The sequence below is a fragment of the Oratosquilla oratoria genome, chromosome 3 (genome assembly GCF_046742065.1).
Source record: "Oratosquilla oratoria isolate Oo_2021 chromosome 3, ASM4674206v1, whole genome shotgun sequence".
In the NCBI taxonomy this organism is placed as follows: Eukaryota; Metazoa; Arthropoda; class Malacostraca; order Stomatopoda; family Squillidae; genus Oratosquilla; species Oratosquilla oratoria.
Window position 1 is genome coordinate 64,100,248 of NC_134779.1, and position 235,000 is coordinate 64,335,247.

The 235,000-nt window shown below is 40.1% G+C and overlaps 5 protein-coding genes across 12 annotated transcripts; 2 read left to right on the forward strand and 3 right to left on the reverse strand.

Annotated features, from left to right (window-relative positions):
* Window positions 1-28,095: 28,095 nt before the first annotated feature.
* Window positions 28,096-65,750, reverse strand: LOC143023307 (tether containing UBX domain for GLUT4). Its single transcript, XM_076181838.1, has 12 exons — window positions 65,580-65,750; window positions 65,325-65,425; window positions 59,403-59,458; window positions 58,692-58,861; window positions 58,079-58,256; window positions 55,828-55,952; window positions 45,220-45,408; window positions 40,932-41,038; window positions 35,295-35,428; window positions 29,411-29,634; window positions 28,668-28,845; window positions 28,096-28,447 (listed from the first exon to the last, which is right to left on the reverse strand). The coding sequence occupies exons 2-12, from the start codon at window positions 65,397-65,399 to the stop codon at window positions 28,225-28,227; spliced, it is 1,659 nt and encodes a 552-aa protein (XP_076037953.1). The 5' UTR covers window positions 65,400-65,425; window positions 65,580-65,750; the 3' UTR covers window positions 28,096-28,224.
* An 11,607-nt stretch (window positions 65,751-77,357) lies between these two features.
* Window positions 77,358-102,700, reverse strand: Pms2 (mismatch repair endonuclease PMS2). Of its 2 annotated transcripts, none has more exons than XM_076181861.1 (12): window positions 102,596-102,700; window positions 96,045-96,160; window positions 95,230-95,389; window positions 90,289-90,494; window positions 87,209-87,348; window positions 85,340-85,448; window positions 83,334-83,421; window positions 83,112-83,221; window positions 82,543-82,707; window positions 82,157-82,412; window positions 79,316-80,289; window positions 77,358-78,105 (listed from the first exon to the last, which is right to left on the reverse strand). In XM_076181861.1, exons 1-12 carry the CDS (start codon window positions 102,612-102,614, stop codon window positions 77,539-77,541), a joined length of 2,910 nt encoding a protein of 969 aa, XP_076037976.1. In that variant the 5' UTR covers window positions 102,615-102,700; the 3' UTR covers window positions 77,358-77,538. The 2 variants fall into 2 exon arrangements, with proteins under 2 accessions (XP_076037976.1, XP_076037970.1); XM_076181855.1 differs by having other exon boundaries at window positions 82,139-82,412.
* A 235-nt stretch (window positions 102,701-102,935) lies between these two features.
* EDTP (Egg-derived tyrosine phosphatase) lies at window positions 102,936-135,836 on the forward strand. Of its 3 annotated transcripts, none has more exons than XM_076181890.1 (12): window positions 102,936-103,401; window positions 110,751-110,807; window positions 111,374-111,665; window positions 111,979-112,126; window positions 117,711-117,825; window positions 118,847-118,980; window positions 119,805-120,027; window positions 121,535-121,720; window positions 121,844-121,986; window positions 122,090-122,809; window positions 130,438-130,540; window positions 133,753-135,836. In XM_076181890.1, exons 1-12 carry the CDS (start codon window positions 103,312-103,314, stop codon window positions 133,897-133,899), a joined length of 2,358 nt encoding a protein of 785 aa, XP_076038005.1. In that variant the 5' UTR covers window positions 102,936-103,311; the 3' UTR covers window positions 133,900-135,836. The 3 variants fall into 3 exon arrangements, with proteins under 3 accessions (XP_076038005.1, XP_076038011.1, XP_076038017.1); XM_076181896.1 differs by lacking the exon at window positions 133,753-135,836 and adding an exon at window positions 133,286-133,417; XM_076181902.1 differs by lacking the exon at window positions 122,090-122,809.
* Window positions 135,837-142,493: 6,657 nt separating this feature from the next.
* On the reverse strand, window positions 142,494-147,379 carry COX8 (Cytochrome c oxidase subunit 8). Its single transcript, XM_076181906.1, has 2 exons — window positions 147,198-147,379; window positions 142,494-142,670 (listed from the first exon to the last, which is right to left on the reverse strand). The coding sequence occupies exons 1-2, from the start codon at window positions 147,309-147,311 to the stop codon at window positions 142,566-142,568; spliced, it is 219 nt and encodes a 72-aa protein (XP_076038021.1). The 5' UTR covers window positions 147,312-147,379; the 3' UTR covers window positions 142,494-142,565.
* Window positions 147,380-147,518: 139 nt separating this feature from the next.
* LOC143023342 (BTB/POZ domain-containing protein 7) lies at window positions 147,519-213,495 on the forward strand. Of its 5 annotated transcripts, XM_076181875.1 has the most exons (16): window positions 147,519-147,790; window positions 158,748-158,815; window positions 160,502-160,687; window positions 164,970-165,050; window positions 165,814-166,003; window positions 168,437-168,589; window positions 170,810-171,541; window positions 184,217-184,351; window positions 185,210-185,360; window positions 187,021-187,178; window positions 192,237-192,386; window positions 193,982-194,116; window positions 202,217-202,382; window positions 203,026-203,204; window positions 208,385-208,534; window positions 209,214-213,495. In XM_076181875.1, exons 4-16 carry the CDS (start codon window positions 164,989-164,991, stop codon window positions 209,628-209,630), a joined length of 2,778 nt encoding a protein of 925 aa, XP_076037990.1. In that variant the 5' UTR covers window positions 147,519-147,790; window positions 158,748-158,815; window positions 160,502-160,687; window positions 164,970-164,988; the 3' UTR covers window positions 209,631-213,495. The 5 variants fall into 5 exon arrangements, with proteins under 5 accessions (XP_076037990.1, XP_076037985.1, XP_076037980.1 ...); XM_076181870.1 differs by lacking the exon at window positions 160,502-160,687; XM_076181865.1 differs by lacking the exons at window positions 158,748-158,815; window positions 160,502-160,687.
* Window positions 213,496-235,000: the final 21,505 nt, after the last annotated feature.

Consider the following 235,000-nt stretch of genomic DNA (forward strand, 5'->3'; position numbering starts at 1 on the left):
AGCCAATTTAGATAAGATGAGAAATTATCGAAGACATTTGGTCACTTACGAGACCGACCCAGGGGGCTGTGACGGGGTAAGATACACGGTCAGTCCGGACATCATTAGCGCAGTCAGGTGTCGGGTCACGGAGGGTAATATGCGTACCTTGGGTCAGGTCACTTACAAGCACGAGGTCAACAGCCCGGTCAGCGATTTGGATGAAATGTATAGTAACCTAACAGCTTTAATTCTAAATGCACAAAATAAGTTTATTCCTCTTAAATCAATATGGAAGAATAGTAATGATCCCAAATAGATGACGGACAGGCTGAAATATGAGATTTGAATGAAAAGAGGACTTTACGCAAGAATAAAAAACGGGGAAACACACCTTATACTCAAATATAACGACATGGCAAGACTGGTTATAAAGAATACGCGTACAGCGAAACGTAACTATGAAATTAAGGTTGCCTGACAAGCGAGATCCAACCCTAAGGGCTTCTTTCATCTCTACACTTAGCCTTTCGTCATTACCATTGCTACCAAATCAACTTGCGTCAACATTTCATTTATTTATCACCTATTTCTCATATGTTCTCTATCCTTTGTAAATACTGTGTAAATATATCCCACGCATGGATATTGAGAGTCCAGACTCAGTCCATGCATTGTAAATAGTAGATTAGGGAAACCATTTATCATTGTGGCAATAGCCTACTTGTTCCCGTGTAAATTAGAACCTGGCAACCCCTCAAGTATTCCATGGAGGTTACTCTTGTTTGTAAAACAGAGAAGACTGAGACATTAAGACGAATGGACTTGCTCCTAGTTTGCCTCACTACACATCAAATGTAGATCCTAATTACAAATCTACACACACACACACAAACACACACACACACACACACACACACACACACACACACACACACACACACACACACACACACACACACACACACACACACACACACACACACACACACTGACTTGCTGGCCTACTAATTAAGCGGTTCTGAATTCTGTCCCCAACCAAGGCAGAAAACCATCTCAGCACTGCAAGTTTGTGGTGTATGTAAGGCTACTGTATGACCCATATATCAGCCAGTATAAGAGCTCTGAGCTCTCATACGAGAATGTGGTAGCTGTCGATCATGAGTCCAGCAACTGATCTTAAACTATGTCGAATAACGCACACACACACATACACACAGACACAAATACGCACACGAAAAAAAAAATCACCCATAGTTAGACCAGTACAAGATGTTCCCGAAGATGGTATGGCGCGGTACCAGCTGTTACATGTACAAATTCGCTCAACTGGAACTATTTGTATGCATCAGCATGCGGCCAACCAGTCCTCACTTCCATATACATACATCAGATGTGTGATATATTGGTAGTGCGTGTGCATGTGCGTATATATATATATATATATATATATATATATATATATGTGTGTGTGTGTGTGTGTGTGTGTGTGTGTGTGTGTGTGTGTGATTCACCATTGTTTTCGATCACGTGTTGGACTCGTGATCGACAGCTATATCCCTCTTTAAGAGTTTAGAGCTCATATATGACCGATCTATGGGTAATGCTATGACCTTACATGCACACACACACCCAACTCCCCGCCCACGAGTTGGAGTAACGACTCGCAGCGCAGTGATCCTGAAATTATTTCAGCCCTGGACGGGATTCGAACCCGGACCGCCGTAGTGGCAAGCAGGAACTCTACCATTTCGCCATGAGTGTGTGTACTAAATTGTATTTAACTAATTTTGATATACAAGGTAAAAGCTATGCTTGTAGAATACCGTCTCTGATGTCTCGTAGTGCCTGTCTCTATGGAAAGATTTATTTTTCAATGTCCCTTAAGGGGCATTTAGACGGCCAAACGGTTTGACAAACCCGGTTTGTCAAACAAGTGTTTGAAGTGATGTCTGACCGTATGAATAGGGTATTTGGTTGTCAAACACGTTCGACAAACGTGTTTCACAACCAAATATTCCATTCACACGGTCAAACATCACTTCAAACACTTGTCTGACAAACCGGGTTTGTCAAACTGTTTGAATGTGTAAATGGCCCTTTACAATCCTTGTTTTTTTTTTTTTTTTTTTTTTTTTATCTTATACGACGGAGTGTTTCTCTATCAATCGCAGTCATTCCACTTATTGATCTGAACACTGTTATCCAATCACTTTTCTCTCGTTTTTTCTAATATTGGCCGTTCGAATTTATTCAGCCTATCTTCGTATGTTCTGTCAGCTAGACTGAGAACTATTTAACCATTTTGATTGTTTTTTTGTTTTTTTTGAGGCACACTACTAGAGCATGTTCCTATCTAGCTAACTGTAGACGATTTCATTGAATTTAATGGAATCTCTGTACCACAGTGGAAGTTATTTTCACAATACAAATACATTGATTTTGTATTAGATTTTAATGTATTTCTATACGAAGTAAAATACTTTCTAATTTCAATGTAACAACTGTATCAAAAAACATGAAATAGCAACCAACATTGTGTTTGCATTGTGTAATTAATGGGAAGGTGCAAGTTTTTTGTATCCATAAAGTCGTTTACTGCATAGGTTTACATGTCGATTTGAATCTTATGCTCATGCATGTCTGTATATATGGCTCTCCTACGTACCTCCTAACGCATTCGTTATTATTGTATAGAAGAACCACAGAGATAGAAAAAATTGCCTGACGGCTGCAGAAATTGAAGGATAAAGTATCACCATGTACAGAAGGGTTTTTTATCGAGAGACTACAACCTGTTCGTTACTAAGGTGTCATGTGGGTGAATTAAATCACCTGACGACATAGAATAAAAGGAGAAAAGGCACAGCTCCCACAACCGACCTGCCCTGGGCGAATACATACACGGTGACGGCGATTCACGATGTGGGAGGACGTGGGAGAGGCGACGAGGTGAGGTCAGTGTTTAAAAGGAAATAGCAGGGGAATGGGAGTCACGCTTATGGTGGTGGAAGTAGTGGTGGTAGTAGTGGTAGTGGTGGTGGTGATGGAGGTGGTAGCGGTGGGAGTAACAGTGTTGGTGGAGGTGGTGTTCATTGTGGTGATGGTGGAAGACCGGGAGATAGTGGTGTTATCAAAAGTGACAGAATAAAGATAATGGTGATGGTGATCATTTGGGTGACAATTGGAATGGTGAGAAAGTGTTGGAGAAACAAGATGGTGTTTGTCATACTGGGCACGCAGCGGTCGAATTGGTGGTGGGCGGCCATAGGGCGTCGGCGAACGGTGGAGCTGCTATAGATGAGGGACCCGATACTCACTGGACCACGTGTGTGTGATTCACCTTGGTCTTTCACCTTGGTCTTTGGATCACGTGTTGGACTCGTGATCGACAGCTATTTCCCTCCCGGAAGAGAGCTCAGAGCTCGTATGACCGATCTATGGGTAATGCTATGACCTTACACACACACACACACACCCAACTCCCCGCCCACGAGAGTCAGAGTAACGACCCGAAGCGCAGTGATACTGAAATAATTTCAGCCCTAGGCAGGATTTGAACCAGTTACCACCGGCACCACCGTACTGGCAGTCTAGTACTCTACCAACCGCGCCACCGAGTCGTGTGTGTGTGTGATTTACAATGGTCTTGGATCATGTGTTGGACTCGTGATCGACAACTATTTCCCTCCCGGAAAAGAGCTCAGAGCTCATATATGACCAATCTATGGGTAATGCTGTGTGTGTGTGTGTGTGTGTGTATTTACCTAGTTGTATTTACCTAGTTGTATTTTACGGGAAGGGGAGCTATGCTCGTGGGGTCCCGTCTTCATATCTCATTTTATCTAAACTATTTTTAAATTCATGTATTGTTTTTGCACACACCACTTTCTCATCTAACTTGTTCCAACTGTCTATTGCTCTGTGAGGAAAGCTGTTCTTTTTCAAATCTCTTCTATAGCTGTCTTTTTTTATTTTCTTTCCGTGTCCTCTTGTATTTCTGTCATCCCATTTTATCAGATTCTCTCTATCAGTAATTTCTATGCCTTTCATGATTCTGTAAATAGCTATCAAATCTCCTCTCTCTCTTCTTTGCTCTAGTGTCTGTAGTTTAAGTTTTTGTAGTCTCTCTTCATATGATAGTTTTGAGAGTGTTGGTGCCAGTTTTGTAATTGCTCTTTGTATTCTTTCAAGTTTTTTTATACATTTTTTTGTACTTGGTGACCATATCGTTGCTGCATATTCCAATCTTGGTCTTATCAGGGTGATTAGGATTTTCCTCACCATTTCTTCATCCAGGTATGTAAATGCCACTTTGATTGTTCTTATTAAATTATAAGTTTCTCCAAAAATCTTATTTATATGTTTCTCAGGTGACATATTATTCATAACAATGACTCCCAGGTCCTTCTCATTTTCTACTTTTTTTATTCCTTCTTTTCCCAAATTATATGATCCTGTTATTCTGTTTTTGCTTTTTCCAAATTCCATTATACTACACTTTTTTGTATTGAACTCCATCTCCCACTTCCTACTCCATTCTTGTACTTTATTTAGATCTCTCTGTAGTGATTCACAATCTTCTTCAGTTTTCACTCTTTTCAGTAATTTTGCATCATCTGCAAAGAAGCTCATATAGCTTTCAATTCCTTCATCCATATCATTAATATATATAGCAAACATTATTGGGGCCAGAACTGTTCCCTGCGGGACACCGCTTATTACTTCATTCCATTTTGAGTGCTGATCTCTTATCACTACTCTCATTTTTCTTTCTTGCAAAAAGTCTTCCATCCAATTTAGCAATTTACCTTGTATTCCTCCTTCATATTCTAATTTCTTAAGCAACTTCTTATGTGGTACTTTGTCAAAAGCTTTTTTTAGGTCTAGAAATGCACAATCAGCCCATCCATCTCTTTCTTGTATTATATCTATTAGCCTTGAATAGAAACATATTAAATTGGTGACGCATGATCGTCCTTGTCTGAATCCAAATTGCCTTGGATTTAGTACGTTGTTTTTTTCCAAGTATTTTACCCATCTACTTTTGATAATTCTTTCACATATTTTTGCTATTGTACTTGTTAGAGAGACTGGTCTATAGTTGGTAGGTTCTTCTTTATTTCCTCCTTTATATATAGGTACTATATTTGCTTTTTTCCAATCTTCTGGAACTTTTCCTTCTTTTAAGGAACTGCTTATTATGCTATGTATTTTGTCTGCCAGTTCATTCCTGCATTCTTTCAGAATCCAGTTTGCTATTTCATCTGGCCCATGCGATTTTCTGACATCAAAATTACCCAAGTGTGTCAATATTTCATTCTTTGTTACTTCTATTTCTTCCATAGGGGGGACTTTTTCCTTCCACTCAATCTCTTCAGGTTGTATATTTTCCCTTGTAAACACTGATTTAAAATGTTTGTTCATCATTTCTGCCATTTCCATTTCCTCAGTGTATTCAACTCCTCCTTGTCTTAATTTCTCTAAGTCTTGTTTGTTTTTCAGTTTATTGTTTACAAATCTGTAGAATAGTTTTGGTTGATCTTTACACTTTTCTATAACATCTTTTTCATATTTTCTTTTTTCCTCTCTGCACTTTTGTACATATTCATTTCTATAACCAGTATATATTTTCCATTTTTCAGGTCTTCTGTCTTTTTTCCATCTGGTCCAGGCTTTGTCTCTTTTGTCCTTTAACTCCCTACAACTTTTGTTGTACCAGCATTTTACATATTCTTTTTCTTGTTTTTGTCTTGGGACATACTTTTCCACTCCTTTTTTGTAAATTTTTGTCAAAATATTCCATTTCTCTTCCACTGTTGTTTCTTCTTTGTATATTTCTTCCCAGTTTTCTTGTTGGAAGAATTCTCTTATTTTATCAAAGTTTGTTTTTTCATACATCATTCTTCCTTTTCTATATTGTTCATTTCTTTTCATATATTTTTCTTCATTAAGTTCCAGTTCAATCAATATGTGGTCACTTTTACCTATTGGTGTTTTATATTCAATCTTGTCCACTATTCTAGGTTCAGATGTAATTATTAAGTCTAGCCTCGATGGTTCTTCTTCATTTCTATACCTAGTGTTCTCTTGTATCCATTGTGTCATTGAATGGTCAGTAATCATCTCAAGTAGAGCATTTCCCCATGAGTCATCACCACTCTTTACTGTCATTTCTTCCCAGCAGATTTCTTTGCAATTAAAGTCGCCCATCATAACTATTCTTCCTCCGTCTTCCATTATTTTAGTTAATGCTATCTTTGTGTCCTCTAACATACTTTTATGTTCACTCTCCTCCCATGAGGCTGTTTTCGGAGGCACATAATTGATCACAAATTTTCTGCTCTTCTTATCTCGGTCTTCCACTTCTATCATAATCATCTCTACTGTATTCTTTCCATATATGACACCTTTCACGTTTATATCCTTCTTAGTCAGGAACATAACTCCACCCCCTTGTTTTTTCTCTCTGTTTCTAATCCAATAATTGTATGTATCATGTCCTACACTGTTGGGTGGTAGTGGGCCTTTTAATTTTGTTTCTACAATTCCCATTATGTCCGGTTCTTTTTCTTTCAAATAATCATTCAGTTCATTCAATCCTGTTATCAATCCATCTATATTTGTGTAAGACACTCTTAGTTTTCTGCCACTTCCATTGTATTCTCTGTTTCCCTTATGTTTTTCTTTAGTATGTCGAACTGCTTTATTTTCATGTTCACTACTCTCCAATAGAATCTCTCTTTCTCTGACTCCGTTCTTTCCTCGTTTTTTGCCTTAGCTTCAATTCTTTTCTGCTTTTCTGCCTCTCTTTCCTCCTTATTCATTTCTCTTTTTATCCATACCTTTTTATATTGATCATTTGTTGCTAGTTTCCCTGTCTTGGATAGAATTTTCTCTGCTGTTGTTTGTGACCTGAATTTAATCTTAATTGGTCTGGTCTTATCTGTACTATATTTTCCGAGTCTGAATTTTTCCTCAATTTCCTTTATAATTTCTGGTTCATCTTCCTGGACTAATTTTAATAAACTGCTTACTCTTTCATTTTCCTCCTTGATTCTTGCGGTTCTATCTGGGTTATGTTTCTCTTCCATTCCTAATATAATTATACATTTCTTTTTGTCAGCTAATTCTCTTACTATATTCTCCTTCTGTCTCATCACTTTAATAACTGAGTCTTCATTATGTTCTTTTAATTGCTGTTTGACTATGTCAGTGAATGAAACCTTATTCCCTTCTTGAGTTATTCTCCAATTTTTAGCTTCTGTAGCTATTTTCTCTCTGTTTTCATTACTATTCTTCTTCAATTTCTCATTCTCCTCCTTTACATTTCCTAACTGTCTTTTTAGGTCCTCTATTTCTTCAGTTAAGTTTCTGTTAGCCTTCTCTAGTTGTTCCAACCTTTCAATTCTTTGGAAAATGGAGTCTACGTTACCTAACTTACGCTCCAAGTCCTCGATCACCTTATCAACTCTCTCCTCTAGTCTTATCAGTCGGGGGGGGGGGTTGTGTCCCCCCCACCCTCTTTAAATCCCTGGAACATATTCTCGTCACTGTCTTCTGTATTGCTCCTCTCTATACTTCTAATCTTTACATTTTTATTAGACATTTGATCCTCGCTAAGTCTTTTGTTTACCTTCCGCTTGTCTGGCTGGGCAAAGTCTACTCCCTCCTCATTTCCTTCCATTTCCCTCAGTAATCCCTCCCCTTTTCCTCTTTCCCTACGTTCCCACTACTCCACGAGCAATTTCCCCCCCACCCTGCAAAAACACTAGGCACTTCTCTTTGCGTTGGGATCCACAGACTTCACTTTTCTTCAGAACGTCTTCTAAGCCGTCCATTCGTTGAAGTGTGTGTGTGTGTGTGTGTGTGTGTGTGTGTGTGTGTGTGTGTGCGTGTGTGTGTGTGTGTGTGTATGTGTGTGTACGTGTGTGTATGTGTGTGTACGTGTGTGTGTGTGCGCGTGTGTGTGTGTGTGACGTCCGACTAGTGTCATAGGGAAGGAACCAGAAGACGGGCAAAATAGATACAGTGCTTCAGTATTTTTACTCGCTCTTTAATGTATTCGATTCTTTTTTACGTTACATGTATGCATCTATATATGCATGTATGTATGTATGTATGTATGGATGTATGGATGTATATATGCATGTATGTATGTATGTATGTATGTATGTATGTATGTATGTATGTAGGTATGTACGGATGTATGTCAAGAACTGGGCTCCAGAGTCACCTCCACTAGCATCAGTGCCAAAGTTCTCAGCATCACCACCACCCAGACTCACTCACCTCGTTACACTTCACCGGAGCACTGTCGTCGTCTATCACCGATGGACCACCATAAGCAAGTAATGTATGTATGATGTATGTATGTGTATATATGTATGTTGTTGTTGGCTGTTAACTCGTGGTCTTAGCAATCCTGTCCCAGTAAATCCTCACATTATATAACGTCACAGGATGTTTGTGTTGCATGTGACTGGCGTACCCAATTCTGGCTTGAAAGTTTCTGTTGCGCAGTTGACAATGAATGGATGGTGGTGGTCGAGGTTGTAGAAGGCTCCTTTCTTGTCGTTTTCCTTCGTCATGGGTTATACGGTTTGTCTCAAGATGATTCACAGTGGTACGGGTAGTGGCGCGTCAGCCTGCTTCGTCATAATGTAGTACAAGGGGTCCTCGACCTACAGTACATCGTTATCGACGTACGTCGTTTCGACTTTTCGCTGGTACAGTTTTATCTATCATTTTGGGGATTGTTCTTATTTTCATCATGATTTTTTCTTTTAGTTTTTCTCTACTATGATTATGTTCTCATTTTCATTTCCCTGTGGCCTAGTTTTGTTCCTTGATATATATCTGTGTCTTTACGGTGTTTTAGTTTAAGTGACTTAGGCTATGGTAATTCCGACTTGCGTCGACAATCGCCTTATGTTAGTCCGTATGAACATATCTTCGATATAACTCGAGGACTTCCTGTATAGGAGTTTCCCAAGTCATGAGTTCAATGTTTTCTTGTCTGAAGGTTGACTTTAATTGGTCTTTGAAGCTTTGAAGGGATGATCCTTGTTGAGGTCTTTTCCCAGACGATAATGGACCGTATCAGAGGTTTTTGGGAATCGAACGTTTTCTATTTGACGAACATAGTTAGTTCATCGTAGACGATGAAAGGGAATGGTTGCCTCCGTGCTCTACATGTATATATATATATGTATATATATATATATATATATATATATATATATATATATATATATATATATATATATATATATATATATATATGTGTGTGTGTGTGTGTGTGTGTGTGTGTGTGTGTGTGTGTGTGTGTGTGTGTGTGTGTGTGTGTACGTATGTATGCATGTACTGTATGTATCTATGTATGCACTAGTGTGTATGTATGTATGCATACATATATGCCTGTATGCACGTATGTTTGCATGTATATATATTTCCAACCCTGCATACAAGCAGCGTACGAGCCTCGTCCTTTCTTTCCTAGTTGGGCAAGTTGGTGAGAAACAGGTCGAACAACTTCGGAATCCCGGGTTCGATTCCTAGACACGTAACACAGAACTGGTTATTGGCTATATAAGAGGGATGATTTATAATTCACACTAGCACATGCACGCACACATACTATATGGATGAGATGAATATATATACACACATATATATATATATATGTATATATATATGTATATATACATATATATCAAAACCTTGATCCGTCCAAGACTGGAATATGCGTCAGTGGTATGGTCCCCACACGGAGTGAAGGATATAAGCGAGAGTGAGAGAATACAAAGGTCCCCAGCCTGGCAGATAAGCTATATGAGGAAAGACTAAAAGCACTGGGCCTGCCAACTATGAAAGATCGAAGAGAAAGAGATGACATGATCACAATATTCAGATCACTAAAACGGAAAGATTACATTGACAGAAGAGATCTCTTGATAGCGAACAAGACTTTAAAAGATCACGAGAACAAATTAAAGAAGACTACATGTCTAAAGGGTGTGAAGAAATACAGTTTTTCATTCAAATGCATAAATACTTGGAATGGGTTAGGAGGTATAACCGAAGCTGGAATAATACATGAATTAGAAAATGAATATGACACTTGGAAATTAAGTATATAGATTAAGTTGGAACTGTACATGAATTTGAGGCTAGCTAGGATAAACCAGAGAGTAAGAGACGGGACCCAACGAGCGTTACTCCTTTCCTGTATACTACAATTAGGTGAATACACAATAGTTGCAGAGTGTGTTTCGTGTAATATATATATATATATATATATATATATATATATATATATATATATATATATATATATATATATATTATATAATGGTCGCAAGACTAATTGCATTATTCGCTCTACAGTGGATCAGTAACCCCTTTGGACGGTGAGATGGAGGGGGGTCAGAGGTCACTTCACTTCAGATGAATAAAATCACCTGGAGACAGCATGAATAAGGGCATAAGACGCCACTTCTAAATGTGTTAATCCTTAATATGTCAGTTTGACTTTTATTTGTTCATTTACTCATTTATTTATTCATTCATTTCTTCGTTTATCTATTCATTTATCTATTCATTTGATTATTCAATATTCTCTTATTTATTTATTTGGTCATTTATTTACTTATTCATTTATTCATGAAATAATTTCGCCAATAGCTAAGTCGATGAATGGATTAAACATGATTAAACTTCCCGCCGAGACAGTTGAATGTGGGTTTTAAAACTCAGATAAACACTTAAACAAAAATTCCACAATGTCTACAAATTGATTATTTGGTTTTGCTTATTTCATTTAGCCGATTGCGTTAATTCTTGTTTTGTTTTCTTCATCTGATCTCATTGTAACTAATTGTTTCTCTACCGATAACTCCCCATTGATACAAGTTTATGCATAAGTGAATAATCATATAAATCAATAAATACAAATATAATAACCATATACATAAAATTTTATTACGCCAGGATGCGCTTTCTTACGGCTGAAACTGTCATGTATACACTACGTGTTTAGTAGATTGACAGGGCAGCGGAATCACCTCGTTGATTCCGCATTACTTCGTCTATGGCGGTCACGAGTAAAAGTTTTGTGCCACGCTACATTTTTCAAAACGTCAACAAGATTCTTCTCTTTTTCAGCTTACAGATAGCTAATTTTCTAAAGTAGGCCTATATAAAAAAAAATTCTCGGACAAAGAATTTATATTTTGCACAATAAAAATTCGAACATGTATTCGTGTAAAAAGGTTTTAATTTGCACATAATTGAAAATTTCTGGTCCTGATATTCCTGGAAACAAAAAATAAACACAATATTTATCTTTGCGACGAAATACTTTATATTTATCTGTTATACCAGATACAACTACACACTAGTTATTCATCCTTAAAAGAAAAAAAAAAAAAAACAGGAACTACCTTAGCCGCAAAACAATTGCATTTATAATGCATTCTCAGAAAAAGTGGCAGAGAATTCTACAATACTGCGATCGATTCTTATTTCTGGGGAGGGAGGCAATAACCTAGAGGCGGAGTATAATATCTAAAGTCTGAAAACACTGAAAAGATAAGGCCCCCATATATTCAAAATGTAAACAATAGTAAACCTCCTTAACATTATATCAGTATGATTAGTATAATTTCCTTATTATTGATTATATATCTTATGTGGGGCACCTTTTTGTATGCCCTGGATCTGCTGCAACATTTGCATCACGAATTCATGATTCATTGTAAACCCGGCATTGGAAATATGGCTACTACTCTTTCCGGCATGCTGAATTTGCTTAACCTACTTCAAGCCACATCAAATCATCCAACTCTGCATGTATCCATTTTTTTCATGAACTTAGAATTTACTACACACGAAAGTTACCTGAATGGTTGGTAATATTCTTACAGAAGATAAACTTTGTTCCACTTCCAACTTTATCCCTGTGCATTTCCAATTCGTTTAGATATTCACCAACAAGCGTATGAAAAACAATGGGCGCTCAAGTAGGAATTGGACTTGATAATATAGAAATAGAAACTACATTTCAATATCCAACAATTTCATAAAAAATTGAACTCAAGAATATTCAGATAGAAACTACATTTCAATGTCCGACAATTTCATAAAAATAAAATATTATAATATTATGAACCAAAACATGGAATTTGTAATCAACGTACCTTCATAAATTATCTTCAAAAGTGTTCACTTACGGAACTAATTACTGCGCCATATTACTTTCAAAATATTAATAAATAAACGCATCGCCGTATACGGCACTATACATTCTATGCCGCAAATATATTGTAATTATCTAACGCTTTCAATACCATCGAACAGTGAATATTTCCTGCAACTTCATCCAATTTAATTTGCCAGTAGGGCGCTCCACTTTCCGCATGGCGTTGCGATCGATTAAGGGACCCGTAAAAATGCGATAGGTCGAAGCCCACCCATCTTCATTGAATTAAGATACTGAAGATGATTGCTAAATAAAAGCATAACATTCAGGCTATCGTGTAGAATGCGTATGTAATATGCAAAATGCTTTCAAGCCAATATCTAACTTAATTTAGAATGAGTTGTGAATTTGATAATGGACTTGTCAATGCACACGTGCGAAGAAGGCGACTTCCCGCTTGGTTGTGGACGATGTACCCCAGAGATTAAGAAATCGCGTAGAGCAATCAGAATAAAAGAAAAAATGCCACCCAGTACAGAAGGGGTAGCTGAGACAGGCTATAAACTCGTCTTAACCAAGAGGATGTTACGGAGAATAATATAATAGTCTGTCGACATCCTTAATAAAAGCAAAAGTGTCACCCGGTACGATAGGGTTCAAAGCGAAGTAAAAAAATATATCATCATAATTTTCACATTCTCGTCGTCTTAAAAATCTAGAACTTGATTTACGTGGCAATCACTTAGTCCACCTTATTAGAAGCGCCCATTTTCTCAGACCTAAGCTAATTTCATTAAACACAAACGTTCGTCAAGACAGAATCGTCGCGGTTGTGGATGGTCCGTTGAATATTTCGAAATTAAAGTTACAATATAAAACATCCAAACTTCTAGTAGTAATATTGCTACTATTTGCTTACAATTTCTAGAATAATTTGTGACTTGAATGGCAAATAGAATGATGAAATCCAATTCATGGTTTTCAGTCCATTAGGTTACGTAAAGTACAGCTCGAAGGCAGTTGCCATTAGGCCGATTCCGACCAAGAACAGGACAAGATTGTGGGTATACAGCATATTTTTTGTCCCAAGGGGAGGGGAGTGGGAGGAGATTCATTCGGCAATCTCACAGACTGCTATGCTCAAAATAAGAATACAGGAAAATGTTTCCTTTGGGACGCCTTATTGGATATGTACTGAGGATCAGGCGCGGATACAAGGGGTGGGGGGGGGGGGCAACGCCCCGAGTATGAAGAACAATGGTAATGGTCCATTACCATTGTTCACTCATCTCGAGTTTGATTCTCCTTGGATAAACACTTTTTAGTGCGAATTTATGATTTGAATTATATTCGTGAATTATGTATGACTTTACATACAATTACGAGCAAAACAGACTTATGGTTCTGGAACAATCACCAAGCCAACAGCATTATTCTTGGGGTTAAAATATCGGCGTGTTTCAAGTATCGGTTATCGGTTCGCCCCCCCCCCCCCAATAACATTCCTGGATCCGCGCCTGCTGAGGATCTATCATATTTACATGCGTACTAAGAAGGTCCCATAGGTTAGGGATCGATACGTCGACCTACTTCGTCCTCGACAAGTCGACGTGCGTATTTAGACTTGACGGCGGTGCAGAATGTAGTTTTGTCATTTTGGGGATTGCTCTTTTTTCATTTTTCTGTACTATGTGATCTTTTTATTTTTGTATGGTCTAGTCCTGTTTCTTAATATAATTGTACGTATGACTCTGAGGGCGTTTTAGGTTAGGAGTGACTTATGCAATGATAATTCAGACTTATGTCGAAAATCGTCTTACGTTGGTCCGTGGGAACGGATCTCCGACGTAACTCGAGGACCCTGTGTTTGAAAGCAGCCTAGGAGGAAGAAGTTGTGTATGACCTTGCTTCAAGGCAGGGTCTTTTTCATTTGAGAAAAAGAGGCATAGACGTTGGTGAATTCAGATCGGATTTGTCTTTTCTGTTCATACTGGATGTCTGTTTTATTGCAGCTGGCTTGGAGGCTTATTGGGAGTGATATGAAAGAATGATGTTCCAATTATCATGAGAGTTGGAATAAGACAAAATTCCTTAGAGTTTGTGAGGGCATACGAATTACATGGGAAATTTTAGTCTTTTCCTAATTTAGGGAAAGGGATGATGACGATTTTTCTCCAGCTGGTTGGGAGGAGACCTGCATGTCCATATTAGGTTGAAAAGGTTTAGAATAAAGAGTGTCACAGCTAAATGGAAGTGTTGTATCATATTATTGTGTATATTGTCTTGACCTGAAGTAGTTGTTTTACAGCTGAACAAAGTTGTGATATTCTGTTTCTGGGAAGGATTGGTTGTAGTCTTAGATGGAGTGTGGTATAGTCCGGCAGTGGTTGAGACTCAAGGGTCATATTTCAGGATGTGAATTTGGGTCTGTGGTCTGTATGCTTTTAATGGTTATTACATACTGATAACTCACCTAATGGGATCATTGTGATCCCACCTTTTCACTGTGAAGCTTCCATACCAGATGAACATTATATTTCTGTTCCATTTGATGTACATATGGTTGGCAGGTAATTTAGATTCATTATTATAACCAGGGGATTCTTGCAACAACACAGATTTACAGGATGAGGTATATGCTATAATTAACCAGACCTCAAATTAAGGAGTGAAATTAAACCAGTAAAATTATCTTTCATTCAAATTTATACAATATGCACCTATGAAATATACTTTAAGCAATAAATGTGCTGTTTACCATCCAAGGGAGAGACTGGACAAATATCTTGAAACAAAGCTTTGTAACCAAAACACTTCCCACACTGTATCATATATTTGCAATTGGAAGCCTCAGCTGCAAGAAAAAAAGCACCTGTAAATAGCCTCATTGCAACTATTTTCACCATATTTGGGATTCATCTGTATGACATACACACACACAAACAAATCTGTTCTCTTGCATACCCACTTTACAGGTAATGCTCTTTGGACAAAAGGAAAAACAAATAGAGTCCACCTTGAGCTATCACAACTGGTGAAGCACTGGCCTAACACTGGGGAGTCTATACAGTACATCAATTAATCTGAAATTTATTTGGTGTTACATGGAGAATACTTCACACTTTGCCACTGCTGTCTGAAAGGCAGAGACCTCCTGAAAACAAAACATGTTTTTTCAACCCTAGAGATGAAGTTCTCTCAGCTGGTGCATTTGGTCCCTGAACTAAGTCTCAAGATTTTAAGAGATCTGTTGGTAGCTAGTGGTTGTCTAAAGTCCTGCAGTTCCAATAATGAGGACCCTAAGGCTACTATCAGAAAATTGTAACCAATATCATACGCCAATACAATACACTTCTTTAACCCAAAAATTCCTGCCAATGCCAGGATCCATCATTATATCACCAACCTGACCTTGTGATGGCCAATAGCTATTCAAATTATTGTTATGAATGATATCAGACTAGCAAATGGTTTAACACCTGGACTACTAGTTATGGTAAGCACTTTGAACATTTTCTTTTATTATGCATATCCTATAGGTCCTTTCACCCTCATAAAAGTAGTGGCCTGTTCAAGACATCCACCCATATTTCATAGAAATTAAAACCCATCTAATGCACCTCTTATCTCAGCACTTCATGGATGATGGGTCATTCCCAACCTCCCCCACACTGCTCAAAGCAAAGGCAATGAAGAGAGATTATGAACTTCCAGAGCAAGGTCCAGAGCCACACCTGGGTTATGCTTTTTATACAAAATTTCAAATTGATTCAGCCCAGGACTGTATGGAACAAATGCTTACAGGTGTGTAATGTACACTGAGAAGAATAGTACTTCTAACTCCAAAAGTTGGTAAGCTTATGTTTTGTATTCAAATGAATTCTAAAGATGCCCCCAACCACTATGGTGCAAACAATGTAGACCTGCCTGCAGGATGCTTAATCCTGATGCCAGAGCTTCAGATCTACATCTACACAATCAAAAATTGCATACGGCAAAATCATTTAGGTACCCATTCCTCATTTATTTTTAGCTATCTATATACCAAGGACTAAGACAATTCTTGATGCCCTTTTTTTCTGTTTGGGGATCCTGCATGAACTTGTGTCATGTCAAAGACGTTATCATTTTCAAGTCCACCACTGAGCAAAGACTTCTATCAACCTCTTGTATGAGTCACAATGATGTGTGTTAAGACATTTGAAATTAAAGCACCATCCAATAAGTCACTCTTACCAAATATCCATCAACACAGCAGTTTTAAAGTGGTTTCTGGAATTATTGTCTCATAAGAAGCATTCCTAAGTTTTATGTGTACTTTTCAACATCAAAATAACCTCACAAGAACAACACAAAAACAACTATGACACAATTACATTTATCACAACAGCATCAAACTAAATTATGAGTTATAACATCAAACTTGGGTATTCAGCATCATACACAGTTCTATCATAAAATACTGATATGAAAGTGTATTTAGAAAGCTTTCATACCAATTTCCCTAATTTAACAGGGTTTCTTCACTTTAAAATTATTAATATATTCCCAAAGTTAAGAGAGGACCTTAAGGAGAAACATCTGGCGGAGGAGCAGGTGATGGACTAGCGAGGAACAGCGACCCCATATGAAAATGGGAAACGTCAACAGGAAAAGAAAAAGAATATATTCCCAAAGTTGTCAGCAATTCAAGATGAACTAAACAAAGCCATTTTCATACATTCATTTACTTTATGCTATAATGAAGAAATGCTTGTACTTACCAAGCATCTTTGTGTTTTAACATCCAAAATTGCTACATTTTTCATTTATACATACAGACTTCAAATCCATATAAAATAAACCTTCCCCTGAAGCACTTGACCACCCCTCTTACACATGGGAAAGGGCTCTTAGTATTTATATGTAGATTAGATTCACAAGCAGCTAAGATAGAAGGAAAAACAAATGGATATGTGATGGATGGAGGGTGGGTGCATGTTTTGGCTGGCTACCTCCTTTATAATGGGAAAGATGCCTTTTGGTATGGAGATAGAGTAAGCAGCACTAGTTTATGATATGCAAGATGGGAAGAGTATTTCAGGGAGATGTTGAATGTAGAGGAGGATCAGGAGGCTCTGATTGTTGAAATGTTGCCTGTAAAATGACTGATGGGAGAGGAGAATGATAAGGGTATAGGAAAAGAGGAGATACAAAGAGCAGTGAGAGGTGAAAGCTGGTAAGGCACCTATGTTAAATGATTGTCATAGGGAATGTCTGATGAGGGGCATAGTTACAGAGGAATGGCTTGGGAGAATGAATGTGTGCTTACAGGAAGGAAATGAGCAAGTGGATTGGAGGAGTGCATATTATATAGTTCTATTACACAAGGAAAAAAGGGACTAGTACATAGTAATTTCAGAGGGATCAGTTTGTTAAGTGTAGTTGAAAAGGTGTATGGGAGTAATAAGGGGATTGGGAGGAGAACACTGGGAATAATTGAGGAAGAGCTGTGTGGGTTTACATTGCATCTATACTAAACAAATAAATTCTATTTAATTCAGAATTATTCAAGTCTTTCTGAATCAGCACCATTCCCAGTGACAGAGACAAATTGTCAGAATCGACAGGCAGTAGCAAATAGGCTGACTTTGATGAGTATGGACGTAGACACTCATTGAAATGGTGGCATTACTGTGGCCGAGGCAGTACAGGCATAATCAAACCAGAATATGGGTGCATGTAATTAATGCTAGAAAGCCTGAATTTGGCAGTTTTGTACACTTATTCCCAGATTTGGTAAAAAAATCCAGAGAAATTTTATTTCTTTAGGACGACCACGGCACAATTTAAAATGCTGGAGGAGATGACTGCAGTCTCTATGAGAAAGCAACTGTAATCATTACTGATGTACAATTGGAGCTGAAGAAAATATGGCCATTTTTATAAAGTAAGAAGTGGATTATTGACAAAAAATTCCAATTGTGTATTCAGTACAAATGTAAAATGTACTTCTAGTTTAGGGCTAGCTCTCAGAGGTAAGGATACTCAGAATTATTGTTGCTAGCAAATAGTGATCGTATAGGTCTGTCCTGTAACCATACTGGGTGTTGGTGTAACTGAACAGCTTCTTTTAAAAGGCTTCATGTATTTCTGTCTTTATATCAATATTGTCAGCTGGCATCAGTTATTTCATTTGAAATAGAGGACTTACTGGGAATTGACAATCTGGGTAATTATCATTTTTAGAAGCTACTTGTTCTTGCAGCTTCTGTTGCTCTACCTACAATTTACATAGCTACTTCATTTGCATAGTCACAGCAAGATCTTTTGATAGTGTAGAGTTTCTTTGGTGTAGAAGCCAGCCAGTCATTAGCAGGTCTGCTACATTGCTTGTTTCTTGAAAACATCCATCACCAGGTATACCTGTGATGGCAGAAGTTGAGGAATCATCTCGTGCAACATTTACTTCTTAACTTTTGTTCTTATCAGGTGGTGTTGGTACATTGGAAGAGGTTACCCATGATGTCACACAAGAAATGAGAAATTCCATAGCATCTTTAAATTCCCATTTCTTTGTTTTGATGTTAGCTGATCTCAATGGTTTCGAAGTAATTTTTCTCTTTTCTCACATGAAGTTGTTCCTTAACTGATACCACTTTTCCTTGCATTTAGTTTCTTTCTATCTATATACTTCTTCTCCTTTACGAGGGAGGTAGCCAGCCAAGCCATGCACCCACCCTGACCCATCTCATTCCTATCTATCACCCGTTTGTTTCCCTTTTATCTTAACTCCTCATGAATAGTCATCCTTGTCTCCTGTCCACTGGCTTCTATGAAAGAATTGATGATACATACATATACCATGGGCTTTTTCCCCCTTACAAGAGAGGTAGCCAAAATCAATGGCCTAAATCCACTCACACCTATTTCATCCCCTCCTATCACTCGCATTTAACACTCCTCCCTCTCTTTTTTTTATAGCTTCTCCTGAATGACAGGTCCTTCCATCTCACCCATTGCCCTGGGTCAGATAATTTTGATAAATTGAGAAAGTTAAATCCTTTTTCTAACATTTTATCCCGATATTTACTAGAGAATCCTTTACTTCCCTTGGATTCCAATTTCACACATGGAAGACTACAATGCACAAGATTGTTAAAGAAATAAGCAAAGCCAAATGGGAAATAATGCAGCCACATTATATGCCAATACCTGATAATTAACACTGGAGAGATAGCAAGAACATTTTTCAAGAAATACAATGTTCCAAACTGTTCTGACAGTATTAATGGCAAGCAGTCATGTGAAATGCTCCTTTGGTGCAGCCTCACTTTTCTACAAAGGGTATTGCAATTTTACTACAGGCTTTTGTTGTTGCCAAGTGTTGTTTTACTCTGACTGATGTTGGGTTATAATATGAGCAAAACAGTGATAGTATTTTCAGTTACATATAGGTAATTTTTCTCAAGACATTTAGGTATTCCACAGCCTAGTAAAATACCAGATACTCAAATCAAAATATCATTCTATCTCATAGGACACAAAGTTTTTTTTTAACCTTTTTAATACGAGTCCAATTCTCGCACGCAGCATCGGATACCTGAGGCACAATGATTGATGCATCACAATACTAGCAAAATAAAATATAAATTCACTACTGTATTACTCATTCTCTTTCACTGAGTAATAATAAACACTGAAAACATGATCAAACCAATTCACAGAATTCAAGGGTCACTCAGCTACAATTACAAAATAAATATATTCATATCACCTAAGTAGGCATCATTGTATGGAAGAGGTTAAAGCCCAATATAATGAGGCCTTACCTTCAACAGGACATAGATTACTCTTGGAAGGTATTCAACTATAGCATGAGCAGAGCTTGGACAGTAGAATGTGCTTTTGAAATGTTAGCTTACAAATTTTATATACAAAACAACAATAGAGACAAACATTGAAGTATCTCAAGTAATAATCAAAAGTATCTGTGCACTTCATAATTTCATTCATCATGGAAACTTATATAAATGTTCTTGGTAATAATGATGATACAATTGATCAACACTAACAAAACATAAGAAGCCTGTCATCAACAAGAAGTACGAGGCCTAGAGTAGTAGCCACATCAGTTTGGGATTGAAACTTTACTTTTGTCTCACCAGGTACCGGGTAGTTGTTGAGTGGCAGGACAGAACAAGCCAGTAATAGGCTACATAATCACCACAGAAGTAATGGTCACACCTGTTAATACCACATGACAGCTGGTCTTTATTAAGATTGTGAATTATATTAAGGATTTTTGTTAATTTATTCTATTTTCTTTGATGATGTAAAAGCTATGGTTATGTGCTGCTGAAGAACATAGCAGAGGGCTATTTAGAGAGAAAAAGAATCAATTTGGATCACAAGGGTTGCCAAAGTAACATGCAATACCACCCTCTGGAGTTTATATGATTATAACTCAAATATTGCTACAGTGAGTCCTCTTTATATGGTAATTCTTTATCCAGTAAATTCACAGTTACGGTATTTGGTAATTACTACCCTCAATTCTATTTACGGTAAGAAAAATTCACAGATATGGTATCCGCTAGATATTTTGAAGAGGAAAGAGCAGGGAAAAGGTATATCTGCCATATCCTATTATTACATGTTATAATGGGTTCGGTATACGGTAATTTCAATTTGCGGTAAGGTTTTCAGGAATGCATATGTACCATATAACGAGGCCTTACTGTATATGTTATTATTAGAAATATGTCATATTACCTTTTGCTTTTGAAAGAGTATTTATTCGACTTGGCATGCTATCAGTGAATGATACCAGAGACCACCCACACTGCTTAGCACCTGGCAGAGGGCTAGTTTACTAATGTTATTGCCTGTATTTCAAGCATATGCAGCCATTTCTTCTATATTTATTATTATCTATTTACATATATATATATATATTATATATATACACATGCATATACCAAGTGCTCTCTCCTCCTTACAAGGGAGGTAGCCAAAGTCAAAAGGCATCATTTTACTATGGGTCATCCCTGCATCTCGCCCATCACCCTGGGTCAGAAGCAATCCTGCAAGACAGCACATCCACATCAAGGCTGCTTCATTTAATCAGAAACCCCCCTCTCTATCACCTCATGCAGAAACATTGAAGGACAAAAATCCCTTCAGGCTGCATCAAAATATCATTCATACATAACCATTCCCTAACCCACTCCCTTCCATTCATCACAGTATCATCCATACACAACCATTCTCCACTCACCCCTATCTTCTACCTTCTCCCTTCCTTCCTCAACAGACATCCCCCTCTTGCTCAATGCCCCTTTCACCCTATCCATCCATTTCATCCTTGGTCACCCCCTCATGTTCACTCCATCCACCTTAGCCTTCCACATTTCTTTTACTAATCTTTCCTCATTTATTCTTTTCACAAGTCCAAACCATCCCAATACTCTTTCATCAACCCCATCTCCCATCTCCTTTTCCATCCCCACTCTACTCCTCACCTCCTTGTTTCTCACTCTATCCAACCTCGTAAACCCTATCATACTTCTCAGACATTTCATCTCAAGTACAAACTCTTCCTCTCTTATGTTTCATATCTGCCCCATACAGTGCTGTCGACACAATCACCCCTTCATATAATCTCCTCTTGGCATCCATTCCCAAAGTCTATTTCTTGTTACACTTTTTAACCCCCCAAGGCACTTACTTGTTTCTCTCAATCTACAATCTACTTCCACCTCCAATCCTTTCCTGTCACATGTGACCCCAAATACTTATAGCTATCCATTTTCTCCAGCCTTTCTCCTTAAGAATCACTTTCAAATTACTGCCATCCTCTCTCCTTGTACACCTTATACCCATATTTACCTTCAAATCTCTTCTCTCACATACCTTTCCAGAATGTCACAAACTACCTTAATCCCCCCTCTGATCCTGTCACAAGTGCAGTGTCATCAGCAAACAACTGGTTTACCTCCCACTTTCCTCCATTTTCTTTAACCATCTCCAGTCCTATGTCTATTATCTTCGCATTTACCTCCCACACCACCCCATCCATGTATATATTGAACATCCATGGTGACATGATGCATCCCTGGTGCAGTCCCACCTTTACCTCAAACCCCTCACTGTTTCTAATTCTAACACAAGCTCTACTGCTCTGTCCACCTTCATAAGCCTTTTCCAAATCCATAAAGGCCCAAAGAACATTCTTACTCTTTGCTAAAGCTTTCTCACATATCTGTCTTACCACAAAAAATTTATCCTCACAACTCTTTTCCTAAACTCATACTGTTCCTTAGTAATTATTCCTTCTGTTTCTCTCCTAATCCTCTCAATCAAAACACTCCCAATTACACCCAACAAACTGATCCCTCTGAAACTACTACACTCACATTTGTTCCATATTCCGTTGTAAAGAAGAACTATAGTCACTCTTCCAGTCCTCCGACACTCTACCCTCCCTTAGACACACATTAAATTACCTCACCAACCAGTCAACCATCACCATACCTCCTCTCTTCAGACACTCTGCATGACACCCATTTCTTCTATTCAGTAAATTACTGTAGTACATAAAAAGCTAACTCACCTGTGCATTTCATTTCAGCATCAATATCCTTCCATAAAGTAGCTATGGCATCCCAATTTCAGTGCATAGGACCACAAGCACATCACTCTTCTATTAAATCAATCAAGATGTCCAGCAACATGATACTCCTCAACAAACTCACCTTAACTTGTGAAAAAATATGCCAATACAAATACATGTTGCACCATAATTTGAATTAACTTGATTCACATGGCATGAAAAGTTCCGTAGGAATTAATGTACCAAATCAAGAAGAATTTTGAATTGGGACAATTCTTCATGAACTGAATTGAATTAAATAAATTTGCTTGGTGTAAATGTAGCCTAAGAGGCTGGAGGAAGTGGAAAACTTTGAGGTCTCATGTAACACGAAGAATGGAGGCAGTGGTAAGCAAGTAAATGTCTCATGGGAATGAAGTCATGAGAAATTAGTAACTTGGGATGAAAACACGAACATTGTACATGGGAGTCTGTGTCCAGAGTACTGTATGGAGCAAATATTTGGAATCTGAAGGAAGTTGAAAGGAAGAAGTTACATGTGTTTGAGATGAATTTTTTAAGAAGTATGGTAGGAGTTTGAGGATAGGGAGAGTGAGAGATATGAAGGTGGGGCAGAGATTTGGAGTAAAAAAAGAGAGCTTGCAGATAGGGTTGATCAAAGAATACCAAAATGGCTTGGATATATGAAAAGAATGAGTAAAGAAAGACTAGCAAAAAAGTTAGTTCCTTGAGGAAGAAGGGTCATACCAATCTCCTGCCTACTGCCCTGGGTCAGAGGCAATGCAGCAAGATACAGTACAAGGAGTTAAGATGCGAGAGAGGTAAGGGTGGTGGATGGGAGTGGAATGAATGAAACTAGATATGTGCCTTTTGACTTGGCTACCTCCCTTTGTATAGGGGAGAAACCCTTTGGTATACAGATAGATCAAGTAGAGTGTGGACAGCTGTTAATCACTCAATTACCGTATTTTTCGGACCATAAGGCGCTTCGTACCATAAGGCGCACCCGTAATTTGCTATTCCCTGTCCTTACATAAGGCGCACCTGGTCTCATCATCGGATAATCATGCATATGTGAGTGCATTCAGAACAACATTTTCGTTGTTGAATGAGAACAATCGGTTGGGATTTAGCAAAATTACAAAAATATATTATAAATATTTTTATTTTGGTCAGTGAAATCAGACCACCCCCATGGACAGTCTGCCCTACACTCCTAAAAAACAACAAACACGTTACGGGAATTGTGGGGAATAAAACCAACATTAGCAGTTTTATTCCTGGAATTCTCTATTCACAAGATTACAAATGAAGGTAAATTTTTAGTTTCGACCATGGGCGCAATATAGCAATAAAAAATTCATTATTAATTTTGTAAATTATAATGTATCAACGTAATATGCAATTTTGTGAGCGGAAATAAAAAACAAAACATGTGCTGAAACAGATTTCGTAAGTAACGAAGTTGTGTCGGACGAATGGCACACCATGTTTATGATAGATGCCGACGTCGAAGATATGAAAGGGTGATAAATTCATCTAACCTAACCTAACCTGTGTTTAATAAATCATTACCTGCAAATTAAATGTTATCCGGCTCGTCCTCTTTGTCGTCGTCATGAGAGACGTTGGCGTCCCGATCCTATGCTACCGACTTCGTTCATTAGGATATTTGCTTGTAGCAAGGTATTTTTTATTTTCATTTCCGCCCACAAAATTGCATATTACGTTAATACATTTTAATCTACAAAATTAATAATTAATTTTATATTGCTATATTGCGCCCATGATCGAAACTAAAAAAATACCCAAATGACTACAGTCTGAGTGGAGCGAGACTATACCAATGCAAAATGGCTGTCTGTGTTGTGGACGCTATCATGTCATAGCCATGATAGCGTGAATGAATGCTGTGGCATGGACCCGAAAACTGTCGAAGTTTTCACAATTTTCTTGTCAAGATACATGCATCTTGGTTATAACTTGGTTGTAACTTTTGCTAGGCCTGTCATGCACTGTCACCGTTGGCAGGCTAGCTACGAAACGTGTCAAAATAGTACGTCACTATCCGAGGCATTTTTTTGCACTGAAGCCACACATAAGGCGCACCGCACGATAAGGCGCACCACCCGATTTTGGCTGATTTTAAGGATTTTTCCCGCGCCTTATGGTCCGAAAAATACGGTAGTCCATTGCCCCTGGTTTCTCTTGCAGAAGACTAGCATCTTTCAGGTAACCAGCAACAGCTCCTGGGTAGGAACATAGGTCATTCAGGGAAGAATTGTGGAAACTGTGGAAGGTAGAAATGCATGGAGTGAACTTCATAGTCAGGGAAGCCCAGTAGAGTTTAATTACAATTTTGGGAATGAAAGGTCTGATGCTGTAAGTTTGTAGTCATGTAAGAGAGAATAAAAAATAAATAAAATAGAATAAAATAATTTCTTGAGCACAACATTCCTGGTGTTTAGAAGGGGCAGCACCAAAAGACACCCCCAAAAAGGGCCATCATATACACTTCTGGGAACAAGACTGAAATTTGAACTGATCATCCTAAATGTACTTCCGAGTGAAATTATGCAATATAAGAACACACTGGTCTTGAGTTTTTCAGTTAAGAAGGGCTCTTTTGGGGAGTCAGTAAAGGGTTCCATTTACACTTTTGAGAACGAAGCTGAAATTTGTTCTGGTGAATGCCATAACCAAGGTTGGCTAAATTACATAAAAAAGAATTTCCCCCCCTGGCAATGCTGCCGAAGAAGTGTTATGAAGGGCTGGGAAGGGTTCAAAACCCTCCAAATTTACACATTGGGGAACAATGCTGGGTTTAACCACTGCAGTACGACTCAAATTCTCACACGCAGCACCAGCTGCCATTTGTAATTTGCATCACAATATTCATATTATAGAATATAAAGTCACTGCTGCATTACTCATTCTCTTTTACTCCGAGTAATAATAAACACAGAAAACATGATCAAACCAGTTCACAGAATCCGGGGCTAACTCATGTAAACTACAAAAAAATATATAATCAAGACGCCAACGCCAGCATACTCAAGTAACCACTCGTACTTCATGATGCCTATGTAAGCATCATTATATTGAAGTGGTTAACATCCTCCTTTCTTCTTGAATTGGTGAAATTATCCAACTTAAGAAAGAAATATTTCAGATTTTCAGGTTTGCCAATATCTTTGCCATATTGGTGGGAGAGGGGGGGTTCACTTTTCTCCCTTCAACCCAATGTTGTATTTTTCCTCTAGTGAAAACAGACTGTGTGTGTTTGTACATAACTTCAACTATTTCAGTATCCTCTGTATATTCTGTGTTCCCTTGGCAGTTTCACTACTTCCTGTTTGCTTTTTAGTTCATTTAATCCTGAGATCAGTCCATCTATGTTAGTATATGCTAATTTCAATTGTCTACACCCTCCATCCCATTCTCAGAACCTTTTTTTTTTCTTGAGTATATCATTATTTCAGCCTCAAGTCTAGCACTCTCCAAGAGAATTGCATTATCTGTCTCTGTTCTCTTCTAGTTTTTTTCTTTAGCTTCAATTCTTAATGTCCTAATTCTCTTTCCTCGTCATTCATGTCTCTTTTTATCCATATATTTTTATAATGTCCTCTTCTTGCTAATTTTCCTGTTCTTGATAAGATTTCTTCCACTGCCACTTGTGACCTTAATTTGATCTTTAGTGGTCGACTTTTTCTTTCTCCTTCTACATACTTACCCATTCTGTGCACTTCCTCTATTTATTTCTTGCTCATTATCCTGTACTACTTTTAGAACATTTTTTGCTAATTCTTTGTTCTCTTTTTCTCTCATGAACCAATTTTGGTTGTTTTTTTCCTTTAGACTATAAATTACTATACTTTTTTTTTTTTTTTTTGTCTACTGTATACAGACGCTCCTCTACTTACGTTCATTCATTTTACGTTTGAACTGACTGTAAAAAAAAAATGTAAAAAAAAAAAAAAAAAATGAGTGAATTTTTTAGTTTAGCACACTCTCCGTAGTTCAAACGATACTTACGCATGACGCTGCGTCCATTGTTTACATTGCACAAATGACAGACTGAAAGTGCCTTGCCTCCTCCTCCACCATCTCAATTTATGTTGCTTGAATTTAATTTATTTGAAATTAATGTTATTATTTTACAATGTTATGTGTATAATTAATGATTTAGGGGTGTTTTGTAAGATACAGTAATAGAATTTACGGATGTATAGTACAGTAACAACTTACGTTCATTTTCAACTTACGTTCGGCTGTTTGGAACGTAACTAAAACGTAAGTTGAGGAGCGTCTGTATCTTACTAGGTTTTCTTTTTAATTACCTTGATGACTGTATCTTCTGCCTTCTCTTGCATCTGTTGATGAACTATTTCTTTGAAAATTACCTTGTCTCCTTCCTTGTCTTCTTTCCAATCATTCCCTAGTTGCTGTAATTTGTTTTCTCCTATGCTTTTTCCAGCTTCCATGGTCATTGCTTTAATCTTTTCATCTACCTCTTTCCTTATGGCCTCATTATTTGTTTTCATTATTTTTCAACTTTTCATTTTCACCTTTCAACTTGGCCAGCTCTTATTTTTAGTACACTTCTCTTTTTATTTCATTGTTTACTTTTTTTAAATCAGTCACTTCCTTGTTTAAGTCTTTATTCATCTTCCATAGATTGTTTTTTTGTTTTTTTTGCTTCCATGAATCGTTCATATTTCTCATATCCCTCTCTATGTCTATAATTCTACTAGAGTCTTCTTTCATACCCACTGAATCCAGAAAAACTACTTTCATCGCCATTGTTAAATAGAAACCTTTTGGTACCTCTTGGCGATCTAAAACCTAGATTTATATTTTGCTTCGCTCTTGCACCGGTAGCCTCTGTGTATTTGGGCCCCTCCAATCTGTCAACAGTTTTCTCCCTTTTACTTCAATTTCACACTTTTTATGTTATGATTTAACCATTTCAGGTATCCACAAGCACTCCCCCTCCCATATGTTACACTCTAGGTATTCTATAACTGTAGCACTGTTGTGACATTCCATAATAAATGTATTTCACAGGAACACCAATTTATGTATGTTGTCATTACGATGAACAACTGACCCAAACAGTGTGCTGAGGGATAAGGATGACCTTTCATCCACAAGGTGCTATGATGGGAGGAGCAATGAATGTGTTTGTGGATGGGTATGGGATGGGTGTAGAGTGGACATGTGCTCTGACTTGACCAACCCCCAACCCTTATAAGGATAGAAAGCCTATTATCAAAATGTATTTATGGACAAGAGACAGAAAAAAGACAAAAAATTCCAATTATTATCATTATTATCACAATTTTTTATTATATCTTTCTTCCCATACTAACAAGCATTTCAATAAAATGTGACATTTCACATCAATATAAAAATGGCAATGGTCATCCAAGGGGAGGAAGGCACTTCTTCATTTCCCCAACTTGAACCACTTTGGTACTTCTTTATTACTTGTCTTCCCTGGAACACACTGCCTTTTGGGCTGCTGGGTCTCCTCCTTTGAGGTGGAAGAGGAAGAGGAGGAGGAGGATGAAGGCATGCTGGCAGTCGAGGAGCTACCCCTCAATGTACCTGATACAGACATCAAACCAGAGCTACTAAGTGTTGTAAATGTGGGGGTTTCTTTGGGTGGTCTGTAAATTAATTTGAGGTCAAAAGAGTTAGTATAAATACATAATATAAAATTTAAATTTCAAACAATGCATTATAATGATGAATCAATAAGAAAAAAATCTTCAACATCCACCTGGTTGTTTTGTTTCAGATTATAATTTACCAAATGAATGAGATGCCCTGCAATACAATCTATTTTGCTTAATTTCTCTCCCAGTAAAACAAATGATGCACTCTTACTTCTTCTTTTGAACAGCATGACAAGCAGCTCTGAAGGAGGACTTTTTAGCCAATGTGTCAGCCTTAAGGTAAACTTCATGCACTGCTGCTGGAACAAAATCTACCCTAGCATTGGGTATCAATTCGCTTTCAACCAATGAGTTGTCTGGATTCAGCAAATTCCTTGGGAATGTTGTATCTATGAGGAAGAAAAAAGAAAAACATTTGAATCAAGCACTTACACTAGAAAATCTGTATAAGCTATCTATATACCAAAGGTTTCTTTCCCTTTATAAGGGAGGTACCCAGCCATCACCCATACTTTTCAAAATATACAAAATTAAAATCTTGACATGTTACTATAAGATGACCAGACATCCCACCAGTCTCTCCACTTAATTCATTCATATACAGAACTTTTCCAATCACCATCTTGGACACCAACACATAATCCATTAATGCTCTCTTGACTAACCTCCTACTAAACACCCTGACCCATGTCTACTTCTTCATATACATCTTATTGTTTTTGCCATCATCAGTTCATCCCTGACACAACGTATTTCCCTGTTATTTCACTTGTTCACCTCCTAGTGTAGCACATAGATCCCCAAATGCCGCCTTCACATTCCTTCCTAAACTCCCTACACTCACTAAAACCCTACAATAACATGCAGCCAATACCCCTGATGGGTATTCATTCTTGTGACCAACAGAATTTGAGGAATATATATCTAAATATATTTCAAAATACAAATACTTACATAAACTGAAGTCCATGTTGGAATCCACCAAAAACTGTTTCACGAATTCCATGACATCTGACACTGTATTCTGTGGCTTGAAAGTGCTCTGTATCACCATGTTATCAGGGAAACGGATTCGTAGCTGAGTTTTGGGGAACTGGTTTATAGCTCTCAGAAGTCTGGCTTCCTTCTCCATCTCCCTCATTTGTTTCGTCTGAAGGGGAGTTTCTTCCATCTCTTGCCTAGAATAAATAGGAAACATGACTTTGAGTTATGTGAATCATTATCAAAACTTACTACTTCACAAACAATAGATATCAAAGTTTTTTCCCCTTTATGAGGTGGTGACTCAATCAATGCATACACCCACTCTACACCCATACAAAACACATTCATTGATCCTCCCATCTTACCACCTCATGAATGAAAGATCATCCCTGTTATATCCCACACTTCAGGTCAAAGGTAATGTAGCACGACACATTTCCTATGATGTATATAGAAAATAAAAATACAAAGTCTCATTAGATGAGAGTATCTTTTAAAGTGGTGAGTTAGCTAAAGATTTCTCCATTTGTTATAATGATATATATCCTACATATTCAATTCTACATATTTAATATCTACCCCATCTAGGATATTGGCTGCATGTTAATGTGGCTAAGTAGCATGCAGCTGATACTTTAGGGTTTATATGGGGCACCCCTATGGACCAGAGCCACACATCATTTTGTCTGTGATGGAGGAAATCTCTGTTCATAGAGATATGATGACACTTTATTGTACTGCAACTGTCCCTCAATTTTGCTGTCCACCCACCCCTTGTTACTGTCCTGTACCATTTCTCTGAGTATTTAGTTTCCTTTCTATGCCTAACCCTGTGGTGGGGGAAAAAAATACTGCCACCAAGTCTTCCCACTTGAGTTGTATGAGGCAACAAAAAATGGGGACATTCCTAAAAAGAAGTAAAGGCATAAGAGGGTCCAGGAGGAGTTTTCCAACTAGTACCCTAAGGTTTGGGTCTTTTAATGTGCATGGATGTGGTACAGATGAGAGAAAAAGTTAAGAGATAGGCAGTATGTTTGTGAGAAAATGGATGTGTTGGTATTGGGTGAAACTTCGTTAAATGGGAGGGGCAAGCATGAGTTTGGGAGTGTAGTTGGGAGGTTTCCAGGAGTGAAGAGAGGACGAGGGAGAGGAGTGGCTATACTAGTAAGTTAAGAGATTGGTAAATGTGTGGTGGAGTGGAAGGAGGTTTCTTCAAGGTTAATGTGGATGAAGGTGACACTGGGAAAGGAGATGTGTTTTTTTTGTATGTGCATATGGGCCTGGTAATGAGAAGTGTAGAGGAAAGGGAGGCTTTTTGGATGGATTTAAGTGAGTGTATAGAGGGATTAGGGAGAAATGTCAATGTAGTGGTATTGGAAGATCTTAATGCTATGGTAGGAAAGGAACCAATAGATGGAGTGGTTAGGAAGTGTGGAGTTCCAGGAAAATATTGTAGTGGAGAGTTGATGGTGGAGATGTATCTAGAGAGTTGATGATAGCAAATACAATGTTTAGGAAGAAAGTCATGCATAAGTACACTTGGAAGAGGATGGTGGATGGAAGGGTGGTAGTTAGAGCGTTAATGGACTATATAGTGGTAACCAGGAGAATAATAGGAATAGTTAAGGATGTACGTGTTCTAAGGGGAGAGAGTGGGGGAATATCAGATCATTTTTAGGTGGAAGGTAAGTTGAGAGTGGAGGATAAATGGAGAAAGAGGAAAAGGACACAAGGTAGGGAGGTGCTCAGAGTGAACTGCTTAAATGAGAAAGAAAAGGAGTACAAGAAGAAACTGAGGAGTGGAAGCGAATGAAAGATAGAGTAGGAGTGAAGTAATGGGGATGGTTCAAGGAGGGAGTCATAAGGTGTGCAAAGATGGGGTGTTGAACAAGGAGGATGGGAGGAAATAGAAAGGTAGTGAGTAGTGGGTTGAGGAAGCAAAGAAGGGTGTAGAAGAGAAGAAGCGAGCTTTCACAGATTGGTTACAAAATAGGACAAGAGATTCATATCAGAGGTACAAGGATAAGAGAAGTAAAGCATAAGATAAAGGAGGCAAAGAGGAGAGCAGATGTGAAATGGGGAAAGAGTATGACTAGAAAATTTTGAAAGAAATAAAAAGATGTTTTGGAAGGAAATCAAGAGAGGAAGAGGAGGCAAATCAAGTAGAGAAGAAAAGGTAAAAGGTGCAGATGGTGAGGTGATAATGGAAGAGAAGGCAGTAAGAGGAACATGGGCAGAGTATTTTTGGGAGTTGCTATATGTGAAGGAGAATTGGGAAGGAAAGGTAGTAGCAGTGGGAAACACTAAGAAAATGACCATGATGGAAGAGAAATAAAAAAAGATGAAGTGATGGCAGTTAAGATGATGAGAGCAGGCAAGGCACCTGGGTTGGATGGATGTCATGCAGAATGTCTGAAAAGGAAGGTAAAGTGATGGTGGCCTGGCTGGTGAGGTTATTTAATGTTTTTTTTAAGAGAGGATAGAGTGCCAGAGGACTGGAGAGGTGCCTGTATAGTTCCACTTTACAAGGGAAAAAGGAAGAAGTGTGAGTGTAATAGTTTCAGAGGGATCAGCTTGTTAAGTGTAGTAGGGAAGCCTAAAGGGAGGGTCTTGATTGAGAGAATTAGGAGAGGGAGGGACTAATTGGTGAGGAACAGTGTGGGTTTATGACAGGTAGGGGTTGTGTACATCAGATTTTTGTGGTAAGACATATGTGAGAAAGCTTTAGGAAAAGGTAATGGTGTTATTTGGGCCTTTATGGATTTGGAAAAGGGTTATGACAAGGTAGACAGTAAGGCACTGTGGGAGGTATTGTAGATATATGGGAGAGGAAGAAAGCTTTTAAGAGCAGTCAAGAGTCTTGGCTACCCCCGTGTAAGGGGAAAAAAGCCTTTGATATATGTATGTATGTAAGAGTTTTTCTAGAGTAGTAGAGTTTGTGTTAGGATTAGAAATGGAGAGAGTGAGTGGTTTGAGGTAAATGTGGGACTTTGCCAGGGATGTGATATATCACCTTGGGTGTTCAATTTATACATGGATAGGGTGGTGCGAGAGGTAAATGCAAGGGTAGTGGGTCAGGGATTGCAGATGGTTAAAGAAAATGGAGAAAAGTGGGAGATAAGCCAGTTGTTTGCTGACGACATTGCACTTGTAGCAGGATCAGAGGAGGGATTGAGGAAGTTAGTGACAGAGTTTGAGAAGGTGTGTGAAAGAAGGAAGTTGAAGATAAATGTGGGTAAAAGTGAAGTGATGAGATTTACAAGGGGAGAAAGTGGCAGCAGACTGGAACTGAGTATTAAGGGAGTGACTGGATGAAGTGGATAGTTTTAGATACTTGGGTGCAAATGTGGCAGGAAAGGGAGGAGTGGGGGTGGAGGTAGAATGTAGATTGAGAGAAGCAAGTAAATTCCTTGGGGGGTTAAAAAGTGCAATAGAAATAGACATTTGGGAATGGATGATAAGAGGAGATTGTTTGAAGGAGTGATTGTGCCAACAGCACTGTATGGGGCAGAAACATGGAACATAAAAGAGGAACAAAGGAGTTTGAATGTGTTTGAGATGAGGTACTTGAGAAGTATGATAGGGGTTACTAGGCTGGATAGTCAGAAATGAGGTGAGGAGGAGAATGGGGGGTGGAAAGGGAGTTGGGAGATAAGGTTGATGAAAGAGTATTAGGATGGTTTGGACACATAGAAAGAATGAGTTAATAAAGATTAGTAAAGAGGTGTGGAAGACAGAGTTGGAAGGAGTGAACATGAGGGGGCAACCTAGGTTGAGAAGGATAGATGGGGTAAAAGGGGCTTTGGGAAATAGGGGAATATCTGTTGAGGAAGGACTGGAGATGACAGAAGATAGGGGTGAATGAAGAATGGTTGTGTATGGATGATGCTGTGATGCATGAGGGGAAGTGGGTCAGGGGTGAGGGAGTATGTGTGAAAAATAAATTGATGCAGCCCAAAGGGATTTCTCTCCTTCTTCTCTTTTTCTGCAAGAGGGGATGGAGAGGGGGGTCACTGATTTTAATGAAGGGGCTTTGCTGTGGATGTGCTGTGTCTTGTGACACTGCTTCTGACCCAGGGCAGTGGGTGAGATGCAGAAATGACCCATTATCCAGGAAGTACCAAAATAAGAGGGAGGGAAGAGGGTGGATGGGAATGGAGTATGTTGGGGATGGAATGGGTGAGTGTGTTTTTTATGCCTTTATTTTTTGGCTACCTCCCTTGTAAGGGGGAAAAAGCATTTGGTATATGTATGTATTTAACTCTGGATGACTATGGGTACCTGCTTGTGGTGGTCCTGTAAAATTGACAGTAGACCCATTTTTCATCATCCTATCAACCTGTCAATACCCTAACTGTCACATGGAGGTTCAGCCTTAAGGTGTTGACACTTAGTCTTTGGACCAGCTGTATCTCTTCAACCTTTTCACCTGAGAAGAGCTGAGACCTAATAACTGCTTCCCTCCTACTACTGTATGCCAGAGACATAGGTGAGGCAAAGAACAGGGTTATAAAGAGAGATATTTGTTGCTCTAGATCAAAGAGTGCCGAGGTGGTATAAGGCATATGAAAATAATGTGTAAGTTATGACTAGCACAAAAGAGGGTGGATAACAATAGTGGATGGAGTGAACCCAAGATAAAAATTAATAATAAGGGGGATTGGACTGGGTAAATAGGGACACTGGATGCAAGCTGAACATCTGTTGAGCAAGGAGGAGTGATAAAATAGAAATGAAAGGAGAGAAGCTGTAAATGGACGAAGACATTATGCACTAAGAATGCATGTTCTTTCTGTCTAATCTGTTAATTTTTTGTGCAAACGTGGGTGGGGTGGGGTGCCAGTTTGCCATACAATGAAATGGAGGTACACTAATGATCCCAAGAAGAAAGATCCATAAAAGTTAAACACTGGCAATGGTTTAAGATGAAGTTTCATAGAACATAAAGCAGAGAGTAGATGCAATCCATCAATGAGTGCATTAATAACCCACAATGAAACAGATGACCTCCATCCTTATGTGAAGATTCTATAGTAATGAAGTTTATATAGAATGGAGGTTCCTCCCATCTAACTAAAGTTGTTTTAGCATTAGTAAAATAACACTTCTCAGTGGGTTAACACAAATCTTAATAATATAGAAGAAAAAAGTATGAAAAAAATTAAAACAGCATGAAATGGGATGCTTCTTGGAAAGGAGGTAAAGATTGGAGATGGTACAAAGCTTCCTTTAGGACAGGTAAGAGCATCCATTAAATTCCCTAATTCAATGAATCCTCTTTAACGTCTTCGATACAAGTCAAATTCTCACAGGCAGCATCAGCCACCTGATGTGCAATGATGCATCACAAAACTTGCATAATATAGTTATAGCTGTATTACTCATTCTCTTTCACTCTGAATATCAATAACCATAGAAAATATGATCAAGCCAGTTCACAAAATATAAGGGTCACTCAGCTACAACTACAAAATATAATCAAGATGCCAACGCTGGCATATTCATATCCCCACTCATGCCTCGTAACGTCTATGTAGGAGTTATCAAATGGAAGGGGATAAGATGACCTCATCCTAGCATTCTTGGGGAGTTCGTAACATTAAACCAAGTAAAACCAATCAACAATTGGGATAGGCAGCACACAAAATGCAGTCAAGTATGACTGGACATCCACCTGTTGTGGTTTTGCATATTATTCAACAATGATCCCACAGCCCTTTCATTCTTTGTTCAGGTTTTGGCTTCACTCGTTACTTATTGCTACATGAACCAAATGCATCAAAATTAGTGATGGAAATGCCTTTTCAATTAGAAAAGGACTACATATGACAAGAACATGCCTAACAATACTCACAGTGCAGTCTTATATTCGTTGTACATTCTCTTCACATCTGTAATATTATGTTCAAAGAAATCATCGCTGGGTTCGAACACCTTTGTAGGGGGTGCATCATCCAAGCTGAACAATATGGCACTATGATCACCAATCTGGAAAACAACAACAGTAAAGAACAATAACATTCCTGCCAATGAACCTTACTTTCTTTCCTAATGACAATAATTTCCAAACACTGTACATTAACTTCTGATTTTTTCTAACATGTGTATTTTCCTGATTTTATTCACCTAACTGTAGTATACATGAAAAGAGCAATGCTTGTTGGGTCCCATCTCCTGTTCTCTAATTTTCTAACATAACTAGACTCAAATTCATGTACAGTTCCAACTTAATGTACATCTTTGATTTCCAATTACTGTATTTAGATTTGAACTCAGGTATTGTTTGAGCTTGGGCTATATCAGCTTCTAACCTATTCCACATGTTTATACATCTATATAGAAAACTATTTCTTCACATCCTTTTGACATGTGGTCTTTGGTCCCATGACCTCTTAAAATCCTCCCATCTTTAATCACAAGATCTCTTCTATCAATGTCATCTATCCCCTTTAGTGACCTAGATACTGTAATCACATCATCTCTTTCTCTTCAATCTTTCAAAGTTGGTAGACCCAGTACTTTTAGTCTTTCCTCATATAGTTTATCTACCATGCTGGGGACCAGTTTGGTTGCTGCCATTTGTATTCTCTCAATTTTGCATATATCCTTCACTCTGTGTGGGAACCATACTACTGATGTATATTCCAGTCTTGGATGTATCAGGGCTTCAATGAGTTTTGAAACCCTTTGTGGGTGTACTTACCTAGTTGTATTATACGGCAAGGGAGCTATGCTCATAGTGACCCGTCTTAGTATCTTTCAGCATCAAGTTTGTTCTTAAATTCTTGAATAGTATTTGCACACACTTGCCTCATCTAATTCATTCCAGATATCCATCACTCTGTGTGGGAAGCTATTCTTTTTCAGATCTCTTCTATAATTACCCTTTTTGAGTTTCTTTTCATGTCCTCTTGTTTTTCTTTTATCCCCACTTTAATAAATCATCTTAATCTCGGGCTTCCATTCCTTTCACAATTCTGAAAATAGTCAGTAGATCTCCTCTTTCTCTTCTTTGTTCCAGAGGTGGTAGTTCCAATTTGGATAATCTTTGTTTGTAAGTCAATTTGGAGGGTGTTGGTGCCATCTTTGTCATTGCTCTTTGTATTCTTTCTAAATTTTCTATATTCTTTTTAGTACTGAGTGTCCATAGTGTCGCAGCATACTCCAATCTTGGTCTTATCAGTGCAACTAATATTTTCTTTACCATTTCCTCATCCAAATAGTTAAAAGCCACTTTCATAGACCTTAGTAAGTTGAAGGTTTCTCCGACTATTTTGTTGATATTGTAGTGTTCTGTAGCCAACACGTGTAATTACCCCTTCAGGACCCGTGATCGCAGAGTACGGAATAAACAATAGTCACCCCTTAGAACATGCGTTCGACTAAACATGATTTCAACTAAATTTAATTAATATAAATAACAATGTTCACTGTAACAACTTAATTTATTTTGTAAATAAAATAAAACATATCCCTCTGCATCCTGTAAAAAGCATATTTATGTATTATAAAAAGATTTTGAATAATTGCATATGTAACACAAAGAATCCAGAATTTCGCCACAATTTTTGTAAATACCGTCATCGCCATTTCCAATAAACAGATCAGTCATGGGATTGACTATAAATATCCTAGCTTCTTTAAGGAAGAGTACCAAGCTGTTTGCACCGAACACGGCAGTGTTCATCTCAAGGGTGCATAAAGGTAAATAAACCGCGGTGATCATTTCGATCTTACGGGTGCCTTCCGATAAGAACATACCTGCCATCGGCGCAGAGTGTGGAAACATTCATTCCAAATGTGCCCAAGGGAACCATACAACGTCAAACTAAATGGTGTGTTCTGACTCCCCACTATGAAAAACTTCCCATACCTTGTCCCTACGACTCGTTTCAGGCTGACCGCTTCTAACTAGGACGATTGTAGTAACCACTACAATATGCTTGTCTGGTGACATGTCTTTGCTGATAATTACTCCTATGTCCCTTTCTGAGCTCACTTTTTGACTTCTTCACCAATTTTGTATTTCTTCAATATTCTATTTATACTTTTTCCAAACTCCAATATACTACATTTCTTGATGTTGAAGTTCACTTCCCACTTTTGACTCCATTTCCAGACTTTATCCAGGTCTTTCGGTAGTGATTCACAATCTTCCTCTGTACTTACTTTCTTTAGTATTTTTGCATCATCTGCAAATAAGTTCATACAACACTCCACTCCTTCATCCATATCATTTATATATATGGCAAACATGCTTGGAGCCAATACCGAACCTTGTGGGACACCACTATTCATTACTTCCCAGGTCGAATATTTGCCTCTAATTACTACCCTCATTTTTCTCCCAGTCAAGAAGTCTTCCATCCATTCCAATTATTTTCCTTTAACACCACCTATTGATTCAATTTTTCTTAATAGCTTTTTGTGTGGTACTTTATCAAATGCTTTTGGTAGATCTAGAAAAGCACAATCTGCCCATACATCCCTTTCTATGAGTTTCAAGTAGTAGCAAATCAAGTTTGACACAAGATCTTCCTTGTCTAAATCTAAATTGTGTTGGATTTAGTATATATATATATATATATATATATATATATATATATATATATATATATATATATATATATATATATATATATATATATACACACACACATACATATCCCAACAGCTTTTTCTCCCTTACAAGGGAGGCAGCCAAAGTTGAGGGTAGAAATTCACTCCCATCCATTTCATCTCCACATACTCCACTCCCATTCACCACCCTATCTCTTTTCTTGGATCCTCCTGGATGATGGGTCATCCCTGCATCTTGCCCACTGCCCTGGTTCAAAAGCAATGCAGCAAGACACAACACATACACAGAAAAGCTGCTTCATTTAATCGGTGACCACTCCCTCTCTGTCCCCTCATACAGAAAAGGAGAAGACAGGGAAAAATCCTTTCGGGCTGCATCAAAATATCATTCACACGTATTCACTTGACCCCATCCCCAACCCACTCCCTTTCATGTATTACAGCATCATCCATAGACAACCATTTTCCACTCACCACTATCTTCACTTTCTCCTGTCCTTCCTTAATAGACATTCCTCTCTTTCCCAATGCCCCTTTTATCCCATCCAACCATCCACCTCATCCTTGGTCGCCCCCTCATGTTCACTCCTTCCACACCTCTTTTAATAATCTTTCTTTACTCATTCTTTTAATGTCCAAACCATCCCAATATTCTTTCATCAACCCTATCTCCTAACTCCCTTTCCATCCCCTTTCCTCCTCATCTCATTTCTCACTCTATCCAGCCTAGTAACCCCTACCATACTTCTCAGAAATTTAATTTCAAACACATTTGAAATCTTCCTCTCTCATGTTCCATGTGTCTTCACTCCTGACACCCTCCAACTATACTCCCAAACTCAAACTTGCCCCTCCCTTTTAACCCCTTCCATACGGTGCCGCACACGTAGGCGTCATGGACTTAGATCTCGGTGGCAGCAGCCAATGCCAGCTGTACGACGTGTCGTAATAATACTCGCATCATAAAATATAGTCACCGCTTATATCGATCGTTCTCTCTTCACCCGTGAATTTTGATAACCATAGAAAATGCGATTACAAAAGAATTAGAAAGAATGTCATTATGGAGGGGTGACTACAATAAATATAATCAAGACGCCGATATGGCAGCCTCGCGAATACACTCGCTCCCCATGACGCCTACGTGTGCGGCACCGTATGGAAGGGGTTAACTTCATTTCAGTCAGCACCAACACATCCATCTTTCTTCTCACAACATACTATATTTTCATTTTTACTCTCATCTGTACCACTTTTTTTTTTAGGATGCCTAGTCCTAACCCAGTGGCAGTATTCTTCTCCCCTACCACAGGGTTTGGCTAAAATGGAAATGAATATTCAGAGAAGTGGAACTGGACAGTATCAAGAGTTGGGGGACAGCATAACAGAGGGATAATTGCAGTATGATAAAGTAGCATCATGAATAGAGATTTCCTCTATCACAGAGAAAATGATGTGTGGCTCTGGTCCAAAGGGGTGCCCCATTTAGAGTATTAGCAGCATGCTACTGAGCAGCTCTTACCTCCACAATAACATACAGTCAATACCTGAGATGGGGTTTTATATATATATATATATATATATATATATATATATATATATATATATATATATAAATATATATGTATGTATGTATATAACTTATATATAATATATATATATATATATATATATATATATTAATACACACACATATTCCATACCTCTGTTTCACCACCCATTCTTCCTCTTTCCCTTTCTCATTCAATTTGTTTACTTTCAACACCTCTCTACATCCCTCATTTCCTTTTCCACTTTTCATCCACTTTCAATATTCTTTCCATCATATTATGATCATTCCCATACTTTTTCCACAAAACATATTCACATCTAAACCCTTTCAGTCTTCCTTTTCATCACTACTACATAATATATTAATGCTCAAAAACCTTCCTACTAACAACCCTGGGTTACATATGATTACGTATAGTGGCATCAGATTGTAAAAGAAAGTGTAGGATAGCTGTTGTATTAGGCATAGTGTAGAAACATGTTGCCCAGCCATGTGCTCATATAAACAAAGCAAGGTCATCACAACAAACCCTCTAGCCAATCAGAGAACCTTCATGGGTTTTGATTAGTTCAAAAATATGACCTTGAGCTTCAATAGGGTCTTGGGTGATTAAGAATTCATTTTGGCTGGGAGCTGCCTCTTTGCTGTACTGTAAGATGATTTGCAATTTGTCTTGAAAAAAAAAAATATAAAAATACAAAGTACAAGGTAGTGCAATGTAGTTCAGTTCGAAGCTTTAAGAATCATTTAGATAAATACCTAAGTAAGATGCTGTAATGATTATAATTTATGTTATATTATTTGTTTTTGTTTTGTTATAATTTGTTTGTCTGATTTTCATTTATTATTAGTTATATGTCAATTTATTATCATTTACTATTTACCTGTTTGTTTGTTATTCAACTATACCTATGCATTTATTTATGTATTTTATTTGTTATTTACATTATTATAGTTTTTATTTATTATTAATATGATTTTTTTTTTTTTTTTTTTTTTGCATCCGACCTAGATATGGATCAAAAGGTCTCCTGTCGGCATGCTCCGCCTTTGTAATCCTTTGTAATCACTATAGTGAAGGGGTCTCTCACAACTTCTGGCACTATCACATGAAAAGATGTAACAAGGAGTTCACACTAGGAGACAGCTGCAGCCCTAAGCCATTACCTTAGCTCTATGTGAACAGAATGCCAGTTGCTTGTACCTTTTAGATTTTATCCTGGGCCTGGATTACATAAAAAAGTATTGGAGCAAATCTACCCATAGCACACTAGATCAGTTAATGCTGTTATGAGCCATGCATTTAATCCTTAAAAGTTAAATTGCTGAGTTCACAAATTCATAACCACAAATCCTTACTAAAATGACTTCTTCATGTGGTTCTTCTTCCTCCTGTTCATTCTCAACCTCCATAGGCTCTTCTCTTACAGCTTCATAACTTGATTGCAGTCCCACACTCCCAGTTTCTGAAATTGAATATCACACAATCAATGAATCAGTCCATCAATCCAGGTCTCTCTTGCAGGGAATCGTTAATATAGTGCACCCATCATGTATTCATTACTTCCTTATGAAATATTGAATAAAATCTGTTTAGTTACATATCAAAAGGACTTATTCTTCCTTATACCCATTGGTATTGGCTGCATGCTACTGTAGGGTTAAAAATCTCCTCAGTAGCATGCAGCTGATACTCTAGGGTCCATATGGGGTGGCCCTACAGACCAGATCCACTCATCATTTTGGCTGTGATAGAAGAAATTTCTATTCATTGAGAAATGATGCTACATTATTGTACTACAACTGTCCCTCAGTTATGCTGTCCCCCAACTATTAATACTGTCCTGTTCCATTTCTCTAAATATTCATTTCCTCTTTTGCCAAACCCTGTGGTAGGGGAGGAAGAATACTGCCACTGAGTGTTGCTGCTTGATTCATAATAGGCAACGAAAATGGGATGGGAATAGGACTAGGCATCCTACCCTCTGTAGCCCCAAAGGGAATAGAGGAAGAAAAAAAAAAAAAAAAAAAAAAAAAACATAAGAGGGTTCTTTTCATGTGTGTGGATGTGGTACAGATGAGAGTAAAAGGGAAGAGATAGGCAGTATGTTTGTGAGAAGAGAGATGGATGTGTTGGTGCAGACTGAAATTAAGTTGAAAGGGAGGAGCAAGTTTGAGTTTGGGAGTGTAGTTGGGAGGGTGTCAAGAATGAAGAGAGGACATGGGAGAAAATGGGTGGCTATATGTACGTGAAGAGATAGGTAAGTGTGTGGTGGAGTGGAGGGAGATTTTTTTTTTCAAATTTAATGTGTATGAAGGTGAAACTAGGGAGATATGGGTCTTTGTAAGTGTATATGGCCCTGGTAGTGACAAGAGTGTAGAGGAAAAGGTGTCTTTTTGGATAGATTTAAACAGGTGTATAGAGGGTTTAAGGAGAAATGTCAATGTAATGGTATTGGGAGATCTCAATGCTAGGGTAGGAGATGAACCAATAGATGGAGTGGTTGGGAAGTGTGGCATTCCAGGAAAAAATAGTCATGGAGAGTCGATGATAGCAAATACAGTGTTTAGGATGAAAGTCAAGCATAAGTATAAATGGGTGAGGGTGGTGAATGGAAGGGTGGTAGATAGGGCTTAAATGGACTATATAGTGATAACCAGAAGAGTAGGAAGACTTTTGGATGTATATAATCTTAAGGGGAGAGAGTAGGGGAATATCAGATCATTTTTTGGTGGAGGTAAGTTGAGAGTGGAGGAGAGATGGAGAAGGAAAAGGAGAGAAGGTAGGGAGGTGCTTATAGTAAACTGCTTAAATGAGAAAGAAAAGGAGGAGTACAAGAAGAAGCTGGGTGAAAAGTGGGAGGGAATGAAGGATAAAGCAGAACTGAGAGTGGAGGAAGAATGGGGATGTTTCAAGGAGGGAGTTGCAAGATGTGTAAAGATGGTGTGTGGAACAAGGAGGACAGGAAGAAATATAAGGAAGGGTAATGAGTGGCGGGATGAGGAAGCAAAGAAGGTTTTAGAAGTGAAGAAACGAGTATTCATAGAATGGTTGCAAAACAGGATGAAAGAATCATACGAGGTAATGAAAAAATAAAAATATATTTTTGAAGGAAATTAAAAGAGGAAGGGGTGGTGAATCAAGTAGAGAAGAATAGATCAAAAGTGCAGATGAAGAGATGATAATGGAAGAGATGGTAGTAAGAGGAAGATGAGCAAAGTATTTTAGGGAGTTGCTAAATGTGAAGGACAGGGAGGGAGAGGTAGTTGCAGTGGGAAGTGCTAAGAAAATGACAGTGATAAATGAGGAAAATGGAGGAGAAATAAGAAAAGATGAGGTGAAAGCAGTTACTAAAATTATGAGATCAGGTAAGGCACCTGGGTTTGATGGGTGTCATACAAAATGTTTAAAAAAAGGGAGGTACAGTGATGGTGGATTGGTTGGTGAGGTTGTTTAATGTTTGTCTAAAAGATGGTAGAGTGCTGGAGGACTGGAGGGGTGCCTGTATAGTTCTGCTTTACAAAGGAAAAGGGAACAAGTGTGAGTGTAGTAGTTTCAGAGGGATCAGTTTATTAAGTGTAGTTGTGAAGGCTAGGAGGGTTTTGATTGAGCGGATCAGGAGAGGAACAGGGGGAATAATTGTTGAGGAACATTGTGGGTTTAAGATAGGTAGGGGTTGTGTGGATCATATATTTGTGGTAAGGCTGATATGTGAGTAAGCTTAATGAAAAGGTGAGAATGTTTTTTTGGCATTTATGGATTTGGAAAAGGCTTGTTACAGGGTAGTAGGCACTGTGGGAGATGCTGCAGATGTATGGGATAGGAGAAAAGCTGTTAAGAGTAGTCAAGAGTTTTTAAAATAGTAGAACCTGTGTTAGAATCAGAAATGCAAAAAGTGAGTGGTTTGAAGTAAAGGTGGGACTTCACCAGGGATGTGTCATGTCACCTTGGCTATTCAATTTATACATGGCTGGGGTAGTGTGAAAGGTAAATGGAAGGATAATGGGTCGGTGATTGGAAATGATTAAAGAAAATGGAGAAAAATGGGAGATAAGCCAGTTGTTGTTTGCCGAAGATACTGTGTTTGTAGCAGGATCAAAGGAGGGATTACAGAAGTTAATGACAGAGTTTGGAAAGGTGCGTAAAAGAAAGAAGTTGAAGATAAATGTAGATAAAAGTAAAGTGATGAGATATACAAGGGGAGAGGATGGCAGCAAATTGGAAGTGAGTATTAATGGAGAGAGACTGGAGGAAGTGGATAATTTTAGACACTTGGGTGCAAATGTGGCTGGTAAGGGAGTGGAGGTGGAGGCTGAGTGTAGACAGAGAGAAGCAAATAAATACTTTGGGGGATTAAAAAGTGTAATGAGAAATTGACATTTGGGAATGGATACTAAGAGGAGATTGTATGAAGGGGTAATTGTGCTGACACCACTGTATGGGGCAGAAATGTGGAGCATAAGAGAGGAAGAGTTTTAATGTGTTTGAGATGATATGCCTGAGAAGTATTGTAGGGGAGAAACGAGGTGAGAAGGAGAGCAGGGGTGGAAAGGGAGTTTGGATATAGGGTTGATGAAAGAGTATTGGGATGGTTTGGACACATGGAAAGAATGAGTGAAGAAAGATTAGTAAAAGAGGTGTGGAAGGTAGAGGTGGAGGGAGTGAACATGAGGGGGTAACCAAGGATGAGATGGATGGAGTACAAATAGAACTGGGAAAAAGGAAGGACAGGAAAAGATAGAGGTGAGTGGAGAATGGTTGTGTATGGATGGATAATGCTGTGATGCATGAAAGGGAATGGATGGGGGGTGAGGGAGTATGTGTGAATTATATTTTGATGCTGCCTGAAGGGATTTCTCCCCATCTCTTTTTCTTCACAAGGCACAAGGGGATGGAGAGGGGGGTCACTGATTAAATGAAATGGCATTACTGTGGATGTGCTGTGTCTTGCTGAATTGCTTCTGACCAAGGGCAGTGGGCAAGAGGTAGGGATGACCTATTATCCAAGTGAAGCCAAGAAAAGAGGGAGGGAGGGGTGGTAAATGGGAGTGGAGTGTGGGGATAGGGTGGGTGGGAGTGGCTTTATACCTTTAACTTTGGCTATCTGCCTTGTAAGGGGAAAAAGCCTTTGGTATATGTATGTATAAGGAATAAAAACCTTTCTCAGTGTGAGGGCTCAAAGGCCTATTGGAAATATACAGTATTAAGCCATTACTATTCATGAACCACAAATATAAATATATATACAGTATATATATATATATATATATATATATATATATATATATATATATATATATTATATATATACATATATATATATATATATAAAGAATAAGTGAAGAAAGATTAATAAAAGGGGTGCAGAAGGCAGAGGTGGATTGAGTGAACATTAGCCTATGTAGGCATCATGAGGCATGAGCGAGTATAAGAGGATGCAGGCATTGACATACTGATTATATTTATTTTGTAGTTGTAGCTGGGTGACCCCTGAATTCTGTGTTTATTATTACTCAGAGTGAAAGAGAATGAGTAAAACAGCAGTGACTTAATATTTCATAATGTGAATAGGGTGATGCATCATACATTAGGCATCCAATGCTGCACACAAGAATTTGACTCATATTTAACAAAAATAAAGATTACCTGTGTTTCCCCTTTCACTTGCCAAGCCTTCCTGAGATGTGCTATTCATAGGTAGATCTTGCTCACAAACAGGAGTTTCAGATGTAGCTGCAGCACTGAAGGGAGCAGTGGGCTGTGTAATGGTGGAGCAGGCACTGAATGAGGTAGAAGGAGAACTAGAGGACGACTTTGCAGGTTCTGAAACTGGCCCTGATGTGCCATTGGATAAATAATGATTGATTACAATAATACTTTTAAATGAAGTTGTGCAAGATCATAAAACTAGAATAATGACAAATGACAAAATGTTATGAATTCCTGTTTGGAAAATAAAATGTATCAATTATTCATTATGATGTTTAAAGTTTACACTTGCTTTACCAAATTTCTGTTATACACCCAATGACTAGACTCTCCGTTGGTTTGAAAATAAATCATTTGTTGGAAAAACTCTACCATCACTGTATTTCTTTTACCAAACTAGACACATACCAAGTATGCTCACTATAATATAGAACAAACACATTTGGTTTGTTAAGTTTCATAATTCTCATTTCATAACAACAATACCATATAAAGTTGTATGAAAAATTATATAAATCCAATCCCTTCTATCATTCTATAAGTTTCAATTTTCAACAATTAAAAAATGTTCTGAGACAGTTTATGATTTAATCATACCTTTGGCTTTGATCAACTCAACAGACTTGAGCCCAAATCTATACTATGAGACTAAGAGCTAAAAAAATTCTTTCAAAATATTTTAGAAATTTCATTGTTTTTCCTTACTCAATTAACAAGAATACTTTCATAAAATTCTTAGACCGTACCCTAAAATACAATCATCTGGTGTCTACCACCTCATTTATATTGTTATAAAGTTAAAACATAACATTCAGCAGGTGGCAAGATGATAAGCTGTATTTACATGCTTTCTAAGAATTGAAGGCTATATTACAAAGCTAATACATGGCAATTTTCTTACAAGCCTATGAAACAAGTGAAGGTGTCAGCTTAGATAGATCAAAGATAGATCACTTAACATACAAAAGTTAAGGATAGTCTACATTAGCTACAGATCTAAAGCCTGTTCTTTTTATTATTCAATTATCTAACCTTGTTCACCAAAATGCATGTTAAGGAACCAATTCAAATTTATAATATCTAATCTTTTTTCCCTCTTATCTATTTCAAATCAAATTGTACTGTATGAGTACCAAGTGAGTGCACAGATTTCAATATTCTAAGGGCTGTGTTAAAAACAGGAGTAGCCTTGGTATTTGCAGTTGATCTTTGCTTTGTACAAGGGTTTGGCAGAGATTCCCAAGTGATCCTCTGCTGACTCCCCAGCTTGCATGGGATAACTTTAGATCATAGGTTCAGTGGCATGATCCTTTTAGATGCTGAAGGTGGAGGGTCTTTAAGTGAAGAAAATGTCGAGGATAAAACCCAGAAATAATTTGTTTCTATGATTCATTGTTTGGGGTAGGCAATGTAACTTATGGTCCCAATTTGAGATAAAGTATCCTCATTAATTTCATTGTAGAATTGGAATTTTCAGTACTTCTACTATAGGATCAGGAGCATTAATATTTAAGTTGATTGGATACAATTGTTGGTATAGGTTCTATCATTTGGGGTTCATGGAGGAGGGGTAGGTCACTGTCAGCTGGAGTTCTTCAATATATATATAGGGATTGTCAGGTTGTTTTGGGGAGAGGTATTTCTGATAACAAAAGTGGGAATGTGGTATTTTGCAAAGGGAGAGAGCATACGTTAAGGGGAATGTCCTGGTTTATTTTTTGGAGGTGTGGTGTTTTTTTATATGTGGAGAAGGGATATTTGGAGAGTAAGGGATGGGATGGATTCTGGAGAAAGATTCAAGTTTAATCAATAACCATTCTTTCCAGATGGGTCTTGGGCCACTAGGAGGTCTAGGGAACTTGGGTACGTTTTTATTTTTGTGGACCCTGGGATAAGGAACTGGTGCTGTTGTGGGGTGTGTTTCAGCTGGGACTTTATGTTTTGAGATAGTGCAAGCTCCAATGGGTAGGCAGGGTATGGAAGATTTCCTTTGTGTTTTTGGAGAAGAGATACTTTGGCAGTGTTTTTGAAGCAGGAAGGTTACTGGCATGGCAGTTTTAATGTATTCTGACACTTGTTCTAATATTCTTGCAGGAAAGTTGGGTCTTTTCTTTGGGTAAGAGTGAGACTGGGGGTGATGGGGTGGGAGGGAATGAAGGAGGTGGTTCCGTAGTGGACAAATGTGGTAGACAGAAGGGAGTAGAAGGCTGTGTCGGGGATTCCTCTATTATGTTTGTGATTTTTCTTTAAGTTGTTTGGATTGGAAAGTCCCATGGTAGATTACAGTGCATTGCATTTATAGTTTTAGGTTCAACCATCAGTGATCTTGCTCTCTCTCAGGCTTCTTGGAAGCTAGAATGTTCGTCTCAAAAACAGATGATTTCTTGTTCAAAGCAATGTACTGTGCTTTACAGAGGAGAAAATGTCCTACAGCATATATTTTCCCTGGTTGTATACAGAGAGCAGGCTACATTTGTGGGATTCTGTCTCTTAATCTCTAATTATCATTCCTCCCTTGAAATTCATACATGGCTCCAACTTGGGTTATTTCCCCCTAGGCTATTTCAGATGTTTACACATTTTTAATTTGTAATCATGACCTCATGATACCCTATTATCCCCAATCAAAAGACCTTTTCCACCATCTTTAATGCTCTGAACACTGTAATCAGGTTCTATTCTCTTTGATCCTTATTACTGGCACATCTAATGTTCCCAGCCTATCCTCACATAATTTACCTCCAAGGATGGGAACTATCTTGACTGCTGCTCTTTGATCTCGCTCTTATTTATATCTTGTACTTTGAGTGGAACCATACCACTGCTGTATATTCCAGTCTTAGATGGCTTAAGGTCTGATTTTATTCTTTTCATCCACATAGTGAAAAGCCATCTTTATGTTTCTCAGCAGACTATATGTCTACCCTACAATCTTACCTCCAGATCTTTCTCTTCACTTGCCTGGGTAATATCCTCATTTCCTACTGAGTACTTTAATGCTCTCTTTGAGCTGATATTAATTTCCAATTATCTTGCACTGATGTTCACTTTCCCCTCGACTCGGAGTCTTTTTGCAACATCCTACAATCCTTCTCACCTCTTACCCATCTAATGATCTTTGTGGCACCTGCAAACACATTAACATTGCTGTTATACCTTCCACCATGTCAGTGACATGGATATGGAACAATACAGGCACTCCACTTGTTACTACCTTCCATACTGATATATTACCCTTCACCACTGTCCCAATGTATCTCTCCTTGAGGAAGCTTTTCACCTATTCAAGAAGTTCACCTCATAATCCTCTAATATTATTCAATTTCCACTATAGTTAAGTGTGAGGAACTCTGTTGAAGACTTCCTCAAGATCCAGGTAAATACAATCCACCCAGCTCTCTCTCTTGCAGTACATCAATCATTCTCAAGATGCTTAAAAGGTTTGACATACATGATCTTCCAGATATGAAGCCTGTTCATCTCTTCAAGGTACTTCACCCAATGGACTCACAATTTTCTCCCACAATTTGACAATCATGCTGGTCAAGGACACTAGTCCATAATTCAGTATGTATGTATAAATGCATGCATAAATGTACGTCTTTATATATACATGTGTGGATATGAACAAGGTGGGCAATGAGCTGTCACTGTGGATTGTTCCTGGGCTTGTAGGGTAGCCTCTTCATTTTATTTATGAGGTATGGAGCAGGGCAAGAATGAAGTAGAGAGGCTTTGATTTTGGCAGGGCTGTTCCTCCATTATTATTGCTATAGTTGTTCATTTCTTTTTCATCATTATTTCAAACACAGTTAAAGTGACCTTGCTGGGAGCAGCTCTCCAGGTAGGTTTGGGTAAAGAGGCCTTTGTTTAGGGGACCTTTTCTTGCCTCCTCCTCAAATGGGGTGAGCAAAGTGGACCCTGAACAGGGTTGGTCAATCATGCAGTCTGCTGCCAGACTATACTACCCCCTTGGTCCTAGTACATGGAGTGTGACTAGGGTTTCTCTGAGATCACCATCTCCTGCCCTTCCCCCCCCACATCACTGAAGGAATTTTGGATGTTAATAGGAAGAATGAAGTTATTGTTAGATAGTTGAAGGAAGCTTTAGACAGTGACTAACTATACTGACAGTTTTAGTAGCTGCCTCACACTCAGCTTCAACACCTTAGTAGGAGTTGAACCCAGAGTGCACCAAAAGAGGTGGTGAGGCAGCAACTGGTCTTCCAACTAATGTCCCATCACCAATTCCTGTCCTGACATCTTATCCCATTCCTAGACAGAAGATGAAGCAAAGAAAGTTGCAAAATCTCAAAACAAGATTCAAAAGAGGTACAACAAACCTTGTCTCCCCCAATATTCAGAACAAAAATGCTTTTCAGAAATGTACCAGGACATCAGAATCTGCATTTGGTATCTGCAATTTTCTGGATTTTGGAACTTTTCATTCCAAATACTGGAGGCCTCCTACTTTTTGAGATTCTAAATAGAGAGAACTACCTGGAGTGCCATTCGGAAACTTTGAAGGAGAATTTCAAGATGTTCATAGTTGAATAAACATACTAAAAAACCTGGTCTTGTGTCTTCTTCACCAGTTTAGGAATCACACCTTTATGTAGCAACAGACAAAGAACCTTCTTGGCACTCTCTAAACCAAAGGTTCTCATTCTTTTGGCTGCCCTTTGCACTCCTACTGTAGTTGCTCTCTTGGCACTCTCCATTCCTTGGGCTGTCAGCACTCGGGCACTCTCCACTCCCTTGGCAGTCATAAGCTTCACACTCTCAAAACCTATGGCTGTCATTTCCTTGGCACTTTTCAGTCCTCTGGTAGTCACTATCTTCAACTTCTCTTCACCTATGATACTGTCTCCTAATGATAATGAAAATGAGAACAAAAAATTTAGCTTAACCCCTTCAGCATGCTGACAACCTTCAGAGGTTTTATTTGTTATTTCTGGCCAGAAAATGAGTCTGGAACAAGGATGACCCTTTGTCCTAAAGAGGTAATATGAAAGGGGGCAACAAATAGGTGTTCATGGGCATGAGATATGTGAAAGGTGGATGTATGCTTTGACTGGGCCACCTTCCTTATATGGGGGGAAAGGGCCTCTTTTTTGTATATAATGTAAGCTTTATTCAGTTGGAGGGAAGTCATCTTGATTCACTGCAAATTTTTATTCTGGCTTGCACAAGATTATTTTATCCTCAAAGGTGTCTGCATACCAAAGGGGTTAATACTGAGAACTAACCATTTGAATATGATGGTAATAGCACACAATCTGAGGGAAGAATTTTGTCTCACCTGAAGTCAAAATAAACTATTTGTTGCTTCGCCTGATGTAATACCAAATGATTTTGATTCATTCATATATATATATATATATATATATATATATATACATATATATATATATATATATATATATATATATATACATATATATATATATACACACACACACACACACACAGTGCTCAACAAAAGTACTGTCTACCCAAGGTGAGACAGACATTACTTTTGTCGAATCTAGAGAGACCCACATGAGTGGCATGGTTTCACACAAAAAATTCTGTCTGCATACAGCACACATGGAAGAGGCAGATATCATCAACAAGCCAAGAATTAGTCACATCAGTCATTGTCTTGTTGGTGACGAGGTAGGTTGTCTGCCATGACCCCTCCATCCAAGTCCCCCTCTCAAATCTGACCACAACATCTGAGCCACCTTGTGTTGCCAATATAAGCAATACTAAGGATCTGAGTGCATAAACCATAACTCAGATAGTTGCCCTCAAGAAATCTAGCCAGCAAACAAAGGAAATTGCTGAAAAGGCTGGTGTGTGTGCTCGTACCATCTGCTGCTGGGTTACCAGATTTACCTACAAGGGAGGCAGCCACACTTCTTCTATTGTTAGGAGATCTGGGAGGCTTAAAAAGATTGGTGATTGGACTAAAACTAAAGTCTGGGCCATGTGTGACAGCCAGACAAAAGACAAAGAACCCAAAACACTTCAGCTAGTGTTCAGAGAGACTTCTCAACTACTGTATTGCCAACTTGGGAGTATACGAGTTACCACCTGGTGAAGAAGCCTCTTCTGAACCTTAATTAGAGGAAATTTCCTTCGTTTGCTGGCCAGATTTCTTGAGGGCAACTGTCTGGGTTATGGTTTCTGCACTCAGATCCTTAGTATTGCTCATATTGGTAACACAAGGTGGCTCAGAAGATATCGAGGTCAGGTTCAAGAGGAAGCCCTGGATAGAGGGGTTGTAGTACATAGCCTCCCTCCTCACCAACAAGACAATGACAGACATGATTAACATGATTAATTCTTGGCTCATTGATATGCTCTGCCCCTTCCCAGCTTGCTGTAGGTAGACAGAATATTTGGTGCAAAACCATGCCACTCATACGAGTCTTTCCAGATCTGACATAAGTACTGTCCACCCCACCCCCAGGTGGACAGTACTTTTGTCAAGCAGTGCATTTACAAACTCTTACTAGCAACCATTTTTTTTTTCATTGACAGATCAGATCAATCACATCTGTCACAGGCACAGCTACCGATAAATATTGGATGGTGAAGGGAACACTCCTTGGCATATGCCCTGAATCCTTAGTGATGTATTTAAGTCATACAACAGGATAAACACTAGTTCCACTAGTTTCATCATTCAACCTTTATAGAAGCCTAGTGAGAAAAAAAATACTGCTACAACTGCTACTACTTAATATTAATTACAATTTGGTTTAACATCATGGACACTTTCCAAGAGAGCTCAGATGGTGTCTCCTTATGGAGAACATTTTGAAGGAGTGTTGTATGCCCTTACTACAAACTTACTTGCTGCCAGGCAGATTTCATTTGCCTTGACTTTGACCTCTGCCCCATGTAGGAGTGCTCTAACCTGCTTGGCCAGCAAGTATCCCTAATACTAATTATAGCAAAATCAATCATAACCAATGAACAACGATACTCAAGGAAGAGGCAAATAAACAAGGAATTTATTACAATCATAGTATATAATTGTTACCTCAAGTTTCACAGACCAGAAACCCACAGCCCCACAGTAGTCATTAACAGTCCTGAGTCATGTTGTCTGTGATGTTTTAGTATGGATATAGTTTCCATGTGGGACCAAAAGCTACATGCAAATGGTGGTTGTTGTTGTCATTCCCTAGACTGTCTGTCCGAGCAGTCCCGTCTCCCCAAGGAATGCCACAGCCGAAACTGGGTTTTCCCACAAATCCTTTATAAAGTGTATGTTGTGTAAGGCACACATTGAAAATTCTCACCAGCCACCCACCCTTTGTCTGACATTACACATGACACTCATCCAATCCAAATGGCTTTCTAGATTTTATTTTTTCATTGATGGGCTGCTGAGGAAAAAATTCTGATATCCAACTACAGGGTCTAACAGATAAATCCGTACAACTTCTTATCACATGTTTTAAGATTAATATCTCGGGTTATAATAAACAGAGAGTTATGAAATTTTCAGTATATTTAGAAAAGGCAATAAGAACAATGATTTCATTCAATGTAACCACCTTCAGCTGTTATGACGCTTTCAACGCGTTTACGAAACTTGGATACAGCGTTGATGATCTCAGACTTTGATAATGAACCCACAGCCTTCTTGATGTCTGTCTTCAGGGTTGTTATACTTCTGTGTGGTTTGTCACATGCCTTGGCCTCAATTCGCGCCCAAAAATAATAATCTAAAGGGTTTAGGTCTGGCGAATTTGAGGTCCACAACTCTTTGTTCCAGAACTGCACATTTGACCCTTCGAGAAGGTTAGTGGTCCTCTTCGCTGTGTGGGCTGGAGCCGAGTCTTGTTGGAAGACAAACTGGTTGCCACTAGCCTTATCTTTCATCCAGGGTATTATTTTCTCTTCTAGAACTTTGCAATAGACAACGGCATTGACTTTCTCCTTGTTGTTGAAGAAGTGAGTGAAGACGTCCCCCTCAGTTGACACCACACAGAGCACCATGACACTTGCTGGTTTCTTCGTCGTTGTCTTGTGTTGAACCTCTGAGGATGAGGAGGCTATCCAGCGATCATTCCGCTTATTGAAAGTCGCATCAACCGTGAAAATCTTCTCGTTGGAAAAAAACTTGATGACTGAGCCATTCGACTTCATCCAGTTCAACAGCTTTTGGCACCTGGTCAAGCGGATTTCTTTCATTTTTCGTGCCAAAAGATGTCTTTTTCTTTGTGAGAATGAGGTTAATCCCAATTTCTTTAATGCTCTGTGAATTGTCATTGTGCTGACACCTCTCTTCTTTGCCAATGTCGATAATGGTAAGGCTGGATTTGCATTGACACTTCTCTTGAGACCAGCTAAAAAGCGAGGTGTTAGAATTCTGCCCCTTCTGGGCTTGTGAGCAGCTCGTTGGTCTTCGCCGGTCTCATCAAAACGTTTACAAACATCGTAAACAGTTTGTCTGGAGTATTTTAGCATCCTTATTATGGCACTAGGAGTGTGACCCGCGCGACGAAGTTCGCATATGGCTGAACGTTTGGCTTGTTCCATTGCTTAATGTTTATTGCACCGGTGCTAGTATACAACTGGCTAAATTATTAGACAAATGGCCATATGTTACTTTTTAAGTGCTTAAAACCTTTTCAAAGTTTGTACGGATTTATCTGTTAGACCCTGTAGAAGAACCACCATTTGCAGTTCTTCTAGTTGGATATCAGAATTTTTTCCTCAGCAGCCCATCAATGAAAAAAATAAAATCTAGAAAGCCATTTGGATTGGATGAGCGTCATGTGTAATGTCAGACAAAGGGTGGAGTAATCACAATGGAGTGGCTGGTGAGAATTTTCAATGTATGCCTTAGGAAAGGAAATGTTCAGGTGGATTGGAGGAGTGCTCGCATAGTTCTGCTTTCCCATGAGAAAAAAGACAAGTATGAATCTCACAGCTTTATAGGGATCAATGTATTAAGTGTGGTTGGTGAGGTCATGGGTGTTAACTGAGATTAGGAAGGTAACAAAAGGAATGGTAGAAGAGCAATTCAAATTTAGGAGAGGAAAAGGGCGCACAAATAAAATTTTTGTGGCATGGCAGGTATCTGAAAACTATGTAACAAAGGGTAAGAATATTTTTTAGGTTTCCATGGACTTAAGGAAGACATATATGGTCAACAGAGAAACTTTACTATTCATGTTACTATCTAAATATGAATAGGCTTCTTCCCCCATATATGGGAGGTTGCCACCCAAGGTATGCACCCAGCCCCACCAAACCTACTCCCATCCATCAATCATTTTCCTTTCATCTTAACTCCCTGTGGATGAAGGGAGATCTCTGTCCCCTGCCCAGATCAGAAGCAATGCTGCAAGACACAGCATGTTACAAATATACAAACCTGAGAGAAGTCTGTTAAAGGCCGACAAAAGTTTCAAACAGGTAGAGGGGCATGGCCTGGTTCACAAAGCACTCAAACCATAGATATTGTGTTGTTGTCTGGGTAGGGTGACAGTAGGGCAATGAAGAATGAGGTGTTCTGTGTCTCCTGTGTGGTGAATGCATATGGAGCAAGTCAAATCTGTGGATAGAGCTATTCCATGTTGATTTTATTTCAGTACTACGTGATAGCCCAAATGTAGTTGAGTACATGTGGTTGCTGTTTATCAAGGGAGAGATTTCTTGGTTGGGCCAGTGTCTGGGGAAGTCTGGTGAAGAACCGAGTCTGAGGGTCAGTCTTGGTCAGCCAATGACCCAGAAACACCCACACTGATAAGACACAAACAACTGTCAAACATTTCTTTCCAGAAAGATCTATTGTTGGGTTCAGGGACCACTGTCAGCTACTGTCAGCCTGCATATCTCATATCTATCAACCAATATACCAAGGGCTTCCCCCTTATGAGGGAGGTAGCCAGTCAAGGCACACACCCAATCCTATCCACCACCCTTGTTTCCCTCTCATCTTAGCTCCTCATGGATGAAGGGTCATCCCTGTCTCCTGCCTAATGCCTGGGTCAGAAGCAATGCAGCAAGGCACAGTGCATCCACAGCAGGGTCATTTCACTTACATGGCAACCCTCCTTCATTGTCTCCTCATGTAGAAAATAGAGATGGGAAGAAATCCCTTCAAGCTTCATCAAAATAATATCCATACACAACCATTCTCCATTCACACTTATCCCCTGCCTTCTTCCTTCAGGTTTCCCATCAATGATATTAATGGTATCTGTTATAATTTCCTGGCTTTTACCAGATATTTTCCCTATCTTTGGGGGAACTACCCACCCATTAAATGGTTAAACTTATCTCATTCTATTTTCAAGAGGCAGTATTTTTTCTGGATCTAAACAATTTCATTCAGCTCCAAGGCCATTCTCTACAAGTTAAAGAATTAAGTTTCTCTCATAATATACCTACGTCTCTATACACATTCTACCAGGCTGCTTCTAAACCTCTAAATATGCACTCTAATGTTCTTTCAAAATCTTGTGATATATTTGCTCACCACAGCAAGATCATAGAAATACAACTACAGCAAACAGAGCCAAACAATCAACTTACTATGAAAGCTTGAACTTGGCTTATTCCAATCTTCCTCCTCTGCTTTTTCTTGTGTTTTCTTCGGCCTTGATAAAGCCTCACCTACATGAGCTTGGCCTGTGGTAGTACTGGACTGTTGGAGGCACCTGTTAATTAAACACATTCAGTTTGTGTGAACATTGTGACAAATGTGGATAGGAGGTAAAGGGAACACGGGATGAGGGAAATATTTTTATTCCTGACTAGTTTTGCCTGGGTGGCTTCATCAGAGGAATCATTCCTCTGAAGAAGCCACTTAGGCAAAACTAGTCAGGAATAAAAGTATTTCCCTCAGCCTGTGTTCCCTTTATCTCCTATCTACACACATCCAGTTTCTAATACAACTAGTTAACCATGTCAACAACCTATACACCACTCTATTCCACTAGCCTTTCTTGGGTACTGTCACTATGCTAATGCCATCTAAAGGCAAAATATATATACATATGCCAAAGGCTCTTTCCTCCCTAAAAAACAAAGGTAAAAAATCCACTCCCATCCATTCAATCCCCATATACTCCACTCCCTCCCTTTTATCTTGGCTCCTCCTGGATGACAGGTCATCCCTGCATCTCGCCCACTGCCCTGGGTTAGAGCAGTGTCACAAGACACAGCACATCCACAGCAAGGCCACTTCATTTAATTGGAGAACCCTCTCTCCATCCCCTCATGCAGAAAAAGAGAAGACAGGGAGAAATCCTTTTGGGCTGCGTCAAATTAATTTTTTACACATACTCCCTCACCCCCCATCCACCACCCGCTCCCTCTCATGCATCACGGCATTATCCATGCACAACTATTCTCCATCATCCCCTATCTTCTCCCATCCTTCCTCAACTGACATTCCCCACTTTCCCAATGTACCTTTTACCCCATCCATCCATCTCATCCTTGGTCACCCCCGCATGTTCACTCCTTCTGCCTCTGCCTTCCACACCTCTTCTAATCTTTATTCACTCATTCTTTCCAGGTGTCCAAACCATCCCAATACTCTTTCATCAACCTTATCTCCCAACTCTCTTTCCACTCCCGTTTTCCTCCTTACCTCCTCGTTTCTCACCCTATCCAGCCTAGTAACCCCTATCATATTTCTCAGGCTCTATCTACCACCCTTCCATCCACCACCCTCTCCCATGTATACTTATGCTTGACTTTTTTCCTAAACACTGTATTCGCTATCATCAACTCTCTAGACACATCTCCACCATCAACTCTCCACTACAATTTTTTCCTGGAACTCCACACTTTCCAACCACTCCATCTATTGGTTACTTTCCTACACTAGCATTAAGGTCTCCCAATACCACTACATTGACATTTTGCCCTAATCCCTCTATACACTCATTTAAATCCATTCAAAAAGCCTCCTTTACCTCTACACTCTTCTCACAATTGGGCCCATATGCATTTACAAAAACCCACACCTCTCTTCCCAGTTCCACCTTCATCCACATCAACCTTGAAGAAACCTCCTTCCACTCCACATGCTTACCTATCTCTTCACTTACTGGTATAGCCACCCCTTTCTCTATCTTATCCTCTCTTCACTTCTGAGAACCTCCCAACTACACTCCCAAACTCAAACTTGCCCCTCCTTTTCAACTTTGTTTCACTCAACACCAACACATCCATTTTTCTTCTCACAAACATAATGCCTATCTCTCTTCCCTTTTACTCTCATCTGTATTACAACCATGGACATTAAATGACCCAAAACCTTAGGGTGCTGGTTAGAAAACTCCTCCCAGACCCTCTTATGCCTTTGCTTTTTTTGGGAATGTCCCCTTTGAGGCTACAGGGAGAAGGATGCCTAGTCCTATCCCTGTCCCATTTTGGTCAACGTTTATGACTCAAGTGGAAATAACTTGGTTGTAGTATTCTTTTGCCCTACCACAGGGTTCGGCAAAATTAGAAATGAATATTCAGAGAAGTGGTACAGGACAGTAACAAGAGTGGGAGGGACAGCATAAAGGAGGGAGAGTTGCAGTAAAATAAAGTATCATCATTTTTCTAAGAATAGCGGTTTCTTCTACCACAGACAAAATGATGTGTGGCTCTAGTCCCTAAAGTATCAGCTGCATGCTACTGAGCAGCTTTCAACCCGACAATAACATGCAGCCAATATCCTAGATGGGGGATAAGGCAAAATATAATATATATAATTTCTTTGTTCTCACCAGTTAAGCAATTTTGAGAAATAACGGAATATGGAACTTTTACATTGCAAACATACCTTAGCATACATTTTCCGCTCACAACACCAAGGTCCTTAAGTGTGGTTGAGGTTAACTGGTTCCCACGAACCTGCCTCATGGCATAAACAACAACAGCTTCCACGCCACTGTCTGGTTGAGGAAGGAGGCCTTTCGCACCAGCTTTTTCATGAGTTTCCAAAATTTCCTGAAGTGAGCCTTAAAGAAAATTTATAAATAATATATCAATACAGCAATTAAAAAATTGTAAGCAAATGTCACCTCATATGTACATCAATCAACCCATTTTGTCTGGATGGCAGTTAATCTGGCTATCAAAGCTTTCATTCATCAACGAAAGCAGAATAAAGCTAATGGGATTCATTTCTATCATTACTAATTCATATAAATACCAAAAGTAAAGTGTTTACTATCATTAATAAAAAATAATGACATCACCATCCAAAATAAAGATCATGTTATCTTCCAGTGCCACACACTTGCTCACTCTAAACAGTGCTACAAGACTTTTCTGTGTAACACATGGTCTATGGGTCTTCAGCATGCAATTTCAAACAACAGGTTGTTTGACTGAATAGAAAATTACCTATCACAAATTTACAAATGAAAATTACAAAATAAATAAAATCTTACATTTTGAAGAAAATTCCCTTTCAAGCCGTTCACCAGAACTTGTCACTAAAACTACATCAACATTAGAAGATTTTCTTGGGGTTGCAGCTTCGACCAAATCCAATTTGCAATTGTTGGGAAGGTTGGAGAACCTTACTGTGCTACTTGGATCTACTGTATTGCGACCACGTCTAAAAGGAAATGCATATGATGTCCAATATAAATAAAATGTGAAAATGATAAAAATCAGTATGTCACAGCCAAATTATATGTACATAAGGAATGTGGTGAGCAAAAATGGATTAAGTGAACTTCAAGGGTATACTAAGAATGATGTGTATGGACAGTAAGAGCTTTTGATGCAAGTGGAATATCTGTCAAGAGGTTGGGACACAGCTCTCCTATAACAGGGCCTGACAGCAACACCTGGTTTACCCCACTGTTTCATTATATAGCTAACTCCTCTTTAATCCACTCAATATAATTTACAAAGTTGATGAGAATATCCCTTTGGGCTTCATTACCTTTTCATCCATTCACTATATTTTGCAATATTCGTTGCTCAATAGCTATTCCACATGTATCTACTTTATTTTTCATCTTCCTCCATCCACTTTTACCTTCCAAATCCTTTTTTGCTGCTCTCATCTCCTATATGGTCAAACCACCTAATCATATACTCTTTAAATATGAGAACATGATTACACCTTCAACAAATAATATATTACTCACTTCAGCTCATACAAATCTGGGTCTAACTTCAGTTTCTTACATGCTTCTTCTAGAATCTGGAAAATAAAATTATCTATGATTTACCACACTATATACAGAATCAAATGCAAAAGTGAGGAAAACATGTGGTCAAAGAACTTGAAATCATCACCAAAGCAAAATTTTCTCAGAGTTCTGAGGTACCACTACACCACTAACATAAGTATTTGTGAATAAATATGGTTATAAACTGCTTGCTGAGCAGAAATCTATCCATATACCAAAGGCTTTTTTTTCCCCCTTACAAAAGGCATATTTCCACTTCCATCCACAACCCTTCCCTCCCTCTCATCTCAGCTCCTCATGGATGACAGGTCCTCCCTGTATCCCACCCACTGCCCTGGGTCAGAAGCAATGCCGCAAGACTGCGGAAATTATTTGACGATGATTTGGTAGTCACTAACTCCCCACTATTGAGAGGCTAGGATGGTGCCCTTACCATGGACTTTGTAGTGTGGAATTTTTATACAAAAATGTTAAAGAAATACAAAGGTGATAGAGCAAGATCTTTAACCCAATACAGAGACTGAGTGTTAGCCCCTTAGGACTGCACTTACCGATGAAGATAAGGGCATTGATAGGTTCTGAAGACAAGTGTCAGTGAGATAATTTTGACATCAATTTCACAGGACCACCTCTTGCAGGTAACCATCATTAGGCCCATGGAGGAAATACACAATACAAATGTATCCTGGCATATCCTAGATGCAAAATATCAAAGAATGAATATACAAAAATTACAAAAGAAGATGCCTATGGCACTGTATGGGGGCAGAGACTTGGAGTGTAAGGGAAGTAGAAACGAGAGATTTAAATGTATTTGTGAAGTGCTTGAGAAGTATGGTGGGGGTTACAAGGTTGGATAGAGTGAGAAATTAGGTGAGAAAAACAGGGGTGGAAAGAAAATTAGCAGTTCAAGTTGACGAAAGAATAATGGGATGGCATGGTGCAAGTGTGAATGTAGTAGTTTCAGAGGGATTAGCTTGTTAAGTGTAGTTGGGAAGGCTTATGGGAGGATCTTGATTGAGAGGATTAGGAGAGGAACAGAGGGAGTAATTGGTGAGGAACAGTGTGGATTTAGGACGGGTAGAGGTTGTGTAGATCAGATTTTTGTAGTAAGACAGATATGTGAGAAAGCTATAGGAAAGGGGAAGGATGTTTTTTGGGCTTTTATGGATCTGGAAAAGGCTTATGATAGGGTAGACAGAAAGGCACTGTGGGAGGTTTTGTGGATATATGGGATAGGAGGAAAGCTTCTAGGAGCTGTCAAGAGTTTTTATGAGAGTAGTAGAGCTTGTGTCAGGATTAGAAATGGAGAGAGTGAGTGGTTCGAGGTAAAGGTGGGACTTCATCAGGGATGCGTTATGTCGCCCTGGCTGTTCAACTTATACATGGATGGGGTTGTGCAAGAGGTAAATGCAAGGATAGTGGGTCAGGGATTGGAGATGGTTAAAGAAAATGGAGAAAAGTGGGAGGTGAGCCAGCTGTTGTTTGCGGACGACACTGCGCTTGTGGCAGGATCGGAGGAGGGATTGAGGAAGTTGGTGACAGAGTTTGGGAGAGTGTGTGATAGAAGAAAGCTAAAGATAAATGTGGGTAAAAGTAAGGTGATGAGATGTACAAGGGGTGAAAGTGGCAGTAGACTGGAAGTGAGCATTAAGGGAGAGCGACTGGAGGCAGTGGATAGTTTTAGATACTTGGGTGCAAATGTGGCAGGAAAAGGTGGAGTGAAGGTGGAGGTAGAATGTAGATTGAGAGAAGCGAGTAAATGCCTTGGTGGATTAAAAAGTGTAATGAGGAATAGACATTTGGGAATGGATGCTAAGAGGAGACTATGAAGGAGTGATTGTGCCAACAGCACTGTATGGAGCAGAAACATGGAACATAAGAGAGGAAGAGAGAAGGAGTTTGAATGTGTTTGAGATGATGAGGTGTCTGAGAAATATGATGGGGGTTACTAGGCTAGAGTGAGAAATGAGGAGGTGAGGAGGAGAACAGTGGTGGAAAGGGAGTTGGGAGATAGGGTTGATGAAAGAGTATTAGGATGGTTTGGACACATGGAAAGAATGAGGGAAGAAAGACTAGTAAAAGAGGTATGGAAGGCAGATGTGGAGGGAGTGAACATGAAGAGACGTCCTAGGATGAGGTAGATGGATGGGGTGAAGGGGGCTTTAACCACTTCACTACGGGACTTAAATCTCGCGGGCAGCAGCCAATGCCAGCCATACGTGTCGTAATAATACTCGCATCATAAAATATAGTCACGGCTTATATCGATCGTTCTCTCTTTCACCCGTGAATTTTGAAAACCACAGAGAATGGGATTAAGAGCAGATTAGGGAGAATGTAAAAACACAGGGGCGACTACAATAAATATAATCAAGACGCCGATATGGCAGCGTCGCGAATCCACTTGCTCCTCATGATGCCTACGTGTGCGGCACCATATGGAAGGGGTTAAGGAAGAGGGGAATGTCTGTTGAGGAAGGACAGGAGAGGACAGAAGACAGGGGTGAATGGAGAATGGTTGTATATGGATGATGTTGTGATGCATGAGGTGGAATGGGGGGTGAGGTAGTATGTGTGAGCAAATTTTGACGCAGTTCGAAGAGATTTCTCCCCGTCTTCTCCTTCTATGCATGGGGCGACGGAGAGGGGGGGGAGTCACTGATTTAATGAAGCGGCCTTGCTGTGGATGTGCTGTGTCTTGCGACACTGCTTCTGACCCAGGGAAGTGGACAAGGTGCAGGGATGACCCGTCATCCAGGAGGTGCTAAGATAAGAGAGAGGGAGGAGAGGTGTGGAGTGTATTCAGGGATGGAATGGGTGGGAATGATTTTATGCCTTTTCCTTTTTGGCTACCTCCCTTGTAAGGGGGAAAAAGCCTTGGTATATGTATGGTGCATAAGGAAAGACTAGCAAAGAGTATGGAAGACAGGTGGATGGAGTGAATTTGTGGGAAAAACTGAGAATAAGATGGATGGATGGGATGAAGGGGGCCTTTAGTAAAAGGAAAATATTTGTTAAACAATAATGGAAAAATGCAAGAGATAGGTGTGGAGAAATGGAACATGGTTGAGAATGGGCAATAAGTTGATGCAGCTAGAAGGAATTTTCCCTTGTCTTTTTTATTTTTGCATGAAGGGATGAGCAGGAAGGGTCACCATGTAAATGACGTGGTCGGAGTACACCAACTTGGGCTACCAGACACTGCTATAGATATGCTGTCTTGATGTATCTTGCTGCATTGCTTCTGACACAGGCCGGGGGTGGGGGTGGGGTGGCTTTGTCCACACAGAACTATGTTAGGAGGGAAACAACTGGGTGATGGTTGAAAGTAGAATGGGTAGGGATGGAAGCATGCCTTGGGTGGCAATCTCCCTAACAATGGGAAAGAAGTATGTACAGATAATAGATGGTTATGTTTGGACAGAAACCATGATGAAAAGTGAAAAGGAATCTGGGTATTTTTCTTAGAAGTGCACACTCACTCAATATAGCATTAGAAAATTATCATTTTTGTAAATTATAATACATCAATGTGCTGTGTCTTGCGACACTGCTTCTGACCCAGGGCAGTGGACAAGGTGCAGGGATGACCCGTCATCCAGGAGGTGCTCAGATAAGAGGGAGGGTGGAGGGGTGTGGAGTGTATTCAGGGATGGAATGGGTGGAAATGATTTTATGCCTTTCCCTTTTTGACTACCTCCCTTGTAAAGGGGAAAAAGCCTTGGTATATGTATGTATGTATAATACATCAATGTAATATACATTTTTCTTGGCAGAAATCAATAAAAAAAAAAAAAAATTGCTGAAAGCAAACATACTACCAAATAAAGCTGCAGACATAGCATCGAGATGCCATGTTGTCATTTGTCCAGTCCTATCAATGTCAGTTAGATGATGGTTGTCACATTGTGCACTGGGTTTTCTCCAACTCCAGGTGATGTTAATAAGCACTGTTACAAAGACAATGGGATTCCTTCAAGCTATGCTACAATTCTATTCCCCGCAGTCCAATTGAGTACTTAATCAGACTGTCAGCATCTGTGACTGATGATGACCCAGATGATCTTTAGAATTACATGTACTGCATTACTAACTACAGCTTAGGCTAGATTAGAATAGACAAATTTATTATCCTTTCATTTCTTCAACCTTGGCATATATCAAAACAAACATGGTGTATCATTCACCCGCCACAACTTTGTTCGTTAGTAAATCAGCTTTAACAACTTTTTTGTTATTAATTTTCACCAAGAAAAAAACATATTACGTTGATGTATTATAATTAACAAAATTATTTTCTATTGCTATATCGCATAGCTGTGCACTTCTAAAAATTTACCAGAATCGGTTCTTTCTCTCCTTAGTTTCATGATGGCACTATTTAGCTAATTGGGTCCTGTCATCTGAGATTTGGTTGAGAGGTAATGATGTCATAAGGTTCAGAGCATTACCAACTTGAAAAATAATGCATCATTTGTCTAATTGCAGATAACCCACAGGTAATCATTCACTTTTCTGGATGCAAGACAAGTAAATACCATAAGACTGTGGTGAGGATCCTGCACCTGGTGCATAGCTACAGCTAATAATAATGATGATGATATAGTTTAACGTCACAAACTCCCCCATATCAGAAGGCTAGGACGATATCCCTCACAGAGGGCTTTGTAGTGTGGAATTCAATGAACCATGCCCTTGGTTCAACTTTGCTGGTGACAGGATTCAAACCGCCATCCCCTCGACCTTCGTCACAAGTAACGACGCCCCAACCCGTTTAGCCAGCAAGCTTCTTAAATGATAATGATATTAAGTTTATTTGGCATTGAATCAATATACATAAAGTGCAGATAATGAAAGGAACACATAGTTCGAAATATCAATTACAATTGCTGAGGATAACACAAAAAAGCATGTAAGCTTATTTCCATTGCCTTATGCACTAGGACTGTTGGGTCAGGTAACAGTCACTACTTGGAACTGGAGAGGAGTGTGGAATTCAATTCCACAACTAAGCCAATGGTGAATAGGAGACCAAAACACTTCTTAATATACCACCAGAATAAATATTATAAATTACTACAAAATCACAAATTAGTGAAATTCCATGTTTAGCAATATTATGTATCTATGAGACAGGCGCATGCAGAGGGGGGGTGCTAGGGGTGCCTAAGCACCTGCCCCTTTGCCCTGTGCCCCAAAAGTGCCCTTCACAAAAATATATAAAAATGAATGAAAAAATTTTCTCCCAGGCTTTTTCTATTTTCTTACAATTCAGAAATTATAATGTGGAAAATGGTGTTGCACCCTACCGGATAGATGCCAAATCCGAATCATAAGAAAGAGTGAAGTGCCCAATTTCCTGCTCCTTGCAATGTCTGTGCACATTACTGCTATGAGATTACTATAATTTTTGCAAGTCCTTTCTGATGCACTGGTAAGAATGACCTATTCACCCACCATTCAAGCTCCATTCTGCCCTTCGTATCAACATTTCTTATTTTGCTATAAATAATGGAGCTATTTAGTTTTACCAATTATTGTTTGTGGTGATTTCCTATCATCAGAAAACTGAAGGGTAGTGCCAAAACATTTACCAAACTCTAAATACATTACAGCTGTTGTCAGTGCCGAAGAAACAACTTTACCATGACTTAGTCTTAGTAAGTTAGTTACTAGTTAGTCTAGTAGTAAGTAGAGAACATGGCATGTAGTGATATGATTGATGAAGGATAATGCTTAACTCCAAATATCATATTACACAACTACACTCTAATACATAATCATATGCTTCATAAATGACAAGAACAAACTCAGCCGGTAATATAACTCACAAGAGGAACTCTTTAACTGAAAATGCATAACTACAAACTGTACCTGTAATATGCTGGTGTTTGGAGTTACTTTGACAGTAGCTCTTCTTCCATTAAGGCCTTGAACTATGACAGACATCTTCTTGAAATGCTATGCTATCTAATCTGTTCCAAAATAGAAATACATGTATTTTAACATTCGATTTTCAACTTACTGCTGACTCACATTCAGTGTTTATCTAAAAGTGGTCATAGTCATCCTTCAATTGCGGACAGTTTATTGGGTATGAATGCCATGAAATTGTTTAAATACACTTACCACTCGGTTAATAATGCTGATTCAAGACCCAGGACTTGAGATTCTATTATATCAATCCAGAATACTGAGTGTAATAACTACATAGTAACCTAAAACCACACAAGCAGACATACGCTTCTTTATGTTTACGTGCACCTACGAACGACAATGATCATATACATATGCAGAAGATGCATCTCTGGTTATTTAAATAGCGCTGAGAAAATAAGTGTATGAAATACGCATTCGAATATGAACAATAGACAAAATATCATAGAATCTTATTAATCTAACTAAATTCGAGAAAGGTTGCTGTGACTTCAGTGATTCAATCGTTTAGCACACTACAGAACAAAATATTTAAACGACTACCAAAACATTTGATAACACTAGATAACGCCATTCGTGAATAAACTGAGCTACATTAAACATTTTAAGAAGCAAAAGGTTGTAACTGTCAAAATAAACAATTCACTTTCATGCATGACTGTATTTATGGTCTGTATAGCAACTTCGTATAGACAGTCCTGGACAGGCGTCGTACGAGATTTTACTTTTCATGTACTGATCCATTTAGTCAAGGGTGTTTACAGTTTGGATAGGAGCCCTTGCTACTGTAGGAAGTTGAAGAGGGAATATTAAGGTTTTGGTGTTTAATCGCCGATAACTTGGCTTAGTGTTATTATTGTTTATGAGCAAATGAGAGTAATTGGTTGGGCCGAAGTCCGACGGCGACGTCTGCGTCGTTCTGGCCAAGATCTAAGAATATAAGGTCTAACCACTTCCGACCGAATTTCGAGGGAGTTGGCGCAGCGAGCCCGTGAACGTCACTTGGCTGTTCAAAGTGGGGTTAGCGGGTCCTATAGCTGTCAGTTGAAGTTGGTCCGTCGTTCGAAAATGACGTCGCCTTCGCTCGCACCGCTCCACTCAATTATTTATATTCTGACAAATATTATATAATATATATATATATAATATATATAAAATATTATAGTTCCTGTCTATATATATGAATATATAATATATATGATATATAATATATATATAATATATAAAATATTATAGTTCCTGTCTTCCTTGGCGTTTCACAGTTTTCTTCAATGTATCACAAAGAGAAAATGGACGCATCTAAATGACGTCAGAAGCTGCGCAGAACTACTCCAGCGATTAGACCTGTTTACTTAGACCTTGGTTCTGGCGCCACACCGAAGCGTGTGCGACTGCGTCTTGACTGAGCCACGCCACAGAGTCGCCCATGTGTATGGGTAGAGCGACACCATTGTGTCCCGTCACAGCTTCAGTTCCAGCATGGATTCTGAGGACGAAGCAGTTGCATTACTTCTGCTTCTTCGGCGCCGCCGTCGTCGTCGTGAAAGACAGAGAGCAATGTGGATGCATCCATTAACTTCAACAAGACTGACTCATGGACAGTTTTACACAATAATGGGTGATTTGAGAGCTGACAGTGAAAAATTCTTCAACTACTTTAGGATGTCTCAAGATAGTTTTAATGAGCTCCTTAGTTTACTTGGTCCCTACATACAAAAAGCCAATACAAATATGAGGCGGAGCATTCCAGCTGAGGAGAGACTTGCCATAACATTAAGGTAAATGATCAATAGCAGACGTTTATATTCTTAAACATCCAAGTGCTTTTTTGTTTTACGTTTTTACTACAGATGATTCACTAGGATTTCCTTCTTAATATATATATATATATATATATATATATATATATATATATATTTTGTATATATATAATATATATATATAGATATAATTTATATATATATATATCTATATCTATATATATATATATATCTGTGTGTGGGTGTGTGTACAACATTAAATGGGTCCCAGTGATTAGAGATACATTTTAACAACCACAATGCACTTTAATTCTAAGCCATCCAAGGCCAGCATGCTGAAATTGAAATGTGGTACTGCCTACTACCACATTTCAATTTCAGCATGCTGGCCTTGAATGGCTTAGAATTAAAGTGCATTGTGGTTGTTAATATATATATATATATATATATAATATTAGTTAATGTGCTGTTACAAATATGGTAATAGAATAATGTCATGCAAACTTCAAGTTTTTATTAGGTATATCACTAATGCCTGAGTTTTCTGACCATGGGGACAGTCACAAGTGACAATGCCTGTGAAGTTGTAGATCATGCAGGTGAAGTTCTATTCCAGTATCATACACATTTTTCATGGTACAGATTAATCCTAACCTTCAAGACTGGAGAGAAATGGCTGAAGACAGGCCAGTCTGGAGAGGCACAGTGAAAGTGGTGATGGGACTGCGGTCCTGATACCCAATAGAGTGTAGTATAGTATAGTTATTTTTTCCATTTGCAACATCTATTTTTTCTGTATAATGGATAGGTTAGGTTATATTAGGTTAGGAGCTATTGGGCAACATAAGTTTCATGTTGAATATATGTGTTTGCATGATTCTGGAATTTCACTGTAGGTGATGGTGTGGGAAGTGGTCTTGGTTGGCTTTGTCTTGCTATTGACTGTGAAAGTAGGGGAGAAACTGTGTGGTGCCCTGGGTCAGAAACAATGCAGTAATACATCCACAGGAGGGGGCCTTGCCATGGATGTACCATGTCTTGCTGCATTGCTTCTGACCCAGGGCAGTGGGTGGGAGACAGGGATCATCCTTCATCCACAAGGAGATAAGATGAAAGGGTTGTGGATGGGAGTGGGTATGTGCCTTGTGACTTGACTACCTCCCTTATATGGGGGGAAAAAGCCCTTGGTATTTAGATAGTATGACTCACTGATGAATATGGATCTGGGAAGAAATGATGTGGTGGAAAGAAATATTGCTGATTAGTAAATGTTGGATGCAGTTTATTCCTCTTAAGGATATTTATGACTTCAAGCTTAATATCTAGCTTTTCACTCTTAGGGATGCTTTTGAAGTTGGGAATCACACTAAACAGGAATTATTTCTCAGAATCATCTGGCACATTTACTTTCTTTGCCACAGTTGAGAAAAGAACTTGCTCATCTGAAGGTAGTGTTTTCTTTCTCTTCTTTTGATGAGTGCAATGATCCAGTGACTGAGACTCTTCTGTATTTCTCCCCTCAGTTGCATCCTCTACAGCTTCATTTTCTTGTAGCCTTGTCTTGCAAATTGGAAGAAAAAAGAAAGTGGTTTCAAGTACAGTATTTACACTCCTTTCTTTGCTTCTGACCCATGGCAGTGGGCAAGATGGAGGGATAACCCTTCATCCAGGAGGAGCTAAGATGAAAGGGTGATGGATGGGAGTAGGTGCTTACCTTTTGACTTGACTACCTCTCTTTTAAAAGGAAAACAATAGGGTTGCCATATATCCGGATTTTCCTGGACATGTCCTGCATTTATGTGTCAGAATCTTTGTCCAGGAGGAATTTTGAAAATTCTTCAAGATTGGAATTTTAGCTTCCATAAAAAAATAATATGTTATTAAACTTTGTAGTTAGTCTGTAATGATGAGAGTCTCTCTGTACAGTTCTTGTTCAGTTTTTGTCAGCTGGTAAATGTTGCCAACTTGGCCTGTTTAGCATTCATAGTTAACTAAAATGTCCTGCCTTTTTTCCTTGTTCTACCACATGCCATTTTTCAAAATTCGTGCTATTGTAGCCATAAAGTAAATGGTAATTACATAGTTATTCACTTTGTAGTATTTGTTATTCTTATCTTGCATATAATTATGGCATTTTAGCATTTTTCAATCATAATCCTCTTTCGCTTTATTACATGTATTGACAACTGTTATGGTCGCCCACTCCGGGTCAGTCTGCCAGTCTTGAACCAGCTGTGACGGTGTTACAGACTTACGGTTTGCCTGTGTGTGGGCTTGACGCCACAACTGCGATTTGAAATTTGTTGGCTTTCCAAATCATAAAAGTGCCTGACAAAATGCCCAAACGGAAATGTAAATTCACTGCAGAGATGCAGAACAAACTCCCGTGCTTTAAAAGAGGCAGGGATGAGTGGGAAGCCGAGTGTTTGGTGTGTAAATCAGGAACATACGTCTCTGTGGCATATAAAGGTATTAGTGATTTACAAACACATGTGAACTCTGAGAAACACCAGAAGCAGTGCAAGGAGAGGCCTCATCAACGAAATTGACAGATTATTTTGTCAAACCAGGAAGTAAAACTGAAGATGCTGTCACTGCTGCAGAAGGTACTTACACATTTCACACTGTTAAACATCACAGTAGTTTCTCATCCATGGATTGTTAATCTGTTTTGTGTAAAAAGACGTTCTTTGATTCTGAGGTGGCAAAGAAGTTTTCTAGTGCTCAAAGACAGAAGCAATAGTTAAATTTGTGCTTGCACCGCATTCTGTTGATGTTGCCTTGAAAAGTCTTGAAGAAAATGAGATAGCATACTGTGGAATAGCTACAGACAGAAGTAATCACAATGCAGTAAAGCTGTTTCCTGTAATTATTCAGTATTTTGACTGGAGAAATTGTGGTATACAGTTCAAACTGATTGAATTTAAGAACACACAGCAGATACAATTGCTAATTATGTAAAAGAAACATTAGAGAAAAATTGTCTCTCTGAAAAGTGTGTGGTATTCACAGGTGACAACTGCAACACAATGTTTGGAGGACTCAGGTGTAATGAAGAAGGGAATATTGTAGTTTGCAAATTTGAAGAACATGTTGGAAAAAAGATAATTAATTGGAGTGGGATGCCTGGCACATATTTTGAAGAACTGTGTCCATCATGGAACAGAAAGATTGGATATTGATATTGAAAATATAATCTGTAAAATTTACCAGTATTTTCATGTCTATACAGTTTGAATTGAACATTTAAAGGAGTACTGTGAGTTTGCTGAGGTTGAGTACAGAAGGCTCCTCTCCCATAGTAAGACTAGCTGGCTGTCACTATTTCCTGGCATCACAAGGCTGATACAGATGTTTCTTGCTCTTAAGTTGTTCTTTTTATCATAAGACCAACCTCCCACAGTAATTAAAATTTTCTTTGAGAATGATATGAGTGAGATTTATCTCTGGCACTTGCACTCATTAATGACTATTTCATACACACATTCAAGCAATTGAAAGGGAAAACAATTCTGTTGTAGAAGTGCTAACAAATTTGGAGTCTGTTCATAGTGTTTGTAGAATCAGAATTCCATGTCTTTCAAAGTTAAAGGACTGGTTGCTCAGAAATGCACAGAATATGAAGAAAAGTGCAACAGGTATTGTGCTGAAGTAATTAATCTGTACAACAGATGTTTAGAGTATTTGGGTAAGTGGATGAAACCAATGGAAGAGTTTTCTTGTTTCAAGTGGATAACCTTGAGTGAAATACCAAATTGGACTGATGTGGAGCCTTGTGTCAAATACTTGATAGATAAGGGGGTAGAAGTTGATGATGTGAAGTACTTTGATCAAGTTAGTAACTTGAAGTTTGTAGAAAATTACAAGAATTACAAAGAATTCAATAAATTGCCGGACCAAATACTTTGAAAAATCAAAGAATATTGAATATCACTCAGAATTGCTGAGAATTGCACAATTTTTCTTTGCTGTAGCATTGCACAATGCAAATGTAGAGGCATTACTGGCAAAGATCAGGTCTACAGGAAAATATGCATGGGCACTTCAAGGCACAAACACAGTGGTGGAGGAAGAAAACTGCAACTAAGCCAACAAAAGGAATGGGTAAGTTTTCTGCATTTTTCTGACTTATTATATTCTGTGCTTGTTTTATGTTATAATTATATTGTAAAAATTTAAAGTTTGTGGTACAGAGGAGCAGCAGTATAATATATATATATATAAATATATATAAAATGTCAAGATTAGTGTGTACTCTCCATGACTTGAGTGATTTCCACAGCAAAAAGAATTATTCCAGCATTCACACTATTCACAACCAAAGAGAACAATGAACAGTCAGGCAACAAACACTACTGATTTCTCATGATCACGTGCATTCTTTCATAAGGATCCACTCATACAGTTAGATTATGCCAAAGGCCCAAAGTGCATGTTGGGTGGGGCTGCAGGGATCATGCGTCCTGGATTTTGCGTGTTTGGATATGGCAACCCTAGAAAATAACCCATAGTATATAATTATATCTATTACATTATCATTGTCATTATTATTATTATTTTGTTATCACTATTATTATTATTATTAAAAGCAGTAGGCCTAATCAAAATAATGTGTATTTTTCCAAGTACATGTGGCCATAATGTAGCAAAGTTTGAAATTAAATGTATTTTATTTTTTTCAGATACCTAGCAACTGGCTGTTCTTTTGCTGATCTGCATTCCACTTTCCGATTTGGAACTTCGACTGCTAGAGGGATTGTCTATGATGTCTGCAAAAAAATATGGCAGCATCTACACAACCTATGTTTTCCAGAATTGACAACAGGGGAATGGCTCAAGATTGAAGAAGGTTTTCGTTCTCAAGCACATTTTCCCAACTGCATAGGATCAATAGATGGAAAACATATGAGACTTGTTCAACCAACAGGCCGTGGTTGTACATACTTTAGTTACAAGAAGGATTTTTCTATGGTGTTATTGGCTTTATGTGATACTAATTATAGGTTTACTTATGTGGATATTGGTTCCTATGGTAAAGCATCAGACTCCTCAATCTACAAAAACAGTGACTTCTATCAAAAAATGCAGCAAAATACATTGTGCATCCCAAGTGACAAACCAGTGTCAGCAAATGGAGACCCCCTTCCCTTTGTCTTCGTTGGTGATGAAGCCTTCAGTCTCTCTACTCACATGTTACGACCATATAGGGGCAAAAATCTTCCACACAAGAAGAAAATCTTTAACTATCGCCTATCAAGAGCAAGGAGATACATAGAAAATGCTTTTGGTATTCTGACGAATAAATGGCACGTATTCCACAGACCACTAGATGTAAAGGTTGAAAATGCTGAAAATATCATCAAGGCATGTTGCACTTTGCACAATTTTGTAAGAGACAGAGATGGTGTAGAGTTTGAAAACACACTGAATGTTGCTGGTCTGAATGATGGTAATGGTGCTCTACAAACAGGAGGACCTCGATCGGCTCTAACAATAAGAGAGAAGTTCACAGATTACTTTTCCAGTGAAGAGGGATCAGTGCCTTGGCAAGCAAGACTGATTGGTACATTGTGTTGATCTTACATACTAGTAGTACAATATATGTGGCACTGTGAAAGGAACTTTGCATTGGTAGAAGGTTTGTTTTCTGTTGTGAGGTGGCAATGTGTGAGGCAAGAAGGTCCTACTTAGGCATACTAGTGTTGTTTCAAAATGTTGGTTACATTGATGTGAGGGCAACCATGCATTTTGTAGGACTTGATTGCTTGTAGGTGATTTGTTGTTGTTCCCAGCATGTTAGCCATATATTTAACAGTGTGGATCAGGGGACTGGGTGTCTGTTACTGGTTGTAGGATGAAGTTGTCAAAAGGGATGGATGCTGATCTTCGAGCTGCTTTGCTGACTTTCTAGTTACCAGGGATGCCAACATGAGATGCTACCTGGCAGAATTATATATGTTTGAATCAGGTAAAGACTTGGATTTTGTGGACCAGTGAGTGATGGGGCTTGAGGGAAAATTGCTCTTAGGGTACTGAATGGTACCTAGATGATTATAGAGGATGTAGGAGAGGGGGTATGTGGAAACAAGGATAGTGAAGATTTAGGCAATGGGAAGGAGGTAGGGATCCAGATCTTGTTTCAGTTGAAGACACTTGCATAATCTACTTCAAGAGAAAGGGAGATTTACAGTGGAAAGATGTTGCTGGTAAGAGTTGTTCTCTAGACTGTCTGGCCAAGCAGTCCCACCTAGTGAGAGTTGTCATTCTTTAGATTGTCTAGCTGTGCAGTCTCAGGTACTGAGAGTTGGAGTTGGTCGTGTAAAAAATTGGGAAGGGCTGGAGGGAATGAGATTGTTTGGTATATCAACATGTGCTCGTGATTATGCTCGGTGGGGCTGCTGGGAGGAGGTTATGCTGGAGTGACTGATCATGGAGTATCTGCACTGCTGGTTCCTGGATGGACCATCATGGCTTTCATGCCAGATTGGGACCCCTTTACTGACCTGTGTATATATGTGTGTGCATATGTGGGTTCATTGGCCTACTGCTGGCACAACCTCTTGGTTGTGTTTCATTACTATAGCCACATATTGGGTGATCTTGCTAAGGGCAGCTCCTGCAGCCAAGTGGAAGAATGGCAGACTGTTTAAGGCACCTTTTCTTTCTAGCCCTTTCCCCATATGGACTGAGCAGTGGATACTGAAAAGGGCTTTCCAGACATGCAGGTGGCTGTCCAGTTGTACTGCTGCCCATATTCCATAACTGGCTACTAGGCTTACACCAACTTCATCTGGGTTGTAACTACAGGTTTCCAGGGGTTGCCTGGCCCCGTCATCATGCACCACTGTCATGGGATTTTTATTTACAAAAATTTCACTGGTTGGAAACCCACAACTTCACAGTGGCCAGCAATGGTCCTCAGGCACCTCTCACTGATCTCTCAGAGAAGGAACTTTGGACTGTTGTCTATGTTGTATTACTGTGGAACCATTTCTATGTTACCAGTTGAAAGAAGCAGGGGAGGGAAACAGTCACCAGTTGTCAGCTAATACATGAAAAGGTGGAAGAAATACAGCTGAAGTGGATTGATAGATATCTTGGTCCCAGTTTAGAGACGGAGTATCTGTCCCTCCATATGGAGGTGAGGGGTTGACTGGTTTTGGAAATGGGCAGCAGGGAGATTATTCAATCTGGTCATCTTGCATGACCACCACATGCTGGTACCCATCAGTGTTCCCTTTTTTTAGTTGGTAGAAAGGAAGAACAAAGTTATTTGTTAACATAGGATGAAGAAAAGCTAAGAATGTCTGATTATACAGCTAATCAGTACCTCACACTGCACATCAGTTCCCCTGGTGGGAGTCAGTCATTCCAGGGAGATGCATCAATTCTTTCCCCTTAAGAAAAAAAGAAAAAAATATCTTTGCACAGTGAAAAAAAATTGTTGTGTGTACTCTATGAAAAATAATCTCATCAAATGCAATTTTACTTTGATATCTTGATATATAACTTATAACTACATGGACTGTACAGGGTGTGATCTCAGAACTGACATTACCTGAAAATAAGCAGTGCTTTTCCCCTGGTTACCAAAAACTTTATGCCTCACCTGTACTGTGATCCTTGCAATCTATGGAAACATCTATTGAAATTATATTTAGGTTTCTGTAACATTGTCATTTTCAGCCTAAATCATTCCACTTTGACCTATTAGAGGACATGAAAAAATCTCCATCCATCATCATTTCTCCCTAATCACTGATTCCCCCCCACCCTCATCATCTTCACTAATGATGTCCATTGAAATGTTATTTTCCAATTTTGCTGCAACTGTTTTCATCTCCAATTCCTCAGTCAAAATTCATTGGCAGGAGTTCCAGGATCTCCAGTCAAATCAACAAGTTTGTCAATTGTTTGGCGATAGTTCTCCAAGATTAGTTCATGAATTTTTATGTTATTTTCATCCATTCAGGAGGTTGACGGTTCCCCTTTACAAGATTGGTCTTCTGCAACAATTGACCATTCCTTAAGTGTGCAAACCACTCATAACCTTGTTTTGCTCATGGCAGCATCTTTGTAAGTTGTTTGAAGCATAATAACTGTTTCTGCTGCCATTTTGCCCAGCAAAATACAGAATTTCATGGCAGCATGCTGCTCCTTCCTTTTATCCATTGTAAAAATAAACAAAATGGCATGAAATGCTTCAAAACAATGGCAAACCATGGGCTGTACATTTTCCCATGACAACCCCAGTAAGCAGACCTATGCCTAACAATTGTCTCATGTGGCACCTAGCAGTGAAAGCCTGAACTATTACAGGCTTGTCCCACAGAAAACTATTCTGGTTATTTTTGGGTACCCCCTCATATGGATAATTTGTTAATTTTTTCTATTAGGAATATGCAGTGCTGTATTGTAATTGTGGAAATGTAAGACTTTTGTTATTGACAATTCTTTATTATAAAAGAAACATGTATACCTGAACTAACTCAAGTTAACATATTCATTACAAAACTAGTGAAACTGATATTTACAATGCTCCTTTATATTGATATAAATGAATAAAATTAAAGAAAACAAATTCACTTTTTTGTGCATTTGTTGTTAGTTTATTTAATGCAGAGGGTATTCATGTCATGTATTTATCACTCACAAGATTCCACCTATTTTCTTCTCATGCTCCTGTTGGAGGTGGGCAGGGATAAGAATGCTGTCAATGTGTTCCCATGTATGTTGTAAAGTGACTTAACAGGGAGGAGCACAATGAATGGGTATTCCCTTGTTCCATATTTTTCTCCCACAAGAAGTTGAAACATGGATTGACCTCTTTTAAAAAGTGGAAAAGGCCACTGGTACAATAATTTAATTCTGAATAAACGAGGAAAGAAATACGGCATAAACACGTAAAAATGCTGCACTGGAAACTTTCCAAACAGCCAAATACATGCCCCCATAAAGGTACAAGCAGATTCAAGTGTATCCAGAATCAAACATTCAATTTGAAAAAAATTAACTCAAGATGTTATAAAAAAAAAAGTGCTAAAGGCAGACCCCCACATAATTTCATGCAAATCTGTTCAGGGGTAAAACTGTGTTCAAGCTATAAAAGTTATAGGGAGGAATGTCTTGCCATCAGCTTTGATATTTTGGTTTATTAAAATACCTGAATTTATCTTATGATTCCTCTAATAAAAGTATATACATTTTCTATAATTTAAAACTGTATGAATGAGCTTAAATTTTCTTTAATTCTCCTATGTAATATATCAGTGAACTATTAATTAATTTTATAATCAAATCTCATAAAATATTGTGCATGCTAATTATAAAAATAAAATCTTAGTTTTGGCTATTCAAAAGGTAATTGAAATTCAAGTGGGACATGCATTATATCATATACAATATGCATGGGGGCTATGGGTTTCTTGTAAGAGTCATGGGATAATAGGATAATTATAATGTATACAATTTTTTTCATACATATACCTAGGGCTTTTTCAGAGGTGTGGAAGGCAGAAGTGGAGGGAGTGAACATGGGGGGGGCATCCAAGGATGAGATGGATGGATGGGGTAAAAGGGACACTAGGAAAGAGGGGAATGTCTGTTGAGGAAGGGAGAACAGAGAATGGTTGTGTATGGATGATGCTGTGATGTGTGAATGATATTTTGATGCAGCCCGAAGGGATTTTATTTTATTTATTTTTTATTATTTTTTTATTTTTTTTTTCATTTTTTTTTTATGAGGGAACAGAGAAGGGGGTTCACCAATTAAGCAAAGCAACCTTACTGTTGATGTGCTGTATCTTGCTACATTTCTTCTGACCCAGGGTGGTGGGCAGGATGCAGCGATGACCCATTATCCTGGAGGAGCCAAGAAAAGAGGGAGGGGTGGTGAATGGGAGTGGAGTATGTGGGAATGAAATGGATGGGAGTGGATTTATGCCTTTGAGTTTGGCTACCTCCCTTGTAAGGGGGAAAAAAGCTCTTGGTATATTTATGTAATCTCTACTTTCTCTCACTCACACACACATTTATCACTTAAAACCTCTACTATCTTTCCTTTTTACTACCCTCTTTCTTTTCTCCTTTGTTATCCCTATGACCTCTTTGATACAATATTCTTACCCAAAGAGAGAGAGAGAAGGGGGGGGGGAATTCATCAACCAATCAACCCAATGCCCTGGTTCTCTCTTGCAGGAGACCTGTGACCATTGGTTCAGTCCACAAGTCACCTAAAGGAAGAGGTTTTGTGTTGCTGTCTAGAAGGAGCGAGTGTATGGCTTACCAGCACTTCTATCCTGTGTGGTATGAGATTCTCTGTCTCTTATGAGGTGGATGATTGATTAATTATCTTTTTCACTCCTTTCTGACCTCAAATTTATTCATTTATTTTATTCTGCCTTTTGAATTAAATCTAAATTTATCAAATGCCTCATGGTAGGTCTACCATGAGGACAATTCCAAGGCTGATCCATTTCCCCCATATGATCAACAAGACGGCGCATCTGCGCTTTGCTCAGAGCCGTTCCTATCATAATAGATTTCCGACATGCCCTGGAGGCAAACATAGCTCGAACCCGGGATGGCCGGCACATGACACCAGGGGAGTCTGACAACATAAATATGAGTTCCTCAATGTCTCCTCGACCAAACTCCCACCCTCGACTTACGGGCATGGATACCAGTTTCACTCTTCTACCAGCACACTCTTCTTCATTAACACTGAATTCAAATCCATTTTTCACAAACACATGCATGTTATCCATGAGAATGGCTTCATTAGAAGCAGTGAGTTCTAGAACTTGTGGAATAATGAGTTTCTGATTCTGTAGAGTACAGGTTTGCTGTAGGGTTTCAAAGTTATATTTTTCATCTGTTGCATGCTGATCAATAATAAACAAATCCTGGTTCAGGCGGCCAATGATGAATCCCAAGTTAAACTGGCCAAGAATTTCCATCTGAAACAAAAAGAAAATATATTTTCTACATAAATCTGTTCAAGAAGAAGAAATAAATAATTTTCAATCATACATACATATACCAAAGGCTTTTTCCCCCATGGGGGGTAGCCAAAAATAAAATGGCATAGAAATCACTCCCAACCATTTCATTTCCCATATATTCCACTCCCCTCCACCCTCCTCCCTCCCTCTATCTTGGCACCTCCTAGATGACGGGTCATCCCTGCATCCTGTCCACTGCCCTGGGTCAGAAGCAGTGTCGCAAGACACAGCACATCCACAGTAAGGCCGCTTCATAAATTCGGCGACCCCCCCTCTCCATTCCCCCATGCAGAAAAGGAGAAGACGGGGAGAATTTTTTTCATACATACTTTCTCACCCCCTACCCACTCCCCCTCATGCATCACAGCCTCACCTATACACAACTCTTCTCTATTCACCCCTATCTTCTTCAATTTCAATCATGTAAATACCAAAAAAACTCCCCTTTATAAGGAAGGTGGCTGAGTCAAACCATAATTTTACTCTTCACCCATCCCTCTACCATCCAAAACCATTTGTTGTCCCTTTTATCTTAATTCTTTGAGGATGAAGGATCACCCCTGTCCCCAGCCCACTAATCAGGTCACAGACGATGCAGCAAGATGGCACTTCCAAAACAAGGTTCAACAGGTGAAGCGGGTTTACTATCACTTCATTACATGGTGATCCTCCCCACTCATCTATTCAAGAATTAATGGAGATGATGATAAGAAATCCCTTCAGGCTATGTCAATTTCCCATCCATTTATAACCACTCCCCACTCGTACCTATCTTTTTGTTTCTCTTTTTATTTTATCTATCCATCTCATTCTTGGTTTTCCCCTTCTCCACCTATACCTTACTTTTTTGCAATACTCTTTCACTCATTCTTTCTGTATGTCCAAACCATCCCAGGATTCTTTGATCAACCCTATCAGCTCTTTCCAGCACTGCTCTACCTCACCTCCTTTCTCATTCTATCCTCAAACCCCCATAATTCTTCTTAAATGTGTTTACGTTTCTCCTTTCTGCCTTCTTTAATTTTGTCTCTGCTCTATACAGTGTTGTGGGCACAACCTTGCCTTTACATAATTTTCTCTTTATTTATCCCCAGATACCTAATTCTCATGACATTTCATTCTCTTACTCTACAAGAAAATACAGTAATACAATAAAGCACAATACCTTTGAAAAACTAGCTTTATCCAATTCTTTCCGTAACTCATCCTCAGCTGACTGGTTATCATTTGGAGCAATCTTTGCCCTAAACTTTCTCGTTATTTCCTCTTGTTTTGTATCCTTACTGATGGAGGAGAGACATTTCTCTCTGATTTTTGAAATGTCTGTTCTAACTGTTATTCTTTTCCGTTTTTTTGCTCCATCTACTATTGGTTCACTTCCATCACAAATCACTACAATGGGCTTCACATTCTCTGGCTGACTCACAGGTGATTCTTCCTCATAATTTCTACTTTTGTTTGCTAATGATGTTTCCCCATTCAATTCAACACTGGAGCCTTCTTCATTTAAAATAACAACTTCGTTCTCTCCATTTTCATAATCTTCAGATAAAGAATTATTGTGGCCAATAGGTTTCAATTCTGTTTTTGGTTTACTATCCTGCTTTGCTTTCAAGGCCATCAGGAAATTATCAGTTGCATCATGGAGTTTCTTACATTTGATTGAGGATGGAGATGAAGTGGGTTTCTCAGTCTTCACTCTGCTTGCTGGACTGAATGCAAAGCTTTCTAACGACTTCATTCCAACAGGTTTACTTATCTCTTTCACCCCCGATAGCTCAACAAAATCAGAGTTTTCTACATCTGTTACAGAAACATCCAAATTTGTTTCATTTTCATGGCCATTTTCTGTAACATTATTTTCTATTTTGAAGCCATTTACAAGATGAGCATCTTTCCTGTCACTGACTTCTGACTCGAGAGGGCTTCTTGTGTTATTACATTCTTCTTCTATGATATCTGTTGATACACTGGAAACTTCTTCAACTTTTAAGGATTGGGCGTTTTCACATATTTCTCCATTTAATGCTTCACTTTCATTTAAAGAAGTATCTTTTTGAGATTCTACCAGTTCCAAAGTATCTTTCTCACTTACAGGTGTACCTTCCGAGAGGCTCTTCTTCATATCTAGTCTGGGTTCTGCAAAGAGAAGATACTCAATGAATACTGGGCATTTGATTTTTTCTTTTACATTCTTTAAGATATTCACATTAACACATAAGTCTTATTCAAGACAATAATGATAAGAAATGGGTGACAAACTTCCTAGCCAGCAGAGGGTGCAGTGACTGAATAACCATCTATCTAGGACCAAAAGACTACAACATAACACCTTAGAGGACAATATTATCATCAATGCTCTCAAGAGAAACACCACATGAGGACAGAGCCTTTATCAATATGATGTTTTGGTTGTTAGAGCTTTATCAAGTACTTGATAAAGCTCAAACTAACGACACATCGTACACACGTTGGCAACTGCCAATTATTTACAGCATCAATGATGTTTCACCTATTTAAACACAAAAGGAATAAACAAGACTAGGAAAGTGTGGAAAGCAGAAATGGAGGAAAAGACCTTAAGAGAAAGACTGGGAATGAGGTGAAAGGGGCTTTGGATGCACATGGAACGTCAAGCATGGAAGAGAGTACTACAGATGAGAGTAAATGGGAAGAGAATGTGAATGGATGAAAGGATGTTCTCATCTACTTCATAATTCAATTCACGAGGATGAGAGGGGGTGGGAGAGACACCATATGATGAAACTTTGAGTGTTATTGGCTCTTCATTTAGAAGAGCTGTGCCTCACTGTATTACATATACCAAAGGATTTTTCCCCCTTCTAAGGGAGGTAGCCAAACCACAAAGGCATAAACCACTCCTACCAATTCCATTCCCTACATACTCCACTCCCCTCCACCCTCTTCACTCCCTCTTATCTTGGCACCTCCTGGATGACAAGTCATCCCTGTATCTTGCCCACTGCCCTGGGTCAGAAGCAGTGTAGCAAGACACAGCACATCCACAGCAAGGCTGCTTCATTAAATCTGCGACCCCACTCTCGATCCTCTCATGCAGAAAAGGAGAAGATAGGGAGAAATCCATTCAGGCTGTGTCAATTTATCTCTCATACATACTCCCTCACCCCCCATCCATTCCCCCTCATGCATCACAGTATCATCCATACACAACCATTCTCCATTCACCCCTATCTTGTCCTCTCCCGTCCTTCCTCAACAGACATTCCCCTCTTCCCCAAAGCCCCCTTCACCCCATCCATCCACCTCATCCTAGGACATCCCTTCATGTTCACTCCCTCCACATCTGCTTTCCATACCTCTTTTACTAGTCTTTCTTCACTCATTCTTTCCATGTGTCCAAACCATTCTAATACTCTTTCATCAACCCTATCTCCCAACCCCTTTTCCACCCCTGTTCTCCTCCTCACCTCCTCATTTCTCACTCTATCCAGCCTAGTAACCCCCATCATACTTCTCAGACACCTCATCTCAAACACATTCAAACTCCTCTTTTCCTCTCTTATGTTCCATGTTTCTGCCCCATACAGTGCTGTTGGCTCAATCACTCCTTCATATAGTCTCCTCTTAGCATCCATTCCCAAATGTCTATTCCTCATTACACTTTTTAATCCACCAAGGCATTTACTTGCTTCTCTCAATCTACATTCTACCTCCACCTTCACTCCACCTTTTCCTGCCACATTTGCACCCAAGTATCTAAAACTATCCACTTCCTCCAGTTGCTCTCCCTTAATGCTCACTTCTAGACTAGTGCCACTTTCACCCCTTGTACATCTCATCACCTTACTTTTACCCACATTTATCTTCAGTTTTCTTCTATCACACACTCTCCCAAACTCTGTCACCAACTTCCTCAATCCCTCCTCCGATCATGCCACAAGCGCAGTGTCGTCTGCAAACAACAGCTGGCTCACCTCCCACCTTCATACAAAGAATCAAGTATCACCTAGTTCTGCACACATACGTTTATTCTTTGAGTCTGCATCAGCATCAGATGAGGAACGCTTCAGAGCCCCAGACAGGGGAGAAGATGCAGTGTTGCTTGTGTTCCCTGGGCTTTCTCGTCCAAACTTCTGGCTGAGATAGGAGAGCCTTTTGCCAGCTGATGGAGGAGTCTCCGGTGTACTTGGAGAACTCTTAACAAATGACAAGCTGGTCAAGGTTGTGTTTTGTAGTTTGAAACTTGAAGGAACAATTTCATATAGATTGTGTAATGATGCCTGAAAAGAATGTAAAATTACTTCAGAAAGAAAATAAATTTACTTATACAGAATAAATCTGTTAGTATCATTTATTCTGAAGAAAGTTTGTAGAATTTTGCAATAAACATTCAAAATCCATAAACCATACCTTTATTGTTGCTAGTAGTAATTTTTCGTTATTGACTAGAATCTGTCGTTTGTCTGGAGTTACGTTTATGTCCACATCTTCTTTAAGAAGTTTAATATTAAGCACTATACAAGGATACTGATACCGATTGTACTGGTGGTAAACTTCATTTACTAATTTAATAATCTGTAAAAAAAAAAACCTAAATTTCAATATAACTTATCAATCATTGTTAATGTTCTAGATCTGCTCTTTACCTTTCCCCCATCCAACCAACCATTACCCACAAAGGTGGCTCAGAATGGGGAGGTAAAATTCTCACCCCTTTTCACTTCCATCAACCATGTTCCTTTTAGTCCTTTCTGCTTAAACCACATGAAACTTATACCTCATCTCTAATGCTGGGAAAGTGTGTAACTCAACCTGTTTGACATCCTAATTATGAGCTGCTTATGGGTTCATTCACCTCATCCACCCAATCTTTTCTTAGTCTATCCCTTACTCTCATACCCTTAACATCAAATCAAAGCATACACTCAGCCACATACTTTTATCTACAAGGAATAGCAAGCTAGGATTTGTTGTCTTACTTTGGCAGGATCACACGGTCGTGAATTGATGAAATAAAATTGACGGTCTGTGGATGTTCTTCCTTGGCCATGGGCACAGGTGGATACATACCCTTCCAAACTAAACAAATCTGCAATCCATACATTAAGAGACACTTGTAATATATCCACATACTATATTCTCCTTTATAGCACAATTTAATCTTAAAATTATGTCTTAAAATCATGCATAAACTATTTTACCTTGAGTAAAACTGGCCCCTTCAAGACCAAATTCAGAAAGAACTTCATCACCTGCTGTGACCTGCTTAAATTCAAGCAAATTTTCCACCTGTAAAGGAATTAGGAGATTCAAATAAATCAATCAATCAATCCATTGCTCCTGGTCTCTCTTGCAGAAGACCTGTACCTTCTGATTTATCAATGCAAATAAGATATTCCAAAAATACAATCCAATTCATCTCACTTCTTATATGTCATTTCCTACAAAGTGAGGTGGTTGGGCACAGGAAAGGAACATCCTCACATATTTTACTCTGATCACACTCATCCCTTTCACATATTCATGCTCTAATCATATGAAAATTGCACTTTGTTTCTTTTCTCAGCAATACTGCCAGTTCATCCTTTGTACACCCTTTCATGGAACAAGTCAATATCTAAATCTATCCACTATTCTCCAACTCACTCTGTCACCCAAATACATTTTCACTTGTTCAACATCCTGGCTATAATTCAACCACTTCTTTCTTGGTATACACCTGCACACATTAAAGACCTGGGACCAATGATGGATACCTACTAGTGGTAGTCCTGTATGATGAAGAACAGAGAGAAACATCTCTGTTGCCCATTTTCAAAACATATCAATGCCATTAGAAAATTTCATCAGCAATTCCACTATAACTACTTCCTTTGTCAGGCACTCCATGTGATAACCATCTAACTTAGGAACCATCTCTTTCAAAGCTTGTCTGTCTATAAGGGACTTCTTACCCCTTATAAGGGAAGTAGTCATGTCAAAAGCACACACCCACTCCCACCCATTCCACTCCCATTCACCACCATTGTTTCCCTCTCATTTTAGCTCCTTGTGGATGAAGGACCATCCCTGTCTCCTGCCTACTGCCTGGGTTGGATGCAATGTAGCAAGATGCAGCACATCCACAGCAGGGCAACTTCAGTTTCAAAGCAGAATACTACTCAAACATCGACCACAACCTACCACACAAAAACATATATCCAGGAAACTAAACAAGCCCTTCAAGAAAGATCACAAAACTCAATACTCCAACAACCCTTGGATATGTGTTCCATAGAGAAATCCCTCCCATGCCAGACAAAAACTACACTAGCACAACTGTCACTGAGACAGTACCAACATAGAATGTACATGGCCACAGATTCAAACTGCCCGTTACAACCACCACACAGAAGACATAGAAGACCTCATACTACTATGCCCCACACTAACAATCCTCAGACGATAACCTTGAAGAATCCTTCTACTCCACCACATGCTTACCTATCTCTTCACTTACTAATATTACCATGCCTTCTCTCCCTCATCCTCTCTTCATTCCTGAGACCCTCCCAACTACACTCCCAAACTCAAACTCACCCCTCGCTTTCAACTTTGTTTCACTCAATGCCAACACATCCATCTTTCTTCTCACAAACATACTGCCTATCTCTTCCCATTTATTCTCATCTATACCACATCCATGCACATTAAGACCCAAACCCTGGGGTTCTGGTTAGAAAACTCCTCCCAGACCTTCTTATGCCTTTGCTTTTTCTAGGAATGTCCCCTTTGGGGCTACAGGGAGAAGGATGCCTAGTCCCATCCCCGTCCCATTTTTGTTGCCTTTTATGCCTCAAGTAGGAACACTTGCTGGGAGTATTCTTTTCCCCCACCACAGGATTTGGCAAAATGAGAAAATGAATATTCAGGAAAGTGGTACAGGACAGTAACAACAGTAACAAGAGTGGGGGGACAGTAGCAGTATAATAAAGTATCATTATTTCTCTATGAATAGAGATTTCCTCTACCACAAAATGATGTGTGCCTCTGGTCCATAGGGGCACCCCATACAGACCCTTAAGTATCAGCTGCATGCTACTGAGGAGTTTTTAACCCCACAATAACATGCAACCAATACCCCAGACACCAGAGCCTCACTTCATCATCAATTATGTACAAAATATGTAAACAGGAAACACTTTTTTTTTTTTTTTTTCAAACAAACCTGTTTGGCCCCAAAAATGGAGATGATGTTATCCCTCATGACACTGTGGCTGCTGGTTGCTACAATGGTTGTTTTCTTTCCCTTCTCATTTTGATTGGTGCAAGATAATCTGTAAGGAATGTGGGATAAAATACACTATGTTCATAAGATCTTATTTGGCAGTAATTTTTTTTATCAGCTCTTGCCTTGAGTTTCACCAACAGGTAACCTACAGCCCTAAAGTTGCTAATCCTGGTCCTCAAGTCCTCTTTGGGAGGAAAATTTGGACTGTTGTCTGTGTTGTATTTGTGTGGGATTTCTAAGCCATTGGCTGAAAGCAATAAGAGGAGAATAGTCATCAATTGTCAGCTCTCTATATAGGAAAAGGTGGAAAAAACACACCTGAAATTGAACAAGAGAAATCTTGGGCCTGCTCCAGAGACTAAACATCACCCTCTCAGGGATGTACTTCCAGACTTGGAACCTACGGGAAGAAGTATACAAGAAGCAAGAGTTGCAAACATGGATAGAATGAGAAATTTCAAGGTGTGGTGGAGAATGGAAATGGAAAGAGATGTTAAAGAATTTTTTGCTAAAGGTTAAGAATGTATTTTGGGCTTTTATGGATTTGGAGAAAGCATATGACAGGGTTGTGGGTAGGGATACGGTGATGAGATGGGTTGAAGATGAGGTTGACAGGTATGAGGCTAGAGGAATTTGACACCCTTGATTTTTTTTAGGTCACATGTGGCAGGGGGTAAAGTGGAGGTACAGGTAAATTGTGGAGGGGGTCTCAGGGTGAATGTGGGGAGAGGACTATACAATGAAGTGATTGTGTAGTGACTGTGTCCATGGCATTGGAGTGGAAACTTGGAATTTGAGAGGGAGGGGATTCTAAATGTGTTTGAGAAATATGATGGGACAAGGATGGATGGTGTCGGGGATGGGGGAGAGACCAAGGATAGAGGTACAGATGGTGAATGGGGTGGACTGGGGAGTGCTAGGATGATCTGGGCATGTGGATGGAATGAGTGATGAGAGACAGGAGAGAGAAAGAAAGAAAGAAAGAAAGAAAGAAAAAAAAACTGAAAAGTGGAAATGGATGGGAGCTTCAGGTAGAGGGGGAAGGAATGGGGTGGATGGGTAAGGTGTTGGATAGAGGAGAAACATCTGTCAAGTGGGGAAGGGACAGGACAGGGGGTGGTTGTGAATGAAGAGTGGAGTGGCTGATGATGGAGAGGGAGGTGACACAGCCCAAAGGGATTTCTTTGTGGCTGCTCTGTATGCTTCTTGAATGGATAAGAGGCTAAGGATTGCCATTTAATATGGCTGTGGGAGTAACCCAGCTTCAACTGTTGGATCTGTGGAGGTGCTGAGTCTTGCTGTACTGCCTGACCTGGGCAATGTGGCAGGGAATAGGAATTACCCTTCATTCATAAAGAGCTAAGACAGAGAGACAATGAATGAGTTTTTGGAGAGATGTTGGATGGGTACATGCTTTGATTTGGCTACCCTATGTATCAGCTGCATACTATTGAGCAGGTTTTAACCTTACAGTAACACGCAGCCAATACCCAAGACAGAGTGTAGGATTCATAGTAATGGATAATTGGATAAACTTGGGTTTAAGAAGGAAATAGGCAATAACTGGTTTACCAATATTGCTGTTGTTTTAAGAGAAGGTTAGAAACTTTATGGATAGGGATGATAGGTGGTAATGGACAAATTGCCTATTGTAGGCCTTATGGTCTCTTGTAATCTCCTTCATTCTTATGTTCTCCTCCACTTTTGTGAACCACCTCTCATAAGATAATAGGCAACAGTTTGTCTAATATACAATACATCCATATCTGGGAACAATACAAACTTCAACTCTCGTGCATATCTCACCTTACACCTGTTGAGATCAAACAATATGAATACAGGACATGGACCATCTTATGAAACTCTTTCTTGATATTTCGCTGGAACTCTTTGTGCCTTACAGGTAATGTGTAGAATAAATTTTGAATTGTCACTGTTGTTCCAATCTGATCAAAAAAAGTTGTAGCAATATATTAGTTATTGGTACTGATGAAAATGTCATTTATGTGGAAAATATGATGATAAATGATTCAAATAAAAGAACATGCACAGCCTCTTAATTTGGCCCCAATTGAGACAAACAAAAAACACACATACACACACATACAAACATGTATATGTGTGTGTGTGTGTATATATATATATATATATATACATACACATACCAAGGCTTTTTCCCCCTTACAAGGGAGGTAGCCAAAAAGGTAAAGGCATAAAAACACTCCCACCCATTTCATCCCTAAATACACTCCACACCCCTCCCACCCTTCCTCTTATCTGAGCACCTCCTGGATGACGGGTCATCCCTGCACCCCGCCCACCGCCCTGGGTCAGAAGCAGTGTCGCAAGACACAGTACATCCACAGCAAGGCCGCTTCATTTAATCGGCGACCCCCCCTCTCCGTCCCCCTTTGCATATAAGGCGAGGACGGGGAGAAATCCCTTCGGGCTGCGTCAAATTTACTCACACATACTACACCCCCCCACCCACCCCGCCCATTCCTCCTCATGCAGTCACAACATCATCCATATACAACCATTCTCCACTCACCTCTCTTCCGTCCTCTCCCTTCCTTCCTCAACAGACATTCCCCTCTTCCCCAAAGCCCCCTTCACCCCATCCATCCACCTCATCCTAGGACGTCCCCTCATGTTCACTCCCTCCACATCTGCCTTCCATACCTCTTTTACTAGTCTTTCTTCACTCATTCTTTCCATGTGTCCAAACCATCCTAATACTCTTTCATCAACCCTATCTCCCAAATCCTTTTTCACCCCTGTTCTCCTCCTCACCTCCTCATTTTTCACTCTATCCAGCCTAGTAACCCCCATCATACTTCTCAGACACCTCATCTCAAACACATTCAAACTCCTTCTCTCTTCTTCTCTTATGTTCCACGTTTCTGCCCCATACAGTGCTGTTGGCACAATCACTCCTTCATACAGTCTCCTCTTCGCATCCATTCCCAAATGTCTATTCCTCATTACACTCTTTAAACCACCAAGGCATTTACTCGCTTCTCTCAATCTACATTCTACCTCCACCTTCACTCCACCTTTTCCTGCTACACTTGCACCCAAGTATCTAAAACTATCCACTTCCTCCAGTCGCTCTCCCTTAATGTTCACTTCCAGTCTACTGCCACTTTCACCCCTTGTACATCTCATCACCTTACTTTTACCCACATTTATCTTTAGCTTTCTTCTATCACATACTCTCCCAAACTATGCCACCAGCTTCCTCAATCCCTCCTCTGACCCTGCCACAAGCGCAGTGTCGTCCGCAAACAACAGCTGGCTCACCTCCCACATACCAAAGGCTTTTTCCCCCTTACAAGGGAGGTAGCCAAAAAGAAAAAGGCATAAAAACCATTCCCACCTATTCCATCCCTAATACACTCCACTCCCCTCCAAACCTCCCTCTTATCTTGGGACCTCCTGGATGACGGGTCATCCCTGTATCTTGTCCAGTACCCTGGGTCAGAAGCAGTGTCGCAAGACACAGCACATCCACAGCAAAACCGCTTCATTAAATCGGCAACCCCCCCCTCTCCATCCCCTCATGCAGAAAAGAAGACAGGGAGAAATCCCTTTGGGCTCTGTCAAACTTTTTTCACACATACTACCTCACCCCCCATCCCCCCACCCATTCCACCTCATGCATCACAACCTCATCCATATACAACCATTCTCCATTCACCCCTGTCTTCTGTCCTCTCTCGTCCTTCCTCAACAGACATTCCCCTCTTCCCCAAAGCCCCTTTCACCCCATCCATCCATCTCATCCTAGGTCACCCCCTCATGTTCACTCCCTCCACCTCTGACTTCCATACCTCTTTTACTAGTCTTTCTTCACTCATTCTTTCCATGTGTCCAAACAATCCCAATACTCTTTCATCCACCCTATCTCCCAACTCCCTTTCCACCCCTGTTCTCCTCCTCACCTCCTCATTCCTCACTCTATCCAGACTAGTAGCCCCTATCATACTTCTCAGACACCTCTCAAACATATTCAAACTCCTTTTCTCTTCCTCTCTTATGTTCCATGTTTCTGGCCCATACAGTCCTGTTGGCACAATCACTCCTTCATACAATTTCTTCTTAGCATCCATTCCCAGATGTCTATTCCTCATTACACTTTTTAATCCACCAAAGCATATACTCGCTTCTCTAAATCTAAATTCTACCTCCACCTCCACTCCACCCTTTCCTGCCATATTAGCACCCAACTATCTAAAAATATCCACTTCCTCCAGTCGCTCTCCCTTAATGCTCACTTCCAGTCTGCTGCCACTTTCACCCCTTGTACATCTCATCACCTTACTTTTACCCACATTTATCTTCAATTTTCTTCTTTCACACACTCTCCCAAACTCTGTCACCAACTTCCTCAATCCCTCCTCTGATCCTGGTACAAGCGCAGTGTCATTCGCAAACAACAACTGGCTATCTCCCACTTTTCCCCATTTTCTTTAACCATCTCCAATCCCTGACCCACCACCCTTGCATTTACCTCTAGCACTACCCCATCCATGTATAAGTTGAACAGCCAGGGTGACAAAACATCCCTGACGAAGTCCCACCTTTACCTCGAACCACTCACTCTCTCCATTTCTAATCCTGACACATGCTCTACTACTCTCGTAAAAACTCTTGACAGCTCCTAGAAGCTTTCCTCCTACCCCGTATATCTGCAAAACCTCCCACAGTGCCTTCCTGTCTACCCTGTCATAAGCCTTTTCCAGATCCATAAAAGCCCAAAAAACATCCTTACCTTTTCCTATAGCTTTCTCACATATCTGTCTTACCACAAAAATCTGATCTACGCAACCTCTATCTGTCCTAGAGCTTGGAGAATCACTATGTTGAGAAGAATCAGTACTTACTTGTCTCGGTGTGGGTGTTTTGCTTTTAATTCTACCATTGTTGTCATACACGAGTTTCGTTCCCACTTCCTGACTGGCATGTCGAGTAGTTATGGTGAGGTCACCCAGTGCACACAGAGAACTCAGAGCTTCTCCTCGGAACCCATAGGTTTCTACGCCGACAACATCACCAAAATCTCTAATTTTGGACGTGTGATGCTTGAGAGCTGAAAATATAAACAATATATACATGCAAATATATACTGTACTCCATATTCTACATTGAACAAACTGTATGTAACAATAATAATTTTTGCCTTGATTTTCGTAAAGTGGAATACCAACGGTCCTACTTCAGCTAGCAATGGTCTTCAGACTCTCCCACAAATCTCCTCAGGAAAAAAATTTACACTACTGTATTGTCTTTGTTGTTTAAGTTTAGGACTATTTATATGTCACTGGCTGAAAGTGGTAGGAGGAAGGGGTAAGCTGCTAGTTGTCTGCTCTCCATGTGGGAGAAGGTGTAGGAAAACAGATGAAGTTGATAGACAGATTTTGGGCCCAGTCCAGAGATGGAATGTCAGCCCTGAGATGGAGGTGAGGGGGGTTGATAGGTTTTGAAAAGAGCAGCCTCATTGTCCATCTTGCAGGAACACCACAAGCAGGTATCCATCATTGGTTGCAGACAAGTAAATATCTACGGGGGAATAAAGGGTTATGAAAAAGCACCTGTGGATGCATGCAAAGAGAAGGCTGTATGAGGGAGTGATTGTACTCACAATACTGTATAGAGCATATACATACATACATACATATACTAAAGGCTTTTTCCCCCCTTACAAGGGAGGTAGCCAAAAACAAAGGTATAAAAACCACTCCCACCTATTCCATCACCAACATACTCCACTTCCATTCTGTGGTAAGCTACAGGAAAAGATAAGGATGTTTTTTGGGCTTTTATGGATTTGGAAAAAGCTTATGACAGGGTAGACAGGAAGGTGCTGTGGGAGGTATTGTAGATTTATGGGATAGGCGGAAAGTTTTTGGGAGCTGTCAAGAGTTTTTATGAGAGTAGTAGAATGTGTGTCAGGATTAGAAATGGAGAGAGTGAGTAGTTCAAGGTAAAGGTGGGATTTCATCAGGGATGCATTATGTCGCCCTGGTTGTTCAATCTATATATGGATGGGGTGGTGCTAGAGGTAAATGCAAGGGTAAAGGGTCAGGGATTGGATATGGTTAAAGAAAACGGAGAAAAGTGGGAGGTAAGCCAGCTGTTGTTTGCAGATGACACTGTGCTTGTAGCAGGGTCAGAGGAGGGATTGAGGAAGTTAGTGACAGAGTTTGGGAAGATGTGTGAAAGAAGTAAGGTGATGCGATGTACAAGGGGAGAAAATGGCAGCAGACTGGAAGTGAGCAGTAAGGGAGAGAGACTGGAGGACGTGGACATTTTTAGATACTTGGGTGTGAATGTGGCAGAAAAAAAAAAAGTAGAGGTGGAGGTAGAATGTAGATAGAGAGAAGCAAGTAAATGCCTTGGTGGATTAAAGAGTGTAATGAGGAATAGACATTTGGGAATGGATGCTAAGAGGAGACTGTATGAAGGAGTGATTGTGCCGACAGCACTGTATAGGGCAGAAACATGGAACATAAGAGAAGAAGAGAGAAGGAGTTTGAATGTGTTTGAGATGAGGTGTCTGAGAAGTATGATAGGGGTTACTAGGCTGAATAGTGAGAAATGAGGTGAGGAGGAGAACGAGGGTGAAAAGGGAGTTGGAAGATAGGGTAAATGAAAGAGTATTGGGATGGTTTGGATACATGGAAAGAATGAGTGAAGAAAGATTAATAAAAGAGGTGTGGAAGGCAGATGTGGGAGGAGTGAACATGAGGGGTCAACCTAGGATGAGATGGATAGATGGATGGGGTAAAAGGGGCTTTGGGAAAGAGGGGAATGTCTGTTGAGGAAGGACAGGAGAGGACAGAAGACGGGTGAATGGAGAATGGTTGTATATGGATAATGTTGTGATGCATGAGGTGGAATGGGTGGGGGATGGGGGGTGAGGTAGTATGCATGAGAAATAATTTGATGCAGCCTGAAGGGATTTCTCCCCATCTTCTTTTCTGGATGCGGGGATGGAGAGGGGGGTTGCCAATTTAACCCCTTGAGTCCCAGACGTGTGTTTTGTGATGCCTGTGTGTCACAGCTGAGTGCACCCGCCAGAAACCGAGCGTGCTCCCCGTGATACGCATGTGTCACAGTTATAAGCTGTGTGTATTGAGGGCTCTCAGGGCCTCGGTTTCTGGGTTATCTCTACCCACGTGGTGGCAAGAATCTGTGTTTACAAACATAAGGCTCCAGCCATTCATGGGACGGTTTGAAACGTTTGTTTACGTAAGGTTGACAGGTCGGTAACGAAGGGGTTAATGAAGCAGCCTTACTGTGGATGTGCTGTGTCTTGTGACACTGCTTCTGACCCAGGGCAGTGGGCAAGATGCAGGGATGACCCATCATCCAGGAGGTGTCAAGATAAGAGGGAGAGAAGAGGGTGGATGGGAGCAGAGTGTGATAGGGATGGAATGGGTGGGAGGGTTTTTTATGCCTTTGGTATATGTATGTATTTATGTGAATGACATGGATGAAGGTGTGGAATGTTACATGAACTTCTTTATATATGATACAAAGTTGTTAAAGAAAGTGAGTACTGAAATGGACTGTGACTCACTGCAGAGATCTGAACAGGGTCTGGGAATGGAGCCAGAAGTAGGAAGTGGACTTCAACATAAGGAAATATAGCAAAATGGAATTTGGAAAATGTAAAAAAAAAAAAAAAAAAAAAAAAAAAAAAAATCAGGACAATATAAAATTGGTGAAAAAGAAATAGCGAAGGCGGGATCTGAAAACGACCTGGGAATGATCATCACAAAAGATATGTCCCCTGACAAACATATAAACAAAATTGTTGGCAAAACCTATAAATCACTAAGATCAATAAAAGTGGCTTTTACTTACTTGGATGAAGAAATGGTAAAGAAAATATTAGTCACACTGATAAGGCCAATATTGGAATATGCAGAGACACTATGGTCACCCAGTACTAAAAAGAATATAAAGAAAATTGAAAGAATCCAGAGAGCAACTACGAAGATGGCCCTACCACTATCAAAAATGTCATATGAAGAAAGATTGTCAGAACTAGAACTACCAACTCTGGAAAAAAGAAGAGAAAGAGGTGACTTGTTGACCGTCTACAGAATTATGAAAGGTGTAGAACTCCTTGATAGAGTCGACTTTCTAAACTGGGATAAGAGAAACACAAGAGGACATGGAAAGAAACCCAAAAAGGGCAGTTATAGAAGAGACATGGAGGAGAAAAAAAAAAAAAAAAAAAAAAAAAAGGCTTACCCCACAGAGTGGTGGATGTATGGAACACACAAAAAAGAGAGAGAGAGAGAGAGAGAGAGAGAGAGAGAGAGAGAGAGAGAGAGAGAGAGAGAGAGAGAGAGGGGGAGAAAGTGAGGGGAGAGAAAGTGAGGGAAGAGAGAGGGGGAGAGAGAGGGAAAGAGAGGGAGAGGGAGGGAGAGGGAGGGAGAGAGAGAGAGAGAGAGAGAGAGAGATAGAGAGAGATAGAGAGAGAGAGAGAGAGAGAGAGAGAGAGAGAGAAGAAAAAAAGCATGGGAAGTGATGTGGATGGAGTAAACTTCAAAAGAAGACCAAGAATGAGTAGGATATAGAGGGTAAAGGTTGCTTTGCATATAAGAGGAACATCTATTAAGTAAGGAAAAGAGATTGCAAAAGATTGGAGTAAATGTAGAGTGGCTGTATTTGAGTGAATAAATGCCAGCCTGAAGGGATATCCTGTCTGCTTCATATATATATATATATATATATATATATATATATATATATATATATATATATATATATATATATATATATATATATATATATATTGAGAGAATGAAAGGGAAAGAGAGGATAAGGGGGCCTGGGTGTTACCAAATAATGAAGTGAAGGTGGCAAACCAGCTCTGGCTATTGGGTCCTCCTGTGGAGGCATTGTGTCCTACTACATCACCTTTGTCTTCGGCAGTGTGGTAGTGACAAACTGATTCTCACTGCTTCGAACACACTAGCATCGCATGCATGGGCCCTTGTTCAGCCCCTACTCAGGAAGAGCGAATTCATAACATAATTATAGTTGGGGGTAAGGCTTTTCTTATGTGGATATTAATATGTAGCTTGACCCCGATGACCCTTAATGAATAGGGCTCTGTTTGGTTAAATGCCCAGATATCCCAAAGGGGCGTGTTGGAGTCCTCCATGTTATTGGTCAGCATGTTGTGTACAGAGGTGAACTTGGCCAATCATGTACATCCTAAGATGAAAAGTACAGCCCTAGAGGGAGGTGCCTGGTGGTACCAAGGTCTTAAGGTTGGGAGATTGAAAAAAGTCAGACATTAGGGAGCTGCTCTTATCATTAGGTCAAGGCAAGTAGCACACATTCTGAAACTCCCACAAATCAATACACACACTCTAGCATCCTTAATAAAACAAACTAATTTTTATGCTGGTTTGTTCTCTCATCCTTGTGAAGATCAAAGTTTGCACCCTCCTGGGGTTATAGTCCCCATGCTGAGGAGAGAAGGATGACAATTCATCCATGAGATGCTACAATGGAAGGGGTGCTGAATGGGTTTCTGATGGATGGAATGGATGTGGGATGGCTGTGATGGAGTGAGGCAGAGGGTATACTTTGACTTGGCCATCCTCCTTTATGTCCAAAGAATGAAACTAATGTTTTTGAATATGAGGTCACTAAGAATATGGAGTGCCTTAAATTTGAGTGAAAATTTTCAAAGTGAGGTTCATTAAATGAAGGGTCAAGTGTGGTATAGTAATGGAGTATGAAATAACTTGACTTCAAACTGTTACATACTGGATCAAACTATACAAATTAATACTTACTCAATCCTTCAAAATCCGATTCCTCAACACCAAGACCATTGTCAGAAACTTCAATCAAAGTTCCTCCATGGTCCTTTAGTCGCACTTCAACTGAGGTAGCACCAGCATCAACACTGTTCTCAACTAGTTCCTTCACAGCTGTTCCCAGAGTCAAAACTACCTAACAATAACAAAAAATGCCAATTATTAACAGCGAGAAAAATGAATAAATAATCATCAATTGAGAAATAAAAATTACCTACAGAACACCCCCAAAAGAAAACACACACACATACATATATATATATCAAATAAACAAATAAATAAAAAATTGACTGGCAAGACTGATGACTCAATATCTGATGAATTTATACTGAGACTGGACACATGATAACCTTCCCCCATCTATTCATGAATTTACTGAGCAGATGAGAAGACCCTTTGGACTGTGACAGTTTCTCATCCATACAGACTATCAGGTAATGACAAGCAGACTGCCATCCTTGAGTACCATCTCTCAGTCATGACCATTATATTCACACTGTTGAGTATGAGGTTAACAGTAAAACTGGGCAGTACTCAACTTGTACTACATGACGAAACCATGAGATTCTGATACCCAAGTATAACTTTCTGTGGCTAAAAGCACTGTTGGCCATTGGCCAGCTCCAAACCACAATGCAATCTACCAAATTCACTTAACTATGGGTATAGACTGTCAGCTTCTTTACCCATCAAAATCTGCCTTGAAGTGTTTTATGACAAAATTATTGAGCCCACTAGTGTGACCAAGATTTAAAGATGATAAAGAGATTCCACACTTTTAAACCACTCACCTGTCCTGAACAGATACGATGCACAGTTGTTCTGTCAATGGCCTTGATTGATTTGGCCGCTTCGTCCGTTCCAGCAACAATATTCTCTCCATCTTTATTACTTTTAGTCTCAACACCTGTGAAGTAATTTACAGACATTTCAGTTAGTAACCAGTTCAATCAGCCTAGCAAATCAGGACAAGAATATTTACTTTTTCTTTCATCTACTACATATCTTCTAAAAAGGTTGTCATTGTAAAGAACTATGTAGTATAAAGCTGGCTACCCCATACATGGAGCCAACCCAGTGGGCTGTCAAAAGATCTTAGGGAACTATGAGGCTTACGTAAAAGGATCAATGTCACAGACTGATTGAAAACTGACAAGTTCAACCAATCTTTACACAACAGAAGGCCTATTTCTCTGACTGGAAACTTATTATTACACATGGTATTTTCTGAGGCATATACTGAACACTACAAGGCCTAATCTAACTTAATCTAAGAAGTCTCAAAAGCTCAGAATCTAATCTAAATAAAAAAATGGAAAATGGCACTAATGCAAGGACTATTTACCACCAAGAGCAACTGATTTAGTTACATGGTTTAAGAAACAGCCAATTTATGGCACATTTTCTTTGTCAATTACAATTGCATTTCATTTTGAAGAATATAATCTTTTCCAATGTGTTATAGTGTGCTGATATTTTTTTTTCAATTATTGTTTTAATCAAAAGTTATATAAAGTCTGGTTATGATGCTGATACTTTGATCTTAGCAAGCACTACACATCCTAACTTAATGTAATAAGTTTCAAAAGCTCAGAATTTACTTATCAAACAAAATGAAGAATGGCATTAATGCACTATTTCCTACCAAGAGCACAGACCAATTTATTTCCATGGATTAAGAAACAGCCAAACCCTACTTTTTGGTCAATTACAACTGCATTTCATTTTGAAGATTGTCATGTTTTCTTACTGCCTGTTAACAACCCATACAAGACTAATTAAGTGTAATTGCTGGAGTATCTAAAACAAGTGCAATCCCTTATCGATAATCAGTCTGCCTATTGAAGGATGTACTCAACTGAAATGACTTTGTCTTCTGTTGTCAATGAAGTATATTAATGGATGAAGGTATATGTGGTGTTCCAGTTTTATTGGATTTAAGTACAGCTTTTGACATGATAGTTCAGTTTATGACTTAAGGAGTGTGTCAAAATTGGAATCGATAGTGATACACTATTGTATTTGAGGAGTTCTCTGGAAAAATTTAACTATTGTGTCCAATTAGGTAGAGCAATTTCTTCTATGACAGAATCAGAATAAGGAGTTCCCTTGGCTAATGTGTCCTATTCTGTTTTACATACCATTGAGTTGTCATCACATGCATTCAGAGGGGAGGCAAGGGAGGGCAGTCCCCCCCCCCCTCCCTGAAATCCAGGATCTGAAACTCTGCCAGTTGTCATATATAATTCTGTTATATTTTTAACTATAGAATATCAGTGTATGATTGGTCAAAGTCAAACTGTAACTCAGCCAATTTGAAGTATCTTAATATAACATTATACCATTTAACCATATATGTACAATATATCTAATTCTGGCCCCCCCCACCTACAAAAATCATTCCCACCTCTACAAAAATTCTTGCAGATGCCCCTGGTTGTCATCTATACTAAAGAGCCATGGTTTAGAATTTATACCATTTGCTGGTGATGAGAAAATTGAACAGTAGATTGAGGAAAGCAAGTAAATGCCTTGGGAGATTAAAAAGTGTCATCAGAAATAATGTAGGTATCTGGGAATGGATGCAAAGAGGAGACTATAGAGTGACTGTGCCAGCAGCACTGTATGGGGCAGACTTGGAATTTAAGAAAGGCAGAAAGGAAAAGTTTGAATGTGTTTGAGATGAAATGCTTGAAAAGTATGGTAGAGGTTACTAGGTTGGATGGAGTGAAAAACAAGGTGAAGAGGGGAGCAGGAGTGGAAATGGAGATGGCCAATATGACTGAAGAAAGAGTATTGAGATGGTTTGGAAACATGGAAAGAATGAGTGAAGAAAGATTATTAAAGAAGGTGTGGAAGGCAGTGGTGGATGGAATGAACTTGAAGGGATGACCAAGGATGAGATGGATGGATGGGGTGAAGGGGGTTTTGAGCAAGAGGGGAATATCTGTTGATCAAGGAAGGGAGAAGGCAGAAGACAGGGATGACTAGAGAGTGCCTATGTATAGATGAGACTGCCATGCAAGGAAAGGAGGGGTATGGGTGCTTATGTGTGAATGATATTTTGACACATCCCAAAGGGATTTCACCCCATCTTCTCTTTTTCTGCAGGAGGGGACAGAGTGGGGTCACCAATTAAGTGAAGCGGCCTTACTGTGGTTGTGCTATGTCTTGCTGCATTGCTTCTGACCCAGGTATGAGCTGTCATCCATGAGGAGCTAAGATGAGGAGGAGGAAAGGGTGGTAGATGGAAGTGAAATGGGTGTGAGTAGCCTTTGACTTAGGCTACCTCCCTTATAAGGGGGAAAAAGGTTTAGGGATACAGATGGTATATAAATATTGTTCAATGTTGGCTTGTGAATGAAAACTAAACAGATCAAGTTGAATGAAGAAAAAACCAAATACCTAAGAGTAGGAAAGAATAAGGACTTCCTGAGGTTCAATATGACTAGGCTTTGTATCAATGGTACATTATAATATGGAGGTTACAAATGCAGTTAAGGACCTTGAAATAATTATAGATTGTGATTTGTGAAAAGACCAGTGAAATGTTTTTGCATAATCATGCCATCAGTTACTTGGCCTATTGTAATTTGCTATATTACAGCTTAACAAATTAACTTCTGAAAAAGTTAGAAAACATTATGAATAGAAGTGAAAATGTCTACCAATGAGGAAGAGGATTCCCACAACTTCTCAAACAACCCACAACACAAGACAAACCAAAATCAACCACAACCAATCAAAATCTGCTTACAAGAGAAACTCATGTAAATATGGGATAAAGGGCAATGGATGTAAGTACAGCCACCTAAGGTCTTGCCCAAAATTATTGAGCCACAGCCTCGATAAATAGTTAGGGTGAACTCTGGGCAGAGGTGCGCAAATGATCACCCAAACCTATGTAGGAACTCAATTAGGACCCGTTCATGCTTCAGTGAGAATTGGAGATTCCCACACATCACAGGAACAGCACAAAGGAGGAAGGAGACTGAAAAGTGAGCTGCCCCCAACATGCACAACCCAAACAATGGGACAAATCTAATTACCCAACAATACATTAACCCATAAATACAGGACAACACAGCAGCCCAACATTTTATCAAACAATGGCCTACTGTGAAACAACCCCCAGAATTGACAACACACTCACCCAGAGAATAATAGATATGAGGCAGAAGTCACAGAAAGCAATGGGCATATTGATGGACAGAATGGAAAGACTGGAGATACAACCACCTCTACCACTAACAACCTTGACTTACACAAACATAAGGGAACTCTATCCTAAAAGTAATCTTCTAATGCTAGAAGAAATGGCCCATAAGAATGATCTACTTTTCTTTGCTCTAACAGAAACCCATCTAAACAGTGATCATCTAAATACAGAAGTGAACATAAAAGAATATATTGTTTTTAGAAGAGACAGAATAAACAGAAGCCATGGTGGGGTAGCAATATACATCAAGGAAGAAACCTCAGCAACAACAAAGGAAATACTGTTTCTCAAATGGAGCAACTGAAGTACTTGGGGCTTCTAATGAGACCACAAAACCTAGTACAGTGAGTCCTCCTTATACAGTAATTCTTTATCTGGTAAATTCACAGTTACGGTATTTGGTAATTACTACCCTCGATTCTATTTACGGTAAGAACAATTCAAAGATACTGTATCTACTTGTATTTTGAAGAGGAAAGAGCAGGGAGAAGGTACGTCTGCCATATCCTATTACTACATGTTATAATGGGTTCGGTATATGGTAATTTCAATTTGCAGTAAGGTTTTCAGGAATGCATATGTACCGTATAACGAGGACTTACTGTACTCATGCATGCTTCAGCCACCCCACAACAGCAATATCACAGCGGCTGCAAGACAGATGAGAGGCTGGGCCTTAAGAACTTTCATAACAAAGAAAGGAAAATGCATGGTCATCCTATGGAAACCACTGATCCTACCCAAGCTGGAGTACTGTTGCCAACTGTGGTCCCCCCACACCATCCACATCACTACCCTCGAAGCTATCCAGAGAACCTTCACCGGCAGGATTCAGGGAGTTCAGCATATGAACTACTGGTAAAGACTCAGCCACTTGAAGTTGTATTCTCTTCACAGGAAAGAGAGATGCATTGTGGGACTTTAAGAACTGCTGAATAATTTAAAAATATGCTTTAAAACCTTTGCAAGGAGTGCTCCAAGGCTATACAAGGTATTTTTTTAGAGGTGCACACCTACATGATATAGCATTAGAAAATTAATTATTAATTTTGCAAATTATAATACACCAATGTAATATACATTTTTTTTTAGCAGAAATCAATAACAAAAAACCTTGCTAAAAGCAAATATACTACTGAACAAAGCTGCAAGCATAGCATCAAGATGCCATGTTGTCATCTGTCCAGACCAGTTAATGTCAGTTAGACAATGGTTTTCACTTTGTGCACCAGGTTTTCTCCAACTCCAGGTGATGTTAATAAGTGCTGTTACAAAGACAATAGGGCTTCCTTCAAGCTATGCAAGGGCTTTATTCCCCGCTGTCCAATTGAGTTCTTAAGCAGGCTGTCAGCATCCATGACGACAATTATGACGACCCAGATGATCTTTAGAATTACAGGTACCACATTACTAAATACAGCTTAGGTTACATAGGTTAGGTTAGAATAGACAAATTTATCATCTTTTAATTTCTTTGACCTCTGCATCCGTGACGATGATGCTGACAATGACCCGCATAATCTTTAGAATTACAGGTACCATATTACTAAATACAGCTTAGGTTAAGTAGGTTAGGTAGATTAGGTTATAGACAAATTTATCATTCTTTCATTTCTTCAACCTCAAACATCTATCAAAACAAACATGGCGTGTCATTCACCCACCATGACTTCATGCATTAGTAAATCAGTTTTAGCAACTTTTTTGTTGATTTCTGCCAAGAAAAATGCAATTACGTTGATGTAGTATAATTCATAAAATCATCAATTTTCTATTCCTATATCACATACACCTCTAAAAATTTACTCTATATAATATGCTTCTCCAACTTTTCAAAATATGATTGAAGACCCAATCCAATGACTCATGGAATACTATAAATTCATTGAGAAGACGATGGAGTATTAGTATAGTTGCTAAGATCTTAATTCCCCTGCTTAGTGCCCGTATATTACGCCGCCCATGAACGGCACTCTCAGGGTTCACAAAGAGAAAGATCTACTTGGGAAGCTCTGCATGTCTTTGGGCAGAGTGGTACTCTGAGCATTGTTACATGTAAAATTTCAGCTTATTTTTTATCTAAGGTAGTTTAGATCCTTACTTAGCCCACCATGGGAGCAAAATTTGTAACACAAGGTCCTGTCTAACCTCAATAATTCAACTGGTAATCTTGCAATCATAATGAAGCTCCTCTCACCAATTTCCTTATTGAAACTGTGAACTACCCTATTCTATTGCTATCACTTCCTGGCAGTGAATGGGCAAGTTACATGACCATGCCCTCTACAATCAAGCCCCACGCCCTCTACAATCAAGCCCCACACCCTCTACAATCAAGCCATACCACAGTATAAGGCATGGGCGCAAATGTGAGAGACAAACTCTCCCATCAAGAGCCCCGGAAAGGATTAAGACCCTACTGGCAACCAGCCTAGGCCATGAGGGTCCAAAAATCTTCAACGCCCTCCCAAAAGAGGTGAGAGAGAAAACTAAATGCTCGGTGGACAGCTTCAAACATGCACTGGACAGGTTCCTGCGGAAGGTAGGTGCCAGACGAGCCTCCAGTGCCAGGCTACACTGCCATCAGTAGGTTCTCTCAAAACACACTACCAGACCAACTGGCCCTCGCGAGGAAGGACAACAGGACTGGCAGCAGCGGTAGTCCACTACGGCTGTGAGGATCGACCTCAGAACTTCACTGACTAAGTAAACTAAGTAAGTAAAACCGAAGTATATGATAATGTTCCCTTCACCTGGTACTCCTACGGATATTCCCGCCAAAAGGCTATAAATTAGATTAAACAGTAACAGACATTATCACTCTAATTTCTGTAGACTACCTTTACTGAAGCTGTAACTGTTGGTCCCATTCACTTGGTAGCCTTTTGTTTACACTAGTAAATGAAATGAACAAATTTAAAAATTCCAAATCATAACAAAACTGAGCTCTCTAGTATCATTCTGGAAGGATTACATGTTACCTAGCATTACTATCAATGACACATATTGTTCACACACGCATCCTATAATTCAAATAACAACAACAGTCTTCACATTAAAGACACATTGCATCTCCTACATACTAATAATACTACAAGTTCAACAACCCTCTAAGAAAACAACCACCTGATCCGTCGCTCATCCCGCCTTTCTAAGATATTCAAACGTGCTTAAAATTTATATATTTTTTCAAAACAATATATTATTTGACGTAAAGATTTCATATCTACAATGATTATTCATCCACGCTAATGTTTTAATGCAGTTATGTACTTGCTTGTTTGATATTTACGTTGTCTTTCTGAATGATAAATTGCCAAAACATATATTATGTGTTTTTCCTATAAATTGTGTGATGAGACAAAATTCGATTTTATTTCATTAAATCTATTTCTGTAGAAGTGAAAAAGCTTCTTCGATTTTTTTTAAAGAAATTATACATATCCCTAATGTCGAAAATTAGACCGTATACTGAACGAAAGCCACGATGGGCGTCAAGTACGCAATCAGTATCACTTGCACTTTGGCCTTAACTTGTGTTAGCTGATAGTACAGTACATGGAGAATAACCTATTACTTTCCGTCAGTGCTGAATCACCACGCCAGAACTTGTCAAAAGAATTGAAATCACGAGAAAATTGGCGTCAATACACAGATTGTTGTGACCCTGCTGTGTGGCACATTGGCATCGCACGAGCCAGAGCAACAATTGCGTCAAGAGAAACTGGGGCGGTGTGCTGGCACTCCCTGTTGTGTAAAATATGGGTTCCATAGCCTGATGTTGTTTCTTGTGAATCCAAGTGTAATACTCTAGGATCGTCAACATAGGGAAGCCTACTATGGCAGAAGTAAAAGCCAAAGATATCCAGGATCTTCTGGAAAGTTTCTCTAAGTGCAGCAACGGCCAGAAGAAGGAGAACCTACCCACTGTAAGAACGTGAGGTATTTGTTTTGCCATAGTTTAGATAGATAAGTGATGTAGCTATCTAGGGGAATGTGGATATTGGCAAAGGAATATTTAGACCAGAACATGCCCTTATAAATATACTTCTAGTAACAGGTTGCTAGCAGCTATAACCTGTTACTTCCATTTCTAGTGACTAGTTACTGTAACTGTTGTTGCGACCATCTTGTAGTTTAGAAAGAAGTGTTTTGGGTTTTCATAATCCAATTGAAGTATAACTTCATGTGCTTAAGCTTCGACATTTTAGATGAAAATATAAGAGCTGACAGTTGTTTTGCAAGTAATATGTGCTGGGTCATGTTGTGAGTTGACAGTCATGGTCATGTGTTTTGACTTTAGATGTAAAATTACATGAATTTTTGTATTTTAGGTTCAAGAGGAGTCAAGTTACTTGATAACTAACCAAGCAAATATTGGTTTCATGTCTTGCATATCGGTTTATCACTTAGGTCAAGACTTACAGGTTGACCAAAACATATTGAACTTGAGTTTGTATGTGGTCAGGTTTTTTTTTTTTTTTTTTTGTATCTATTTATTTTTTAATTTTCAGAAGTGCACACCTATGTGATAGTTACTAATAGAAAATTAAATAATTTTGTAAATTATAATACATCGTAATATACGATATTCTCGACGGAAATCATTAATAGAAAAAGTTGCTAAAGCTATTAACAAACAAACATAGCTGCTTTGACTACTTGGAGTGCCATGTATTTCGCATATTCTAACCCAACCTAACCTACCAAATCTGACCTGCATTTAGTAATGGAGTACCTGAAATCCTAGAGGTTACACTTACACTTAGATACACTTAGAAGACTTCTGTCGGTGATCGACGCAGCTAGACTGGAGTCCCACTGTGACCAGGTAGCTCCCTCACATCAGTTGTCCAATCGGTTAGTCGATTGGCGTTGGGGCTGGTGTATCCTGGTGTTGGTGGTTGGTCTGGTATTTTGGCCAACCATATATCCAGATGTTTTTTGAAGGTGTCTGGAGACACATGGTTGTTGTCTCCAACCTCTGAATTTATGAAAATAAAGATGGCTTCTAAAGGAGTCTACGTAACTTTGTTTATAACGTTTAGCAACGTTTTCTTATTGATTTCTGCCAAGAATAACGTATTTTGCATTGATGTATTATAATTTATAGAATTGTTTAATTTTCTATTGCTATATCATGTAGGTGTGCCCTTCTTAAAAAAAAATGCCTTTTTTCTTCCTGAGTAGACTAAATATTAGTGGAATACAAAGAAAACTAAATACAGAAATCCCTCAATACGGATTCAATCGCACACTGATTTTATTTCGAAACCATTTCAAATGTAGAGAACCGTTTTAAAATTCACGCCGAGCTGGGCACGCATACAAACACACGCAGCAACATCGCAAATATTTGTGGTGACTGCTTTCTATTTTACCATATACAGTCGATCCTCATATAACACGGTCATTATGTACTAGGAACTGCTCAAACAAGGGTGTGTGGCGAGGGGATAGCCGTGGGTGGCTGCCTGCGGTCACGTGTCAACCTCCAGGTACTGATGCAGGAGGGGGTGGTAGGGGGGTAGCTAACAAGCTTTAGCTTGTCGTTTCCACCACCTGCGCCGTGCTATCTTGAAATTTTACCGCCCTAACCTGTTGAGATGTAATGTTTCTTTCGTTTGGAACACAACTAATGACTGCGCTTGTCGTGTCTTAATTCCTCTTATGAGGTTCTTGTTGTTACTGGTGGTGGTTTGGGAGATCAAAAACAGACGTATACATGCTTACACATGTGTAGACATGCACACACAGACTGTTAGACAACCAGTGTATGTTGTGAATGCACGTGGTGTACACACAAATACGAACAGACACATGCATGTACATGCTTACTTGTACATGTGAACACACACATACATGCATGTACACACACACATACCACACATACATACGCCACATACACACACACACGTGTATACGCCACATACACACACACACGTGCATATACGCCACATACACACACACACATGCATATACGCCACATACACACATGTATATACGCACAAACACATACATACACCACATACATACATACATACATACACCACATACATGCACACATACACACACACACACTCACACATACATGCATACGGTTCTCGGTATTTAATATGGAATGTCAACATACACGGAGTTGGTCATACACGGTAATTTCAGGAACCTAACCCCTGCGTTATTTGAGGGACTCCTGTATGTAGCAAATGTGATAGGCAGGCTCTTCCAGAAACTGATGTTGATATTAAAATCTTTAAGAATTACTCTGGAATACCTTTGTTCATGTTGCTTCAGATGTAGCCATCAAACAGAAGACAGAGCATTATCCTACACTTGCCCTTAATAGAGAGGAATACAAAATCTCTTGAGTGAAGTGTGGGTAGAACTGCTGACCATAGTGGGTTTTCTGGGGGCTGATTATATCATGTAATGGGGAACCAGGTGCAACAGAGGGATTGATTACAGATGACATGAGATTAGAGAATGTAGAGTGATTTAGTCCATAGGTATGTCACTAAAGTATATGAAATATTCATATATACCTATACCAAGTGCTTTTCCCCTTGTAGTCAGTGCCCTGTATGAGGTAATGTGTGAAATCTTGTGGATTAAATCATATATTATAATGAATACAACTTGCCTGGTTGACTATCCCTATTTACTGGATTGAGGCAAATGCTTCATATAAGAGAGTAAAGGAATAGCATAGATGGTATGCCACTCCTGTAAGACAAATAGACTGATAGTAGTATTAAGAGAGGTAAAAGACAATACCATGCAAGGAATGGAGAAGACATATATGGATATTAGTTCCCCTATTTCTTTTAAATATCAGATGCAGACAAGTTGGTTGGATGAGAAATTAAGATGACAGGGCAGAATGAGGGTTTAGTGTTGAGATCTGCATTATGGTAATACTTGGATTACAGTTTTTGCCAGCATGATCTCCTTTAATACTTGATATTAAGATACACTACCACCACATTAGTGGTTAAGTTTGTACATACATATACCAAGGCTTTTTCCCCCTTACAAGGGAGGTAGCCAAAAAGGAAAAGGCATAAAATCATTCCCACCCATTCCATCCCTGAATACACTCCACACCCCTCCACCCTCCCTCTTATCTTAGCACCTCCTGGATGACGGGTCTATCCCTGCACCTTGTCCCTGTCTGGGGTATAAGCTGCATGTTATTGTGGGAAAGTAGCATGCAGTTGATACTTTAGGGTCTATATGGGGCACCCCTATGGACCAGAGTCACACATCATTTCGTCTGTGATAGAGGAAAACTGTTCATAGAGAAATGATGACACTTTTATACTACGACTGTCCTCCAACCCCTTGTTACTGTCCTGTACAATTTCTCTGAATATTCATTTCCTTTTTTGCCTACCTTCCCTATGGTGGGGGAAAAGAATACTGCCACCAAGTATTTCCACTTGGATCGTAAGAGGTGAGAAGAAAGGGACGGGGATTGGGACTAGGGATCCATCTCCTTGTAGCCCCACAGCCTAACCTAAAAAAAAGTAAAGTAAAGGTTAAGTTTGAGGGGTGTAGATACATATTTTGATAATAAAGTTTAAAAAATTATTCCCTTCCCCTTGTAGGGTGGTGTGAGGGGTGTACTCCCTTGTCATAGATTTTCAACCTAGACCCGTAGCATATCCCAAATTTAGTAATGCGATGCCATTTGATTAGTAAATCCATTCTCCCTAGGTGTCTTGCATGGCCTTCCCACAAATCTCTCGGGGACAAAACTCTGGACTGTTGTCAGTTTTGTATTGGTCTAGGAATTTCTATGTCATTGTTTAAAAGTGATAGGGAGAGTAGGGCAAATACCAGTATTGTATTCTGAAAGTATGAAACTGTAGAGTGGTGGCAGCACTCTGAAAACTGAGATGGGAGTAAAGTATAGACTAAGAAGAGTGTTTTACAGAAAATTACATAGTAGTATATTATAGCTGAATAATAAGATGTTAAAAAAAATTATTAGGTGGTCATGCCTATTTTATCAGTAACCCCATGCTAAATGTATATACACAGACATGACAGAATTGAATAGACACCAAGAAAAATGCATTTTTGCTCTTATTTAATGCTCACTGTTATTCAAATTTACCTAATATGTTATATTTACCTAGATTTATGTTTCAGATTACATACAAGATTAATCGAGCATGCCGCAAACCAAAGGAGCAGTAGACATATCTGAATTTCAGAGAGCTCGTATTGTGGGTCATGAAGGTGGACTTAGTCAATGCAAAATATCTGAAAATCTGTCAATACCCCATTCTACTGTTAATAGAGTGATCATACAATTCACCAGAGAGGTTAAGAAGGATACAAAACCTTGTTTGGGTTGTCCTGGTCTCTCAGAAGGAACCATGTGATTTGTCAAAAGAAATGTTGAAGAGGGTCAATGTTGCAAGGCCTCCGACATAGCAGCACAAGCTGATGTCGGTCCCAGAACAGCTGTCATGTATCTCCACAAGCTGGGTTACTATGGCAGAGCTGCAAGAAGGAAACCACTCCTTCATCCTGCCAATATCAAGTGCAGAAAGGATTGGGGTGTTGAGATGGTGGAGAGACATGTGGCCTTTTGGAGCACTGTCATTTTCTCTGAGTCATGATTCACATTATTGTCTGACAGCGGAAGAGTGTGGGTCTGGAGACTCTGTAGTCAAGAGGTTGACCTCAAAGACTGCAGCCAACAGTGAAATCATTTCAATAATGGTGTGGGGTACAATTTGGAGTGATGGTCGATCAGAGCTTGTGGAGTGTCAAGGGAACATCAATTCAGGCAAATGTGTTTCTATATTAAAGGAAGGACTTGTTCCAATATTCTCCAGTGGTAGAATGAGTAAAAATGTCTTCCTATTTATGGAAGATGGAGCTCCTTGTCACACTGTTCAAGCAACACAAAATTGGTTGAGCCAAAATGGGATCGGGAAACTTCCATGGCAAAGTCAGCCCCCAGATATGAACCCTATTGAACACCTCTGGGGCATATTAGACCAACAACTTTGCAAAAAGAACAGGAAGCCATCTTCAAAGCCCAAACTTTTAGGATTACTACGGGAAACATGGCAAGAAATCCCTCGACGATATTCATGAACTATTCACTAGCATGCCTAGAAGGGTCCATGCATTTAAAAAAGCAAAGGGGATGTCAACCAAGTATTAGTTATTCACATTGTGACCATTTATAAGCACTTTATTGCATCAATTGCTTGTTTAATAAATTAAATGATTTCTCTTGGTGTCTATTCATTTGTCATGTCTGTGTATATACCATAGGCCCTTTCCCCATATATGGTGGTGATGGATGCATCAAACAACAAACCCACTTCATACATATTAAGACCCAATTAATGCCCCTCTCATCAGAGCACTTTGTGGATGAATGGTCAACCCTATTCCCTGCCCTGCCACACTACTCTTGTGGAAGGCAATACAACAAGACTTGTGTTTATGCAACAGGGCTCAACAGCCAGGGCTGATTTGCCATCGCTGCTTTGTTACAGAGCTGATAACATCCCTTTCAAGTTGCATCATCATATCATCCATTCACACTTCCTCTGTTATCTTTTGCAATTACTGCCCTGCTTTACAGACCCTCTTTGCAAATCTAATCACCCCACCCATCTCCATCCCATTCATCCACTACACATTCGGTATTCATCCCAATTTGCTAGGTAAGAAACCGCATTATTTTTATTGATTCCATTCACTATGGAAGTTTGTGTACTGATATCTTCTGTATTGGTTGGATTGCATTGAATTTGATCCATGATAAAGTCCCTGATATTGACATGTGGGGAACATACTTCAAATTCTTATCATATTGAAGATGATAAACCTGGCGCCAGGTGACATATACTTTGAATAGATTACCACAGAATTTGTGATAACCTTCCTTGTCTGTTGCCAATACCACTTCATAGCCACTTGCAGGTATAAATGATTGGATTGTGATACTGTAAGAGGTATGGGTGATTATATTTGTTTATCATTAGTTTTTATTTTATTAAAATTATATGGTTTAACATCACAAACTCCCCCTACCAGAAGGTAGGACTGTGCTTCTCACAGAGGGCTTTGTTTTATATATATATTTATTTGTCTATTTGTTCAAGTTTAAAGTGTAGTTTATTTTGAATCTTTGTAATGTTCAAATTGAGAATCGCCCGACCATTGGTTTTTCAGTGCTCAAGCTTGTAATGACGTATCTCGGAGGAAAGCTAGGGAAATAATTACATTTCTTGCCTCAAGTTTCATTGACTGGAAACTAGCAGCCCACAGTGGCTGGCTGGTCATTGGGCCCTCTGATTTCACTGGGAAGATAATTTGGACTGTTGTCTATTTTGTATTAGTGTGGAGCTATTTGTGTTACTGACTAAAAGTAGTAGGAAGGGGGAATAGTTGCTGGCTCTCTGTTCCATATTTGTGAAAGGTGGAAGAGGTATAGTTCAAGTTGAGATGTTGTACCTGATATGAAGACTTGACCTCTTCCGTACAATGACACCTACGTAGGTGTCATGAGGCATTAGTGGATATACAAGGATGCCGGCATCGGTGTCTTGAGTATATTTCTTTTGTAGTTGTAACTGAGTGCCCCCAGAATTCTGTGAAGTGGTTTGATCATGTTTTCTGTATGTATTATTACTCGAGTGAAATAAAACGAGTAATACAGCAATGACTTTATATTTTATGAGTAGTGTGATGCAGCATACATTAGGCATCTGATGCTGTGCACAAGAATTTGATAAGTATTGAAGAGGTTAATGTCACAGCACCGCCATCTGGAGGCGAGAATTTGATGTTTTTTTAACATGGGCTGCAGGGTGACGATTCACAGCTCTTTGTCTGGCAGCACAGCCATAAACAGATACCTATCATTGGTCCCAGAAATGGGGAAAACTTGAGCAAACCACAAGAATAGAAAGAAGGGAGAAAGGAGTTATGGTTGTACATTACCTGTTTAGTTGTTTCCCATGGACTGATGCCAGAGTGCTTAGCTGTAAATTGGCTTCACATTAGTTAAGTTTGTCAATCTATTAAGGAATGTAATGCCAATTAGTCACTGTAGTAGGGCTGTATTTTTCTGAAACTTTGATATGCAAAATGTGCAGATATCAATAGAATGTGGCATGTTGGTTCATAAATCAGCCAAAAGAACCTTAGGCTTCTTTTTATGAACTTGAACAATCTTGTTTCTTGCCACCATATTGTCATACCTAAATTTTCTTGATTCTCATTGGTTAATCTTTCTTTTCAGCTAGAGGATATATTGGCAAGGAGTCAGGCTTTATTTAATGAAGATTACAACTGCCTAGTAAGTATTTGTCTGTTATTAATATGTACAGTTTTGATTTCTGTAGATAGCGCTTATGAAGATTTGAATGTAAGTTATGAAAAGTAATTTTTGGTTTCAAGTTGTTAGTATTGGACATTTGTACTGCCAAAACTAAATATTTTCGTAAACTTTTTTTAATGGTTAGATGTGAATAGAATGTGGCAAAGCAAAAAATGGTACACCCATCCTTTGAATTAATGGATAAAAAGGGTAAATTCAGCATAGTAACCATAATTTAATATCAAGACTGATATCAAGCATTGTGAAGATAGGTTTGTGATATGCCAAAATCGTATAGTGTGAGGACTCGATGGATTTTGTGCATTGCCTCTGAAATCTAAATTGAAGGTTATTAATGGTTTGAATCAGAAAGTAGAGAGTACCTAGATAGCAGAATAAAGTAATGTGATGAGAATTGGTAAAATGTAGTAATTGTTCTTGTTAAAAGTAACTTTTCTTTAGTGAGCCACATGCAGTACAAGAAATGTGAAATTCACTTATTCATTAAAGGAGCTAACTCGTGTACTCTTTGTACATTTCCACAGGTAGTTCCAAACATCAGTGGCGACTTATGTAACACATACCCACGCCTTCTAGTCATTCCACACAGTGAGAAGGGCCCAGAAGATTTACAACAGGACCTTCTTGGTGCTCTTGCAACCCCATCACCTCTAGCGCTCAGCCTGCCTTCACCACTTGGTCTTGCTTCCCCAAACTTCCCTGGCAATGGTGCTCCATCGTTCTCTTCCGTTGTGTCTTCAAGTGCAAATGTACCACGAGAAGTTGGTGTTGATGCACTTGCTTCAGAAAGTGCTTCCAGAACAGCTTCTGTATCTAGTAAGATTTGCTGTTGCTATGCGTGTATTGATTTGGTTTGTTAGTTTAAAGAAATACGTCTGTGCTTCAAAAGAGTAAAAATCAAATAGAAAATGCCTTCACAAGGCCACTTAATTAAAGGATCTTTCTTGTGCAAATATTGCAGGAATATTTTAGTATTTTTGCTATTTTTAAATGTGTAGGAACAAAACTCTTTCCTATATGTGAATCGTATAGTTTTCACAGAACGGTACATGATCATATAAATGTGGCAGTCAGATCATGTTTTTATTTTATTTTCTATTTATTTTATTTATTTATTTTCTTTCTGCAGGTGATGGAAACAGGAATTCAACAGATGGTGTGGAGATGACAAATGATGCTGCAAAGTTAAGGGAAATGATTTTGAAATCTAAATGTGCCAGGTGCAGGGCTCGGTTCCCTGTGCCATCCATTTTGTACAAAGGAAGTTATATTTGTCGGTGAGTACGGCATTAATGTGATTTATTTCTTAACACTTTAAGCACCTGACTCAAATTAGGTCTTGTTAATTTTTATTTATTTTTTGTAATGTATAATGATACCAAATACAGTGTTTATGAAGAAAGTTGAGCATAAGTACACATCAGAGAGGGTGGTGGATTGAAATTAGGGCTTTAAGTGTGGAGTATAGATGGAGAAAGAGGAAAAGGACAGAAGGTAGAGAGGTACTAAGAGAACTGCCTAAATGAGAAAGAAAAGGAGTACAAGAAGCTGAGAGAGGAGTGGGAGGGAGTGAAGGATAGAGTAGAACTAGAAGTGGAGGAGGAATGGGGATGGTTGTTGTTGTTGTCGTCGTTCCCTAAGACTGTCTGTCCGAGCAGATGGTTCAAAGAGTCGGTGTGCAAAGTTGGTGTGTGGAAGAAGAGGATGAAAATAGAAGGGTATTGAATGGTGAGATGAAGAAGCAAAAAAGGTTGTAGAAGAGAAGTGAACATCCAAAGTTTGGATGCAAAGTAAGACGAGAGAATCATATGAGAAGTATAAATAAAATAGAAATAAAGCATAAGATAAAGGAAGCAAAGTGGAGAGCAAATATGAAAAGGGCTAAGAGTGAATGAAAATTTTGAAAGTAACTAAAAGATGTTTTGGAAGGAAATTGCGAGGAAGAGGGGGTGAATCAGGTAGAGAAGAAAAGGTAAAGGGTGCATTTAGAGAAATGATAATGGAAGAGACGGCAGTAAGAGGAAGACGGGCAGAGTATTTTAGGGAGGGAAAGGTTGTAGTGGGAAGTGCGAAGAAAATGTAGGAGAAATAAGGAAAGATTAGGTGAAAGCAGTTATTGAAACGATGAGAGCAGGTAAGGCACCTGGATTAGATGGGTGTCATGCTGAATGTCTAAAAAGGGAGATACAGTGTCGGTGGATTGACTGGTGAAGTTGTATCAGGTTTTTCTTAAAGGGGTATCTGTATAATTCCACTTTACAAGGGAAAAAGGAATAAGTGTGAGTATAGTAGTTTCAGAGGGAGTTTGTTGTGTAGTAGGGAAAGCTTTTGGGAGGGTTTTGATTGAGAGGATTAGGAGAGGAACAGAGGGAGTAATTGGTGAAGAACAGTGTGGCTTTAGGACAGGTAGTGGTGTGGATCAGATTTTTGAGAAGGCTTTAGGAAAAATTGAGGATTTTTTGGGGGGGCCTGTATGGATTTAGAAAATGCTCATGACAGGAAGGCACTGTGGAAGGTATTACAGGTATATGGGATAAGAGAATAGCTGTTAAGAGTAGTCGAGAGTTTTTGCGATAGTAGTAGAGCCTGTGTTAGAATTAGAAATGGAGAGAGTGAGTCATGTGAGGTAAAGTTGGGACTTTGCCAAGGATGTGTTATGTCACCTTGGCTGTACAATTTATACATGGATGGGGTGGTATGAGAGGTAAATGCAAGGGTAATGGGCTGAGGATTGGAGATGGTTAAAAGAAATGGAGAAAAATGGGAGATAAGCCAGTTGTTGTTTGCGGACGACACTGCACTTGTAGCAGGATCAGAGGAGTGATTAAGGAAGTTAGTGACAGAGTTTGGGAAGGTGTGCGGAAGAAGGAAGTAGAAGATAAAAGTGGGAGGAGTAAGGTGAGATGTACAAGGGGAGAATATGGCAGCAAATTGGAAGTAAGTATTAAGGGAGAGAGACTGGAGGAAGTGGATAGCTTTAGATACTAAGTTGTGAATGTGGCAGGAAAGGGATTAGTGGAGGTAGAATATAGATTGAGAGAAGCAAGTAAATGCCTTTGGGTATTATAAAATGTAATGAGAAATAGACATTTGGGAGTGGATGCTAAGAAGAGATTGTATGAAGGAGTGATTGTGCCAACAGCATTGTACGGGGCAGAAACATAGAACATAAGAGGTGAAGAGAGGAGTTTGAATGTGAGATGCCTGAGAAGTATGATGGGGTTACTAGGCTGGATAGAGTGAAAAACGAGGTTGTGAGGAGAAGATCTGGGGTGGAAAGGGAGTTGGGAGATAGGGTTGATGAAAGAGTATTGGGATGGTTTGGACACATGGAAAGAATGAGTGAAGAAAGATTATTAAAAGAGGTGTAGAAGGAGAGAAAATGAGGGGCAACCAAGGATGAGGTGGATAGGATAAAGGGTATTGGGAAAGAGGGAAATGTTTGTTGAGGAAGGAAGGGAGAAGATGGAAGATAGGGGTGAGTGGAGAATGGTTGTGTATGGATGATGCTGTGATGCATGAAAGGGAGTGGGTAGGGGATGGGGAGGGTGAGAGAGTATGTGTGAAGTATATTATGATGCTGCCCAAAGGGTTTTCTCCCCGTCTTCTCTTTTTCTTTATGAGGGGATGCTGAGTAAATGAAGTGGCCTTGCTATGGATGTGCTGTCTTGCTACATTGCTTCTGACCCAGGGCAGTGGGCAAGATACAGGGATGACCCATCATCCAGGAGGAGCCAAGATAAGAGGGAGGATAGGGGGTAAAATCCATTGGTATATAAATATATAAATGCATCGAGAATTTCATATATATATCTGCAGCATAGAATCCAGTAGTTTAGGAAACAAAAGCAATCTATAAACAAGGAAATAAAAGGAATTGGAAATAATAAATGGCTATACTAGACAAACCCTAATAGAATATCTCCACTTAGAAACCAAAATCCTCTCCACAGAATTATACACGAGAATGATAGGCACACAATTAATGGCCTTGAACTTGTCCATCCCTGACATCGTACACAGTCCCTCAAATCTGTCTATATACTAACAGGCTTTTTTCCCTTCACAAGGGAGGTAGTAGCCAGCTAAGGCAACCCACCCCTATCCATCCCATGCCTATTCATTACACATTTGTTTCCCTTTTAAAGATGTTAGATCCTTGTGATTGAAGGGCAATCCCTGCTCCCCAAGCACACTACCTGGATTGGAAGAAATGGAGCAAGACATTCCATGCAGGTACTCCCCCTGTATTGGGGTATTGACTGTATGGTAACATGTCTTTTGAGTTAAACTCTCTACACATAAAGGAATAAGATGCTTCTTCACTACAGCTGTCCCTCTTTTATATTGTTCCCCTGAACCTGTCCCATACCACCTCTGTGACTGCCTCTTCTGGATCCCCTTTGGTGGAAGGAAAGAATTATGCCACCATTTTTCCCAATTATGTTGTAGAAGGTGTAATGGAATTAGGGATCCTGCTTGTATTTTTTTCATATAAAAAGTCAGATCACATGAAGAATTGTCACCCCAGACTTCAACAGGTTTACAAATCTTCACGTGGGCTATCGTAGGGTGACAATTCTTCATGTGGGCTAACCTAGGGTGAGAGTTCTTCATGTGGGCTAACCTAGGGTGACAGTTCTTCATATGGGCTATCCTAGTGTGGCCATTCTTCATGTGAGCTATCCTGTGTTTACAATTCTTCGGTTGTATAAGTTGATGCCAATAAGCAAAACCCTCATCCGACCTAACCTGATCTTTATTCCACTGTCGACATGTGGCATACTGGGGTGACAATTCTTAAGGTGGTTATTCTGGGGTGAGAATTCTTCATGTTGGCGTTCTGGAGTGACAGTTCTTCATGTGGGCGTTCTGGGGTGACGGTTCTTCATGTGGGCGTTCTGGGGTGACAATTCTTCGTGGCCATTCTGGGGTGACAGTTGTCCATATGGGCATTCTGGGGTGACAGTTGTTCATGTGGGTGTTCTGGGGTGACAATTCTTCATGTGGGTGTTCTGGGGTGACAATTCATGTGGAATCTCCTGGAGTGACTATTCTTCATGTGGGTGTTCTGGGTGACCATTCTTCATGTGGGATCTCATGGGGTGACAGTTCTTCATATGGACATTCTGGGGTGACAGTTCTTCATATGGGCATTCAGGGGTGACAATTCTTCATGTGGGTATTCTGGGGTGACAATTCTTCATGTGGCCATTCTGGGGTGACAGTTCTTCATGTGGGCATTCTGGGGTGACAATTCTTCATGTGGGTGTTTTGGGGTGACAATTCTTCATGTGGGTGTTTTGGGGTGACAATTCTTCATGTGGGTGTTCTGGGGTGACAATTCTTCATGTCGAATCTCATGGGGTGACAGTTCTTCATGTGGGCACTCTGGGGTGACAATTCTTCATGTGCCCCAAAAAGGCCACCATATACAACATAGCTCCACCTGTATTGTAGTCTAGAGATTTACAACAGCCTACCCTTAGTACCCCTGCATTACTTCTATACATGCACTCTCAGCAGTAAATGCATTCTCGTATCACTATAAAAACTCCTTAACCTCTTCAGTACTAGTCAAATTCTCACACATAGCATTGGCTGCCATATGTACGCTGCATCACACTACTCGCATTATAAAATATAAAGTCATTGCTGTATTACTCATTCTCTTCTACTCTGGGTAATAATAAGCACAGAAAATGTGATCAAATCGGTTCACAGAATCCGAGGGTAACTCGTGCACAGTTAATCAAGACTTCAACACCGGCATCCTTGTGTATCCACTCACGCCTCATGATGCCTAGGTAGGTGTTATCGTACCGAAGTGGTTAATAGACCACAAAATTCTATGCTTCTCTAAACTCCCAGAAATCATCCCAGTAGAGAAATCATTCTCACAAACAAGAATTGCTCCAACCTACATTCAGGTCATCACCCAGCATTAAAATTATGAAAAATTGTAACACAGAATCATTCAGGTAACGGATACCAGTTGCTCAAGATGCACGCACCACACCGAATATGCAGAATGCATCCCCTCATTGGGTGATTTATGGGTTGAACTGATAGCTATATTTTGGAGTTGTAACCTTTCTCATCCCTCCCCTCCCCAAACAAATAAATAGAATAAGTTATGCAGAAGCGAGGAGAGAAGGAGTGGAAAGGGAGATGCAGGTAGGATCTGATGAAATATCATTGGGATGGTTTGGACACATGGAAAGAATGAGTGATGAAAGATTAATAAGAGGTGTGGTAGGTAGAGGTAGAGGAGGTGAACTGTATGGGACAACCAAGGTTGAGATGGATGGATGGGGTGAGGGGCGGGGGTGTTGAGCAGGATGGGGATGTCTGTTGAGCAAGGAGGGGATTGGATAGGAGATGGGGGTGAGTGGAAGGTGACTGTGTTGATGTTACTGTAATGCAGGGTGGGGAGGGGGAGGGGGTAGGTGGTTATGTGTGAATGATGTTTTGATGCAGCCCAAAGGGATTTCTCTTCTCTTTTTCTGCATGAGTGGATGGAGAGGGGCTCACCAATTAAGTGGGGCAGCCTTGCTGTGGGTGTGCTTTGTCTTGCTGCATTGCTTCTGATCCAGGGCAGTGGGAGGGATGCAGGGGTGACCAGTTGTCCATGTGGAGCCAGGATGAGAGGGGGAAAGTTATGGTGGAATGGGTGGGAATTGGTACGTGCCTTTGACTTGGCTACCTCCTTCATAACGGGGAAAAAAATATTAGTATATATAGAAATACATGGTGCTTAAAGTGTTAAAGTGTGAACATTTGAAGATCAAGATATACTCAGTTATAGATGTCGTATTTTTTTGGAGTAAAAGACTAATGTGGCTTATGTATTGATTTAAGGTCTTCAACACTTTCGGGAGGAGCAGAGATGTATGGTCGTTCTGGTATCGAATATTTGTTTTCGAGCACAAACTCTTCATCATCAAGGGGAGATTGTGATGAGGAGGAAGAGGAGGTAAGGGAACAGTAGCAGCAAATTTAGCAATGCCAATTTATTTGGATTTATATTTAAGGAAAATTTAGTTTTACCAAGTTGTGTAGACCATATTGGTAGTGCTGTTTGATTGTCTTGATAAGGGGAATGAACATAATCACTAGCTGCTTCATTATCTTATCAGAATCAGCCAAAAGTGCTATGTTATCTGCAAATAACAATTGATTGTCATTTCATTTTTGCCCACTAGCTCCAAATTTCTGTCTAGCACTATTGCATCTTCCATATACATGTTGAACAACCATGCCATCATAATGGGGTAACACATTCACCTCTGACTATTCACTCTCTCCATTTTGAACCCTCACACATACCCCACCACTTGTGGAAGAAATTTTGACAATCTTCAACAGATTTTCTCTTATTCATTATATTTATTTCACAAAGCTTCTCCAAATCTAGAAAAGGCCAAAGAAGCATCTTTACCTTTTGCTAGATCTTTCTTGCATACCTGTCTTAAAAAAACACACACTAAAACCACCCAAATGCACCGAAATGAAAGTTCTTCCCATAGAACGGGACATGAAAATGACAAGAACATAGTTCTGTGCAAGAGTCCTGAGACCTACATACACTTCTACATAACACAAGCCCAGCCTTCCTTCAGCACCATGCAACACATCCATATAAAAAACACGCACAAAACACAATACTGACCACCAAACCTGTCCCCCTCAGACGTTGTCCCTACAGAGAAATACCTCCTACAATGGATAAGAGCCACAGAAGCTAACTGCCTCAGATGCAGTTACAACATGGAAAGTACTGAACACCTTGTCTTAAATACTCTATTCTAGCCTTATCCAGACAACAATACAATGTCTTCCTTGACCGACTTGTGGGCCAGCCCAGTACCTGGGAGCCGAGGGTTTCCTATAGAAAACCTGGGGTATTGGATTTATTTAGGGAGCTAATCTTGTTTGTGCATTGAATCTGTTTTGACTACAGCCCATATATTCATAACATTTTGTTTTTTTTACAGATCATCCAAACTGATAGTGATTGGCAATTGTTTGATCGGGTTAGATCACACGACATCCGCTTACTCAAAATCTTCAAAGTTGGGGTCATTGTAGACCTCATGGTAGAAAAGAAGAAAGTTAAATTTGGTGTTTAGTAAGTCATTTGTTTTGTGTTAACAGAACCAAGAAGAGTTGAATTATAATAGTTACAAAAAAATACGAATAGTGGTTGTATATGGATGATGTTGTGATTGCATGAGGTGGAATGGGCGGGTGGATGGGGGGTGAGGTAGTATGTGTGAGCAAAATTTGACGCAGCCCGAAGGGATTTCTCCCTGTCCTCTCATTTTATGCAATGGGGGGACGGAGAGGGGGGTCGCCAATTTAATGAAGTGGCCTTGCTGTGGATGTGCTGTGTCTTGCGACACTGCTTCTGACCCAGGGCAGTGGACAAGGTGCAGGGAAGACCCGTCATTCAGGAGGTGCTAAGATAAGAGGGAGGGTGGAGGGGTGTGGAGTGTATTCAGGGATGGAATGGGTGGGAATGATTTTATTGCCTTTTTCTTTTTGGCTACCCCCCTTGTAAGGGGGAAAAAGCCTTGGTATATGTATGTGTGTACAAAAAATAACAGGGTTTCCTCCCCATCTTCTCTTTTTCTGTATGAGGGGACGGAGAGGGGGGTTGCCGATTAAATGAAGTGGCCTTGCTGTGGATGTGCTGTGTCTTGCTACATTGCCTCTGACCCAAGGCAGTGGGCGAGATGCAGGATGACTCGTCTTCCAGGAGGAGCCAAGGGGGAAGGAGGGGGTGAATGGGAGTGGAGTATGTGAGGATGGAATGGGTGGGAGTGGATTTTATGCCTTTGTTTTTAGGCTACCTCCCTCGTAAGGGAGAAGCTGTTGGTATATGTATGTACAGAAAATAATGAAATAATATATAATGAATGAAAATACAATTTTATGTTTTTCTTTGTTCAGTGTAACTTCATCAGAGAAAGTGGACAAAGAAAACAGATACAGTGACTTCAGCATAGTGTCCTTGCCATATCCAGGCTGTGAGTTCTTCAAGGATTTCAGAGATCGTGGTTATAATGCCGAAAGTCTACATTTCAACTGGAACCAGAACTTTGTTGATGCCCAGTTGGTTATTCCTGAACGAACTATTTCATCAAAAGTATCACAGGATTGGTGTAATTATAGGGTAAGGAATATGCATGAATAGTCCACATTAAGGTCTAATTGGGTGTTAGCTTCAGGAGTGGAGGAATGAATAGTTTAAAATTGACTAGACCAATCATTCAACATTCTTTTATAGTTGGAGACTGGTCTTCACCCAAGAATACTGATGACATTTGACATCTACTGCCCTCTTTAAAACCTCTCCTTTACCACCTCTAAGACTATTTATTTGACATGATTAGCTTTGACAGACATTGTAGAGATTTATATGTATAGTAAGAATTGCCAAGGAAGAATGTGGAAAAAATGGTAACTTAGAGCAAGGAAGATGTAATTGATCTTAGTCGCATGTACATCTGGTTCCTGTGGATAGGGACAACCTCTGGTATTCCCTGAGGTAGAGGAAGTGTGTGTAGGTGAAGGATTAGTGTGTTAGTAGAAGGGCATAGAGAAGAAAGGGTTGCATAACACAACTTTTTATACTGCTGGTTGTAGAGTATGATTTCAATGTAAGACGAGGGTAAAGAAGGGAAGGAGATAATACACAATTAGCGAAATAGTTTTAGGAGTAGAGAATAAGAAAATCGTGCCCTATGCTTCAGTTGTATCCTAATGAGCATGACCTGAAGTTTAAGTTGGTCACTTCTTGTTTGGTAGAAGGGAAATTTAGAATGGAGGAAAGGGTGTGAGGTAGAGAGGTGCTAAGGGTTGTTTGTTACTACTAGAGCCATGTGCACTCAAATGCCCATGTCTCCCATTCCAATATCCTCTATGCTCACTTTACACTTATGATGCTAGTCTCCACTCTACAATGCATGTATTGTGTAATTTGCCAACAGTGCTGCTCCTTTCTTCCCTTGCTATCTTGATAGGGTTGATGAAAGAGTATTAGGATGGTTTGGACACATGGAAAGAATGAGTGGAGAAATATTTGTAAAAGAAGTGTGGAAGGAGTGAACATAAGGGGATGTCCTAGGATGAGGTGGATGGATGGGGTGAAGGGGGCTTTGGGGAAGAGGGGAATGTGTTGAGAAAGGACGGGAGAGGACAGAAGCCAGGTGTGAATGGAGAATGGTTGTATATGGATGATGATGTGTTGCAGGAGGTGGAATGGGTAGGGGGATGGGGGGTGAGGTAGTATGTGTGAGCAAAATTTTACGCAGCCCGAAGGGATTTCTCCCCGTCTTCTCCTTTTATGCATGGGGGGGACGGAGAGGGGGGGGTCGCAGATTTAATGAAGCAGCCTTGCTGTGGATGTGCTGTCTTGTGACACTGCTTCTGACCCAGGGCAGTGGACAAGGTGCAGGGATGACCCGTCATCCAGGAGGTGCTAAGATGGGAGGGGTGTGGAGTGTATTCGGGGCTGGAATGGGTGGGAATGATTTTATGCCTTTTCCTTTTTGGCTACCTCCCTTGTAAGGGGGGAAAAAGCCTTGGTATATGTATGTATTATCATCATCCATCATCATAAGTGGGGCCCTCCTAAAATGCAATTATATGTTATTGATTTTTTATTTTTCCATTTTCAGAAGTGGGATTTGGTGCTCTTGACAAGAAATTACCTAAAGCTTTTGTTAGCATACATCCATGAAGGATCAGGGGGTCTCCTTGTGCATTGTATCTCTGGCTGGGACCGCACACCGCTCTACATTTCCCTGCTTCGTCTTTCACTCTGGGCAGATGGTGTTATACACTCTAACCTAGATGCACATCAGGTAACTTTTCAGATTGATATTAAATTTGAACAATACAGTGGATTTACAGATTTATATTTTTCCAGATGATAGTGTCAATATCTGTGAATAATTGACCATTTTTATGGTCTTTGTGTCTTGCAGATTCTATATTTGACTATTGCATATGACTGGATGCTGTTTGGGCATGATTTGCAAGACCGTCTAGGCAAAGGAGAAGAGATTTTCTTTTTTTGTTTTTACTTTCTTAAGTTTATTACCTCGGAAGAATACAGCGTGGGAAGAGTGTAAGTTGGCATACATATTTTCCATGTAAATTAATACAATTCTCGTGATAAGTAATGAATCCCTTTAAAGAGCAAGTGTATTAGTTATTTCGTTTGCTTGCAGAAGACATGTATCAGGTGAAAGTGCTAGTTCAGATCGCCTAGACTGTGTTCTCTTGGATGCTGAGGGTTTCAGTTCAGCTGGTTCTTCCAATTCCCTCAACTCCTCTTGTTCGTCCACACGCTCCTCAAGACACACTCCTCCTGTTTATTTTAAAGTGGGCCAGTCATCAGAAGTGGCTTCTGAAGTAACTGAAGATCACAATGCAACTTGGCCTTATGGAAGTGTTGGAGGAGACATTCAATTCATGGACATGTCGCCCAATCTTAGTCGTACTTCTTCGTCAGCCTCCAGTCGTGGCAATAGTTGGACTCACTCCTCTTTTAGGGAGAGATCGTCTAAAGGAGATTCCAAACTTCTTGGTGGTGAACTATGTTCATCAAATTCAGAATGTGTACGGACTAGTGGGAGAAGTAAGAATGGTGAAATCAAAGACATAGAATTGGGTATACCCGTGGTGCATTATAGGAGGACTCACAATGTGCATAGTGATTCAAGTGGTGATAGTACCTCAGGATCGGTAGATGTAGGGAGTGTGGGGTCAACCATAAACGAGTCGCCCCATGCTACCACTACTCCAGTTGCTGTACCTCGAGGAAGTCCTAGAGCTCGCCAAGAATCTGGGAGCTCTGTTGGGAGCTGGCAGATAATATCTGGAACCGGAAGTTTAAGAGGTTCTACTGGCTCAGGGTCTGCAAATTCTCGCCATTCGAGGTCATCAATGTGAGTATTTAAAATTTCTATTCATCCGTTTAAGTAGGGGGCCAGTTCTCGTATTGATAGATTCGGTGTTGGTGCTCAGTCTTCGCATGTTTTGTATCTTGTTTGTGGCCTTCCACGTATGTAGAAATTTCATCACAGATTAATGAAGGTGCATGTTGGATCAGTTTGGGTTACCTCAGCTTTGAAAGAAAAAAGTAAATGAAATTTAGCTCTTTTTATTTACACATGTATGTGTGTGTGTGTGTATATATATATATATATATATATATATTATATACGTATATATATATGTAATTAGTTAAATAAGTAGTGAGACGATTTGTCCAATCAACTTTTAATGTGATATAAATCAGTGGTGCCACCCTTTCATGAATATGTCCAAGTGCATGTGACACTTCATTGCTCAGATATGAAATGACTGTCATTGAGGTGCTTTGGCTGTGGAGTAGATTTATTGCAACTATCAAAAATGCCTTAACAACCAGTGTGTCTCTCCTCTGTCTATTATCTCTCTCTATCTATTATCTCTCCATCCTCTCTATCCTATCTCTTACTTCTCTCTTCACTCTTCTCCCTCTTTCTCTATCATCTTTCTTTCTCTCTATCCTCTCTTTTCTTTATCCTCTCTATCCTAACTATTCTTTCTTTTCTCATTTTTCCTCGCTCTCCTCTTTCCTCTCTCATTTCCTCGCATTTCATCTCCCTCCTCCCTTTCATATGCCCTCTTTCATCTCTCTCCTCTTTCATCTTGCTCTCCTCTCTTTCATCTACCTTTCTACTCTCTCTTGCTCTCTCACTCTTTCACTGTAGAGCCCATCTTATGTCCCATTATACTTTTTGTAACTTGGCTTTCTTTTTATTAGTTTGGGTTCCATACTACTTCTGGATCTAATGCAAGTTGCATGTTTCCTAACCCTTTACAGGAGTCCCTCAAATAACGCGGATTCGAATAACACGGATTCAATCATACGCGGATTTTTTTTTTCACAACCATCTCAAATGTAGATAACCGTTTTAAAATTCGCGCCAAGTCGGGCACGCATACACACACACGCGGCAACATCGCAAACATTTGTGGTGACTGCTTTCTATTTTACCATATACAGTCGATCCTCATATAACACGGTCATTATGTACACTGCGAACTGCTCAAACAAGGGTGTGGGGCGAGGGGATAGCCGTGGGTGGCTGCCTGCGGTTATGTGTCAACCTCCGGGTACTGATGCAGGAGGGAGGGGGAGTAGGGGGTGGTAGGGGGGTAACAAGCTTTAGCTTGTTGCTTCCACCACCTGCACCGTGCATTCTTGAAATTTTACTGCCCTAACCTGTTGAAGTGTAATGTTTCTTTCGTTTGGAACACAACTAATAAGTCTGATAATGACTGCGCTTGTTGTGTCTTAATTTCTCTTATGAGGTTTTTGTTGTTACTGGCGGTGGTGGTTTGCAAGATCAAAAACAGACATATACACGCTTACACTCGTGTAGACACACACACGTAGACACGTGTTAGACAACCAGTGTATGTTGTGAATGCGTGTGCGTGTACACACAAATATGAACACAGACACACGCACGTACATGCTTACTTGTACATGTGAACACGGACACATACACGCACGCACGCACACACACACACACACACACACACACACACACACACACACGCCACACACACACGCCACACCACACACACACACACACGCCACACCACACACACACACACACGCCACACCACACACACACACACGCCACACACACACACACGCCACACACACATACATATGCCACATACACACACATATACATATGCCACATACACACACACACACACATGTGTATACACCACATACACACACATATGTATATACGCCACATACACATATGCATATACGCCACATACACATATGCATATACGCCACATACACACACATGTATATACACACAAACACATACGTACGACAAACACCACATGCATGCGCACACACGCACGCACACACACATACGTACACATATACATACGGTTCTTGGTATTTAATATGGAAAGTCGGCATACGCGGATTTGGTCATACGCGGTAATTTCAGGAACCTCACCCCCGCTTTATTTGAGGGACTCCTGTATAAGCTTGTATCTTCTAACTGCTAATGTTGTTCATATTGAGGTTATTGGTAAATGTTACATCTTTATTCAGTTCCTTTTCTGCCTAGTTCCATTAATCTCTTTTGGCTGTTTTACATGTTTATACAACATTTACCAGCATTAACTTCAATTGTAATTTCTGTCTCCAGCCATAATTTTTGTAATTCTAATTGTAAAATTTTAATTGAAACCTAATAGCTAATTTTTCCTTGTAGTTGGCATTGGCTGCAGAAAAAATTATGTAGATAGCTCTCCGTATTGTTAGGTAATCAACGTATGTACCCATATTTGTGTAGCTATTATATGCTACAGGATTGTCAGCCTGTTCTTTTCTTTCCTTTCCTTTTCTTCAAATGGTAATTTGCTCTAAACTGCTGGTCATGGACCTTGTCATTTGCTTCAACTTGGTTGTATACCGGTAGCTTGTCATTCTCTGTCTTACTTCATGGACCTTTCAACTGCTCCATCTTGGTCACAGACCCTGTCTCTCTCTATCTTGAGTTCAAAGACCCAATCTCTGACTGTCGAGTTCAAAGACCCTGTCACTTGATCTGTCTTGTCTTCAGATCGTTTAACTGGTTTCATCAGTCAAAGATCTTATTACTTGCTTGTTCCTGACTTGATTCTTTCTTTCACTCCACTGTGTGTGGTTGTGTGTAAATAATTGAATAAACCTGGTTAATTAAAGTTACATGTATTAGCTAAATAACATGGCTTGTTTCACTTCTTAATTCAGAGGAGCGTGGAAACTTTACATCCTCAAGCATGTCTTAAGGATGGCTGGCAATATGAAAAATGCATGGCAAGACTGTGGGATTTGTTAATGAGCACAAATGTACATTCATATATATTCACTGAAAGGTTTTTGCCCCCCAAAAAGGGGGTGGCAGAGTCCAAACCTACCCCCATTCATCACCAACTCTGCATACACTCAAAAGCCACTGCAGAAGAAACATTTGTATTACTGTGCTGAAAGCATTCATGTTGATGGTTGTAGTTGGAATAGGGAATAGGTTCCACATAAATAGCTTATCATATAATTTCCACTAAATTTTCATAGTATTCAAGCTGCATTTTCCAATGCCACTTCATGGTTGGGTTTATCTCTTGCATGCTACCTGTTCTTTGATGTTCATTGCAGTCGAGACTTTGCAAAGGTTACCTAATGTGGATGGTGTCTTTAACAGGCTCTTTGGATTTGCTGGTGCTTTTCAGTGTGGGCTTGGTCTTAACCCTGGTGATCATATTTTGATCAGCATCTGCTTGGCTTCATTCTTTGGTAGAACTTGTCTTCAACAGAATTTATTTTATGCTATAGACTTTAAAATGTATGACATTTATGACAAGTATTACAAGAAATTTTAACCACAAGAATGCCCAGAAAACAAATATTAAATCGGTCTTCAAGAAGTAAGGGCTGCATGGCTGTGGTCTCCTGGATATGCCTTTGAAATTAATCATGGAATAAAGTCCACGATCAGATCTGTTGGTGACTATTTTTGCATGTTTGTCTTTCTTACCAAACTATGTCTGTGTACAAACTGTTGTAGATAGATGCTTGTGAATTTTTATCTTTGCACACCCATATTTGATACTTGTTGACTTTCAGCGTGTGAATTTGGGTCTTTGAAGAGTGCCATCTTAACACTTTTTTTGTAGAGCTAACCCATTAAATTTAGGAAGCTAATGGATTCGATTTTTAAATAGCTTGCTAGATATGAATGACCAATGAATATATATATTTTTTTCTGTGTAGCATGGCTTTTATGTTAAATGTAATGTACTACATGAAGGTTAACTTTAAACACTGTAGAAATTGGCAAGTGTATGGATTTTTTATTTATTTATTTATTTATTTTTTTTTTTGTGGTGCGAGAGGTAAATGCAAGGGTAATGGGTCAGGGATTGGAGATGGTTCAAGAAAATGGAGAAAAGTGGGAGATAAGCTGATGATTGCGCTTGTGGCAGGATTAGGGGAGGGATTAAAAAAGTTAGTGACTGAGTTTGGGAAAGAAGGAAGTTGAAGATGAATGTGGGTAAAGTAAGGTGATGAGATGTACAAGGGGAAAATGTGGCAGCAAACTGGAAGTAGTAAGGGAGAGAGACTGGAGGAAGTGGCTAATTTTAATTCTTGGGTGCAAATGTGGTGGGAAAGGGAGGAGTGGGGGTGGAGGTAGAATGTAGATTGAGAGAAGCTAGTAAATGCCTTAGGGGGGACTAAAGAGTGTAATGAGAGACATTTGGCAATGGATGCTAATAGGAGATTGAATGAAGGAGTGATTGTGCCGACAGCACTGTATGGGGCAGAAACATAGAACATAAGAGGAGTTTGAATGGGTTTGAGATGAGGTGCCTGAGAAGTATGGTTGGGGTTACTAGGCTGGATAGAGTGAGAAAAGAGGTGAGGGGGATATTGGGGGTGGAAAGGGAGTCAGGAGATGGGATTGATAAAAGAGTATTGGGATGGTTTGGACACATGGAAAGAATGAGTGAAGAAAGATTAGTAAAAGGTGTGGAAGGAGTGAACATGAGGGGGCATCCTAGGATGAGATGGATGGATAGGGTAAAAGGGGCATTGGAAAAGAGGAGTGTCTGTTGAGGAAGGACAGGAGAAGACAGAAGATAGGGGTGAATGGAGAATGGTTGTGTATGGATGATGCTTTAATGCATGGAGGCAGGGGGGTGGGGGCAAGGGAATATGTGTGACTGATAATTTGACTTAGCCCTAAGGGATTTCTCCCAGTTTTCTCTCTTTCTGCATGAGGGGACAGAGTGGGGGTTGCTGATTAAATGAAGTGGCCTTGCTGTGGATGTGCTGTGTCTTGCTGCACTGCTTCTGGCCCAAGGCAATGGGCAAGATGCAGAGATGACCTGTCATCCAGGAGGAGCCAAGATAAGAGAGTGGGACTTGGGGTGATTGGGAGTGGATTACGTGAGGATGGAATGGGTGGGAGTGAATTTTATAAAAGAAAATTCCTACCTCCCTTGTAACGGGGAAAAGCCTTTGTTATATGTATGTTATTATTTATTTATTTATTATTTCCATTTTTTTTTTTTTTTCATTGAACATTATTATGGATTTGTGTAGAATTGTTATTGCATTGGGTTGTTGCCTCAAGTTTTACTGACTGGAAACCCGCAATCCTACAAGCAGTGGGCAACAGTCTTTGGACTCTCCCATGGATCTCTAGTAAAAAATGGACCTGTTGTACAGGTTGTTACAAAAATGTATACACTCTTTGAAATGTTTTGTTACTTTATTAAATTCATTAGTTCATGTTATCAGCTGTTTGGAAAATGGTCATCAGTTTGAAATTTAAGAAAAGTTTAGTCCTTTCCCCCTAGTCTAGTCTCCCCTAGGGTATTCACTATCCAAACTGATGACCACATTTTTCCAGACAATTGATATTGTGGACCAATGGATTTTACGTTACAAAACATGTCAAAGAGTGAATACATGAATTGTTTTGGTGTTGCCATGCTAAAGTAGGGAGGGAAGCAGTTGCTGACTGTCAGCTGGTATTGAAAAGGTGAAAGAGGTACAGTTGAAGTTGATAGAGAATGATCTTGGACCGGGTCCAGACACCCGAGTGTCAGCCCAGGGGCGCCCGCAGGCGGACGCACGTGCGTCCAGTTTGGACATTACAAGCATACAAGGTCCCCTATTCAAACATTTTTCCCTTCTAAAACCCTCAACTTTCAATGAAAAATGTAGATGTTTTACATACATTAGAAACGTGGTAAAGCATCAGTGTTAAAATTATGTATGCACTAGAATACATGTGGATCTAGTCAGGGCAATAGACTACTATACACCGGTACTTATGTTTAATGAAAGATACACAATTACATTAGTTTTCCCGTCAATAAAAGGCTGCAATTCACTTCTAAAATTAATGGACCTAAGTATGTCAAAAAGGCAACCAAAAAGTGGCAAAAACTCAAAACATTTCCGAACCCCTTAGGTCGATAAGCTTCGCTTGGTTGTCTCCCTATACCCCTTTATACCTTGTGCGTCCACCACAAGAAAGTCTGTGGGCGCCCCTGTGTCAGCCCAATGGTGCCACTATCATATAGAGGTGAAGAGTTTGATGGGTTTTGGAGATAGGCGACAGGGAAATGATTCTGATGGTCATCTGGCAGGACCACCACCCATTGTTGGTCCATTGTAGATTGTTAAACTACTGGTAGTGGACTACAGGTAACAGGTGTAACCCTCTTGGGCTTGGTAAGTGAAACAAATTTTGTATTTTTTCCAATGTGCATAATGTAGATTTTTACCCCTTTTGCTTTGCAGGATGTTACCTTCAGTAGAATAAAGTTACCAATAATCTGTGGAAGTCAATTGAGGCAGGTCATGGGGTAGGGGTCGGTTTTTGATTACACAGTTTGCTAAAATTGCTATACTGTGCAAGTTTTATATAGGTGTAATTTGGGGAAGATAAAAGGGAAATAGCAAGGTTATGGATGGGATGGGGTGGGTGGTCTTGGCTGCCTACCTCCCTTATAATGGGAAATAAGCCTGATGGTGTATATTATCTTAAGGACCTCAGTGATATTCCTGTGGACAGAGTCGTGCATCTTTTATTTATGATCGGAGAATAATCTTCCCTCCAAAGATAATGTTGTTTATTTTTCATTTCTATCCCTTGTTTCTACTGCCCTCTCATCTCCTTTGCCTCGTCTGTCCTTTTCCTCTCCTTTCTCAGCCACGCTCTCCCATCCTTTCTTTTCTGTCTTAATATGCCTTCCCAATCCCTTGCATTCTCCTTTTACTGTCCTTTCTCCTCTTTTTATATATATCCTTTTTCTCCTTTCTATATCTTTTCTCTGCTATTGCATTCTCTCTTGTATCTTTGTCCACTCTTTCTTTATCTTCATTTTTACCTTTCATGTAATCTCTTTTCATTGTCTTTGTCTTGTATTTAATTAATTTTTGTTGTATTTTTCTCCTGTCTTGTATTGCTCTCTTTTCTTTTGTCTTGCCTTTAGCTTCTTTTCCTTATATTCTTTGTCTTGTCTTCCTCTCTTTGTTTTTCTCTACCTTTGTCTTGTCTTCTATCCCTCCCCCACTTTCCATCTCTTACTCATATTTTGACAGCAAAATTAGTGATGATTTATATACCTTTAGTATATTTAAATGTGTCTTGCGACACTGCTTCTGACCCAGGGCAGTGGACAAGGTGCAGGGATGACCCGTCATCCGGGAGGTGCTAAGATAAGAGGGAGGGTGGAGGGGTGTGGAGTGTATTCAGGGATGGAATGGGTGGGAATGATTTTATGCCTTTTTCTTTTTGGCTACCTCCCTTGTAAGGGGGAAAAAGCCTTGGTATATGTATGTATATTTAAATGTGGAATTATTGCACATACCCCAAGTTGGATATTTTGATGTCATATTTTTATGGTATCCAGTGCATTAAAAAAATAATAATAATAAATGCCATATTAACTTGTCCATTATGTTTTTATTTGCTATTTATTTACTGCACAGGCCCACAGACTTGGTAGATTCCACAGCAACCATTACAGAAGAAGGAAGTGTAGGGTCGGGGCAAAGCATAATTGTGTTTAACAGAGAAGATAGATTAGAACAGGTTAGTAATTATTTTCTTTGATGTCTACAATTATAATTTTTGTAAGATTTGAAATTTTTGTCTGTGTACAAGTTTAGTAACATTGGAGATTGTGTCTTTATATTTCATGGGAGACTTACATTAAGAGTACAAGTATTTGATGGTAGAACTGTAGAGCAGATCAACCTTGAAATATAGTAGTTCCTTGGTTTGATTCTTGCTTGGTTTATTATTGTGGTTAGGAAGTGTGGAGTGCCAGGAAAATATTGTAGTGGAAAGATAATGGTGATATACCTAGAGAGTTTATGATAGCAAATACACTGTTTAGGAAGAAAGTCAAACACGAGTACATGTGGGAGAGGGTGGTGGATAAGGGTTTAATGGACTATATAGTGGTAACCAGGAGAAGAGTAGTTAGAGTTTTGGATGTACATGTTCCAAGAGGAGAGAGTGGGGGAATGTCAGATAATTTTTTGGTGGAAGGTAAGTTGAGAAGGGAGGATGGATGGAGAAAAAGGAAGAGGACAGAAGGTAGGGAGGTGCTTAGAGTTAACTGCTTAAATGAGAAAGAAAAGGAGTACAAAAATTGAGAGATGAATGGGAGTGAAGGACTAGGAATGGGGGAAATTTCAACAAGGGAGTTGTAAGGAGTGCATACATGGTGTGTGGAACAAGGAGGGTGAGATGATAAAGCAAAGAAGGTTGTAGAAGAGAAGAAACAAGTATTCACAGCTTGGATGCAAAAGATGATTAGAGAATTGTATGAGAGATAGAAAGAAAAGAGAAGCATAAGATAGAGGCAAAGAGGAGAGATGTGAAATGAGGTAAGAGTACGACAGAAAAAAAATTATAGTAATAAAAAGATGTTTTGGAAAGAAATTAAGAGGAAGAGGAGGTGAATCAAGTAGAGAAGAAGAGGTAAAAGATGCAGATGGAGAGATGATAATGGATGAGACAGCAGTAAGAGTAAGATGGGCAGAGTATTTTAGGTAGTTGCTAAGTGTGAAGGAGGATAGGGAGGGAAAAGTAGTTGCAGTGGTAAGTGCTAAGAAAATGACAGTGATTAATGAAGAAAATGAAGGAGAAATAAGGAATGAGGTGAAAGCAGTTAAAATGATGAGAGCAGTGTGTGTCATGTGGAGTGTCTTAAAAAGGTACATTGATGGTGGACTGGCTGGTGAGGTTTTTGTTTGTGTGGATCAGATTATTGTGGTAAGGCAGATAAGTGAGAAAGCTCTAGGTTAATATAAGGATGTTTTATGGGCCTTTATGGATTTGGAAAAGGCTTATGACAGGGTAGAGAGGAAGGCACTGTTGGAGGTATTGCAGATATATGGGATAGAAGGAAAACTGTTAAGAGCAGTCGAGAGTTTTTATGGGAGTAGTAGAGCCAGTGTTAGAATTAGAAATGAATAGTGAGTGGTTTGAGGTAAAGGTGGGACTTTGCCAGTGATGTGTCATGTCTTCTTGCCTGTTCAGTTTACATATTTTGGGGTGGTGTGATAGGTAAATGAAAGGGTAATGGGCTGGGGATTGGAGATGATTAAAGAAAATTGAGAAAAATGGGAGACAGGCCAGCTGTTGTTTGCTGACGACACTGCACTTGTGACAGGGTCAGAGAGGGGGGTTAAGGACGTTAGTGACAGAATTTGGGAAGGTGAACGAGTGAAGGAAGTTGAAGATAAATGTGCCTTAGAGTAAGGTGATGAGATGTACAAAGGGAAAAATACTGGGAGAAGTGGATAGCTTTAGATACTTGGTTACAAATGTGGGGGGATTAGAATGTGTAACGAGACATTTGGCAATGGAGGTCGAGGAGATTGTATGAAGGGGTGATAGTGCTGACAGGACTATATGGAGCAGAAACATGGAACATAAGAGGAGGAGAGGAGTTTGAATGTATTTGAGATGAGGTGCCTGAGAAGTATGATGGGGGTTACTTGGCTGAATAGAGTGAGAAATGAGGAGGAGAATGGGGTGGAAAGGAAGTTGGGAGACAGGGTTGATGAAAGAGTATTGGGATGGTTTGGACACATCTAAAGAATGAGTGAAGAAAGATTAGTAAAAGAGGTGTAGAAGGCAGAAGTGAAAGGAGTAAACATGAGGGGGTATCCAAGGATGAGATGGATGGATGGGGTAAAACAGGCATTGGAAAAGAGGGAAATGTCTGTTGAAGAAGGATGAGAGAAGACAGAAGGGGGGTGAATGTAGAATGGTTGTGTATGGATGATGCTGTGAGGCATGGAAAGGATGAAATGGGTAGGAGTGGATTTATGCCTTTGACTTTGGCTACCTTCCATGTAAGGAGGAGAAAAGCCCTTGGTATGTGTATTATTATTATTTATTTTTTTCCCATTTATATTTGTATTAATATCATTATTTTATATATATATATATTTATATATATATATACATATGAATTATATTCTCAGTGATACTTTTCCACCTGTTCATAACTTGCTCTCAAAAAAAGGAAGTATTAAGACTGCTCTCTTAACTTTGAATCTTTTCTTTCCCTACTAGCCCTATGGAGTTTTTATTTTTTCCTTCCCTTTTTTGCCACAGGAAAAAAATGTTTGTCTAGATTTGACTTTTCACTGGGGACATTTTCATGGCATCATTTGGTTAAAGATGGACAATCTTGCGTGTTCACACCAATTTTAAGTGTACAATCAGTCAGTAACCATGAAATAAATTGGGAGAGTATATCAGTAAAGCCAGATCAAGTGAACCATGTAAATGACTCTTAAAGTATTTCATATTAAGACAGCTGATTGGGTGGCAGAAGGGTGTGAGAAGGGTCATTTCCCAGGTAGTGGACAAAATGTAGTCATCAGAGAAGATAGACTTGACCAGGTGAGCTGCTACCTGTGTGGTCTTTGATATTTATACTGCAGGCTTTTTTCGTAACAGTAGTGATACTAACATGTTGATTAATTAAGACATGATTCAGTGATGTTTGTGGTGGCATAACCCATCTTGAGCCTCTCCTGGAGCCAATTAGCCTGATGATTCAAATTCCCTAGTGTTGATAGGACCTCCATTATTGGTTGATGTACAGAATGGAGAAAGTCCATGCTCGCTTTCCTATTGTGATGAGATTGGTGGGTGGGTGTAATCATGTTGGAATTGAAAAAGCCAAACATGCCAACAAAACTGGTAGTGCATGTAGCATGTTGAAGTAGTTGCTTGTAATTTGTCACACAAACTAATTTGTTCTAATTTTGTTTCAGGTTAGAACCATCTTCTACAGCTTGTACCGCTCTGTCATTGGTTATAGGTATGCTGATGGGCGCAGTGAATCAGGATTAGGAAATCTTGTCTCTAATTTTGCCCAGAAAGTGGGTATTCGTCCCATGTCCTCAAGATTGTCAACCTGAAAAAATATATTTGAATGATAAAATGTATAATCTGCCCTCCAATACAGAACTGATGTTGATGCCTGATTGTAATATGAAAACCATTGTATTAGGATACATCCAGACAGGGTTTGTTTTTAGGTCAGTTATATTCAAAGCTTTTATTTTCCTTAACTTAAGCTAACTAGCCTTTCACCTAAACAAGAAAGAGATGCTATTTGACACTGCCAAACAACACATTTGCCAAATATATTTACAAATTTTGAATTGGGGATGTGGTAATAGTATAAAAGTTACATTTATTTTTAATTGATTAAAGTTTCCTGATTATTTTTACAACAAATTCAAGCATCTTGACCTATCCTGATGGCTTTAGCTGGAAACCTTTATATCCCTTACCAAAGAGAAATTACCCCTACGGCTGTTGTTGGGATGTGCCACTGTAGTGTATGAGTTTATTTCCGTTTAGGTGGCAATACCGCATGTTGAATCCATTTGGGCAAATGTATAAAACTCAATATTTGAGTTTTAATATAGTGCCTGGTTTTTGAAATGTACATGTTGGTCAGGTGTTGCCATATTCTGTTCCATTCTTTATATCAGCCTGGGAGTTTGTGGAGAGATGTGCCTAAGAGATAGTTCTTCAGCAGACATGGGTCCTCAAAGTGGTAACAGCTTGATCACATGTCACAGGGTTCCTAAAGAGAACTTGCTCAAATAGATTGTACATTGTGGCTTTATGTGGGTAATATTCTTGTTGAATGTTCAAATTATAAAGAGGGAAATGTAAAGATGTATGAAACTTGTACTATTTCTTATTGAAACTTTTAAGTTTAGTTCATGATGATTTTGTTTTTGTCTTTCACTTTTTTTCAGGACTTGATTACCTAAGCACATTTTCTGTACACTTTTGAAGGTTTTGGAATTGTTTCTAGTCTAGATTCCACTCAAAATGACTTTGGGATTTTTTTTAACAGTTTATTTTAAAATTTGATAATTTTTTTTGTAATTTTCTCCTATTAGAAAGGGAGACCCCAGAATTACCTCATAACTTGTTTTCATGGACATGGTCAGTCCTTGTTTAAATAGTGGGCATTCTCTACATGAGGAGCCTCTTGAAATGGTGAATTTAACTTCCTCTCTTATCCTGTCTTTAGTCAAACACACTGTTGCAGAAAACTACTTAGTATATGGGAATTTTTCTTGTTACTCTTCATCCCACTGGGCCTACAGAGATAAAGGGCTGTTAGGTTAGTAGAAGTGGCAGTTTTGCGTGCACTGCACGATCATGGTATCAGTGTATGCAAAGAAAGGGCATGTAGCATTCTGGTTGGGTCTGTTCCTTGCCAAATGATTTGCATAGATCCAAAATATTAATACATGTACTTGAACATTACTGTTTGGGCTTATTTATTTTCATAACCTGGTAAAAATTTATTTGCTTGCCCTGTATTCTTTACTGCTGATTGGCTGACATGTATATACGATCCTTGTAACTAAATAACATATGTACATAATACATATATATTTTTTTCTCCTGTATAAGGAGACAGGCCTAGTGAAAGTGTACATCCACCTGTTATTCCTGATATCTTAGCTCTCTATCAATGAAGGATTATTGCTGTCCCTTACCCACAACTTGCTTCAGAAGCAATGCAGCAAGACATAGCACCTTCACAGCAGGGCCAAACAGTTGAAGCTGGTTTCCCCACCCTGTTGACCTTCCCCTCTCATTTACTAAAAAAATTTAGAGGAGACAAGAAATCCATTCAGGGTGCATCGTTTTCTCAACCACTCACTCAAACCTATAGAGAAGCACATATATTGAGAGGAAGAAGACAAGAGAAAGGCAGAATATAAGTGATAAGTTGTAAAATCATGATGTAGAAAAATTCAACAATTCTGACTAATCACCTGACCATTCAGCTAACACAATTGTTTGAGAAATTAATAAATCACAGCAACAATTACAATCTGCGTGATCATCTGATCAGTAGCTAAGAATGGTTGTATCATTTACTGTCATAATAAAGCATGATAACCAGACATTAAAATACCACCACATCCAGCATTCCACAGGAAGCAAGCTAGTAATCTAATCAAAAAAGCTCTTCAAGAACTTGTTTGCTGCTGAGTGGACCTAGTGATCGGTATCTACATCACTTGCACCCTTGTCCAGCAAATTCCTCAAACTGACTGAATTTGGTATGACAACAATGAAACTGACCAGTGCAACAATCTCTTGCAAGCCAAGTGTTCCTGGCAGGAACAAAAACGTCAGGGGTTCAGGCATTTAGCAGGTGAAGCTGATTAGCATGATTTTTGTACAAAATATCAACATTGCTGTTATGATAGACCTAGATCTCGTATTGCCACCAGCATGGAGTAATCTTTCAGAGAACTCTGCCAATGAGGCAGATTTGGGACACAGCTGCTTGATAACAGTACTCAACACCAGAATAAAACTGTGAAAGCAGCTTACAGAAATGACTTATTGCTGAAGATGCAGTAAGCTTTCCTCACTACTGAACTTCTGGGAGGCAGAGTTGACAAGCTGCCTGCTATATTTTGAAAGTTATTTTCAAGTCTAACTTGACTCCCAAGATATCCAGCTCATCCCGTACTGTGAGCAGTGAGCCATCAACATGTAGAGGGTCATGAGGAAGATTCAAGTTGCAAGAGTGTAAACTGCAAATATTTCAACTTTGGTACTTTCAATTTCATGTTCCAGGAGTTAACCAGTCTGATATTCTTTAGATATGATTCACTCACAGTAAGATATTACTTTGTGAGTTGACCAACATGATCAGCATTACATAGTGAATTTGTCCATAAATGGAATTTATGGCAATTGGTGAGGTCAGAGGTGTGTATGGTGAACATGAGGGGTCAAAGTATGCTATCATGGTGAACTCCAAAGTGGGTGCAGTACCAGTTAATGTAACTGTCACAGACAAGTACATCATGGATGTGATTGTTATTACTTTATTCAAACATGCTCTGGTCAGCCAGTCAGAAATAGAAAATAGTGGGCAAGTACATTTTTCCAAGACTGAATTTTTTTTAGTTGCTTCTTACTTCCTGCAGCCCATGTAGAGAAGCATCTTAAATGTAATTAGCTAAATCAGGAATTAACATTTTTACAGGGGATATATAATTGCTATCTAGATGAATGTTCACCCATTACGTGGAAATTTCTCCTGAGTAAGATCTAGCAGTAGCAATGGTAGATTAAAATTCTTAGGTGCAGTGGATTAATCAAGATTCTTCTTTGGGATGGAAGGTTCTCCCTGTCAAATTAGTCTGCCATAAGAGAATAAAAATTTTCAAGTGGAGTGAAATTCATCATTGGATAACAAAGTATATTGTAGCTCAGATGGGATATCTGCTCTCAAAAGGTCTTTGCATTTGTTACTTGCCACATCAGACCTCAAACAACTACCTGGTAATTTGCAAAATGTTTACTTGCCCAGTCTCCACTGTTCTGTCCCCCATACTATGAACTTTCATCTTTCGCATTAATCTTTTCTATATGGTGGCAATGGGTTTTGCCTTGCTTAATGACATGCTATTTTATGGAGGAAATGGGGTGAACTCGAGGGGATCCTGAGTAAGTGAAACCTTTCTAAGGCCGGGATTGCCCCAAAAAATACGTAAAATAGTTTGCCATTAGCAAGGACAAAATTCAGTCGCTTGTATTGAAGGTGTTAAATCAGCCCTGGGATTTGGCACAGTTATTTTGAAATATAGAGGCTGGTCTTGTTTTCTGGGGGTTATTCCACTAATATAAATATTCAGTGCAGTTGCATGTAAAAAAAAATGTATTTTGGAACCAAGATAAATTTAGTTTTTTCTAGGAAATTCAAGCATTGCACTTTGATTGGTTCTAATTGTATTTAGAAATGTAATCAAGTGTATGAGAACAATGAAAATGAAGATTGAAAAAAAAAAGTTTTAGTAAAATCTTTTCTGTCCTACAGCCATGTACTTGTGTGGGGGTTTAGTCCCTTCTCTAGTCTTTTATTACTATGAAAGGGACAGTGAAACAAAAGCAGAGATGCAAAACCAATATTGTCATCCAAGAGATGACTAGCAATGCATTTTACCTCTTCAATCCAAATCACAGGCTAAAGTATTTTTGGTAAGTATTTCATGAAGTATTGGAACACTACCTCTGACACAGGGCAGTGGACAAGGTGCAGGGATGACCCGTCATCCAGGAGGTGCTAAGATGAGGAGGGTGGAGTGTATTTAGGGATGCAATGGGTGGTAATGGTTTTATGCCTTTTTTCTTTTTGGCTGCCTCCCTTGTAAGGGGGAAAAGCCTTGGTATATGTATGTATTGGGATGGTTTGGACACATGGAGAGAAAGAAAGACTAGTAAGAGATGTGAAAGGAGTGAACATGAGGGGGTGACCTAGGATGAGATGGATGGATAGGGTAAAAGGGGCTTTGAGGAAGGATGGGAGAGGAGAGATGGGTGAATGGAGAATGGTTGTATATGGATGATGTGATCCATGAGGTGGAATCGGTTGGCGGAGAGGGAGTTATGTGTGAGAAAAATTTGACACATCCCAAAGGGATTTCTCCCAGTCTTCTCCTTTTCTGCTTTAATGAAGTGGCCTCGCAGTGGATGTGCTGTCTTGCGACACTGCCTCTAACCCAGGGCAGTGGACAAGATGCAGGGATGACCCATCATCCAGGAGGTGCCAAGATAAGAGGGTGGAGGGGAGTGGAGTGTGATGGGGATGGAATGGGTGGGAGTGGTTTTTATGACTTTTTTGGCTACCACCCTTGTGAGGGGGGGAAAAAAGCCTTTGGTATATGTATGTATTTCATGAAGGTGAATAGGATAGTGGAATCAAAGCAGATTGTTATTGGTATGGACTTGGTATATGAACACTTTGGGTCCTTGTGGGCTTCCTCCAGTTAGGTGTAGTTTGGTTGTGGAGATAGGGTAAAGTTATAGGTGTTCTGGGAAACAACAGTAGGTGGCTATTGCAGCATGTTGTGTAAATGGGACACTTGTAAAATGTAATATTGTAAACAATGTCCTATTCTTAGGCAATCTAGTATAGTTTGTTGTATTGATGAAAGGACATACATGGATGTCTGTGAGATCTAGTTTTGACTTGTTGGGTGTGGTTTACAAAATCCTTGCCACATGCTTAGCATTCCTATTTGAAGTACTGGATAAAAGCCTGTGACTGGCAGTAGAGTGGAGGTATCAAAAGCTTTTCATTGGCAAGGATGCCTACACAAGATGGCACCCAGCAGAAATATGTGTATTTTAAAAGTGGATACTTGTTTGGATGATCAAATTGATTTTGTGGACCAGCTGGTGGCTGGACTTCTGGATGGAGATTGCTTGGTGAATACCAAGAATCAGGTATGACTATAGGATGCTATGGAGAGTTGTGGGTAGCATACAAGAATGTGAGGATGGTGACAAATTCAGCAGTGAAGTTTGAGGTGAAAGGTGCAGATGGAGAGATGATATTGTAAGACAGTAGTAAGAAAAAGATGGGCAGAGTATTTTAGGGAGTTGCTAAATGTGAAGGAGGATAGGGAGGGAAAGGTAGTTGCAGTGGGAAGCACCAAGAAAATAATAGTAATGAATAAGGAAAATGGAAGAAAAATAAGGAAAGATGAGGTGAAAGCAGTTAAAATAACGAGTAGGTAAGGCACCTGGGTTAGATAGGGAGGGGTGGTGAATGATAGTGGAGTATGTGGGGATGAAATGGATGGGTGTGGATTTATGCCATCAACTTTGGCTACCTCCCTTGTAAGGGGGGAAAAAGTAGTTTGTATATGTGCATCTTCAGCAACATGTTCCACTGAGTAGGAGTCCATGGTGACTGATTTTGAGCTGGAGAATGTTTTGCCCACTGATGCATCCAGTTTATGGCATTTTAAAGGTTGTCAATATGAGCAGGGTGGGTTCTGCAGAACAGGTGTAAGTCAATATTTGATTATTTTATCTATAGCCAGGGTGAAAAGGCAGAATTCAATCCTTAATTTCCTTTGTCGGTTATATGGTGATGTTAGAGATCTTCCTACATGCCCTATGGGTAAGACTTGAAGGGGGACAGAGTTCCACAATTGTCAGATGTAAGGTTTATGAAGAATTAACAATTCCCAGGACATATAGTTTACATTTTCCACATAATTATACAATGGGCTTTCACCCCCCTTATAAGGGAGGTAGTCAAAGGCATATTCCTCTCCCACCCATAAAAAAATCTGCTGGCAAACACAGTGCAGATTCTATTTGCACTAAGATGTCTGCAGTGCTGCAGCCAGTTTAGGTATGGCCTTCCTGTCTTGTAGGTAGGATGCAAATGGCAGAAGGGCCTTCAAACAAGATTCATTAGCGGGCAAGTAAAACAGTCGGACGTTCCTATATCTTGTGTTCTTGAAAATACAGTACTTGCCGGCTGATATGGTTCTGGTTCTACTGGTATTTTTTTTTCTTAAATTATGAAGGCAAAGGATACATGGGAAACGAGTGAAGGATTAGTAAGAGGTGGTGTAAGTGAACTTGAGGGTGGATGACCAAGGATGAGATGGACAGATGTGGTGAAAAGGTTGCTGAACAAGAAGGGAATGTCTGTTGACCAAGGAAGAAGGCAGGAGAGGGATGAGTGGAGAATGGTTGTTTAGATGACTGATGCAAGGGAGTGGTGGTGATCACACCACCCATGTCCTTTTATGCACAAGGGCATGGAGGGGGGTAGCCAGTTAAATGAAGCAGCCTTGCTGGGGATGACCTGATACACTGCTTGACTCAATGCAGTGGGTATAATACAGGGATGACCCTGTCATCCATGATGAGCTGAGAAGGGGAAAGGATGGGGGGCAGGGGTGGTTACATACCTTTTGACTACACTACTCCCATGTAAGCCTTTACTTTTTTTTGGAATGTACCCTGTAGGGCTACAGGGAGAAGGATGCCTGGTCCCAGTCCCTTTTTTCTCGCCACTTACGATCCAAGTGGAAATACTTGGTGGCAGTATTCTTTTGCCCCCACCACAGGATTAGGAGAGGAACAGAGGGAGTAATTGGTGAGGAACAGTGCGGATTTAGGATTATGACAGGGTAGACAGGAGGGCACTGTGGGAGGTTTTGCGGATATACAAGATAGGAGGAAAGCTTCTAGGAGCTGTCAAGAGTTTTTATGAGAGTTTGTAGAGCATGTGTCAGGATTAGAAATGGAGAGAGTGAGTGGTTCGAGGTAAAGGTGGGACTTCGTCAGGGATGCGTTATGTTGCCCTGGCTGTTCAACTTGTACATGGATGGGGTGGTGCAAGAGGTAAATGCAAGGGTGGTTGGTCAGGGATTGGAGATGGAGAAAAGTGGGAGGTGAGCCAGCTGTTGTTTGCGGATGACACTGCACTTGTGGCAGGATCGGAGGAGGGATTGAGGAAGTTGGGGACAGTTTGGGAGAGTGTGTGATAGAAAAAAGCTGAAGATAAATGTGGGTAAAAATAAAGTGATGAGATGTACAAGGGGTGAAAGTGGCAGCAGACTGGAAGTGAGCATTAAGGGAGACTGGAGGAAGTGGATAGTTTTAGATACTTGGGTGCAAATTTGGCAGGAAAAGGTGGAGGTAGAATGTAGATTGAGAGAAGCGAGTAAATGCCTTGGTGGATTAAAAAGTGTAGTGAGGAATAGACATTTGGGAATGGATGCTAAGAGGAGACTGTATGAAGGAGTGATTGTGTCAACAGCACTGTATGGGGCAGAAACATGGAACATAAGAGAAGGAGTTTGAATGTGTTTGAGATGAGGTGTCTGAGAAGTATGATGGGGGTTACTAGGCTAGAGTGAGAAATGAGGAGAATGGAGGTGGAAAATGAGTTGGGAGATAGGGTTGCTGAGTATTAGGATAGTTTGGACACATGGAAAGAACGAGTGAAGAAAGACTAGTAAAAGAGGTATGGAAGGCAGATGTGGAGAGAGTGAACATGAGGAGACATCCTAGAATGAGGTGGATGGATGGGGTGAAGGGGGCTTTGGGGTAGAAGGGAATGTCTGTTGAGGAAGGATGGGAGAGGACAGAAGACAGGTGAATGGAGAATGGTTGTATATGGATGATGATGTGATGCATGAGATGGAATGGGTGGGGGGATGAGGTAGTACGTGTGAGCAAAATTTGATGCAGCCCAAAGGGATTTCTCCCCGTCTTCTCCTTTTATGCATGGGGGGACGGAGAGGGGGGTTCGCCGATTTAATGAAGTGGCCTTGCTGTCTTGTGACACTGCTTCTGACCCAGGGCAGTGGACAAGGTGTAGGGATGACCCATCATCCAGGAGGTGCTAAGAATCTTAAAAAGGGAGGGTGGAGTGGAGTGTATTTCAGGGATGAAATGGGCGAGAATTATTGTCATGCCTTTTTTTTTTTTTTTTTTGGCTACATCCCTTGTAAGGGGGTAAAAGCCTTGGTATATGTATGTATGTACTTCCATGTAAGGGGAAAAAACACAAGGCAATCTGGTACATAAACCATTATGTACCAGAGTTATAAATTTGCATGTCAGAGACCCAATTTTATAATTTCAGTTTTCTTGTATTCCAAGCACAAATCCCTATAAACTTGAAAGTAAAATACACTGCTCAAATATTTATAATTTATTCATTATTTACAAATTACAATTGATGGGGAATGAAAAAGACAGATTCATATGCTTATTCTTCACCTTCACGTCCACGATAATCCTTGATGTGAACGAGGACCCAAGCAGGAATAGCCATAATACCAACACTCATGAAGAAGCCATGTGCCATTTTTTCCTGCAAAAGAAATTCTTGTTTAATCTCTTCCCACAGCTATAAGATCAAGAAAATCATGCCGACTGAGGAAATATCCATTTCTACTAAACTTGAGTGGTGGGTTCATATTATGGAACAAGGGTAAATTAGATATAGTTGTCAGGCCCAGCTGTGAAAACTGTTGTTGCATTGCCTGACATGCTTCATGACAACCACTCACCTTCTAATGGAGAGAAGCCTTTTGATGTAAATCTGATTTGTGCAAAGCAAACCACTTAAAGCAATGCAGAAATATAATTAAACAATTTCAAATGTACTAATTCACAATATGAAACCAGTTACCATCTCCGAACTCTACAGAATGGCCACAACCTCCATGTGCAAGAATATGCTTACCAGCACAACCAAAATTTAGCACCTGCATGAGAATCTGGACAGATCCTGTATAGGCACACATCAATACCCCCTCGTAATGCCCATAGTATCTTCAGAAGTGTAGCTCTATATAGTTGGCACTAGATAGATCAGGTGCAAGACTTTATGAAGTTGACAAGCAAAGATTTCCCTCCTATTTTTGACAAAGCACCCCTGTCCACTAAAGTCAGTTTCTTCCTGGACAAATTATGGGAGGACCCTTCATCATTGGAACAGTTTGCATGACTGAAGCTTATAGGGACTACTGATGTATAATCCAAACTTTAAAACAAACCCCCCAGCCCCTCTATAACAAGTAATTCCTAGGCATTCAAATACAATCTGCTTTACCTACCAGATTTTGACCCACTCGTTCACCTGCTTAATACGCATGTTTGTCTATCTGATGGATGAGGCTTCAATGGTGCACCACAATACACGATTTATGAAATATAAAGTTACAGCTGTAATAATGGTCTTTTCACCCTGGGTGTTGATAACCCCAGAAAATGTGATCAAGTCTTCACATAATATGGATGTCACTTGGCTACAACAAAATCAGGGTGCTGACACCAGCATCCTTGCACCTCATGATGACACTGACATAACTGTATGCTAAGGGTTAAGTTATGCAACAAGTCCAAGAGAGAGAGAGTGTCTCTCTCTCTCACAATTTTGTCACGAGAAAGTTAGCCACGTTGAGAGAAGAAGGTAAAGTGTGCAGGTGGACTGTTAATTGAAGCACCTGACAAGTGAAATATGGGCAGGTTTTACAGTTGGTGTATGCTGAGGAGAGTTTGATTGTGGTAGCAGGAGATATCAGGAGAATGAGGTGATAAGAAAAGAAAATGATTTAACAAGACTCCATTAAGATGAGAGCTAGAAAAAGCACCTGTATTGGTTGGCTGCCAGGTGGAATGGCTGACAAAAGGGGTAATTATTAAATAACTGTTTAGATTGTTAAATGAAGCTTTGGGAAGGTACTGTGCTGGTACCTTGAAAGCGAGCATGAAGGTTCCATTATACAAAGAAAATTAAATAGCTTGAGGAATCAGTTAAGTGTATCTGATAAAGAGGGTATCAAATGAGAAATTTGAGCATGAACAGTAATTCATTAAACACAGGAAGTGAGTGCAGTCAAATATACAAGATAAGAGTGGGTCTAGTTTTCATGGATTTGGAGAAGCCAAACGAGAGCTGACAGGAACTCGGGAGTATCTTGCATGTGCATTTACCTAGTTGTACCTTACAGGAAAGGAAGCCATGTTTGTGGCGTCCCATCTTTGCATCTTGCAGTGTCTAGTTTGCTCTTGAATTTGTGTGTGTGTGTTTCACCATGGTCTTGGATCATGCGTTGAATTCATGACTGACAGATTTTACCCTTTCGGAAGAGAGCTCAGAGCTCACACATGACCAATCTATGGGTAATGCTGTGACCTTACACACACACACCCCTGCAACTCCCTGCCCACATGAGTTGGAGTAACAACACTGAAATTGTTTCAGCCCTGGGCAGTATTCGAACCCGGATTGCTGTATTGGTATCCATGAATGCTACCACTGTGCCCTGTATGTGTGTATCTTAAGTGTAGAAATATGTAAAGGTTGGGAGTGAAGGGCTGCACCATGGTTGTTCAAAGTGCGTATAGATGGTGTGTACAAGTTCGTAAATCAGACAAGGGAGCTTAGACTTGTTGATCCACATGTTTGCAAATAACTACAGTGGGGTCCCATGGTTTGGAAGGGCAAGACAGGAGAAACCTGAAATTTAATATGGGCATAAGTATGGTGACACGATGTAAAAGGAGCGATGACAACCACAGGTTCATGAATTTACTGGAAAAGGTTAGAAAAGTTGTAAGCTTTTGGGGTCAAACATAGCAGTGAATGGTTGCACAGAGGTAGATATTAATTACTATATAATAATAATAAGTATTTGGCAAAGAATCAATATACATGGAGTGCAGATAATGACAGGAACACACAGTTCGAAATAATAATTGCAATTGCCACGTCATGAGAAATAGGGATCAATCCATTGCCTCAGATCTTGCAGATGAAATATAGCTCCCAGGTAGCTAACAATTGCCACAAGATTGGTCCATGATTTACAAGAATCATGGTAAAAGGGGCTTTGGGGAAGAGGGGAATGTCTGTTGAGGAAGGACGGGAAAGGACCGAAGACGGGTGAATGGAGAACGGTAGTATATGGACAATGATGTGATCCATGAGGTGGATGGAGGGTGAGGGAGTGTGTGTGTGAGAAAAATTTGATGCAGCCTGAAGGGATGCCTCTCAGTCTTTTCCTTTTCTGCATGAGGGGATGGAGAATGGGGGTCACCAATTTAATGAAGTGGCCTTGCTGTGGATGTGTTGTGTCTTGTGACACTGCTTCTGACCCAGAGCAGTAGACAAGATGCAGGGATGACCCATCATCCAGGAGGTGCCAAGATAAGAGGGAGGAAAAAGGAGTGTGATTGGGATGGAATGGGTGGGAGTGGTTTTTATGCCTTTGTTTTTTGCTACCTTTGGTATATGTATGTATGGCTACAGTAAAGGGCAGGGCTCAGCAACTTTTGACAGACAGTGCCAGTTTCTTTGATGTGCAGAACCCAGTGTCCCAAAAGTGCTTCTTAGCGTCTTAAGTTAATGTCAGTTCATATGCATCAATTTACAACAGTGGATATCAGTAAATGTTAAATACTTAGTAATTTGGCTTTAGTTTGATTTCGTTGCCAAAATTAGTTTATGAATTACTGACATTTTTCAAGATTCCAAAACCAGTAGGGTCAACCCTGTCACATGCCATGTCCCAGAAGTTGCCAACCCCTTGTACAGAGTACAAGGAATTGGTATCTCTGAATGAACACAAAGGTAAACATACTTGTGTGATACAAGATGGGTGAGAACTTGACATAAAAGTATCTACCTATCATTTTCATTTGATATTTCATCAACATTATATATAAAAAAAAAAAAAAAAAAAAAAAAAATGGTGGATAAAATAGAATATATGGTATTCAGGCCATCTTTATGGATATGGCTATCTATTTATTAAAAAAAAAAAAAAAAAAAAAAACGGCTGATCTGGGTGGAGTGGGTTCCAACATAAAATTGGGCTGCAAAGACTTGTTGGAGAATACAAAGTGCACAGACAAACTACAAGATGCCTGGGTGGTCCTGGATTATTAGAAAGAAATGGAGGGCATATAAAATGTCCTAATAAGTGGGAAAATATATCTGTACCTAGTTGATTTCTTGTTCATAGACTGATAGGTTAAATTGTTGGAGCAAGTTTTCCCAGTTTGGTTTGGTGGAATACAAATATGTTGCATGTTGGGGTATGGGAGAGTTGTAGTTGGAGAGAGTTCCATTCATTATGGGTATCTTATAGATGTTCAAAGGTTGATATGGATGCATGAAAATTTATCCAGAGTTTCGGGATATGGTTGAATACATACATTGTGTAGAAAGGGGTTCTTTATAAGGAGCAGGAAGAGTGTTGGGCACAGGGGGGGCATCAGTAATTTGTTGCAAATTATACCTTGGTTCATCAAGTCTGCACTTTAACACTAAGTCCAATTCAATATGGAATTAAGCCCCCATCCAGTCTCTGTACAGGCCTGATTCTTGTTATTAAGCGAGGTATTATAATTGATAGGCGAGAATACGAAATTGTTAATACGGTTGTCCTTGGCAAGATCTTGACTTGTGTACGTGACCTACTTGCTCTTCATCATATCTGATCAAACGTTCTGTCGAAAGCAGTGCCTTTACAACGGCTCCTGATTATTCTGACGCTCAGCCCTCTACTTCACCTTTCGTATGATATTCTTCGTACATTTTGCTTGTACTATTACTAGTACTTGTTTGCAGCGGCGTCAGTGTCGAGAATAATATTCAAGTATATTTACATTAAGCCGGAGAAGTAAAATGGTAAAAACCTATACATAAGTACAAAAAAATATTCGAAAATGCATACAACATTTATATCAATTGCCTAAATATTGATTTTAAGTATGTCTGCCGTGCGAATCCCATTCTAACACCGTCACAATCTAATGATGCAACACGAACAACCATCCCAGGTTGACCTTAATCATTATTTTGGTACAATACAAATTCTATACTTACAAACAGGGAAACTCTATTTTGAGGTGGGCCTGACACAATTGAAGTCCTCTTGGCTATAACCATAGAATTACTGGCTCGGGCCACATTGGTCACAGCTTTCCTTAGTGCGAACATTTTTCCCGTCCTCGCTTAACCTCAGAGCAGCTGATCGGCAAATGGCGACTAAGCAAATGTGATGGTGAAGTGCTTGGTTCTTGTGATGATTAAAAAAAATACTTTACCAAATATTTGTCCAATATTTTGACTTTTAATGATTTCCATATATCATATATTACTATTGTATTGTTGCATAGATGTATAAAGTCGTTAACTTCAAATTGGCTGTGGCTTTAGCTTCATTTGATTCTTACAAATTCACCAACAGTTATTATGGTATTACATTACCACGATTTCTCAGCTAAATTTCAATTTTCGTCTTTATTATCTACACCATGTTTATATATTATAAAAGCACATGAAAAACTATTCATGAAACTGTATTAAACTATACTTCAACATTCGGACGCCGTGTTGAATAGTTTTCTGAAAGGTTGTTGTTCGTGACAAGTATGTGGGGACTACTGACATAAAACATCCGTCTTCAGCCATTTAAGGTACATTTTCTGCCCATGAAATGGTACTCACAGTAAGCATTGGATGCGAGCACACCCATATAAATACATATTTAGTCAGTAAGTCACGGGGGTAAAGGAGAATTATAGTCCGTATGAGTGACAACACACTCCTACCAATTTGCCCAGAGGCTTCTTACAATTCCTTCCTTTTATTTTTCACATCTCAACAAAAAATAATTCTCATATCCACCACTTACAATTGCAGTAGCATATAGAGAATGTATAAATGGGGCTGGTTTACCCGAATTGTATGGGAAGTGCAAAGTAAATGTTGACGTCTAGTATTAGAATTAGCTAATTGCCTCATCTCAGGTTGTTAGCTATCAGTTGTATATTTTCGTTCGCAGCAAATTTGCACATTATATATTTCACCCTGGAAATGTTTTGATAATACATACCAGTACAAGACATAGAGTTTAGGAAGTTCATAAGCCAATGTAGGGCAACTAATCCATTAACTAATTAGGGCCTTCCTAAAGGGATCTCCAAATGTAGGTTTTAAAGTTTTACCCCCCTCCTATGGTTTCAGACTAATTGGATCATATTAAACACAGCATAGTTATCTGTAGAGAATTATTTAATGTTCTATAGTTCATGGATGTTGGCTGAAAGAAGTTACCATGGGATTTTTGTTAAAAAGTAGATATATGACTGGTGTGCATATAAGTACACATGAATTGCACATAAGGAATATACATATATGTTATGAAATTAAAAGTATTAGCACTTTTGCATCATTGATATCATACATTAATTTTTTGCATATATTTTAGGCACTAGGATTGTACCTGTGCTCATATATATAGTGGTGATCCCATGTATATATAGTTTGGTATATAAATAATAATGGAATAATGGGTAGAATGAACAGAGACCACAGGGTCCACACCATGTATGGATACATTAAAAAGACTAGAGTTGAAAAGGATATTGGAGTGGTGATGGATGACAAACTGAAATTCTCTGACCAATTAGCAGAGAAGATTAATAAGGCAAACTGTATAGTTGGTCTCATAAGGAAAGTATTTATACATCATGAGATTGCAATCTTTAAGCCCCTGTACAATGCCTTACTGAGGCCACATCTAGAATATGTGAATCAGGTCTGGTGCCCTCACCTGTCCTAGTTAAGGATATAGAGGCAGTGGAGAGTGTGCAGTGAAGGGCCACAAAGCTGGTGCCAGAACTGAAGAGCTTACCATATGAGGAACAGCTGAGAAAACTAGATCTGCCCACCTTGGCATACAGAATGTGTAGAGGTGATCAGATAGAGACCTACAAGATTATCAGTCATATATACAACCAAGAATGTGTGAAAGGACTCTTCTGGACAAGGGAGGACTGTGCAACTCAAGGGAATTCCAGGAAAATACTCAAGATGAGGGCAAGACTGAATGTTTGTAAATTTTCTTTCCCATACTGTGTAGTGAATGACTGGAATGAGGTGCCAGTGTATCTGATAAATGCCAACTCTGTGGCCTATTTTAAGGGTAGGCTCAACAAGTTTTGAAGTACACAGGACCTGTGTCATAATTATAAAGTCCAAAGAATAAATGCCACACATAGCACTGCCACCCCCACTACACCTGATGAGTGTCTTGAGCTGGAGACACAGGCTTGACAGCCTCTTCCAGAACGTCTACTGTGAAACTGTGAATAACAAAAAAAAATTCTGGTGAAAATGAAAATTGTATAATAAACTGAAATTCAAACATCAAATTGTGAACAAACTGCACATGTGAATCATGATAAGTACCCCCAATTCACTTAGTTGCTAGGTTAGAATAGTGTCAGGTTGTGAATGCAGCTTGCATGTTTTCACATTTGAGATTGAGAATAATAATTTTTACATGGTTTCTCGATGAAAATATACCCATGGATTTACAATTACTTGTTTACGTGTATGTAAACAATTCGATTAATCTCTTTAATGTGATGACACTTGTGTAAGTGTCTTGAGGCACAAGTGGATACATGAGAATGCTGGTGTTGGCATCTTGATTATATATATTTTTTGTAGTTGTACACGAGTTGCCCCCAGATTTTCTAAACTAGTTTGATCATGTTTTATGTATCTATTATTAGTAAAAGAGAATAAGTAATACAGTAGTGACTATAGTGCAAGTAGTGTGATGCATCATACATATGGCAGCCAATGCTGCACATGAGAATTTGACTTGTACTGAAGTGGTTAATGAAAGGGGCCCCCCAAGAACCTGTTATGTTTATATCTAGACTCTACCTCTTACAGTAGTTTGTATGTTCCAAAGTTTTGGGCGCAAAATTATAGATGAATTTTATATTTCCATCACAAACTAAAGACAATAGCTCCACTAGTGTATAGCATGAAGGGCAGAGTAGAAGAGAAAAGTTATGCCAAAACATCAAAAAGATCTTCCCAAGAATATGGTAAAGGACACATCATTCTCCAGTTTCTGGTTTTGTAATAATTGTGGTATGGAGAACAGTATATTGCAGAAATTAATCTCCTATCAATATCTCTAATTAAAAAATTAGTCCACATGGTGCTGCGGAGCCAGGGAGGGAGAGTGAGGCCAAAGTTTTAAAAGCAAACCTTAGGGCATTATGTTCAAATTGACAGTATACACTAAAGTTGTATAATCCCCCACTAGTATGATAATTGTTGCCTTGAGCTTTAGTGCCTGGAAGCAGAGAGCCTCAGTACCCAGCATTGTTCCCTGGGCCCTCTCATAGATGTCTCTGGGCAGAAACTTTGAACTGTTGTTTGTTTTATTGATGTGGGACAGTTTCTTTATTGCCAATGTATACCAGTAGTAGTAGGAGGAAGGAGTCATTGGGTGTCAGCCCTTCTTAGGTGAAAAGTTTGAGGAAATTGAGTTTTGATTTAATAATGATGTTGAGCCTGGTCCAGACTGAATATTAAGCCCTGTCCACACTGAGACTCGTGCAGTGCAAACATGTTACTCAGTGTGTTGTTTGTAGTGTTTTGGGCTGGCTTTTCCAACTTGCCCTGCAATTCACAACTGTTCTAATTTCATGCAGTGGGGCAGTGCCTATCTTGATGTGGAGGGAGAAGCAAAGCTCTCCAGGATGGCACCTATATCCAAGTGGACAAGGAGCAATACTCATATTTATAGATTTACGACAGCAGCATCCTTGCCTTTGATTCATGAAGTGCAAGAAGTACATGCAGAGGGACTCAAGAAGTGCAAGTTTGGAATTAAAGCAGAAATGTCTCACAGTATGTGAACTGGACAATAAGGACACACATCCTTTCTTGGACAATGTTCAGAGGTGATTGATGCACTGTAACACTCTGGGTAGTGACAGACAGTGTAGACACTCAACACTGCATTCAACACTGCCAACTGCCTCATGCAGCACTGTATGAGGCTCAGTGTGGACTAGGCTTTAGGTTCTGGGGAATGTGTCTCTAGATGGAGGTGAAGTTATGTATGGGTTTTGAATGTGGTGGCAGGGAGATATTTATGGTGTCCTTCTTGCAGGATCACTACTAGCAGGTAACTGTTATGAGTCTCACTCCCCACCAAGCACAGGATAAACAGAGCATGTGTGTATGGTTGATATATGCCATGTGTATTACATGTGGGATGTAAAGACAGAACACCTTGTACTACAATGCTCCACCATCATAATCGCTAGGCAGAAATGCAATATATCTTTCTTGAGTGACTTGTGGACCCACCTGGAGGCTGTTGCCAGTTATCTGAAAGTCTTGGGCCATCTGCAGAAGAGACCAGGGGCATTAGATTAATTGTAGAAGCTTATTATTACAATGAATGAATATCAGATTATAAGACTAGTATACCATGGTAGCTAAATATTGGAAGAGAAGCACATGTAACAAATATTAGCATCTTTCCCCATTAGGGAAGTCACCTGTGGTACCCCATCTAGGTCTTTGACTGCAGGTTTTGTACATATACCATAGGCTTTTTCCCCCTTATAAGGGAGGTAGCCAAAAAACAAAGGCATAAAAACCACTCCCACCCATTCCAACCCTATCACACTCCACTCCCCTCCACCCTCTTCCCTCCCTCTTATCTTGGCACCTCATGGATGACAGGTCATCCCTGCATCCTACTGCCCTGGGTCAGAAGCAGTGTCACAAGACACAGCAAGTTTGTGCAGTCAGTATCTTAGGGACTTAAGTGATATTCCTGTGGACCAAGTTATGCAGTATTCTATTATAGTCTGTGATACTTCAATTGAAAATGGCTCAGTTGAGAGGACAAGAATAATGCTTACCATGGAACTAAAGAATTAGATATTAATGAAACTTAAAAGTGGAATGAGCTCTGCTGTGGTAAGTCCTCAATGAGTTCAGTATTCAAAGCATAAAACAGAGACAAAGATATTAAATGAGCTGGAGATTTTAGTACACTAGTATTGGCAAAAGTAACCATAAATGTGAATGATGATGCTTTAGTGAAAATGGAAAAGGTATTGGGTATTTGAATTGAAGATTCAATCCACCTACACAAGTCAAGATGAGCATCACTGCTAATATGATGCTCTTGTTGCTATGTAAACAATACAGATTCAATCTGGATCACTGTTGCTATGTCAGTATTGTATAAATTCTTCTCAGTATTTTGCAATACCAACCATATCCTAACCAAACTAAAGGCCCAAGAAAACTACATGGTGAAAGAGATTTCATTGTGTTGGTGGTAGATATTGTCATATTAACTAGGATACCTGTGATGCTAGACAAATGCACGTCTACAAACTTATAGCAATACAGTACCCTTTATTTGCATACATATACCAGAAGGCTGTTTTTCCCATATAAGGAAAGTGGTTGAGTCAAAGTATACACCCACCCTATGCCCATCCCACACCCATCCATGAACCCATTTATTACCCCTTCCTCCATGTTAGCTCCTTGTGGATAAGTCTTTCCTGACCCTGCCACATTGCTAGAGTCAGAGGCTATGGTGCAAGACAGCACCTGTATGGCAGGGCCCTTCCAAAACTGTAATTGACTTTGTACAGAAGCAGAATACTCTAGACACTTTCCTAGTCACCCAGAGAGAAACTGTCATCCTCTCTTTAAACCAGGGAAAGACAGGACTTCCTCAGACAACTACCAACCAATTGCCCTTGCATATTGCATTTGCAAATTCATAGAAAAATTTGTCTTAATCTGACTTTCCTGTCAACTGAAGTACCTTTCCCTTATATCACCCCTCCAAATAGGTTCCTGTGCAGGTCACAGCACCACAGATATTTTGGTGTAAACGAAAACAATTCATACTGCATTAACCAAGAACCAACATGACTATCATATTTTTCAACCCAGAAAAAGCATGTGACATATCCTGGAAATGGTAGAACCAACATAAGATCTTTTTCTAAGATTTCCTTGGAGTTTTGCCCATCTTTGTATCTCAATTCTTTTTTTAACAAACTTTTCAAATACATGTAGAAACATCCTTCTCCTCTCCACATATCTAATAAGAAGGAATTCCTTGAGGAAATTTCATCTGCAATTTTCTCATCACCAGACCAATTATTATTGCTAAATATATTCCCCGTAGAATTACTATTGGATTATGTCACTGATCTAGCCCTGTTCTGCATAAAAACCTAATTTGCTCACACTGCTGTTACTGTATTCTCCAAAGAGTTCTATCTTGTGTAACTTAAAGATTAGTGTTGTGGATTGGACATAAAAATTTGTGATGGGATAATCAGTACCAAGATTGGTAAGGAAATCAAGATCAAAATGTATCTGAACTTTCCACCCATTTATTACACACCCACAAAACTAGGGAATTGTCACAGACCTGCACTGAGCAACAAGAGCTTTGTAAATGTAAAAATCAATATTTAACCAAGTTTGCACTTGTATATATAAAAAAGAAATAGACATCTTGTGTGTGAGAGTCAGAATTTATATACTTAACCCCATCTCATTACACATAATTTTAGATAAAACAGAACTAGTACCTCTATCTTCCCTTCACACTTTTTTATAAGAGACAGGACTTACTTTCCCAACTGTGATTGCTCCACATCATATATGCCTAACATCATATATCAGTATTCCCATAGCTTAAGATTATTATTTTCTTATGTATACCAACTTGCTACCAGTTAAACTAACATTTTAAACCTAAAATAATTGTGCAGTGGTGTGATAATGTTCATAAGGATAGAACCATTGGTGCATTGTCAGTTACAGTATCTACCTACCTGCATGTACACCTTAAAACCATCTTACTTGGACTTCCTTTTGATCACTTGGCTCTTGGGATCCATTCTGTGTACTTCCTTATGTGCCATTCTTCTGCTATTCTCGCTTTGTTTCCAGGCATCTTACTCTGTCCACTTCTGGTTGCACTTTGAGTCACTGGTCCTGTCAGAGCAACCTCATTTTATCTGCATTCACAGCCAGCTAAAAAAATTGTTGATCACAGTCATTGTTGTACATACTGTATATCACATAAAAGTAAAATTAGTTTGACATTTTATGATGAAACTAGTCTGTTTGATCATAACACAAGTACTGGTACTGTTTTTGAAAAGACAACATTCATGCTAGATATGGATTAAAAATAGATTAAAAAAAAAACTAGATTTCTATATAAAATATGGTAAACAAAAGGAAAAAGTATAGCCACTACCATATAAATGATTTATTTGCAAACAGATAAAAACCACATAACATAGTATGAAATGTCTATTATATAAAATAGAATCAGGAGTAGAGCAGGCCATGGCTTAAAGAAAAAATATACAATTCTTTGTTCAGATGTTTTATGAGTCATAAAAGGGCAGCATCAACAGTAATGTAGATGGTTATGCATATTATGGAAAATATTAAGTAACCATTAATGATGCAGGCAGCTTTCTTATGGATAGGCACATTCTGCATGGGTGGCAGTGAATGCACAGGATGCTAATGACAATTGTAGCAAGTGGATGAGGGAAGCTCTGGTAATGTCATTGCCCTGCAGTAGTCACCAGTTATATTACAATAATTGTTAAGGTGATATGCATGATGATGATGGTTTCTCTTGTTTATTCAAAATAACATTGTGATACATGTAAACACATACATACATATACAAAAGTTTTCCCCCCCCCCCTTACAAGGGAGGTAGCCAAAAACAAAGGCATAAGATCCACTCCCACCCATTCCATCCCCACATACTCCACTCCCACTCACCCCCCTCCCTCCCTCTTGTCTTGGCTCCTCCTGGATGACAGGTCATTACTGCATCTTACTAACTGCCCTGGGTCAGAAGCAATGTAGCAAGACACAGCACATCCTCAGCAAGGTCACTTCATTTAATCAATTGGCAAATTCCCTCTCTGTCCCCTCATGCAGAAAAAGAGAAGATGGGGAGAAGTCCCTTTGGGCTGCATCAAAATATTGTTCAGACATACTCCCTCACCCCCCATCCCCCAACAACTCCCTTCCATTCATCACAGCATCATCCATACACAACCAGTTTCCACTCACCCCTATCCTCTGTCTTCTCCCATCATTCTTCAACAGACCTTCCCCTCTTTCCCAATGCTCCTTTTACCCCCATCTATCCATCTCAATGGTTGCCCCCTCATGTTCACTCCTTCCAACTCTGCTTTCCACACTTTTTTTTACTAATCTTTCTTCACACATTCTTTCCATGTGTCCAAACTATCCCCCTCTCCTCCTCACCTTGTTTCTTACTCTATTCAGCTTAGTAACCCCTACTTTACTTCTTGGACATTTCATCTCAAACACATTTAAACTCTTCCTCTCTTATATTCAATGTTTCTGCCCCATACAGTGCTATCAGCACAATCACTCCTTCATACAGTCTCCTCTTAGCATCCATTCTCAAATGTCTATTTCTCATTACACTATTTAATCCCCCAAGGCATTTACGTGCTTCTCTCAATGTACATTCTACCTCTATATCCATTCCTTGGTTTCCTGCCACATTCGCCCCCAAGTTCCTAAAGCTATCCACTTCCTCCAATCTCTCTCCCTTAAAACTCACTTTCAGTTTGCTGCCATATTCTCCTCTTATACATCTCATCACCTTACTTTTACCCATATTTATCTTCAACTTCCTTCTTTCACACACCTTCCCAAATTCCGTCACTAGCTTCCTTATTTCCTCCTCAGATCCTCCCTCAAGTGCAACATCATCAGCAAACAACAACTGGCTTATCTCACATTTCTCTCCATTTTCTTTAACCATCTCCAATTCCTGGTCCATTACCCTTGTGTTTACCTCTTGCACCACCCCATCCATGTATAAATTTAACAGCCAAGGAGACATAACACATCCCTGTCGAAGTCCCACCTTTACCTCAGACCACTCTCTCTCTCCATTTCTAATTCTAACACAGGCTCTACTACTCTCATAAAAACTCTTGACCACTGAACAGCTTTCCTCCTATCCCATATATCTGCAATACCTCCCACAGTGCCTTCCTGGCTACCCTGTCATAAGCCTTTTCCAAATCTGTAAAGGCCCCAAAAACATCCTTACCTTGTCCTGAAGCTTTCTCACATATCTGCCTTACCACAGAAATCTGATCCACACAACCACTACCTGTCCTAAATCCACACTCTTCTTCACCAATTACTCTCTCTGTTCATTTCATAATCCTCTCGAGCAAAACCCTCCCATGAGCCTTCCCAACTACACTCAACAAACTGATCCCTCAGAAACTACATTCACACTTGTCCCTTTTTCCCTTGTAAAGTGGAACTATACAGATACTCCTCCAGTCCTCCAGCACTACCCTCTTTTAGACAAACATTAAACAACCTCACCAGCCAGATCATAAACATGTACTGAGGATTTATCAGGTTGGACTTGGTATAGCATGGCTAGCAATATAATATCATTGTGGATACTGAAAAGGGAGTGAGCAAGTTCTGCTTTTATGAGCACAGTAAATTTGGTTTAGGGGATTAGATTTCTGGTGACCAGCTTCAGAAAGCATTGAGCCATTGAAGAGAAAGTCATATATTTAGAAAAAAACAAATATATGGGACAAAGAATGAGGAGTGTGCTCTTAGGAGCCATTTCAGGACCAAGATTACTCCACAGTCTTTAGACTGTGGAACATACTATTGGGGAGACACTACATTGCCCCAGCCAGCTGGATAGCATTAACACAGATGCATCACATCACAACATGGGGCAGACAATTCAGGAGTGTGTGGCAGGAGCACCAAGCATACTACAATTAATCAATCCATTGCCCTGCTTATCTCTTGCAGGAGACCTGCTTCCCCTAGGATACTAGCCATGGCCACTAATTTAGCCCATAAGTACATGTAGGACAGTGATAAAATGCTCTATGTCTTTTGTCTAGATGTATTAAAGGCTTTAGTGTTTGTTACCAGGCCAGTTGTGTGTGGGTACAGTTCCAATGCAGGGTGATGACCTGAATGTACCATGCCAGTGCAATTCTTGCTTGTCTTTGGAATGTTTTCTTTGCAGGATAGATTTTCAGGGGTTTTGTGAACTATAGAATTTAGTAATCTATTAAGCATTTGTTTTGTGGTACAGGTATATTTGTATAAAAGTTTTGTAGGGTACCAAGGGTAGGTTGTAGATGTGTTGTTAGAGTAGATAGTACTGGGATTGTTTTCATGTTACATTTGGTGGCCTGTCTTTGTGTAGGAATACCCAGCAGCTTGCTCTTCCAGTAATTATAATCAAGATGTATCCCTCAGGGTCACACCTCCAGTTGGAGGTTAGGGATTGTAAACTACTCTCAACATTGGTAGGATAAATGACCCCTATCTGGGTACTATACCTTTAGGAGTTTATCCTTCTTCCATTGCCTAGGTGTCACCACTTGAAAGCACAGCTTCTTAATGCAATCTCTTCAGTGAATGACTTTGGTTGAACTTGTGGCTATGATCAGTTCTGTAGGGGCTGTGGGTCTCCTGAAGGAGTTTATTTAATTGGGGACACGCCTTATCAGTAACTTGTTAGTTTTGCTTCATTCTTCCAACTGTAACCATATTCGGACCACTAAACAAACATTCGCAAATCAGGCCCCTAAACACTATACTCTACCTGACAATTCCCCCCCTCCTCCAACCAACATCAGCCCAACTGAGAAACTTCCCACAACAAGCATAACTGCATTCAGGCTATCATGCAGCAGTGAAATGGTATCAATACAGAATAGGATAAGCCACAGAATCAAATTGCCCTAGATATAATCACCACACAGAAGACAGAACACCTCATCCTACACGTAACACTGTCTTAGCTTAGTCTTACCCAGACAACAACAACACATTATCTCTTGAGTGATATATGGCCTGTCCATTGGTTGTTGCCAGTTATTTGGAATCCATAGTTCTCTTGCAGGAGAGCCTGAGGCAACAGACTGATTGATTGATCAATTAGATAAAACATGTCTGGAAAGTGAACATTCCTCCATTTAAAAGACGGGAAGGGATTCTTTTATTTAAAATGTGCACTTGTGATGAGCTCCTATCAGAGCCATCTAGGTGTATTTTGTCCACCTAGATCTGTGTATGCATACATGTAAATCAAGAGGAGGAGGAAGGGAACAGAGGGAGTAACTGGGGAAAGCAGTGTGGGTTTAGGAGAGGAAGAGGGTGCATGTAAGAAGATTGTATCAAAAGGTAAGGATGTGTTCAGGGTCCCTACACTTGGAGAAGGTATATAATGGATGTGGCAGAAGTTTCATTGAGTATGTTATCAACATTGAATAGGGGGAAGTCAGTTAAAGGCAACCAAAAGTTTTTACACAAGTAACAGGGCATTGTGAGGGTCGGGAATGGAGAAAGTGAATGGTTTGAGGTGTATTGGACTTGTGATGATGCTATGGTCATTCAACTTGTATACATGGGGTTATAGGGTAGTGCAAACTTATGCCATTTTGAATTGGTATTAGGTATTCAACATTTCATGGTATGTTTTTTTGTGAACAGGGCTCAAGAAATTGCATTTGGTTCCATAGCCTGAAAGGAGTGTATCAACCCAAGACCCCATGTATTTTGTGAGTGTTTAATGTAACTGTTTTATTGAATACTGAGAAAAAGCACTTAGCTAACGCCTTGAACAGTGTAGCATATTTTGTGCATTTAATGTGGCAAATATCATTAAGACCTGTGAAGTCTAGCAATGGCTAGTCAGCTAGATAACACAATATTGGCTTTTTGGCATTAACCATAGAAAGAATGCTAAAATATCTATATTTTTCCAGTGATTCACAGTATAGATTTGGATGTGACAGATGTCTTATGATACATGGTAGTAAACCCCTCTCCCACTAGGGTAAATATGGTCTCAGTTAATTAAGATGCTGTCCAGGTTGCCACCTGTAAATTGTAATTTTTGGGCAGTGCCACAGCAGAATCTACATATTGTATATGTGTAAAAGATAATGAACAGATATGGCCTGACCTCAGCGTTGGTCAAATCTGAAGGGTCATATGCATTTAGGAAAAGGTCATGCATAGTACATTCATCTGGAATTCTTAGTACTGAATAGTGTGGATTAGTTCTGAACTGAAATAAAAACTTCATTTTTAAATCTGAGATAAGTGAAACATTGTTGTGGCAGTCAGATATCATACTTAAACCATGAATTAATGTGTTAGTACTAGCATATTTGGGAAGGCAGCATACATAATGTCACAGTTGCAGTTGGCTGATGTTTAATTGTTCTGATGTGAAATTATTTCACTAAAGCCATCTTTGTTTCTCATTTCCTATATATTTAGCTTCTGAAAAAGATATTGGCCTGGGTGACAATAATAACCCATAACTTGAAAGAATAGATAAATAGAAATATAAGAGGGGTGGAAACCTGACCTGATTTTTGTGTTGCTCATTGTTAAAAGAATATATAATTATCTCTGATACTGTGATGCAGCTGATAGGACATCCATAAGGAGTTTAAGTTTATATGACTGATTTGTTAACAATGGACATTGCACTTAGAATATTCATACAAAGCTAATTATGCCATGCACCTCACCTTCATTAAAGCTAAGAGGCCCTATGTATTATATATGGTGATCATTATATATATATATATATATATATATATATATATATATATATATATATATATATATATATATATATATATATATATATATATATATATATATATATATTATGCATGTCTTCCAAATCCATTGATGCACTGTCTATACATGACATTACACTCAAGTATTTTGAATTTTTTATATATGTCCCTATGTTGTAAGTGAATGAATTCATTAAATATGTTGCAAATTACTGATAAATAGATTTACCAGTAGGTAAATACACTGATGTGTATGGTAGTTTTCAACTAGAAAATCACAAACTGGGATAATACTGGCATTTTGTGTTGGTCATGTAAAACCACTGATAGGTAATCACCATTAGTAATATTGTTTTAGTCCTTCAATTTATTTTACATCTGCACTTAAAGGAGTATATTCAGTATATCTGAAGGAGGAGGTAGTAAATCTCTTTGATAGCTGATTTCTGTAAACTATAAAAGAAAATATCACTTAGGATGTAAATTAGGTTTCTCCTTCCCAGAGGAAGTCTATGTTAAGTTTGGGGTAGTGATAGAATAACTAAATGACTATTCATTCACTGTTATAACTTTTCCTCCTAGTATAGTACTACTAACAGTTATTGAATTCTTCCCTATTACTAACAAAAGTTTCATGAATGGTGGTAGGAACAGGAGATGGTGGCACAGACCAAGTGGTGACCTGGTACTGACATCTAAGCAGCCCTTTCCAGGATCTGCTCTGCTGACTCCACATGGGGTGGGGACTAGAAAAAGTGCCTTAAACTAAGCCAGCACTGGCTGGGAAGTTGCCTTCGGCAAGGTCACCCAATCTACGGCACAAAGATAATCTCGGTCAGCATCCCTCCCACACCCAACACCCCTGCAGCCACTCTGCCTACTTTGTAGTACTCCCCCTCCCACAGGCACACACACACACACACACACACACACACACACACACACACACACACACACACACACACAGACACAGACACACAGACACACAGACACACAGACACACAGACACACAGACACACAGACACACACACACACACACACACACACACACACACACACACACACGACAGTGAGCTCCACAGCAACAGCAAGGCTATGAGTCCCGCAGTCACACAACCTTTGAACCCATTAAATCTAATGATACATTGGCATCTTCATTCCATGCTTTGCACTATCCCCTCTCCCAACTTGCATCCCATCTTTACACAAAATAACTGAGATACCAAATAAGAAAATATTACCTATGCCCACATCACTGTTTTAATTACCCATATTCTAGGCATGTCAGATAGCTGTGTCACCATCCAACAGCTATATGTGTACACTATTGTGCCTGTATGTGATTCCCCATGCTCAAATTTGCAATTTCTGGACAACCACAAAGCATCCTCTTTGTTGTGCATAGTAGGGCTTTAAAGCCTTCTGTTGCTGAAACTTGGAGTGCATCAGTTTCCAAGAAGACTGAGTTTGAATAATATCATTTTAAGAGAACTAACCAGTATCCCTATCTTCTCTCCACCTTTTCCTACAAGAGGTGAACCTCGTGACACAACACCCCAACATTCCCACAGTATCATGTTCCCATGTGGATCAGCTCAAATGACAGAACCACACCCCCCTTCTGAATCCATAAACCAAAAATAATGCTCATAATCAATGAGGTAGAAGTACTGATGAATTGTCACTGGTGAAATAGAATGATAAACCCCAAGTGATATCAAATTATAATTGTGGAACAAGTTAATTGAAATACATACAGTTAATGTTTTGGACATGAAAAGTTTCTCCAAAATGTATGAAATTGGTGAAAAGAAAATGAAAATACACAGCTGTGGGAGGCTACTATTATATACAGTCAAACATCTATAAAACTGACTGATGGGGGAAGGGTATCCATCTTAGCCAATCTTCTGATTTAACTAATAGGCCTATTTATAGGCTTATACGATACCTACTGTACAATATACATTATATACATTTATACTGTATGTATACACACTGTGAAATATTTAACTTGTGGGGTTAAAGAAAATATTTTTATATAAATTTCATTTACCTTTCATAGATGACTGATGGGCTTGAGGTGATGGAGGTGGGGGCTGGGTGATAACTTATTCTGCATAAATAGTTGTAATGTTCCAATGACTGAGAAGAGGTTGGTTGTTGGTAACCACTTCCTGAGAACTGAGGTGGGTCATCAATATCATCAGCTTTAGCACGGCTGGGACAAGCTGGCTTGAATGAATAAAGTTGAGTTGTTTTCCTGGCTGATGTTTCCAGATAATGATTTCCCTGAAGGTTCTAAAATGTTGATAATATTGTCGGATCTCACTTTCCGCAGACAAATCAACGTAGCTGATGAGATTACTGAGTGATTCACGTACAACAGAGAGCTTGGGTCTCTAGGGCAATGGTTCGTCATCTTCATCTTTGTCTCCATCATCTCTGCTGTCACCGCCAAGAAAGCTTTCAGCTATTTCTTCTTCTGTCATCACCTGGTATCGAGGATCACCCTCTGTGTCTTCAAACCAGGTCCTTATATTCACACACACAGCTCCTCCATCCACCCTTTGAAGGATACATTGAAAATCCCTGGCCTCAAATCTTTCAAAATTATAATCTACATCTTTATCATAAAGAAGTTTTTTCCAAGTATTGGCTAGGGCGTTAATTTTAACTGATTTCCATGCCACTGCAACATTGAATATAGCTGATTTGAGGTTGTAGTTTTGTATATTAGTAGTAGTTCTTTTTCCTCATGAGTCATGAGTAAGATTGTCTTCCTCCTCTAGCACCACAAGTACTTCATCTAAATATCTGCATTGGTATAACCTCTTGCAGGATACAGTTACCTCCTGATCCAGCCCTTGGATCAGGGAGGTGATATTGGGTGGCAAAAATATGCACCGTGTCTTGACTCATAAATTGCCCATGACTTGGGTGAGCAGGTGCATTGTCTAAAATGAGTAACACCTCATCAGCAGGCAGTTTGAGGACATCTTCCTGGTGTTTACACACTGCAGGTATGAAATGAGTGAAAAACCAGTCACTGAAGATTGTCATGTTGAACCATGCTTTCTTGGAGCTGTAGTGCACTGGGAGATGATTCTTGCAGTCGTTCAAAACGCTCAGGCGAGATGACCTGCCCACCACCACAAGCTTCAAACGGTGCAAGTAGTCTGTTCACACAGCACAACACCAAGAAATGTTCTTTGCTTATTTTATGGCCAGGTGAGGCAATCGTTTGGGAATGGATGCTAAGAGGAGATTGTATAAACGGTTGATTGTGCTGACAACACTGTATGGAGCAGAGACATGGAACATAAGAGAGAAAGAATTGAAATGTTTTTGAGATGAAATTCAGTATTGTAGGGATTTCAAGGTTGGATAGAGTGAGAAATGAGGAGGTAAGGAGGAGAGTGGGGGTGGAAAGGGAAATAGGAGATACATATGATAAAAAAAAGTATTAGGATGGTTTGGACACATTGAAAGAATGAGTAAAGAAAGATTAGTAAAAGAAATGTGGAAGGCAGAGGTGGATGGTGTGAATATGAGGGGACAGCCAAGGATGAGATGGATAGATGGGGTAAAAAGGGCATTGAGCAAGAGGGTGATGTCTGTTGAGGAAGGAAGGGAGAAGGCAGAAGATAGGGTTGAGTGGAGAATAGCTGTGTATAGATGATAGTATGATACATGGAAGGGAGTGAGTGGGGGGTTAGGGAGTGGTTATGTGTGAATGATATTTTGACACAGCTCAAAGAGATTTCTCCTTGTGTTCAGTGTTGCTGCACGAGGAGACAGAGAGGGTGTGGTTGCTGATTAAATGAAGTGGCCTTGCTGTGGAGGTGGTGAGTCTTGCTACATTGCTTCAGACCCAGGGCAATGTGCAAGGTGGAGGGATGACTCATCATCAAGGAGGAGCCAAGATGAGAGGGAGGGAAGGAGGGAGGAATAGTGGATGGGTGGGAGTGGAATCATGGCTTTTGACTTTGGCTACCTCCTTTGTAAGGGGGAAAAAGGCCTTTGTATATGTATGTATATATTCCTGGGAAGTGACCACCAAAGCAATCTAGTCTCATCCCCATTAAAGCTGCTTCCTGTATGGGTCCACTGCCTCCATCAGTGCACTGCCTGCTTCACCATACATTTATTACACATTCTGTGGTGATTTCTAAATTGCCATAACCACCCATCACTAGCCTCAAAGTTCTCAGTTCCTGTGTGCCTTGCTAGCTTGGCAACAACACTTTGAATTTCTACACCATGAACTTGTGACCACATGATCGTTGTTGTAGAAACCACTTTGTCAAGTTTCCTCAAGATTTGTATCATTTGTAACATACACTTCCTTCTACCAACAGACAATGCTTTAGAAGCAGCATCCACATTATATTTCAAAGAAAAAGCAATGAGTTTATCCTTTGCCTTGCATATGTCTGATACGGTCTGTTTTTTCACTCCATATTCTTGACACATTTTCATCACCAAAGCACTGGCCTCTAGCTTTCTAATGTTTTAGTTTCTGGTTCACAGATAAAGCCACCTTCTTCCTCTTGAGAGTAATGCCAGTACCCCTTGAAGACATAATGAAAAATACCAGTCTTTACTATGCCTAGTTACAGAAATATTGATGAAAAATGCATAGTAACACAGCACAGTGTTGCAGAGTGGCAGAGGTAAACACACTTTGAGTGGTGGTGGTATTGGCAGGACTGTTGAAGGCCAACATGTGTGCCATCTACTGAATGCTGTTCTCACTAACAAAGGAAAATGGTACTTGGATGAACAGTAGCATTCTTAAATTGGCCAACCCTCTTGATTCGGATGTTTTCTGTCTTGTCAGATATCTCAGTTAATGGGGCCTGTCTTCCCAAGAGTCGATGGTACTGAAATAGTAAATGCTCGAGGGAAATTTGACATAGTGATTTCTAGTGTTGTTTCAGATATTGTTTACTCTAGTTGGTCTTTCAACTTAGGCCATTCATAGAAGTAATTTTGAGTTAATAACTCAACCTGAAAGTCTTCCTATCACAAGATATGTTATAAGGAATATATACCATCATGTGTATGTCATTCTGCTTACATTTGCAAAGTATGACCAGGACTTGGATTGCAGGTTGTAAGGGCAGGAGAGGATGGGGGTCAACGCATCCTGCCAGGTTGATGCTGGAGTGGGTCCTCATGCTTTCCTTCTTGCGTAAGTAAATAGTGGCTCTGCCTCGTATCCTTAAGTAATTACTACCATGTACCTGTTGAGTAATTACCCAGTTCCTACGTACCTTGATAGTGGTGCCATGTTGAAGTATAGGGTGGCATTGACATTTCTGTAGGATGATAAACAGTATGTGATTGTATACATAGCCATGATATGCAACTGTTAAGTACTTAACAAATAACTGACCTATAACCTTTCCTGTGCGTAATTACCCAGTGTGTACCTGTTAAGTAATTGCCTGTGTATCTGTTGAGTAATAACACACCATGTACTTGTTCAGTAATTACCCACTGTTTGAGTAGTGAGTAATTACAGGTTGTCCGACTGTTATTCCAAACCCACCATGTTATATACACCTCTTGGAAATGGTTGTAGAGTGATGACCTGTCTTGTACAAGTGGAGTAATTACTATCAGAGTAACAGCAGGTAGTTACTTACCATGTACCTGCTGTATAATTAGCAAGCTTATACAGTACCTGATGTGTAATTGCTATGTATTTGTTTTGTAATTAACGGCTAGCCTATGTACCTGTTTTGGAAGCCCCCATCAAGAACCCGTTATGCAAGTACCCACCATACACTGGTAAAAACCGTTAGGCTGTCAGTGCATTACAATAGATATTAGCAAGTTTATTATCTCATGGAGTTTGAATATTTGGTGTAACATGGATATTTCATTCTGGAATTTGATTTATTAAGTTCTACTCCAGTGGACATGATCTCATTAGCGTCTTTTCTTTGTAGCGAAAAGAAGAAGAAGTTGGCCAGTTTTGCAACCCTTCGGAAGAAATTGATACGTCGTAGAAGATCATCAAAATGCTGTGATCATGCAAGAGTTATAAGGGATTTGGTGCAAGACTGGTCAGTCAGAGAAGTGACAGCACTCTGGGAGGAGTATGAAGCAAGTGCTGCGTTGAAGGACCTCACAGTTCAGGTAGTCTTTGACATGGGTATTTGGTGTTGATGAATAGTATCATATGCAAAAGATTTGTCAACGGTATATGCTTAACTTAGTAATGCTTATATTACACTGAAGGCACACAGTAATCACACATTTAGCTGCAATTGGAATATTTGAAGTGTGATAATACCAGTACATGTATCAACATCTTTTTCCCCATAACAAGGGAGGTAGCAAAAAAACAAAGGAATAAAATCCACTCCCACCCATTCCATCCCCACATATTCCACTACCACTCACCTCCCTCCCTCCCTCCCTCTTATCTTGGCTCTTGAATGATGGATCATCCTTTCATCTCACCCACTGCCCTGCCTAGTAACCCTTACCATACTTCTCAGGCACCTCATCTCAAACACATTCAAACTCTTCTCTTCTTATGTTCCATGTTTCTGCCCCATACAGTGCTGTTGGCACAATCACTCCTTCATATAATCTCCTCATAGCATCCAGTCCCAAATATCTATTTCTATTACACTTTTTAATCCCCCAAGGCATTTATTTGCTTTTCTCAATCTACATTCTACCTCCACCTCTACTCCTCCCTTTCCCGCCACATTTGCACCCAAGTATCTAAATCTATCCACTTCCTCCAGTCTCTCACCTCTAGTAATTTCTTCCAATTTGCTGCCACATTCTACCCTTGTACATCTCATCACCTTACTTTTACCCACATTTATCTTCAACTTCCTTCTTTTGCACACCTTCCCAAACTCTGTTGCAAACTTCCTTAATCCCTCCTCTGATCCTGCCACAAGCACAATGTTTCCAGCAAACAACAACTAGCTTATCTCCCATTTTTCTCCATTCTCTTTAACCATCTCCAATTCCCAGCCCATTACCCTTATGTTTACCTCTTGTACCACCCCATCCATGTATAAATTGAACAGCCAAGACAACATAATGCATCCCTGGTGAAGTCTTTCCACTCTTTTCATTTGTAATTCTAATATAGGGTTTACTACTACTGCATTACCTCCCAAAGTGCCTTTGTGTCTATCCTGTCATAAGCCTTTTGTAAATCCATAAAGGCCTAAAAAACATCCTTACATTTTCCTAAAGCTTTCTCACATATCTGCCTTACCAAAAAAGAAAAGAAAAAAATCTGATCCATGCAAGCCCTACTTGTTCTGAATCCTCACTGTTCCTTACCAATTACTCCCACTGTTCCTCTCCTAATCCTCTCTATCAAAACCCTCCCATAAGCCTTCCCAACTATACTTAACAAGCTGATCCCTCTGAAACTACTACATTCACATTTGTACCATTTTTCTATTGTGGAATTATACAAGGCACTCTACCCTCTTATAGACAAACATTAAACAACCTCACCAGCCAGTCCACCATCACTGTACCTCCATTTTTTAGACACTCCACATGACACCCATCCAACCCAGGTGCCTTACCTGCTCTCATCATTTCAATAACTGCTTTCACCTCATCTTTCCTTATTTCTCCTCCATTTTCCTCACTCATCACTGTCATTTTCGTAGTACTTCCCACTGCAACTGCCTTTCCCCCCTATTTACTTTCAAAATTTTCTGTCATACTCTTATCCCATTTTACATCTGCTCTCCTCTTTGCCTCCTTTATCTTATGCTTTACTTCTCTTTTCTTTGTACCTCACATATGATTATCTCATCCTGTTTTGTAACCAATCTGTGAATGCTCAGTAAGGAGCTGAAAAAAAAAAATCCTTATTTGTAAATTAGTGGTTTGGCAGTTCACGCGATGCAAGCCTCTGTTTTGAACATTTGGTTGTTGTGATCACTTTGGCTTCACAATTCTGTTTTGAGGATAATGGTTATTTATGAACAAATTGGATTTTTTACCGTATTAAAATGTATTGAAAATGTTTCTTTTATATATTCCTGTACATAGTTTAGAGGAAGGAAAAGGTGTTGGATGGGAGTGGAGTAGGTGGGAGTGGATATATACCTTATGACTTGGCTACCTCCCTGGTAAGGGGGAAAAAACTCTTGGTAGAATATATAGACATAGCTTGGATATAGGTTTAATCTATCCTATACAAAATGTTTAGTTAAACATACCACATGCCATTTATATTCAGTATATAGAGTTTATAGATTTTCTGCTTTTGGTTTTGTCCACATTACCAACAGCATTGAGTACTTGCAAAATGTCTGTACAACGCAAGCAAGTCTCCTGAATAGAATCAGGGTAGTGGGGCAATGTATTGACCCTTTTATGTTTAAGATAGATGTTGAAAATTCAGATGGATGAGATTCTGGGAGTAAAGGAGTGTCATGGAATTGGGTCAGATAGCCTGGAAATTGACCTGTTAAACCAGTATAAATGAATGTACACTGCTGTAGATGGTAATAAAGTTTATGGTCGTGGAAGGTACCTCAAGTTTCTTTTGTATGTCTGACATTCTTTTATCCACAGGCCAACCTAGCACGTCCCCCTGCCCCAACGTACAAGCAAGACCTGAGTGATCTTTTTGACTACAAGTATTGCACCGATGTGGATCTTGTATTCCAAGGGGCAATATTTCCTGTGCACAGGGCTATCCTTAGTGTACGATGCCCTTACTTCCAGGTTTGTGCTCTCGTATTGTATAATAGTTATTTATGTGATCAGAGTTAGCTGGAACTAACCATTGCACTTTGATTTTTTTTTGTTACAATTGGCTATGAGCTTTGTAACTACTTGACACCAATATATTATAAATAATGGGAAAGGATAAAAATAGATAATAATAGTTACAGTACATATATGGGAGTTGGGAGATAGGGTTGATGAAAGAGTATTAGGATGGTTTGGACACATGGAAAGAATGAGTGAAGAAAGACTAGTAAAAGAGGTATGGAAGGCAGATGTGGAGAGAGTGAACATGAGGGGACGTCCTAGGATGAGGTGGATGGATGGGGTGAAGGGGGCTTTGGGGAAGAGGGGGATGTCTGTTGAGGAAGGACGGGAGTGGACAGAAGACAGGGGTGAATGGAGAATGGTTATATATGGATGATGTTGTGATGCATGAGGTGGAATGGGTGGGGGGTGAGGTAGTATGTGTGAGCAAAATTTGACGCAGCCCAAAGGGATTTCTCCCTGTCTTCTCCTTTTATGCATTGGGGGGATGGAGAGGGGGGTCGCCGATTTAATGAAGCAGCCACCTTGCTGTGGATGTGCTGTGTCTTGCGACACTGCTTCTGACCCAGGGCAGTGGACCATGTGCAGGGATGACCCGTCATCCAGGAGGTGCTCAGATAAGAGGGAGGGTGGAGGGGTGTGGAGTGTATTCAGGGGTGGAATGGGTGGTAATGATTTTATGCCTTTTCCTTTTTGGCCACCTCCCTTGTAAGGGGGAAAAAGCCTTGGTATATGTATGTATGTACATATACAAAGACCATTCTTCAGGTAAGGTGGGGAAGGTCCCTATACTGGGATGTTGATTGCAGAATTTAATGCAGTCCAGATGAGAGGGAGGGTGGGAGGGGTGTGGAGTGTATTTAGGGATGAAATGGGTGGGAGTGTTTTTATGCCTTTCCCTTTTTGGCTACCTCCCTTGGAAGGGGGAAAAAGCCTTGGTATATGTATGTATGTATGTATGTATAATTTAAAGTCTTGGAGAGTGCTAAGGTGCTTTGGGAATATGGAAAAAATGTGGAAAGTAGAAGTATAGTAGATGCCGTGAGCTTGAGAGGACGACCAAGAATGAAATAGTGTTAAAAGGGGTTTTGAAAGCAAATGGAATGTCTGGCTAGCAGAAAGAAAAGAGTGCAAAAGATATGAGTGAGTGGAGTGAGTTAGTAGATATATGAAAGAATGACTCAAACAGAAAAATGCTTTCATCTGCTGAATAATTTTTTTGAGTGGATGAGGAAGGGAGTCACTATATGCATAAATGATGGGAGTAAACCAGCTCAAGCTGTTTGGTCATGCTATGGAAGCACATTACTTTACTGTATTGCTATTGACCCAGGCTTGCTTTTGTTAAGTTGATTGTGTTCTTGGACTCAGCCACCTCTCCCCTTATCAGGGAGAGAAGGGCCATTAATATGTTGTAAGGGTGGCTGTGGGTCTTCTGCAAGAAGGCAGCAGATTGATTGATGAGGAGTGGCTAAGCCAAAGCATACAATTTGGCCTATTATACATGGGGGAAAATATGAAGAGAGCCCCTTTGTATCACCTCCATTTAGTCCCTTTTTGTTACATGCAGGGAAATTATTGGAGTGTTTGTTGTTGTCATTTGGCTGAGGGTAGCCATATTGGATTTGTGTGGTTCAGTGAACAGACAGGTGGCAGTGTTGTTGAGCTGCTATGTGGAGTGCTGGGTCCCCAGTGTAAAGGAAGAACATAACATAAGAATAAAGGAGACTGCAAAAGACCATAAGGCCTACACTAGGCAGCTCCGTATCCATCACCACCTGTCATCCCCATCCATAAAGTTGTCTAATTGTTTTTTAAAACAACTGATAGTTTCAGCGCTTACTACATGGTGACTGGAGCAAGTTTGGTCTAATAGGAATGATGGCAGTATTCTTGTTCATGTGAAATTGAAAACACAATATTTTAGTTTTATACTTACACTTCATTCATAAAGCTGATGGTGTTTTTGAAGCAAGTAATTGTTGTCAGTCTTCAGCTGAATGGCAAATTAATTATTTTTATTAATGTTAATTTTAGTTTGTAAATGATTGTTAATATATGTATCATTTAGAAAGATAGTAGCCATCCCTGCCTTGATTAGAATAGTAGTGTACTTCAAAGTATTTAAATCTTTAAATGTGTTTTTGATAAAGGCATTATTTTTTTCAGGAGGTCCTGAAGAAAATCCCAGGCTATGGCGCCCAGATTGGCGTTGAGATACGCACTCCGGGCATTGACATACCAATGTTTAGTGCCCTCTTACGGTACCTTTATACAGGGGAGTTCAACGCTTATGAGGGGCCAGGCAAAGCTTCTCAAGCCCGGCTTTCCAATTTGGACATCTTGATGCAACTGTGTGATGAATTTGGCACACCCAATCCTCTGGAGTATGATCTCCGATATCTGTTGGAATCTGGAGATTATTCGGACTGTGTGCTTGTGTTCTCATCAGCAGTGGGGGATGTCCAGCAATCTGGCAGTGGGGACAGTAGGGTGGGGGGAAGTGATGGGGGTGGACCACCCTCCGACTATGGCTTCCACAACCGACTGGAACTGTATTGTCACAAAGCCATTCTCAGTGCTCGGTCGCCTTTCTTCAGAAACTTGGTGCAGAGACGCCAGCGGTTCAGTGAGGACGCATATGAAAGGGCTCCTCCACAGCCAACAAGAATAGTTTTGGATCAGGGAGTGATTCCCAAACGATATGCTCGTGTCCTACTCCATGCAGTCTACCTAGACACCTTGGATTTATCGTGTATTATTCGAGACTCCACGAGTACCAACAGTCTAAGTGAAGCCCAGAGTATAGTACAAACTGGAAGATCTCACTTAACTGTAGTTGAAGAAGCTATGGAGATTTACCAAATTGGGCGATTCCTTGAACTGGATATACTTACTCAAGTGAGTTCCTATTATGTTTTAAATCTTATTCTTTATAATGATTGTATGCTTGTGCAGAGTAAGAATGTACCAGTGTGTAAGAATGTGCATTGATGCATTGCTTTTGATACAAGCAGTGGCCCTCTGGGGTGCATAGATGAGATGGTAGAATGGATTTTATTTTTGTACTGGGGTATTCAGTGTAAAGTGACTTGCACTCATTACTTAACCCCTTGAGTACCAGATGTGTGTTTTGTGACACCTGCGTGTCACGGCTGAGTGCACCCGCCAGGAACCGAGCGTGCTCCCCGTGACACGCACGTGTCACAGTTATAAGCTGTGTGTATTGAGGGCTCTCAAGGCCTCGGTTTCTGGGTTATTTCTACCCACGTGGTGGCAAGTGTCTGTGTTTACAAACATAAGGCTCCAGCCATTCGTGGGACGGTTTGAAACGTTTGTTTACGTAAGGTTGACGGGTCGGTAACGAAGGGGTTAAGGATGTTTTGGGGCACCCTTATGGACCAGAGCTATACATTATTCATCTGTGTTAGAGTAAAATTACTAGTCATAAATGATGGCTTGCTATTGTACTGCTACAGTCCCTTCTTTATGCTGTCCCCTAGATCCTGTTCTTCATTTCTATGACTACCTCTTCCTTGTTTGAATCTCCTTATGGGATGAATTGATGGGAATAGGGACCCCCTCTGTATTTTCCTCCTGTGAAATGTCAAAGCATAATAGGGTCAGGGAAGAGGACTCAACCAGAACCCTGACATTTGGGTCATTACATGTGCATAGTTGTAGTAGAGATGAGAGTTAAATAGAAGAGGTTGGTAGTGTACATGTGAGAAGAAAGATGGATATATTAGTATTGAGTAAGAAAGTGATAGGAAAGGGTGTGTTGGAGTTTGGGAGATGGGTGGGCAGGGTGTCAGGAGTGATGAGGGAGAGGAGTGGCACTGTTGTTAAGTGATGAGACAGATAAATGCATGGTTGAGTGGAGGGAAGTGTCTTTGAGAATAATTTGATTTGAGTGTGCAGAGAATTTTGGGAGGAATTTGAATGTAATGTAGCAAGATCTCAGTGCTAGAATAGATTAACTGATAGTTGGAGTAATGGGGAGGTACAGGGTGGCAAGTAGGAAATATAGTGGAGAGATGTTAGAGATGAATATTAAAAAGGATAGAATGATAATATGCGGAGACAGAGAGGGTGTTTGCTGATTAAGTGAACTAGCCTTGCTGTGAATGTACAGTGTCTTGCAGTATTACTTCTGACCTGGGCATTGGGCAGGAGACAAGATGACCCTTCATCCATGAGGAAATTAAGATGAAAGGGAAACAAGGATGATGAATGGGAGTGGAATGTGTGGTGCATGCCTTTGACTTGGCTACCTCCCTTGTAAGGGGAAAGAAGCCCTAGATATATAGATGGATAATAATAGCAAACAGTGTTCAAGAAGAGTGGCAAGGGTAAATATACATGGGACATGGATGTGTTAGTTGAGAGGTAGTTAATGATATGTGTAGTGGTATCCAAAAGGTGGATTGGAAGAGATTTGGATATGTACTCAGGGTAGGGCAATGGATTGTCAGGCCATCATCTGCCAGAAAGGGAATTAATAGTGGAGGGAGAAGGAAAGTGGGGGAGGCAAAGAAGTGCTAAAAGTGAGCAAATTAAAGGAAAAGGAAAAAGAAGAAGAATACCAGGTGAGAGAAGTATAGGTGGTAGTGAAGGATAAAGGAAATAGGAGGAAGAAGAATGGGCATGTTTCAAGATAGAAGTGCTAAATTTTACTAACTTGGTCTATGGGATAAGGAGGATAAGAGGAAACAAAGAGAAGCATGGAATGGAAAAGGCAGTGGTGGCAGGAAAGAAGTGAGCATGATAAGAATAGTTGCAAGATAGAATTTGGGAAGTATATGAGGGGTACAGAAGAGTACATACATATACCAAAGGCTTTTTCCCCCCTTACAAGGAAGGTAGCCAAAAAAAAAAGGCATAAAATACATTCCCACCCATTCCATCCCCACATACACCACTCCCATCCACCCCCTCCCTCCCTCTTATCTTGGCTCCTTCTGGATGACAGGTCATCCCTGCATCTCTCCCATTGCCCTGGGTCAGAAGTAGTGTCGCAAGACACAACATATCCAGAATAAGGCCACTTCATTAAATTGGCGACCACCCCCCCCCTCTATCCCCTCGTGCAGAAAAAGAGAAAATGGGGGAAAATCCCTTCAGGCTGCGTCAAATTATTTTTTCACACATACTCCCTTATCCCCCACCCACTCCCTTTCATGTATCACAGCATCATCCATACACGACCCTTCTTCATTCATCACAGCATCATCCATACACGACCCTTCTTCATTCACCCCAATCTTTTGTCTCTTCCCGTCCTTCCTCAACAGATATTCCCCTCTTTCCCAATGCTCCTTTTACCCCATCCATCCATCCATCTCATCCCTGGTTCCCCCCTCATGTTCATTCCTTCTACCTCTGCCTTCCACACCTCTATTACTAATCTTTTTTCACTCATTTTTTTCATGTGTCCAAACTATCCCAATACTCTTTCATTAACCTTATCTCCCAACCCACCCCCATTCTCCTCCTTGCCTCCCTGTTTCTTGCTCTATCCAGCCTAGTAACCCCTATCTTACTCCTCAGGCACCTCATCTCAAACACATTCAAACTCCTCCTCCCTTTCTCTTCTATGTTTCATGTTTCTGCCCCATACAGTGCTGTCAGCACAATCACTCCTTTATACAATCTCCTCTTAGCATTCATTCTCAAATGTCTATTTCTTATAATCTCATGTCACTTTTTTAATCCCCCAAGGCATTTACTTGCTTCCCTCAAACTACATTCTACCTTCCCCTCCACTCCTCCCATTCCCACCACATTCGCACCCAAGTATCTAAAACCATCTACTTCCTCCAGTCTCTCTCCCTTAATACTCACTTCCAGTTTACTGCAATTGTCTCCCCTTGTACATCTCATCACCTTACTTTTACCCACATTTATCTTCAAATTCCTTCTTTCACACACCTTCCCAGACTCTGTCACTAACTTCCTCAATCCCTCCTCAGATTATGCCAGAAGCATAGTGATGTCAGCAAACAACAACTGGCTTATCCTCCACTTTTCTCCATTTTCTTGAACCATTTCCAATCCCTGACCCAATATCCTTTTGTTTACCTCTCACACCACCCAGTTCATGTATAAATTGAACAGCCAGGGCAACATAACACATCTGTGGCAAAGTCCTCCCTTTACCTCAAACCACTCACTCTCTCCATTTCTGATTCTAACACAGGCTCTACTACTCTTGTAAAAACTCTCGACTGCTCTTAAAAGTTTTCTTCCTATCCCATAGCCTATATCTGCAATACCTCCCACAGTGCCTTCCTGACTACCCTGTCATTAGCTTTTTCCAAATCCATAAAGACCCCAAAAAAAAAATCCTTACCTTTTCCCAAAGCTTTTTCACATATCTGTCTTACCACAAAAATCTGATCCCTGAAAGCCCTACCTGTCATAAACCCACATTGTTCCTCACCTATTATTGTCTCTGTTCCTTTCCTAATCCTCTCAATCAAAACCCTCTCATAAGCCTTCCCAACTACACTCAACAAACTGATCCCTCTCAAACTACTACACTCACACTTGTCTCCTTTTCCCTTGTAAAGTGGAACTATACAGGCACTCCAGTCCTCCGGTACTGTACCCTCTTTTAAACAAACAGTTTTATGCCTTTACCTTTTTGGCTACCTCCCTTGAAAGGGGGAAAAAGCCTTGGTATATGTATGTATGTATATAAAATATGTTTTGAAAAGAAGTGAGGTGGGTGAGGTTGATAGAGAGGAGAAACTAAATAGTGCTGATGAACAGGTGCTAATGAAAGAGGTGGCAAGAGGAACATAGGAAGAGTATCTCAGAAAATTGTTGAAAGCAGAGGAGGATAGGAGAGTCTGATCTTGTTAGTGGGAGATGACAGAAAAATTATTGTGATGGAAGAAGACAGTGATGGTACTATAGGCAAAGAAGAGATACAGAGACCATTGGAAAAAATGAAAGCTGCTGAGTCATTTGGGTTTGATGGTTGTCTTGTGGATTTTTTGGTTAAGGGAGGATTAGTTGCAGATAATTGGCTAGTTAGATTAATTTGTGTGGGAGAGAAGCTTGTCTGCACTGGAATCATTGCGTGCATAGTTACACTAAACAAGGTATTAATGGAAGAATATGATTGTAGTAGTTTTAGAGAGGCCAGTCTGTTTAGTGTAGTTGGTAAGGTGGGACAGTGTCGAGAGGCTTATGGGGAAACAGTGGAGTAATTGGGGAAGAGCAATGTGAGTTAGGAAAGGAAGAGGGTGTGTAGATCATAGTAACATTTTTTTAGATATTTGTGATACAAAGGGATTTCTCCTAGTCTTCTCCTTTTATGCATGGGGGGACGGAGAGGAGGGGTCGCCGATTTAATGAAGCGGCCTTGCTGTGGATGTGCTGTGTCTTGCGACACTGCTTCTGACCCAGGGCAGTGGACAAGGTGCAGGGATGACCCGTCATCCAGGAGGTGCTAAGATAAGAGGAAGGGTGGAGGGGGTGTGGAGTGTATTTAGGGATGGAATGGGTGGGAATGATTTTATGTCTTTTCCCTTTTGGCTACCTCCCTTGTAAGGGGAAAAAAGCCTTGGTATATGTATGTATGTGATACTGATGTCATAGTTGTATTACGGTATGTGTAGAATGTGTTTTTGTGCTGGAATGTTTTTGAGCATGTCTGTTGATGAGTAATGATTGTAGTTCCAATTCTCATGTGTTGGTTTGTGTTGGCAAGTATGGTGCATGTGAGGTGGACCCATGTGTACCTTGTGTTGCATTTGATGGATGTGTGTCAAAAATTTATAGGTTTTGTGCATGTGAGATGTGTGTATGGGCCAGGAATGGTTTTGTTGTCTCCAGCTAGAAGGTGGGGAGGGCAAGCACTGGAGCAGGGGGATAGGTTGGTGGGAAGTGATATTGAGGATAAAATGAGTTTGTGGGCCAAATCATGAGAAAGGTGCTGGTCCTCTAGGGTCACACCTCCTTGCAGAGATAGAGATAAGTTAATGCCTTTGTAGCAAGGAGGCAGCTATTAATGTCTTCTCCATTGGTTCTATGTTCTCTCCCAGTCAGTAGTGTTGCCTCTTGCAAGCATACTGCTTAGTTCTTGGTTTGATAGTTGTCATGTAGAATGTTTGGCAAAGGGTGGAAAAGTTATAGTGGATTGGTTGGTAAGATTGTTTAATGTGTAACTAAGGGAAGAACAAGCATCAGTGGGTTTTTGGAATGCATGTATAGTTCCAGTGTACAAGGAAAAAGGGGACAGGTATGAATGTGGTACTTTTAGAGTGATTAGGCTGTTGAGAATGGTTGGTAAGATGCATGAGTGTATGCCAAAATTAATAGGAAGAGAACAGGGAGTGAATGGGGAAGAGCATTGTGGGTCTAGGAAAGAAAATGGGTGCATATTTCATGTGTCTGGTAAACAGGCATGTGAGAAGTTTTTGAAAAAGGATCAGGATGTTTAATGGGCTTTCATGGCTTTTGAAGTGTATGACAGGGTTGACAGAGAGACATTGTGGAGTGTATTGCAGATTATGGTATAGGGAGAAGTCTGTTTAGGGTAGCCAAAATTCTTGCACGAGTAGTAGGGCATGTGTGAGGGTTAGGAATATAGTTAATGCTTTGAGATGAAGGTAAGGGTTGTGTGATGTTTTATGACTATTCAGTGTGTTTATGTGTGGTGCTAGGCTAGGGATAGGAGTTGGTGAATGTGAGTGGAGGAATGTAGGTGTGCTAGTTATTTGCAGTTGACACTGTACTTATGGCTGATTATAAAGAGTGACTGAAGGAGTTGGTGGCAGGGTTTGGAAGGGTGTGTGTGAAGAAAAATCTGAAAGTAAATATAGGTAAAAGTGAGGTTTTGAGATATACAAAAATTGATGGTAATAGGTTGGATGTGAATTTGAAAGATGAGAGACTAGAGGAAGTGGAGAGGTGTAATATGTGGGGTCTCATGTGGCGATGAATATAGAATTTGAGATTGAGGTAAATTACAGAGTAAAGGAGGAAAGTAAATATTTTGGGAGAATTAAAAGTGTTAAAACTGGATATCTGGAGACGAATGGAAAGGGAAGGTATAAGGTGATTGTTTGCATGGCACCTTGTGTAACAGATATCTCATTTGAATGCTACAGAATGCAAAAGTCTGAAGATATTTGAGAAGTATGGTATGTCTGAGAAACATTTCAGAAATATGGTGGAGGTTACAATGGTGGATAGAGTGAGAAATAAAGAGGTGAGATGGGGGAGTAGGGGTGGAAAGGAAGCTGGCATATAGGGTTGATCAAAGAATATGGGTTGGTTTAGGCATATGGAAGGAATGAGTGAAGAAAAACTAGTATAAAGAGTGTGAAGGCAGAGGTGGATGGAATAAACTTGAGGGGAATACCAAGATTGGGATAGACAGATAGGGTTAATGGGAACTTTGGTAAAAGGAGAATGTTGTTGAGCAAGGAAAGAAGACAAGAGATAGGTATAAGTTGAGAGTGGTTGTGAATTGATGATAAACTGATACAGCCTGAAGGAGTTTCTCATTTTTTCTATTTAGTCATATAAGTGGATGAGGAAAGAGGGTTGCCATGGAAATAAAGGGATGGACAGTTCTTGGGCCCTGCTGTAGATGTGTTGTCTTTATTCATTAATTTATACCTCATCCACAAGGAACCAAGAGATTTTTAAAAGGGAAACAAATGGGTGTTGGATGTGTGGAGGTTGTGCATGTGCCTCAGTTGGCTACCTCCCTTATAAAGGAAGCCTTTTGATATATAGATATAGAGGATAGGTGTTAAAGGATGGATAGTATGCAAAATGTGGAAGCAAAGCAGAGAATAGGGGCTGAAAGAGAGCAGTGGGATGGGGCACATCAAAATACTGTGGTGGTTTGTGGTTTGGGCATAAGAAAAGAATGAGTGAGGAAAAACAAATAGAAAGTGTGGAATGCTGAGGTGGATAGAGTGAATTCAAGAGGAAGGGATGGATAGATGGGGTAAATGGGGCTTTGGGTGCAAGGTGAATGTGTTGAGTAAGGAAGAATGAGTGGATGAAGAAATAATTTGAACTGAAAGGATCTTCATGTCTGTTGTTGTTGTCATTCTCTAGACTGCTTGGCCAAGCAGTTCCTTCTCCTTGAGACAACAGACAAGATCATTCCTGTTCTTATGTGTTGGACCTGTTGTGGAAATGTTGTCTCACTGCATTGTCTTTAACCCAAATGGTGTTATGGTGGGGGACAGGAATGGCCTTTTGTCCATGAGGTACTGAGATGGGAGGTGGTGATTTTTGGGTTTTGGATAGGTGTGGGACGAGTATAAGGTAGACGTATGTTTAGACCTGCCCCCCCCCCACACACACACTCAGTGGAGAAAGACCTTTTGATATGTACAGTAAGTATGTATGTATGGAATATTGCATTGAAATGAATGGAGGCTGTTGCCAGTTACTTGAAGGCCACAGGTTTTCTGCAAGTGAGACCAAATGCAGCTGATTGATTGAATGATGAAAAATATTAGTAGGCTTGAATGACAGTAACTTTGTTTCTGATTTCTTCTTTATCAAAGTGGGCTCAAGGATATAGAAACCCTATGTAATAATATTTTACACAGTAGACTTACTTGCCTGTATATAGATTGATTTTTGTTGCAAAATTGTTGTTAATAGCTACCTCGAATTCTTTAGACTGGATGAGGAGATAAGTGTGAGCAGAGAATGGTTGGGTATGGATGATATTTTGACATGTCACAAAGGGATTTCATCCCCTCTTCTTTATTTTCCACATGAGGGAATGAGGAATTAGGGTTGCCATGTAAATGAAGTGGCCCTGCTGTGGATGTACTGTGTCTTGCTGCATTGCTTCTGATTCATGCAGTGGCCAATAGACATAAATGACCCTTCATCCATTAAGAGCCAAGGGGGAAGAAGTCTTTGGTATATAGATAGAGTTTTCTAGACAATTGTATTGGTATTTTTATAAGTTTTGTAAACAAGAATAACTTTAGATACTAAGTCCCCAAGTATGGGAGAAGATGAAGTATAAATGAAAAAGAATTAAAGGTTTTGAGTAAGAATGTACACCCTCCCATTCAGTGTACCTTTGTTCAATATATTTTGTATGTTGTGGACAAAATCTGGTTATCCAAGTAAGTGTCCATGTTACACAAGTAGTCCCTGCATTAACCTCTTCAATACGATGACACCTACATAGGTGCCATGAGGCACGAGGTGATATACGAATATGCCAGCATTGGCGTCCTGATTATATTTGTTTTGTAGTTGTAGCTGAGTGACCCCCGAATTCTGTGAACTGGCTTGATTGCATTTTCTGTGTTATTATTACTCAGAGTGAAAAGGAATGAGTAAATCAGCAGTGACTTTATATCTTATAATGCAAGTATTGTGATGCATCATTTAATCATTGTGCATCAGGCATCCGATGCTGCACACAAGAATTTGACTCGTATTGAAGAGGTTAAGGAGATAGGTACTGCTGATTTCAGAGCAAACCACAGGCAAAATGCAGTATGGATGGCTCACTGCTTGAATTTACATTGTGTTCATTTATAGTAAAATGGTCTAAACTTTCACTTGTTTTGTAGTGAATAGCTTCTGTTATCACAATTTTAGAGTGTACAGTAACTGTATAACCATGGCTTGCAAGAAATGTGTTGGTCAGAAACTTTATCTAATTAAGAATTTAATGTGGATGGTCAGGAGCTCATGTGAATTTGGTGTAAAAAAAATTATAATACAAGTTTCAAATATTCACAAAGCTGAGCAATAGCTTACAAAATATGCTTTGACATTCAGTGTTAATGGTTTTTCTAAACAAATCTGGTGCTACTAAGCCAAGGAAACATGAAGTTTGGTTAAGAGAGATTTAGATGAAGGTGTTTATAAATGGTGTTTGCAGAAGACATGTGTCTCACTGCATTGACTTTGACATGAGTAGTGTGGTGGGGGGTCAGGGATGACCCTGCCTACACAAGGTGCTATGTTGGGAGGAGCAATGAGTGGGTTTGGATGGGTGTACAGTTGGTGTATGCTATGATGTGGTCACCCCTCTTGTGATAAGAGGAAGGTTCTTTGGCATGTATGTATGCATTTCCTTGACCTGAGCAGTGTGGCATGGGACAGGGATGACCCTGATCAATGGGATGATGAATGGGTGTCAGGTGTGTATGTGTTTTGAGACCACCACCATTCCTTGTAAGGGGAAAGTGCCCTTTGTATGGTATTTACCTAGTTTTAGTATGCAGGGAAATCATCCATAAGGAGCTATGATGAGAGGGAAACAAGGGTGGTGGAATGGGTGGGAGCAGGTGCGTGCCTTTAACTTAGCTACCTCTCTCATAAAGGGGGAAGAAGCCCTTTGTATGAACATAAGGTATTGTCTATGTCTAATTAAATATTATTATTATTATTATTATCATATTATATTACTATGTTCCCAGTGGTCAATTCTGACCTTAAATTGAGCCATGTTACATGAATTTATTGTTCCTTCATTCAAACTATTCTATGAATCAGTAATCCTTTATGGAAAACTGTATTTTTATTTCATTTTACTTATTTTATTTTTATTTATTTTATTTTATTGAGTGATTGATTTATTTGTATTGATATATATATAAAACCTTGTGGATTTCTCTCTCCTCTCCTCTCCTCTCCTCTCCCCTCTCCCTCTCCCCCCCCCCTAAAGTAAGAGGTCTTTACCATGTCTGCACCTTTCATGGCCGATATTAGATTGCCTCGCTTTCTTCTCTAATGTTGGCAGCCTCAGAATATTCAGTCTCTTTGTATGAATTATCATAAAGGTTTGGAGAAGAGAAGTAAAGCATAAGATAAATCAAGTAAAGAGGAGAGCAAATGTGAGATAGGGTAAGAGTATGACAGAAAATTTTGAAAGTAATAAAAAGATGTTTTGGAAAGAAATTAAGAGAGGAAGAGGAGGCTAATCAAGTAGAGAAGAAAAGGTAAAAGCTGCAGATGGAGAGATGATAATGGAAGAGATGGCAGTAAAAGGAAGATGACAAAGTTTGGGAAGGTGTGTGAAAGAAGGAAGTTGAAGATAAGTGTGGGTAAAATTAAGGTGATGAGATGTAGAAGGGAAGAAAATGGCAGTAAACTGGAAATGAGTATTAAGGGAGAGAGACTTGTGGAAGTGGATAGTTTTAGATACTTGGGTGCAAATGTGGCAGGAAAAGGTGAAGTGGAGGTGGAGGTCGAGTGTAGATTGAGAGAAGCAAGTAAATGCCTTGGTGGATTAAAAAGTGTAATGAGAAATAGACATCTGGGAATGGATGATAAGAGGAGATTGTATGAAGGAGTCATTGTGCCAGCAGTACTGTATGAGCCAAAATCATAGAACATAAGAGAGGGAGAAAGGAGGAGTTTGAATATGCTTGAGATGAAATGCCTGAGAAGTATGAAAGGAGTTAATAGGCTGTATAGAGTGAGAACAGGGGTGGAAAGGGAGTTGGGAGATAGGGTTAATGAAAGAGTATTAGGATGGTTTGGACACATGGAAGAAATGAGTGAAGAAAGATTGGTAAAAGAGGTTTGGAAGGCAGAGGTAGAGAGTGAACATGAGAGGGGACCAAGGATGAGATAGATGGATGGGGTATAAGGGGCATTGGAAAAGAGGGGAATGTCTTTTGAGCTGTGATGCATGGAAAGGAGGGTGAGGGAGTACATGTGAATAATAGATTGATGCAACCCAAAGGGATTTCTCCTCATTTTCTCTTTTTCTGCATGAGGGGATTGAGGGGGGGGGATGTCAATGATTAAATTATGTGGCCTTGCTGTGGATGTGCTGTGTCTTGCAACACTGCTTCTAACCCAGAGTAATGGGCAAGATGCAGGAATGACCCATCATCCAGGAAAAGCCAAGATAAGAGGGAGTTGGGTGAATGGAAGTGGAGTATTTGGGGATGGAGTGGGTGGGAGTGGATTTTGTGCCTTTGTTTTTTGGCTACCTCCCTACATTGTAAGGGGGAAAAAGCCTTTGGTGTATATATGTATGTATGGAACAATTTTGGTTGCTGCTGCCTGAAGTTTCTTTTTCTTGTTTATATCTGTTTTTTTATGTGATGGCTCCACCACTGCAGCGCATTCCAGTCTGAAATACATCTGGTTTTTTGATAATCTTCACCCCTTTAGTATATTGAATGTAGAAGTATATCATCCCTTTCATGGGCAGGGTATCACAAGGGCAGTGATCGGCAATCTGCAGCTCTTTCAGGCCACTTGTGTGACTCCAGAAGCTTCTTACAAAATAATTATACCATCAAAAAGACCTCATATACTGTACATTTATAAGACATTCCAGTCAAATTTATATATATATTTTTTTTATTTATTCAACTATGAAAAGATCTGTAGCCATCAATTATCAGGATTTGTAAAAAAAACTTTGTTCATACAGCACAATATTTTTTATTAAACTTTAAGGAATGGCTCTTCTAGCTGTAAGGGTTGCTGACCACTGCATTAGGGAGAAATGGAATTGGCTGGTAAGAGCCAGGGAAAATGTTCAAAGTTGCATTTACAAGATAAAAGTTTAGAATGAGGTAGATTTAATCCATTAACAGCCAAAGGATAATACATACATATACCAAGGGCTTTTCCCCCCTTACAATGGAGGAAGCTGAAGTCATACATATACCAAAGGCTTTTTCTCCCTTTACAAGGGCGATAGCCAAAAAACAAAGGCATAAAATCCACTCCCACTCATTCCATCCCCAACATACTCCACTCCCATTCACAACCTGTCCCTCCCTCTTTTCTTGGCTCCTCCTGGATGACTGGTCATCCCTATATCTTGGGTCAGAAGCAATGCAGCAAGACACAGCACATCCACAGCAGGGCTGCTTCATTAAATTGTTCCCTCATGTAGAAAAAGAGAAGCAGGGAAGAAATCCCTACAGTCTGTGTCAAAATATTTTTCACTTATACTCCCTAACCTCCTATCCCCCACCCACTCCCTTCCTTACATCACAGTATCATTCATACACAACCATTCTCCACTCACCTGTCTTCTGTCTTCTCCCATCCTTCCTCAACAGACATTCCCCTCTTTCCCAATGCCCCTTTTACCCCATCCATCCATCTCATCCTAGGTCATTCCCTCATGTTCACTCCCACCTCAGTCTTCCACACCTCTTTTACTAATCTTTCTTCACTCATTCTTTCCATGTGTCTAAACCGTCCCAATACTCTTTCATCAACCCTATCTCCCAACTCCTTTTCCACTCCTGCTCTCCTCCTTACCTCCTCATTTCTCACTGTATCCAGCCTAGTAACCTCTACCATACTTATCAGACATTTCATCTCAAACACATTTAAACTCTTTCTTCCTCTCTAATAATACACTGATGTTGGTACAATCACAGCTTTGTACAATCTCTTAGCATCCATTCCCAAATGTCTATTTCTCATTACACTTTTTAATCTCCCAAGGTATATACTTCCTTCTCTCGATCTTCATTCTACCTCCATAATAATGATAATGATTATTGTCAGGTTTTTCACTAACTGGAAACCAAAACCCCCACAGTGGTATGACACAGTTTTACATTTTGCATTGGATTTCAGGGCTGTGAGGACTTGATAGTTGAGTCATTGATTGTGGATAACCTTGTTAGTGTTTTACGGTGGAGTGGAGAAGCACATGGGTCGGCATGGGTCCACCGACAAGCTCTACACTTCTTGCGGGAAGAGTTTTCACAGGTGAGTGTTGGTCTTCGGAAGTTTTCTTAATATTATGTCACATATCTGGGTCTTGTGTACCAGAATTGGGTTGTGCAAAGACATTGCATAAGGAGAATATCCATAAATAGAACCTACCTTAACATTATATATTAGTGTTTACTCTCTCACCCTCTCCTCTGTCTTCTCTCTCTCCTCTCTCCTCTCTTTCTCTTTTTCTCTCTCACACTCAATCTCACTCACTCTATCTCTCGCTGACTCATCTTGCTCTTTTTTGTCCACTCTCTCCTCTCCCCTCTCTCCCATCTCTCTCACTCTCCTCTCTCTCCTGTCTGTCTTGCTCTCACTCCCCTCTCTCTCTCCCTTCTCTCTCTCCTCTCTCTCTCCTCTCTCTCTCTGCTCTCTCTCTGCTCTCTCTCCTCTCTGCTCTCCTCTCTCTCCTCTCTCTCCTCTCTCTCTCTCCTCTCTCTGCTCTCTCTCTCTCCTCTCTCTGCTCTCTCTCTCTCTCTCTCTCTCTCTCTCTCTCTCTCTCTCTCTCTCTCTCTCTCTCTCTCTCTCTCTCTCTCTCTCTCTCTCTCTCTCTCTCTCTCTCTCTCTCTCTCCTCTCTCTCTCTCTCTCTCTCTCTCTCTCTCTCTCTCTCTCTCTCTCTCTCTCTCTCTCTCTCTCTCTCTCTCTCTCTCTCTCTCTCTCTCTCTCTCTCTCTCTCTCTTTCACTCTCTCTCTCATTCTCACACACTTTCTCTCACTCTTTCCTTTTCTCTGTCTCTTCTGCTTCTTTTTCTTTCATGCGACACAATATTTTTTGCGTTGTTGATGGCTATTATTTCAGTTTGTTAGAATTATCTTGAAGTATCTGATGACCTTATCTATATTTTCAGGTTGCACAGTCCGGGGTGCTACTAGAACTAGACAAGGGGACCCTGCTCGAAGCTTTACAATCGGACTTCCTCCAAGCGGCAGAGCTGGAAGTTCTGCAGGCTGTGTTGCGTTGGGGGGAGCAGCAGCTGCTCAAAAGAATGGAAGACAGAGGTTAGTTTAATGTTGTCGAATCGTACATACATACATATACCAAAAGCCTTTTCCCCCTACATGGGGGGTAGCCAAAAAGAAAAAGGCATAGAAAGCACTCCCACCCATACCATTTCCTATATATTCCACTCCCCTTCACCCTCCCTCCCTTGTTGAATCGTACTTATATTTAAAACTTGCCATGTAACTATGTAGACCTGGATTCCATCCAGGCAGCTACTATGAACTGCCACTTGATATTGCTGTCTAATCACATTGGGTGAAGGTGATGGCTCCTGATTTAAGTTTCTCACCTTGTGGTTAATATTCATTGAATTTAATTTATTTGTTGCTCCACCCCGAAATAACTTTTTTCCCTTGAAGGTGTTCATTAATCAGGGCTGCACTTCCTAATAGAGGTGAGGGATATAGATAGATAGTATGCAAGATAAGAGCTATGAGTATAGTCTGTGTTTTCGGTGGTCAGTTCTGACCTTATATTGACCCATGTTACATGTATGTGTACATAATTCATATAGAGGTTTTGAAACTGGCCAGTTCTGTTGTCCACTTTGCAGTTCCACCACAGGTAGGTATCAGTACTTATTAATGGTTCCAGAAGGTTGCATGATGTACCCTGCAAGAGAGACTTAATGCAGTCATTTGACCGAGTATCTACATTTTAGGATTTTTTTCTGTCCAATGACAGACAGCTGTCTGTGGATCTTATTAAGCTGGCTGAGGAAAGAAGTGGATAGCATTCCATGGTTGCCAACATCACTGGACAGCCACTCTGATTAGATGATAGACATTTGTCATCACCAAACAATTTTTTTTTTTTTTTTCTTTCTTTCTTTTTTTTTTTTTTTTTTTTTTTTCTTTCTTTCTTTCTTTCTTTCTTTCTTTCTTTCTTTCTTTCTTTCTTTCTTTCTTTCTTTCTTTCTTTCTTTCTTTCTTTCTTTCTCCAAGCTGCTACCCACTCTAAAGGTGGTGGATAGGAGTGGAATGAATGGGATTGCCTTGATTTACTACCTCCCATATCAGGGGTCAGAAGTCTTTGGTATATACATACATACATAAACCAAAGGCTCTTTCCCCCTTACATGGGAGGTATATAGATATGTGATAGATATCTATGTACAGTCAAACTTCTATTCTCGAACATCTCTGAACTCGAACAAATCGGTTTTCGAACAAAAAATTTGAGCAGGAAATACCTCTGTTTTCAAACAAAATTTCAGTTCTTGAATGATGCTGACATGTGGCCGCTGATGAAACGTAAACAGTTCTGTGTTGATTACTGAGCTGAATAGTTTTGTTGTGCTTTTGTTATTAATTTTATTGGATTCAGCCAAAAGGGTACAGTACATACATTGCATAATAACTGAACAGTGTTGCTTTGTCATTAAATTTACTTCTGTTATGTTTTTGTTTGATATATAAAATATAGTTAGGTAAATAAGCATTTATCTGGTGCTTGGGAATGATTAAATATCTTTTACATTATTTGTAATGGGAAAATATGATTTGTTTTTCGAACAATTCGGTTTTAGAACAGATTTTTGGAATTAATTATGTTCGAAAACCAAGGTTTGACTGTATTCTACAAAGTGGCTAAGCTTTGAATGTATTTGATGGAGCTCAGGGATTTAAAACCTATTTTGTTTTTATTCTCCCACAGAACCTAACCTGGTATCCCAAACTGCACACTCGGTGGCCCGAAAAGGTGTCCGCAAAAGGGACATGAATGATGTGGAACTGAGGGAGATTCTGTCCGAACTGTTGCCTCATGTTAGAATGGATCATGTGCTTCCTCCCAACCATGAAATTCTAACTCAGGTATGTTGTTTTGCAAACAAAGTTTGTCTTGCTCTCAAGTTAAAGAATATGAGAAATCAAAGATATGTTTCTATGCAGGATAAGTTGATTTCACTTAGACAATTAAGAGGCATATTAAATTTCTTAACAATAGAGGATGAATGGATGGATCGGGTGAAGTTGGCTTTCAATGCACATAGAATGTCGCTTGACCAAGGAAGAGAGAATGCAGAAGATAGGAATTAACATAAAAAGATTGTGAATGGACAGAACAATGACATAACCTAGTTGCATTGCTTTCTATACTAAAGCATTATGACAGAGAGACAGGGCAACACTTCATCCTTGAGGTGCTGAGATAGAAAGGGGTGGTTGATTGGGTTTTATTAATGATGTGGAGGAGGTGATTACAAGGAGGAGAGTGGGAGTGGAAAAGGAGATGGCAGATAGGGCTGATGAAAGATTATTGGGATGGTTTTGACACATGAGTGATGAAAGATTAGTAAAAGATGTGGAAGGCAGAGGTGGAGGGAGTGAACTTCAGGGGACAACTGAGGATGAGATGGATGGATGGGGTGAAGGAGGCTTGAGCAAGAGGGGATTGTCTATTGAGCAAGGAAGGGAGAAGGCAGGAGATAGGGATGAGTGTAAAATAACTGTGTATGGATGATACTGTAATGCAAGGAAGGGAGGGATAGGGGGTATGGGGTGCTTATGTGTGAATAATATTTTGACACAGCATGTAGAGATTTCTCTCCATCTTTTTTCTGCATGAGGGGACGAAGAGGGGTGGTGAAGAGTGAAATGGGTGGGAGTATGTACATGCCTCTGATTTAGCTACCTCCCTTAAAAGTGGGAAAAACCTCTTGGTATATAGATAGATGATGTGGGATGTGGGTATGTCCTTCGACTTGTCACCCCTTAACCCAGTATAAAGGGGACCTTTTGATGTATGTGTACATACATATACCAAAAGACCTTTAACCCCTTACAAGGGTGCTGGCAGTTAAAATAGACATCCACTGTGATAGAAAAATTCAAGAGTTTTTACAAAAGTAGTAGAGCTTGTGTTAGAATCAAATGGAGAGAGTGAGTGGTTTGAGGTAAAGGTAGGACGAAGCCAGGGATGTGTTATGTCACCTTGGCTGTTCAATTTGTGTGTGGATGGGGTGGTGCAAGAGGTAACTGCAAGGGTAATGGGTCAGAGATTGGAGATGGATAAAGGAAATGGAGAAAAGAGGGAGATATGCCAGTTGTTGTTTGCTGACAACACTGTGCTTGTAACAGGATCAGAGGAGGAATTGAGGAAGTTAGTGATGGAGTTTGGGAAGGTGTGCAAAAGAAATTGAAGATGAAAATGGGTAAAAGTAAGGTGAAGAGATTTACAAGGGAGAAAGTGGCAGCAGACTGGAAGTGAGTATTAAGGGAGAGAGACTGGAGGAAGTGGATAGTTTTAGATACTTGGATGTGAATGTGGGAGGAAAGGGAGTAGTCGAGGTGGAGGTAGAATGTAGATTGAGGGGAGCAAGTAAATGCCTTGGGGGATTAAAAAGTGTAATGAGAAATAGACATTTGGGAATGGGTGCTAAGAGGAGATTGTATGAAGGAGTGATTGTGCCAACAGCACTGTATGGGGCAGAAACATGGAACATAGAGAGGAAGAGTTTGAATGTGTTTGAGATTAAGTGCCTGAGAAGTATGATAGGGGTTACTAGGCTGGATTGAGTGAGAAATGAGGAGGTAAGGAGGAGAACAGGGGTGGAAAGGGCGTTGGGAGATAGGGTTGATGAAAGAGTATTGGAAGTTTGGATACGTGGAAAGAATGAGTGAAGAAAGATCAATAAAAGAAGTATGAAAGGCAGATGTGGAAGGAGTGAACATGAGGGGATGACCAAGGATGAGATGGATGGATGTAGTAAAAAAAAAAGGCATTGGGAAAGAGGGGAATGTCTGTTGAGGAAGATTGGGAGAGGACAGAAGATAGAGGTGAGTGGAGAATGGTTGTGTATGGATGAAGCTGTGATGCATGTGGGAGAGTGTGGGGGGGGGGGGTGAGAGAGTATGTGTGGGAAATAAATTGATGCATCCTAAAGGGATTTCTCCCCGTCTTCTCCTTTTCTGCATGTGGGGATGGAAAGTGGAAAGGGAGGGTCGCCAATTTAATGAAGCAGCCTTGCTGTGGATCTGCTGTGTCTTGTGACACTGCTTCTATCCCAGGGCAGGGGGCGAGATGCAGGAATGACCCATCATCCAGGAGGTGCCAAGATACGAGGGAGGGAAGAGGGTGGAGGGGAATGAAGTATGTTGGGGATGGAATGGGTGGGGAGTAGTTTTTATGCCTTTCTTTTTTGGCTACCTTCCTTGTACATACATACATATACCAAAGGCTTTTTCCCCTTGCAAGGGAGGTAGCCAAAAAACAAAGGCAGGAAAACCACTACCACCTATTCCATCCTCAACATATTCCACACCCCTCCACCCTCTTCCCTCCCTCTTATCTTGGCACCTCCTGGATGACGAGTCATCCCTGCATCTCTCCCACTGCCTGGGTCAGAAGTAGTGTCGCAAAACACAGCACATCCACAGCAAGGCTACTTCATTAAATCGCCGACCACCCCCCCTCTTCGTCCCTTCATGCAGAAAAGGAAAAGACAGGGAGGAATTCCTTAAGGCTGTGTGAATTTATTTCTCACACATACTCCCTCACCCCTCACCCCCCATCCCCCACGCACTCCTCATGCATCACAACATCATCCATACACAACCATTCTCCATTCACCCCTATCTTCTGTCCTCTCCTGTCCTTCCTCAACGGATATTCCCCTCTTTCCCAATGGCCCTTTTACCCCATCTATCCATCTCATCCTAGGTTGACCCCTCATGTTCATTCCTTCCACCTCTGCCTTCCACACATCTTTTACTAATCTTTCTTCACTCATTCTTTCCATGTATCCAAACCATTCCTATACTCTTTCATCAACCTTATCTCTCAACTCCTTGTCCACCCCTATTCTCCTCCTCACCACCTCATTTCTCACTGTATCCAGCCTAGTAACCCCTATCATACTTCTCAGACACCTCATCTCAACCACATTCAAAAGTCCTCCTCTCTTCCTCTCTTATGTTCCATATTTCTGCTCCGTACAGTGCTGTCAGCACAATCACTCCTTCACACAATCTCCTCTATTTCTCATTACACTTTTTAATCCCCCAAGGCATTTATTTGCCTCACTCAATCTACATTCTACCCCCACCTCCACTCCTCCCCCTCCCACCACACTCGCACCCAAGTATCCAAAACTATCCACTTCTTCCAGTCTCTCTCCCCCAACGCTCACTTCCAGTCTGCTGCCACTCTCTCTCCTTGTATATCCCATCGCCCTACTTCCACCCACATTTATCTTCAACCTCAATCCCTCCTCCGATCCTGCTACAAGCGCAATGTCATCAGCAAACGACAGCCACCCCATCCCCCACCTTTCTCCATCCTCTCCAACCATCTCCAATCCCCAACCCATCACTCCCGCCCCACTACTCCTGCACTCACCTCTCGCTCCACCCCATCCATGTATAAATTGAACAGTAAGGGTGACATAACATATCCCTGACAAAGTCCCATCCCTACCCCAAACCACTCCCTCCCACCATTCCCAATCCCAACACATGCTCTACCACTCTCACAAAAAATCCTGACTGCTCTCAATAGCTTTCCTCCTGTCCCACACATCTGCAACACCTCCCATAGTGCCCTCCATCCACCCTGTCACAAGCCTTTTCCAGATCTATAAAAACCCAAAAATCATCCCTATCCCTTCCCATAGCTCTCTCGCAAAAATCTGATCTATGCAACCCCCACCCATCCCAAATCCATATTGTTCTCCACCAATCACTCCCTCCACTCCCCCCATCCTCCCAATCAAGACCCCCCCATAAGCCCCCTCAACTACACCCAACAAGCTGATCCCTCCGAAACCACTACACTCACACTCGCCCCTAGCCCCCCTGCAAAGTGGAACCACACAGGCACTACTCCAGTCCTCTGGCACTCCTCCCTCAAACAAACATCAGACAACCTCATCAGCCAGCCCACCACCACTGCACCCCCTATTTTCAGACACCCTGCACAATATCCATCCAACCCAGTTACCCCTACTCTTCCATCTTCTCTCCATCTGCACCTTTTACCTTTTCTCTACTTTATTTGCCCCCTCTTCCTCTCCCAATTTCTTTCCAAAACATTTTTTTATTACTTTCAAAATTTTTTGTCACTCTTACCCCACTTCACATCTGCTCTTCTCTTTGCCTCCTTTATCCCATGCTTTACTTCTCTTCTCTCTTCTTTGTATCTCTCATGTGAGCCCCTCATTGTGTTATGTAACCAATCTGTGAAAGCTCGCTTCTTCTCTTCTGCAACCTTCTTCACTTCCTCATCCCACCACCCCCTTTCTATTTCCTCCCATCCTCCTTGTTCCACACACCATCTTTGCACTCCTTGTGACTCCTTGAATCACCCCCATTCCTCCTCCACTCCCAGTTCCTCTCCATCCCTCACCCCCCAACCCCCTCTCAGCCCCCTCTTGCAGACCTTTGTTTCTCACTCAAGCAGCTTACTCCAAGTACCTTCCTTGTAAGGGAGAAAAAGTCTCTGGTATGTGTATGTATGTTTGTATTGGAAGGAAGTGAAAAGAGTGAGGGGAGGGGCAGTTCAGCAGTGAGAAGGTAAAGGGTGCAGGTGGACAAGGTGGACAAATGTTAGTGGAAGTGAAGGCATTAAGGAGGAAGATGGGTAGAGAATTTCAAAGGGTTGTTGATTGTCAAAGAAGATGGGTATATATATCAAAACCTCTTTCCCACCACATACACATTAAAACCCATGTCTTGTGCTACACTTATAAGGGTGATTGTTGTCTCTTAATCTCTTAAGTTCATGTTTCTGCTTGGAGAGAAATATAATTCAAGGAAAATTTATAATGAGGTAATGTTTGCTTAGACTGAAGAACTTGTTTGTGAAATGGAAGTTTCTTTGTTAAGTTTATTTATTTATTATTTTAATTCTATGTGATTTTGTTTAACTTACAGGCAATCAAAAGAGGCTTAGTGTCCACCCCACCAAGTCATATGATTGGGGATGACACAACCAATTATCGGGTCAACGCTTGGATCAGGGGTAAAAATAATGGACTCTTTGTCAAACCAAGACTCTTCACTCCATATGCCGAAGAAATAAAGGTAGGTTCCTTGTGTTTACTTATTTTATGTTATTTGCATTTACTTCATGTACTGGAATGGCACTGTTATTAAGTGATGAAAAAGTTAAGTGCATGATGAAGTGGAGAAAAGTGTCATTGATGATGTGGGTGAAAGCAAAATTAGGATGGGGAATATGGGCAATTATGAGTGCATGTGGCATTGGTAGTGAGAGGCTAGAGAAAGAAGTGTTTTGAGTAGATTTGAATAAGTGTGTAGAGAGGTTTGGGAGTAATGTAAATGTAGTTGTGTTGGGAAGATCTTAACCTCTTCAGTACGTGTCAATTTCTAGCATGCAACATTGGATGCCTAATGTACAATGCATCACACTACTCACATAGATATAAAGTCACTGCTGTATTACTCATTCTCTTTCACTCTGAGTAATAATAAACATAGAAGACATGATCAAACCAGTTCACAGAATTTGGGAGTCGCATATTTACAATTTCAAAATAGATATAATCAAGATGCTGACACCAGTATTCTCATATACCCACTCGCTCCTCATGACACCTACATAGGCATCATTGTATCGAAGAGGTTAATATAAGAGATGAGATGAAAGATGGAGTAGTAGGCAGGGTTATGTTGGCAGGAAGGAAGTAAAGTATAGGGATGTTAAATGTCTAATGACCAGAAAATGGTGATAGCAAATAGTCTTTAAAGACAAGTGTAAGTGTACACAAGGCAGGTTTGTGGGTGGAAGGGTTGTGAAGAATGCTTAAATGGGCTGTTTTGGTGCCTAAAAGGAGAATTGAAAGCATTCTGGACACATGTGTTCAGGGGAGAGGGCAGTGAATTTTCATATTATTATCTGGTGGAAGAAAAAATGAGTGGCAGTTGAGTAGAAAACAAAGAAAAAATTGGGTGGCAGAACGGTGCTGAAGCTGAGCAGATTAAATGAAAAGAAATAGAAAATTGGGCTAGGCTGAGAGAAATATGGCATGTAATGAATGGTAATTGAGAAACGGCAACAGAGGAAGAATGGGTATGCTTCAAGGAGGAAGTGTGTGTTGGTTTCTAAGACAGAAACCCCATGAAAATATAGAGTTTGTTGGTTTTTTAATCTATGTCTATAATGGTTACAAACAGCCAATGGTTAGGATACAATTGTTTCTGTATGTTGAAGTATTCTTTTGTTGTCATTAGGCTGAAGGCAGCCATATTGGATTTTGTGTGGTTCAGTGAACAGACACCAGGTGGCAGTAATTGTGAGCTGCTATGTGGAGTGCTGGGTCCCCAGTGTAAAGGAAGAGGTGACTGGAGCAGGGTTGGAATAAAGACTGATTGGAGCTAATAATATGTATATATATATGTGTGTGTGTGCATATATATATATATATATATATATATATATATATATATATATATATATATATATGTATATATATATATACATACATATATATACATATATATATGTATACATATATGTCTGTATATATATATGTCTATATATATATGTATACATATATATGTACATATATATATATATATATATATATATATATATGATCACACACATACACACACACTCAACAGTACACAATTACAATAAATTTGTCTTCTCCTAGACGTCTGTTGAGCTTGAAGTCGAGGCGAGTTCTGACCTGCGTCGAAAGGACGCCAACCCAAGGTGGCCGAGGAGAGGTCACTTGGTCAGGAGAGGTCACGTGGTCCGGCGTCTAGCAGCAAAGCTGCCACCAAACGTAAAGAAGATAACTAAACCTGTCTATCAATATATCTATATACCAAGGGCTTCTTTCCCCTGTTAAGGGAAGTAGCCAAGTCAAAGGCATGCACCCGCTCCCACCCATTCGACTGCGATCCACCACCATTGTTTCTTAGCTCCTTGTGGATGAAGGGTCATCCCTATGTCCTGCCCACTACCCAGGTCAGAAGCAGTGTAGCAAGACACAGCACATCCACAGCACATCTATTTCAGCTAAACCTAATGGGGAAAAAAAAAAAATAATAATAATAATGATAATCCTTTTTGTACATACTCATATGAAGGGCTTTTTCCCTCCATACAAGGGAGTAGCCAAAGTCAAAGGCATGAATCCACTCCCATCCATTTCATCTCCACATACTCCACTCCTGTTCACCACCCCTCTCTCTCCCTCTTTTCTTGGCTCCTCCTGGATGATGGGTCATCCCTCCATCTTGTCCACTGCCCTGGGTGAAAAAGAGGATTACAATATTGTTCAGCATTACACCAGCAAGCTGTCCTCAGTGATGAACATATGTTAGAGAAGAATTTTGCAAATAACATAGGTGAAAATACATGAGAAATGTCATGAACTCGTGATTCTAAATATGCAGAAAAACCATCAAGGAAAATAATAAAATGATGACCAAGCACTTTCATCTATTTAGACATCTTTAGGGTACATACAATGATGATACAAACATAAGTATATATATATATACAAAGTGGGAGGCCATGAATGGGAACAGGAAAAGGTTGTGAGGGAGTCTTTCATGGTTAACCTATACCGTTCAGGGCTGCAGACATTTGGGCCACCACTTTTAACAATAGAATTATCAAACTTGTACGTTCCTTGGATTAAATTTAGTTGTTGACAAATGTATCTTTAATCAGACTGGATTCCATTGTATTTCTAGTCAACTATGACTCATTTCTAACAATTTCTTTGGCACCCTCCCAGTTAATGCAATGATTAAAATCCCTTAAATGAACAAATAATGCATTAGACATTTGACCACTCCTGACATGATGTTTATGCTTTAAACTTTTAATTTTTTTCCAGTCTTACCTATACAGTATAGCATTTGTCACAATTTGCTATATAGGTCAGACTGGAAAAGAATTAAAAGGTTAAAACAATATCAGTATAGTGTCAGGAGTGGTCAGATGTCTAATGCATTATTTGTTAATTCAAGGGATTTTAATCATTGCATTAATTGGAAGGGTGCCAAAGAAAGCGTTAAAAAATAGGTCATATTTGACTAGAAATGTAATAGAATCCAGTCTGATTAAAGATACATTTATTAACAACTTTTATTTAAGTCAAGAAATGTGCAAACTTGATAATTTTATTGTTAAAGAAGTGGTGGTCCAAATGTCTGCTGCCGCAAATGGTATAGGTTAACCACAAGAGACTCCCTCATGACCTTTTTGTGTTCCTATCCATGGCCTTCCACTTTGTATATATAATCATGTTTGTATCATCATTGTATATACCCAGAACATGTCTAAATAGACAAAAGCACTCAGTCATCATTTTATTATCTTCCTTGGTGGTTTTTCTGCATAGGTGGAAATATATTTTGTGACAAACAAATGTGAAGAAAGATTAGTAAAAGAGGTGTGGAAGGCTGAGGTGGAAGGAGTGAACATGAGGGGGCATCCTAGGATGAGATGGATGGATGGGGTAAAAGGGGCATTGGGAAATAGAGGAATGTCTGTTGAGGAAGGACAGGAGAGGACAGAAGATAGGGTTGAATGGAGAATGGTTGTGTATAGATGATGCTGTGATGCATGAGGGGGAGTGGGTGGGGGATGGGGGGTGAGGGAGTATGTATGAGAAATAAATTGACACAGCCCGAAGGGATTTCTCCCCGTCTTCTTTTCTGCATGAGGGGACGAAGAGGGGGTGTCGCTGAATTAATGAAGCGGCCTTGCTGTGGATGTGCTATGTCTTGCAACACTGCTTCTGACCCAGGGCAGTGGACAAGATGCAGGTATGACTCGTCATCCAGGAGGTGCCAAGATAAGAGGGTGGAGGGGAGTGGAGTATGTAGGGGATGGAATAGGTGGGAGTGGTTTCTATGCCTTTTTCTTTTGTCTACCTCCCATGTAAGGGGGAAAAAGCCTTTGGTATATGTATGTATGACAGACAGATGTAGAGGGATACTCTGGGTTCTAACTGTTTGATGTTTGGAGTTGTAAAGTGGATGCCAGTGCTGTAAAATTTGATTGGATTTGTTTATTTATTTATTTTATTTTATTTATTTTTTTTTTTCATTATGTATGTATGTGTATATATATATATATATATATATATATATATATATATGAAAAGGTAAGGATGTTTTTTGGGCCTTTGTGGATTTGAAAAAGGATTATGACAGGGTAGACAGGAAGGCAGAGTAGGAGGTATTGCATATTTATGGATAGGAGGAAAGCTGTTAGGAGCAGTCAAGAGCTTTTACAAGAGTAATAGGGCCTGTGTTAGAATTAGAAATGGAGAGTAGCTTGAGGTAAAGGTGGGACTTCACCAGGATGTGTTATGTCGCCATGGCTGTTCAATTTATACATAGATGCATGAGATAAATGCAAGGGTAATGGGCCTGAGATTGGAGATGGTTAAAAAAAATGGAGAAAAGTGGGAGATAACCCAGTTGTTGTTTACTGAAAACACTGCTCTTGTGGCAGAATCAGAGGAGGCATTAAAGAAGTTAGTGACAGAGTTTGGGAAGGTGTGTGAAAGAAGGAAATTCAAGATAAATGTGGGTAAAAGTAAGGTGATGAGATGCACAATAGGAGAGGATGACAGCAAATTGGAAGCGAATATTAAGGGAGAGGGACTGGAGTAATTGGATAGCTTTAGATACTTGGGTGCAAATGTGGCGGGAAAGGAAGGAGTGGAGGTGCAGGTAGAACGTAGATTGAGAGAAGCAAGTAAATGCCTTGGGGGGGGGGGGATTAAAAAATGTAATGAGAAATAGACATTTGGGAATGGATACTAAGAAGAGATTGTATGAAGGAGTGATTGTGGCAATAGCACTGTATGGGGCAGAAACATGGAACATCAGAGAGGAAGAGTTTAAATGTATTTGAGATGAAATGCCTGAGAAGAATGGTAGGGGTCACTAGGCTGGATTGAGTGAGAAATGGTGAGGAGGACAGTGGAAGTGGAAAGCGAGTTGGTAGATAGGGTTGATGAAAGAGTCTTGGGATGGTTTTGACACATGGAAATAATGAGTGAAGAAAAATTAGTAAAAGAGGTGTGGAAGGCAGAGGTGTGGGGAGTGAACATGAGAGTGCAACCAAGGATGAGATGGATAGATGGTGTAAAAGGGGTAATGAAACAGAGGGGAATGTTTGTTAAGGAAGGAAAGGAGAAGATAGGAGTGAGTGGAGAATGGTTGTGTATGGATGATGCTGTGTTGCATGAAAGGGAGTGGGTGAGGGATGGGGAGGTTAGGGAGTATGTGTGAATGATATTTTCATGCAACCCAAAGGGATTTCTCCCTGTCTTCTGTCTTTCTGCATTAGGGGGTGGAGAGGGGAGAGTCACTGATTAAATTAAGTGGCCTTACTGTAGATGTGCTTGTCTTGCTGCATTGCTCCTGACCCAGGGCAGTGGGCAAGATGCAGGGATGACCCATCATCCAGGAGGAGCCAAGAAAAGAGGGAAGGAGGGGTGGTAAATGGGAATGGAGTATGTGGGAATGAAATGGGTGGTAGTGGATTTATGCCTTTGCCATTGGCTACTTACCTTGTAAGGGGGAAAAAGCCTTTGGTATTGTATGTATGTATGTATGTGCCTGGCTTGCCAGCTTTTGATGATACTTGCCAGCTTGCTGAATCCAAAGGTCTCATAGGAAGACTGAAGGTAATTTTACTGCCAATACTTACTCAGAATTACTTTATATTTGATGTGAGTACTACATTTGTATTCATCTTGTAGGAAGTTCTTTGATGAATCTGCTGGCTATGTTCATTATGTGCAGTGATATGTGATGATACAATCTTTCAGTGGTAGACATTAACTGTGTGTTTGTGTGCAAGCTATGCAACAGTGTTCCCATACTGTGAGACACTTGGTAGCTGATGCCATAACCCCCCCCCCCCCCAATCACTGCTGCAAAATCAGCATTCATCATACTATCCCAGTGAAATTAACCACTTTTTGTTAACTTTTTAGATAATCAGAAAACCCATAGAAATATACATGTATATACCAAGGGCTTTTTCCCCTATACAAGGAAGGTTGCCAAAATCAAAAGGCATAAATCCATTCCCATCCATTTGTCCCCACCCACTCCACTCCCATTCACCACTCCTCCCTCCCTCACTCCTTTCTTCTTTTCTTTGCTATTCCTGGATGACTGGTCATCCCTGCATCTTGCCCAATGTGCTGGGGGAGAAGCAATCCAGCAAGACACAGTTCATCCACATCAAGGCTGCTTCATGTAATCAGTAATGCTCCTCTCCGTCCCCTCGTGCAGTGAAAGTGAAGACAAGGAGAAATCCCTCTGGGCAAAATATCATTCACACACGCTCCCTCATCCCCCACTCACTCCCTTCCATGTATCACAGCATTGTCCACAGAAATATAGGGTTCATTAAATAAAACACTAATTGAATATGTGTCGATAGTGGTTGCACACAGTGTATGGTTAGATACACTTGTTTATGTATGTACATGTATGATCAACAGACCCAGATATAATAGTTTTATCTCCTAGATATCTGTTCTGCTTGAAATCAAAGAACTGAAGACCTCTTAACAAAAGTCTCTTAGCCTAGATTACAACTGCAGACCTTCCCGGTCTGCTTTCCACCTAATGACTGCCAACTCCTCTCTACCCTAGTGGAAAGTGACAAAAATGTTGACAGGGGTATTTTGGGGAGTTGGCATGTTATAAATAGTTTACATTTTATTTTGGTGATACAAGTTTTGGATATTAATTTATCTTACAATAATTGTCATTATAAGGATGTGTAGTTATTTCTGGTTATTTAATTATTATTGTTATTAATCTAAATTACGCAATATAGTGTGTAAAGTAAAAGGTGTACTGAGGAATCAAGGGTATTTCACGGTTTGGTCACATGAAGGAAGAGCTTAGGGGCATGTGAGTATGTATGTTCGTATGTGTGTTGCAGTGTAGTTTTGCATAGGTGTTGTTGCAATATGTGGGGTTATAGGTAATGGTTACAGAGTTGTGACCATGAAAGGACACCGATCTAAGGTGGCCACGAAGGGGTCACGTGGTTTGGGAATTAGCAGCAAAGCTACCACTAAATGTAAAGAAAAAAATAGCTAAACCTAATGAAAAAAATATATTCTACTAGTAGCAATAATTAATAATCATACATAATGTAAAAGGAGGATTACAACATGCATAGGGACTGTATGTAAGATGAAGAGGATAGGAGGAAACAGAAGGGGAGGCAGCAAATAGTGAAATGAAAAGGTGTGGGTGGTGTTAGCAGAAGAGAAGCAAGCATGTGAAAAATTGTTGCCAGGAAAATATGGGAAATCATATGAAAGGTACAGAATAAATGTAAGCAAAACACCAAGTGAGGAAGGCCAAGAGGAGAGATTTTATGTAGAGTAGGTAGATTTGGTTTGATTTGGGATGGTTTGGACATGTGGAAAGAATAAGTGTAGAAAGATTAGTAAAAGAGGTGTGGAGGGAGTGACCTTGAGGGGATGACAGAGGATGAGATGTATGCATTGGGTGAGTGGAGAATGGCTGTGTACAGATGATACTGTGATGCCAAGAAGGGGGTGGGGATCAGGGATGGGGGGTATAGGGGGGTGGTTATGTATGAATGATATTTTGACACGGCCCAAATGGATTTCTCTCCATCCTCTCTCTATTTTTCTAAATAAGGGGGAGAAAGGGGCAGAGTGGGGAGTTGCCAATTAAGTGAAGCAGCCATGCTGTGGATGTGCTGTGTCTTGCTACATTGGTTCTGACCCAGGGCAATGGGCAGGATACAGGGATGACCCGTCATCCATGAGGAGCTAAGATAGGGAGGAAAGGGTTGTGGATGGGAGTCGAATGGGTGGGAGTGGGTACTTTCCTTTGGACTTGGCCACCTCCAATGTAAGGGGAAGAAGCCTTTGGTATATATATATATCAATCAAATCCGCCATCCCGAGTCCACTGCTGAACAAAGGCCTCCTTCATAGCATTCCATGATTCACATGACCATGCCATCCTCTGTCATGTCATTCCTGCAAACTTCTCAATCTTGTCTCTCCACCTTCTGTCTGGTCTCCCTCTTCTACGCTTCCCATCTCGCGTCGTCCACTCAGTAACACACTTGCTCCATCGCTCATCAGCCGTTCGCACTAACTTACCTGCCCAATTCCACTTTCTTTTACTACTTCCACAATATCTTTCACTCTATTCTGCTCTCTCAACCAACTTGCTCTCTTTTGGTCTCTCAGTGTTATTCCCATCATTAATCTCTCCATTCTCCTCTGTGCTATCCTTAGTTTTGTTTCCATTGCCTTCGTTAGTTTCCAAGTCTCACATCCGTAGATTATTGCTGGTAGAATGCATTGATTGTAAACTTTATGTTTCAATCATAAAGGTAGAGAGCCTCTCAGGATCTTATTATACATACCAAACACTTTCCAACCAATTGTAATGCATCTTTTTATTTCATTATCATGATCTTTCGTCACTTTCACCATATATATAGATAGATAAGTATTTGATAGAGAATTTTGGGAAAAAAAAATTAGAAGTGAAAAGTGTGAGGGGAGGCAGATAATGGGTGGAGATGGATGGAAGCTAATGGAATTGAAAACGGTAAGATGTAGATGGGTAGAGTATTTCAGGGAATTGTTGAATATGGAGGAGGATAGGGAAGCTTTGATTGTAGCTATGGAAGATACCAGAGAAATTACTATGATAGGACAGGATAATGATAAGACTAGGAAAAGAGGGTGATATAAAGAACATTGAAAGATATGAGATCAGGTGAGATGGTATATGGAGTGTCTGACAAAGGAAGTATTTATCTAGTTGTATCTTACGGGAAGGGGAGCTATGCTCATGGTGTCCTATCTCTGTATCTAGCCATATCTTAATATGCTCTTAAATTCTTGTATTGTTTTTGCACACACTATTGTGTCATCTAGTATGTTCCATACATCCACCACTCTGTAGGGAAAGCTGTTCTTTTTCAAGTCTCTTCAGTAACTGTCCTTTTTGAGCTTCCTTCCATGACCTCTTGTGTTTCTTTTATTCCAATTTAGTAAGTCTTCTCTATCAAGGACTTCTATACCTCTCATAATTCTGTAGATGGTCAACAAGTTGCCTCTTTCTCTTCTTTGTTTCAGTCAGTAATTCTAGTTTTGACAATCTTTCTTCATGTGGCAGTTTTGATAGTGTTGGGGCCATCTTCATAGTTGTTCTCTGGATTCTTTCAATCTTCCTTGTATTCTTTTTAGTACTGGGTGACCATAGTGTGTTGCTGCATACTCCAATTTTGGCCTTATCTGTGTGACTAGTATTTTCTTTACCATTTCTTCATCCAAGTGAGTGAAAGCCACTTTTATTAATCTTAGGAAGTTATAGGTTTCACCAACGTTATTGTTTATATATTTGTCAAGGGACATATCTTTTGTGATGATTACTCCCAGATCTTTTTCAGATTCCACTTTCTTTACTTCCTTTTCTCCAATTTTATATTGTCCTGATTTCTCTCTCTCTCTCTCTCTCTCTCTCTCTCTCTCTCTCCAAATTCCATTATGCTACATTTCTTAATGCTGAAGTCCATTTCCCACTTCTGACTCCATTTCCAGACCCTGTTCAGATCTCTCTGCAGTGAGTCACAGTCCATTTCAGTACTCACTTTAACAATTTTGTATCATCTGCAAAGAAGCTCATGTAACATTCCACACCCTCATCCATGTCATTCACATAAATAGCAAACATTATTGGAGCCAATACTGATCCTTGTGGAACTCCACTAATTATCTCTTATCTCTGAGCACTACTCTCATTTTTCTTTCATGCAAAAAATCCTCCATCCATTTCAGTTAACAGTGAAATGTTATTTCTTATTGTGAATGTTTTCTTTTCTACAGGGAGTAGTGGATGAACAGAGTGTAGGCGAGGTTGACTTGGTCCGCATGCGCTGTTACATGACTCCTCACATCCCTGACACATTGTACATGGTGGAGGACAATGTGAGACCACAGCCAAAGTACACATCATCAGCAACTGTTGATGTGGTAGCAGCAGCAATACCTGGTAAGTGCAGAAGCATTACTGTGAATTGCCGCACCTCTTATTACTGGGATACTGGTGTAAGTACAGTAAGCAGCAGAAAGTTTTGAGACCCTGGAAGAGAAAACTTTTAGTCTTTGATGTGTTTTTGTGTGACTAGGGTGCATTTTCAACCAATGGTTCATAGTCTCTTGGGGTGATAACATCTTTATACTTTGTAAACCAAGTTAAGTGTAAGTTAGACAAGTTGATTAAGGGATACTTTTTTGATTCATTAATATGTTAACCACACATTATCAGCACCAGTTTTCTGTAGCTATATATATATTCCCATCTACACAGACTTGAATTATGGAGGTCTGATTTTCGTAGGTAACACTGGTATTGTAACTGTATCATAAAAACTCCTGAATGAAACTAAATTAACTAAACCTCAAAACAAAATTGAAGCCTTTGTTTACATGGAAAAACTACACAGAAAATTTATGGTTTAAATCAGGCAAAGGATTAATGAATACCTAGCATTCTGGATTTTGTATCTAGTGTGATTTTTTGACTGATAAATTACAAAGGTTAATTGATCATAAGGATGTCAGAAAGTTACATAATCTGATGTTTGTAATACAAGGCATGAATGGTTTCATTCACTTTTCTTTTCCCAAAACAGTCCCAAACAGTGAAACTGTCTTGGCCATGGTGAGTCGAGAGAGGGAGTTGGTGTCAACTCCAGTTTACCAAAGGGCATCATCACTCCCATTCTCTGATAGGCGGTTCTTGAGGAGACAAGTCAGATTGAGAGTTGTAAGAGAGTTCAACCTTCCAGACTCCGTAGCTGATGTCCTAGAGGTAAGAAAAAGTTGTAGATTTTCTGCTTCTTTAAGAACACAATAGCTCGTTCAATTGATAAATGTATTTAGTAGATTTATGCAACCTTAGATGTACTGGCTGAGTAGGTTAGGTCATCGTTACTTGCGGCTAAGGTCAAGGGGATGGCGGTTCGAATCCTGTCACTGGTGAAATTGAACCTAGGGCATAGTTCATTAAATTCCGTGCTACAAAGTCCTCTGTGAGGGGCACTGTCGTAGCCTTCTGATAGGGAGAAGTTTGTGATGTTAAACCACCCAAAAAAAAAATAATAATAATAGATAAATAAAAATGTTTGAAAGGATTCAAATGAACTAATTCTCTTAGATATCTACTTGTGACGACGATATCGCTGCTATCTTTTTTTTATCTATTTTTTGATGAAGATAAACGGGTGGGCAATTTAAATCGATAATGTTTGCATCCAGCAAATATGGTCCCCACAACTCCCATAATAAACGAGGCAATATCGTAGTCTTGAATTACTCTTATTGTTGTTGATGTGATATTTGACGATTCTGTTTAGCAAAGAGGTCAGGTTCACGACAATCTGAGACTCGATTAAACGACATCCCGTTTTGTCCTGAACCCGTCCTTAGCTAAATGGAATTCAGTATTATTCATATGTATATATATATATATGTATGTATATATATATGTATATATATAGACATATATATATATATATATATATATATATATATATATATATATATATATATATATATATATATGTATGTATATATATATATGTATATATATATATATATATATATATATATATGTATGTATATTTATGTATATGTATATATATATATATATATACATATATATATACAATCAATCACGAAGAACCCACATTCGGAATAAAAGGAAACTTAGAAAGAATAACTTCCATATTTCGGCTAATAGCTATAGCCCTTTTCAGGAAAGTACAGGTTACAAGAAATGATAGAGACATAAATACAATTGAGGTACGAGTAGAAGGGGAACAGGCAAAGCTAAAAATACATGACAATCCGTATGATAACGGGATATGTTAGTAAACATATCCGTGACGTTTTTCACTTTTTTTTTTCCTAAAGAACACCGAGTGACTTTATAAGAACAAAAGAATGAAGGAGACTGCAAGAGACCATAAGGCCTACACTATGCAGCTCCATATCCATCACCACCTGTCATCCCCATCCATAAAGTTATGACGATGAAGGTCTTCTACAATGAGGGAGATGAAGTCACTTCAATTCATTCCTTTGCCCCAGTGACATAGTTCACAACCCTAATTCATGAGATTCGTCGTGTGCACAATGCCATGGTGATGACGACGTTGTAATTGAACGAATTTGATTATGAGATACAGATGCAAGATGCTGTGATGACTGTCATTTACTTTATTTGTTTTCTTATCATTTGTCTTTTTGTTTATTATTATTTGCTTGATTCTCATTTATTATTAGTTATATGTCAATTCATTATTATTTACTATTTACCTGTTTGTTTATTATTTAAATATACCTATGCATTTATTTATTTATTATCATTTATATTATTATATTTTTTGTTTATTTATTTATCATTATTATGATATTAGGATGGTTTGGACACATGGAAAGAATGAGTGAAGAAAGACTAGTAAAAGAGGTATGGAAGGCAGATGTGGAGGGAGTGAACATGAGGGGACGTCATAGGATGAGGTGGATGGATGGGGTGAAGGGGGCTTTGGGGAAGAGGGGAATGTCTGTTGAGGAAGGACGGGAGAGGACAGAAGACAGGGGTGAATGGAGAATGGTTGTATATGGATGATGTTGTAATTGCATGAGGTGGAATGGGCGGGGGATGGGGGGTGAGGTAGTATGTGTGAGCAAAATTTGACGCAGCCCGAAGGGATTTCTCCCTGTTCTCTCCTTTTATGCAATGGGGGGGACGGAGAGGGGGGGTCGCCGATTTAATGAAGCAGCCTTGCTGTGGATGCGCTGTGTCTTGCGACACTGCTTCTGACCCAGGGCAGTGGACAAGGTGCAGGGATGACCCGTCATCCAGGAGGTGCTCAGATAAGAGGGAGGGTGGAGGGGTGTGGAGTGTATTCAGGGATGGAATGGGTGGAAATGATTTTATGCCTTTCCCTTTTTGGCTACCTCCCTTGTAAGGGGAAAAAAGCCTTGGTATATGTATGTATGATTTTTCTGCATCTGACCTAGTTATGGACCAAAAGGTCTCCTGTTGGCATGCTCCGCCTTTGTAATGTACTGATGATAACAAATACAGTGTTTCGGAAGAAAGTCAAGCATAAGTACACATGGGAGAGGGTGGTGGATGGAAGGGGGGTAGATAGACCGTTGATGGATTATGTAGTGGTAAATAGGACTATGATAGGAAGAGTTAAGGATGTACATGTGCTAAGGGGAGAGGGTGGGGGAATATCAGATCATTTTTTGGTGGAAGGTAAGTTGAGAGTGGAGGATAGATGGAGAAAAAGGAAAGGGACAAAAGGTAGGGAGGTGCTTAGAGTGAACTCTTTAAATGAAAAGGAAAAGGAGAAGGAGTACAAGAAGCTGAAGGAGGAGTGGGAGGGAGTGAAGGATAGAGTAGAGGTAGGTGTGAAGGAGGAATGTTGATGGTTCAAGGAGGGAGTCACAAAGTGTTTAAGGATGATGTGTGGAACAAGAAGGACAGGAGGAAATAGAATGAAGGGTAGTGAATGGTGGGATGAGGAAAAAAAGAAAGTTGTAGAAGAGAAGAAGCGAGCTTTCACAGATTGGTTACAAAATAGGATGAGGGAGTCATATGAGAGGTACAAAGAAAAGAAAAGAGAAGTAAAGAAAAAGGTAAAGGAGGCAAAGAGGAGAGCAGATGTGAAGTGGGGCAAGAGTATGATAGAAAATTTTGAAAGTATTAAAAAGATGTTTTGGAAAGAAATTAAGAGAGGAAGAGTAGGCAAATCAAGTAGAGAAGAAAAGGTAAAAGGTGCAGATGGAGAGATGATAATGGAAGAGAAGGCAGTAAGGGGAAGATGGGCAGAATATTTTAGGGAGTTGCTAAATGTGAAGGAGGATAGGGAGGGATAGTTAGTTGCAATGGGAAATGCTAAGAAAATGACCATGATGAGTGAGGAAAATGGAGGAAAGATGAAGTGAAGGCAGTTGTTAAGATGATGAAAGCAGGTAAGGCACCTGGTCTGGATGGATACCATGCAGAATGTCTAAAAAAAGGAGGTACAGTGATGGTGGACTGGCTGGTGAGGTTATTTAATGTTTGCTGGAGAGAGAGTAGAGTGCCGGAGGACTGGAGGAGTGCTTGTATAGTTCCATTTTACAAGGGAAAAGGGGACAAGTGTGAATGTAGTAGTTTCAGAGGGATTAGCTTGTTAAGTGTAGTTGGGAAGGCTTATGGGAGGATCTTGATTGAGAGGATTAGGAGAGGAACAGAGGGAGTAATTGGTGAGGAACAGTGTGGATTTAGGTTGGGTAGAGGTTGTGTAGATCAGATCTTTGTGGTAAGACAAATATGTGAGAAAGCTATAGGAAAGGGAAGAATGTTTTTTGGGCTTTTATGGATCTGGAAAAGGCTTAAGATAGGGTAGACAGAAAGGCACTGTGGGAGGTTATGCAGATATATGGGATAGGAGGAAAGCTTCTAGGAGCTGTCAAGAGTTTTTATGAGAGTAGTAGAGCTTGTGTCAGGATTAGAAATGGAGAGAGTGAGTGGTTCGAGGTAAAGGTGGGACTTCGTCAAGTATGCGTTATGTCACCCTGGCTGTTCAACTTATACATGGATGGGGTAGTGCGAGAGGTAAATGCAAGGGTAGTGGGTCAGGGATTGGAGATGGTTAAAGAAAATTGAGAAAAGTGGGAGGTGAGCCAGCTGTTGTTTGTGGACGACACTGCGCTTGTGGCAGGATCGGAGGAGGGATTGAGGAAGTTGGTGGCAGAGTTTTGGAGAGTATGTGATAGAAGAAAGCTAAAGATAAATGTGGGTAAAAGTAAGGTGATGAGATGTACAAGGGGTGAAAGTGGCAGTAGACTGGAAGTGAGCATTAAGGGAGAGCGACTGGAAGAAGTGGATAGTTTTAGATACTTGAGTGCAAATGTGGCAGGAAAAGGTGGATTGAAGGTGGAGGTAGAATGTAGATTGAGAGAAGCGAGTAAATGCCTTGGTGGATTAAAGAGTGTAATGAGGAATAGACATTTGGGAATGGATGCTAAGAGGAGACTGTATGAAGGAGTGATTGTGCCAACAGCACTGTATGGGGCAGAAACATGGAACATAAGAGAGGAAGAGAGAAGGAGTTTGAATGTGTTTGAGATGAGGTGTCTGAGAAGTATGATGGGGGTTACTAGGCTAGATAGAGTGAGAAATGAGGAGGTGAGGAGGAGAACAAGGGTGGAAAGGGAGTTGGGAGATAGGGTTGATGGAAGAGTATTAGGATGGTTTGGACACATGGAAAGAATGAGTGAAGAAAGACTAATAAAAGAGGTATGGAAGGCAGATGTGGAGGGAGTGAACATGAGGTGACGCCCTAGGATGAGGTGGATGGATGGGGTGAAGGGGGCTTTGGGGAAGAGGGGAATGTCTGTTGAGGAAGGACGGGAGAGGACAGAAGATAGGGGTGAACGGAGAATGGTTGTGTATGGATGATATTGTGATGCATGAGGTGGAATGGGTGGGGGGATGGGGGGTGAGGTAGTATATGTGAGCAAAATTTGACGCAACCCTAAGGGATTTCTCCCTGTCTTCTCCTTTTTGCATGGGGGGACGGAGAGGGGGGGGTTGCCGATTTAATGAAGCGGCCTTGCTGTGGATGTGCTGTGTCTTGTGACACTGCTTCTGACCCAGGGCAGTGGACAAGGTGCAGGGATGACCCGTCATCCAGGAGGTGCTAAGATAAGAGGGAGGGTGGAGGGGTGTGGAGTGTATTCAGGGATGGAATGGGTGGGAATGATTTTATGCCTTTTTCTTTTTTGCTACCTCCCTTGTAAGGGAGAAAAAGCCTTGGTATATGTATGTATGTATGTACTTATGTTTGTGTATGATGTGGGTGTTCTGACCCAGCCATCCCCATGATAAGGGGGAACAGGCCTTTGTTTTATTCATACACATATGAATTTGCAAAAGCTCATTTGATTAGTCAACATGTAAAATGAAAATATTTTTTTCCCATACAGACGGCAGCTTACTGCGAGGAGGAAGAGGGGGTACAGGAGTCCAAACCATGCCTGGTGAGAGATGAGGGACGATCCAAATTGCTCCAGCCACCAGAATTTCTGTTGGACCCTCTGCTGGATCCTCCTGCTCACCACTACAGGTTGTGTCAGGTAAGCATGTAGACCACCTTATTATTTTGCGCATTTTCTCTCCCAGTCATCTGTTCCCCTTGGAATGAGGTGACTAGGCTCAGAAGGAAATCTTCTCCCCCTTCACTCCCATTATATGTTACTCTTTTACTCTGTGCTGAAATCATGCAAACATTGCACTTTAACATCATCATGGTTAATTTTTTTCTACCCTACTCAAGCAGTTCAAATTTTGTTTAATAGAATTGTTTTGGTAGATATTCCATGTTCATCCAAAACCACCCTTTACTCCATCCATCCATCTCAGTTTTGGTCCTCCTCTTAAGCTCACTCCATACACTTGCTTTCCATAGTCTTTGTTCATCTTTCCCTGTTCATTCTTTCCATATGCCCAAACCACTCGGTTTGATGGCTCCTTTCCCAGCCATTATGTGTCTTACCTCCACATTTCTCATTCATGTAACACTTATCATATTTCACAAACACTTTATCTCAAAAACTTGTAGTAATCATGGAGTTGAATCATACTCTAGGATTTTTATTTAGTCAGCATAAGTAATAGGCTGAACAGAATTAAATGGAGATCCAGCTAATGCCATAACATATCAAAAGAAAATGGAGCATGGTTGTTTTGTGTGTAAAGTACAGCAGTAGCTAAGCTCAAGTGTATAACTCAGTTGTAATAATACTTATTTTGCAGGGTGATGAAGGGCATCTTAGTGATGTCATGCCCGATGTTGCTCTTGCTTCGTCATCACTCTCCGCCCTACACCTGGGTAGTGGAGGCAGTGGGCTAGACACACCTCCTCTGGAGAGCTTAGAGGGACTAGACCGTGAAACCCTGGCACATTCGAGCAGAGGAGACTTGCCCCCCATGACCCTTGACCTTGGGGATGGCACTCATCACCATCACCGTCACCACCATCACCATTACCAGCAACACCAGCAACATCACATCATGTCCTCACGCAGAAGAAGAGGTGCCACACTGCATCACTCGGCTCCAGCCTCAGACCAGCACAGCTATGGACCTGGTCCGCCCCGGTCCCCCCACCCTTCTTTACGCCCTGCCACTCTTTCACACCACCACACTACCACGACTCCCCTCTTCCTCTGACATCAGCCCCACCACTCCTCTTTCCACACCAGCAGGCGCAGTCGTCAGTACCAGTACCTCCACTATAGGCAGAGTAGTCCTCCAAGGTCACTCACTCCCCTTTTTTGAAAGGGATTGTGTGCAATAAAGAGCATTAAAGCTTGGCCCAGGTAGAGTGCAGGGAGAACTGTTCACCTGCACAAAAGTAAGTCATTGAAAGTAATATCAATGATGTACTGTTAGTCAAATGGCCTTAATATGAAAGTTATGGGAAAAAGTTTTCTTTCCCGCAATTAAGAAGAGGTTGCTAACCTTTGTTAGATTGCTAGATGCAGTGACGTGATTAAATTTATTGGTAATATTGGTATACATGAATGCATACTGGCCAATATTTCATGATCTGTGTCTTGGCTGTATCAGCCCTGTAAGAATGGTGGTACACATTATGAACTTTGTTCATGCCAAGATGAGGTTATTTTATACAATTTAGGAGTGGACTCCATCACAGAGGAAGTCTCGACTCGTTTAGAACACTTTTAGGATGGAATTTGCTTTTCCGGATCAAAAATCTTATTCTTTATCCAAAGACAACTAGTAAAGAGTGTCAGAGAGTCGAGGAAATTCAGAACCAAAGAAGTTGAAAACGTCATTGCATTTAACAAAGTGACAAGTGAGGTTATCAATTATTCCTTTAAAGTGATGGAAAGGGAACCCCTCTTTCCCATAACTTTTATTTTCTGACCTAGACTGTTAAAGCCAAAATTGTCAGTTTTCCCAGTTTTTGTCTTGAGGACAAATGTGATAGTAGTTACAGTAGGAAACTGCCATTACTAAAGAAAGGGTTTCAAGCACTTTTACAATGAACTTGGACTGGTGCAGATTACAAGGTCAAGAAATGCTGGTGTGGATGAGGGTGTGGTTTGTCTCAGGGTCGGGAGCCAAAGTAAGGTCCTCTTTTGTGCGGCTCCCTCCCGGTGTACCTTTCAGGCACAAGGGCCGTACATGCTGCCAGTCAGTCTGTGGGTCATGAATAATTTTGCTACAGGAGGAGGGAAGAACTCATTCATTTTCTTGTGTTGTTTTCTGTTTCGTTGCACAAATATAATGGAGCATGATGTGAAAGGTCATACATTTTTGGGGATTGTTTTTCTCCTCATCATACACTTGTTTTATTTCATCTTTTTTTTTTTCTATTTAGAGTTTATTTATTACTGAACAGTGTGAAAATATTGTAAATTATCCCAGATATTCTAATTCAGGTATATATTCGACTGCTTTTAAAGTAAACTGTTTGTATGTGTTGAATGTCATAAGTTTATATTTTTACTTGACTTTTTGTCCTAGGATCTCCGTAAGAAGAAGTGTATTTATGCTCGTTTCCAAAATTGCTGTGGGGAGTGTTGTGAGGGGATTGGTGGCCGCGGAGGCCAGGATTTGGGGCCAGGGTTCATGCCAGAGAACCCTTTGGTTGAAACCTTGACAAGAGTGCACTAATACCTTTGGGCACATAAGTCCCACTTTCTGTATGTCAATGAAAAGTATATTTTTAGAGCCATTGAGAAATTGGGAATGAAGTGTGCAGTGTCTGTATTTTACATTTTTTTAAAAGTTGAATACTCTAAGGTCTTTTATAGTGTATATATTCATGTGTGGTGAAAAGGGCCCAACTGGGCTTGTACACTAAATCCATATCATAGTTGGCTACTAACTGAAAGTGTTGTGTATTGAGAGATCTGTGTGTTTTGCTGTAATCTCTGGGTGAGAAAAGATGAAGAGGATCATACATAGAAAAGTAAGTCTTCGGCCTAGGCCTGGCATATGGAGGCTAGTGCACGTATGTAGGGGGCCCCTGGACTTTGGAAACTCTGCTCCCTCTCCCCCCCCCCACCAGAGTACAATCTCCTGCCAGGGGAGGTGGAGAACTTCACTGCCTCACCTCTGGATTTTGGCGATGATCAGTGGCTCTCTGTGGAAGAATTGTTTTATTTTATATTTTTTTATTTAATTTTTTTCCCTCTAAAAGGAGTGCTTTCTTTTGTGAATTTCATTTTTCATATTTTTTCCATCTCTATCTCCCTCTCCATGTCCCTTGTGGCAAGTAGACAAACATGGCAGTACCTGGCATAAACAGCAAAATACATTAATGAAGAGACAGGTGTCAGCAGCACAAAGGAATTTGGTACCCATACATGTGTAGTAGCAGCTGTAAGTGAGAACAGCTGTTTGGGGACATAAGAAGCTGTAGGGGACAAGCAGCATGGGAGGACCGACGCCTACCAAGTGCCTATATCGAGGACCAATGGGGAGCAGCCCATTACCATGGGGCCATCCCTACCTGGGCACCACCTCCTGCCACTGCCGTGTGGGGACTGGACCAAGCCACAGGTACAGGTGCTGCCCCTACCCCCCAGCACACCTGTAGGAGGCCAGGTGTGGTCTTCAAGGAGGAGCAATCATTGGATTCAGCTCTCTCAAGGTGTTCAGCAGATGCAAAATTTGAGTAGCCTACTATGCCTTAATGTCAGCATATGTCATGTTATTATTACCATTATTACCACCATTGCTATGATCTTAACTTAAGTCCTCACACCATGTATAAGAGTTGGCCAACTTGATTTAAAACTGTTGCTGGTCTTGGACGTCTTCCTTGACTGTTCTCATCATGCGTGGAGTTGCTAGTGGGCCCCCACTATTTGTCTTCCGTCTCAACTTTGCCCGCTCCTCCTCTCTTCTCCATTTGAACACTGTCAACCTCTTGTTTCTTGCCTGCTCTACATCAGTGCTTTCTGCAATTGCTTCATTCCTGTCTCTTTATGTTCACATAACTTCACCATTGTTTCTTTTTGTTACCTTGTGTTGCACTTTTTTCTTACTCTAATTCTGTACATTACATCATATCCCTGAATGCTTTTGCCTTTCTATACTCTTGACATAATTTTGTCAGTTTTGTGATGACTGTTGTATTTGAGGCCCTTTGTCTATGGGTTGTAAACAAAATTTTGAATATTTTTACATAATCTTCTCTGGCATTGCAATTTACCTTAGTTTTCGTCACTTGGGTTAAAATATTTTTCTGTTCTTGGATCTTGTATCTCATTTCATCATTGCATCAATAATTGCATTCCAAGTAATTGTGTTCCATGAGGTTCTTCTTTACAGTATTCTTCTCTACCCTCAACCTTGTTTGTCAGTGCATATTGCACCTAACCTCTTTCTTTGTCTGACTAGATATTTCTTTCCCACATATCACAACTACTGGTCTTATAGTGTCTATAGAGTTTCTTAATTCAGGGTATTCCATATTAAGACATAATTTGGCCCTCATATATTACTAAAGTCGATTCAGTTCATACTTCCTTGCCTTTCTTTATCCTTCTGCATGTTTATGGACCATACAAGTAGACCTGCCAACTTTTGTTCTGATTAATTTTATTTTCCCCCAATTTTTTTCTTTCTCTTTTTTCTTCTTCGTCGTCGTTGTCGTCTTCCATTGGCAACCCCCACCCCCCCACCCCTCTCCACCTCGTTGGAAGAGGCAATCAAATCATACCAATACTATTTGAGTAACCAGCTTATCATCCAATGAATTGTCATATAAAACTTATCATTGTCCATATATTCTCTGAATTTGATCATACCTATATACGATTGCATATTATTTTTGCAGGATTCATGTCATTCTCGCTGTGATTTCGCTTAATATTTATGTTTTATGCATTTCTGTCTCTCTGAAGTGATGGTGTGTAATCTTTTGATATTTCTTTTTACTGTTATTATTATTTCTTGTATTATATTTATTTCCAGTTTTCTCCTTAGGTTTTATTGCAATTTTTTTCTTGTTTATGTAATTTTGGCTTCACAAAATAAATTTTTATATTTTTACATTTCTCCTGTCATCATTTATTCAGAATCTTCTCTCATCCTTTTATTTATGTATTTTCTTTATTATAATTATTAGATGCTCCTTGTATACCTATCATACCTTAAAAATTATTTTCCATGGACAGCATGCCGAAACATATTTATTGCATTGATTTTTCTTTCATTATACAGTACACACTTCAGTAATTTTGAACTTTTTAATTTTCAATTCAGTTTGCCATCACTTTGTTTAAGCCCTTCAACAAGAGGTCGTTGCCAAAAGCTGAATAAAAGCCTTGCATTAATCAGAATAGTGTCATCGTAGTGGAGGGATCAAGTATTCCAGCATAAGATTCCCAACTTTATTTCATCCATCACCTGAACATGTTCACCATTTCCATTACTTTTGCCACATTCAGTCCTCCCAGCACTCCTTTTTTTCTCTGTACCTCATTCCATTCTTCTGCTGTACCTACGATTTATTGTCAAGTGTGTATGATTTTGTTTCATCTGAATGTAATCACTTTTTTTTTTATCAGATTATTCATTTATGCAGTCCTAATAGCCTTCTCTCTCATTGTATTTGTGTGGCCTTTCTTCCTCATCGTCTTTCCCCAAACTTCCTTCTTAGCCCCATTTTGTCAGTGTCTTTTGTTTTCCTACCCCTATCTTCTATATTTCATCCTTCCCTTCTCTCTCATTCTCAAACTTTTACCCTCACTCATTGTTCCTCAGTCATTTCCTTTTCTACACAATGATCCTTCCCTTGTGTCTTTATTCTTCCTTGCCGTCTTGTTCTTTTCTTCCATTCATCCCTCACCTCATTGTTCCACATCTCTCATCCCTGTTTATCTTGCTAGTCCCTTCCTCCCACTTTCCTATCAATAACTCAACTATTTATCCCATCCATGTCTTTGCTTCTTTGTCTTAATAACTTCTCTTCTTTACATGCCTGGCCCCCTGCCATCATTCCATCTCTCACTCCCACCTTCCTCTCCTCATTTCCATCTTGTCTTTATTTGCTTTACCTCCACTGACATTTGCTGCCATGCTCACTTAGTCTGACGTTCTTCCACAATGTTACCTTGTATCTTAAACTCTGTGCTTTGACAAGGTTCTGTACTTGCATAATGATAACTGCCAATTCATCACAACCATATCCTCACAACCAGTCATTGCTTGTTTGCTCTCCGTGTTCCCCCTTGACTCCTTAGCTGTCCATTTCCCGCGTATTTTACGTGTGTGCTTCCCCCCAAAGGTAAAATAGGACAAAGTATACATGGTGATGTTGCATAACGCTGACTAAATGCATAATGCCTCATGTATAAATGACAAAGTGTCCTGTTGTGTCACTGCATAGGGAGTTGGCTGGGTCGTTGTCCTGCAGCAGAAACCGAGAAGAACCAGTGCTGCCAGCCGTACACAGACTCAGACAGAGCATAATTGAAGGTGGCCTCCCAACAGCGGTTGGAGAGGGCCTTACCGCCTTCTTGTTACTGCTGTAGTCTGAAATAGATTGCCATTGCTTACTGAGTGTGTGACAAACAAGGGGTATATGTAGCAGAGCCCCTCCCAGCCTGGCAAAAGAATGCAGTGGGTGGGGCTGCTGACCTTGAGGAACCCAACACACTTCAAAGCTGAGACCCTCCATCAGCTCCTGGATACTTCAAAAAGTGTCTGAGCCAATTCTTGAGCTTTAAGCTCACAAAAGGGAAGTGTCCCTCCCAGGGCTTTTATCATTTGGCGGCTGGCAAAGGACATAATGTATATTTCCATGTGTTGGACATTAGATAGGTATTTCTATCCTAAGACCAGTGAGGATGCATGCCCTATGATGGGGATGGGGTACGAAGAAATGTGCACACATTCTTGTGTGTGTGTATGTGTGAATGAGGTGTGGTGTATATGTGTGTTTAAAGTGTGTTCTTAGGCATGTGTGCGTGATACTCTGAACTTTTTTCATTGTAAATCAATTAGTATCAAACTTAGATGTATGCGAGCTGTTGTAAATTTGATATATTCTGTGTGTTTGAAAAGTTCCAAGGTTGTTTGATTGAACCTAGGGACAATATTATCATTATGATATTATTATGACATTATTATTATTATCATTATTATAATTATTATTACCATAGCGTGAACCTTATTGTATCATTGTACTTAGCTAAGGTGACGAATGTACATAGCCTCTAGTATCTTGTACAAAGCCGTGTTTTGTACTGGCATGAGTCAAACCCAGCGTGTGGCATCTGTGACTCTCCTTGCATGTGTGTGTTGGCAGGAGTAGCATGTCTTGGCAGTTCTGGGAAGCTTCTATGTACCCTACTGCTGCTGCCGCTGCCGCTGCTGCTGCTGTTGCTCATACTGCTGCTGCCGCTGCTGCTGCTGCTGCTGCTGCTGCTAACCATGATCATGGATGAAGATATGTATTGTTATTTTATTTTATTTATTATTTTTTTCATCATTTCTTGGGTATTCTTTTTTTTATGATTTTTCAACTCTTAGAAGGAATTTGAACTGTGCCAAGCCTCTCTTTGTTATATGGTTTACTCTTGATTAGACTGCATAGGAAATTTTGATTGAGTCATTGTTATGTTTGATCTATTTTTCTACTCTGCCCCCTGTCTTTTGAAGATGTGAGTGAATGAATCAGGTGTTTTGTAACTCCCTTGTACAAAGTTCCACTCTTATTTATTGGCACTCATGGGTGGAGGTGAGAGAGGGCACACATCTAGATGGAGGAAGGAGATGTGGGTGTAAAAGGGACTGTTTGGGTGCAGATGATGCAGGGAGTCGTTATGGGTTGCATTGAGGACTGCATGTTTTGAGTGTGCATGCACGTGTATCTTGTGGCCAGATGACTGTTGAAGACAGTTTGTGGAAGTTGTAGGGAAATTTGCATGCTTAAGAGCTTGGAAAGGTGTTGCGTGGGTTTGTGGATGAGCATGTTTGTTTAGTTTATGCTATGTATGATTTTATATGTACATGCATATACATATATATACATATATATATATATATATATATACATACATATGTTATACACACACATACTTTGAATAGTATTTGGGGAGTTTTTGCAAATGATAAAATCTTTAATGAAATTAAAAACAGTAAGCATGGGGTCAATAAAAAATAAATCAACTTATAAAGATTGCTTTTTGTCTATGAAATTGGACATAGCAGATAAGAACAGTTTATGGTAGGTAAAATTTAGGTCAGTCCCATCAGTATAACAATGTTTTCTGTTTTTATGTTTGTGTGTGTGTGTTTGTGCTTCAGCCAGCACCAAATTTTTGTACTGTTGAGTGATGAACTGTATAGGTTTTGTTGAAGCAAGTACATTTCAGCCTAATCTTCACATCAGTCATGTTTGTTGTCAGCTAAAACTATATTGAAAGCTTTCCAATATTGAAAAATTTAAGGGTGAGTAACTTTGAAGACTCGCTAAATCAGAAGAGTTAAATTGTATATCCTTTGGAACTGGAAAATTGATAGGACTGCTGGAGCAAGATGTAATAATAATAATTGTTGCCTCAATACTTCTAGCCATTTACCAAGGGCTTTTTCCTCCTTACCAGGGAGGTAGCCAAGTCAAAAGGCATATACCCACTCCCACCAATTTCATTCCCACCCATTCCACTCTACCAGTTTCATTTCCACCCATTCCACTCCTATCCACCACCCTTTCCTCCCTTTCACCTTAGCTCCTCAGGGATAACAGGTCATCCCTATATCCCACCTACTGCCCTGGGTCAAAAGCAATGCAGCAGGACACAGCTAGGCCACATCACTTAATTGGCGACCTCCCTCCTCTGTCCCTTCATGCATGAAAATTGAAGATGGGGAGAAATCCCTTTGGGCTGTGTCAAAATATCATTCACACATAATCGTTCCCTAGCCACCTTCAGTCCCCCACCTGCTCCCTTCCTTGCATCACATTATCATATATACACAGCCATTCTCCATTCACCCCTATCTTTTGTCCTCTCCCTTCATTGCTTAAAAGACATTCCCCTCTTGCTGTCCTCTTGCCTCAAATCTTACTGACTAGAAATCAACAGCCCCACAGTGACTGACAACAAGCCTCAGGCCCTCCAATAGATTGATGTAGGAAGAAATAGGTTTTGGGAGGTTTTGGAGAAGAAAGTAGGCTTTTAACTGGAAGGATACATTGTCTTTGAAGGTGAAGTGGGGGTTTGACTTTGGTATTTGAGTTCAGGTGGGTTTTGGATCAGAAGGGAGAGACTTTAGATTTAGCTGGTTTTAAAATTTGATAATTTGATGGGAACTTAAATGGAACTAAGCAATTGAATTGGAGGGATATTGGGCTTAGGAATTGGAAGTTAGCTTTGGATTTAGAGGAGGATCAGGCTTGTGGAATAGAAATGTAATAAAAAGTTAACTAGATGTGGAATAGGGCTAGACAAAGGTGAACATCATAGGTAGAGATGTGGTGGGATTAAAAAGTGGACATTGGAAGAGGAGCTTGGTTTTGCTGTTGACCCTTTGCATACAATGACGCCTATATAGACATCTTGAGGCGCAAGTGGGTATATGATGATGCCAGCATTGGTGTCTTGATTATATTTATTTTGTAGTTGTAGTTGAGTGACCCCTATATTCTGTGAACTGGCTTGATCATATTTTCTGTGGTTATTAATATTCAGAGTGGAAGAGAATGAGATACAACTGCAATTTTATATTTGAAGAGGTTGAAGAAGAAACTGGCTATGGAGTTTGAAGTTTAGGAATTGAAACTGGAGTGAGAAATAGTATTTGAATTTGGAAAGAAATTTTGTAATTGGGGGAGGAGGTAGGCTGTCAGAAGTGGAGAAGTGATTTGGGGTTTGGGGTGCAAGGAAGTTGTGGACATTTGGTAGTGTAGGGAGTGATGAACATGAAGACATTGTATTCAGGTGTACAGACTTTCAGGCCAATATTGCTCTTTTGTTCACTGTTGAATGAGTGATTCTTAAGCTGAATAGTCAGAAAGGTATCTTTGTAATGAAGTGATGATGGTTTACTAGGAAAATTAGTCTTAATCATACCCTGAGGTGTACTAGTCGAACTCCCATTTGGGCATCAGGCCAGGTGTAGAATGTTAATTGGGGTGTACGGGAAAAAACAATTGTTTGGTATTTGAATGCATGGCATTCCTTTTTATCATATTTATATGTTTATTTTGTTGTTTTTTCCATATAGTTGTTGCTCAATGAGGCATTTGCTTTTTAGGATGAATAGTGGTTATTAAAAAGGATTATAAAAGTACTAATTTTGGTTTAAAACTAAATAATTGAATTGTATATATATAATTTTCTCCCTAGGTGTGAACCACAGTATTCATAGATGATAATTGTATAGATATTTGTAAAAATTATTTTTTAGGAAAAAAAAAATTAAAGCAGTAGGAGTGGATAAAGTTTTAGGGAAATGAAACTTTTTGAAATAAGAAAGTGTATTGGTTTCTGAACCCATGACTTTAGAATCCATGAAAGAAGAACTACCAAAGTTCATGAAAAAAAAAGATAGCAGACGAAACTTTAAGCCTGACCAAGTTTCAAGAAATATAACTGGAATACATGAAAGATGGATCAAGTAGCTGAATTTTTGAGTAATGAAAAATTGAGAATGAAAAGTAGAAAATGTTGACCAAGTGGAAAAGACACCATAAGACCATTTGTAAGGTAGATCATGTGAAAAAGGTGGTGTATGGAAGAGATGTATGGGTGACTGTATGGAAAACATGATGTGAGATTTGACTGTATAGAAGAAGTGGTTGACTGTGTGGAAGAGGGAGCATGAAGATAGGGGTGGGAGGGAAGGGGGGTGGGGGGATGATGTGTAGTGCTCCTCTGTATCGCCCCACCGGCAACCCTGTACTTACCACTGTACCCAGTCCTAATAAACCAAGCCACATTGTACATGGCAGTTTTATTCTATTCCCCAACTTAAGATTTTTTTTTATTTTGTATTCCGCCAACCGTAGTTTTTAACACTTTCAGCATGGCAACACTTTTTTTTTTCCCCTTCATCTTCTTCAGTACCTTACCTTTCTTGGACATAATGTTTCTCAAAACTGGACACAATCATTTGGCATTAACAAGAACAGATTTGACCAATTTGGCCCAGTAACCCAAAATAGCTTAAATGTAGTCTCAGATAATACAGGCTTTATTTTGTCCATAGTCTACCCCACTCAGTTGAATAAAGACAATTTATCACTAGCCAGAATAAGATTATTAAAGATACTATGTGGAAGGTAATCTCCCACTCTTCCAGAACTAAACTAGATCATCTGGCAGCACCCAGAAAACCAAGAAAAGGTTTTTTGGTTAAAGGATGAAATCCTTTTAGTGAATTGAGGTTAACCCCAAAACTGAATGGAAGAGGGAAGGTTAACTCCCCCAGGTATCTGGTACCTGTCAAGAATTTCATTCTGAAGTCCTGCAACTCTTCACCTTGACTTCCCACTAAGAAGAGTAGAATCTTGAAGTGAGACTTGAGTACTGGAAACCTGGAAAGAGGAAGCGACTGCTGCCCCACCACCTTCATGTGGTGCTCCTTGGGGCCTGCTCCCACCCAGGAGTTGCCAAGAGAGAAGGCAATGACTGAGACTGAGAGTATATTCAGTCATTGTCTCTTGCTTTGTCTTCCTTGCCTTCCAACTAACAACAACAAGTCCTCTTGTGATAATGTGTGACATTAGGGGAAGATGGTGAGGAACCTCTTAGTTACAAGTACTACCCACACAATAGACTGTGTAGGCTCAGTGGTTGTCCTGTGTAAGGATGGGAAGTAGCATAGCTTGGCAGCTGCCTACATGGCTGAGCAGCCTTATTTAGGAACCACCCTGCTCACACCATATGGTTTCTCAAAAACGAATCAAGCCGTGAAGTTGTCCCCAGCATGGTCACAAAATGTGGATAGAACACTGATGATAATAAAACTACATCAGGGAGGGAGCAACAGCCCTGCCAAAACCAAAGTTCCTCTGTTGCACTCCCACTCCGCAACACCTCCCAGTGAACAAGGCAAAGAGGCCAGTCCCGATCTCAAGAGCAACCTACAATGTGAACACCAATGCAACTACTTACCCTCTCCACAGAGGGTAATATCTGCTGCCATCAGCATTATCAACAAACCCAAATACCACAATAAATAAGTACAACTCTGATCTCCCTACAAGAGTTTGTATCCACAAGCCTAAACAGCTCAGCTAACCAACTTGACCCATACCAAGAAGAAGTGGACCCTGATGTTGATTACCTAAGATTCTTAGCTCGGAAACCTACCAATGAAAACCCCATAAAAAAAAAAAGTCCCATGAGAGTATACAACGAATTTGTGATAAGAGTCCCAATGGAGGTACATTAATTATAGAACTAGATTCAAGAGTTCAACATGATAATCAAAACCCTGACAACCCTGGCAGGTACCCAAAATCAAGCAACATTTTGTAGAACTATTAACACTAGTGTGGGACAAACCACATTCCACCTCAACAGTCCCAAGCAGAAGTAGTAGTGATGGAAATGATTATGAGACAAAAGTTATAAGTGTATGGAGTTCAGAAAATGATAAATAGTACAGAGGTCAACACCTCAATATTTAATGATGTTCAATCAACTACAGTTTCCAACATACTTGACTGTTGGTTATTTAAGATATGGAGAGAAATACTATCCACATCCATGTTGCTGCCTCAACTGCCATCACTTTAAACACACAAGACAACAGTGTTGCCACTTACTAAAGTATTTAAGTGGCTTTGACCCATCGTTTTTCGTTCATATTTCCGAAATAACTATTCACATCAGCATAATATATTAGCACAGCTTAATTCACACACTGCCCTAATTTTTTACGTTATAGTGCATTCACAAGTGTGTTTATTTACGGCGTTTACTCTTGACATAAAATGTCTCGCAGCCGACACCCGTGAAGTAAATCGAAGAAGTGAAGTTGTGACGTCATCACAAACTACCTCGTGTATTCCATCCTCCCCTTCCCTCCTTCCCATTTCCTCCCTCCTCCTCCTCCTCCCCCTCCTCCTCCTCCTCCTCCTCCTCCTCCCCCTCTCTCTCTCTCTCTAAAAAAAAAAAAAAAAAAAAAAAAAAAAAAAAAATAATATTGAATACCATGCACCCGGAAAGGGAATTCAATAAGTTTATACATATGATGGATAGGGAAATTATGATAATAATTGGACATGCATTTTATTTCATTCCATACCACTATGGATAAACAGTTCATGCTCGTCATCGCTGTCCATGGTGATGATGACGGGTTCCACACTTTCATGTATGTTGTCCGATGACCAGTACTCTTCTTCGAATGATCTGGACCTTCTCACATCACCCGCCCACACCTCCTTGGTTGCGATAAGCGAGGTAGTTTGTGATGACAGCACAACTTCACTTGTTCGATTTACTTCACGGGTGTCGGCTACGACACACTTAATATCAAGAGTAAACGCCGTAATTAAATACACTTGCGAATGCACTATAACGTCATAAGTAAAAAATTAGGGCAGGGTGTGAATTAGTCTGTGCTAATATATCATGCTGATGTGAATGGTTATTTCGGAAATATGAGCGAAAAACGAGGGGTCAAAGCCGCTGAAATACTTAGTAGGTGTATGTGCACATTGCTCAGCCCCTGCATGTTGCACCCAATACTCCAACCCAACCAAATGTATAAATTGCAAACAAGGCCACCACGCATCATCCACAGATTGTACAGTATACCAACATGAAAAGGTAGTCCTGTGTGAGAGATTCGGAACACATCAGTCCCAGAGAAACCAGAAAATGAGTACAATCCAGGATGATCAGACTAGGAGCCACATATGCAGAAGCACTATAGTTCATCAAACGAATTCCCCAGTAATAGGTCCATTTGAACAACTACACCAAGAGAGACTGTCCACATAATACAAGAATCCCCAGTACAAACCACCACATCCTCTTCACCAGTGTCATCCACACCCCAAACTCATCTGAAGCAAAACAACCTCAAATACAACCCCCAATTCCCTCCAGCCCACCAAAACTCTCAACCACAAACCTATTCAACACCTCACCCTACCTACCCAAACAAGTCGTCTCACTCTCAACAGTTTACAGCAACTTTCACCCACAAACCCATTTACTCCCTCCCTTTATCCACCACAGGACTTACTATTCTTTCACTCTAAAAGTTCCCACTATCCAAGAAAAACCATAGAAGACACAGTGGAGTATATCAACTATTCCACACCAGTAAATTCCCCCACTCCAGAAACCTCAAAGAACCACTCATCATCATAATCATCATCAACTGGGGGGCATATGCCAGAGAGTGCATTGCTTCAATGATACACCAGCACCAGTTCCCATGGTCTCTCCAAGCAATCTCTCGTGCAGTCACCCTTCCTTCCTTCCCACTCCAAACAACTCTCAATAGGTTCAATCAACTTGCCACAGCCATCAATTCTGTGGGAGTTCCCCCAAGCTCCTCCATCACCTGGTAACAAAGATGGATCTCTCAGGGCCAAATTCGACAAATTGGACAACGAACAAGGAAATAGATAAATATGAATAAAACGGTTAAACAGATAAGTAAATAAATAAAATGAATTGAATGTTTTTCAGTGTATACCACATGTGTAAAGTGTTGTGTAAAATGAATTATGTCCGCATAAGTAGATGAAATACGATCAGATGAAAAAAATCTTTTTGGCGGAATCCGTATGCAAAGTAAACATGTCTATAACACGTTTTGTCTGCCGAGGAGAAATTAACTTGTGTTAAACGTAGGGCTACACAACCCCAAAAATAGATACAGCTTAGATAACACGTTTTTAGACAAATCTGAGTGCGAGAGGGACTTGGGTGTTCTGGTGAGTCCGGACCTTAAAACTAGGAAGCAGTGCATTAGCACCAGGAATAAAGCTAACAGAGCATTATGTTTCATTACTAGGACGGTAACGAATAGAAGAGCAGAGATAAATATCAAACTATCTTGCGATAGTTAGACTCATCCTTGATTATGCTGTACAGTTTTGTCTCCGTCCTACAGAATGGACATAAATTCACTAGAATCAGTACAGAGAAGAATGACTAAAATGATACATGGACTCGGAAATTTGCCTTTCGAAGAGAGGCTTAGGCACCTAAACTTACACTCTCTGGAAAGACGCAGAGTGCGGGGTGATCTAATAGAAGTGTTCAAGTGGATCAAAGGCTGTAACAAGGGTGATGCAAACAAGGTCATCATAATAAAACAACAGGGCAGGACTCGCAGTAATGGGTATAAACTGGACAAATTTAGATTTAAGAAGGAAATAGGCAAGAATTGGTTTACAAATAGGGTGGTCGATGAATGGAATAAACTTAGAAACCACGTAGTAAGCGCTGAAACTATCAGTTGTTTTAAAAAACGATTAGACAACTTTATGGATGGGGATGACAGGTGGTGATGGATACGGAGCTGCCTAGTGTAGGCCTTATGGTCTTTTGCAGTCTCCTTTATTTCTTATGTTCTTATGTAACTTGTACAGGAAGTCTGCCCTCCGCACTTGTTACATCAGTTACAATCCACTTGACACGTGCGTGCACACACACACACACACACACACACACACATATTGGATAAAAAAAAATAGTGTGTGCAAACACAATACAAGAATTTAAGAACAAACTTGATCCTGCGAGATACAAAAACGGGTCACCACGAGCATAGCTCCCCTTCCCGTATAATACAACTAGGTAAACACACACACACACACACACACACACACACACACACACACACCCTTCCCGTATAATACAACTAGGTAAACACACACACATTCGGGTCATACGAGTATAGCTCCCCGTATAATACAACTAGGTAAATACACACACATTTGATTCGAAGAGTTCTAAATATACACAAACATACACAGAAAGTGGTGAACTGTCGGCGACTAGATGCATGTATTATATATATATATATATAATATACATACATGCATAATGTATTGCAAGGTACCTTAGACGTTTGTTGCAATGTTGAGGGAAGGGTTCTGACAGGCTTCCATCGCGAGCAATTTCTCGGAGAGGAAATACGAAATGAAATAATAACCTCGCTTTTCCACGTATATTTCACTTCTCATTCACTGGAAACACATGCACTATTTCTTACTATAGCAGTACTAGCATGAGATAGCACAAGCCTCATGAGATCACAAGCAAAATGTTCACCATAATACACCATAACTAGACACGACAACGGTTACCATATTTTTATATTTGCTCTTACTCGTATTGCGTCTATGTTATTTTCTCTCACATTGTTTTAAACTTGGCTTAAATTTGGGTCTTTCACAGTCCACATCATACTAGTTCGAGGTAGTTTTGAGGTAGATAGGGATAATATACAAATCGACGAGGTAAACTAAAACGACTACCCCTTGAGCAGGCCTTGCTTTGGAACTCTTGACTAACCTTGCCCTCAGACCGGTTACCTCGCCTTGCCAAACGTACGATTCATGGCCCTCTCCACACAGACGAGTCTGTATACCTACATGAAAATAATAATACAATTTTTGCTTAATCTACAATCACCTTCGTAACAATATCCCCTTTCTTCAAAACAGTCAAACCGACTGGTTTATAAACCAAAGAACTTATACAGGTGATCGTCAAACCTAACCTAATCTAAACAACTACACGAACACTTAAAAATAACAAACAAAAAACAATCTTGAAAACAAAACTTACAGTACAATACAACAACTGTTTACTCACTATCTTCGTCCATTACATAATCTATTACCAACTCTGGCTTCTTCCTTGACCTCTTAGGTCTTACTGACACTGGTTCTAACGTAACCGCTCCTCCCTCCACATCACGGGGTTTGCTTTTACTTTAAATTTAAATTTCGTGAGCAACAGGTTCGTCCTTACTATCACCGTCATTGTCACTCGCAAGAACGGCTATTTCTTCCGCATTCCACGTGAATTTTCCTTTCCCGTGTACTTTCATAGGCGATCCACGTGAACCACCTTACTTCGCTTCCCTGTTCCTGGGGAAATGCGATACGTGACCTCCAACAAAGCTTCCTGGACGGTATACGATCCTTTCCAGGTCTACATCCGAAGGCCTCCCCGCGCCCAAGCCAATTAGAAGGCGGAGCTCCCAAACGTGAGGCGAGCGGTAGTGTACCCCGTAGCATCATGTTCCGCAGACCGGTAAGCCATTACCAAGTAAGGAAGCCATACGTCCCAGTCCTGTTGGCTCTCCTCACAGTACTTGGCTAGCTCGTCAGCCAGAGTGCGGTTGAGCCGCTCCACCATGCTATCGCTCTGAGGTCTCAGGGGTGTGGTGTGGGTCTTGTGCTTACCCAGGAGTGCGCAGCATTCTCGGAAAACCCTCGACTCGAACTCTCTCCCCTGGTCAGAATGCACTTCATCCGGCACACCAAAGCGGGTGAAGAACTGACGGACGAGCACTTCCGCTACCGTCTCTGCTTCGTAACCCGGCAGAACATATACCTCTGGCCACTTGGTGAAGTAGCCCATCATGGCACAGATGAACTTGTTGCCACGGGGTGTGTAGGGCAACGGACCTGCGATGTCCACTGCCACTCTCTCCACTGGGGCTCCAACTTGATACAACTGGAGGGGAGGCCCGATCCTGCGAGTAGGTTCCTTCCTGGTGGCAAGTACGACACCACTCCATGACTCAGTAGAACCTCTGGTGGAGGCGGGAGAGGGTTTTCTTGATGCCCAGGTGATCGCTGGTGGTTTCTGCGTGTATATCTTGTAGTAGCTTTGCTCTGACGGCACACGGCACCACTATCTGCCACCCAAGATCGAGAGAATACAAGGTCTGCTCGCGCGCATGTTGTGACGTCATCTGAAGGGGAGCCCACAGAGAAAATGGTGAAAACGTAAGTGAAAAATGTTAGGTAAAAGAGAAAACGTACAGGCACCACAGAGTTTCTGGGAGACTTACCTATTTCATGTTCTGCAACCGTTAAAATGGGGGTTTCATTTTGGAAAAATGTTCTTGTGGTTTATCTTTGACATATTTAATAAAGAAACAGACGATGCAGTTAAAACTGGTGATTGACGTAAACGCCATCTAGTGAGAGAGCCGCACAGTAAAATGTATGTGGACGATGCGGCTCTCCGTGCGCTTTCTCGTCTTTCCTATATAGTCTTTGTGCCAAGCACTTCTAGTGACGTCAATGCGCAAACGACCTAAATACTGGTTAGCTGTTGAGTAGACCTTGTATTCTGTCGATCTTGCTGCCACCTATCCTCTCCGGTGCTAGGATCTATCTGCGGTTCCTGCAGTCCCTCCAATCGTAAGGCTGTCTACTGGTCCACGAGGCACTTAGTAGTGAGACTTTCTGGCGCCACTTCTTCCCTGCTGGGCCTCTCGTGGTCCGCTTCCAACCAGTGAACTACAGGAACGAGGTCAAGGTTCTCTCGTTGGTACTTCCTCCATATCCTCTCGCTCTCATCCCTATCTACCACTTGTAGACATCTCGAAATCAATTATGTTTCTCCCGATTGTGTACCACTCATATCACTTGTCGGTTGTGGCTGTTCCCCTCGATTTCTGTGGACTCCTGCCCTCTTGTCCGGTTTAGACAGCATGGACTGAACTCTTCCTCCTGGGTGTCTGCTGACTGTGGCTCATCTACCTGATCTGCGTCATTCGGGAGGATCAAGGGCACCTCTTCACCGTGCACCTTCAACACCATATTCCCAATGTCGATGACAGCCTCACTCTCCACCAGGGAACCCAGCCCCAGCAGACAAAGTTCCCCTGTATTGGCCACGTACACAGGGAGCTGTTCCTCTAAGTTGCCCACGCCAATACCAGCCTGTACAGGACCCTTGCGTGGCATGCAGTGCCCAGTCATACCACAGAGTTCCTGTCGGGCGGCTGGAAGCGTCCTGGTATTCACCAAGTCCACCTTGACCATGGTCTTATCTGCTCCTGTGTCTATGACCATCCTGATTGATTTCCCGTCCACGGTACCATCCACCTGAACAGCCGATATCGTGGTGTTGCGACAGCCTTTTCTAGTTGGGGGTCCGTTAGCTGGTCTTGGGCCCCGTACCCAGCCCAGTATGGTTTCCCGCTGGCTCCACCGTCTTGACCTGCTGGCAAGCATCCGTTCTGTGCCCGTACTGACCACAGTTCCAACAATACGGCAAGAACATAGGCGTATCCAGCTTCGGATCTAGCCTGTCGAGGGAACGCATCCTTCACGTCACTCGACACCAGCGTTTCTTGTGACCTACTTGTCCGTACTGATAGCACTTCCCTCTGAAACCTTTAGGGCTATGTTTACTTGGCTTGGTGGTCTTCACTTGTGGCTGACGAGCCTTGACTTCTCGACGAGGGTTCATAGATGCCTGCAACGTGCCGGCGGTGCGCAGAAACGCCTCGAACTCCATGGCTCTCGCCAATGCCATCTGGACGTCCGTTGGGTGCGCCTGTTTCATATAAATCTGGAACTGTTGGTCCAGTAGGGCGTCCACGAAATAGTCTCGAGCAAGCGTGACCACCATGTCCTCCGAAGCTGTGGGGTATACCCGTCTCACCAACGTCTCGAAGTCCTGCGCTAGCTGCGACAGGGGTTCCCCGCGCGCCCTTATCCTGTCATTCAGTCGCGCGACGTACACTTCAGCCCTGTGGTGTTGTTCAAATGACCCAGCATCTCCACGGCTGGTCCTCTCAGGCACGTCACGAGCTGTACTGCTCGCTCCTCGTCGTCCCAGTCTTGAGCATCCGCTAACAGCTCAAACTGGACGTGGTAGGCCTCCCGCGCCACCTTCCCATCAAAGTCGGCAGGTTTCCTACGTTCCGCCCGACGAGGGGACCCCGGTGGCGACGCTTGTGGGTTGACCACATGCGTTTGTATTTCACAGAGGAGAGGGAGGGGCGAAGTACATAAGGCGACATTCTGGAGTTCATGTGCTGAACCAGCTTGGCTGTATGGGCGATATTCCCGTCCTCGGCCGTGGCCCTCAGTTCGGTTCTCGTCCATTGCTCGCCGGACGTCTGCAACCTCCCGCTTAATTTCTTCCCTCTCTCGACTGACGTACTTTAATTCGCATCGCACACTACTCACTTGGCCATCCACGTAAGTCTCCGCCTCGCGCTGTGCCTAGTTGAGTCCCATAGCAATAGCCTGCCTGAAGTCGTCTATTTGTCTCAACATATTCTCCATCATTTCTTCCAAAATGTTCTTTACAACAAGTTCGTCGTCGCGCGATTTATTTTCGACGTACACACTCTCGAGTGCGTCACTATGGTTACACCACTGGTATCGTCGGCATGGTAACCCTCCGCCATGTTGTCTATGTTATGGTCCAACTGGTCGGCCATCATATCTGTCTCTGTCACGTAATAACTAGCGAATGCAAACCACGTCACTCCATCAAAATCCAATCTAATCCCGTTAATCCCACTTCTGCCACCATTTGCAAGGTACCTTAGACGTTTGTTGCAATATTGAGGGAAGGGTTCTGACAGGCTTCCATCGCGAGCAATTTCTCGGAGAGGAAATACGAAATGAAATACTAACCTCGCTTTTCCACGTATATTTCACTTCTCGTCCACTGGAAATACATGCACTATTTCTTACCATAGCAGTACTAGCATGAGATAGCACAAACCACATGAGATCACAGACGAAATGTTCATCATAATACACCATAACCAGACACGACAACGATCACCATATTTTTAATTTTTCTTTTATTCCTATTTTGTCTATATGTTATTTTCTCTTACACTATTTTAAACACGGGTCTTTCACTGTCCACATCACACTAGCGCGAGGTAGTTCTGAGGTAGATAGGGATAGTACACAAATCGACGAGGAAAGCTCAAATGACTGCCCCTTGAGCAGGGCTTGCTTTGGAACTTTTGACTACTAACTTTGCTTACCCTCAGACTGGGCATCCCGCATTGCCAAACTTACGATTCATGGTCCTCTTGACACAGACAAGTCTGTGTATCTATATGGAACTAAGACATACTACAATTTTTGCTTAACCTACAATCAACTTTGTAACAGTATTGTACAGTATACTATCATGTTCCATTTATATCATACATTATATTTGAAAAACATACATGTGAAAGAATGTAAATATTTAATTCATTGTGATGCGTAATGTTCCATAGACTGGATGTGGTTGAGCTTAAAGAGCCCTACACACACTCAGACTTGTCTGCACAGACCATGTATGCGCAGACAAGTCTGAATGTGTGTAGAGGAGATTTGTGGTCTGCACAGACCATTTGCTAGGTCTGTGCAAAATCAACTGTAGCTTGATATTATGTCTGCGCAGACATCTCTGTGCGTGTGTAGGCGAGTTCCCGCCATTTCCTCAGATTTCAGTTGTAGCGCTACTGTAAACAACTGGCAGTGATGTCTGACTTTCGTAATCACTCAAAGGAATTTATCATGGACTTCATTGATATATATCGAAGTGAACCGTCAATATGGAGAATTAAAAGCAAAGATTACAGTGACAGGCAGAAAAAGGCAGCTGCATATGAAAGGCTTGCTAAAAAGCTGAGAGAAGTGGAGCCAGAGGCAGACAGAGAAACGTAGTTAAAAAGATAAATAACATCCGCAGTACATACAGAAGGGAACTGAAGAAAGTAGTGTCCTCCAAGAAATCTGGATGTGGTGCGGAAGATGTCTACACACCTCGTCTGTGGTACTTTAACCTTCTGCAGTTTCTGTCAGACCAAGAATTACCAAGTCACTCTGTATCTACTCTAGATGACTCTCCAATACAGGTGAGTAAAACACATTTATATTTCATGTCATTATATATTTATATACACTATTTGTCTGCACTCACTATATGATTCTGCCACGAAAGTTTGCCTTCATTGTTAAAGTATTGTAGGTACATTTCACGAACTTGCTTGGCATCCTGGGCAGGATGTCTGTTATGTCCTATATTCAGTGAAACCAAGTTACTTGAATCTGTTCTGAGACCTATAGTATGTGTACCACTCTCAGTGTCTTCTACATCAAAGCACTCTGATGGTGTGTAATGATCAGAGGAAGTTATACGTAAAAAATTGTGCAAAATACAACAAGCCATTACAACACTGTTTATGTTCTGAAGTCCTAAATTTATTTTTGTGTGAAATATCCTAAATCTGGCAGCCAAAATACCAAATACATTCTCAATTACTCTACGAGCTCTAGACAGACGATAATTAAACACTCTGCGCTCATCTGTTAAGTCTTTTTGACTAAAGGGTTTAAGAAAATCTTTTCTCATAGCGAAAGCTTCGTCACCAAGAAATACATAGGGTAGCACTTTCTCACTATTATGCACTTTCTCTGCAACAGGTACACACAAGAGACCACCAAGTTTATCATAAAATTTAGTGTTGTCCAAGACTCCACCATCTGAGATTCTACCATTTGTACCAAAGTCACACATGATAAACTCATAATTAGCATTTGCTATTCCCATCAACACCAAAATATGGTAGCTATTGTAATTGTAATAAAATGAGCCACTATCTGGTGGTGGAATGATCTGGACGTGTTTCCCATCCACTGCTCCTAAACAGTGAGGAAAATGCCATTTGTCTTCAAATCCCTTTGCAACACCTCTCCATTCTTCTTCCGACGTGGGAAACTGAAACAATAAGAAAAAAACTACTAAATACGCTGATATTGCATTAGGCCAGTACTGGCCAACCCCACACTTGTCCTGTACTAAGTTACTGACGATAATTTCATTACTTGTTCACAGGAAGTGGAAATCAGTGACTGTGAGGCTGACAGTCGACCCGAGACACCCAAGACATCACTGGAAGCTAGCACCAGCTGTCAAACCAATGAACCAACATTAGTCTCCAACTGTACAGAATCTGGGGTATTAATCAAAAGCAAGAAGCCTCAACGAAAGCGCAAAGTGGATCAGACTGATGCTGTTTTGTCATTGATCGGAGAACATTTTAAATCATCCCGTCCAGAAGATGATTTTGATATTATGGGGAAGAACTTTGCTACAACACTTAGACATGTTGCAAAAGATCAGCGATTATATGCAGTGAAACTCATGAATGATGTACTGTTTGAGGCTCAACTTGGCAACTTGAATAGGTACTGGACATTATCCAAGCCTAATAAACAGTTGGAAGGTACATTTCCCCAGCCTGAATACCTCCCTCAAAACTCGTCACTCACAACAGACGTGATGTCTCAGTCACTGTCTGCTAGTGAGTATTTCAGTTCCTTTTATCCAATGTAGTTTTAAGACTGTCAATCATGTTTTTTGACCTGACAAGCTCGATGCAAAAGCCTAGTTTAAGTTTCCTATTTTCATATAGTTTTGAAGTTGACAGGTTCACGAAAAAGTAAAACTACAATGGCGCATATTCTTTGTTTTCACTGCATTCCACTGGTTTCGCATTTTTGACAACTTCAATAAAGTACTTACCTTCATAAAGTTTTTATATAATGCCCTGTAGATTGCTTGACATGTTTCTGGTATTACAGCACTTAATGCTTGGGGGGGAAATTATTGTTGAAAACTTCATATCTTCATAGCTTCTTCCTGTTGCTAAAAACCTGAGAGTTGCAGTTAAGCGCTCATGGGGACTAATGGCTTTTCTCATACAAGTATCTTGCTACTCTATGAGAGGTGTAACTAGTGACAGGAGGTTCCGATACCTTTCTTCATCCATACGTAGATAGTTAAACCAGTCATTCGACTCCAGCCGTAGTTCTGATAGCAGATTTATATGAGAAAACTGATCCCTCTGTAAAAGCCATTGTTTACACCACTTTCTTTTCAATTTCTTCTTGTCTAGTTTTCTTTTTCTTGCTATTAATGTCACAGCCAAACCAGCTAGGAGGTCTTCCTTGGCTGTATACATGCTCCTGTTAACCTGAACCAAAGCTAACTGAACTGTTTACACAGACTTGTCTGAATAGTGTGGAGGCAAAACCTGTTGGCAGATTTATTTGCTCAGATTTGGTCTGTGCAGACAAGTCTGATTGAAAGTCTGAGCGTGCGTAGGGCCCTTAAGATTCGACATGACGTTGCTACTGCATTTCACATAAAAGTGTGACGTCACGTCCATTTGCATTTCATACGATTATTCTATACTTTATTAACATAAAGTTATATTTCATATCGTAAGCAAGATTTTTACTGTTTCATACATACGTATTTATGATATTCTGATGTATATTATCGAATTTTTATGTAAATTTTGGAAATGTACGTGACTACCAACGTTCGACGACGTTTGAGCTTTAAGATATTTCCGAAAAATCATATGTATTTCATATATTCGTCGCACTACTTGCAACTAATCAAGTCGCTGCCTAAGTCATACAAGACTCAATAATTCATATCATTAAGCCTCTAGAATACTTAGACCCAGTGAAGACGAAGAAAGTCGACCACTTCTACGATCCGAAAGGAATGTATCCAACTCGAGGTGAATAGTCACGTGGTAAGATCTCCATGTTGTCTACATAGTTCACACTGTCTACTCAAAGATTAAGAGATACATTATTTGTAATATTGGCAGAGACCAACAATATTATTTTTATGTTTTAGGATAAGGAATATTTATATCTTAGATTAGGTTTAACATTGAGAAGAGTTCAAGAGGCATAAGAAGTGAACCATTTAATTCTTTTACCAACCACAGTAATTTGGGTAAAAATCAGAAAAACGTTCCATATGTGTTTCAATTGAATACCTTGTCTCGAATAACCCCGCATTAAGACCAAAATAGATAACTTTATTACTGGAGAAAATATTTCAAATCAAGTGATAATACACACAGGCATACATGCATATAGTGCTGCACTGTCGGCGGCTTAATACATATACATACATCATACATGCAAATTTTTTCATGGATGCGCACGCAAATGCATACATGGATATCTACTTAAAAAAAATGTACATATTCAGAAATTGTTAGACCCAGCTACATAGATAGGTGAAATAATTAAAATATACAAGATTAAACGAAAATAACAAAATAAATGTCGAGTTTGAGACCGTGTGTCATTCTTGGCCTCTCCGTGTTCTTCAGAAAGACTTTTCAGGGAACTAACGGTGTCGTAAAGCATTGGTATGGGCAACGAGACCTCATAGGCTCGAGTGGCACCCGAAGAGTTTTGAGGAGTTTCCTGAGAGCGAATACCTTTGGGTGTTAGGGTGCAGGTACTCCTTTTGTAAGAACCGAGAGCTTTGGCGAGCAAGGAGAGCGCGGCAGGAATACAGACGGAGTGACCAATTATAACGAGTCTAAAAAGGGTGTTTTCCTGTCTTTAACAGTCCATCATGTCGCTGATATAAAACGCAATATTTCGTGTATGTTGTCAATGTTGCCGTTTTTTATTTATGCATTTTTTATGTTATTCAATAAACTTGGTTTTCGAAAATTGTTTGTGGTGGGACCTGCCGTTCTTCTCTGCCATCCTGAACTAAATTCATCGCATTGAGATGACAAACAAGACCAAGAAGCTAATTGTGAAATCTCCTGAGGTGTCTGGAGCAGGTCATGGCATTCCAAGTGCCTGAGTCGTCACCGGCCAAATGGAAGAGAACTTTTGCTGCAACAGTTTGAAAGCGTTTATGTGGAGAGAACGACGTCGAAAGGTTCGTGTTCAGGGCCAAATTTTCAAGCCCCGTTTAATAATTATTTCCATCATATAGATTATACGTCGCTTAATTTTTACTCCATAAATTAAAAAATACAACAATTAATGAAGGGAAAACGGTTTATGTATGTGAAGTGACTGAAGCTAGACAGAACCAAAACTATATCATGGATTTTCTATTTTCAGACTTTACCTCCAACTGATTTGGTACTGGCGTTAAACAAATAAATGACGTAACGGAAAAATAACGAACTTTAACGACTTTAACGAATATAAATTCGAAAATGGACTGTAGAAAATAAGGGAACAAGAGCAAGCACACAGATATGGGATTGAAGCTCCAGTTTCTTCATGTCTTCTAGACATCTTTCTTCGTCTCCCGCGCCCTACGATGCTCTCTTCTTATACGAGGTAAGGAATTTAGCACCTGCTTTTTGTAAACGGGTTATGTATTTGTATCAAGTATAGGCACTCTGAACAAATTATTATAGAGAGAGAAAAAATTATAGGGAATAGGGAGTGATACTTCATTAATCGAGATTTTAGAATATTAATTTTGCATGAATGTATATCATACATACATAGAGAGAGAGAGAGAGAGAGAGAGAGAGAGAGAGAGAGAGAGAGAGAGAGAGAGAGAGAGAGAGAGAGAGAGAGAGACATGCACTTGTCACCTAGATGACCAAAGAAGGAACCCATAACCAAAACTCGGGGGACAGCTGATCTCGTTTCGATTCCCGCCGCTTGGGACGTTGAATAGCTGCGGCTTCAGAGCACCTTCATGGGCCAAGACAAGGGCGCCTGGGTCATTTCTGTTTTCCCGACAACAAGGCAATATGTGCGGTCAGCGGCAGTCATCCCTAGA

Coding starts and splice junctions, on each gene's coding strand:
- LOC143023307 (XM_076181838.1), bottom strand. CDS start 65,399: ATGTCTGTCATAGTTCAAGGCCTTAATGGAAGAAGAGCTACTGTCAAA. Junction 29,635..35,294: donor AACGAATATAAGACTGCACT/GTGAGTATTGTT, acceptor TATTTATTCTAG/GCAAGAGATGGAAGAAACTC. Junction 28,448..28,667: donor CATGCTGTTCAAAAGAAGAA/GTAAGAGTGCAT, acceptor ATTAATTTACAG/ACCACCCAAAGAAACCCCCA.
- Pms2 (XM_076181855.1), bottom strand. Junction 90,495..95,229: donor ATCGGATTTTGAAGGATTGA/GTAAGTATTAAT, acceptor TTATATTTTCAG/CTCTCAAGCATCACACGTCC. Junction 78,106..79,315: donor ATAAAGCTAGTTTTTCAAAG/GTATTGTGCTTT, acceptor TTTTTGTTTCAG/ATGGAAATTCTTGGCCAGTT.
- EDTP (XM_076181890.1), top strand. CDS start 103,312: ATGGCAGAAGTAAAAGCCAAAGATATCCAGGATCTTCTGGAAAGTTTC. Junction 112,127..117,710: donor AAAGGAAGTTATATTTGTCG/GTGAGTACGGCA, acceptor TATTGATTTAAG/GTCTTCAACACTTTCGGGAG. Junction 121,721..121,843: donor CTAACCTAGATGCACATCAG/GTAACTTTTCAG, acceptor TGTGTCTTGCAG/ATTCTATATTTGACTATTGC.
- COX8 (XM_076181906.1), bottom strand. CDS start 147,311: ATGTTCGCACTAAGGAAAGCTGTGACCAATGTGGCCCGAGCCAGTAAT. Junction 142,671..147,197: donor AAAATAGAGTTTCCCTGTTT/GTAAGTATAGAA, acceptor TTTCTTTTGCAG/GAAAAAATGGCACATGGCTT.
- LOC143023342 (XM_076181875.1), top strand. CDS start 164,989: ATGGGGGTCAACGCATCCTGCCAGGTTGATGCTGGAGTGGGTCCTCAT. Junction 168,590..170,809: donor TACGATGCCCTTACTTCCAG/GTTTGTGCTCTC, acceptor TATTTTTTTCAG/GAGGTCCTGAAGAAAATCCC. Junction 202,383..203,025: donor GGTAGCAGCAGCAATACCTG/GTAAGTGCAGAA, acceptor TTCCCAAAACAG/TCCCAAACAGTGAAACTGTC.